The sequence below is a fragment of the Ornithorhynchus anatinus genome, chromosome 4 (assembly GCF_004115215.2).
Source record: "Ornithorhynchus anatinus isolate Pmale09 chromosome 4, mOrnAna1.pri.v4, whole genome shotgun sequence".
NCBI classification, from domain to species: Eukaryota; Metazoa; Chordata; class Mammalia; order Monotremata; family Ornithorhynchidae; genus Ornithorhynchus; species Ornithorhynchus anatinus.
Genome location: NC_041731.1, coordinates 128,895,273 through 129,134,638, shown reverse-complemented (window position 1 = coordinate 129,134,638; position 239,366 = coordinate 128,895,273). Strand labels below are relative to the sequence as shown.

General features: G+C 49.0%; 1 protein-coding gene across 3 annotated transcripts; it reads right to left on the bottom strand.

Annotated features, from left to right (window-relative positions):
- Positions 1-23,677: 23,677 nt before the first annotated feature.
- Positions 23,678-144,684, bottom strand: KIAA0232 (KIAA0232 ortholog). Of its 3 annotated transcripts, XM_029062496.1 has the most exons (9): positions 144,635-144,684; positions 90,914-91,360; positions 83,494-83,631; positions 57,993-58,059; positions 50,125-50,206; positions 45,629-48,884; positions 41,417-41,525; positions 26,493-26,590; positions 23,678-24,261 (listed from the first exon to the last, which is right to left on the bottom strand). In XM_029062496.1, the coding sequence occupies exons 2-9, from the start codon at positions 91,142-91,144 to the stop codon at positions 24,082-24,084; spliced, it is 4,161 nt and encodes a 1,386-aa protein (XP_028918329.1). In that variant the 5' UTR covers positions 91,145-91,360; positions 144,635-144,684; the 3' UTR covers positions 23,678-24,081. The 3 variants fall into 3 exon arrangements, with proteins under 3 accessions (XP_028918329.1, XP_028918331.1, XP_028918330.1); XM_029062497.2 differs by lacking the exon at positions 41,417-41,525 and having other exon boundaries at positions 24,174-24,261; XM_029062498.2 differs by lacking the exons at positions 83,494-83,631; positions 90,914-91,360; positions 144,635-144,684 and adding an exon at positions 60,262-60,782.
- Between the last annotated feature and the right edge of the window lie 94,682 nt (positions 144,685-239,366).

Sequence of the window (239,366 nt, the reverse complement as noted above, 5' to 3'; positions counted from 1 at the left end):
TAAGCATATGAGCATAGGCACACTCCATCGATTGATTGGACTGCCAGACCGCTTGTCCCCTTTATTCCCCTTCCCTCGGCTCCACAGCGTTTATGTCCCTATCTCCCATTTATTTCTTTCTATTCATGTCTGACTCCCCCTCTAGACCGTAAACTCTTGGTGGGCAGGGAACGCGTTCACCAGCTCTGTCATTACACTGTACTCTCCTAAGTGCTTCAAAGCCCAACTGAGAGCTCACCTCCTCCAAGAGGCCTTCCCAGACTGGGCCGCCCTTTCCCTCTGCTCCTCCTCCCCTCCCCATCGCCCCGACTCCCTCCCTCTGCTCTACCCCCTTCCCCTCCCTACAGCACTTGAAGCAGCATGGCTTAGAGGAAAGAGCCCGGGCTTGGGAGCCAGAGGTCGTGGGTTCTAATCCCGTTTCTGCCACTTGTCAGTTGTGTGACTTTGGGCAAGTCACTTCACTTCACTGGGCCTCGGTTCCCTCAGCTGTAAACTGGGATGAAGCCTGCGAGCCCTACGTGGGACACGCTGATGACCTTGTACTACCCCAGCGCTTATAACAGTTCTTGGCACATAGTAAAAAACGCCTCGCTCTAGGCTTCAAGGCTCCATCACCTTGCCCTTTCCTACCTCTCCTCCCTTCCCTCTTTCCACCGCCCACCCCGCACGCTCCGCTCCTCCGCCGCCCACCTCCTCACCATCCCTCGGTCTCGCCTATCCCGCCGTCGACCCCCGGGCCACGTCCTCCCGGGGTCCTGGACAGCCCTCCCTCCTCACCTCCGACAATCTAATTCTCTTCCCCTCTTCAAATCCCTACTTAAAGCTCACCTCCTCCAAGAGGCCTTCCCACACTGAGCTCCCCCCTTTTTTCCCTCTGCTCCCTCTACCCCCCCTTCACCTCTCCGCAGCTAAACCCTCTTCTCCCCCCTTTCCCTCTCCTCCTCCCCCTCTCCCGTCCCACCCCCTCAGCACTGTATTCGCTCGCTCGACTGTATATATCTTCGTCACCCGATTTATTTTGTTTAATGAGATGGACATCACCCTGATTCTATCTGCCATTGTTTTCATGAGATGTTCTTCCCCTCGACTCTATTTATTGCCATTGTTCTTGTCCGCCCGTCTCCCCCGATTTGACTGTAAGCCCGTCAAAGGGCAGGGACTGTCTCTATCTACTGCCGATTTGTACATTCCAAGCACTTAGTAAAGTGCTCTGCACATAGTAAGCACTCAATTAATACTATTGAATGAATGAATGAATGAATGAATAGTAAGCACTTAACAAATACCATCATTATATTTGTATATATTTATTGCTCTATTTTATTAATGACGTGCATTTGTCTATGGTGCTATTTATCTATTTTGATGCCGTTGATGCCTGTGTACTTGTTTGCTTTGTTGTCTGTCTCCCCCTTCTAGACTGTGTGCCCCTTGTTGGATAGGGATTGTCTCTATCTGTTGCCGAATTGTACTTTCCAAACGCTTAGTACAGTGCTCTGTGCACAGTAAGCGCTCAATAAATACGATTGAATGAATGAATGCTTAGTACAGTGCTCTGAACACCATACAGTGCTCAATAAATACTATTGTTTGATTGATCGATTTCATAAAAATGAAAATGCGAGAGACACTCAGGGAGAAACCGAGAAGTGGACTTGTTCTTTCCAGTTCTCTGTGCACAGAAAGCGCTCAGTAAATACCACTGATTGATTCCTTCTTTTCAAGACAACACCAGTCAATGGAGACTTAATTACAGTAATAATAATTGTGCTGTTTGTTAAGTGCTCGCTATGTGCCAAGCTCTGTGTAAAGCGCTGGGATAGATACAAGATAACCAGATCAGACACGGTCCCTGTCCTGAATTTAAAAAATAATCTTAATCACTTCCACACTGTACACTCTATCACAGAAGAGAACTGATCATCAGTGGACTACGCTGAGCGTTTCCAGTGTGGAGAGCACTGTAATAAGCACTTTGGAGCATCCAAAAGAAGCTTAAGAAAAGCATTCCCTGCTCTCGAGGAGCTGACCGCTTAAATGGGGGAGACAGGGAGATAAGCAGCATGGCCTAGTGGATCGAGCCCGGGCCTGCAAGTTAGAAGGTCGTGGGTTCTAAACCCGCTTCCGCCACTTGTCTGGTGTGTGACCCGGGGCAAGTCGCTTCACTTCTCCTTGCCTCGGTTATCTCATCTAGAAAATGGGGATTGAGACCGTGAGCCCCACATGGGACAGGAACTGTGTCCAATCCGATTTGTTTGCATCCGCCCCAGCGCTTAGTACAACGCCTGGCACGTAGTAAGCACTTAGCAGATACCATTATATCATGATTATAATCAGTGGGGGGAAAAAGCAGAACCAAGGCTAATTGCCTCAAACTTAAACCCCTCCTTTCTATGGTCAATGAAGAGGTCCGGTTCCATAATTGGGGAATAAAGGAGTCCGTTTCCGCGGAAGTGTTTCGGCTTTCTGTTTTTCTGGTCATGGGTTCTAATCCCGGCTCTGCCATTTTCATTCAATCATATTTATTGAGCGCTTACTGTCTGCAAAGTACTAAGCGACTGGGAGCGTCCAGTAGAACAATAACCAGACACATTCCATGCGCACGGAAAAGTTTTCCCCTCAGGTCTTTTCCGTGGCGTCCGCGACTCCGCTAAAACACAGCTGGATGAGGCATTTCCTGGAGACCGAAAAAGTTACTTATTACAAGTTATTAAGGAAGTGCTTCACCCCTCAGGATTCCCTGGTCTCGGGCCTGTTCGGGGTGAAGGTCACTCCTTAGGGATTGTGGAGGTTGGGCCTATCGTATAATGCATTATACCTTATATGATATAGTATACTATATGATACGTAACGTATTATGTATTAGATTATATCCTGCATACATGTGAATATAGTATAAAATATATAGTGCTTTATATATTAAGTTGAATATATACTATGGTATTTGTTTATTGTAGTGTATATTATGGTATTTCGTATTTGTATACCGATATATATTATGGTATTCGTTAACATGCTACGTGCCAGGCACTGGAATGAGCTCTGGGACAGATGCAAGCCAGTCAGGTTGCACACAGTCCCTGTCCCACACGGGCCTCCCGGTCTTCATCCCCATTTGACAGATGAGGGAACTGAGACTCAGAAAAGGGAATTGATTTGCCCGAGGTCACACAGCAGACGAGTGGGGGAGGCAGGATTTAGAACCCAGGTCCTCCTGACTCCCGGGTCCGGGCTCTATTGGCTGGGCCACGCTGTTTCTCCTAAGACTGCCAAGCTGCGCAACTCCTGGCTAGGGCAGCGATTTTGTTATGTGCTCTGATTTCAGAATAAATGCAGTATTTGCTAAGCGCTTACTATTTGCCAATCACGGTGCCAGACGGAAGATAATGAGAAGCAGCGTGGCTCAGTGGAAAGAGCACGGGCTTGGGAGTCAGAGGTCATGGGTGCTAATCCCGGCTCTGCCACTTTCATCAGTAGTATTTATTGATGGCTTACTATGTGCAGAGCACTGTACTAAGCGCTTGGAATGGACAATTTGGCAACAGATAGAGACAGTCCTTGCCCAATGACGGGCTCCTACTTGTCAGCTGTGTGACTGTGGGCAAGTCACTTCACTTCTCGGTGCCTCAGTTCCCTCATCTGTAAAATGGGGATTAAGACTGTGAGCCTCACGTGGGACAGCCTGATGACCCTGTATCTACCCCAGCGCTTAGAACAGTGCTCTGCACATAGTAAGCGCTTAACAAATACCAACCATATTAACATTATTACTTCTCTGTGCCTCAGTTACCTCATCTGGAAGACTGTGAGCCCCACGTGGGACAACCTGATCACCTTGTATTCCCCTCCACAGCGCTTAGAACAGTGCTTTGCCCATAGTAAGCACTTAACAGATGCCATCAGCATCGTTATTATTATTATAATAGGACCGGCCACGGTCCCTATCCCACGCGGGGCCTGCAGTCTAAGGGAGAAGGAGAATGGGTATCGAATCCCCATTTTGGAGATGAGAAAACTGAGGCCCAGAAAAGTGAAGTGACTTACCCAAGGTCACATAGGCTGCCTCTACACTCTAAGCTCGTTGTGGGCAGAGAAATGTGTGTTTACTGTTCTGCTGTCCTTAGTCCAGTGCTCTGCACACAGTAGGCACTCAATAAATAGGATTGACCGCCCGTCTGACTGATACACAGCAGGCCGGTGGGAGAAGAAGGATAAGAACCCAGGCCCCTTTAGCCCCAGGCCTGAGCTCTTTCCCCTTGGCCACGCTGCTCGAAGGAGGCGCGGACTGTGATTCATTCACTCATTCAGTCGTGTCTATCGAGGGCTTACTGTGGGCAGAGCACTGGACTAAGCACCGGGGAGAGGACAATAGCGCAATAAACAGACACGTCCCCTGCCCACGACAGGCTCACAGTCTGGGTCGGGGGGGAGACGGACATCGTTACAGATGATCGACATCTTTGACTGGATTCGCGTAGGCCATAGCCACGGCGGTTGAGTGCAACGGCTGGATTCGGTCTTTCGAAAAGCTGCACGGGGAAGACCATTACTGGTATCCACAGACTGAGGCTTTCAGCCGTAAAAGGACGACAAAAATAATCATCCATCAATCCTTGGTTCATTGAGTCGTATTTATTGAGTGCTTACCGTGTGCAGAGCACTGGACTAAGCGTTTGGGAGAGTACGGTAGAACAACAGGAGGACACATTCCTGCCCGTGACGAGCTCACAGTCTAGAGAGGGAGACAGACGTTAATATAAATAAACGAATAGACGTATAAATAAATAAATGGCAGATATATCCATATGTGCTGTGGGGCCGGGAGGGAGGAGGAATGAAGGAGCAGTTAAGAGCGGCGCAGAAGGGAGAAGAGGAGAGGAGGGCTCAGTCAGGGAAGGCTTCTTGGAGGAGATGGGCCTTCGATACGGCTTTGAAGTGGGAGAGAGCGATTATCTGCCTGAGAGGAGGAGGGAAGACATTCCAGGCCGGAGGTAGGATGTGGGCGAGAGGTCGGCGGTGAGACAGACGAGATCGAGAAGGTTAGCATAAGAGGAACAAAGTATATTGTGAAGCAGCATGGCTTAGTGGATGGAGTATGGGCTTGGGAGTCAGAAGGTCATGGGTTCTAATCCTGGCTCCTCATCTGTGTGACCTCGGGCAAGTCGCTTCCCCTCATCTGGACCTCCTCTGGAAAATGGGTAGGCGAGACTATGAGCCCCATGTGGGATAGGGACTGTGTCCAGCCTTATTCGCTTATATCCACTCCAGTGCTTAGAGAAGCAGCGTGGGTCAGTGGAAAGAGCCCGGGCTTGGGAGTCAGAGGTCATGGGTTCTAATCCCGACTCCGCCGCTTGTCAGCTGTGTGACTTTGGGCAAGTCACTTCACTTCTCTGGGCCTCAGTTCCCTCATCTGTAAAATGGGGATTAAGACTGGGAGCCTCACGTGGGACAAGCTGATTACCCTGTATCTACCCCAGCACTTAGAACAGTGCTCTGCACATAGTAAGCACTTAATAAATACCAACATTATTATTATTATTATTATTATTGTTAAAGTGCCTGGCACATAGCAAGTGCTTAACAAATACCATAATTATTATTGGCATTGATGGAGAGGTTACTGGATGCAGGGCGCTATACTAATGGCCTGGGAGAGTACCGATCCATCAATCGATGGGGCTTAATGAGCACTCACTATGTGCGGAGATCGAGAAAGTAATAATCACAAAAATAATGGTATTTATTAAGCACTTACTATGTGCTAAACACTGTTCTGAATGCTGGGGTAGATACGAGATCATCCAGTTGTCTCACTTGGGACTCACAGTCTTCATTCCCATTTTACAGATGAGGAAACTAAGGCTCAGAGAAGTGAAGTGACTTGCCTAAAGTCGCACAGCAGTCGAGTGGGGGAGTCGGGATTAGAACCCATGTCCTCTGACTCCCAAGCCCGGGTTCTTGCCACTAAGCTATGCTGCCACGGAGTAGATGGGCGTGATCCCTGCCCTCGAGGAGCTTATGGTCTGGGGGGGGGGGGGCAGACGAGAAAAATTACAGATGGCTCTGGGCCTAAGGGCTGAGGGGCCGGAGGGAAAATCAAAGTGCTATACACAAGTGCGTAATCGGATTCGAAGGAGGCCAAATAGGTCAAGTGAGGAGTGAGTCAGAAAAGGCCTCTTGGAAGAGATATGACCTTATTCATTCATTTATTCATTCATTCAATAGTATTTATTGAGTGCTACTATGTGCAGAGCACTGTACTAAGCTCTTGGAATGTACAATTCGGCAACAGATAAGAGACCATCCCTGCCCAATGATGGGCAGAGACAGAGTCTAGAGGGGGAGACAGGCACTGATATACATAAATTACAGATATAATAAAAAATTATGGTATTTGTTTGGTGCTTACTATGTGTGGAGAAGCAGCACGGCCTAGGGGATAGAGCACGGGCCCGGGAGTCAGAGGTTCTGGGTTCTAACCCCAGCACCACCATTTGTCTGCCATGTGATCTTTGGCAGGTCACTTCACCTCTCTGGGCCTCGGTTTCCTCATCTGTAAATCGGAAATTCAATACCTCTTCTCCCTCCTACTTACACGGTCTCTGACCTAATTTACCCCTTAGGCGGTAAACTCACTGTGGGTAGGGAACGTGTCTGTTAGGTTCTTATACTGTCCTCTCCCAAGCGCTTTCGTACAGGGCTCCGAACACAATAAGTGCTCAATAAATACAAGTGAATGAATGAATGATTGCCCCAGAGCTTAGACCAGTGTTAAATAGTAAGCGCTTAACAAATACCATTAAAAACAAAAGAAAAAAAGTAAGGCTTTGAAAAAGACGTGGCCTGCTGGCTCTGGAAATAGTAAGAGACTTGTCTTATGCTGCCGGGTTGTCTCCGACCCAGAGCGGCACATCTCTCCCAGATCGCCCCACTTCCATCTGTGATCGTTCTGCAGTGTATTCAGAGAGTTTTCCCGGGAAAAATCCGGAAGCGATTGACCATCGCCTCCTTCCACGCAGTCAACTGGAGTCTCCGCCCTCGACTCTCTCCCGTGCTGCTGCTGCCCGGATCGGGGGAGTTTTGCCTCGTAGCCGACGGCCTGCCCCTCGCTAGCCACTGGCCAAGCTGGGCATGGAACGGACAGGCCTCGGCTTCACTCTCCCTCCCGTAGCTCAGACTGGTGGAGGACTGGAAACCCTCCAGGTGCCACCCTGAGAAGGGTTTGGAAGCCGCGCTAAGCACTGTTGTCGAATTGTACATTCCAAGCACTTAGTACAGTGCTCTGCGCACAGTAAGCTCTCAATAAATACTATTGAATTAATGAACTTATTTAGATTTATGTCTGCCTCCCCCTCTAGACTCTAAGCTCGTTGGGGGCGGGGAACGTGTCTACCAACTCCGTTATACTCTACTCTGTCAAGCCCTTAGTACAGCGCTCTGCCCACAGTAAGCGCTCAATAAATACATTTAATGAATGAATGAAATCGATTGATTAATAGGCGTAGTGGCATAACGAATAAGGAGGGAGCTCCAGGCCGAAAGGAGAACGCGGGCAAGGTGTCGGCGGCTAGGAACATGAGGTGGAGGCCCAGTGATGATTACGGTGTTTCGTAAGTACTTTCGACGTGACAAGCACTGTGCTTGTGCTCAACCCTAGATGCGAGATAATCTGGTCGGATTATCAGGGGCTCTCACTCTCTGGAGGAAGGGGCAAGGGGTCGGCGGCGAGACAGACGAGATCGAAGTGCAGTTTCGGAGGAGGGAAGTGGGCAAGCTGGGCTGCGGGAGGAGATGAGAGAGGTAAGATAAGGGAGAGGGTGAGCTGATCGAGGGTTTTAAAACCCAAGGTCAGGAGCTTCTCTTTTCCTGCGGAAGTGGGCGGGCACCCGCTGGAGGATTTTGAGGAGTGGGAAGTAGTAGACATCCTGACCTTGCGTCCCCTTTACCGTGCTCAGCTCTTCGGAGCTCCGGGGGGATCGTTAGGCAAAATCAAGGACAAGGAAAAAAAAAAAATCCCCACTTCTGGGTTGGCCCGGTCTATGTGACCTTAGTGAAATCTCAGTCTCTTACTTCCTCCTCTATAAAACCGAGGCTGAGGCGATGAGTCTTCTTCTAGACTGTGAGCCCGCTGTGGGCAGGGATTGTCTCTGTTGCTGACTTGTACTTCCCAAGCGCTTAGGACAGTGCTCTGCACACGGTAAGCGCTCAATAAAGACCACCGAATGAATGAATGAGTCTTCGATCGCGCTCTAAGCGAGAAAGGACGGAGCTCTCGGAAAACTGCAGTAACCGAGTAAATAAGGGACGGGGAGGTTAATAAGTAATCTCGGCGCTCAACTAGCAGAAATCAGGGTGGCCACATTCCAAACCCAGCTTGCATCACAATCACCTTTCCCCCTCGGTACAAATGGAAACCAACAATACACTAATCCTGCGGGTCTCTTTTACATTTTAGGAAACTACTGCAGGCCTCGGTGGACTCATAAACGTGATTTATTTATTTATATTATTGTCGGTCTCCCCGTTTACCCTGAAAGGTCTCTGTGGGAACGTGTCTACCGACTCTGTTATGCGGTACTTTCCCAAGCCCTCAGTACAGCGCTCTGTAAATACGATGATTGAGTCAATCAGTCAGTCGTATTTACTGAGCGCTTACTGTGAGCAGAGCACTGGACTGACCGCTTGGGAAAGTACAATATAATAATAAACAGACACATTCCCTGCCCACGATAAGCTTACAGTTAGAAGGGGAAACGGACATTAATAGGAAGAAAGAGATGACAGATGTGGACATAAGCGGTGTGGGGGTGGGAGGAAAGATAAATGAAGGGAGCAGGTCAGGGTGACGCAGATGGGAGTGGGGGAAGAGGAAAGGGGGGCTCAGTCAGGGAAGGCCTCTCGGAGGAGACGGGCTTTTGAAGTTGGGGGGAGTAGCTGTCTGTCCGATATGAGGAGGGAGGGCGTTCCAGGCCAGAGGCAGGATGTGGGTGAGCGATTGGCGGCGAGATAGGTGAGATGGAGGCAGGGTGAGAAGGTTAGCATTAGAGGAGCCAAACTCGCTCTCTTCCCCTCTTCAAAACCCTACTGAAAGCTCACCTCCTCCAGGAGGCCTGCCCACACTCAGCCCCCCCTTTCCCTCTGCTCCCCCCTCCATCACTCCGACTCCCTCCCTCTGCTCTACCCCCCTTCCCACCCCTCAGCACTTGTGTATATTTGCACATATTTACTAGTCTATTAATAATGTGTATACAATTCTATTGATCTATTCTGACGGCACTGATGCCTGTCTACTTGTTTTGTCGTCTGTCTCCCCCTTCTAGACCGTGAGCCCGTTGTCGGGTAGGGATTGTCTCTATCTGCTGCCGAATTGTCCATTCCAAGCGCTTAGTCCAGGGCTCTGCACACAGTAAGCGCTCAATAAATACGATTGAATGAATGAAAGGAGCGAAGTGCGCGGGCTGGGTTGGAGTAGCAGTGTGGCGAGTGACTGACTGATTTCGGGAGGATTGAAAAATGGTCTCGTCAAATCACGTGCACTGACGGAGCCTGAAAGGCCAGTGGGAGCTTCCTGGACAAGAGCGATGTGTCCTTTCCTCCAGCCGGAGGCCTTTCCGTTGGCGGAAATTGTGTAAGGCAGCAAGAGAGAGAAGTGGATCGGCAGTCAATCACTGTTCTAAAGTACTTTTCTCCCGGCAATTAAGTTGCCTTCTGAGGAAAAATAGAGGTAAAATCAAATACCCAAATTGCTATCGATCGGTCAAACAAATATTATTTATCGAGCACTTAGTGTTTTCAGAGCACTCCACTGTACTAAGCGCTTGGGAGAGTCCAATAGGGTAGGTAGACATGATCCCTGCCCTCAAGGAACTTACAGTCTGCCCGGTGAGGCAGACGCCAAATCAAATTACAGATAGGGGATGGAGCAGAATACCGGGCCTGGACATATGTGCTGTGGGGCTGGGGTGGGGTATCCAAATGTTTTAGGGGTAGGGAAGGAGGAGCATGGCCTAGTGGATAAAACACTAGCCTGGGAGTCGGAAGGACCTGGGTTCTAATCCTGATTCTGCTACGGCTCTGCTGTGTGACCTTGGGTAAGTCACTTCACTTCTCCTACCCCAGTTACCTCAACTGTAAAATGGGGATTAAGTCTGCGAACCTTATGGGGCACAGGGACTGTGTCCGAACGGATTTGCTTGTATTCACCCCAGCGCCCAGTACAGTGCCTGGCACAGAGTAAGAGCTTATCCTTGGGCAAAATCACTTCGCTTCTCAGTGCCTCCGTTTCCTCATCTACAAAATGGGTTTAAGATATCTGCTCATCCTCTTAGATGAAGCAACACGGCCTGGTGGAAAGAACATAGGCCTGGAAATCAGAGGACCGGAGTTCTAATCCTGGCTCTGCTACTCGCCTGCTGGATGACCTTGGGCAAGTCACTTCATTTCTCTGCCTCCGTTCTCTCCTCTGTAAAATTGCTGACTTCCTACTGCAACCCAGCCCGCACCCTTTGCTCCTCTAACCCCAACCTACCCGCTGTCCCTCCATCTCGTCTCTCTCGCCACTGATCCCTCGCCCACATCCTGCCTCTGGCACAGAATGGCCTCCCCCTTCATGTCTGACAGACAACCACTTTCCCCACCTTCAAAGTACATCTCCTCCAAAAGGCCTTCCCCAACTAAACCCCCGACTCCCCTACTTCTTCTTTCGTCTGCGACACCCTCGCGCTTGGATAGACGGTAAGCTCCCTTGGAGCAGGGACCGTGGCTGCAAATTCTGTTGCATTGGCCTCTCCAAAGCATTTAATACAGTGGTCTGCATATAGTAAGTGCTTAATAAATACCACTGATGGATTCGCACACTTTACTCACCCCATTCTCATCCCCACAGCACTTATGGACGTGCCTCAGTTACCTCATCTGTAAAATGGGGATTAAGACTGTGAGCCCCACGTGGGACAACCTGATCACCTTGGATCTACCCAGGGCTTAGAACAGTGCTTGGCACATAGTAAGCGCTTAACAAATACCAAAATTATTATTATTACTATGGACATACCCCAAATTCATTTTAACGCCAATCTCCCTCTCTAGACTACTTGTGGACAGGGAACGTGTCTTCCAACTCTGTTATATTGTTCTCTCCCAAGCGCTTACTATAGCGCTCTGCACAAAGTAAGTGCTCAATAGATACCCTCGATTGACTGATTCTTCTCCCTCCCCTTCAGATTTCGAGCCCCACGTGGGAAAGGGACGGTGTCTGAGCTACGCTGTATCTACCCCAGCGCTTATCACGATGCTTGACCCATAGTAAGTGCTGAACACAAACTGTTCTTTTTTTTCAGGGTATGTGTTCAGCGCTTACTATGTTCCAGGCACCGTACTAAGCACTGGGGTAGCTACGAGATAATCGGCCTGGACACGGTCCCTGTCCCACAAGGGGCTCACGATCTTAATCCCCATTTTACAGATGAGGGAACTGAGGCACAGAGAACTGAAGTGACTCCCCAAGATCACACAGCAGACGAGTGGAGGAACCGGGATGAGAACCCACGTCCTCTGATTCCCAAGCCTGGGCTCTTCCCACTAGGCCACGCCGCTCCGTCGTTATCCTCGTCATTATTATCGGGAGGGAGCGGAGACAAAGGGGAAGAGAAAACTCAGCATTGTTTCTTCAGAAACAAGAGACGGGCTGGATGAGGGAGGAATGAGCTACGGGGTCAAGAGAAGAAAGTAAAAGGGTTAAGAGAGATCTTTCGAAACGGGTCTTCCTAGGGACATGCCCCGGGGTAGGTTAAGGACTTAAAAGGTGTGGAACCAGCTAGAAGGAACTCGAGATTAGCCGAGGGGTCAGTGGGCTAAGTGCTTGGCACATAGTAAGCGGTTAAGAAATACCATTTTATGTATATATACTCTCCCAAGCGCTTAGCACAGTGCTCTGCACCCAGTAAGTGCTCAATAAATACGATCGACTGATTAGTGGATTGGTTTTTAAGGCTCAGGCTGGGCTCTCCGTCAGCCAGCGGAAAACGACAGCTTGGTCAACTCAGGGCCGCTTCCTGGGACGATGCGGGGGGAAGCCTTCTAGAAGCCCTTCTGTGCCACAGAGGAAATGAAGTTCCCCAGGTACAAGTCCTGGATATGCCTTTTTCTCGCCGAATCAGTCGGTAGTAATGATAATAATAATAAGTATGGCATTTGTTAAGCGCTTACTACGCGCCAGGCACCGTACTAAGCACTGGGGTGGACACAAGCAAATCGGGGTTGGACACAGTCTCTGTCCCTCAGAGGGCTCCCAGTCTTCACCCCCATTTGACAGATGAGGGAAGCGAGGCGCAGGGAAGTGAAGCGACTTGCCCAAGGTTACACAGCAGACAGGTGGCAGAGTCGGCATTAGAACCCATGACCTTCCGGCACCCAGGCCTGCGCTCTAGCCACTACGCCACGCCGCTCCTCCTTTAATGTTAATGGTATTAATAATAGTAGCATTTTCACCCTTCTAGACTGCGAGCCTATTGTGGGCAGGGATTGTCTCTCTCTGTTGCTGAATTATACTCTCCCCAAGTGCTTAGTACAGTGCTCTGTACACAGTAAGCGCTCAGTAAATACGATTGAATGAATGAATCCCCATTTTACAGATGAAGTAACCGAGGCCCAGAGAAGTAAAGTGACTTGCCCAAGGTCACCCAGCAGACAAGCGGTGGAGCCGGAACTAGATCCCAGGCGTGGCTAGTGGCTAGAGTAAGTAATGGGTTCTGCCACTCGTTCTCTGGATGACCTTGGGTTAGTCGCTTCACTTCTCTGTGCCTCGGTTACCTCATCTGTAAAATGGCGGTGAAGACGGTGAGCCCCACGCGGGACAGGGACCGTGTCCAACCCGATTTGCTTGTATCCACCCCAGTGCCTAGTACAGCGTCCGGCACTTAGTAAGCGCTTAACAAATGCCACAGCGATCACCATTCTGCCTCCCAGGCCCGTGCCCTATCCACTAGGCCACGCTGCTTCTCTAGAAGTCGCACGTTGGCCTGACTCCTCCCGGGGGAGGAGGAGGAGGAGGAAGGAAGGATCCGAAGGTGGAGAAGCGTGTTTCCGTTCCGGAGGAAACGGATGGGATTGTTCTGACGGTTACCCGAGTTAGATATCCCAACTTCCCGTTTCCACTTCTCTTTTTTCTGAGTTTCTGTTCTCCTCCGGCCACGGCGACCAGGCTGCTGTCTCTATGCCCGCCGCTCTCGGCGAGGGCTGGCCAGTGCCCTTCCCCCCGCACTGACCGAGGAAGCGGCCCCGAGGTCATTAAGCTGTTGTTTTCCTCTGGCTGACGGAGAGCCCAGCCCGAGCCTTAAAAACCAATCACCTAATCAATCAATCATATTTATCGAGCACTTACTGTGTGCAGAGCACTGTACTAAGCGCTTGGGAGAGTATATATACATAAAATGGTATTTCTTAACCGCCTACTATGGGCCAAGCACTGGGCGCTTGGGTGGATATAAGCAAATCAGGTTGGACATGGTCCCTGCCCGCACAGGCTCACAATTTTCACCCCCATTTTCCAGAGGAGGAAACTGAGGCCCAGAGAACCGAAGTGACTTACCCAAGGCCACAGGGCAGACAAGTGACGGTTCCGGGATTAAAACCCTTGACCTTCTGACTCCCAGGCCGGGGCTCTAGCCACTACACCACACCAAATCTGAATTGGTGGCCACGTTCCGTTCCCGCAAGGAGCTTACAGAGCAGAAGGGGAGATAGACAATAATACAGATAAAGAAATTACCGATATACTCTTAATGGCATTTGTTACGCACTTACTCTGTGACAGGCACTGTTCTAAGCGCTGGGGTAGATATTAGTCGGGTTGGGCATGGTCCCTGTTCCCCATGGGGCTCACAGTCTTCATTCCCATTTTCCAGATGAGGTCACTGAGGCCCAGAGTGAAATGACTTGCCCACAGTCACACAGCAGACGAGGGGCGGAGCCGGGATTAGAACCCAGGTCCTTCCGATTCCCGGGCCCTTCTGACTCCCAGGCTCGGGCTCTATCATTCATTCATTCATTCATTCATTCATTCATTCATTCAATCGTATTTATTGAGCGCTTACTATGTGCAGAGCACTGTAATAAGCGCTATCCATTAGGCCACGCTACCTCTCTGAGGACGTGAGTGCCGTGGGGCTGAGGGAAGGGTGGATTAAGGGGCAAAAATCCAAGTACAAGAGCCCTGCGGAAGGGAGAGGGAGAAGAGGAATCAATTCTCGGAGCTCCTGAAGGCAGTGCGGCCTAGTGGAAAGGCAAGGGGCAAGGCGAGGGCTGCGAGGCCGCGGGAGGAGTTCTCAGCACAGCTCTGTCACTGGCCTGCCGCCTAATAATTACGCTATTTGTTAAGCGCCTGCAAACCGATTACCTCGTATCTACCCCAGCGCTCAGAACGGTGCTCGGCACATAGAAAGCGCTTAACGGATACCGTAGTTCTTATTATCATTACCGTATTCCGGGTACTGATCTAAGCACTGGGGTAGATGCTAGTGGATCGGGTTGGACCACCGTCCCCGTCCCAGGTTGGGCTCACAGTCTCTATCCCCATTTTCCAGATGAGATCGCTGAGGCCCAGAGAAGCGAAGCGACTCGCCCAAGGTCACCCAGCAGACAAGCGGCAGAGCCGGGGCTAGAACCCATGACCTTCTGACTCCCAGGCCCGGGCTCTACCCACTGCACCACGCTGTTATCCGTGTGCGTGACACTAGTAAGCGCTTAACATATACCATCATTATTACTATTTACCGAGCGCTTAATAATAATGATGATGGTATTTGTTAAGCGCTTACTATGTCCCAAGCACCGTTCTAAGCGCTGGGGGGGATACAAGGTGATCAGGTTGTCCCACGGGGGGCTCACAGTTTCAATCCCCATTTTACAGATGAGGGAACTGAGGCACTGAGAAGTTAAGCGACTTGCCCAAAGTCACATAGGTGGCGAGCGGCAGAGCTCGCGGACCTCTGACTCCCAAGCCCGTGTTCTTCTCTCGAGGCAGAGGTCATGGGTTCGAATCCCAGCTCTGCCACCTGTCGGCTGTGTGACCGTCGGCAAGTCACTTAACTTCTCTGTGCCTCAGTGACCGCATCTGTAAAATGGGGATTAACCGTGATCCTCACGTGGGATTAGCCTGTATCTCCCCCCAGCGCTTAGAACAGTGCTCTGCACATAGTAAGCGCTTAACCAACACCAACATTACTATTTCCACTGAGCCACGCTGCTTACCGTGTGCAGAACACTGTACTACGCTCTTGGGAGAGGATAACGTAACAACGGACAGACTTTTTCTTTGACACCTGTGACTGAGAGGCCGGTGGACCAAAGGACATCTTTTCTTTCATGATTTGAGGTCTGAATTGGAGATTTGAGGTCTTATTTTGAGCAATTGAGAGAGTAGCACGAGGGACCGCATACTGCCCGATTCTTATCTCTGGTCTCCACCTAGAGTCTTAAAATATCAACGCGGCCCAATCTGCTCGGGGCCTAGTGGAAAGAGGCCGTGTGACCCCGGGCAAGTCACTTCACTTCTCGGTCCCTCCATTTCCCCATCTGGAAAACGGGGATTCGACAGTCACTCATTCATCCGTTCAATCGTGTTTATGGAGCGCTTGGGATGTGCAAAGCACAATAATAACGTTGGTATTTGTTAAGTGCCGATTAGACCGTAAGCCCGCCAAAGGGCAGGGACCGTCTCTATCTGTCGCCGACTTGTTCATTCCAAGCGTTTGGTACAGTGCTCTGCACATAGTAAGCGCTCAATAAATACTACTGAATGAATGAATGAATGAATACTATGTGCAGAGAACTGTTCTAAGCGCTGGGGGAGATACAGGGGAATCACGTTGTCCCATGTGAGGCTCACGGTTAATCCCCATTTTACTGATGAGCTAACTGAGGCACGGAGAAGTTAAGTGACTCGCCCACAGTCACACAGCTGACAAGTGGCAGAGCCGGGATTCGAACCCATGACCTCTGACTCCTAAGCCCAAGCTCTTTCCACTGAGCCACGCTGCTTCGCACAATACAACAACAAACGGACACTTCCCCTGCCCACGATGAGCTCACAGTCTAGAGGGAGAGACAATTATTAATCTACACAAATAATGACAGATGTAAGAATGTTGGTATTTGTTAAGGGCTTACTATGTCCCAAGCACCGTTCTAAGCGCTGGGGGGGATACAGGGTCATCGGGTTGCCCCACGTGAGGCTCACGGTCTTCATCCCCACTTTCCAGATGAGGTCACTGAGGCCCAGAGAAGTGAAGCGACTTGCCCACAGTCACACAGCTGACAAGCGGCGGAGTCGGGATTCGAACCCCTTACCCTTGACTCCCAAGCCCGGGCTCTTTCCACTGAGCCACGCTGCTTCTAATTAGAGGAGTGAGGTGGGTGGGCTGGGTTGGAGCAGCGGTGTGGTGAGGTGAGGTGAGGTGAGGGAGGAGGGGGCAAGGTGTTGGAGAGCTTTAAAGCCGACGGCGAGGGGTTTTTACTTGACACGGTGGATGGGCAACCGCTGGAGGTTCTCAAAGAGGGTCTGGCATCCCTCCCCGTAGGCTCGAAAGACTCTGCTGTACTGGACTCTCCCAAGCACTTAGCACTGTGTTCTCAATACAGTAAGTGCTCAATAATTAATCATGATAATTATGGTATTTGTTAAACACTTACTAGGTGCCAGGCACTTAACTTAGCGCTGGGATGGATCCAAGCAGGTCGGGTTGGCCACGGTCCCCGTCCCCCGTGGGGCTCACAGTCTCGATCCTCATTTTCCAGATGAGGGAACTGAGGCCCAGAGAAGTACAGCGACTTCCCCAAGCTCACGCAGCACACAAGTGGAAGAGCTGGGATTAGAACCCATGACCTGACTCTCGGGCCCGGGCTCTAGCCACCACACCTCCCTGCCTCTCGAGGCTCAGTGGAAAGAGCCCGGGCTTGGGAGTCAGAGGTCAAGGGTTCAAATCCTGGCTCTGCTACTTGTCAGCTGTGTGACTGTGGGCAAGTCACTTTAACTTCTCTGTGCCTCAGTTACCTCATCTGTAAAATGGGGATGAAGACTGTGCGCCTCACGAGGGACAACCCGGTGACCCCGTATCGACCCCAGCACGGAAAACGGTGCTCTGCACATAGTAAGCGCTTAACAAATACTAACATTATTATTATTATTATAAATATCATCGATACCATTGACTGGACTGAGAGCCCCATGTGGGACAGGAACCAAGCCTGACCTGATTATCTTGTGTCTACTCCAGTGCTTAGTACTGTGCTGAGCACATAGTAAGCACTTGCCAAACATCAGTATTATTATTAGCATAGATGCAGGTGTGTGACATGTTTGTTCTGAATGGTATTTTTTTTTCTAATGGCATCTGTCAAGTGCTTACTACGTACCAGTCCCTGTACTGAGCGCTGGAGTTCATCCCAAGCGCTTAGTACAGTGCTCTGCACATAGTAAGCGCTCAATAAATACTATTGAATGAACATATGATAATCTGATTGGACACCATCCGAGTCCCTCGTGGGGCTCACAGGCTCAATCCCCACTTTACAGATGAGCAAACTGAGGCACAGAGAATTGAAGTGACTTGAGCCCCTTGTTGGGTAGGGAATGTCTCTCTCTGTTGCTGAATCGTGCCTTCCAAGCGCTTAGTACAGTGCTCTGCACACAGTAAGCACTCAATAAATACCACTGAATGAAAGAATGAGCTTGTCCAAAGTCTCCCAGCAGACAAGTGGAGGATCCGGGATTAGAACCCAGGACTTCTGTCTCCCAGGCCTGAGCTCTGCCCACTAGGCCACGCTGCCTCTTCACACATTGTGATGTGTGTGGTATAGGGACCCTGTCAATCCATCACATTTATTGAGTGCTTACTATGTGCAGGGCACTGTACTGAGCATTTAGGAGAGTCCTGATTATCTCTAGCCCAGTGTTTGGTGCAGTGCGCGTCACATAGCGAGTGTTTAATTTGGTCAGTATTATTGAGGTTCTTCCCGTTTAACTGCGTAGTGGCCCAAGAGAAAGAAGGCCCTCGCCTGGATTAATGGAAAGAGCCCGGGCTTGGGAGTCAGAGGACGTGGGTTCTAATCCCGACACTTGTCTGCTGTGTAACCTTGGGCAAGCCACAACTTCTCCGGGCCTAAATTCCCTCATCTGTAAAATGGGGATTAAGACTGCGGGCCCCACGTGGGACAACCTGATCACCTTGTATCCAGCCAGCATTTAGAACAGTGTTTGGCACACAGTAAGCGCTTAACAAATACCTCATCATTATTAGTATTCCCAAAGACTCTTCTTCCGCCCTGGAACCCAGAACCAGGGTAGCAGACTCAGCAGGCTGGAGTTTGAAGTGAGCAGGCTACAGGTTTGGAATACAGCAAAGGGCAATTTTGCCAAGGAGAAAGGGCTGGGGAGTGTGCCATTTTAATGCCCCCGAACCTCACAACTCGCTGTGCACGGGGGAGACGTGAGGGTGTCAGTCAGTCGTGTTTATTGAGCGCTTACTCTGTGCCGAGCGCTGTATTAAGTACTTGGGAGAAAACACTAGCACAACATAAACACATTCCCCGTGCAGAACGAGTTTACGGTCTAGAGGTGGAGGCAGCCATTGATAGAAATAAATAAATGACAGACCTAAGCGGTGTGGGGGTGGGAGGGGGGAACGAATAAAGGGAGCAAGTCGCGGAGACGCAGAAGGGAGCGGGAGAAGAGGAAAGGAGGCCTTCATCAGGGAAGGCCTCTTGGAGGAGACGGGCCTTTAAAGGAGGAAGGGGAAGCAGTGTGGTTCCAATCCTGGCTCTGCCACTGGTGGACGACCGAGATCAAGTCACTTCCCTGGGCCTCAGTTCCTTCACTGATAAAATGGGGATTAAGATTGTGAGCCCCATGGGGGCCATGGCTTGATTACCTCCTATCTACCCCGGGGCTTAGGACGGCGGCGCCTGGCACACAGTAAGCGCTTAACCAATAGCACACGTTACTATTATTACCACTGTCTGAGTCTTTTAACTGCTGTAATTTAATTTCTGGCCGTGAGCCTCGGCTCAAAAGGGCCAGAGAGCGGGTGGAAGTGAGGGGGAAGGCCGGGGGGAAGGGTTGGGCAGGTGGAAACAGGCGCCAGGGTCCAGTCACCCGCCTGCGTTCACGTGGGTCCAGATAATTCTGCGGGCTTCACGGAACACAACCGATCCCAACTCGGGCTAAGTCAGAGGGCACGGGTTCTAATTCTGGCTCCGCCACTTGCCTGTTGGGTGACCTGGGGCAAATCACTTAACTCCTCCGGGCCTCAGTTCCCTCATCTGTAAAATGGTGATCGAGACTGTGAGCCCCACGGGGGACGGGGAACCGCGTCCGACCCCATTTGCTCGTATTCCTCCCCTGCGCCTAGAACAGTGCCTGGCACAAAGTAAGCACTTACCAAATACCGTAATAATTATAATTACTGTTACAGCGCTCTGCATGTAGTAAGTACTCAATAAATACCATTGATGATGACTTCCTGTGAATTTACAAATGGCTGAGGAATTCCCCGAGCCCTCGTTTCCCTCTCTCCCTCTCCCTTCTGCATCGCCCTGATTTGCTCCTTTTATTCCCCGCTGCCTCAGCCCCACGGTAATAATAATATTGGTATTTGTTAAGCACCTACTATGTGCGGAGCACTGTTCTAAGCATTGGGGTAGATACAGGGTCATCAGGTTGTCCCACGTGAGGCTCACGGTCTTAATCCCCATTTTACAGATGAGGGAACTGAGGCACAGAGAAGCGAAGTAACTTGGCCACAGTCACACGGCTGACAAGTGGCAGAGCCGGCATTCGAACCCATGACCTTTGACTCCCAAGCCCGGGCTCTTTCTACTGAGCCACGCTGCCATATCCACAATTTATTTAATGTGTCTCCCCCTCTAGACTGTCAGCTCGTTGTGGGCAGGGATTATGACTGTTCTATGGTTGTGCTGTGCTCTCCCAAGCGCTTAGTACAGTGCTCTGCACATAAGCTTTCAATAAAATACCACTGATGATGACTATTCCCCCTTCCCAGCCCCACACCACATCTAGAGTGTAAACTCGTTATGGTTGGGGAATGTGTCTGTTATGTTGTTCTAGTGTATGCTCCCAAGTGAGCACACTGTAGGCAGGAATGCATCTGTTTGTTGATATATTGTGCTCTCCCAAGCGCTAAGCAGCGTGGCTCAGTGGAAAGAGCCCGGGTTTTGGAGTCAGAGGTCATGAGTTCGAATCCCAACTCTGCCACCTGTCGGCTGTGTGACTGTGGGCGAGTCACTTCATTTCTCTGTGCCTCAGTTACCTCATCTGGAAAAGGGGGATGAAGACTGTGAGCCCCACGTGGGACAACCTGACTCCCCTGTGTCTACCCCAGCGCTTAGAACGGTGCTCGGCACATAGTAAGCGCTTAACAAATACCAACATTATTATTAGTACAGTGCTCTGCACACAATAAGCGCTCAGTAAAATACCATTGATGACTGTGAGCGTGTTGTGGGCAGGAATGTGTCTGTTATTACATTGTATTCTCCCAAGCGCTTAGTACAGTGCATTACAGAGTAAGCGTTCAACCAATACGATTGACTGAATGGCTTGCCTGGGAATTTACAGATGGTTGAGATCTTCCCTGCCTAAACCCTCAGTTCCTTTTCTCCCTCCTTTCCGCGTTGCCCCGATTGTCTCCCCTTATTCACCCCCCCCGAACCCGGCACTTAGGTCCTTCTCCGTAATTTATTTATATTGATGCCCGTCTCCCCCCTCTAGACTGTCAGTTCGTCGTGGCCAGGGAGTGTGTTTTATTATTAATAACAATAATAATGATAATGGTATTTGTTAAGCGCTTATACGCGCCAGGCACTCTACTAAGCGCCGGGGTGGATGCAAGGAAATCGGGTTGGACACAGTCCCTGCCCCCCGTGGGGCTCACAGTCACCATCCCCATTTTACAGATGAGGTAACTGAGACCCAGAGAAGTGACGCGACTCGCCTAAGGTCACGCAGCAGACAAGCCGGGATTAGGACCCGTGACCTTCTGACTCCCAGGCCCGGGCTCTAGCCGCTACGCCACGCTGCTTCTCTTTATCGTTATGCTGTTCTCTCTCAAGCGCTCAGTACAGTGCTCGGCACACACTAAGTGCTCAGTGAATGTGATCGATTGATGGACTGACTGGTGGATAACTCGGACCGAGTGGCTGGGAGGCCTCTGTCCCCGCCCCCCGCCCCTGCTCACCGGTCACCCCCCAAACGCTACCAACGTCCTTAGCGGGCTCTACCCAGTCCATCAACCACGACGGCCAAGCGTCCTTTTAAATTTTTATTTGGTGTTAAGTAACTCCACAAGAAAACAAAATCCGTTACTCTTGGTGTATGTGAAAATCAGAACGATACAACCACTTGAAGCAAAAAAAGGAGAAACAAATCTCAGCCCGGGAATGGGAGAAAAAAAAAAAAAAACAAACAAAAACAAACTGATATTTCAGTGCTCTGGATATGCAACGCGCTTCATACCACAGTGCGTTTCAGCGTTTTGCCGACCTTTAATGCTCGGTTGTGTGTCCACCCATACGGAAAAACTAAAAACCACACTTCAACCCTCTCGCTGAAAGCGTCCCGGCTTTAGCCGCTAACAAGGAAAACGAGTAGAGAGACGTGTCGGTTTGTTATTGCCCGAGCCGGTCCGCCGGTCCGGACCCCCGCCCGCCGGCCCCCCCGGCCCCCCGTCCTGGGACATTTCCTTCATGGGGTACCCCTCTCTCCCTCGAGGGGGGCCGCCGGGAAGCCGGCACCTCTCCTCTCGCCTTTCTCGCTGAAGCTGCAGCTCTCGTCCCCGGTGGGCCGAACTGTGTGTGTGTGTGTGCGTGTGTGTGTGTGAAATGTGTCTATTTGGTCTTTGCGTATGCGATTTCTATCACACTCCTCACTGTAGTGATTCGAGTAATTTACGTGAGTCGATTTTTTTCTTTCTTGCCTTCACGTTAAACAGGTAATTTTTCAGTGCAGTGCTAAAGAACCTTTTTTAGGAAGCTCCAGAACAAAGTAGAACACGTAAAAACCTATCTGAAATCTGTAAATAAATAACGACGACGACGACGACGACAAAAACTTTAAAGTGTCCAAAAGGTTGGCTGTAAAAATTTGAGATTTCCCGATCCAGAGCGGTCCGGGTTCTCAGGTGGGACCGAGGACGTGGAATCGGGGTCTCCGGCCGCTGGGATCCGTACGACCTCGAGCGGCTACAAACCTTAGCTCTTCTTTTCCGTCGGCCTAGCCGGGAAAGGCGACCCAACCCCGCCGCTCCGTCCCGACCCGAGAAAACTCTCTCCGAGTCAGTTCGGCTCTCGTTTCGAACAGCTACGGGCCGCGTGACTCTCTTTTTACCCGACCGGCCGTCCTGCCGAGTGGTGAAGCTTCCCAGTCAACTATCGGCCTTTCCGTACCTCTCGATGTCACGGGCACGCCGCTACGGCAGAGGTTCGTTTTTTAGACTACGAGGTGGTCGAAACAGAGAAAAATAAATAAAAAGCAAAGACTTGGGATGTTTAGTTCTGCAAATATCGCTCCTCCTGGCTTAAACGTTTGCATATCGTGTCAGAAGCACAAGGAGTCGAGAGTCTCGCAGGGCCGTACCCTGACGACGTACTGACTTTCTAGGGTAACGAAAGAAAGTGGAAAGCGAGTTACGTACGGCAACGATCACACGTGTATGTTGGAAATCATCACTTTCCCCACCCCCAAACCCCGCCACGCACAAAACCTGCCCCGCCCCCAACATTCTCTGGGAGACACAGAAATGAGCTTACGAGATCTAAATTACAGCCACGACGGCGGCTAACTGCAGCAGCCAAAGATTTCTTTCAAGTGAAGCCCTGACCCTCTTGCATATAAAACATTTAGACACGCGGAACATCTCGCACAGTTTCAATCAGTTTGGCTCAAATTCGAGATGGCGGGGGGGGGGGGCGTTGCGGGTTACGTCGTGTGTAAGGAGACGCAGGCTCCTTACTTGCCACCGGAGTCACACCTCTAAATAGCCCCTCTGATGACTTTTTTTTTGTTTTTTTGGCGTTCTTTCTTTTTGGCGTTCTTATAATGGCAGGAAAAGGACCGAGAGACGGAGACAGAGACAGAGAGAAGGGGGGGAGACAGAGAGAGAAACAGGGAGAGACAAGGAGACGGGGAGACAGAGGCAGAGAGAGAGACAGAGAAACGCACACAGACCATAGAACCAACCCACCCACGCACACAAAAAAAAATCCTTGGCTTCTCCAGTTAGCGAGAATATTCACAAACCATAGTATCCTCTGTGTTGGGTTTTTTTTTTTCTGTTTTGTTTCTTTTCGCGGGGGCGGGGGGGGGGGGGGGAGAAAACAATATCGTAGGATAGAAAACACAGTATTCTGTAAGTCTCTAAAGCACAACCCTGTTGTTCCCGCTTCAAAGTTGGGTGAGATCTGACTGAACGAAGACCCGAAGGAGTGTCACGGATGCTTTTTCTCCTGTATTCAGAAAGGCACCGATTGATTTCAGCGTGAAGTATTTATCTCCCGGTTCTTAAAGGGAACGGATGCCTAAATGCGCCTTGAGCCTTGTCTCTGAATAGCAGAAGGAGTTGTAGACACTTCGAATGCTGTTAACGTAACGGTGGAGGGGTAAGGGGGGGTGGGGGGCGGGGGGCGGGCACTGTGGTTCAAATGCCAAAAGCAGTGAGACTTCTAAGACGAGCACATGCACACTCATTCCTGATTGGACATCAACCACCTAGTCTAGTTCAAATAGCCAAGGATCGAACATTTTGGGGGGGAGAGAAGGGGAGGGACGGGGATGGGGGTGGAAGGGGAGCGAGCTCCCGACGGGTTAGTTGTCCTCCACTCTAAAATAAGCAAGAAGAGAAAGATAAATACACATCTGAATCAGTTAATTGAAGAGGAAACTCAAGTTGTTGTTTAGAGCCACAGGCCCCCCCCCCCACCCACGAGAAGGATCGTTTTCCGTCGCCTATTATTATTATTATTATTATTCTTTTTTTTTCTTTTTTTAAACCATCTGGGCTACTCTGAGTTTTAGAGGTGAGTTCGAGAAAAGAGCGCCTCTTCGCAAGGATCGACCCAATCGCCGGCCCCTTCCGACGCCGTGTCTTCCGAGTTGGAGCTGTCGCTGGAGTAGATCTTCTTTCGGAAGCCGTTCGATTTCCCGCCGGGGTCTTTTTCTCCGGCGCATCTCGCTTCGTAAACGGAAGAAACCTACGGAGGGGGAAGCAATCGTTTTCATCCTCTGGACCGTCAGCTCGCTGTGGACAGGGAATGCGTCTGACCCTTTACTCTCCTCTCCCAAGCGCTCGCACACAGTAAGCGCTCAATAAAAACGACCGAACGAATCCGGCAACCGCTGGGTCTTTTATTGAGCGCCTCCTCTGTGCAGAGCACTGGGCTAAGCGTTCGGGTAGGGGAGGGAGAGGGAGTAATAATCATAATAATCATGAAGGTACTTGTTAAGCGCTTACTATGTGCCCAGCACTGTTCTAAACGCTGAGGTGGATACAGGCAAATCGGGTTGGACCCAGTCCCTTTCCCACCCGGGGCTCACAGTCTCAATCCCCATTTTACAGACGAGGGAACTGAGACCCAGAGAAGTACAGTGACTTACCCAAAGTCACGTGGTAGACAAAAGGTGGAGCCGGCATTAGAACCCAGGTCCTCCTGACACCCAGGCCTGGGCTCTAGCCACTACGCCATGCTGCTTCTCACGATAAATGTGACTGACTGAAGGAAGCAGGGACCTCCCACTATAAAGGCGGAGGGCTGGGGCCGTTTATCCGTTTTCCACGGCTTGACAGGGTCTGTCCTGGCGGTGGGGTTCGGGCGGGGCGGGGTTGTTGGGGAGACGGGAGCCCATCTATTTTTGAGGGGTCCCGTCTCCCTTTCCCCTTCTTACAGCGTGGCTCAGTGGAAAGAGCACGGGCTTTGGAGTCAGAGCTCGTGAGTTCGAATCCCAGCTCTGCCACATGTCGGCTGTGTGACTGTGGGCAAGTCACTTAACTTCTCTGTGCCTCAGTTCCCTCATCTGTAAAATGGGGATTAAGACTGTGAGCCCCATGTGCGACAACCTGATTCCCCTATGTCTACCCCAGCGCTTAGAACAGTGCTCGGCACATAGTAAGCGCTTAACAAATACCAACATTATTATTATTATTATTATTACTCTTTCATCTCCCCCCTTCCTCCTCCCCAACGAGAGCTGCTTCCCGACTCCTCCTACCTCCAATGGCCAAACATTTTCTCCTCTGACCAAGTGCTTGGTGCGAGAACGGTCCCTACCGTCTTGGTGGCAGAAGGGAGATACTTGGGGAGGGGCACAGATTCCATCTGTCAAGAGCAGTCTTCTTGGTCCACCTGACCTGCTGCGTCATTCGAGTAATCAGTGGCATTTAACAATGTTGGTATTTGTTAAGCGCTTACTATGCGCAGAGCTCTGTTCTAAGCGCTGGGGGAGATACGGGGTCATCAGGTCGTCCCACGTGAGGCTCACAGTTAATCCCCATTTTACAGATGAGGTAACTGAGGCACAGAGAAGCTAAGTGACTTGCCCACAGTCACACAGCTGACGAGTGGCAGAGCCGGCATTCGAACCCATGACCTCGGACTCCGAAGCCCATGCTCTTTCCACTGAGCCACGCTGCTTCTCTGAGCGTTTTACTGAGCGCATTTACTGAGCGCTCGCTGGACTAAGCACACAGGATGAAGAATAAGTGATGTGTGGGTGTCTTTTCTGATCAAAAACTCCCCAAGACTATCATTCCTATAATTATTTTTATTCTTATTGTTACCGCTATCTTTTTTGGATCTGTTAAGTGCTTACCACGTACCCAGCACTGTTTTACACTCTGGGAGAGATATGAGTTAATTAGGTTGGACACGGTCCCTGCCCCACACGGGGCTCACACTCTTAGGAGGGAGGAGAACAGGCTTTGAACACCCATGTTACAGGTGAGGAAACCGAGGCCCAAGAAGTGAAGCAGCATGGCCTCGTGGATAGAACAGAGGCCCGGGAGTCGGAAGAACCTGAGTTCTAATCCCGGCTCGGCCACTCGTCTGTTATGTGACCTGGGGTAAGTCACTTCGCTTCTCCGGGCCTCAGCTCCCTCATCGGTAAAATCGGGATGAAGACGGTGAGCCCCTCGTGGGGCAAAGGCCCGTGTCCAATCCGATTACCTCATTTCTACCCCAGATCCTAGAAGAGCGCCCGGCACATAGTAAGTGCTTAACAGATACCATTAAATAAAAAAAGTGAAGCGACTCGCCCAAGGTCACACAGAAGACAAGTTGCCGAGCCGGGATTAGAACCCATGACCTTCTGACTCCTGCCTCCTCATCTAGATCCTAGATCCTCCTCATCTGGATGAAAGTGTAATTAAGAATGGGAGGGAAAGGTCACCAAAGTCACCATAGGTCACCAAAAGAAACAATCCACTTACCCTATTAAAGTCTACCAGGTGCTCTCCGTGGTCGGCCATTTCTTTCCCATCGGGATACTCTCCCACACCATTCTCCCCCTTGGCATCAGGGTAACATCCTTTAGGGTTTTGAATCAAAAGGGGGAAGGGGGAGGAAAGAAAAAAAAAGGAAAACTCCATTAGGACCCGATATGACGAAACCTCTTCCCACATTCCATTCTCAGCTCTGAACTTTCAGGCGCCTTCTGCCCGGGGACAGAGTGAATTTAGTTTTTTGGAAAGGACTGTACGGTGGAGCATTCCATTTCTGGATCCAAACGGGCAGAGGGCATGACTTGCTTTACGCACGAAGCCCTTCTGAAATCTCCCTGGCCGCGGGGACCTTCTCTGATCAACTCTTCTTCTCTCCTGGTCACAGCCTCCCTTCTTCCCTCCCTCCCTCCTTCCCTCCTAGCGGCTCAACCCCTGCCTGCCCCTCACAGGCTCAGAAGCCCCCAAAACACCAGCACACGCACACACCTCTGTTCTCCGCTCTCCTACCACTCACTCATCCACGCCTCCGCCTCTCGGCTCTTTTCTTCGATCGCCCCGTCACCTTGCTCCCCCCGTCCTTTACCTGGCTGCTTTCCTACTCCAACCCAGCCCGCACACTTCGCCCCTCTAACGCCAACCACCTCGTCTATCTCGCCCACGTCCCGCCTCCGGCCCGGAACGCCCTCCCTCTTCACATCCGACATCGACTCTCCCCACTTGCAAATCCTCATTAAAATGCCATCTCCTCCAAGAGGCCTTCCCCGACTGAGCCCTCATCTCCTCTTCTCCCACTCCCTTGAGTCATCCTTGCTCTTGAATTTGCACTCTTGATTCACTCCCTCTCAGCTCCACAGCACTTCGTCCCTATCCATTATTTACTTATATTCATGTCTGTCTCCCCGTGTCGACCGTCGGCTCCTGGACAGTCTGTTTATTGTTATACGGTCCCCTCCCAAGCGCTTAGCACAGTGCTCCGCACACAGAAAGTGTTCCATAAATCCCACTGACCGATCGATTCTCCCCACTGCCATTCATTCAGTGCCTTCCTCCCACTAATCTGTAAGCTCCCTGAAGTTGGGATCTTTTGAGCGCTTACTGTGTGCTGGGCGCCGTGCCAGGCACTCGGGAGAGTACAGTATGCTAGGCTCGGTAGGTACGATCCCTGTCCGCGAGGAGTTTATGGTCTACAGGGGACTTTCCACGGCGAGATGGCAGTGACGGCAGCCAAGCCGTGAGAGGGCTGTGACAGACAGCGGTGCCAGCGCCGGAGGCCCGAGGCGGGGCAGCCCCTCCGGACCCACACATTAAGGGGAAGGGTCGGAGACCTTCTCCGACCCCCATCTGCGCCCCCCGCTCCTTCCTTAGGGGGTCTGGGACTGCGCCAGAAGGAAGGGACGCTGAGCCCTCGCGCCCCTCTCCCGCCCTCAAACTGGAGGCCGAAGAGGGAGCCCGAGAGAAGGGCCGCGACCACCCGTGGCCCGCTCGGCAAGATTGGGGCCAAAAACCTAAATCAAGGGGAGGGTCTCCACCATCCCCGCCGGTGACCTAGGATCTGTCTGGGGGAAGGGAGGACGCCTTCCCTCGCCTCCTCCTGCCCCACTCCGTCAGACCAGAGGCCTAAGATGGAGCCGGGGAGAAGGGCTGGTGGGACGCCCACCAGCCAGGAACCTCTCGGCAAGGCGTGGGGCCAAAGCTGAGGCAAGGGGAGCGTCTCCGCCACCCCCCGCACCCCTCCCTGCCCACCGTGGGGGGCCTGGGATGACCCGGAGGGAAGACTGTAAGCCCGCCAATGGGCAGGGATTGTCTCTACCTGTTGCTGAACTGTACATTCCAAATGCCTAGTACAGTGCTCTTCACATAGTAAGCGCTCAATAAATACTACTGAAGGGATGCTGAATCCCGCGGGGTCTCCCCCCTCAGCCCAGAGGTCCGGGATCCCGCTCCAGGGGAGGGTCGCCCTCTGCGAGCCAGGGCCTGAGGACTGAGCATCGCCCACCCGAGGCCCGGCACTGCCCAGAGACAAGAGACTCCGGCCCCTCTATCAGCCCCTACGCACCGTGGAAGGGGACCCCGGCCCCTTCATTCTCCCCTTACTGCATCCGTGCCCCGACGACCTGGGCCCGCAAGAGGAAGGAATCGCCAATTCCCCACCCCTCTGCACCCAGCCCCCCACCCCGCAAAGAAGGACAGTGACTCACTAAGGAGTTAACAACGTGGGCAGGAATGTGTCCGTTTGCTGTTCTGTTGTCCTCTCCCAATGGCTTAATACAATGCTTTGCACACAGTAAGCGCTCACTAAATATGACTGAATGAAGGAATGAACGAACCTGCCAACAGTCACCCATCAACGACTAAGGACTTGATAGCTCGACTTGCTAGCGCTCGCCCAATCACTGTGGACAGGCGCTTTAGTAACTCACTCCCGCCAGCTCAGAATTTATGGATTCCCCCGTCCCCCCACCCGCTGGGACCTGCCTAGTCCCGCTGCTTACGAGAAGCAGCGTGGCCTAGTGCAAAGAGCCTGGGCTTGGGAGTCAGAGGACGTGGGTTCTAATCCCACCTCTGCCACTTGTCTGCTGGGTGACCTTGGGCCACTCACTTTGCTTCTCGGGGCCTCAGTTCCCTCACCTGGAAAATGGGGATTAAGACTGTGAACCCCACGTGGGACCCTGTATCTACCCCAGTGCTTAGAACAGTGCTTGGCACATAGTAAGCGCTTAACAAAAACCATCATTATTATTATTAGTCACCCACAGGAATCTGTCCCAGTCCACCGGGTTTACAGATCGGCTGCTGCAGCTCTGGATTTTCTTTCTCTTCCAGACTAGCGCCTGGTGACCTGCCCAAGGTCACCCGGCGGACAAGTGGCAGAGCTGGGATTAGAACCCAGGTCCTTCTGACTCCCAGGCCCAAGCTCTATCCACTAGGCCACGCTGCTTCTCAAACCTCCTGTCCCCACCCCCCCACCATCTCTGTCCCCCGATGCCCTGACTACATACTTCATCAGTAAAATTGAAACCACCCAGTATGATCTCCCAAAAATCTCCCCTGCTCCTCTCCAATCCCCCACCCCTCTTCCACCCTCTTCAACCCTCCCTGTTCCCTGCAGTAACTCAAGATGAAATCTCTTGGCTCGTCTCTAAATCTACCCCCTTCACCTGGGCTTCTGACCCCATTCATTCATTCAATCATGTTTAATTAAGCGCTTACTGCGTGCAGAGCACCGTATTAAGCCCTTCAAACCCTTCAAAAGAACTTGCCCCCTCCCTTCTTCCCTCCTTGACTGTCATCTCCAACTGTTCACTTTCTAACCGCTTCTTCCCCGCTGCTTTCAAACATGCTTACATAACCTCTATCCTAAAAAAAAACCCCAAACCCTCTCTCGACCCCACGGCTCCCTCCTACCGTTTCTCTTCAAATTTCTTGAAAGAGTTGTTTATGTCCGTTGTCTCCACTCCTTATCTTCCAATAATCTCCTACATCCCTGTCAGTCTGGTTTCCGTCCCCTTCGTTCCCCAGAAACAGCCCTCTCTAAGGCAACCAATGACCTTCTCACCAAAACTGATGGTGTCTTCTCCATCCTAATCCTCCTAGATCTCAGCTGCCTCTGACGGGGTAGATTACAGTGCTCTGCACATAATAAGCATTCAATAAATACTACTGAATGAATGAATGAATGAATGAGATCACTCCCTTCTCCTTGAAACTCGGTCCAACCTTGGATTCGCCGACACTGTCCTCTCTCGGTTCTCCTCCTATCTCTCTACCCACCCCTTCTCAGTCTCTTTTGCGGGCTCCTCCTCTGCCTCCCACCCTGGCAGGAAGGGTCGCTTAGGGCTAGATCCCCTTCTACTCTCCCTCTCCCCCCATGTCCTCAGAGAACTCATTCGCTCCCTTGGCTTCAATCGGCAGATGATTCCCAAATCTGCGTCTCCAGCCCGATCTCTCCCCTTCCCTGCAATCTCACATTTTCTCCTGCCTTCAGGACATCTCTGCTTGGATGTCCCGTCGACGCCTCAAATTAAACATTTCCAAAGCTGAACTCCTCATCTTCCCACCCAAAACCTGTCCTCCCCCTGTCTTTCCCATTACTGTAGACAACAACTCTATAATAATAATAATAATGATGATAATGTTGGTATTTGTTAAGCGCTTACTATGTGCCGAGCACTGTTCTAAGCGCTGGGGTAGACACAGGGTAATCAGGTTGTCCCACATGAGGCTCACATTCTTAGTCCCCATTTTACAGATGAGGGAACTGGGGCACACAGAAGTGAAGTGACTTGCCCACAGTCACACAGCTGACAAGCAGTGGAGCCGGCATTCGAACCCATGACCTCTGACTCCCAAGCCCGTGCTCTTTCCACTGAGCCATGCTGCTTCTCTCTACCTCGCAAGCCTGTAACCTTGGCGTTGTCCTCGAATCATTTCTCTCATTCCACCCATATATTTGATCTGTCACCAAATCCTGTCGGTTCTGCTAGGACGATATTGCTAAAATCCACCCCTTCTTCTCCATCTGAGCTGTTATCATGTTGATCCAAGCACTATCCTAACCGGCTCTGACTACTGCATCTGCCTCCTCACTGACCTCCCGGCTTACTGGCTCTCCCCACTCCAATCGAGACGTCACTCTGCTGGACGAATCATTTATCAATAAAAACGATCAGTTCGTGTCTCCCCACTCCTCGAGAACCTCCAATCGCTGCCCATTCACCTCCTCATCAAACAGAAACTCCTCACCGTTGGCTTTAAAGCCGATCGGCTCACCCCCTACCACCTCACCTCCCTAATCTCCTTCATGAGAGAGCGAGTACAAGGGAGACAGAGAGGAGCAGGAAGGAGAGACAGAGAAACGAAGACAAAGAGACATAAAGGGACAGCGAGAGACAGAGAGGGTGCATAAGGGAGAGAACATGAGGGAAACAGAGAGAGAGAGACAAAGAGAGACAGACAGAGAGACACAGAGTTGGTGGGGGGGGTGTAGTCTGATGGAAGGAAAAGCAGCATGGCTTAGTGAACAGAGCAAGGGCCTGGGAGGAGCACCTGGGTTCTAATGCCACCTCTGCCACTTGTCTGCTGTGTGACCTTGGGGAAATCATTTCACTTCTCTGGGCCTCAGTGACCTCATCTGTAAAATGGGGATTGAAACTGTGAGCCCCACAAGGGACAGAGACTGTGTCCAACTCAATTTGCTTGTATCCACCCCAGTGCTTAGTACGGTGCCTGGCACTTAGTAAGACCTTAAATACCACAATTACTCTAGACTGTGAGCTCGTTGTGGGCGGAGAATGTGTCAGTTTGTTGCTGTACTGTTCTCTCTGAAGGGCTCAGTACAGTGCTCTGCACACAGCAAGTGCTCAATAAATATGACTGAATGAGTGAATGAATGATAAGGTCCTCCCCAAGAAGCCAGTGCCGGGTTTTCTCTCAGAGTGGCGATGGCATCTGTGACTTTTTCTGGCCGGACCCCGTCTCCCAAAGGTGTCGCCTCCCCGGGAAGACTCAGGTCTCGCGAATCCGCTCTTTCCTTCTGACCCAAATGCCACCACAATGGCCTAGATGCTTGTCTACACCCTAGGACTCGACCTCTCCATCAGCCTCCTGGCCGACCTCCCCGTCTCCAGCCTCTCCCCTCTCCATCCTTCACTTTGCTGGCTGGGTCATTTCTCTAGAACGCTGTTCTGGGCCAATCTCCTCGCTCTTCAAAAACCTTCATTCATTCAACTGTACTTATTGAGCACTTACTGTATGCAGAGCACTGTACTAAGCATTTGGGAGAATACGCTATAACAATAAACAGTAAGCCTCCAGGGGTTCCCCATCCCTCTCTGCATCGAGCAGAAACTTCTGACACAATCAGATCTCCCGCCGCTCCCCTCTGGCTACCTCCGTCCATTTATTATATCTGCGATTTATAGTCATGTCTGTCTCCCCCTCTAGACCGCAAGCTCGTTGGGGGTGGGGAATGTGTCTGTTATACTGGATTCATCCAGGCGCTTAGTATAACGCCATGCTCATGAAATACGATCAACTGACTGATTCCTCTCAGGAGACCACAACCGCCATCTCTTATTCTCGCCTCTGGCGGGCGACTTCTTACTCGGGGGTCACCCCAGCCCCTTCACATCTGGCAGACCACTGTTCTCCCCATCGACACCTTCCTCAAGGAGGGGTTCCCTGATTAATTGCTCACCTTTCTACCCCTTATCCTCCAACAGCCACTACTTTGTGTCAACTAACTCCCGCCTGCCCCCCCACATTTAGAGCCAAACCTCTTCACCTATTACTTTTTTTATTGTATTTGTTAAGCGCTTTCTATATGCCAGGCACTGTACTAAGCGCTGGGGTGGATACAAGAAAATCAGTTGGACACAGATCATGTCCCACATGGGGCTCACGGTGTTAATCCCCATTTTACTGATGAGGGAACCGAGGCCCAGAAGCAGCATGGCTTAGTGGAAAGAGTCCGGGCTTGGGAGACAGAGGACGTGGGTTCCAATCCCGGCTCTGCCACTTGCCTGCTGTATGACTGTGAGCAAGTCACTTTGCTTCTCTGGGCCTCAGTAACCTCATTTGGAAAATGGAGATTAAGACTGTGAGCTGACGTGGGGCAACCTGAATACCCCAGCACTTAGAACAGTGTGTTAGAACAGTTAGTACATCCTTAACAAGTAACATAATTGTAATTATTAAGTAAAGTGACTTGCCTAGTGTCACTCAGTAGATAAGTGGAGGAGCCGGGATGAGAACCCAGGTCCTCTGACCCGAGGCCCGGGCTCTAACCGCTTGGCCATGCTGCTTTACTTGTTCCGATCTGGGATTTATTTTACTGACTGCCTCCCAGCTGGATTTTTGAGGGCAGGGATCATGCCTACTAATCCTTCTGTTCTCTCCTTCGTTCTAAGCACGGTGCTCGGCACAGGGTAAGTGTTCAATAATGATTACTGACTGAGTTCCAGAACCTTGGTAAGCAGGGACAATGGAGTGCACATCTTTTGCCAACGATGTCACCTGTTGGGAAAAAATTCCCGTTTGCCCGACCTCATCCCAACGCCACTCCCCTGTGCTGAACCGCGATCGAAGATGTTCCTTGCAGAGAGGTGGACTCCGTCGGGGGTTTACTGAAAAGGAGAACTGGGGATGGCAGTGAGCCCAAGAAGCCTGGCCTGACAAGTTGCCCAAAGAATGAATTCAAGGGGAAAATCTGAGAACTGAAGCGAAGATGATTGGTACAGAATTTTTATTTAAAATTTTCAATAAATAGCAATGGACGTCCTGGGCAGGGGGAAGGAGGTATTTCAGAGGGAACCAAAGAAGCTTTAAGTTTAAGTAAATCCATCAGAAAGCCCTCATATGGCTGATGCTTCTGGTAATGAACATGAGAAGCAGCATGGTTCAGTGGAGAGAGCACGGGCCTGGGAATCGGAAGGACGTGGGTGCTAATCCCAGCTCCACCACTTGCTGGCTGCGTGACTTTGAGTAAGTCACTTAACTTTTCTGGGACTCAGTTACCTTATCTGTAAAATGGGGATTGAGACTGTGAGCCCCAAGTGGGACACGGACTGTGTCCAACCTGATTTGTTTGTATCTACCCCAGCGCTTAGAAAAGTGCCTGGAACATTATAAGCAGCACTTAATACCATCATCATCATCATCATCATTGTTATTATTAAGCTAAGAACACTGAAAGGTCTTTCCCAAGAAAATTGGAAGACCTAAACTCAGGATCATCAAATTTCAGACTGCCAAGGAGTTAAAAGTTTTTTGGACGTTATGGACCAAGGAGAATGACCCTAAGTGGGGTTAGGATTCATTCAATCATTCAATTGTATTTATTGCGTGCTTACTGTGTGCAGAGCACCGTACTAAGCACTTGGGAGAGTACAATACAACAATAAACAGACACATTCCCTGCCCACAACAAGCTTAGTCTATAATGCAGTGCTCTGACATTTCCTTCACTCCTGTGCATTAGCTTCAGAGCGCCGTTTGTGAAAATCCAGATATCAGGCTGACCTTGTCCAGCTCAAGTTCATCCTAATCTGCTGTAACTGTGTCCTTTCTTCCATTTGGCAACATTATTTCTCCATCCTTACGGACTCCCATGCTCATCGCCCTGGACAATTGTTTTGGACTTTTAACTCCCTCTTCCCGTCTCCCCCATCCCTTGCCCTTAATGATCGGGACACCTACTTTATTGAGAAAGTTGAAACCATCAGGCACGATCTCCGTAACATCTCTCCGGCTCTTCTCCACCTCTCCCATCTTCCCCAGTGGTATCTCAGGAAGATATCCTCCTCCTCTTCCTCCTCCTCCTCTCCAAATTCATCCCCCTCCACCTGTGCCTCTGACCGAATCTCTTCGCCCCTTTTCAAAACACTTGTCTCCTCCTTTCTCCCCTCCCTGATTACCATCTTCAACTGTTCACTCTTCACTGACTTCTTCCCCACTGCTTTCAAATACCCTCATGTATTCTCTGCCCTAAAAAAACCCATCAAAACTCTCCCTTTACCCCATGAATCCCTCCGCTTATCGTCCCTATCTCCCTCCTACTATTCCTCTTGGAACTCCTCCTTGAACAAGTGTCTACACCTGCTGCTTACACTTCTCCAATTCTGCCCTTGCAATCTGGCTTCTGTCCCCTCCACTCCACAAAAATGGCCCTCTCAAACGTCACCAATGATCTCCTTCTTGCCAAATTCAACAGCCCCTACTTCATCCTGATCCTCTTGACCTCTCAGTTGCCTCTGACACTGCAGACCACTCCCTTCTCCTTGAAACGTCATCGAACCTCGGTTTCACTGACACTGTCCTCTCCTGGTTCTCCTCCCATCTGGCTATTCATTCTCAGTCTCTTTTGCGGGCTCTTCCTCTGCCTTCCACCCCCTAACTGTGTGGGGGGGGGTCCCTCCAGGTTCAGTTCTGGTCCCCTTTAAGTCTCCATCTCCACCCACTCCCTTGGAGAACTCATTCGCTCCCATGGCTTCAACTACCACCTCTATGCAGATGATCTCCAAATCTACATCTCTGACCCTCATCTCTCTCCTTCTCTGTAGACCGATATTTCCTCCGGCCTTCAGGACATCTCTTCTTGGACAACCCACCGACAGCTCAGCCTTAACATGTCCTGCCCTTCCCCTGACTTTCCCATCACTGTAGACAGCACTACCATCCTCTCCGTCTCAAAAGCCTGCAACCTCGGCATTGGCGTTACCCTTGACTCGAAACTGTAAGCTCGCCGTGGTCGGAAATGTGTCTTCCGCCTCTCGCACTGTACTCTCCCGAGTGCTTAGTGCAGTACTTTGCACACGGTAAGAGCTCTATAAATACCCCTGACTCATCTTTCTCACTTAACCCATATATTCCATATTCCTGTCAGTTCAATCGTCACAACTTCACTAAAATTCGTCCTTTCCTCTCTATCCAAACTGCTGTGTCAATCCAAGCACTTATCCTACCTTGCCTTGATTCCCCTATCAGCCTCCTTGCTGACCTTCCAGCCTCCCGTCTCTCCCCACTCCAGTTCATACTTCCCTCCGCTGCCCGGATGACTTTCCTACAAAAATGTTCAATCCACATCCTCTCCTCCTCAAGAACCACCAGTGGTTGCCCATCCACCTCTGCAACCCCCCAAATTCCTTACCATTGGCTTTATAGCATTCAATCCCCTTAAGCCCTTCCACCATTTGTCTGATTTCCTACTACGATCCAGCCCACACACTCTGCTCCTCTAATGCCAACCTACTCACTGTAGCTCAGTCTCATCTTAATCGCCACTGATCCCTCCCTCGCAACCTGCCTCTGGGCCAAAACACCCTCCCCCTTCATATCTGACAGACGGTCGCTCTCCCCACCCTCCAAGCCTTATTAAAAACCCATCTCCTCCAAGAAGCCTTCCTTGACTCAGCCCTCATTTCCTCTTCTTTCTCTCCTTCCTGGGTTGCCCTGATTTGCTCACTTTATTAACCCCTCCTTCGGCCCGACAGCCCTTATGTACATCTCCCTAATGTTTGGCTCCCTTTCTGGACTGTAAGCTCCTTGTGGGGAGGGAATACGTCTACCAACTCGGTTACACTTTACTCTCCCAAGCTCGTACTTGGTACGGCGCTCTGCACATAGTGAGCACTCAATAGATAACGATTCATTTGAAAACCAAGTTATAAACTATCATTAAAACCTTCTCTGCTACTCCTGCTGGATGACCATGACAATCATACATCATAGTGCTATTTTTTTAGGCACTTACTGTGAACTCAGGAACTGAACTAAGCTCCAGAGTGGATACCAGTTAATCAGGTTGGACACAGTTCCTGTCTCATGTGGGTTTCACGGTACAGTCAGTCAGTAAATCATGTTAATTGAGTACTTACTGTCTGCAAAGTACTGTATTAGGTCCTTGAGAGAATACACTCTAACAATATAGCAGACATATTCCCCGCCCACAGCGAGCTTAGTCTAGAGGGGGAGAGACACATTAATATAAATACATTACCGATATGTACATAAGCAGGAGGGAGAACAGGGACCGAGTCCCCTTTTTACAGATGAGGCTCAGAGAAGTTGAGTGACTCGCCTAAGGCCATACAGCAGGGGAGAGACAGAGCTGAGAATGGAACCCAGAGCCTCTGGCTCCCAGGCCTGTGCTCTTCCCTTCTGATGGGAATGTATTATTCTAGGCTGTGAGCTCCTTGTGGGCAGGGAATGTGTTTGATGTTTATAGTACTCTCCCAAGCCCTTAGTATGGTACTTTGCACACAGTAAGCGCTCAACAAATATTATTAATAATAATAATAATTAACACAAACCTGTCTCTATGTCTATGACTGTATTTATGTATTTTGATGGTATTGAAGCATGACTACCTGTTTTGTTTTGCTGTCTTTTTCCCCCCTCCCCCTCTCTAGACTGTGAGCCCATCGTTGGGCAGGGATTGTCTCTATCTGTTGCCCAATTGTACATTCCAAGCTCTTAGTACAGTGCTCTGCACACAGTAAGTGCTCAATAAACACGACTGAAGGAATGAATGAACGAACCTGAAGACGGGTAAGGGGCCACAAAACAGGCAAGCAGAGAACGTCCGAGAAATCCAACAGCCACGAGGCCCTGGCCGAGCCCTTCCGCCTAAACCACGGTTGCCCCTTACAGGCTTTGTCCTCTAAAGTCTGGTCTTTTCAGAGTTCTCCAAAAGAGGCAGAGGGCAAAGTGAGATGAGCCCCTGGGCCTTGGAATCAGTGGACCTGGGTTCTAATCCCGGCACTGTCAATTGCTTGCTGTGTGACCTTGGGCAAGTCACTTGACTTGTCTATACCTTGGTTACCTCACCTGTAAAATGAGGATTATGACCTTGAGCCTTTGTCCAACCTGATTTGCTTTTATCCAATCCAGTGCTTAGTTTATAGTAACGGCTTAGCAAATACGATTGTTATTATTATTACTCGGCTTCTTCAGCTATAAAATGGGGATTCAATACCTGTTCTCCCTCCTACTTAGACTGTAAGTCCCATATGGGACTGATTGATTTGTACCTATTGCAGTTTTTAGAACAGCGTTTGATCATAGTAAGCGCTTAACAAATGCCAGAAAAAATAAGTCTCTCAGCCCCTATGGAGCACGGAACAATTAATCAATCAACGGTATTTATTGAGCACTTAGTGGGTGCAGAGCACTGTAGTAAGCTCTTGGTTGAGCACAAGAGGCAGAAGATGCAATCCCTGCCTTCAAGGAGTTTGAGGCCGAGTCAAGGAAGCAAACACAAAATGCTTTCCAGAGAAGAGATGAGAAAGGAAAAGTGTTTTGGGAAATAAGAAAAGTGCTTAAATAGTAAGGTCAAATTTTAGTCTTCTCCCAAAAAAAGTCTCTAAATTACAAGAAAATACAAATCTTACTGACTTCTTTCTGCAGAGCAGTTTATCTCCACTATTTTCAAAACTTTTGCTTTAGTTTTTCTATCTGGAGCACTGTTCACGTCACAATCAAGCTTCTGGGTAATAATGATACTAATAACAGTAATAATGACTGTGGTATTTGATAAACGCTTATTCTACAAGCACTGGTAGAAACAAGATCATCAGGTCCCACATGGGGCTCACTGAAGATGGCTTAGTGGATAGAGCCCGGGCCTGGGAGTCAGAAGGATCTGGGTTCTAGTCCCGGCTCTGCCACTTGTCGGCTGTGTGACCTTGGGCAAGTCACTTAATTTCTCCGTGCCTCAGTTATCTCATCTGTAAAATGAGGATTAAGACTGAGCCCTACGTGGGACAGGGACTGTGTCCAACCTGAATAGCTTGCACCTATCCCAGCGCTTAAAACAGTGCTTGACACAGAGTAAGCGCTTAAATACCATCATCATTATTATTATTAAGGAGGGAAATAGGCAGTGAATCCACGGAGGTCCAGGCCCCAGGGGAGAGCGAGAGGCAGGAGGAGGAATCAGGAGAGTCGAAGAGGTTATGTGTGGCCTGAGAGTGGTGAAGGAGTAATGTGGCAGGGAAAGCCCCTTTTGGGAACTTGCTGGCCCAGAGGTGGCCACCCCGATAAGTAGAGCAGTGAGCAGGGGACCTCTCCCCGAAAGGCCTAGACCCTCCAGTGTGACCTGGGCTCAGGGAATTCGGTCTGCGGGGTCACCCTTCGGCGCTTCCTATCTAGACCAAGTCCAGTTCTCTCCTTGACCCCTTCCAATCTGACTTCCGACCCCTTCATTCCACAGAAACCTCCCTTTGAAACGTCATCAGTCATCTCCTTCTTGCCAAATCTGACGGCCTCTACTTCATCCTAATCACCCTGGACCTCTCAACTGCCTTCGACGCTGAGGATCACCCGCTTCTCCTGGAAACGTTATCTAGCTTCACTGACTCTGTCCTCTCCCGATTCTCCTCTCATCTCTCTAGCCGATCATTCTCAGTCTCCTTCGCGGGCTTCTCCTCGGACTCCCACTCCGACAGTGGGGGGTCCCTCAAGGCTCGCTTCTGGGTCTCCTTCTATTCTCCACCTACATCCGCTCCCTTGGAGAACTCATTCGCTCCCACTGTTTCAACTATCACTTCTATGTGGATAATCCCCAAATCTCCATCTCCGACACTGATCTCACTCCCTCTCTGCAGTCTCGCATTTCCTCTGGCCTTCAAGACATCTCTCCTTGGATGTCCTCCCGTCACCTCCAGTTTACCGTGCCCAAAACAGAACTCTTTATCTTCCCTCTCAAACCCTTTACTCCCGACTTTCCCATCACTGTAGACAGCACTACCATCCTTTCTGTCTCACAAGCCTGGTATTATCCTTGGCTCCTCTCTCTCATTCAACACACATATCCAATCCATCATTAAATCCTGTCGGTCCCACCTTGGCAACATGGCTACAATCTGCCCTTTCCTCTCCATCCGAACTGCTACTGCGTTAATCCAATCACTCATCCTCTCCCGCCTCGATCACTGCATCAGCCTCCTTGTTGACCACTCGGCCTCCTGTCTCTCTCCACTCCAGCCCATACTTCACTCTGCTGCCTGGATCACTTTTCTACAAAATTGCTCAGGACACGTCACCCCTGCTCCTCAGAAAGCTCCAGAAGTTGCCCAGCCACCTCCACATCGAACAAAAACTCACCACTGGCTTTTATACAGTCCACCAACTTGCCCCCTCCTACTTCACCTCGCTTCTCTCCTTCTACAGTCCAACCCACACACTTCACTCCTTTCTGGAGCTAACCTTCTCTCTATGCTTCGAACTCGCCTCTCTCGCTGCCGACCCCTAGCCCACATCCGGCCTCTAGCCTGGAGCGCCCTCCCTCCTCAAATCCCACAATGACTCTCCCCCTACTTCAAAGCTTATCGAAGGCCCACCTCCTCCAAGAGGCCTTCCCAGACTTACCCCTCTCTTCCTCATCTCCCACTCCCCTCTGCATCACCCTGACTTGTTCCCTTTGCTCTTCCCCCCTCCCTGCCCCACAGCACTTATGCACAACTCTGTAATTTTATTTGTATTGATGTCCGTCTCCCCGCCTTGTAAGCTCACTGTGGGCAGGGAATGTCACTGTTTATTGTTTTATCTTATTTTCGCAAGCACTTAGCACAGAGCTCAGCACACGGTAAGCGCTCAATAAATACGACTGGATGAATGAATGAGGGGGAGATGGACGTGCGTCTCAACAAAGAAATTAGCTTACAGTCTAGTTGGCTAATTGAAAATCTCGATCGGAAAGAATACAAGTGACGGACAGGAAATAGGGCCCAGGGGAAAGAGCCCGGGCCTGGGAGTCAGAGGACCTGGGTTCTCTGGACAAGGGCCACTGCATGGATAATAATAATCATCGTGGTGTCCGTTACGCGCTCACTAGGTTCCGGGCACAGATTCACCACAGAAAAGAGTGTGGCTCAGTGGCAAGAGCCCGGGCTTGGGAGACAGAGGTCATGGGTTCAAATCCCGGCTCTGACATTTGTCAGCTGTGTGACTGTGGGCCAGTCACTTAACTTCTCTGTGCCTCAGTTACCTCATCTGTAAAATGGAGATGAAGACTGTGAGCCTCCCGTGGATCAACCTGATTGCCCTGTGTCTACTCCAGCGCTTAGAACAGTGCTCCGCATATAGTAAGCGCTTAACAAATACCAACATTATTATTATTATTATTATTAAAAGGCAGCGGAGGGGGTGTTCTACAATCGTTTCCATCCCCAGTTTGACGGCGGGAACATTTTCTTTGAAGACCGTAGGAAATATCCACCTGGTGCCTTCCTCTGGTAAACGAGGGGATTCATTCAATCCCATTTACTGAGCGCTGTGTGCAGAGCACTGTACTGAGCGCTTGGGAAGAGTCCGATGGAACATCAACCAGACCCATTCCCAGCCCGCAACGAGCTTCCAGCCTAGAGGTAGGCGGCTCGCAGGAGACTCCGCCGAACTCCCGAGTTCTTTCTTACCTTCACACTGAGTTCCAGGAAAAAGGGGAGAGTAGAGTGCTTTTTCCCACCAGCACTGTTTTTCTTGGCCGCTGCTCCCTCCTTGGAGATCAGTGCTCAACAGAGGAAACTGTTCGGATACAAGCACACGGTGACTCAGCATCCCACGCTCAGAGAGGCCGGCCCGGCGGGTTTACGCTCGCGACAGAACATCGCCTAGCGGGATTCTGCCGGAGACGGTCCACGTTTCACAGAGGCTAAACACCCACGGTGACCGACGAACAAGAAAAAAAAGCATCTTTGGTGGGGGGGACGGGGAGGGGAGGCGGTGGGGAAGGTGGAAGGGCCAAACTGTTTGAGAGATTTCTTTGCTCCGTCCTCTGCGCCGCCGTTGACGAGCTCGGCCTCTTCCGCTCGTGCCGGACACGCGTGGGGGCTTGCGGGGTTAAGCATCGTCGTCGGAGTCACGAGGGCGAGGAGTTCATTCATTCGCTGAGCGCTTACTGTGTGCAGAAAGCTTACTAAGCGCTTGGGAGAGTACTCCGTAACAATAAGCTGCCACAGAACGAGCTTAAGGTCTACAGGGATTTTAAAAGGCAACTCGGGGATGACTGAGGAAGTTTCTGTTGGCGATGGGGAGACCCCCTTCTCCCCCGTCCGGAAACCCCCCGTCCCGTCTGCGCTTCCTGCAGCCTTTGAAAAATCTCCTGTAGAAACCTAATGCTTGTCCAGACTTGCAGGAAGCTGTACTTCGAGGAATGCTGCCAGGCTACACAGGCTACCTGCTTCTTTATAGCTAGGCTGGCCGGCTCCGTCTTCTCTCACCTCTTTTTATTTATTTGTTTTTAAAAAGGGTCAGTCGGCAGGCGTATTTATTGAGGGCTTACGGTGTGCAGGGCACTGTACTAGGCGCTTGGGAGGGTTCACCAATAAATGGACACGTTCCCTTCCCACAACGAGATGACAGTCTAGAGGACTGTATTTGTTCAGGGCTTCCTATGTTGCCAGGCGCTGATTTAAGCGCTGGGGTAGAGACCAGCTAATCAGGTTGGACACAGTCCGTGTCCCACGTGGGGCTCACAGTCTTATTCTCCATTTGGTGGCTGAGGTAACCGAGGCCCAGGCAGGCAAAGTGACTTTCCCAAGGTCACACGGCGGCAAGGGGAGGAGCCGGGATGAGAACCCAGGTCCTCTGACTCCCAGGACCCGGCTCTTCCCCTAGGCCACACTGCCCCTCAGTCGCTAATAATAATGATTATGGTACTTCTTAAGCGCTTACTATGTACGAAGCACTGTTCTAAGTGCTGGGGTAGATACAAGGCAATTGGGTCGGACACAGTTCCTGTCCCACATGGGGCTCACACTCTTAAGCCCCATTTTCCAGATGAAGTAACTGAGGCCCAGAGAAGTGAAGTGACTTGCCCAAGGTCACACAGCAGACAGGTGGTGGAGTCGGGATTAGAACCCAGGTCCACCTGACTCGTTCAATCATTCGTTCAGTCGTATTTATTGAGCACTGGGTGCAGAGCACTGTACTAAGCGCTTGGGAAGGTACAATACAACAATAAACAGTGACATTCCCTGCCCACAAGAAGCTTACAGTCTAGACTCCCAGGCTTGTGCTCTATCCATTGAACCACATATTTATTGAGCGCTTACTGGGTGCACAGCAGTGTACTAAGCGCGTGGGGGGGGGTACACTATAAAAACATAACAGACACAGACCCTGCCCACACGAGCTGACAGTTTCACTGGGCGGCCTCCCCCTGCCGTCTCCCGAGAACCCTCAGGGAGCCAGGAGTCTTATGAGACCGGTGTCCCTAGGAAAGAATAAAAGCAGGCCTCTGCAGAGGAAGAACGAATCGGCGGCAGGCAAGGTCTGCAGCCTGACAACCCTATCTTCACGTCAACGTCCCTGGTTCTGGGTTCCAGAATCAGCAGAGAAGAGTAGCCCGCAGTATGTGCCACGAACGGATTTCAGAGTCGAAAGCTCCCCAGAGACGACGACGACGACGATAATGGTACTTGTTAAGCGCTTACTCGGCGCCGGGGTGGGTGCAAGATAATCCGGTTTCATACAGTCCCTGTCCCACATAGGGCTCACAGTCTTCACCCCCATTTTCCGGATGAGGGAACTGAGGAGTGGAGTGACTTGCCCAAGGTCACACAACGGACAAACGGCAGAGCCGGGATGAGAAGGCGGGTCCTCGGACTCGCGGGCCCGGGCTCTGTCATCATCATCATCATCATGGTGGTATTTGTTAAGCGCTTACTACGTGCCAAGCACTGTTCTAAGCGCTGGGGTCGATACAAGGTCATCACCACAAGGAATACGGTGCTTCCCCCCGGATGAGGGGGGAGGAAGGCCGGTGGGGGGGTCGGGGCAGGTGAGCGGTGTGTGGCGGGTAACTTCCTCGGGCTCCGGACCAGCTGGGCCCGGCCCTGGCGGAGGAGGCCAGGCCTCCCGGATGCGCAGCCGTGACGCCTGCAGGCCCGGAGCGGCTAAGCCACCGGGGCCGCCCCTCCTCTGGCTCAGCCGGTGGGATGTAATAATAATAATGATGATGATGATGGCATTAGTTAAGCGCTTACCTTGAGCCAGTCAATGTACTAAGCGCTGCGGTGGATACAAGCAAATCGAGGTGGACACAGTCCCTGTCCCATGTGGAGCTCACAGTCTGAATCCCCAACTTACAGACGAGGGAACTGAGGCCCAGAGAAGTGAAGGGACCTGCCCACGGTCATGCAGCAGACAGGTGGCGGAGCTGGGATTAGAACCCACCGTGCTGTCCTGCCGAGCGGCAGCGGAAATATCGTAATCATCACAGTAATCACATCAGAGGTACCTGTTTTGCCCTTACCGTGAGCCAGGCACTAAGCGCTGGGGTAGCTTTAAGGTAATTGGGTTGGACAGAGATTCGGTCCAACATGTGGCTCCCGGTCTGAATCCCCACCTTACAGACGAGGGAACTGAGGCCCGGAGAAGTGAAGCGACTTGCCCGAGATCAGGCAGCAGAAACGTGGTGGAGCCGGGAATAGAACCCAGGTCCTTCTGACTCCCGGGCCTGGGCTCTATGCACCGGGCGGGACGCGTCGCTTCGCTGGGGCTGGGGGCAGGCTGACGTCTGAGGTGGACGGTCCAGCGCGGATCTCAGAGCTCTCTGGGGCGGCCCTGATCCCGGGATGGAACCGACTCTCGGCTGGCAGCGGTCCCGGGATCTGTTTGGCCCCGAGGTGACCCGGGCCACCCTTGCGGAAATCCCGGGGGTGTCTCGTCAGCCATCTGGCGGGCATCACGGAGCTTGGGGGAGGCCTCCAGCGCCCACAGCCTGCCCCGCGGTCGGCTCCGGCCCGCCGTTCCGGACGCCCTCTTCCAATCTTTTCTGAAAACTTTACTCTCTTCGGGAGTCTTACATCGAGGGGTGAACAACTTCCGGGAAGGGTCCGTCACCCCAGTTTAGATGTCCACGATCCCGCCGGTGAGGACGATGAGCTGCGTCTTCCCGCTCGGCCGGCTGACGGGACTAGAAGCCCACTGAGTCGTCTTCTGCTGAGACCCCCCAAAGCCAGAGGGGCGCAGAGGTTCCGTCTCCCCGATGTGGGTACGGTCTTTAAAACCAACCACGGGTTTCCCTTTACACCCGAGGAGGGGCCTGGATCGAAACGGGCTGCGTTCGCTTTACCGAGCCAGACTACAGAAGAGACGGAGACTTCAAGAGCCACACCTCTCACTTCCCTCTCCCCTCTCCCTCGCCACCGAGCCATCAATCGGCGGCGCTTACTGGACGCTCGCTGTGCGCAGAGCGTCGTTCTAGGCGCTTGGGAGAGTACGACGCGACGGAGCCGTCGGACGCTACCTCCGCCCACGGGGAATTTACAGTCCGCGGTGAGAGGCGGACCCGGACGGATATTACGGAGAGGGGAGACGGAAGACCGTGAGGACGCCTACTTGGGTACTGGGGGGCCGGAGAGGCCCGCTCCGCGGCTCTCTCGGGTCGGATGCGCGCCCGGCTGTCTCTCAGAATAGCCTCCCCCGACCCCCCCGATGCCGCAAGCCGGGCGGTCCCCCCGCTCGTTTTAGGAGCGGACGAGATAGCGCGTGACCCGCGAGCTTCTAGTCAGGGAGGGCCCCGAGGGAGAGGCCAAGAGGCCGCCGCCCCCCGTCCCGCCCCCGCCCCCCGCCCCCGGCGGCTCCGTCCGCCGCCGGCTCCGAGAGTGGTTCCGGCCACCTACCTCTCCCAGCTCTCCCGAAGACGCCGGGCGGTCTTCCAAGGCGGGGAACTGACAGCCCGCCTTACACCCGCACGGGCCGCCCGGCTCCTCCTCCTGGCAGGGAGCCAGGATCCGGCAGTCGGCCGCGGGGCCGCCCCGGTCCTCCGCCTCCCCGGCCCCTCCCGGGCGGCACTCCGAGCAGCGGTCTCGCCTCCCTGCCGGCAGAGCCCCGGGGGACCCCTCCTGGGAATCGAGGGACGTCTGGGCGCTCTTCTCCATCCCCGCCTTCTTCAACTGGGGGAGAAACCGGCCGGACTCGAGCTCGTTCTTCCCGTAGTAGTGGCCCTCTTTCTCCGCGTCTTCCTCCAGGGGCCGGAGGTCGGCCGGCGGACCCTCGAAGGCGTCGGCGGGCGCGGGGGCGGCGGGGGGGCCGGGGGGCCCGGGGGGCCCGCCGTCGTCCCCGTCGGACTCCGAGCCCGACCCGCTCCCCCCGCCCGGGGACAGCTCCGCCGCGGAGATGGGGCGGAAGTGGGTCCGGGGGGAGATGCGGATGGCCCTGTAGCGCGTCCTGTCCGCCCCGCAGATCCGGGGCCGGAAGACTTGGCCGTCCGGGTCGGCGCCCGGGACCGACTCGGGCTTGAGGCCGGGGGGGCTGAGGGCGGCCGGCCCCTCGGGCTCGAAGGAGCACTCCACGTGCAGGACCTGCGAGAACGGGTGGTTCAGCTCCAAGGAGGAGAAGGCGTACTCCAGGCCGGGCTGGTCGCCCTGAAAGGCCCCGCAGGCGCCCAGGAGGTCTTCGCGGAAGATGAGCGAGAAGCCCTTAGGCGGGCCGCCGTCCCGGCCCCTGGCCGGCCCGCCCTGCTCCAGGGCCGCCAGCGGCCGCCACCGCTGCCGGGACCCCGGCGCCAAGCCGTGGCCCGGGCTGGTGAACACGTCCGTCCCGGCGATGGTGACCACGTCCGAGGCCGCGCACTGCAGCAGGCTGCCCCGGGGCGGGGGCGGGGCCGGGGGGAGCACGGCCCACCCCCCCGGGCCCGCCTTCAGCTCCCCGTACACGCCGCCCAGGATGAAGGCGTGCTCGGGGGCCCGGCGGCCCTCCCAGGGCCGGGCCGGGGTCGTGTAGTCGCCCCCGCCGCCCGCCTCGGCCGGCCCGCCGGGGCCGAAAGGCCTCCGGTCCGGGTCCTCCTTCTGCCCGTCCCAGAGGCGGTACTCGGACCGCCGCACCGCCTTGCCGGGCTCCCGCGGGGCCTCGGCGTAGCCGTCGCCGTCGGGGAAGGGCTCCCCGGCCCGGCCCTCCGCCTCCGCCCCGCCGTCCGGCCCGCCCGGCCAGAGGTCCTTCGCGCCCCCCCGCGGGCCGGCCCCGCCCCCCGCCGGCCCGTAGTCCCCGCCCCCCGCTCGGTGCTCCAGCGGGATCCCGCACACGGACTCGAGTTTCGACCTGGGGAGGTAGCCGGGGGCGGGCCCGTCTCCCGGAGTCCGCCCGGCGGGCCGGCGGGCGTCTTCCCGCAGGAACTCCAGCAGCTCCTCGTCCGCGTAGCCCGCGGGGCCGCCGTAGCCCAGCTCCTCGGCCGTCGGCTGGGGGGCGTCCTCCGGCTGGACGGCCCAGGCCTCGGTGTCCGACCGGGTCTCTTCCGAGTGGGACCAGGGGCTGCAGGTCCGCGTCGAGAGGTTAGAACAGTGTTCGTTTTCGTCAAAGGCACTATTTTTGGTCCATATTAACAATCTCGATTGCGTCTTCCCGAGGGCGCCGCCCCCGCCGGCGTCTGGATCCTCGTCCCCCAAGGTGAGCGTTTCGAACGAGAAGGGTAGAACGGAATTACTGCATTGCACTTCAAACACTGAAAAACAGGAGTCGATCCCGGCCCCTTCTCGGGGATCCGGAAAGAGCTCCGGCCGGCCGGCCGGCCCGGGGGAGCCGAGCGCGGCGCCGTCTAAGCCCGGAGAGAGCCGGAAGGGGGACTCCCCGCCGAAGCTCTCCCCGTCCGCGTCGCCGGAGCTGGGAGACGAACGGCACTCCCAGAACTGAGCCAGACCGCTCAGGTCTTGCAAGAAAAACCCCTCGGCTCCGACGGAGCTGGTCGAATCTGTCCATATTGCACTTTCCCCTTGCAGCTCCAACCCATCTAACACTACGCAACATTCGGCCTCAAAATCGGCATCCTCCTGACTCTTCCGTCGGATCATATTCAGGATCCGACTCTCTCCTCGCGTCGCGTCTGAGGCACCGGGATCCAACATGGATTGATCGATATCCACTTCATAGAAGTGGGTGAGTTCGGAAAGATGAACGTCATCCAAATAGGGGCGGTCCCCCGGCGGAGGGCGCGGCGGGCTCCAGGGGACGCCGCCCGCCTCCTCCGGGACCGCGGGCACCTCGACGAAGTGCCCGTCGATGAAAGTCCCCGCCGCCAGGTACACCGGGGGGACGCCCGGGCCGAGGCCCGCCGCCGGGTCCTCCGCGAAGCCCTCCGCGAAGCCCTCTGCGAAGCCCTCCGGCTCCTCCTCTTGCCGGTTCCGGTAGGACGTCTCCAGTTTGCTCTTCCGGCTGAGGGGGACGAAGTACTCCGCGATGGGCTCCGTGTACCACAGCGGCTCCTCTTTGTATTCCCGGTCGTTGCGGCTCCCGCCCGGCGGCTCCCGGCCCTCCGCGCCGCCGGGATCCTTCCTCCCGGTCTCCTTCGACGGCCTCTTGCCCCTTCTGCCCAGCTGCTGGAGGGATCCTCCCCCTCCTCCCCCGCCCCCGCCGCCGGCCGGGACTCTTCTCTGCCCCCTTTCGCCCGCCTTCACCGAGAGCCGGCCTTGCCCGTTGCGCCCTCTTTTACCCCGGACCTCCCGGGTCTTGTGCCGCGCCCTAACGCCCTTCGCGGGTCCTTTCGGCTCCCCCTGATTGCCGCTCGAACTGGAGCCGCCTTCGCTGGAGCCGGAAGACCAAGAGCGGGGCCGCGCCTTTCCCTCCACCTTGTGTCGCCCCTGCTTTTTGTAGAAAGCGGGTTTCTCCTCCGGAAGGCCGTCGCCAAACTTGTTCTCCTTCTCGCTCTGGCTCTTTTTCGGCTGGATCCTCTCGTGGACGGCGGTGGTGGCTTCGGGGCTTCTCTCTTTAATGACTTCCGTTTCGCTGTTGCAGTCCTTGGGAGAGGATGTGTCGGTGCTGGGCGGGAGGGCGGTGGAGGAAGATGACGAGCTAGAGTAAGAGCAGACTTTGGATTTGTTCCACACCGGCATGATCTCTTGCAGGCAGACCGGTTTCTCGGAAAGCGGAGGAAACGCTTCATAGTACCTAAAAACCAGACAGGAGGCACGGTCAGAACGTGGCGCTTTAAAACCCAAGCCGGGGTGAGATCCCCAAATCCCCGGACCGCGCCTGGACGGATTCGCCGATGCGTCCCCTTCCCTCGACTGTAAAATGTTACAAAGAGAGGCGAGGTCGGGCTCGGGGGGAAAACTCCAAAGCACGACTGCAAGATGGCGCTTTGGGTTACCGAGCCGAAGGGAAGTCCTTCGGCGCTGAGGCACGACGGTGGGTGACGTGGACGTGACCAAACGTGGATTATTCGGGTCGGGGGACTGACGAACGGGGGAACCCATACGGAACTGATCGTTTCTCCAGTGACTCCCGGACCTTGCCGTGCTCACGCTTATTTTAACCGAGAGAGAACCGCGTGGTTGCTAAAATGCTGTGGCATTTCAATATTTAGAATCAAAACCGCAACCAAAATGTTACGGTTGTGGTGCCTGAGAGAGCGAGCGAGAGAAAGAGAGAGAGAAACTTTTCCAAATCGACCCCTTCCTGCAGAGATGAACCGCAGCCACTCGGACACGTTTAATTTATGAAGAAGTTTTTAACTCTAATCCGCAGATGTCATTCGCCCGTGTGAAACCGATTACTCGAGATTTTCCTATGATGGAGTCACAGCCAAAAGCCAAGTGCTTCTCCGATGATGGAACTGGAAGCGAGCACAAATGTGCCCTGCCCGCCCGCCTGACGAGTTCTAAGATGGAACGGATGAGAGAGAGATCTGAGGAAGCGGGGGCGGAAGGATGGCACCGGCCGGGGAATCACGTGACCCGCTTCTATTCCGAGTCCCGTTAATGACAGGCCGGGTGACCTTGGAGGCTCGTTCCGGCCCTCGGACCCGGAGTGATATCGGCCGAGGGAAAGGCTTTGCAACGTGCTTCCAGGTCCGCATCTGAGGGGACTCAATGCTTCGATGAACTCATCCCATGGTGTTTCCTCTCTTAAAAGAGGAGGAGAAACACGAGGAGTGGCTTGCACGCTACTAAACTCCCTCTAAATCTCCAATCCTCAGTTATTGCTCTCGGCATCACGTGAATTGCCGACTGAAAATAGACAACCACGTTTGCAAAGAAAACGCGAGTAATTGCACGCACACTCACACAGACAGACACATGTATCCTCTCTCGCTCTCTCTTCCTCCAGAGCCGGAAACGGCTGGAGAGGTTCGTGCTGTTTGTAGCACGAGCGGTGTGAAAAAAATGATAAAATCTGACCCACGTACATTTCCACTTGATCCTTTGCCGTGGGAGATAATTCTGCTTCCGGAGAGGGTGATCCCTCCAACTTTTTGTGAATCTTCTCTTCTGTTAAGAGACACAAAGCAATATCTTTAAAGCGCTCGAGAAATTGAGGCATTTGAGTTGAGGAGTGATCGGAAGAGGGCGGCGCTTCAACTCCACTGACCTCCATCTCACCGCGTCTCTGTCTTCCCTCCATCTCACCCGCTCATCGACTTGGACACACATGCGACCTCATCGTCTCCAGTCACTGGATATCTCTACCCTCACCGACTCCGAAATCCCTCTATCCGATAGCAACCTTATCTCCCCCACAACTCGTCCCCCGCAAATCTGTCCTGTTCCCCCACAGAGACCTCCAGTCTTTCTGACCCGCACCAATTTTCCTCAGTGCCCCATTTAGGCTCCGGGCCCAAACTACCTTCCCTGGATGACCAAATTAACACCTTCAGCTCCTCCCCCTCCCTAATGAACGCCACTCGCTCGCTCCCCTATCCTCTCGTCCATCTCGAAACACTAACCCAGAGCCCCGGCTCACCGCCACAGTCCGCCTCCTTCGCTCCCGTGCACGAGCCGTGGGGCACTGCTGGTGGAAAGCCGGAGATCAGGCCGACCTCATCCACCTCAAGTTTACCCTTTGCTGCTTTAACTCTGCCCTCTCCTTCGACTGACATTACTTCTCCATCCTCAAGGACCCTAGTGCCCACTTCCCTTGTCGGTTGTTTTGGACTATTACCTCCGTCTTCAAACCCCTTGTCCCTCTGCTTCCCCGACCTCTTGCCAGCAACAATAATAATAATTATTGTGGTATTTGTACGGCTTACTATGTGCTGGGGTAGATACAAGGTGATCGGGTAAAACTGTGGTATTTGTTAAGCGCTTACTATGTGCAAAGCACTGTTCTAAGCGCTGGGGGATACAAGGTGATCAGTTTGTCCTGCGTGGGGCAGGACTCCGCTCCTGTCCCACATGGGGCTCCCAGTGTCAATCCCCATTTTACAGATGAGGTGACTGAGGGCACAGAGAAGTTGTTAAGGTCACATAGCAGACAAGTGGTGGAGCTGGGATCAGAACCCAGATCCTTCTGAATCCCAGGCCTGTGCTCCATCCACTAGGCCATGCTAATGACCTGGCCGGGCAGTTTATTGAGAAAATTTAAACTATCGAGCATGATCTCCCTAGAAACAGTATGGCGCAGTGGATAGAGCACGGGCCTGGGAGTCAGAAAGTCTTGGGTTCTAACCCCGGCTCCGTTGCTTGCCTCCTGTGCGACCTTGGACAAGACACTTCACTTCTCTGGGCCTCAGTTACCTCATCTGTAAAATGGAGAATGAGACTGTGGGCGCCACGTGGGACAGGGATTGTATCCAAACCCATTTGCATGTACCCACCTCAGTGCTCAGTACAGTCCTCGGCACATAGTAAGCGCTTAACAGACAAATACCATTACCTGCCTCCTCCTGCCCCTCCCATCTTCCCCACAGGGAATCTCACGCAGAGATCTCCCCATCTCCTCTCAAAATCCTACCCCTTCCACCTGCGCCTCCAACTCCATCCCTTCGTACCTTACTGTAGCGCTTGCCCTGTGCCTTCACTGACTGCCATCTTCAACTGTTTGCTCTCCAATGGCTTCTTCCCCACTGCTTTCAAACCTGTTTTCCCTGTCCTAAAAAAAATCCCCTCCTTTAACTCCGCGATCTCTCCAGCTACCACCCCATCTCTCGCCCATCATTCCTCTCCAAACTCCTTGAGTGAGTTATCTACACCCACTGTCTCAAGTTCCCCTCCTCCAATTCTCTCTTTGACTCCTTCCGATCTGGTTTCTGCCTCCTTCACACTCCTCAAACTGCTCTCTCACCAACGATCTCCTTCCCGTCCAATCCAACGGCCTCTACCGCATCCGTCTCCTCCTCAACCCCTCAGCTGCTTTCAACACCGTCACCCACCCCTTCTCCTGGGAATACCATCGAATCTCGTCTTCACTGACACCGTCCTCTCCTCGTCCTCCTCCTCCCTCTCTGGCCGCCCATTCTCATTCTCTTTTGTGGACTTCTCCTCTCCAATCTCCCTGCCTCCCCTTTCTCCCCACCCCAGTCCATAATTCACTCTGCCGCCTGAGTCGTTTTTCTATAAAACCGTTCCGGCCATGTTTCCCCGCTCATCGCGAACCTCCAGTGGTTGCCCAGCCACCTCTGCAACAAACAGAGACTCCATCACCATGACCCCTCCTATCTCACCTCTCTGACGTCCTCCTACAAGCCAGTCTGCACGCTTTGCTCCTCTAACGTCAACCTTCTCGTCGTAGCTCAATTTCGTCTATCTGGCTGCAACCACACCCTGCCCATGTCCTGCTTCTGGCCTGGAATGCCCTCCCCCTTCATAACTGGCAGATCAATCACCACCACCTGCCCCCGCCACCTTCAAGGCCTTATTAGCAGCACATCTCCTCCGTGCGGCCTTTCCCGACTAAGCCCTCATTTCCTCTTCTCTCACTGCCTTCTGCGTCACCCTTGCACCTAGATTTGCTCCCTTAATTCACTCCACCCTCAGCACTTACGTACACACCCAATATGTCTTCATTTATGTCTGCCTCCCCCACCTAGACCGTGAGCTCGTTGTGGGCAGGGAATGTGTCTGCCAACCCCGTTTTACCGTGCTCTGCACACAGAAAGTGCTCAAAAAACACGATTTATGGATTGATTTGAGTCCGCTAAAAGCTTTTCACAAGCTACTCCAGACGAACGAACTTTCAATGGCTTGATCTTGACAAATAAGAATGAAATGGCTTAAACCTTTTCAGGGGGATGATTCAGCCAGCTGGGGATGATTTGAGCCAGGGTGGCTGTGACAGAGACCTCTGAGGCAGGGACCATTCATTCATTCAACTGTATTTATTGAGCGCTTACTGTGTGCAGAGCACTGTGTTAAACTCTTGGAAAGTATAATGCAGCAATAAACAGAGACAATCCCTCCCCACACTTGAGATGGAGCAGAGACAGAAGCAACATGGCCTAGTGGAAAAAGCACAGGCCTGGCAGAGGACCTGGGTTCTAATTCTGGCTTTGCCGCATGTCTACTGTGTGACTTCAGGCAAATCACTTCACTGGGCCTCAGTTCCCTCATCTGTAAAATGCAGATTAAGACTATGAGCCCTATGCGGGATAGGGACTGGGTCCAACTTCATTCATTCAATAGGATTATTGAGCACTTACTATGTGCAGAGCACTGTACTAAGCGCTTGGAATGTACAAATCGGCTAACTTGATTAGCTTGCTTCTACCCCAGTGCTTGACACATAGTAAATGCTTAACAAATACCACCACCATTATTATTATTACCCCCTAGACTAATTATTACCCCCTAGATTATAAGAACATTGGGGAATGTATCTGGTTATTATATTACTGTACGCTCTCATGCGCTTAGTACAGTGCTCTGCACGCAGGAACCGCTAGATAAAATACCACTGAACGAGTGAATTTAAGCAGTTCCATGGAGATCCTCGGCCTTTGTGGTCGATCGTCAGCAACTCTAGGGAAACGGGAGGTTGAGGTCAGGAGCCTGACCCTCCATGGCATCAGAGTGGCACCTGCTTGACGTAGCGCGGTGCTCCCAGCGGGCACCTGCCCCAGTGCCACTACTTTCTGCTTGTCTCCTGACCCGCTCCTGCCGCAAGAGAAGCGCTTCCAGTTCTCCATGGTGAAATTGAGAAAATTTAAACAATCAAGCATGATCTCCCTAGAAGCAGTATGGTGCGGTGTAAAGAGCACAGGCCTGGGAGCCAGAAGGTCATGGGTTCTAATCCCAGCTCTGCCACTTGTCTGCGGTGAACTTGGGCAAGTCACTTCCCTGGGCCTCAGTGACCTCATCTGTAAAATGGGGAATGAGTCTGTGAGCCCCACATGTGAGTATCCAACGTCATTTGCTTGTATCCACCTCAGTACTTAGTACAGTGCCTGGAACACAGTAAGTGCTTAAATGCCATGCTTTATTTTGGTTTGCTTTTTCCTTTGCTAAGCGTTAACTATGCATCAAACACTGTTCTAAGCACTGGGGGAGATACAAGATAATCAGGCTGGACAAAGTCCCCGTCCCACAGTCCACAGTATGGAGAACGGGTATTCGATCTCCATTTTGCAGGTGAGAAAACTGAGGCACAGAGAATAATAATAATAATGATGTTGGTACTTGTTAAGCGCACACTATGTACCGAACACTGTACTAAGCGCTGTGATAGATATGAATTAATCAGGTTGGACAGAGTCCCTGTCCCACATGGGGCTCACACTCTTATTTACAGATGACGGATAGGAGATCCAGGGAAGTGAAGTGACTTGCCCGAGGTCACACAGCAGACACGTGCGGGACTAGAAGTAAAGGGACTGGCCCGACGTCACGTGGCAGTCAAGAGGCGGAGCTGGGATTAGAACCCAGATCCTCTGTCTCCCAGGCCCGGGCTCTACCCACTAGGGCCAGGCTGCTTTCCAGCTGGAAGAGTCCTTAGGAAGCCAGTGACCAGCCCCCTCCGACCCGAGACCCGACTCAGGCTGGCCCCCAACCGACGCCGAACACTGAGCGTTGGGCGGGCTCCCTCCCGGCTGCCCTCCTTCTGGCCCTGGAACCACGAGAGGGGGTGGCAAGTGCATGACGACTGAAATGTCCGTGGGGGGAGTGGTTGAAAATTGAGAATTTCCCACTACCTTGTGATCCCGCCAACAACAGCAAGGAAGAGCCTGGCGAAGGAGTTGATGGGCTCTACCTGAGGCAGGTGACTGTGGACCTGTGGGGCACGGCATGGAGGGAGGCCTGGCTTTCTCTCCCTATTCTACCCGTTGACGGGCTTGGGCCCATAATAATAATAATAATAATAACAATAATAATAATAAGGAAAGTATTTGTTAAGGGCTTACTATGCTCATTCATTCATTCAATCGTATCTATTGAGCGCTTACCGTGTGCAAAGCACTGTACTAAGCACCTGGAAAGTACAATTTGGCAGACAGAGACGATCCCTACCCAACAACGGACTCCCAGTCTAGAAGGGGGAGACAGACACCACATAGACAGGCATCAATAGCATCAAAATAGATCAATAGAATTATAGATTTTCCACAACATTAATAGAATAATAAATATGTGCAAATATACACAAGTGCTGTGGGGTGGGGAAGGGGGGTAGAGCAGAGAGAGGGAGTAGGGGGAATGGGGAGGGGAGGAGGAGCAGAGGAAAAGGGGGGCTTAGTCAGGGAAGGCCTCTCAGTAGGGCTTTGAAGGGGGGAAGAGAGTTAGTTTGGCGGACGTGAGGAGGGAGGACATTCCAGGACAGAGGTAGGACGTGGGTCAGGGGTCGACGACGGGACAGGCGAGGACGAAGCCCAGTGAGGAGGTGAGCCGCAGAGGAGCGGAGTGTGCGGGCTGGGCTGGAGAAGGAGAGAAAGAAGGTGAGGTAGGAGGGGGCGAGGGGATGGACGGCTTTGAAGCCCATAGTGAGGAGTTTTTGCTTCATGTGCAGGCTGACAGGCAACCACTGGAGATTTTTGAGGAGGGGGATGATATGCTCAGAGTGTGCCAAGTTCTGTTCTAAGTGCTAGGGTAGATACAAGGTACTGAGGTGGTCCCCGTGGGGCTCAGTCTTAATCCCCATTTTCCAAATGAGGTAACTGAGGCACAGAGAAGTTAAGTGACTTGCCCAAAGTCACACCGCTGATAAGTGGCAGAGCCAGGACCCGCCAATGACTGCCACATGGGGCCACAGCTGCGATGCCTAAGGCAGATAAAAGGCGCTCGTTTTGAAAGGCGAAGGGGCTTCTGGAGGCACGCACAGAGGAAGTAGCCCGGGAGCCTGGAGGCGGCACAGAGGCACGCAGAGAAGCCAGAAGAAAGCACGCTGAGAGCAGCACTCGGAAGCAGCAGAAGGCAGTAGCACTTGGAAGCTGAAAGAAGCTGCGTGGGCAGAACGGGCCCCTTTGACCACAGACTCGTATCGGACCCTTGGGTGGTGGAGTGAGTGAGGGTGTGGATGTGGCAGCCCCTTGCACGCTGGTAAAACAAAGTAAAAAACTTTCCACAGTAACCTGGGTGATCAGAGGTGAGGTCTGACTTCTACTCCGTGTCACTGAGGCTCCCCGGGTCCAGGAAGGTCCTGGTTGGTACGAACCGGGGGCACGCGACACCCATCACCCCTCCGTCGTCCCGTCATTTAGACTGTGAGCCCGTAGTTTAGATCGTGAGTCCGTCATTGGGCAGGGATTGTCTCTATCTGTTGCTGAATTATACATTCCAAGCGCTTAGTACCGTGCCCTGCACAGAATAAGCGCTCAATAAATACTATTGAATGAATCACCATTTCCCCGGTTCTTCTGTCTCTGCCCGAGCCGGGGCCCAGCTTCTTGCTTTCTAATCTCCGCTGCTCTAGACCATGAGCTCACTGTGGGCAGGGAATGTTGCCATTTATTATCCTATTGTACTTTCCCAAGTGCTCAGTCCAGTGCTCTGCACACAGTAGGGGCTTAATAAATACGACCGAATGAATGAAATTTCCCAAGCCGCCTTGCCCTCGGAGAGTACCGCTGCTGCCTGCCTTGAGAAAGAGCCACTCCCTCCCGGAAATAGTCATGCCACCTGCGGGCCAGTTTTCAATTCTTCTTCTTCTTATTATTAATAATGATAACTGTGGCCTTTGTTAAACGATTACTACGTGCCGGGCACCGTTCTAAGCGCCGGGGTGGATATAAGCACGCCACGGGGCAGGGTTGGGCTAGGCCAGCCCCCGAATCCTCCTGGGCCTGTCGTTCTTCGCTCGGGTGGGCGTTTGGCCACCTGGTGACAGGCGTCAACCCTCTGGGCCGATCGGCCCTCGGGGCGGGGAGGGGTCTGGTGTGTGTTCTACGAGTCGCGCTGCGAAGTGGCTACGGACCTGGGAGCCGGAAGGACTCCAGTCCTGGATCCTTTATTTATAATAATAATAATAATGTTGGCATTTGTTAAGCGCTTACTATATGCGGAGCACTGTTCTAAGCGCTGGGGTAGATACAGGGTCATCAGGTCGTCCCACGTGAGGCTCACAGTTAATCCCCATTTTACAGATGAGGTAACTGAGGCACAGAGAAGTTAAGTGACTTGCCCACAATCACACAGCTGACAAGTGGCAGAGCCGGGAGTCGAACTCATGACCTCTGACTCCGAAACCCAGGCTCTTTCCACTGAGCCACGCTGCTTCCCAAATTTATCATTGTCATATTATTATCATCATTATACTGTCCCCTCTTCAAAGCCCTACTGAAGGCACACCTCCTCCAAGAGGCCTTCCCGGACTAAGCCCCCTTTTCCTCAGCTCCCCTTCCCTTCCACGTCACCTCGACTCGCTCCCCTTGCTCTTCCCCCCACCTCCCCGTCCACCCCCAGCACTTATGCATATATCTACAATTCTCTTTATTTATATTGATGCCTGTTTACTTGTTTTGATGTCTGTCTCCTTCCCTCTAGACTATAAACTCATTGTAGGCAGGAACTGTCTCTCTTTATTATACTTTCCAAGCGCTTAGTAGAGTGTTCTGCACAAGGTAAGCGCTCGATAAACACGACTGAATGAATGAGTGAATGAAGTTCTCATCCCGGCTCTGCCCCACGTCTGTTGTGTGACCTCGGGCAAGTTACTTCCCTTCTCTGGGCCTCAGTTCCCTCACCTGGAAAATGAGGATTAGGACTGTGAGCCCCATGTGGGACAGGGATTGTGTCCAAATTAATTAACATGTAACTATGCCGGTGCTTAGGTCAGTGCTTGGCACATAGTAGGTGCTTAACAAATACCACCGTGATTATTTCTTAGCCTTCAAAAGGCTTCCAGCCTTACCTTGCTTACTCTGAAGGTCTTTCAATCTGGAGCAGAGCTCCTCCACCAAAGTTTCGATCCCAGAGCTCTGGAGAAGAACAGAGACAAGGAAATTAGTCGAAGAGAACCTCCCGTTTTCATCATCATCCAATCTCGCCCCCGACCTCTTCCTCCCGGCCCTACCTCCTATCTGCAAATTTTTTTTATTTCCCGGCCGGCAGGCCGCCGCTCCTCCTAGCTCCGAAGCCGTTATGAAATCACATCTCCCCCGGGAAGGCTTCCCTGATTCATCTCCAATCTCCCCACCCTCTTTTCCCCTACCTGCAGCTTCGACACTCGGTCCCCAGGTACCGGTTACATTTGTATGCGTGTGTGTAAATATAGAGAAGCAGCGTGGCTCAGTGGAAAGAGCCCGGGCTTGGGAGACAGAGGTCATGGGTTCGAATCTCGGCTCTGCCACCTGTCAACGGTGTGACTGTGGGCAAGTCACTTCACTTCTCGGCGCCTAAGTTAACTCATCTGGAAAATGGGGATGAAGACTGTGAGCCTCATGTGGGACAACCTTATGGCCCTGTATCTATCCCAGCACTTAGAACAGTGCTCTGCACATAGTAAGAACTTTACAAACACCAACATTATTATTAAATATATCTATATATGTATTTACATATACACACACACAACACATCCATAAGTGCTTAGTAGAGTGCTCTGCACACAGTAAGCGCTCAATAAATACGACTGAATGAACACACACACACACACATATATATATATATATATGTTTGTATGTATATAATTAAAACTCTGTTGCATCCCTTACTTGTAATTTATTTCAGTGTCTCTTAATAATGATAATTATGGTATTCGTTCAGCGCTTACTATGTGCCAACCACTGTTCTACACTATAGAGTTGATACAAGTTAATCAGGCTGGGCATAGTCCCTGTCCCACAATGGGCTCACGGTCTTAATCCCCATTCTTTACAGATGAGGTAAGTGAGGCACAGAGAAGTGCAGTGACTTGCTCAAGGTCACACGACCGACAAATGGTGGAGCCGGGATTAGAACCCATGACCTAGTCCCAGCTCCCAACCCCCACGAGGATTGTAAAGTCCTTGAGGGGAGGGTTGATTTCTCCCAGCGCCGCTATACTCTCCCCCAGCCCCATATTCATTCGATTGTATTTACTGAGAGCTTACTATGTGCAGAGTACTGTACTAAGCGCTTAGCACTGTTCTGAGCGCTTACTTCTGCCATATCCTTATACTCTATTACTTTTCCTAGCCGTAATCTGCTTGGAACTCCCTATGGGCAGGGATCGTGTCTACCAAATCCACCGTACTGTACACTCCCAAGCGCTTAGTAGAGTGCCCGGCACGGAGTAGGTGCCCGATAAATACTATCGAGTGACTGATGAACGGAATTGAAAAATATTTCAAACGCGCCTTAACAGCAGCCCCGCCAATGACAGAACTGTGCTCCCAGAGTACATTCTCAAGAACTTTCCAAAATTAATTTATCCAATACCCAAGAGGGTATTTCAGAGGTTCGAAAGAGCTACCGAACCCTCCCAAAGCACACTGGGCCACCCTCTCCCTCCCCATCCTTTTTTCTTTAACTCATTTATGCAATACGTCCTATGATTCGGCAGATTTGGACATTTTTCAAGATGAGAGGCAGAAAAGACCATTTTTATCAGCTAGGCTTTACTGTCTCCAGGTAGCTCTCGCACAACACGGCAAAAATCGCGAGAAATTCTGTCGGCGAGAGAGACGCTATCAGTTTGGCGACCCCACAGCTGGGCCAAAAGTCTTACTTCAGCCTGGAACGGGTCCCCTCGGTTTTAAAGCAAACTAGACCGGCACCCGTGACATAGCACTTTTACACGCTTATCGCTGGAACCCCACGCTGCTAAATATAAAACTTCTGCTGCTTCCCCGGCTAAAAATAAACCACTCATTCTCCGGGTGCAATATTATTCACAGATAAAAAGACTTAAATACTTTAGGAAGCTTAAGCTTTATTTCAGCCCCAGAAGGAAAAAGAGGGGGGGGAAAAAAAAGAACAACAGCACTAACGAGTCCGGTTCTTCGATATCCGTGAAAATAAACACAAGACGGCGCCGGGAAGGAGTGGAAGGTGAACGAACGCAAGAGAACCGGCTTGCTGAGCCGCTGACGCCAAATAGTACGAAAAGAAAATTAAGAGACGAAAACCCCCGTGGCCGCTTTTAGTTTACGTCGCCTCCGTCACCCGCTCGAGAGTTCGCTAAGAAACATCGATCTTACCATTATGTTCGGGGAGTGACGAGTTTGGGAATTAAACACTCCATTTCCTACTGCATCATGAAACTAATACTCGTGTCAGCTGACATGCCGCGTTCTGGTCTGTACGGCAAAATCCCATGTAACTAGCACTCGTATTTAAAAAAACAGTCTACGGTGTCAGCGTGCCAAATCTCCAGAGAGCCCACTTATTCCACTCCTTTCCGCGCTCGGCCGAGCGGCTCGCCGCTGAATGCGGTATCGTCCGAAACGTTCCCTTCCGACGCATTCCGATCCCTTCCTTCCCCTCGCCAAGATAAGCTGTCGTACGGTATCTCCCGTCTAGGATCCGGAAAAGCAAAAGCGCTCGTGCCGGTCGAACTCCGGATATTTATCGTCCGGCCCCGGCTCCGCCAAAAGGCGGAACGGTTTTGTGTCCGTGGCTAACTGGCTCCCATTTGGGCTCCGTCCGTTCGTTCGGGAGCGTGTCTGGCGTCTCCGGCCGCCGACCCCGACGGTGACGACGAGTTCCTAGGCCCCCTGAAAGTACTCGCTCCGGTGCCTTACGCGTTTCCAAGTTTCTCAGGCTTCGCGGAAGTGTTTTTAACATTAAAATGCCACATTATGGGAGCCCGGCCTGTCTGGCTTCCTGGGATTCGGGCAAAGAGCCAGAGTTAATAATAGCCGGGCTTCCAGTTGGATTCGGGCTACTTCGAATGGACGGGGCTGGGAAGGGGCGGAAAACCAGAGCCTTTCCCTCAGCTGCTATCATTTCCCTGCTCCACACTGTTGCTCTAGACCTACGGTTGAGTCCTCTCCTCTCCGGACCTAGAGGGTACTGTAGTAATAATGATAATTATAATAATTACGGGATTTGTTAAGCACTCACTATGTGCCAGGCACTGTTCTAAGCGCTGAGTAGATATAAGAAGCAGCGTGGCTCAGTGGAAAGAGCCTGGGCTTGGGAGTCAGAGGTCACTGGTTCGAATTCCAGCTCTGCCACTTGTCAGCTGTGTGACTGTGGGCAAGTCACTTCACTTCTCTGGGCCTCAGTGACCTCATCTATAAAATGGGGATGAAGACTGTGAGCCTCAGGTGGGACAACCTGATTACCCTGTATCTACCCAGCGCTTAGAACAGTGTTTGGCACATAGTAAGCGCTTATCAAATACCAACATCATTATTATTATTATTACAAGATAATTGGGTTGGACACAGTCCCTGTCCCAGGAGGGGCTCACGGTCAGTCATTTTTTTCATTCAGTCGTATTTATTGAGCTCTTACTGTGGGCAGAGCACTGTGCTAAGCGCTTGGAAAGTACAACTCGGCAACAAATAGAGACAGTCTTAATCCCGGTTTTCCAGATGAGGCAACTGAGGCACAGGGAATAATAATAATTATGATAATGGTACTTGTCCAGTGCTCAGCACTTAGAACAGTACTTGGTACATAGTTAAGAGCTTAACAAATACCATCATTATCATTAAGCGCTTACTATGTTCCAGACACTGTACTAAGCGCTAGGGTGGATACAAGCAAGTCAGGTTGGACACAATCCCTGTGCCACGTGGGGCTGACAGTCTTAATCCCCATTTTAGAGATGAGGGAACTGAGGCCCGGAGAAGTGAAGTGACTTGCACAAGGTCGCACAGCAGACGAGTGGTGGTGCTGGGATTAGAACCCATGACCTCCTGACTCCCAGGCCCGGACGGACCCACCAGGCCATGCTGCTTCCGTAATCGCTCCATCTCCCGGAGCCCCGCATTTCTGCTTACTCTTGTCACGTGGCAGAAACAGAAGATAAAGGGGATTTAACCTGGTCAAAGGCCGCATGAATTCTAGCAGTCTGCTCGGGGGAATCTGTGGGGTGGTGGGGGGTGGGAGATGGGAGTCAGAACGACCTGGGTCCTAATCCCCGGCTCCACCGCTTGTCTGCTGGGTGACCTTGGGCAAGTCACTTCAATTCTCTGGGCCTCAGTTACCTCATCTGTAAAATGGGGATCGAGAGATTGTGTATATATCTAAAATTCTATTTATTTTGATGGTATTGACGCCTGACAACTTGTTTTGTTTTGTTGTGTGTCTCCCCCTTCTAGACCGTGAGCCCGCTGTGGGTAGGAATTGTCTCTATCTGTTGCCGAATTGTACTTTCCAAGTGCTTAGTACAGTAACAGTAAGCGCTCAATAAATACAACTGAATGAATGACTGAATGACTATGAGCCTCACAGGGGACAGGGACTGTGTCCTCCCCCATTTGCTTGTATCCATCCCAGTGCTTAATAATTATAATTTTGGTATTTGTTAAGCGCTTTACTATGTGCCAGGCACTGTGCTAAGCACTGGGGTGGATACAAGCAGATCGGGTTGGACACAGTCCCTGTCCCACGTGGGGCTCACAGTCTCAATCCCCATTTTACAGATGCGGTCACTGAGGCCCAGAGAAGTCAAGTGACTGGCCCAAAGTCACACAGCTGACAAGTGGCGGAGCCGCGATTAGAACCCATGACCTCTGACTTCCAAGCCCGGGCTCTTTCCACTGAGCCACGCTGCTTCAGTGCCCGGCACAAAGTATACACTTAACAAATACCACAATAATTATTATTATTACTATTAGAGGAGGGGGAGAGAGGGGGTCTTCAGGATGCTCCTTGTTAGGCAGGGAACGTGTCGACAAATACTAGACTCTAAGATTGTTGTGGGCAGGGAATATGTTTATTATACTGGATTCTCTGACGCTCTTAGTACTCTGCACACAGTAAGCCCTCAATAAATGCGATTGACTGACTCTGTTCTAGTGGACTCCCCCAATCCCTTAGTACAGTGCTCTGCACAGAGGAAGCGCTCAATAAGTTCTGAGAAGCAGCATGGCCTAGAGGACACAGCCCGGGCCTGGGAGGTAGGAGGACCTGGGTTCTAATTCCCCGGGGAAGCAGCGTGGCTTAGTGGAAAAGAGCCCGGGCTTCGGAGTCAGAGGTCATGAATTCGACTCCCGGCTCTGCCACTTGTCAGCTGTGTGACTGTGGGCGAGTCACTTCACTTCTCTGTGCCTCAGTTCCCTCATCTGTAAAATGGGGATTAACTGTGAGCCTCCCGTGGGACAACCTGATCACCCTGTATCTCCCCCAGCGCTTAGAACAGTGCTCGGCACATAGTAAGCGCTTAACAAACACCAACATTATTATTATTACTAATTCCGACTCTGCCACTTGTGTGCTGGATGACAGTGGTCGAGTCACTTCACTGAGCCTCAGGTATCTCATCTGGAAAATGGGGATTGAGACTGTGAGACCCAAGTGGGACCAGGACTGTGTCCAACCTGATGATCTTGTGTCTATCCCAGCTTTTAGCACAGTGCCTGGCACATTGGAGGAGCTTTTCAGAGAATATAAAAAGAACTAAATAACTCCATGGATTGATCAATGAGAGAGTGGAAGACGGAGAACAGGGAGAGCGAGGAAGAGAGAGCCTAATAAAAACCCAAAGGAAGACACCATTGGCTGGGGTTAAGGTGGAGACTTTAACTGTGAAATGGATCAAATAACCCCCCCCCATTTTTAAAAAAGTAATTTTTTATGACATTTGTTAGGCGTTTACTTTGTGTCGAGCGCTGTTCTAATCACTAGGGGTAGATACAAGTTCATCAGACCGGATTCAGTGCCTGTCCCACAGTCGAAGTAGGAGGGAGAACGGATATTGAATCCCCATTTGCAGTTGGGAAAACTGAGGCGCAGAAGTGACTTTCCCAAGGCCACCCAGCAGGTGAGCGACGGGGCCGGCATTAGAACCCGTCTTGATTCTATTTAGTTGCCATTGTTTTTACGAGATGTTCTTCCCCTCGACTCTATTTATTGCCATTGTTCTCGTCTGTCCGTCTCCCCCGATTAGACCGTAAACCTGTCAAACGGCAGGGACTGTCTCTATCTGTTGCTGACTTGTTCATTCCAAGCGCTTAGTACAGTGCTCTAGTAAGCGCTCAATAAATACTATTGAATGAATTGAATGAACCCGGGTCCTCTGGCTCCCAGACCAAAGGGCAATCCGGAGTTTTTGGAGGGTGCACGAGGCACACTGGGGAAGCAGCCTGGCCTACTGGACAGAGCCAGGCCTAGGAGTCAGAAGGACCTGGGTTCTAGTTCCGGCTCTGCCACTTGTTTGTTGTGTGACCTTGAGCAAGTCACTTCACTTCTCTGGGCCTCAGCTGCCTCATCTGTAAAATGGGGATTAAGACCGTGAACCCTACGTGGGACTGGGACTGATTATCTTGTATCTACCCCAGCACTTGGAACAGGGGTTGACAGAGAGTAAGCGCTTGACAAATACCATCACCCTCACCATCAACCCGGGGAGGGTGGCCCCGTTAAACTGGTCGGGGCACCCCATCCCAACATTGATGCTATTGACACCTGTCTACTTGTTTTGTTTTGTTATCTGTCTCCCCGCTTCTAGACTGTGAGCCCGTTGTTGGGTAGGGATTGTCTCCGTTGCCGAATTGTACTTTCCAAGCGCTTACTACGGTGCTCTGCACACAGTAAGCGCTCAATAAATACAACAATGAATGGATGAATGAACCCTTCCCCGTATTACTCCCCACCCCCCACATTTTTGATCTCTGGATTTTAATTTCCACATCCAGGTTGAGGAATCTCCGCTACTTTCTGGGGAACTTCAGAGCTACACTCTCACATCCGACTTTGTCAAACGTCAAGACAGATGGGAAAGGCGGGCAAATTTGGGGTGGCATCCCATCATTCCCATTTTCAAAGCATAATAACAACTACGGTACTTGCTAAGCGCTTACTATGTGCCGAGCACTATTCTAAGTGCTGAGGTAGATACGAGTTAATCAGGTTGGACCCAGACCCTGTCCAAGATTGGGCTCCCACTCTTGGATGCTCATTTTTTACAGACGAGGTAACTGAGGCCCAGAGAAGTGAAGTGACATGCCCAAGGTCACACAGTACACAAGTGGTGGAGCTCCGATTAGAACCCATGACCTTCAGACTCCTAGGTCTGGGCTCCCTCCACTATAGGTAATAATGTTGGCCAGCTGAGACTGGAAGGGGATGGGGGAAGGAGGGGAGAAAGAGGAAAGAGGAGTAACAAAGTGAAGCAGCGTGGCCTAGTGGAAAGAATCCGGGGCCTGGGAGTCAAAGGACCTGGGTTCTAATCCCAACTCTGTCACCCGACTGCTGTGTGACCTTTGGGTGAGTCACTTCACTTCCCAGTGCATTTACTTCATCTGTAATAATAACGATAATTGCATTTGTTAAGCGCTTACTATATGTCAAGCACTGGGGAAGATCAAGATGACCCACTCAGACACAATCCCTGTCCCACACAGGGTTTACAACCTAAGCAGGACGGAGAACGGGACTTGAATCCTCATTTTACAGATGAGGTAACTGAGGCAGAGAAGTGGAGTGACTTGCCCAGGGTCACCCAGCAGAGAAGTGGCGGAGCCGGGATTAGAACCCAGGTCCTCTGACTCCCAGGCCCGGGCTCTTTCCACTGGGCCACGCGGCTCCTCCTTAAGACTGTGAACTGCATTTTATACCTACCCACCTCTTTGTACGGGGCCAGACACACTGTAAGCACCTAAATACCATTTTTAAAAGCGCTTATTAATCACTCAGATTAATCAATCTGAGTTGGCCAACGGTATTACTTATAGTGGACAGTGCCCGGGCCTGGGAGTCGGAAGGTCATGGGTATTCATCCTGCCTCCGATGCTTGTCTGCTGTGTGACCTTGGACATGTCACTTCATTTAATGTGTGCAGAGCACTGTATTAAGGGCTTGGGAAAGAACTATATTACAGTGTAACAGAGTTGACAGGCACGTTCCCTGCTCACAACACGCTTACAGTCTAGAGGGGGATACAGACATTAATATAAATGAATTTCGGATATGTACATAACAATAATAATTACGGTATTTGTTAAGCACTTACTATGTGCAAAGCACTGTTCTAAGCACTGGGGGGGATACAAAGTAATCAGGTTGTCCCACGTGGGGCTCACAGTCTTAATCCCCATTTTACAGATGAGGTAACTGAGGCACGGAAAAGTGAAGTGGCTGGCCCAAGGTCACACAGCAGACAAGTGGCGGAGCCGGGATTAGAACTCATACCCTTTATATCCCAAGCCTGTGCTCTTTCCACTAAACCACGCTGCTTCTCACAAGTACTGTGGGCTACGGAAGGAATGAAGGAGAGGAGCGAATCCAAGTGCGAGGGTGACCCAAATGGGAGTGGGAGAAGAGGAAATAATAATAATAATAATAATGATTCATTCGTTCAATAGTATTTATTGAGCGCTTACTATGTGCAGAGCACTATACTAAGCGATAATGTTGGCAATTGTTAAGCACTTACTAAGTGCCAGGTACTGGGGCAGATACAAGACAACTGGTTTGGACGTAGTCCCCATTTGACATGGGGCTCACAGTCTTCATCCCTATTTTACAGATGAGGGAACTGAGGCCCAGAGAAGTGATTTGCCCAAGGTCACACACCAGACAAGCGGCAGACCCAGGATTAGAACCCATGACCTTCCGTCTTCTAGCCTGTGCTCTATCCACTGGGCCATGCTGCTTCTCAATGTGAGCTCAGTCAAGGAAGGCCACTTGAAGGAGGTGTGCCTTCAAAACGGCTTTGAAGGCGGAGGCGGGATTAGAACCCATGTCCTTCTGACTCCCAGGCCAATGCTCTTGCCACTAAGCCACTGAAAACCCCTCCAGGACAGGAACCCTCTCTCATTACCCTCGCACGGAGCGTATCGCATACCGGACCACAAGGCAACCTGCTCAGGGAAGCAGTGGGGCGTAGCCGATAGAGCCTGGGCTTGGGAGTCAGAGGTCATGGGTTCTAATCCCGGCTCTGCCACTTGTCTCCTTTGTGACCTTGGGCAAGTCACTTCACTTCTCGGCGCCTCAGTTCCCTCATCTGTCAAATGGGGATTGAAACTGTGAGACCCACATGGGACGGGGACTGTGTTCAACCCTATTTGCTTGTATCCACCCCAGCACTTAGTACGGTGCCTGGCGCTTAACAGATACCATAATTACTATTATTATTATCTGATCCTTCTGCCAATTGACTCTCAGGGAACTCAGGGCAGCCGGGGAGGATGGTGTGGGACAGAGACACGCATGGGTACTAGGAGGAGTAACTGGAAACCTGCCCTCATCCCACCCCTCACCCCAGTTCACACCAGGAGAACTCTGGATGCCGAAAGGTCACCGAGGTGGCTGCTCTGCCCTCCTTCCCGGAGAGCACAGGGTCAGTCAATCGTATTTACTGAGTGCTGTGTGACGAGCACTGTAGGAAGCAGTTGGGAGAGTCCAACAGAAAAATCGAACAGATACATTCCCACAACGAGAGCTTAGCAGTCTAGAGGCGGAGACAGACGTTAACTGAAATAAATAAATGGCAGATGTGGACACGAGTGCTGTGGGGCGGGGAGCGGGTGATGAATGAAGGGAGAGAGTCAGGGCGACGCGGAAGGGAGTGGGAGAAGAGGAGAGGAGGGCTCAGTCAGGGAAGGCTTCTTGGAGGAGATGGGCCTTCAGAAAGGCTTCGAAGGGGGGAAGAGTCATTGTCTGTCGGATATGAGGAGGGAGGGCGTTCCAGGCCAGACGGAGGATGCGGACGAGGGGTCGGCGGTGAGATAGAGGAGATGGAGGTACAGCGAGTAGTCTGGCGTTAAAGGAGTGGAGTGTGCGGGATGGGCTGTATATAGTAGGAGAGTAGCCAGGTGAAATATGACGCTGAGCCAATGCCTGGCGTATAGTGGGCGCTTAAGAAATATCACAAAAACAGTCAAAAGCAAACCAACGCGGTGGTGGCTCATGTTCTCCGGGGGGCTCATTTACTGAGCCAGCCTTGATGCTAAGTGGTTAGCCCTCTTTAGACCGGAAGCTCCTTGCGGAGAGGGAACGTGTCCACCACCTCTCTTATGTTGTACTCTCCCAAGCGCTTAGTTGAGTGCCCTGCGCATAATAAGCGCTCAATAAATCCGATCAGCTCACCGACTGACTCCCAACTGAGGAACTGTTTTATTTATTCATTCAATTGTATTTATTGAGCTCTTACTGTGTGCAAAACATAATAATGCTGGTATTTAAGCGCTTACTATGTGCAGAGCACTGTTCTAAGCACTGAGGTAGATACAGGGTAATCAGGTTGTCCCACATGAGGCTCACAGATCAGGGAACTGAGGCCCAGAGAAGTTAAGTGACTTGCCCACAGTCACACAGCTGACAAGTGGCGGAGCTGGGACAAAGCGCTTGGGAGAGGTCCGGTACAATAGCAAACAGACACACTCCTGCCCACAATGAGCTCACAATCTAGAGGGGGAGAGAGACATTAATATAAACAGATAAATAGATAAAAGAAATTTCAGATATATAACGATATATCCATATGTGCTGTGGGGATGGGAGGGAGGATGAATGAAGGAGCAAGAGCGGCGCAGAAGGGAGTGGGAGAGGAGGGGTAGAGGAGGGCTTAGGGAAGGCTTCTTGGAGGAGGTGGGCCTTCAATAAAGTTTTGGGGAGACCGCTTTTAAACGAAGGATCAAAGGAAGCAGAGACATGTGTACATGAAGCCACCCTGTGCTTTTTCCAACTCAGATCCGCCTACCTCCTCGAGGCAAAGGACCACGCCACCACCCCTAGACACCTAAGTGCTTTCATTCATTTATTCAATTGTATTTATTGAGCGCCTACTGTGTGCAGAACACCGTATTAAGCGCTTGGGGAAGCACAATCCAGCAGTAAATAATAATAATAATAATAATGTTGGTATTTGTTAAGCGCTTACTATGTGCCGAGCACTGTTCTAAGCGCTGGGGTAGACATAGGGGAATCAGGTTGTCCCACGTGGGGCTCACAGTTTTCATCCCCATTTTACAGATGAGGGAACTGAGGCACAGAGAAGTTAAGTGACTTGCCCACAGTCACACAGCCGACAAGTGGCAGAGCTGGGATTCGAACTCATGAGCCCTGACTCCAAAGCCCGTGCTCTTTCCACTGAGCCACGCTGCTTCTCCTAAAGGGAGACGATCCCCGCCCATGACCAACTCACAGTCTGGGGACGGGGGAGACAGACAGCAATAGAAGTCAACAGGCATCGATATAAATAAATAAAATGACAGATATGTACATCAGTGCTGCCGGGAGGAGGGTCGGGAGGAGCAGAGGGAGCGAGTCAGGGTGACGCGGAAGGGAGTGTGACTCATTAGTCAACATTTGGCTGCTCCGGTCTAGATCAGATTTCTGTTCGCAGCCTACACAAGACCTTGGAAGGCCGAACTGAAAGAGGACGACGGTCTCAAGAATCACTCGCTATCTGTCCCGGAAACTGTTATTCTTCCTCTGATGATATTTGTCGGGCGCTTACTGTGGGTCACGGACCGTTCTAAGCAGAAGTGGGCCATATGAGAAGCAGTTTGGCCTGGTGGACACAGCACGCGCCGGGGAGTCAGAAGGTCTGGGTTCTAATCCCGGCGCCACCGGGGCGAATCACTTTGCTTCTCTGTGCTTGGTTACCTCATCTGTAAAATGGGGATTGGGATGGCCAGCTCCCCGTGGGGCAGGGAACGAGTTCAACCCGATTTGCTTGAATCCAGCTCCGTGCACGGAGTAAGCGCTTAACAAATATCTTAATAATGACAATTATTGTTTCACTTCTCTGCACCTCAGTCCACCTCATCTGCAAAATGGGGATTAAGACTGGGAGCCCCATGTGGGACACGGACTGTGCCCAACCACTTTAGCTTGTATCTACTCCAGCTCTTTGGACGGTGCTGGCCACATGGTAAGATTTTAACCAGTACCATAAAAAAATACAATATATAGGCAAAGTGGCACATCTTGGTAGTCTCACGTGCCAATCACAGCACTCTGCCTACATTTGGGTATGAATTTTTATGAGAAAATTGGATAATTCAGAAAATGATGAGGAAAGAGAAAAGATTTGGGGGGTAATAACTGGAAAACAACTTCCTTGCAAAGAGGTTAAAGGAACTGAAATTAACTTGGAGAAGAGATCCTGGGAGGTATTTAGAGGTTTGCAATATAGGGAGCCAACGTACAGAGAGAGCCGCCCGTCTGTTTCATCTCCACCGGGGACGTGATAAGAGAAAATGCATTTTACGTGGTAAAGGGAAGAATGTGGGTCGGACATATGAAAGAGGCTTGTAAGAGGAATTTGAGAGACTCTGAATTTTCCTTCCGGGGGACATCTTTATGGGAACCAGTCAAATTGATATGTCTGACATGACTCGAGTGGAATTGTGCCTAGAAGCGGGGGATAGATAAAATAAGCTTCCCACCAAGGAAATAATGATAGTAATAACAACAATGATAATATTAACAATAATAACAGAAACTGAGGTTGTTTTTCTTCTTGGGGAGCGGAGAAGAGATAGTCAAGCACTGGGACACAGGCTATGTCCCAAATGGGGTTCATGGTCTAAGTAGGAGGGAGCACTGGTATTTACTCCCCATTTTTCAGATGAGGAAACTGAGGTCCAAGGCTCTGCCACTTATCAGCTGTATGACTTTGGGCAAGTCACTTCTCTGTGCCTCAGTGACCTCATCTGTAAAATGGGGATTAAGACTGTGAGCCCCACGTGGGACAACCTGATGACCTTGTATCTACCTCACCGCTTAGAACAGTCCTTGGCACACAGTAAGTGCTTAACAAATACCACTATTATTATTAATGAACAATAATAATTAAAACATTTGTGGTATTTAACAAGCGCTTATGTTCCAGGCACTGTACTAAGTGCTGGAGTAGATACAAGATAATTGGGTTGGACACAGTCCATGTCCTTACATTGGGCTGACAGCCTTAATTCCCATTTTACAGATGAGGTAACTGAGGCTCAGAGAAGTGAAGTGACTTGACCAAGGGCACACAGGAGACACGTGGCGGACCCAGGATTTGAAGCCAGTTCCTTCTAATGCCTAGACCGCACTGGGTCACATGGCAGACCTGTGACAGAAGCTGGAATTAGAACCCGAGCCCTTGGACTCCCGGGCCTGGGGTCTTTCCACTAGGCCACACTGCTCCGAGGTGGTTTTAGAATAACTAGTGTGGTCTAAGATTTTAAGGACCTCCCCCGGCCCGAATTCTCCCCAGACTTAAAGGAAAAATCAGGACACATACGAATAATTTTGGCTCAGTGGTTAGAGAACGAGCCGGGGAGTTAGAAGGACCGTGGAGTCAGAAGGACCTGGGTTCTAATCCCGGCTCCGCCACTCGTACGCTGTGTGACCCTGGGCAAGTCGCTTCACTTCTCTGGGCCACAGTTACCTAGTCTGTAAAATGGGGAGGAAGAGTGTGAGCCCCATGTGGGACAGGGACCGTGTCCAACCTGATTAACTTGTTTCTGACCCAGTGCTTAGAACAGTGCTGGGCACATAGTAGGCGCTTAGTAAGTACCATCATTATTATTTACAGGAGAGAAAAGAAAGGAAAAAGGGTTAGAGAAAAAGCGTTAGAGTGCAAGGCACGGCCGAAGCAGGGTGAGTAGATAGACCCGTTCCCTGTCACAAAGAGCTCAGAGTCTAGAGGGAGAGACAGGCACTAAAATAAATAAGTGCCTTGGGGTTGAGGATGGAGTGAATAAAGGGTACAGATCCAACTGCAAGGGCAATTCAGAAAGGGAGAGGAATGGGAGGAAAATAATCAATAGTATTTATTGAGCTAATGATAATAATAATAATAATAATAATAATAATGATGATGATGGCATTTGTTAAGCCCTTACTATGTACCAGGCGCTATGCTAAGCTCTGGGGTGGAGACAAGCAAATCAAATTGGACACAGTCTCTGTCATTCATTCAATCGTATTTATGGAGCGCTTACTGTGTGCGAAGCACTGTATTAAGCGCTTGGGAGAGTACAATCAACAACAAACAGACACATTCCCTGCCCACAATGAGCTCACAGCAGCGTGGCTCAGTGGAAAGAGCCCGGGCTTGAGAGTCAGAGGTCTTGGGCTCGAATCCCGGCTCTGCCACTTGTCAGCTGTGTGACTGTGGGCAAGTCACTTCATTTCTCTGTGCCTCAGTTACTTCATCTGTAAAAATGGGGATTAAGACTGCGAGCCTCACGTGGGACAACCTGATTACCCTGTATCTACCCCAGCGCTTAGAACAGTGCTCTGCACACAGTAAGCGCTTAACAAATACCAACATTATTAGAGGGGGAGACAAACATTAATAGAAATTAATTAATTAGTGACAGATATATACAGAAAGAACAGATATATATGTCCCACGTGGAGCTCACAACCCCAATCCCCACTTTACAGTTGAGAGAACTGCGGCCCAGGGAAGTGAAGTGACTTGCCCGAGGTCACACAACAGGCAAGTGGTGGAGCCGGGATTAAAACCTATGGCCTTCTGACTCCCAGGCCCGTGCTCTACCCAATAAGCCGTGTGTGCAGAGCACTGTACTAAGCACTTGGGAGAGTAGGCTATAACAGGGTTGGTAGACATATTCCCTGCCACAAAAGCCTTTCACTCTAGAGGTGGAGACAGACATTAATAGAAATAAATTATGGATAAGGACATAAGTGCTGTGGGGCTGAGGGAGTGAATAAAGGGAGCAAACCAGGGGGACCAGAAGGGAGTGGGAGAAAAGGAAATGAGGGCTTAGTCATGAAAGGCCTCTTGGAAGAGGTATGCCTTCAATAAGGCTTTGAAGATGGGGAGAGTCATGTCGGTCAGATTTGAGGAGGGAGGGCGTTCCGGGCCACAGGCAGGACGTGGGCGAGAGGTCAGCGGCGGGACAGGCGAGGAGGAGGCCCGGTGAGGAGGTGAGCGGCAGCAGAGGAGCGGAGTGGGCTGGGATGGGGAAGGAGAGAAGGGAGGTGAGGTAGGAGGGGGCGAGGGGATGGACGGCTTTGAAGGGAAAAGCGGGCCTAGTTGTGGCAGGCTTCTGCTTGGGCTGGGGGATTCCCGTAACTGTGCCAGCAAAGGGAAGCCCCACCCTGGTGGTGGAGGACGGAGGTCTCCAGATGGAAAACTGGGAGAGAAAACTCAGTCTGCAGTTTCCTGCGGGCTGCTCTGCCTTCCTGCCTCCTCCTACACCCGAGGGACCAGGCCAGAAGATGGACCACGTGGGCCAGGCATTTCTCACTGCCTGTAAGGCACCTGAGGTAAAAGCCAAGCTCGGGGGGCAGTTCATAATAATGTTGGTATTTGTTAAGGGCTTACTATGTGCAGAGCACTGTTCTAAGCGCTGGGGGAGATACAGGGTCATCAGGTCGTCCCACGTGAGGCTCACGGTTAATCCCCATTTTACAGATGAGGGAACTGAGGCCCAGAGAAGTTAAGTAACTTGCCCACAGTCACACAGCTGACAAGTGGCAGAGCCGGGAGTCGAACTCATGACCTCTGACTCCGAAGCCCAGGCTCTTGGGGGTGGGTGGTGGGGAAGGGGAGGTTATCCCACTTCCCCAAGGAAAGCCTGCAGGGAGCTTCATGGCTGAAGAGCCCGCTGCCTGATTCCTGTGACTCCTGATTCCTGAGCTCACTCACCTCGATCCTAGCAGTTTGGAACCTCCGTAGCTTTAAATACGACCCCGTAAATCCCGCCGAGGGTCCTTTCGTTTGTAACGTGTGGTGCTGATTCCGTCCCAACTGCGATCACTGCCAAGTTGGGGAATCTGTCCCGACCTCGGTGGCATCCGGGGCCCTCAGAAAAGGTACCCCCGGATTCGGGCTGGAGCTTTTCGAATCCCGGCACGGGTTCGAATCCTAGCTCTACCACTTGTCAGCTGGGTGACTGTGGGCAAGTAACAATTTCTCTGTGCCTCAGTTACCTCATCTGTAAAATGGGGATTAAGACTGTGTCAAGCGCTTAGTACAGTGCTCTGCACATAGTAAGTGCTCAATAAACACTATTGAATGAATATTCCCCGTGACTGGACCCAGCACGGCGTAGTGGATAGAGTACGGGCCTGGGAGTCAGAAGGTCATGAGTTCTAACCCCGGCTCCTCCACTTGTCTGCTGTGCGACCTTGGGTAAGTCACTTTACTTCTCTGGGCCTCAGTTCCCTCACCTGTAAAATGGGGATTGAGAACGTAAACCCCATGTGGGTCAGGGGCCTTGGCCTACCCTATCTGCTTTTATCCATCTCAGTGCTTAGTACAGAGCCTAGCACATAGTTAAGTGCTTAACAAACACCACACTTATTAGTATTATTATAGTGGCTGACTCCCAGGCCTGTGCTCTATCCACTAGTAATAATAATAAGAACATGTCTGTTTATCGTTGTACTCTACTCTCACAAGCACTTAGTATAGTGCTCTGCACACAGTAAGCACTCAATAAATACTACTGAATGAATGAATTAATTTTGGTAGTTGTTAAGTCCTTACTATGTGCCAGGCACTGTATTAAGCACTGGGGAGGAACACAAGCAGTCCCTGTCTCACATGGGGCTCACAGTCTTGATCCCCACTTTGCAGATGAGGTAACTGAAGCCCAGATAATAATAATAATGTTGGTATTTGTTAAGCGCTGACTATGTGCCGAGCACTGTTCTAAGCACTGGGGTAGACACAGGGTAATCAGGTTGTCCCACGTGAGGCTCACAATTAATCCCCATTTTACAGATGAGGTAACTGAGGCACAGAGAAGTTAAGTGACTTGCCCTCAGTCACACAGCTGGCAAGTGGCAGAGCCGGGATTCGAACTCATGACCTCTGACTCCCAAGCCCGTGCTCTTTCCACTGAGCCACGAGATATGTGAAATGACTTGCCCAAGGTCACAGAGGAGACAAGTGGAGAAGCCGGAATTAGAACCCAGGTCCTTCTGATTCTCAGGCCTATGCTCTGTCTACTAGCTCACGCTGCTTCTCTTCTTCAATTTACTGATCGTTTCATTAACGTATTGATATTTTCTCCAGCCAGTGGTGGGGTTAAATTCTGACCTTTCGTGCTGGGTCCAGTCAAGGGAAATTTTCTATGTTCTATTTCTATTCTATTCTATAGTTTATAGAATATTCTATATTCTAATTTCTATAGGAGCATGGCCTAGTGGATAGAGCCCGGGCCTGGGAGTCAGAAAGTCATGGGTTCTAATCCCAGCTCCGCCACTTGTCTGCTGTGTGACCTTGGGCAAGTCACTTCCAGGCCTTAATTAGCTCATCGGTAAAATGGGGATTGAGACTGTGAATCCCACATAGGACCAAGACTATGTCTAACCCAATTTGCTTGTAATAATAATAATGATAATGTTGGTATCTGTTAAGCGCTTACTATGTGCAGAGCACTGTTCTAAGTGCTGAGGTAGATACAGGGTAATCAGGTTGTCCCACGTGAGGCTCACAGTCTTCATCCCCATTTTGCAGATGAGATAACTGAGGCACAGAGAAATTAGGTGACTTGCCCACAGTCACACAGCTGACAAGTGGCAGTATCCACCCCAGTGCTTAGCGAAGTGCCTGGCATATAGTAAGCACTTAACAAATACCGTCATCATCAACATCATTTGTTTTGAACCTTCAACCTTAGATGGGTGATCGTTAAATCTCCAGTGATCTGCTGTGCGAGCTCATTAAGGGCAGGGAATGTGTCTGTTTGTTGTTCTATTGTACTCTCCCAAGCGCTTAGGACACTGCTCTGCACACAATAAACGCTCAATAAATACAACTGACTGAATGAATGAACCGTTCCATGTTGGCTCTGCTAACGCGTCTCAGGATTCTGGAAACTTCAGGCACATCCTCGGTCGGCCTTTATGTTTCCAGACCGAAGAGCCTCAATCCTTTTACGTCCGTCTCCATTTGGAAGCTGCTCCATTCCCCACGTCTGCGAGAACACAGAACACGCGCACACCCACCCAACACCCACCCCCGCTCCCCACACCCAAACTCACGTTCATTCACATGCAATACAGATTACCCTCTTTGCCTTTAAACAGTCCTGCTCTAGATTTTGACTTCTGCTTTTTCTCCGCGTGTCTCTGAGAAATGCCCACGGTCCTCCTGGAATACCCGGGCCAACGATCTTCCCATTTAGGGTCGGGGGGAAAAGAGATTTTCATTTAGCCTCTGTGGAAACGCATTCTGGCCAAAAGGGGTCCTCGAGCTGTCGTGCAGCGGATGGGTTTTCCTGGCGCGGGGCCTGGGAGCGTCTGAAGGCTTCGCCCACAGCTGCTCTGCATCAATCAGTTGCTCGGCCATGTGAACTAATTACGGCACAAAATGCTAGTCACTTGAAGCACACTCGCATTGCTCCATTTAGTGACACTATAAAACACGGGGACTATCAAGTTAACGTGACGGGGAAGGGAAAGATCTTCCGAGGAACTGAAAAACCTTTCTGGGAGGCAGAGCTGATCCTCTCTTTACACTCAATTTACCAGAGAATAAGCAGAAGACGGTTAAAGAAACATCAGTTTCTAATTTTTTTCATTTGGAGACAACTTGACTGAGCCACCACTTGGAAATCTTAACAACAGGGAAAGAGAAGTTAATTTTACGTGGCTACTCTACGATCTGACTTGCCCGCACTTCCATTTTCTTTCTTTTAATGGTAGTTGATAAGCACTTACCATGTGCCAGACACTGCTGTAAGCACTGGGGTAGATACAAAACTAATCAGGTGGGACACAATCGATTGATCATATTTATTGAGCAGAGCACTGTACCATGTTCTTGGAAGAGTACATTATAATATAGCGGGCACATTCCACACCCCCAATTGTCTTACCATCTAAAGGGGGAGACAGACATTAATACAAATAAATAAATTATGGATACGGACATACGTGCTCTGGGGCTGGGAGGAGGGAAGAATCTCCATCTTCAAGCCCCGATCTCTCTCCCCCTTGGCAGTCTCGCATTTCCTCCTGCCTTCAAGACACCTCTACTTGAATGTCCTCCCGTCACCTCAAACTTCATAGGACTAAAACTGAACTTATCTTCCCTCCAAACCCCATCCTCCCCATGACTTTCCCATCACTGCAGACGACGCCACCCTCCTTCCCGTCTCATGAGCCCGTAACCTTGGCGTTAAGGTTCTCTCGATCAAGCCACATATTCAACCCATCACTAAATCCTGTCGATTCCACCTCCACGACGTCGCTAAGATCCGTCCTTTCCTCTCCATCCAAACTGCTACCCCATAAATCCAATCGCTTGTCCTACCCAGCCTTGATTAGTGTATCGGCCTCCTCGCTGACCTCCCTGCCTCCTACCTCTCCCCATTCCAGGCCACACTTCACTCTGCTGCCCGGATCATTTCTCCTACAGAAATGTTCAGGCCATCTTTCCCCCTCCTCAATAAACTCAAGTGGTTGCCTATCCACCTCCACATCAAACAAAAACTCCACATCATTGGCCTTAAAGCAGTCCATCCTCTTGCCCCCTCCGACCTCACCCCGCGACTCTCGTACTACAACCCAACCTGCACACTTGGTTCCTCAGTCAGGGCTCATGAGTTCGAATCCCAGCTCTGCCACTTGTTGACTGTGTGACTGTGGGCAAGTCACTTAACTTCTCTGTGCCTCAGTTCCCTCATCTGTAAAATGGGGATTAAAACTGTGAGCCCCACGTGGGACAACCTGATTCCCCTATGTCTACCCCAGCGTTTAGAACAGTGCTCGGCACATAGTAAGCGCTTAACAAATACCAACATTATTAACCTTCTCGCTGGGCCTCATCTCATCTATTTCACCCGTGACATCTCGCCCATGGGCTATCTCTGGCCCGGAACGCCTTCCCTCCTCAAATCTGTCAGACATTGACTCTCTCCCCATTCAAAGCCTTATTGAAGGCCTATCTCCTCCAAGAAGGCTTCCCTGACTGCACCCTCCTCTCATCTTCTCCCACTCCCTTCTGCATCGCTCTGATTTGATCCCTTTAATCACCACCCGCTCCCAGCCCCACACCACTTATGCACATATCTACTGAGAGCTCACCTCCTCCAAGAGGCCTTCCCAGATTGAGCTTCCCCTTTTCCCTCTGCCCCCCCCGTCACCTCCCCTCAGCTAAGCTCTCTTTTCCCCCTCTCTCCTTCTGCTCCTCCCTCTCTCCCTTCCCCTCAGCACTGTGCTCGTCCACTCCTTTGCATATATTTTTACTACCCTGTTTATTTTGTTAATGAGATGTACATCACCTTGATTCTATTTACTGCTATTGTTTTTGTCTGTCTGTCTCCCCCAATTAGACTGTAAACCCCTCAATGGGCAGGGATTGTCTCTATCTGTTGCCGAACTGTTCATTCCAAGCGCTTAGTACAGTGCTCTGCACATAGTAAGCGCTCAATAAATACTATGGAATGAATGAATGAATATCTCTCAATTATTTCTATTAATGTCTGCCCCTCTACACTGTATACTCACGGTGGGCAGGGAATGTGTCCATTTATTATTGTATTGTAATAATAATAATAATAATAATAATGATATTTGTTAAGCGCTTACTATGTGCCAAGCACTGTTCTAAACACTGGGGTAGGTAAAGGGTAATGAGGTTGTCCCACACGGGGCTCACACTTTTAATCCTCATTTTACAGATGAGGTAACTGAGGCCCAGAGAAGTTAAAGGATTTGCCCAAGGTCACACAGCAGACAGGTGGCAGAGCCGGGATTAGAACCCATGTCCTCTGACTCCAAGCCTATGCTCTTTCCACTAAGCCACGCTGCTTCTCTACTCTCCCAAGTGCTTTGTACAGTGTCCTGCACACATTAAGTGCTCAATAAAGACAACTGAATGAATGAAAATGTCATTAAAAAAAGGATGAGTTGAGGACAGGGCCAAGATTACGGGCTTCTGAGACAGGGAGAGGCAGCCTAGTCTAATGGATAGGGTCTAGACCTGGGGGTCAGAAGGACCTGGGTTCTAATTCCGCCTCCATCACTTGTCTGCAGTGTGACCTTGGGCAAGGTCACTTCACTTCTCATCAGTAAAATGGGGATTAAGAGTGTGAAGCCCTTGTGGCTCAGGGACTGTGTCCACCCTAATTAGTTTGTATCTACCTTTACTGGCGCCTAGTATAGTGCCTGGAACGTAAGTGCTTAACGCGTGGCTCAGTGGAAAGAGCCCGGGCTTGGGAGTCAGAGGTCATGGGTCCAAATCCCAGCTCTTACATTTGTCTGCTGTGTGACTTTGGGCAAGTCACGTCAACTTCTCTGGGCCTCAGTTACCCCATCTGTAAAATGGGGATTAAGACTGTGAGCCCCATGTGGGACAACCTGATGACCCTGTATCCTCCCCAGTGCTCAGAACAGTGCTTTGCACATAGTAAGCGCTTAACAAATGCCATCAGCATTACTATTAAATACCATAAAATAAAATAAATGAATAAATAAGGGAGGATGGTGGTGGTGCTGTCTACAGTTGGGCGACAAGGATTAGGTTGGCAGATGGGAAGATGATGAATTCTGCTTTGGACATCTTAGGTTTGAGGTGTCAGTAGGACAGCTAGGAAGGGATGTCCTGAAGGCAGGAGGAAACGTGAGCCTGGAGGGAAAGAGAGAGGTTGGGGCTGGAGATTCGGAAATAACCCGCATAGGTGTGACGGCTGAAGCCGTCGGGGAGAATGAGTTCTCCGAGGGAGCGGGTTTAGATGGAGAAGAGAAAGGGACCCAGAATTAGCCTTTTTCTTTTTGAACAGTAGTTCATTCATTCATTTAGTCTTATTTATTGAGCACTTACTGTCTACAAAGCACTGTACTAAGCACTTGGGAGAGTACATTATTACAATAAACAAACACATTCCCTGCCCATAATGAGCTTACAGTCTAGAGGGGGAGACAGACATTAATAGAAATAAACAAATAGGTAAATAAGTAGAGCAGCGTGGCTCAGTGGAAAAAGCCCGGAGTTGGGAGTCAGAGGTCATGGGTTCGAATTCCGGCTCTGCCACTTGTCAGCTGTGTGACTGTGGGCAAGTCACTTCACTTCTCTGGGCCTTAGTTACCTCATCTGGAAAATGGGGATGAAGACCGTGAGCCTCACGTGGGACAACCTGATTACCTTGTATCTACCCCAAGTGCTTAGGACAGTGCTTGGCACGTAGTAAGTGCTTAACAAATACTGTAATTATTATTATTATCATTATTATTACAGGTTCATCAGGTTGGACCCGGTCCCCAACCCACAGTCTAAACTGGAGGGAGGAGGATTTTCATCCCCATTTCCCAGGTGAAGTAACCGGGGCACAAAGGACTCACCGTCTTCATCTCCATTTTACAGATGAGTTAACAATGACTGGTCCAAGGTCACACGGACAGCAGCCAGCAGAGCCAGGAGGAGAGCCCGGGTCCCCTGACTCTTTCAACTAGATCACACTGCCTTGAGGGACTCCCACAGAGGGCGGGCGGGAGGCAGGGGAAGAGCCCGGGAAAGAGAGCGATGATGAGCATCCAGAGCGTCTCGCTAGCAGGCGAAGCAGGCGAGGACAGTGTCCTGGAAGCCAAGATTAGATAACGTTTCCAGGAGAAAGGGGCCGGTCGACAGCGTCCAAGGCAGCCGAGGGGTCGAAGGGGATTAGGGTGGAGTAGAGGCCGTTGGGTTTGGCGAGAAGGAGGTCACTGGTGACCTTAGAGAGGGCGGTTTCCGTGAAGGGGGCAGAATCCGGATGGGAGGGAGCAAAGGAGAGAATTGGAAGAGTGGAAATGGAGACGGTGGGTGTGGACAGGAATTCCTATGAGGAATCAGACAGTTGGCAGTCTGCTGAGGAGCTTTTCTAGGGAGCCAAAGATGTTGTCATGCTAGTAATTACGATATTTATTAATTGATTTCTCTGGGCTGAATGCAGGAGGGGAAACGGGATAATCTGTTTAGTCTCCGTCCCCACTTACGACTGAGTCATCGGGGTATTTGAACGCTTACTGTGCACACAGTGCGGAGGAAGCAGTGCTTCGAACACACAGTACAGTGCTCTGCACACGGTCAGCGGTCAGATGCCATTGATTGATTCTAAGCAGCGTGGCTCAGTGGAAAGAGCCCGGGCTTGGGAGTCAGAGGACGTGGGTTCTAATCCCGGATCTGCCACTTGTCAGCTGTGTGACTCTGGGCAAGTCACTTCACTGGGCCTCAGTCCCCTCATCTGGAAAATGGGGATTAAGACCGTGAGTCCTACGTGGGACAACCTGATAACCTTGTGTTCTAACCCCAGTGCTTAGAACAGTGATTGGCACATAATAAGCACTTAAGAAATACCATCATCATCATCCTCATTCTAACAACTCGGTATAATACAGTCGAGTTAGACACGATCCCTTTTTTTAAAAATCTCATTTGTTACGCACTTACTATGTGCCAGGCACCATACTAAGCACTGGGATACATCCAAGACAGTTAAGTTGGCTACAATCCTTGCCTCACGTGGGGCTCACGGTCTCAACTACCATTTTAGAGAGGAGGTATCTGAGGCACACAGAAGTGAACTGACTTGCCCCAGGTCACCCAGCAGACAAATTGGCAGTGGTGGGATTAGAACCCGGATCTTCTGACTCTCACCCCGGGGCTCTTTCCACTAAGCCACGCTGCTTCTCTTCCCTACCCTCAAGGAAAACCTAGCAATGTAATGGGAGGGATAGATACTGTGTTAAGTTACAGGATGGGGACCCAACCAAATAAAAATGATGAAGATCATCATTGTGGTATTTGTTAAGCATGTAATATTCATTCATTCATTCAATAGTATTTATTGAGAGCTTACTATGTGCAGAGCACTGTACGAAGCACTTGGAATGTACAATTCGGCAACAGAGACAATCCCTGCCCATTGACGGGCTTACAGTCTAATCGGGGGAGAAAGACAGATAAAAACATGACCACTTAGCTAGTAGCCAATATAAATAAAAATTAACTATTTTAATAGGGAGGTAAGTGGTAACTACGATTCTTAATTATACAAAAACTAAAGACTAGGGTTTTTGTCTCAAGAATTCATCATCATCACTGGAAGTGGGGCGTACAGTTCTGACGCCTCAAAAATGGTCATTTCCTCAGGTATTGGCCCCAGGGGTACAGTGAATTTCTTTTCATTATCAAAAAGCATTTGTTTAAATAATACATTTAAGTGCGAAGTTCTGTGTTCAGAAATAGAAGGCACATAACTTTCACTTGCTTCCTCCAAACATCCTGTGGCCTCTGCTGAAGACAGAATCCTGTTCCATCTGGACAGACTGTGGTTCTGACCCAACATGTGTGCCAGGCTCCATATTAAAAACTCAAGGAGCTACAAGGTGATAGGGCTGAACACAGTCCCTGGCCCACATGGGGGCTCACCGTCTCAATCCCCATTTGACCCATGAAGTGACTGAGGCCCAGAGAAGTGAAGTGACTTGCCCACGGTCACACGGCAGACAAACAATGGAGCCGGGATAAGAACCCGGGTCCTTCTGACTCCCACCGGGCCCAGAAGGTGTCTTATCCTCATTTTACCGATAAAGGAATTGAGGCACCGAGAAATCCCAGTTCCACCACTTGTCTGCTGGGTGATCTGGGGCAAGTCACTTCACTTCTTTGGACCTTAGTTTCCTCATCTGCCCAATGGAGATTCAGACTGTGAGCCCCACTTGGGACAGGGACATGTTCTGTGTTGCTGTCTGTCTCCCCGGTTTAGATTGTGAGCCTGTCATTGGGCAGGGACTGTCTCTATCTGTTGCCGAATTGTACATTCCAAGTGGTTCGTACAGTGCTCTGCACATAGTAAGCGCTCAATAAATACTACTGAATGAATTGAATGAACCCGATTTGCTTGTATCCACTCAGATGATTAGTACAGTGCCTAGCAAACAGTAAGCACTTAACCCCTCCCCACAGCACTTGATATATTTGTACATATTTATTGCTCTATTTATTTTATTAATGATGTGCGTTTATCTATGGTTCTATTTATCTATTTTGATGGCAGTGGTGCCTGTCTACTTGTTTTGTTTTGTTGTCTGTCTCCCCTTTCTAGACTGTGAGCCCGTTGTTGGGTAGGGATTGTCTCTATCTGTTGCCGAACTGTACTTCCCAACTGCTTAGTTCAGTGCTCTGCACACAGTAAGTGCTCAATAAATATGATTGAATGAATGAAATACCAGAATTACTATTATTATTACTAAGATCAAAGAGCGAGTCCGCCTTCTACATGAATATGTAGACAGGGCCTGAAAATTTATCACTCTGAAATACCTTTTGATATTTTCTTCGAAGTCTGTTGAAAAGAATAGCCACAAGAAAAAAACACCCGACAAACAAGGTCATTTTTAAATGTGCAACTCACTTCGTCGGAAGCAGAGCGGAGACACTGGACCGCAGCCTGCTTTTTCATTTCTTCTAATGTTAGATCGGAACATTTTTTCTTACTCTTTCCCCATTTCTTGTAAGCTCCTTTTTCCCATCCCAGGAAGATGTCATTCTCCTAAAATAAGATGAAATACAGGTGAGGGGCAGAGATTCCATCTCAGCATTTCAAAAGCTATGCTTCGCTCATATTTGCGCGCATCCTCGCCTAGAACGTCCCAGCAAAACCAACGTGATGCTCCCGAACACATTAAACAACTCCCAAAATGGTTAATACAGCACTTCAAAGGAGTTTTTTTCCACCAAATTTTGCATCGTTAATACTTTACCTTCATAGAAGTCATGAAAGTACACTTGAAAAATTCCATTTACACTCCGGACTGGATCTCTACATTCCTCTCTGCCAAAGTTTTCCCCAACCCAAATCTGTCCTGGCTTCCATTATTTGTGATCAGTTCCACTTGGACGTCTACATAACCCCTGACAGCCACAAAAATATTGCTGATTTGGGTAAAAACCATATTTTGGTTCGGAAAGAAGTCCATGGGAAGACACGCATCTTGAATAAAAATGATCGTTATTACGGCATTTATTACTACTTACTATCTGTTGCTGAATTGTACATTCCAAGCACTTAGTACAGTGCTCTGCACATAGTAAGCGCTCAATAAATACCATTGAATGAATGAATGAATGTGATTGTAGGGTAGAGATAAGGTTATGAGATCAGATCTAGTCCCTGTCTGCAGGGGCTCAAAATCCATTTTTGCCCCATTTTTTAATAGTATGTTAAGCGCTGACTTTGTGCCAGGCACTGTTCTAAGCATTACGTACACACAAGACAATCAGGTAGGACACAGTGCCTGGCCCGCATGGGGCTCACAGTCTCAAGCCCCATATTCCACATGAGGTAACTGAGGCACAGAGAAGGGAAGTGACTCGACCAAGATCACACAGCAGACAAGTGGCGGAGAAGGGATTAGAACCCAGGTCCTTCTGACTCCCAGGACCGTGCTCTAACCACTAGGCCACGTTGCTTCTCCACTCATCAGCTGAGTCTGTCTTGAGACCAGACTCTGTTCTCGTCTGTCCGTCTCCCCCGATTAGACCGTAAGCCCGTCAAAGGGCAGGGACTGTCTCTATCTGTTACCGATTTGTCCATTCCAAGCGCTTAGTACAGTGCTCTGCACATAGTCAGCGCTCCATAAATACTATTGAATGAATGAATGACCATGAATTCCCGAATTAGATTTTGCTGGAGGAAACCTTCCTTGTAAATTTCAGAAGGAAATGAAATTTGAGGCCTTGCAGAGATGAGCGAGACCGCTGTTTACGGGAGCAGCATTTACTGAGCGACCTCGTGATGCGATACTCTCTACTACGTGCTCCAACATAGCATATTCAATTCAATCGTATTTATTGAGCGCTTACCTTGTGCAAAGCATTGTACTAAGCGCTGGGGTGGATATAAGCAAATTGGATTGGACAAAAAACCCTGTCCCGCATGGCGCTCACAGTCTTCATCCCCATTTACAGATGAAGTAACTGAGGCACAGAGAAGTTAAGTGACTTGCCCAAGGCCACACGGCAGACAAATGGCAGAACTGGGATTAGAACCCATGACCTTTTGAGTCCCAGGCCCGGGCTTTATCCACTACACCATGCCGCTTCAGCCCTTAGAGCCCAGGAATATAGCTGAAGCCGGATTTAAAATCCCATCCTACGTTCTGTTTCCCAATTAAAAGAATCATTTTATTCAACAAAGCATACTAAAAATGCTTCAATTTAGTGGCCAATTTGGGTTTTTTGGTACAAACGTTTATAAATGAAAATGGGACAATTTCCCATTTTATCCATTTGGTCGCATCCAGACATCATCCTTTCCAAGTAACAGTTCTCTGCTAGGCTACAACTTCTGACTGTACCTAAGACGATGAATTTTTCAGTTTACCACTGAAACGACGCTGCGAGCAACAGAAAGTCTTCAAAGCTTTTACTCCCAGTGGCAACCAACGTTTAGATGGAGGTCAGTCGGTCGATCGGTCAATCAATAGTATCTGAGTGCTTATTATCTGCAGAACACTGCTCTAAGCGCTTGGGAGAGTCCCATACAAAGGATTAGCAGACACGTTTCCTCCCCACTCAATGGTATTTATTGAGTGCCTTGTGCAGACCACTGTACTCAGCGATGAGGAGAGTACAACAGAAGCACCAGAGAAGCAGTGTGGCTCAGTGGAAAGAGCACGGGCTCGGGAGTCGGAGGTCATGAGTTCCAATTCCGGCTCTGCCACTTGTCAGCTGTGTGACTGTGGGCGAGTCACTTCACTTCTCTGTGCCTCAGTTCCCTCATCTGTAAAATGGGGATTAACTGTGAGCCTCACGTGGGACAACCTGATTACCCTGTATCTACCCCAGCGCTGAGAACAGTGCTCTGCACATAGTAAGCGCTTAACAAATACCAACATTATCATTACTATTATTATGATAAAACAGTGGTTTCTTCTTTTATGGTATTTATTAAGTGCTTACTATGTGTCAACGACAGTTCTAAGAACTAGGGTCCATACGATTAAATCAGGTTGGACACAGTCCCTGTCCCACACGGAACCTAGGGTTTAGTAGATGACGGTGGTATTGATAAGCGCTTCCTATGTACCAGGCACTGTACTAAGCGCTGGGCGGGGGGTGAATACAAGCCAATCGGGTTGGACACGGTCCCTGTCCCACATGGGGCTCACGGCCTTAATCCCCATTTTACAAAAGAGGTAACTGAGGCCCAGAGAAGTGATGTGACTTGGACAAGGTCACAGAGCGGCCAAGCGGTGGAGACTGGGATTAGAACCCATGACTGCCAGGCTCGGGCTTTCCCCACTAAGCCATGCTGCTTCTCATGTTTTACCTCTGCTCCTTAATGAGTTTTGGAAGCCTAAACATACCGTGCAAAAATTAGCTCCAGCGGCATTAAGCTTGTTTTGGGCAACGATTGCTCTACTGTAGAGAAGCAGCGTGGCTCAGTGGAAAGAGCCCAGGCTTTGGAGTCAGAGGTCATGGGTTCGAATCCCAGCTCTGCCACTTGTCAGCTGCGTGACCTTGGGCAAGTCACTTCACTTCTCTGTGCCTCAGTTACCTCATCTGTAAAATGGGGATTAAGACTGTGAGCCCCATGTGGGACCACCTGATTCCCTTGTGTCTACCCCAGCGCTTAGAACAGTGCTCTGCACATAGTAAACGCTTAACAGATACCAACATTATTATTATTACTTTCTAAGTGCTTAGTGGAGGGTTCTGCACACAGTAAGTGCTCAATAAATACCAGTGAATGAATTTTCTTTGACTTTACGAGTTACTGTGAGGAGGTTCTTTGGCCATGCCATGACAGTGGTCCCCTAAGGCTAATTAAAGACCAGTCATTGGAAAAAACAACCTGTCCTAGGTGCTATCAGCGAAGCAATGGGAACGAGATCCACGGAGTTGGCCATGTTCCCAACCCGTCATAATAATCACCGTGGTATTTGTTAGAGAAGCAGCAGGGCTCAGTGGAAAGAGGCCGGGTTTGGGAATCAGAGATAATAATAATAATAATGTTGGTCTTTGTTAAGCGCTTACTATGTGCAGAACACTGTTCTAAGCGCTGGGGTAGACACAGGGGAATCAGGCTGTCCCATGTAGGGCTCACAGTCTTAATCCCCATTTTACAGATGAGGAAACCGAGGCACAGAGAAGTGAAGTGACTTGCCCACAGTCACCACAGCTGACAAGTGGCAGAGCTGGGATTCGAACCCATGACCTCTGACTCCAAAGCCCGGGCTCTTTCCAGTGAGCCACGCTGCTTCTCTGAGGTCATGGGTTCTAATCCCAGCTCCAACACTTGTCAGCTGTGTGACTTTGGGCAAGTCACTTCACTTCTCTGGGCCTCAGTTCCCTCATCTGTAAAATGGGAAATGAGACTGTGAGCCCTACGTGGGACAACCTGCTTATCCTGTACCTCCCCCAGTGCTTAGAACAGTGCTCTGCACATAGTAAGTGCTCAACAAAGACCAACATTATTATTACTATCATTATGAAGGGCTTACTATGTGCCAGGGACTGCACCATTCATTCATTCATTCATTCAATAGTATTTATTGAGCGCTTACTATGTGCAGAGCACTGGACTAAGGGCTTGGAATGGACAAGTCGGCAACAGATAGAGACGGTCCCTGCCCAATGACGGGCTTACGGTCTAATCGGGGGAGACGGGCAGACGAGAACAATGGCAATAAATAGAGCCAAGGGGAAGAACATCTCATAAGAACAATGGCAACTAAATAGAATCAGGGTGATGTATATCTCATTAAACAGAATAAACAAAATAAAATAGGGTGATAAAGATATATACACCAAGTGCTGGGGTGAATCCAAGGTAATCGGGTTGGACACAGTCCCCGTTCCGCGGGGGGCTCGGGATTTGAGTGCGGGGAGGGAGGGAGGAAGGGACGTTCCAAACCGGGGTGGGGGGAAGGAAGAACGGCCTAATTACCACTGAAGGTTCACCTCCTCCGAGAGGCCTTCCCGGACTAAGCCCCCCTTTTCCTCAGCTCCTCCTCCCTCCCTGCCGTCCCAACTCGCTCTCTTTGCTCTACCCCACCCCCCGGCACTTGCATATATATTTACATATCTATATCGAACTGAGGCACAAAGAAGTAAAGTGACTTGCCCACAGTCACACAGCTGACAAGTGGCAGAGCCGGATTGGAACCCGAGACCAATCCCTTGTCCCACTTGGGGCTCATATTCTTAATCCCCATTTTACAGCCGAGGCCCAGAGAAGTGAAGTGGTGGTGATCGGCCAGGTGGATTTCAACTAGCTGAAGCTTTTTTTGTTTTTAGTGGTATTTAAGTGCTTACTCTGTGCTAAACCCTGGGGTATTATTCGTTGTGGTATTTGTTTGGCGCTTACTGGGTGCCAGGCACTGTACTAAGTGCTGGAGTAGATACAAGCTAATGGGGTTGGACACAGTCCCCGTCCCACACGGGGTTCACGGTCTTAAAGCCCCAATTTATACGAGGAAACTCAGTGAAGTGACCTGTCCAAGGTCACCCAGCAAAGAGGCGGAAGGGCTGGGCTTAGGACCCAGGTCGTCTGACACCCAGGCCCGTGTTCTATCCTGGGAAGCAGCGTGGCTCAGTGGAAAGGGCCTGGGCTTCGGAGTCAGAGGTCATGGGTTCGACTCACGGCTCTGCCACTTGTCAGCTGTGTGATTGTGGGCCAGGCACTTCGCTTCTCTGTGCCTCAGTTACCTCCTCCGTAAAATGGGGATTGTGAGCCTCACGTGGGACGACCTGATGACCCTGTATCTCCCCCAGCGCTTAGAACAGTGCTCTGCACATAGTAAGCGCTTAACAAGTACCAATATTATTATTATTATTCTATCCACTGCTCCGAGACGCCTGAATCAGAGAAACGAAACTAGGATGTAGGAATCTCTCTCTGGGGCCAGCCTACGGCTTCTCCAGAAATGAGGAAAAGAAACTGTGGCCTAGCAGAAACAGCCTGGGACCGGGAATCACAAGATAGTAATAATAGTAATAATGATGATTCTTGTTAGTTAAGCCCTTACTATGTGCCAAGCACTGTTCTCAGCGCTGGGGTAGATACAAGGTAATCAGGTTGTCCCACGTGGGACTCACAGTCTTCATCCCCATTTTACAGATGAGGGAACTGAGGCACAGAGAAGTCAAGTGATTTGCCCAAAGTCACACATCTGACAAGAGGCGGAGCTGACTCCCGAGTCGGGGCTCTTTCCGCTAAGCCACGCTGCTTCTCGAGATCTGGGTTCTAATCCCGGCTCTGCCATTCGCCTGCTGCGTGTGTGTCCTTTGGTGGGTCACTTCACTTCTCTGGGCCTCAGTTCCCGCCTCTGTAAAATGGGGATGGAGCCTGCTAGCCCTGTAAGCTCACTGTGGGCAGGGAATACGTCTGTTACAGTGTCCTCTTCCAAGTGCTTAGCACAGCGCTCTGCACACACTTAGTGCTCAGTAAATAAGACTGACCGACTGGCACAGGACAAGGACTGAATCCAACCCGACTAAGAGTGTTGTGGGCAGGGAATATGTGTAAGCGCTTAGTACGATGCTCTGCACACAGCGAGCGCTCAGTAAATACGACTGAATGAACGGAATGTTTAGGGTTGTATTGCACTCTCCCAAGCGCTTAGTACAGTGCTCTGCACACTGTAAGCGCTCAATGTGACTGAATGAATGAACTGTACTTACCCCAGCACTTAGAGCGGTGCCCAACACGTACTATGAGCTTAACAAATACCATTAAAAAACAAAAAAGATTAAAAAATCTAGGACTCCACAGTTTACCTATGTGAAGCAGCAAGGCTTAGAGTACAGGCCTGGGAGTCAGAGGACGTGGGTTCCAATCCCGACTCCGCCACTTGTCATTCATTCATTCATTCCTTCATTCTATCGAATTTATTGAGCGCTTACTATGTGCAGAGCACTGTACTCAGCGCTTGGAAAGTACAATGCGGCAACAGATAGACAGAGTCCCTCCCCAGCAACGGGCTCGCAGTCTAGAAGCGGGAGACAGACAACAGGACGAAACAGTAGACAGGCATCGATAGCACGCTCAATCGTCTGCTGTGTGACCTTGGGCAAATCACTTCACTTCTCTGGGCCTCAGTGTCCTCAAGTGCAAAGTGGGGATTAACTTCAATCGGATTTATCGAGCGCTTACTGTGTGCTGTACTAAGCACTTACACTGTGAGCCCTACGTGGGCCGGGCCTGGGTCCAACCTGATTACCTTGCATCTACCCCAGCGCTTGAAACAGTGCTTGGCACATAGTAAGCACTTAGTGAATAGCACAATCATTATTACACACATTATAATTCCCCCGATTAGACCGTAAGCCCGTCAATGGGCAGGGACCGTCTCTATCTGTTGCCGAATTGCACTATCCAAGCGCTTAGTCCAGTGCTCTGCACATAGTAAGCGCTCAATAAATATTATGGAATGAATGAATGAATATTACTCTTACTCCATTCATTCATTCATTCAATCGTATTTAATAACAATAATAATGATGGTATTTGTTAAGCGCTTACTATGTGCCAAGCACTGTTCTAAGCACTGGGGGAGATACAAGGTAATCGGGATGTCCCACGTGGGGCTCACAGTCTTAATCCCCATTTGACAGATGAGGTAACTGAGGCACAGTGAAGTGACTTGCCCAAAGTCACACGGCTGACAAGCGGCAGAGCCGGGATTAGAACCCACGACCTCCGTCTCCCAAGCCCGTGCTCTTTCCACTGAGCCACGCCGCCGAGCGCTTACTGTGTGCCGAGCACCGTCCCAAGCGTTTCACGCCCCGCCCCGTTCACGGGGCAACCCCCCGAGGGCGGCCGATACCTGTTCCTGCAGGTCGTAGTCGTAGCTGTCGTGCAGCAGGAGACTGAGGACGTAGCGGGTGTAAATCATGGCATCGATGCCACACTTCTCGAGCTCCTGCCCCAGCCAGGTCTGCACCGGGCCCAGAGCGTGAAGCAGAGACATGGCGGAGAGCGAGGCGGGGCCGGGCGGGGAGCCCAAGGCGCTGGCGGAGGGCAGACCGTCCCCCGCCGCGGGGCCCCGGGGGCGCATGGATCTACGTGGCGGGCACCCTGAGCGCGCGAACCATCTTCGGGGGCGGGAGGTCGTCACTCCGGGGAACGGGAGGCGGGCGGCCGGGCGGCCGGGCCCATGGCGCGGCCGTCAGCCCTCCAGACGGCGGCGCCCCTCGCCCGCCGTGACCGGGCGATCCATCTCCGGCTGGGCCCTTCACATCGAGGCCCGGGGCCAGTCTCCGTCCGGCACGACCTGGGGAGGGCGAAACGAGACAGAACCCGGAAGGGAAAAGCGAAAGGGTCAGTCGATCGATAACAGTCACCTCATCAATAAACGCCCAACGCGGGATGACGCGACGGCGAGGGGCCGGGAGGCAGGAGGACCCGGGTTCTAATCCCGGCTCTGCCATCCTGCCGCTTTTCTTCCCGAAGGGCAGGTCACTTCCCTTCTCTGGGCCTCAGTTACCTCACCTGGAAGATGGGGAGTAAGCCCGGGAGCCCCGTGCGGGACAGGGACCGTGTCCAACTCGAATTGCCTGTAACCACCTCAGCGCTCGGTACAGTGCCTGGCACAAAATCAGCGCTTAATAAATACCACAATGATTACCGCGATCTGACAGCAGGGCGCCCCAGCGGATAGAGCACAGGGAGGCAGAAGGACCTGGGTTCTAATCCCGGCTCCGCCACTTGTCTGCTGGGGGACCTTGGGCGGGTCGCTTCCCTTCTCTGGGCCTCGGTTGCCTCACCTGTAAAATGGGGATTAAGACGGTGAACCCCACGTGGGACAGGGACTGCATCCAACCCGATTAGCCTGTATCTTCCCCGGCCCTTAGAACGGAACCTGGCACATAGTAAGCGCTTAACGAACACCATCATTATTATTATTACCATCATTCATTCAGTTGTATTTATTGAGTGCTTACTGTGTGCAGGGCACTGTACTAAGCGCTTGAAAAGTACAATTCAGCAGTAAAGAGAGACAATCCCTGCCCATAACGGGCTCACAGTCTGGAAGGGAGAAAGACTTCAAAACAACTAAACAGGCATCAATAGCATCGATATAAATAAATAGAATTATAGATATAGACCCATTAAAACAAGTAAACAGGTATTAATGTAAATAAATAGAATTATAGATATGTAAATATATATGCAAGTGCTGTGTAGGGGGTAGAGCAAAGGGAGTGAGTCGGGGACGACAGGGAGGGGAGGAGGAGCTGATCAGGGCAATTTGGAAAGCAGCATGACCTAATGGAAAAAGCCCAGGCTTGGGAGTCAGAAGGTCATGGGTTCTCATCCTGGCTCTGCCACTTGTCTGCTGTGTGGCCTTGGGCGAGCCACGTCGCTTCTCTGGGCCTCAGTTACCCCATCTGTAAAATGAGGACGAAGACTGTGAGCCCTGTGCGGGACAGGGACTGTGTCCAACCTGATTTGCTTGTAACCACCCCAGCGCTTAGTACCTTGTCTGGCATATAGTAAGTGCTTAAAAAATACCATCCTTACATTACACTGTACTCTCCCAAGATCTGAGCACAGTGTTTTGCAACAGTAGGCGCTCAATAAATACGAATGCACGCACGACTGAATGAATTAATGGGGCAGAATGACTCGGAACGACTATTTCGACTTTCTCTTGGGTCTGACTGGCTGAGCTGAATAATAATAATTATGGTATTTGTTAAGTGCTTACTATGTGGCAGGCACTGTACTAAGCACTGGGGTAGATACAAGCCAATCAGCTGAATCATCTATGGAGCCGCCAGATGGAGATCATTTCAAAACTCGGGTGTCAAGAAACTTAACGCTGGCTGAGTCACTTCATTTCTCTGTGCCTCAGTTACCTCATCTGTCAAATGGGGATTGAAACTGTGAGCCCCACGTGGGACAGGGACCGTGTCCGATTCGATTTGCCTAAATCCACCCCAGCGCTTAACACAGTGCCTGTCACAAACGCTTAGTACAGTGCTCTGCACATAGTAAGCGCTCAATAAATACTATTGAATGAAAGTGCTTAACAAATACCATCATTATCATTCCAAATGACTTCCATCCCAGTCAGCCTGCCCTGGAATTTTCTGGGGGGCGGCGATTTCTCCTTCTGGGACGAAAAGAACTCAAATGCACGTGGAAGGAACATTCTCCATCCGGGTCCCTAGGAGGCTTCTGGGAGTTTTCTCTCCGATACCTGACAGAAACGTTCAAACACTACCAAAATCTCAAACTAATAATTGTGGTAGTTAAGCGCTTACTATGTGCCAGCCACTGAACTAAGCACGGGGGTGGATCCGCGCAAACCGGACTGGACACGGTCCCTGTCCCACGTGGGGCTCGAAGTTTCAAGCCCCATTTCACAGATGAGATCACTGAGGCCCAGAGAATTGAAGTGACTTCTCCAAGGTCACACATCGCATCAGATGATGATGATAGTGGCATTCTCTGTGCCTCGGTTGCCTCATCTGCAAAATGGGGACTGTGAGCCTCATGTTGGACAGCCTATTGACATTGTTCTTGTCTGTCCGTCTCCCCCGATTAGACCGTAAGCCCGTCAAAGGGCAGGGACTGTCTCTATCTGTTACTGATTTGTACATTTCAAGCGCTTAGTACAGTGCTCTGCACATAGTAAGCGCTCAATAAATACTATTGAATGATGAATGAATGAATTTGTTAAGCGCTTACTATATGCCAAGCACTGTTATAAGCGCTGGGGAGGGGGATCCAAGGTGATCAGGTTGTCCCACTTGGGGCTCTCAGTCTTAATCCCCATTTTACAGATGAGGGAACTGAGGCCCAGAGAAGTGAAGTGAATTGCCCAAAGTCACCCAGCTGACAAGGGGCAGAGCCGGGATTAGAACCCATGACCTCTGACTCCCAAGCCCGGGCTCTTTCCACTGAGCCACGCTGCTTCTCTCAAGCAGCCAGAGTGGGATTGACCTACGGCAGAGCCTCTGCGCATAGCGAGCGCTCAATAAATACTACTGAATGATCGGACCCATGACGTTCTGATTCCCGGGCCCGTGCTCTATCCGCTATGCCATGGGATCCGTCACCTGTGGGCATTTGATGTTCACCCCACCCTCAGCCACACGCACTTATCCCGGCTCTGCCGCGCGTCTGCTGTGTGACCTTGGGCAAGTCCCTTCACTTCTCTGGGCCTCATTTACCTCACCTATAAAATGAGGATTGCGACTGTGAGTCCCAAGTGGGACAGGACCTGATTCGCTTGTATCCACCCACAGTAAGTGCTTAACAAATACCACAATTTATTATCATCCCATATGTACAAATTTTATAATTATATAGCTTGAGTTATTAATGTCCGTCTTCCCCTCTAGACCATAAGCTCGTTACAGCCAGGGAACATGTCTGCTAATTCGGTTGTACTGTACTCTCCCAAGCGCTCAGTCCAGTGCTCCGCACATAGTAAGCGCCCAACAAATACCACTGATTGACTCACACCAAAAGACTTCTCGGAAACACCAAGCACTGCCTAAAAAGTCACAGCACCCTGAAAAATCCTCAACTTGCCACACCGAAAAAACCAACGTGGATTTTCGACGTTTTCTCCCCCATCAGTTCTCCAAGGTTCATTTCGCCCTGCGCAGACTTGGTGTCATTAAACCCTACGGCATAACCCCAAATGCTGAGCTTCGGATTCTTAAAAAGGGGCCTCGAATTTTAAGCTGGAAAACTACCGTGGCCATAAGACGTTACGCTGAAGCATTTCTGCAGGTTTAAACCCGCTCGCTTTAAAAAAATATTCCTCAAAGGCACTGCCCGACCAAAACCGCTGGCTCCGGGCCAGAGTGGGATTGACCTTCCTACTCAGCCCGGTGAAATGATCAGATAAATGAACAAATAAAGCCAGCAGGCACACGCCACAAAACTACTGAGAGCTCTGGTCCCGCCAGCTTTCAGTCTCCGAGTTGGTTAGTCGCTCCATCGTATTTATTGAGCGCTTACCGTGTGCGGAGCCCTGTACTAAGTGCTTGGGAGAGTACAACAGGACAATAAACAAGACACATTCCCCGCCCTCAAGGAGCTTACGGTTTAGAGGTTAAAAAATCTCTGTCCCTATCTTGCCGCTAGAGAAGAAATTTGAGACTCAGTAGCCTGGGGCTCCAGTAATAATAACAATAATGATAATGATGGTATTTGTTAAGCGCTTACTATGTGCACTACGCTAAGCACTGGGATAGACACAAGGTAATCAGGTGGCCTCACGTGGGGCTCACGGTCTTTATCCCTATTTTCCAGGTGAGGCAACTGAGGCACAGAGAAGTGAATTGACTTGCCCAAGTTCACACAGCAGACAAGTGGCGGAACGGGGATTAGAACCCACGTCCTCTGACTCCCCAGCCCGGGCTCTTTCCACTAAGCCACGCTGCTTCCCATAACACATCACAGTTAACACGTCAGTAACACGTCAGCCCCCCGAGGCCACAAACCCACAGACCAGCACAAGCAGGGCTGAGTCAGTGCTGCATCTCAATCAATCAACCCATCATATTGGCGGAGTCCTTACTGCGCGCAGAGCACTGTCCTATGCTTTTTTTTTTTTTTGGTGGCATTCGTTAAGCGCTTACTATGTACCAGGCACCGTTCTAACCACTGGGGTAGACACAAGCTAATCCAGTTGGACACAGTCCCCGTCTCCCAGAAAAAAATCAGTAAAAAAGGGTTGGCTTTCTCAGATTCAAGGTTTAAGCGCTTCTAAGTCGAGGGCGGAAGGGAGCGTTTTACCCCAGTTCCTCGCCGATTCAGTAAATATTTGGAAGTTCAGTTTCCAATGTGGAAAAAGGCAGAGGACTGTGGCCCAGTCTGTCCCCTCTGTGAGTTACTCTAATAATAATAATAATAATAATGTTGGTATTTGTTAAGCGCTTACTATGTGCCAAGCACTGGTTTAGATACAAGGTAATCAAGTTGTCCCACTTAAGGGCTCACAGTCGTCAGCCCCATTTTACAGATGAGGCAACTGAGGCATAGAGAATGAAGTGACTTGCCCAAGGTCACACAGCTGACAAGCGGCAGAGCTGGGATTAGAACCCACCACCTCTGACTCACAAGCCCGGGCTCTTTCCACTAAGCCAGGCCGCTCAAAGTCACTTGCTACCTGTTGAAAGAAAGAGGTAATAATAATAATGTTGGTATTTGTTAAGCGCTTACTATGTGCAGAGCACTGTTCTAAGCGCTGGGGGAGACACAGGGGAATCAGGTTGTCCCACATGAGGCTCACAGTTAATTCCCATTTTCCAGATGAGGTAACTGAGGCACCGAGAAGTGAAGTGACTTGCCCACAGTCACACAGCTGACAAGTGGCAGAGCCAGGAGTCGAACCCATGACCTCTGACTCCGAAGCCCAGGCTCTTTCCACTGAGCCACGCTGCTTCTCTTATTCCACCAGTCCCCAAATCCTGCCGATTCCACCTTCACGACATCGCTACAACCCGTCCTTTCCTCTCCAGCTGAACAAATGCAACGGAATTTCTTTTACTATGTGCCGAGCACTCTTCCAAGGGCTGGGGTAAAGACATCAAGTTGTCTCCCATGGGGCTCACAGTCTTCATCCCCATTTTCCAGACGAGGTCGCTGAGGCCCAGAGACGGGAAGCGACTTCTCTGTCCATCCAGGCGCTCGTCCTCTCCCACCCGGATGGCTGCATCAGCCTCCTCGCTGACCTCCCCGCCTCCTGTCTCTCCCCACTGCAATCCATACTTCACTCTGCTGCCTGGATGGCTTTTCCCCAAAATAAAACAGAAGTTCAGTCCCCATTTCCCCAGTCCTCAAAGACCCTCCGCTGGTTTCGCATCCACCTCGGCATCAAAGAGAAAGTCCCGTGAAGCCCTCAGCCTCCTCTCCCCCTCCCACCTCACCTCGCCGATCTTCTACTCCAACCCAGCCCGCACCGTTTGCTCCTCTAGCGTCGGCTTGCTCACCGTGTCCCCGTCTCGTCTCTCTCACCGCCGACCCCCTTCCACGAGAAGCAGCCGGGGACGTAGTGGATACGGCCCGGGCCTGGGAGTCAGGAGGTCATGGGTTCTAATCCCGACTCTGCTACCTGGCCGCTGCGTGACCTTGGGCAAGCCGCTTTGCTTCTCTGGGCCTCAGTTCCCTCATCTGTAAAATGGGGATGGAGACCGTGAGCCCTCAGGTGGGACAGGGACTGTGTCCCACTCGGTTTGCTTGCATCCGCCCCGGCGCTTAATACAGTGCCAGGCATAGAGTAAGTCTTTAACGAATACCATCATTATTATTGTTACTTGTCAAGCGCTTCGACCGGTGCTCTGCACAGAGTAAGTGCTCCAGAAATACTATTATTTGATTGAAAAGAGAGGTGTTTTTCTCCTCCTATCCCGGGACCCTCTTCCTTCCTGGGGTCCTTGTCTTATGGCCATCTGGGAAATCTTTCCCAAGGCTCATCTCCCCTCCACACAGATCAGTGCGTGATAAACATTATTTTTCCTGCTACATTTTACCACCCCGAATTCTTCCACAGCAGCCCATCAGTGCTTTCCGCCGGTTTTATGATGGGGCCTAACAGAAGCTTTACTGAAGGCCCATCTCCTCCAAGAGGCCTTCCCAGATTAAGCCCCACTTTTCCACATCTCCCACTCCCTTCTGCGTCCCCCCGACTCGTTTCCTTTGCTCTTCCCCCTCTCTCCGCACCCAGGAAGCGCTTAATAAACACAACTGAATGAAGGAATGTGGCCGAGAATGACCTTGTGCAGGTCGCTTCACTTCCCTGTGCCTGTTACCTAATTTGTAAAATCTGAGCCCCGTGTGGGACAGGGACCGCGTCCAACCCGATTTGCTTGTATCCACCCCGGCGCTCAGTACAGTGCCCGGCACAGAGTCAGCGCTTAACAATTATTATTATTAGGATCGAGAACAAGTATTTCCTGATCACATATCAGCCTGTAAGGCTCCAAAACCAGGAGGTTGTCTGTGGTGTGGGCCAAGACAGGACAACCATAAATGAGGTTGCAAAGCCCCTAAGGGACCCGATCTAAATTCATACCGTTCTCTTGCACGGCTTAGTACAGTGCTCGGCACCCAGTAAGAGTTTAAGAAATGCTACACTAATTGTGGACCACTAATTGTGGTACTTGTTGAGCACTTACTATGTGCCGGGCGCTGTTCTAAGCGTGGGATGGAGACTACTTCCTTGGCCCCCCAAATCGGCAGGTCCTGGGCCGCTGTCAGTGGGTGACGATAATAATGATAATAATGATAATCACGGTATTTGTTAAGCGCTTACTCTGTGCCAGGCTCCGTACTAAGCACTGAGGTAGATCCGAGGTAATCAGGTTGGACCCAGTCCCTGTCCCACATGGGGCTCACAGACTCAACCCCCATTTTCAAAATGATGGTATCTGTTAAGCGCTTACTCTGTGCCAAGAACTGTACTCAGCGCTGTGGTGGATGTGGGCAAATCGAGTTAGACACAGACCCTGTCCCATGTGGGGCTCACTGTCTCAATCCCCATTTGACAGATGAGGTAACTGAGGCCCAGAGAAGTGAAGCGACTTGTCCAAGGTCGCACAGCAGACGAGGAGCGGAGCCGGGATTAGAACCCTTCTGACTCGCAGGCCCGGGCTCTAGCCACTACGCCGTGAAAATAAATGGGGCTTTAGGGTGCCCCATTTCATGTTGTATGTTTCATATCTCCTCGGGTCAAAGAAACAGTGAGCAGCACTGTGGCCCAGTGGAAAGAGCCCGGGCTTGGGAGTCAGAGGTCATGGGTTCTAATCCCGACTCTGCCACTAGTCAGCTGTGTGACTTTGAGCAAGTCACTTCACTTCTCGGGGCCTCAGTTACCTCATCTGTAAAATGGGGATGGAGACTGTGAGCCCCACGTGGGACAGGGACTGTGGCCAACCCGATCTGCTTGTATCCACCCCAGTGCTTAGTACAGTGCCTGGCACATAGTTAAGTGCTTAACAAATGCCATAATTATTATTATTACCCTGAGCCCACCGGTGCCTACCGTGAACAAGCTCACTTCTTCCTCCCTTCTCCAAGAACAGAAGCTGCTTGGGAGGCGAGGGGCACCTACCTAAGCATGGCTTTACTCACGGTCTAGTGGAAAGACCAGCAGCCTGGGGGTCAGAGGATCTGGGTTCTGATTTCCCCTCAGCCACCGGCCTGCGGTGGATCCCTGGGCAAGTCGCGTCACGGCTCTGTGCCTCAGTTTCCATGGGGATTCAATACCTGAGGTTCCTCCCTCTTTAGACTGTGAGCCCCATGTGGGACAGGGACTGTATCTGGCCTGATTTTCTTGTTTCTACCCCAGTGCTTTGTATAGTACTGGATGCAGAATATAATAATAATAATAATAACGGTATATGTTAAGCATTTACTATGTGTCAAGCACTCTTCTAAGCACTGGGGTGGATACAAGCTAATCGGGTTGGACACAGTCCCTGTCCCATATGGGGATCGCAGTCTCAATCCCCACTTTCCAGATGAGGGAACTGAGGCTCTAAGAAGTGACGTGACTTCACAAGGTCACAAAGTAGACAGTGACTGAGGTCAGATTAGAACCCAGGACCTTTTGGCTCCCAGGCACGTGTTCTAACCACTAGTGCATGCTACTTCCCACGGATACTATTACATTATCGTTATTATTATTATTCTCTTTCTCCTTAGTTTGGGTTTTTAATGAGAATTTTTCAAAGAACTGAGAGCATTTGGTACAGACAGCAGCCTCCTCTGACCTATTAATGGGTGGATCAGAAGAAAATGTAAGCCTGGGAGTCGGAAGGACCTGAGTTCTAATCCCGGCTCCACCTGCTGTGGGACCTTGGGCAAGTCACTTCATGGTTTCTCAGTTCCCTCATCTGTAAAATGGGGGTTTTAAACTGTGAGCCCCATGTGTCCAACCTGATTACTTTGTATCTACCTCAGTGCTTAGTACACTTATTATTAAATACCTGGCACTTATTAAATACCATAGAAAAAAAGCATAATAATTAAAAAAAAACAGAAAACGACAAAAATATTGTGTCCAGTACAAAATCTGCAGGTCTAATGACTCTTGGAAGCCACAAAACAGGATTCCTGCTCTTGGCTGGTTGAAGGTACTCGCTCCTTGGATGACCTTCAGAATATCGGGTAGGCTGAACCTAGATTTTTAGTCAAATTGGGTCACCTCAAACATTAGTGTTACAAAAAGACAAACATTTTGGAACACAAAGTGAGAACGTTAAGACAGCGGCTTGCTCGAACGGGCGACTGAATGGCTAGTGGTAATTAAAAACAGTTCTCCTACCATCTCGAAACGCAGATGTTCTCGATGTGCTTTTTCGAAGGCAAAACCTCGGACTGTTGTTTCACACCCTTTCCCTTTCTTCCTCGATTTTCATCTGTTCCCGCTCCAATTACAGACAAGCAAGCTTCCGACAGTGGCTTTGCCGAAGGTAAAACTGATGCGCGCATTTCATAGAGACTTTTCACAACTACTAAACTTCAGTTGCCTACTTAAAACTCACCTCCCCCTACTTAAAACTCACCTCCTCCAAGAGGCCTTCCCAGACTGAGCTCCTCTTCTCCCTCGACGACCCCCCTTTACCTCTCCGCAGCTAAACCCTCTTTTCCCTCTTTCCCTCTGTTCCTCCACCTCTCCCTTCCCATCCCCACAGCACTGTACTCGTCCGTTCAACTGTATATATTTCCATTACCCTATTTATTTTGTTAATGAATTGTACATCGCCTCGATTCTATTTAGTTGCCATTGTTTTTACGAGATGTTCTTCCCCTTGACTCTATCTATTGCCATCGTTCTCGTCCGTCCGTCTCCCCCGATTAGACCGTGAGCCCGTCAAACGGCAGGGACCGTCTCTATCTGTTGCCGACTTGTTCATTCCAAGCGCTTAGTACAGTGCTCTGCACATAGTAAGCGCTCAATAAATACTATTGAATGAATGAAAGTTGCCTGGATAAATTCGGTCTGAACGGACGGCCTATCAAGTGAGAAAAGGGAAGAGACCCGGGACCTACGAGGAAAAGCGTGGCACAGTGGAAAGACTGTGTCCTACCTGATTTGCTTGGATCTACCCCAGGGTTCAAAACAGTGCTTGGAACACAGTAAGCACTTAAAAACTATCATTATTCATTATTATTAAACAGGTGCCGCTTGACCTTGTTAGGAAAAGGAGCAGCACTGAAACCAGCACTGCCAGAAGATCGGATCCGATAACTTCATTCAATCGCATTTATTGAGCTCTTACTGTGTGCAGAGCACTGTACTAAGCCCTTGGAAAGTCCAATTCAGCAACAAAGAAAGACAATCCCTGCCCACAACAGGCTCACAGTCCAGAACTGGGGAGACAGATATCAAGACAAGTAAACAGGCATCAATAGCATCAATATAAATGAATAGAATTAGATATATATATACACACACATCAGAACAAGTAAAACTGGAATATACATAGAATTATGGATATGTACATATATACACAAGTGTTGTAGGGCGGGGAGGGGGGTAGAGGAAAGGGAGCGAGTCGGGGCGAGGTGGGGGAGAGGCTTCAGAGTCTCCATTAATGATTGTGGCATTTCCTCAGCGTCTGCTCTATGTCAAGCACTGGACTAAGCGCTGGGGTAGAGACTGGGGCTCCCAGTCCAAGTAGGAGGAAGAAAGGGTAGTGAATCCCCATTTTGTAGATGAGGGAACTGAGGCCCAGAGAAGTGAAGCGACTGGCCCAAAGTAACACAGCAGGAAATGGCGGATACAAAATTATTCAATCATTCAATAGTATTTATTGAGCGCTTACTATGTGCAGAGCACTATACTAAGCACTTGAAATGTACAATTTGGCAACAGATACAGACAATCCCCGTCCAATGATGGGCTCACAGTCTAAACGGGGGACAGAGAGCAAAGTAAAACAGAACAAAACAAAAACAAGACAACATGATCATGGTAAATAGAATCAAGGGGATGTACACCTCATTAAGAAAATAAATAGGGTAATAAATAATATATACAAGTGAGCACAGTGCTGAGGGGAGGGGAGGGAGAGCAGAGGGAAAGGGGGAAACTAAAATCCGGATCCTCTGACTCCCAGGCCCGGGCTCTTTCCACTAGGCCACGCTGCTTCCTTTCCACTGGAATAGAACCACTAAAAACCGGCTCCAGATGCCAAGCCTGACAACTCTATAGTGCTGAGCCAATGTGCACAATTCACTCAGCCCATTCAAAAAAACTTGAGCCAGTTCCTGACTTGCCTATTTGTTACAAATCCTCCTTGAGGAAGAATTTTTTTCCCAGCCGGTCTTCAAAGCCTACTATGCCAAGGAGGACTTATAAAACTGCTCTCCAACCCCGCGACTTTCTGCCCCTTGAGCAAAGTACAGGCCTACCCGTGCAGGAAACTTTGGCCAAAGCTTCAGGACAAATGATTTCATTTAGAAGTACATTTACGGAGCAGGGATGTCTACCAAACAATCACCGCTCTGCCAAGAATCTGTCTTCACCATCTCTGAGGGCACGGAACCGACTCTAAAAAGTATGTGATCACCTTGGATCTCCTACAGTCACCCGGCCCGCACGCTTGGTTCCTCTAGTGCTCACCTTCTCGCTGGACCTCGTCCATCACGCTACCGACCCCTCGCCCCACCTCTGGCCCAGAACCCCCTCCCTCCTCATATCCGACAGACATATCGGACTCTCCCCCCGTTCAAAGCCTTATTGAAGGCCCACCTCCTCCAAGAAGCCTTCCCAGACTAAACCCTCCTTTCCTCCTCTCCCACTCCCTTCTGCTCCGCCCTGACTTGCTCCCTTCATTCATCCCCCCTCCCAGGCCCAGACCACTTCTGTCCAGAGCTATCATTTCTTTATTTCTATTAATGTCTGTCTCCCTCCACTCTAGACTGTACACAGTCTAGACCCAGTCTTATCAATACAGTTTTTATCAGTGGACTATATTGGCACTGCACAGAGTAAGTGCTCAATAAATACAATTGAGTGACTGAAAGAGCTCCAGTTACTTAGCTCAGTCTTCATATCTTGGGTTGTCACTGAAATTCCTAAGAGCTCAATGTGGGCAGCGACTGCATCCACCACCTCTGATAGAGCGTACTCTCCCAAGTTCTTACTACAGTGCTCTGTCCAGTGTACGCGCTCAATAAATACCACTATTAGCCCAAAAGGGTGAAAAGCATCTCGCTAGTAACCTCCCAGGGATCGTGTCTTCCAATGATACAGTACTCCCAAATGCTTAGTGCAGTGCTCTACACACAGGAAGGACTAAAAAAACACCCGTTTGAATGAACCTTAAATATTATGCCTCTGTTGAACTGAAACAATTCCTATTTTCAGGATTATTCCACAGAAGAGCGGATTTATTTACAAGAGCAGCGTGGCTTAGTGGAAACAGCACAGGCCTGGGAGTCAGAGGACGTGGGTTCTCATCCCGACTCAGCCACTTGTCTGCTGTGTGACCTTGGGCAAGCCACTTCACTTCTCTGTGCCTCATTTACCTCATCTGTAAAACGGGGATTAAGACTGTGAACCCAACGCGGGACAACCTGAATACCTTGTATCTACCCCAGTGTTTACAACACACATAATCAGTGCTTAACAAATACCATTTTTATTATTATTATAACTGCAGGGACCAGAATCATATTGAAAGCATACGACAGGCTTGGTTTCTCTTTGTATTTGAAAGGTAAGAGGGATAAAGAAATGGAAAGAAAAAGCCCTATGGATCTATCAGTACAGATGTTAGCTTCAGTTCTGGACAGCAATCGGCACCTACAGGGATTTTACTGCTCAAGGAGAAAAACTGGCATTACCCACACAAGCGAGAGCTCGACTGAAAATCTGAGAACTTAATTCCCATCTGGATAAATTCAGTTCCGTGGGCAATACAGAAGAAGGTTAAACTGCTACATCCTAAAAGCTCAAGTGTGCAAAGCCAGTAATAAACTTGTTAAGCACTTACTATGTGCCAAGCACTGTTCTAAGCCCTGGGGTAGATACAAGTGACTCAGGTTGGACCCGATCCCTGTCCCGCCTGGGGCTCGCACTCTTAATCCCCATTTTACAGATGAGGCCACTGAGGCCCCGAGAAGTGAAGTGGCTTGCCCAAAGTCACACAGCAGAGGAGTGGCGGAGCTGGGATTAGAACCCAGGACCTTCGGACTAGTAGTTGAGGGCGGGTTGGGGGAGAGACCCGAAAGGCGCAGTGGGATGATTGGGTGGAGAGCTTTGAGGCAGACTGGGATGGGTTTCAGGTTGATGTGCACGGATGTGAGTAGCCAGTGCTTAGTACAGTGCTCAGTGCACAGAAAGACCTCAAAAAACACCCCTGATTGAGCGTTTACTGTATGCAGAGCATTCATTCATTCATTCATTCAATAGCATTGATTAAGCACTTACTATGTGCAGGGCACTGTATTAAGCGCTTGGGAGTGTACAATACAACAATAAAGAGTGACAATCTCTGCTCCAAAAAGAGGTCACAGTCTGTGGTGGGGAGGAGGTAGACATCAGTACAAATCAGCCATATTTATTGAGCACTTACTGAGTGCAGAACACTGTATTAGGCGTTTGGGAGAGTATGATACAGCAATAAACAGACACATTCCCCACCCACCACAAGCTTATGGCCTGGGGAGGGGAAGACAGACATTAATATACCATATACTAAGCACTTATTATATTGTTTTACTCTCCCAAAGTGCTGCTTAGTACACTGCTTGACACATAATAAGCACTTAAATACCATAATTATTATGATGATGATGATAACTGCAGGGACCAGATTCAGGTTGAAAGCATATGACAGGCTTGGTTTCTCTTTGTATTTGAGACAATAATAATAAGGATGGTATTTGTTAGGTGCTTACTATGTGCCAAGCACAGTTCTAAGCACTGAGGGAGACACAACGTTATGAGGTTGTCCCAGTTGGGACTCACAGTCTTCATGCCCATTTTCCAGATGAGGTAACTGAGTGAAGCGATTTGCCCCAAGTCACACCACTGATAAGTGGCGGAGCCGGAATTAGAACCCACGACCTCTGACTCCCAAGCGTGTGCTCTTGCCACTAAGCCACGCTGTAAGAGGGATAAAGGCGAAGAACGAAGGGCGAAGAACGAACCTGAGGCTCTTCTGTTAATGTCTGTTCACCCCAACCACACTCTAAGCTCGTGGTAGGCAGGGAACGTGTCTAACCAACTCTGTTATACTGGAATCCCCCAGGTGCTTACTACAGTGCTCTACACATGGTAAGGGCTCAATAAATGCCACTGACTGACTGATTCTACTGCTGAGGAGCAATGACGCGGCCTAGCGGAAAGTGCCTGGGCCTGGGAATCAGAGGACCTGGATTCTAATCCTGGCTCCACCAACTGCCTCCTGTGAGGCCTTAGGGCTGGTCATTTCACTTCTCGATGCCTCGAATTCCTCATCTTTAAAATGGGGATTTAATATCCATTCTCCCTCCTACTTAGAAGCAACATGACATAGTGGAAAGATCCCGGGCTTGGGAGTCAGAGGACATGAGTTCTAATCCTGGCTCCGCCACTTGTCAGTTGTGTGACCTTGGGCAAGTCACTTAACTTCTCTGGGCCTCAGTTCCCTCATCTGTAAAATGGGGATTACGACTGTGAGCCCCATGAGGGACAACCTGATTACCCTGTATCTACCCCAGTGCTTAGAACAGCGCTCAGCACATAGTAAGCACTTAACAAATACCGTCATTATTATTATTATTATTAGTTTGTGAGCCCCATGTGGGGCAAGGACCGTGTCCCACCTGGTTGTCTTGTATCCACCTCGGCGCTTAGAACAGTGCCTCGGTCATAGTAAGCGCTTAACAAATACCACAATTACCATTATTATGGCTTCTGAGCTGGATGATTCTCTGGTTCTTGAGCTGATTGATCTTGAGTCCATTATGTGTTTCACCAAAAGAGTTGTCTAATAAGCATGGTCATTCTTTCCTTGTCAGATTTATTGAGCGTTTACCTTGTGCAAAGCACTGTATTAAGCACTTGAGAAAGTACAATAGAACAACAAATAGACACATTCCCTGCCCACAACAAGCTCACAGTCTACAGGGGGAGACAGACATTAATATACATAAATTAATGATAAATAAATTGCAGATATATACATATGAGCTGTGGGGCTGGGAGGGAGGATGAACGAAGGGAGCAAGTCAGGGCGACGCAGACGGGAGTGGGACAAGAGGAGAAGAGGGCTTAGTCAGGGAAGGCTTCTTGGAGGAGATGGGCCTTCAACCTACATAATTCATTCAATAGTATTTATTGAGCGCTATGTGCAGAGCACTGTACCAAGTGCTTGGCATGTACAATGCGGCAACAGATAGAGATAATGGACCTCTTCCTTCATAAACAGAGCAGCAAGTCACACGTACTACGGTCCGTCTTCTCGGGGGGAATGGAAAAGTTTGGACTTCACAACGGGGACTACGGACAAGTCTTTGTCCTTGTGGAGAGGAATGTTGGGGGAGGAGAGAACGGTTGGCTGTGTGACTGTGGGCAAGTCACTTAACTTCTCTGTGCCTCAGTTCCCTCATCTGTAAAATGGGGATTAAGACTGTGAGCCCCACGTGGGACAACCTGATTCCCCTATGTCTACCCCAGAGCTTAGAACAGTGCTCGGCACATAGTAAGCGCTTAACAAATACCAACATTATTATTATTATTATTAGAGAAGAATCTATCGAATAACTTATCCAGGTGAACTATAAGAATTGTTTTTTCTTTAAATGTCAGTCAATCATAGTTGTTGAGCACTTACTGTGCACAGAGCACTCTATGAAGCACTTGGGGAAGTAAAATAGAACAGTAAACTGACACATTCCCTGTCCACATTTGTTAGGTGCTCACTAGGTGCTAAGCACTGTGGTAGATAGTTTGGACACAGTCCATGTCCCACACAAGTCTCACTCTAAATTGGAAGGAGGAGGATTTAATCCCCATTTTACAGGTGAAGGTGCAGAAGTTAAGGGACTTGCCCTAGGTAACAATAATGATAATAATTATGGTATATGTTAAGTACTTACTATGTGCCAAGCGCTGTTCTAAGCCCTGGAGTAGATACAAGGTAATCAGGTCGTCCTACATGGGGCTCACAGTCTCAATCCCCATTTTACAGATGAGGTCACTGAGGCCCAGAGAAGTGAAGTGACTTGCTCAAGGTCATACTGCAGAAAAGCGGTGGGGCTGGGATTAGAACCCATGACCTCTAACTCCCAAGCCCGGGCTCTTTCCATTAAGCCACGCTGCTTCTCCCACAGATCCCACAGCAGACAAGTGGTACAGTAAGGTCACTGTGGGCAGGGAATGTGTCTGCTTATTGTGCTCTCCCAAGCGCTTAGTTCAGTGCTTTGCACACAGTAAGCACTCAATAAATACATGAGAAGCAGCGTGACTCAGTGGAAAGAGCATGGGTTTGGGAATCAGAAGTCGTGGGTTCTAATCTCGGCTCCACCACTTGTCAGCTGTGTGATTTTGGGCAAGTCACTTCACTGTGCCTCTGTTTCCTCATCTGTAAAATGGGGTTTAAGACTGTAAGCCCCACGTGGAACAACCTGATTACCTTGTATCAACCCCGGTGCTTAGAACTGTGCTTCGCACATAGTAAGCGCTTAACAAATACCATTATTATTATTATTATTTTTATTAAATACAACTGAAGGAGAGCGGCAGAGCCGGGATTAGAACTCAAGACCCCTGACTCGCAGGCCCATGCTCTTTCAACTAGCCGCATCGCTTCTCTAGGTGGGCAATGCAGCACGTATAGGGTACTTGAAAAGACAGGCTTACGATTCTGTCAGAAAATGAAACAGAAAAATCTTCCTTGCCAGAGACACTAAGTCCCGACCAAATCGCACTAAAATACTTCGACTGAGGAGTGAAAATCTTTCAAGGGGTACTTGAACCGACGAGCAAGGGAATCCCTTTCAAACCCGTTCATCTCGGCTTTCCCTGAGGTCTCTTTTACACCCCGAAGCCAGAATGCCATCTTTCTACCGTGAGAAATAAAAATTTTACAACTCTACGAGCACTCAGTGTCCTCTTGACAATCGGAAAGGTGGTCAGAAACTTCTCCTCCGGGCTCACATTTCTTTGTCAGAATTGGCGAGAGATTCCGGTTGGTTACACGGGATTGCTGTTTTTACAGAACAGTAAAATTACAGAACCTTTTCTCGTCCATCAATTCCTTTCATTTTGGGGCTCGCCTGTCACAGATACACTACAAGCAGGCATCTCTCCTCCTCCTTAGGGTCATGAGGTGCGAGGGGTAATGAGGTTGGGCGAGAAGCCCCGAGGCCTGATGTGATCTCCACACTCGAAACTACTGTCTGGATGCACAAACCAACACCCTCACCACTGCCCTCTCCACAGGATTCACCAATCCTTTCTTCCCCGTCCCTCCTCCGGTCTCATACCGCCAACCTGCAATCCCAGGCCGCCTCCACAGTCTGCTTCCTCCGCTCCTTTGGCTGGGCCGCGGGGCGCTGCTGGTGGAAATCCAGACACCAGGCCGACCTCGGCCATCGCTACTTCGTAACAATAATAATGATAATAATAATAATAATAATAACGATGGCATTTGTTAAGCGCTTACTATGTCCTCACCTGCTTAAACTCTGTCCTCTCTGCCTGGCGACATTTCGTCACCCTTCTTATCGACTCTACCTTGTACCGTCACAACGTTGGGCCGCGGACCTTGTGATTCCGGGGCCTGTGCTCCATCCACTAAACCACCCTACTTCTCATCTCTCATTTGACTCACCTACTCACCAAATCCCATCAGTTCTACCCTCACACCACTAAAATCTGCCCTCTCCTCTCCATCCAAACTGCTCCTTAACCTATCCTGCCCTGACTACTGCATCGGCCTCCTCCTCACTGATGTCCCTGTCTTCTGTCTCTCCCCACTTCAGTACCTACTTCACTTTGCTGCCTGAATCATTTTCTAAAAAACAGACCAAAAAATCATTTGGTTCACATCTCCCCACTCCTCAAAAACCTCCAATGGTCGTCCAACCACCTGGACATCCAGCAGAAACTCCTGCCCGTCAACTTTAAAATCCTCACTCGGCTCACCCCCTTCAATCTTATCTTGCTGATCTCCTACTGCGACCTTTGCTTTGCTCCTCCAAAACCAACCTGTTTACTGTACGTCGATCGTGTCTATCCCACCTCCAACCCCTGGGCCACATCCTCTCAGTGACTTGGAACTCTCCCCCTTCACATCCAAAAGACCGCCACAAAGTCTTATTAAAAATTACATCACCTCCAAGGTCTTCCCTAAGTCCGTATTTCCCCTCCCTCTCCGCTGCCTAAGCATTTCATTCATTCATTCATTCAATCGTATTTACTGAGCGCTTACTGTGTGAAGAACACTGTACTAAGTGTACAAGTCGGCAACGGATAGACAATCCCTACCGAACAACGGTCTAGAAGGGGGAGAGAGACAACAGAATAAAATTTGGTATTTACCCCACCCACAGCAAGCAGTGTGGACTAGTGGATAGAGCATGGGCCCGAGAGTCAGAAGGACCTGGGTTCTAAGGAATAACTGTCGCGGTATTTAATGACTGCTTACTACGTGCCAGGCACTGTTCTAAGCGCTGGGTGGATTCGAACTAATCGGGTTGGACATAATAATGTTGGTATTTGTTAAGCGCTTACTATGTGCAGAGCACTGTTCTAAACGCTGGGGGAGATACAGGGTAATCAGGTTGTCCCACGTGAGGCTCACAGTTAATCCCCATTTTACAGATGAGGGAACTGAGGCACAGAGAAGTGAAGTGACTTGCCCACAGTCACCCAGCTGACGAGTGTCAGAGCCGAGAGCTGAACTCATGACCTCTGACTCCGAAGCCCAGGCTCTTTTCCACTGAGCCACCCTGCTTCCGGGCTCACGGTGCAGAAACGCTCTGGGTATGTCACTCCCCTTCTTAAAAACCTCCAGTGGTTGCCTATAAATCTCCGCACGAAACAAAACCTTCTCACTCTAGGCTTCAAGGCTGTCCATCCCCTTGCCCCTTCCTACCTCTCCTCCCTTCTCTCTTTCTACCGCCCACCCCGCACGCTCCACTACTCCGCCGCCCACCTCCTCGCCGGCCCCCATCCTCGCCTGTCCCGCCGTCGACCCCCGGGCCACGTCCTCCCGCGGTCCTGGAACGCCCTCCCTCCTCACCTCTGCCAAACTCATTCTCTTCCCCTCTTCAAAACCCTACTTAGAGCTCACCTCCTACGACAGGCCTTCCCAGACTGAGCTTCCCCTTTTCCCTCTGCTCCCTCTGCTCCCCCTCTACCACCCCTTCACTTCCCCTCAGCTAAACCCTCTTTTCCCCCTTTTCCCTCTGCTCCTCCCCCTCTCCCTTCCGCTCCCCTCAGCACTGTACTCGTCCGCTCAACTGTATATACTTTCATCACCCTATTTATTTTGTTAATGAGACGTACATCATCTTGATTCTATTTATTTGCTATTGTTTTAATGAGATGTCCATCGCCTCAATTCTATTTATTGCTATTGTTCTTGTCTGTCCGTCTCCCCCGATTAGACCCAAGCCCGTCAAACGGCAGGGACTGTCTCTATCTGTTGCCAATTTGTACATTCCAAGTGCTTAGTACAGTGCTCTGCACATAGTAAGCCCTCAATAAATACTATTAAATGAATGAATGAATCCCCACTTGCTAGATAAGTTAACTGAGGGCCAGAGAAAGGAAGTGACTTAATAATAATAATAATGTTGGTATTTGTTAAGCGCTTACTATGTGCCGAGCACTGTTCTAAGCGCTGGGGTAGACATAGGGGAATCAGGTTGTCCCACGTGGGGCTCACAGTCTTAATCCCCATTTTACAGATGAGGGAACTGAGGCCCAGAGAGGTTAAGTGACTTGCCCACAGTCACACAGCCAACAAGTGGCAGAGCTGGGATTCGAACTCATGAGCCCTGACTCCAAAGCCCATGCTCTTTCCACTGAGCCACGCTGCTTCTCACTTGCTCGAGGTCACACGGTAGACTCCCAGGCCTGGGCTCTAGCCACTAGGCCACCCTGTTTTGTGACTGTTGGCTCCGGTAGCCAGGTTTGTGCGGGCTGCCGAGCTGACATGTGGGCCACCACCTAGTGCTCACGATTTTCTGTGCACATCTCATCTCCCCCTTTTAGACTGTGAGCTCGTTGCTGGGCAGGGATTGTCTCTATCTATTGCCTAACTGTATATTCCAAGCTCTGAGTACAGTGCTCTGCACATAGTAAGCGCTCAAAAAAGACGACTGACTGAATGAATGAATCTCATCCGTGGCAGAATTACAGCTTCACTCTGGAACCCGTGACCGTTTATTCAGATTAATGTCCGCCTCTTCCTCTAGGTTGGTAGCTCATTTGGGGCCGGGATCGTGTCGGCTAATTCTCTGGTACTGAATACTCCCAAGTGCTTAGAACAGTGCTCCAGCAATGTCTAGTAGATAGAGCACAGGCCTGGGAGTAAGAAAGTCTGGGGTTCTAATCCCGGCTGCGCCACTTGTCAGCTGTGTGACTGTGGGCAAGTCACTTCACTTCTCTGGGCCTGTTACCTCATCTGTAAAATCGGGGTTAAGACTGTGAGCCCCATGCGGGACAGGGACTGATTAGCTTGTATCTAACCCAATACACATAATAAGCACTTAAATACTATCATTATTATTATTATTATGCAATCGATAAACACTACTGATTAATTGACTGATCAAGATGAATAGAGCTGGTACAGCTCCTACTAAGATTCTCCCAAATAAATTTAGCTATCAAGGAACAATCTTTTTTCATATTTGTGTTGTAGCGCAATGCAAGGTGAAAATACTTTTTCACACCCCGGTGGATAACTCGCCATCGATATCTTCCCAAAGATGAAGAATTAGAAATTTGCCATCAATTTTGCAAGGGATTAATTCCATAAAGGCAGTTCACCCCATTATTTACGCTCTCCTACCTCCTTTTCTGCCTTAATTGGCCAGGACGAGCTAATCTGCTTTTATGACGTCAACTAACCATTGACTTCAAATACCAAGCCTCCATCTTTAAAATGCACGTTCCTTATTTTCATTGATAAATTAGACGCTTCGGATGCCCTGTCATTAAAGGCGCATTCTTTCGGTTAATTCTTCGGGGGAGATTTTAAATATGAGTAAGCAACTCCACGGGGAAGAAGGAGGTGTCAACTCGGTAATGGAAGTCAACAGAGTGCCATTTAATCCACTGTGCTATTATTTTCTACAGGATAGCCTACTGATATGAAGGCCTAAATTTTTTTTTAAACATCTATTAAGTGCTTATTATGTGCCAGCCATTATAATAAGTCCTAGGACAGATACAAGCTCATAATAATAATAATGATGGCATTTGTTAAGTGCTTACTATGTGCAAAGCACTGTTCTAAGTGCTGGGGTAATGAGAGGGTCCCAAGTGGGGCTTACAATCTTCATCCCCATTTTACAGATAAGAGAACTGAGGCCCAGAGAAGTGAAGTGACTTGCCCAAAGTCACACAGCTGACAAGTAGGAGTAGCGGGATTAGAACCCACGACCTCTGACTCCCAAGTCCAGGCTCTTTCCCCTAAGCCACGACACTCATCAGATTGGACACAGTCCTGGTCTCACACGGGGCTCACAGTCTTCCTTCCCATTTTCCAGCTGAGGGAACTGAGGCCCAGACAAATGAAGTGACTTGTCCAAGGCCACCCAGCAGACAAGTGGCGGAGCCGGGATTAGAACCAGGTCCTTCTCCCTCCCGGCTCTGAGCTCCAGCCACTAAACCACGCTGCTTCCCTTCATTCGCTCATTCATTCAATCGCATTTATTGAGTGCTTACTATGTGCAGAGCACTGTACTAAGCACTTGGAAAGTCCAATTCAGCCACAGAGAGAGACAATCCCTGCCCACAACGGGCTCACAGTCTTGAAGGGGAAGACAGACAACAGAACAAAACAAGTAGACAGGCATTCGTAGCATCAAAATAGACATATAGAATTATAGATATTTACACATCATTAATGAAATAGAATAACAAATACACATAAATATACACAAGTGCTGTGGAGTAGGGACAGGGGTAGAGCAGAGGGAGGGAGTCGGGGCGATGGAGAGAGGACGATGAGCAGAGGGAAAAGGGGGGCTCAGTCTGGGAAGGCCTCCTGGAGGAGGTGAGCTCTCGGTAGGGCTCGTCCTCCGTGGCTGAACGCCACCAAGGCTGCGGTGGAGAGATCTCTTTAGACTGCCAGCTCGTTGGGAGCACGGAATGTGTCTGCTTATCGCTCTCCCGAGTGCTCAGGCGAGTGTTCTGCGCACAGTAAGCGTTTGATAAATCTGACCAAGTGAATAAATGCCGCTCGGCTGTGCCCACCTTGGGGCAAGGGCTTGGGGCCGCCGTCCGGCCTGGCCCGGCACCGGCTGGCGCACGCTGACGAGAAGCCCAGTGCCCGGGCCGGCTGCGGAGGGGGTCTGATGGCTGGAGCGAGCACCGGCCGGCCGCCCACCCTCCGCCCGTCCTGACAGCGGCCAGCCCTTCTTTCTGAGCCGAGCCGGCCTCAGCGGTGCGGACCCGAGCGGGAGGGACCTTTCTTGTGCCCCGAGAGCGGCAAGGCCTTCTTTCCGAGCCAAGCCGTGTGGAGGAGAATCACAAAACCATCTAGTTGGTCGGATGGGAAGAAGTACTGAAGTTCTCCCTCACCCATAGATACAAAATTCCACTCAAATTCTTGATCAAATCTTTTTAGTTTATGTCTTAAACCTAAGAGAACTGATTTGCTGTCTGTCTCTCCCATTTAGACTGCGAGCCTGTTGATGGGCAGAGATTGTCTGTTGCTGAATTGTACATTAATAATGTTGGTATTTGTTAAGTGCTTACTATGTGCAGAGCACTGTTCTAAGCCCTGGGGTAGATACAGGGCAATCAGGTTGTCCCACGTGAGGCTCAGTTAATCCCCATTTTATAGATGAGGTAACTGTGGCACAGAGAAGTGAAGAGACTTGCCCACAGTCACACAGCTGACGAGTGGCAGAGCCAGGATTCAAACCCATGACCTCTGACTCCCAAGTCCGGGCTCTTTCCACTGAGCCACGCTGCTTCACATTCCAACCTCTTAGTATGGTGCTCTGCACATAGTAAGCGCTCAATAAATACAATTGAATTGAATGAATTATTGATTTTGACTACATTCTCAGAGAACCAAGAACCCAATGTTGAGATTTCCATCTTAATCACCACCTCCTCCTCACCAAAACAGGAAGCAGTGTGGCCTACAGGATTGAGCTCCACCACTTAACAATAATAATAATTATGGTATTTGTTAAGCACTTACTATGTGCAGAGCACTGTCCTAAGCCCTGGGCTAGGCACTAGGTTGGACACGGTCCCTGTCCCACGTGGGGCTCACAGTCTTAATCCCCATTTTACAGGTGAGGAACCTGAGGTGCAGAGAAGTTAAGTGACTGCTCGAGGTCACACGGCAGACGAGTGGAAGAGCCAGGATTAGAACCCACGTCCTCTGACTCTCAAGCCCGGGCTCTTGCCATTCGGCACCGGTCTGCTGTGTTACCTTGGGTAAGTCACTTCACTCCTCTGCGACTCGGAGACCTCATCTGTAAAAAGGGAATTAAGACTGTGAGCCCCACGTGGGACAGGGACTGTGTCCTACCTGATCAGAGAAGCAGCATGCCTTAGGGGATACAGCACAGGCCCGTGCATCAGAAAGTCATGGGAGAAGCAGAGCGGCTCAGTGGAAAGAGCCCGGGCTTGGGAGTCAGAGGTCATGGGTTCGAATCCCGGCTCTGCCACTTGTCAGCTGCGTGACTGTGGGCAAGTCACTTCACTTCTCTGTGCCTCAGTGACCTCATCTGTAAAACGGGGATTAACTGTGAGCCTCACGTGGGACAACCTAATTGCCCTGTATCTACCCCAGGACTTAGAACAGTGCTCTGCACATAGTAAGCACTTAAATGCCAACTTTATTATTATTATAATGGGTTCTAATCCCGGCTCTGCCATGTGTCTGCTGGGTGACCTTGGGCAAGTCACTTTACTTCTCTGTGCCTCCGTTACCTGATCTGTAAAATGGGGACTGAGACTGTGAGCCCGCTGTAAAATGGGGATAGGGATTGTGTCCAACCCGATTTGCTTGTAACCACCTCAGCGCTTAGTACCGTGCCTGGCACACAGCAGGCCCTTAACAAATACAATTATTATTATTCATTCAGTCATATTTATTGAGCATTTACTGTGTGCACAGCACTGTACTGAGCACTTGTGAGAATACAATACAACAATAAACAGACATTCATTGTCCACGATGAGCTTACAGTTCTTGGCATATAGTAAGCACGTTTTCAAAAAACCAAAAAACCCCCAACAACTAAAAAGCCAGGCTAATCGAAATCCACCAAAGAACATTTCTATACATTTTTCAGATGAGTTTTGCACAACTCTGGGAAACTGTAGTTGCATGAGGATTTTTTTTTTTCTTTCCAAATGTTGAGCAATTAGAGTCGATTACGCATTTTCAGACACCGTCAACAAATTCCACCAGGATTGACTTGTGGTCTCCGCGGGAGGAGTTATGGAGTAAGTTTTCCTGGGGAAGCGTGAGAAGGCACAGCTCAGAACTCACACCACCGTGAGGTTTCTTTCTCTCCAGCTTCTTTCTCCCGCCCCCCCCTCAGCTCACTCTGCTTCTACCAGTTTTTAACCCAAGGTCACGAAGGAGAAAACCATCCACAACTTGAAAGCAAACAAGCGGCTAATTCTCACTGCAAGATCAACGGAACTGGGAGACTTGGAAAGTCTCATCCTTTGGACTATTTGGCCAAATCTAGATCAAGGATGGATACTCGAGCTGACTGCGTGGGAAGGAGGCGATGGTCAACCACCTCCAGGTTTTGACCAAGGAAATAATAATAATAATGTTGGTATTTGTTAAACGCTTACTATGTGCAGAGCACTGTTCTAAGCGCTGGGGGAGGTACAGGGTAATCAGGTCGTCCCTCGTGAGGCTCACAGTCTTTATCCCCATTTTACAGATGAGGTCACTGAGGCACAGAGAAGTTAAGTGACTTGCCCAGAGTCACACAACTGACAAGTGGCAGAGTCGGGATTCGAACCCACGACCTCTGACACCCAAGCCCGGGTTCTTTCCACTGAGCCACGCTGCTCCTCTAAAGTCTGTGGATCCACTCTCGGAACAATGGCAGATGGAGGTGGGGTGCTCTGGTAGAGACGTGTCCATGGAGTCTCTACGGGTTGGACACGACGCATGGCTTATTGGAAAGAGCCCGGGCTTGGGAGTCAGAGGTCGTGGGTTCTTATCCCGCTTCTGCCACGTCTGAACTGTGTGACCTTGGGCAAGTCACTTCACTTCTCTGGGCCTCAGTTACCTCATCTGTGAAATGGGGATGAAGACGGTGAGCCGCACGTGGGACAACCTGATTACCTTTCATTTATTCATTCAATCGTATATATTGAGTGCTTACTGTGTGCAGAGCACTGTACTAATCGCTTGGAATGTATAATTCGGCAACAGATAAAGACAATCCCTGCCCCACAATGGGTTCACAGTCTAAAGAGGGGAGAATAATAATTATTATAGTATTCATTACTATGGGCCAAGCACTGTTCTAAGCTCTGGGGTAGATACAAGATAATCGGGTTGGACAAATTCCCTGTCCCACACATGGCTCACAGTCTTAATCCTCATTTTACAGATGAGGGAACTGAGGCACAGAAGTTAAGTGACTTGCTCAAGGTCACACAGCAGACAAGAGGAGGAAACGGGATTAGAACCCGTGACCTTCTGACTCCCAGACCCCTGTTCATTTCCTAGGCCATGCTGCACCTTGCCTCTACGCCAGTGCTTAGAACAGTGCTTGGCACATAGTAAGCGCTTAACAATTACCAAGATTATTATCATTACGAGAGACAAGTCAAGACGTGCCGCCCCACGTGGGGCAGGGACCGCATCCAAGCCGATTTGCTTGTATCCACCCCAGTGCTTAGTACAGTGCCTGGCACTTAGTAAGCACTTAACAAATACCATGATTACTACTATCAGAAATTTATTTTAACCTCTGTTTCCGCTTCCAGACTGTGAACTCCTTGTGAGCGGGGAACACGACAACCAACCTTGTGGCATTAAACTCTCCCAATCGATCGGGGGTGTTTATTGAGCGCTTACTGCGTGCAGAGCATTGAACTAAGGGCTCGGGAGAGTACGACAGAGTTAGCAGATACGTTCCTGGCCCTGGAAATCTCAGTACAGTGCTCTGCATACAGTAAATGCCTAATTCCAGTGACTGAACCAAGGTATCCTAACTATTCCCTCTCTGTCCCCCGCTGGAAGCAAAGCGCAGGGAAATGTCTAAACAGCAGCAAACTATCAATGGCATTTATTGAGCACTTACTGTGCGCGGGGCACTGGATTAAGCGCTTGGGAGAGGACAGCACGATGATATAACAGACACATTCCCTGCCGACAGTGAGTTTGCTAGAGCCACGCTTGCTGGCGGAAATAGAAACACCACCGTGAGCTAATCTGGGAGGAAAATCATGGATAACTTGGGGAAATAAATAACTGAAAATTCAGCCTCCTTGCCCTCCCAACTTCATCTCCTAACCCATCATCTTGCCTGATCTCGGAGGAAGACGCCAGCGGCAGAGATGGCTAAAAATGACACAGCAGGGAGGAAAGCAGTAAGGGATCCTAACCAAAGTCTAACAGCATCTCCTCAAAGAGTGGACGTAAAATCAGTCCACTGTGAGCTTGTGGGCAGGGGATGATAATAATAATAATAATGGTGATGACATTTGTTAAGTGCTTACTATGTGTCAAGCACTGTTTTAAGTGCTGGGGGAGATACAAGGTAGCCAGGTTGTCCCACGTGAGGTACACAGTCTTCATCGCTATTTTCCAGATGAGGGAACTGAGGCCCAGAGAAGTGAAGTGACTTGCCCAAAGTCACACAGCTGACAAGTGACGGGGTTGGGATTTCAACCCACGACCTCTGACTCCCAAGCCCGGGATGTGTCTATTGCTTTATGGCACTCTTCCAAGTGCTCAGTGCAGTGCTCTGCACACGGTAAGCGCTCGATAAATACGACTGACTGAATGGTATTTATGGAGCGCCTCACTGTGTGAAGAGCACTGTACACTTCTGGATTTTTCCCAGAATGCCGCTATCAATGGCCTTCAGAGTCTGTGAGGTTACTCCCTCCAGACCCGAGCCTTAACAATAATAATAATGACAATAATAATAATAATAATAGCATTTAAGCGCTTACTATTCATTCATCATCCATCCAATCATATTTACGGAGTGCTTACTATGTACAGAGCACTGTACTAAGTGCTTGGAAAGTACAATTCGGCTACAAATAGAGACAATCCCTACCCAACAACGGCCTCACAGTCTAGCAGGGGGAGATAGACATCAAAACAAGTAAACAGGCAATATTACTACTAATAATGGTATCTGTTAAGCGCTTACTCAGAGCCAAGCACTGTGCTGAGTGCTAGGGTAGACACAAGTTAATCAGGTTGGATGCAGTCCCTCCCACGTGGGGCTCGCACTCTTAATCTCCATTTTACAGATGAGGTAACTGAGGCCCAGAGAAGCTAAATGACTTGCCCAGAGTCACACGGCAGGCTAGTGGCGGAGCTAGGATTAGAACCCATGACCTTCTGACTCCCAGGTCCATGGTCTATCCACCACACCATACTATGTACCAGGCATTTGTTCAGTCAGTCAATCGTATTTATCAAGCGCTCACTGTGAGAGGAGCACTGTACTAAGCACTCGGGAGAGTAGACTATACAAGAAAGAGACGCAATCCGTGGCCACAGCGAGTCCCGTTCTAAGTTCTGGGCAGGGATTGTCTCTATCTATCTGTTGAACTGTACATTCCAAGCGCTTAATACAGTGCTCTGCACATAGTAAGTGTTCAATAAATACTACTGAATGAATGAAGTTCTGGGGTAGCTACAAGGTTACCCGTCTCACACAGGAAATCCGCTCTAAGTACAATCGAATTGTACTTTCCAAGCGCTTAGTACAGTGCTCTGCACACAGTAAGTCTCAGTAAATGTAACAGAATGAAGTCTGGGACTTCTTACTCAAGTGGCTCTTCACAGCACCTTCCAGAACTACTTTTTTTAATTGCACAGGACGCCGGACAGCTGTCGGCATGACGCTCAACGTGACGTTCAATGTCTCTGTGCTGTTTTTTTAAAATAAAGTCTCCTGTAAGGCCACGGCAGCAAGGAACGGGGCAGAGAGATGATGAGGTTGGGCATAAGAGCCAGGGCTGAGATCCAGAGGTGGCCACCTCGACTTCCTCACCCCGGTCTTTCCTGGAAGTAGCTCCAGCCCTCTACCATTCCCGATAAAACACACATCGCTGGGGAGCGTTGTATCCTACTCTCCCACGCGCTTGGCCCAGTGCTTCCCACCTAGTGAGTGCTCAATCAAAATCACTGGTTTTGATTTTGGAATCAAAATCATTCTTTCAACTGTATTTACTGAGCGCTTACTCGGTGCAAAGCGTTGTACTAAGAGCTTGGGAGAGTACAATAGACGCATCTGCTGCCTGCAATGAGCTTAGAGTCTAGAGGTCGGGGAGAAAGACATTAATAGAAAGAAATAAATGACAGTTATGGACATAAGCGCTGTGGGGTTGGGAGGAAGAATAAAGGGAGCAAGTCAGGGCGACGAGGGAGGGAGTGGGAGAAGAGGAAAGGAGGGAGCAGTCAGGGAAGGCCTCTTGGAGGAGATGGGCCTCCGATAAGACTTTGAAGCGGGGAGAGTCATGGTCTGTTGGATAAGAAGAGGGAGGGCGTTACAGGCCAGAGGCGGGATGCGGGCGAGAGGTCGGTGGTGAGATAGACGAGATGGAGGTACAGTGACAGACAGAGAAAGAGAGAAAAGGGGAGGGAGGAAAATCAAGTTAATCACCTACTAAAAAAGACCCTCTGAAGTTCCTTCATCAATCAGTCGTATTCAGTGAGCTCCTAGTATGTGCTCTGCACTCTGCAGACTTCAGAGAGCTCCCAGTATGTGCAGAGCGCTGCATTAAGCATTTGCAAGAGTCCGATAATTTAGCTTTAGTCCTACATCTTCTATCAGTAGAATGAAAAAAGGAACGGCGCAGTAGCAGAGTGCCTCCCCAGAGGTCAACCGCTAGCCAAGAAGAGGAGCTGGGTGGGGCTGGAGCCGCTCCTGGCCGACTGTCTTCTCCTCACTCCTCCAGTACCGTTCAGAGTCCACAGTCTGGCCCCTAGGAGACAGACAACAGGGTAGCCTCCTAAGTCACTTCCCCTGGGATGAAGCCAAAGCAACGGGGCTGAGCTGAGGCAAAAATAATCTCCATTTACGCGACTGAAGCCCAAAGGGCCCGGGACTCCGGCCGAGCAGTGGCCCCAGAACAAGTCAGAAGCCAACTGTTTATCTTTGACCTGAGCCAACCACTATCAGGACAAACTCTGTCTGGACTGAGACATTCTCTCCTCTGGGAGGGACTGCAGAAGACAAAAAGAGGGAGGGGAAAGAGAGAGGGAATCTTCAAGAGCCTTACTGAAGGCCCATCTCCTCCAAGAGGCATTCCCTGATTGAGCCCTCCTTTCCTCTTCTCTGGCTCCCTTCTGTGTCACCCTTGCACTTGAATTGCTCTCTTTACTCACCCCACGCTCAGCCCCACAGCACTTAAGTCCGTAACCATAATTTACATAAATGTCTGTCTCCCCCTCTGGACTGTAAACTCACTGTGGGCAGGGGATGTGTCCACCAACTCTATTATACACTCCCAAGCGCTTAGTACAGTGTTCTGCACACAGTAAACACACAATAAATACCAATGATTGATTGGTTGGTTGCATGAACCCAGCCCTTTCAGCTGGCTGATTGGAAGGCGGCGCCGAGCAGAGAGCGTGGCACCGGAGCTCTGAGACGTGAGCCGGGTGTGCGGGAGGCTCTTGGCATGGCGGCGACTCGGGCCTGGCCTGTCTCCTGAACTCTGAGTCCTGCCTCAGACTAGGCCTGTGTCCCGAACCCTCCGCCCCGCCTGTAGCTCGGCCTATCCCCCAAACCCTCAATTCCCGCCTCAGGATCACTCTGTCCCTGAACCCTGCATTCCGCCTCAGGCCCGGCCTGTCCCCTAAACCCTCCGTCCCACCTCTGGCTCGGTCTTTCCCTGAACCCTCCTTCCCGCCTCAGGATGGCTCCGTCCTCCGAACGCTCCATCCCACTCAGGATCGCTCTGTTCCCTAAACCTTCCATCCCAAATCAGGCCCGGCCTGTCCCCCGAACCCTCCGTCCCACCTCAGGATCGCTCCGTTCCCCGAACCCTGCGTCCTTCCTCAGGCCTGGCCTGTTCTGCCTCTGGCTGGGCCTGTTTCTCCAAACCCTCCATCCTACCTCAGGATCATTCTGTCCCCTGAACCATGTCCCACCTCAGGTTCGGCCCGTCCCCCGAACCCTGTGCCCCGCCTGAGGCTCGCTCTGTCTCCCGAAAGCTCCGTTCCGCCTCAGGCCCGGCCTGACCCCCGAACCCTCTGACCCCCTTCAGGATCGGCCTGTCCCTCTGAGCCCTCCATCCTGCCTCGGCCTCCTCAGGCTTGGAAGAATTCCCGGGAAAGGGTGGCTCCCAGCCAAGTGAGACAGCTAAGGCGCCAGAAGGTGTGGCTGAAGAAGAGAATCGGCGTGTCCTAGTGGAAAGAGCCCGGGCCTGGACATCAGGGGACCAGGGTTCTAATCCTGCCTCTGCCACTTCTCAGCTGGGTGACCTTCTCTGGGCCTCAGTTTCCTCATCTGCAAAAGGGGGATTCTAACCCTGTTCTCCCTCCTACTTGAAAGTGAGCTCAGCGTAGGACCTGATGAGCCTTTATCTACCCCAGGGCTTAGTACATTACTTGGTACATAGGGTGTAGTGTAGAGCACAGTCCTGGCAGTCAGGTCATGGGTTCTAATTCTGGTTCCTCCATGTGACTGCTGTGTGGCCTTGGGCAAGTCACTTCACTTCTCTGTGCCTCAGTTACCTTGCCTGGAAAATGGGGATGGAGACTGTGAACCCCATGCGGGGCAGGGTCTGTGTGTGCGACCCAATTTGCTTGTATCCACCCCAGATCTTACTACAGTAAGTGGCACATAGTAAGCGCTTAACAAATACCACAATTATTATTATGAAACACCATTGTTGTTATTATTTTTACTAATAATCAGCATGCACACATGAAATCCCTGTGCATGTCAGGACCACAAGATCCAGGAGCTCATTTTTATGTACACGGTCTCTCTTACATAATTTTTTTTAAAAATTTATGGTAGTTGTTAAGCACTCAGTGTGTGCCAGGCACTGTTCACTCATTCATTCATTCGATCGTACTTACTGAGCGCGTACTGTTTGCAGAGCACTATACTAACCACTGGGGCAGATCCAAGCTAATCAGGTCAGACACAGTCTCTGTCCCACATGGGGCTCACAGTCTTACGCCCCATTTTACAGATGAGGGAACTGAGGCCTAGAGAAGTGAAGTGACTTGCCCGAGGTCATCCAGCAGACAAGGGGCAGAGCCGGGATCAGAACCCAGGTCCTCCTGACTACCAGGCCGCTGCTCTGTCCACTAGGCCACGCTCCTTCTCTAAGAGGCAGAGCGCAGCGGCCCGATGCGGGACGGTAAGGAGCGACTCTTTGGGTCTTTTCCAAAGATGGGGCTTGTTTAGCGCTTACTATGTGTCAAGCACTGTTCTGGGGTAGATAGAATAGTATCCCCCTGCGGGTCCTCCCACAGAGGAGCAGTTTTAAAATTGGTGCATTTTGCATTTTCTTAGACCAGAAGAGAAAGTGCATTGGCAAGATTTTCATTTTAACCTCTGGACTGAAAACTGTTTTAATAATAAAACAGCAGCAGCAGCTGAGCTGAGCAGCAGCTGAGAAGCAGCGTGGCTCACTGGAAAGAGCACGGGCTTTGGAGTCAGAGGTCATGGGTTCGAACCCCAGCTCTGCCACTTGCCAGCTGTGTGACTTTGGGCAAGTCACTTAACTTCTCGGTACCTCAGTTCCCTCATCTGTAAAATGGGGATTAAGACTGTGAGCCCCACGTGGGACAACCTGATTCCTCTGTGTCTACCCCAGCGCTTAGAACAGTGCTCGGCACATAGTAAGCGCTTAACAAATACCAACGTTATTATTATTATTAATACCGTCTTCAGGGGCAAACCAAATCTCTCAAAGGTCACGAATCACCTCCCCCTTGCCAAATCCAACAGCCTCTACTCCATCCTAAATCTCCTCGACCGCTCAGCTGCCTTCAACGCTGTCGGCCACCCTCTCACGGAAATATTATCCAACCTCGGCTTCACTAGCACCGTCCTTTCCTGGTTCTCCTCCTACCCTTCTGGCTGCTCAATCTCCTTTGCTGGCTCCTCCTCTGGCTCCCACCCCCTATCTGTGTGTGTGTGGGGGTGCGTCAAGGCTTATACCTGGGTCCCCTTCCACTCTCCATCTACTCCCATGGAGAACTCATTCGCCCCAATCTCTCTCCCTCTCTGAAGTTTTGCATTTTCTCCTGCCTTCAGGACATCTCTACTTGGATGTTCCTCAAACCTAACACGCCCGAAACAGACCTCACCTTCCCACCCCGCCCCATCCTCCCGCCGACTTGGCCGTCACCCGAAGACGGCACCGCCACCCCTTCCTGTCTCACAGGCCCGTAACCTTGGCATTATCCTCGAATCCTCTCCCTCATTCAACCCACACATTCAATCTGTCACTAAATCTTGTCGGTTCAAACCTCCGCAGCATCGCTAAAATCCGCCCATGCCTCTCCATCCAAACTGTTACCACTTACCCGAGCACTTCTGCTCTCCCGTCTTGGTCAATCTATTGGCCTCCTTGCTCACCTCCCCATCCCAGTCTGTACTCTGCTACCTGGATCATTTTGCTACGAACACGGTCAGGTCACGTTTCCCCTCTGCATCCAATGAAAACTCCTCACCACTGGCTTTAAAGCAGTCAGTCACCTCGCCCCCTCCTACCTCACCTCGCTGCTCTCCTACTCCAACCCAGCCCACACGCTTCGCTCCTCTAATGCCATCCTACTCAACGTACCTCGACCTCATCTGTCTCACAGCCGACCTCCCGCCCATATCCTACCTCTGGCCTGGAACGCCCTCCTTCCCCAAATCCACAGACAACGACTCTCCCGCTACTTCAAATCCTTACTGAAGGCCCATCTCCTCCAAGAGGTCTTCCCGAAGCCCTCCTTTCCTCTTCTCTCACTCTCTTGGCTTGGATTTGCTCCCTCTCTCCACTCCTCTCTCAGCACCACGGCAAAGATGTCTGCAACCGGAATATTTTTATTTCGATTGATGTCTGCCTCCCTCGATAGGCTGTAAGCTCTTTGTGGGCAGGGGGCAAGTCTACCGAAGTAGGGCCTTCAGTCCCTGAAAAAGCACTCACTAAATGTCCAAAGAATGGGTCTGGCTCCCGCTCTTTAGCGATTATTACGCACCCGGAATGGTGGTGATGGCAAATTCTCTGAAAGCAACATCCTTCCCACTGAACTAAGAGACTTACATGTCAAGAAACAGAAAGTGGATACAAACATAGAAAGACTTGAATCCCACAGAAGCTATTTCTTCTCTCGCCTCTGGCACACAAACCCTGTTTTCTGGGGCAAAAAGGAATGTAAAGGGAGAAGCAGAGATGGGGGGGGTGTGGTGTTTAAAAATGGTCAGAAGAGCCAAGGGAACAGAGATTTACGGATCGAGCAGAGGGAAGAGAAGAGGCCATAACTAATCTGCGGGAAAAGTGTTCTTTGAAAATAATGAAAGCAACACCCTCCCCCGGCCCGACACCTTGTTAAATACTTTAATATCAGGGGTCAAAAAGTTACTGTGTAAACCATAAACATTTATGGGGCCCCTAAAAAGTATATAAAGCACCATCATTGGCCAGCTCATCAAGACTCCTGCAACTGGCTCCTCGCCGCTGAACTCCCCGCCTCCACAGCCTTGGCGATATCCTTGACTCCTCTCTCTCTCACTCCACCCATGCACTCAATCCATCACTAAATCCTCTCGGTTCGACCTTCACGACACTGTTAAAACCTGCCCTCTCCTCTTCATGCAAATTGTGACCACGTTAATCCAAGCACTTATCCTATCCCTATTAAGAGGAGCAGCACGGCGCAGTGGATACAATCCGGGCCTGAGAGTCAGAAGGTCATGGGATCTAATCCTGGCTCCGCCACATCCCCGCTGTGTGATCTTGGTTGACTCACTTTGCTTCTCTGGGCCTCAGTTACCTCGTGGAAAGAGCCCGGGCTTGGGAGTCAGAGGTCAGGGGTTCGAATCCCAGCTCTACCACTTGTCAGCTGTGTGACTGTGGGCAAGTCACTTCACTTCTCTCATCTGTAAAATGGAGATTAAGACTGTGAGCCTCATGTGGGACAATCTGATTATTCTGTATCTACCCCAGCGTTTAGAACAGAGCTCTGCGCATAGTAAGCGCTTAACAAATACCAACATTATTATTGAAAGGGGGATTGAGAGTGCGAGCCCCACGTGGGACGGGGCTACGTCCGATCCGATTTGCGTGTAAGCACCCCAGCGTGTAACCCCACAGTGAGTGCTGAACAGATGCCACATAATTTATCCCACCAGGATGACTACATCAGCCTCCTGTCTTCCCACTTCAGTCCTCGCTTCATTCTGCTGCCCGGATCATTTTTCTACAAAAATGTTCAGGTCACGTTTCGCCCCTCCTCAAGAGCCTCCAGGGGTTGCCCATTCATTCATTCATTCATTCATTCATTCATTCATTCATTCATTCATTCATTCATTCATTCGTATTTACTATGTGCAGAGCACTGTACTAAGCGCTTGAAATGTACAAATCGATAACAGATAGAGACAGTCCCTGCCCTCTGACGGGCTTACAGTCTAATCGGGGGGGGACGGACAGACAAGAACAATGGCAGTAAATAGAATCATCCACCTCCACATCAAACAGAAACTCCTCACCGTGATTTAAAGCGCTCGATCAACCTTCCCCCTCCTACCTCACCTCACTGCTTCATTTATTTGTATTTATTGAGCCCTTACTGTGCTTGCAACTCCCTCCCTCTTTATATTCCTTCCACAGGCCACCTCTCCCCATCTTCAATGGCCTACTGAAATCATATCCCCTCCAGGAAGCCTTCCCTGACTAACCTCTCTCAACTCCCCCATTTCACCATGACCTTTGTACTTGAGTTCGTATGCCCTAAGCAATTTGATAATAAAAATGATAATGGTATTTCATTCATTCAATCGTATTTATTGAGCGCTTACTGTGTGCAGAGCACTGTACTAGAGAAGCAGCGTGGCTTAGTGGAAAGAGCATGGGCTTGGGAGTTGGAGGTCGTGAGTTCTAATCCCGGCTCCGCCACTTGTCAGTTCTGTGACTTTGGGCAAGTCACCTAACTTCTCTGGGCCTCAGATACCTCATCTTAAAATGGGGATTAAGACTGCGAGCCCTACGTGGGACAAACTGATGACCCTGTATCTCCCCCAGTGCTTAGAACAGTGCTTGGCACATAGTAAGCGCTAAACAAATACTGACATTATTGTTATTATTACTAAGCGCTTGAAAAGTATAATTTGGCAACAGAGAGAGACAATCCCTCCCCAACAACGGACTCACAGTCTAGAAGGGGGAGACAGACAACAAAACAAAGCCAGTAGACAGGCATTTGTTAAGCACTTATTATGTGCTAGGCACTGTACCAAGCGCTGGGGTGGATACAAGCACATCGGGTGGGACGCAGTCCCTGTCTCACATGGGGCTCGCAGTCTCCATCCCTGTTTTACGGATGAGGTCACTGAGGCCCAGAGAAATGAAGTGACTTCCCCAAGGTCACACGGCAGACAAGTGGCAGAGCGGGGATTAGAACCCACGACCTTCTGCCTCCCAGGCCCGGGCTTTAGCCACTACGAGACCATGTTGCTTCTCACCCCACCCCCACGCCACACTCAAGTTCATTTCCTTATTCTCTGTTACTTCCCATTTCTATAATTTATTTTCATGTCCTCCTTCCCCCACTCAACTGTAAATTCTGAGGGCAAGGATCTTGCCTACCGGAGACGGTAGCCACGTTCCCCGCCCACGACGAGATCACAGGTGGAATTTACTGAGCGCTTCAACAGTGGACGAAGCGCTGGGGAAGGTCCAACAGGACAGCGTTGCTGGACACGTGCCCTGCCCACGACGAGTTTAGGGCCTCAAGGGCAGGAAATGGCTTCAGCTCTGACGGTCCGCTTCCCCTACGCTGGCTCCGGCGGTGAAGAGGGGTGACAGCCACAGGTGAAGTTCCCGCCGTGGAAACCAAAAGCTCCCCTGCGCTGGAACTAACGGAAAGGTGGATGGGGGAAGCGGCGTGGCTCAGTGGCAACAGCCCGGTCTCGGGAGTCAGAGGTCATGGGTTCAGATCCCGGCCCTGCCGCTTGTCAGCTGGGTGACTTTGGGCAAGTCACAACTTCTCCGTGCCTCAGTTCCCTCATCTGTAAAATGGGGATTACGAATGTGAGCCCCACGGGGGACAACCTGATCCCCTTGTATCCTCCCCAGCGCTTAGAAGACTGCTTGGCACATAGTAAGCGCTTAACAAATGCCGTCCTCATCCTCATCGGCCCAGCTGTGCCCTTCCAAACTAACACCTCGTGATGATGGTAGTTAAGAGCTTACTATGTGCCAAGCACTCTTCTAAGCGCTGGAATAGATGCAAGGTTATCATAATAACAGTAATAATAATGGTATTGGTTAAGTGCTTAATTATGTGCCAGGTACTGTACTACTAAGGGCTGGGGTTGATACAAGCAAATGGGGCTGGACACAGTCCCTGTCCCATGTTCATTCATTCAATAGCATTTATTGAGCGCTTACTATGTGCAGAGCACTGTACTAAGCGCTTGGAATGAACAAGTCGGCAACAGATAGAGACAGTCCCTGCCGTTTGACGGGCTTACAGTCTAATCGGGGGAGACGGACAGATAAGAACAATGGCAATAAATAGAGTCCAATCCCCATTTTCCAGATGAGGTCACTGAGGTCCAGAGAAGTGAAGTGACTTGCCCGAGGTCACCCAGCAGACAAGTGGCCGAGCCGGGATTAGAACCCAGGTCCTTCTGACTCCCAGGCCCGGGCTCTAGCCACTACACCATGCTCCTTCACGTTATCAGGCTGTCCCACATGGGGCTCGCAGTCTTTAGCCCTATTTTACAGATGAGGTAACTGAGGCCCAGAGAAGTGAAGTGACTTGCCCGAGGTCACACAACAGACAAGTGGCCGAGCCAGGATTAGAACCCATGACCTCTGACTCCCAAGCCCGGGCTCTTGCCACTAAGCCACGCTTAAATAACAGATATATATATACACCTACGTCCATCTCCAAAAGCTATTTTAAGGTCCACCTCCCCCTCTAGACAATGACCTCACTGTAGGCAGGGAACGGGTCTGCTATTTCTATTGCACTGTCATTCATTCAACAGTATTTACTGAGCGCTTACTATGTGCAGAGCACTGTACTAAGTGCTTGGAATGGACAATTCGGCAACAGATAGAGACAATCCCTGCCCACTGACGGGCTTACATTCTAAGCACTATCCTCTCCCAAGCCCTTAGTAGAGTGCTCTGCCCATAGTGGGCGCTCAGTAAACACCACTGACTATCGACTGATCGCCTACCTGTGCTGCTCAAAACACTCTGACACTCTTCACCCATCTGTCTGCTCAAATTTCTCCCTCCCAAAAGGGACAGGTCACCAGTGGAATTCATAAACGATAGTTCCCGAAAACAAGCTGCCCGTTACCGGTTTGCTGAGAAGCAGCGAGGTCCGGTGGAGAGAGGCCGGGCTTGGGAGTTCAGAGGGCCCTGGGTTCTAATCTTGGCCGCTGGGTGACCTTGGGCAAGTCACTTCTCTGGGCCTCGACGCCCTCGTCCGGAAAATGGGAACGAAGACTGTGAGCCCCATGAGGGACGGGGACTATGTCCAACCTCATTAGCATGGACCTACCCCAGAGTTTAGTATTCATTCATTCATTCATTCAATAGTATTTATTGAGTGCTTACTATGTGCAGAGCAATAATAATAATAACGTTGGTATTTGTTAAGCGCTTACTATGTGCCGAGCACTGTACTAAGCGCTTGGAATGAACAAGTCGGCAACAGATAGAGACAGTCACTGCCATTTGACGGGCTTGCAGTCTAAGCGGGGGAAAGATTAGTAGAGTGCCTGACACATAACACATAGTAAGCGCTTAACAAATACCATTTTAAAAATAAAAGACAGCTGTGCCTTCTGGTTTTCAAAGCCTCCCTGAGGGTTCCACCTGATTCGGCTATCCGCCTAAAACCACCTGCTGCTCTTCGGCACTCAAATCATCCCAAAATGCCCACTTTTGCAAGACACAAGTTTGTTGCTGACCTTCAAGTCTTAAAACTCTACAACACTGTAGGAAGTGCCAATAAGACTTTAAGCCCTTGAATATTTATTTATTCAACTGTATTTATTGAATGCTTACTGTGTATGGAGCACTGTATAAAGCGCTTGGGAGAGTACGACACAGTAAACAGATACATTCCCTGCCCACGATGAGCTTTTGTCTATTCACTCATTCATTCAATAGTATTTATTGAGCGTTTACTATGTGCAGAGCACTTTACTAAGCGCTTGGAATACACAATTTGGCAACAGATAGAGACAGAGTCTAGAGGGGGAGACAGGCATTGATAGACATAAATGACAGATATAATAAAAAAATAAGGTATTTGGTGCTTACTATGTGCCGGTCACTGTACTAAATGCTGGCACGGACACAGGCCAGTCGCGTTGGACTTGGTCCCTGTCCCACGTGGGGCTCACAGTCTCGATCCCCATTTTCCGGATGAGGGAACTGAGGCCTGGAGAAGTGAAAGTGACTTGCCCACGGTCACACAGCAGACGAGGGGCAGGGCCGGGATTAGAACCCATGATCTCGTGACTCCCAGGCCCGGGTCTAGCCACTCCCCCATGCTGGACCTAAGTGGTGTGGGGCGGGGAGGGGGGGATGAATAAAGGGAGCAAGAAGTCCCTTGCTGGGGACTGTCCCTGGTGCCATTTCTAGCCCTGGCACCAAGTGAGCGGCGCTTCTTGCCCGCTGTCGAAGGATGTGCCAGAGAAGATCCTGGAGCATTATTCACCTTCTCGCTGCACCTCCATCTCGTCTTTCTCACCACCTACCTCTCCCCCACATCCCTCTCTCCTCGTATCACACAGACAACTCCTCTCCCCGACTTCAAAGCCTTATCGAAGGCCCACCTCCTCCAAGAAGCCTTCCCTGACTGACCCGGCCTCTCTCCTCTTCTCCCCCTCCCTTCTGCGTCACCCCGACTCGCTCCCTTCATTCATCCTCCCTCCCGGGTCCATGGCACATTTGTATATTGCGGTAACATTTATTTCTGTTCATGTCTGTCTCCCCGCTCTCGCTGTAGGCAGGGAATGCGTCTGCCTGTTGTTGTATTCATTCATTCATTCATTCATTCAATAGTATTTATTGAGCGCTTACTATGTGCACAGCACTGTACTAAGCGCTTGGAATGGACAAGTCGCTAACAGATAGAGACGGTCCCTGCCCTTTGATGGGCTTACGGTCTAACTGGGGGAGACGGACAGACAAGAACAACGGCAATAAATAGAATCAAGTGTTGTAGTGGACCCAAGCGCTTAGTACAGTGCTCGGCCCCCAGTAAGAGCTCAATAAATACAACTGAATGAAATGAATGAATGACGGTCAACGTTCCACGGCAGGATAGACTCCCAGAGCCCAACTTTTAAATTTCCCCCTTCTTTCTGGGATGTAAGCTCCCTTCATTCAATCGTATTTATTAAGCGCTTACTGTTTGCAGAGCACTGTACTAAGTGCTTGGGAAAGTACAGTACAACACTAAACAGTGACACTGTGGGCGGGGAAGGTGTCCATTAACTCTGTTCTGTTGTACTCAAGCGCTTAGTACAGTGCTCCGCACACAGTAAGCACTCCATAAATACCACTGAGAGCTGTCAACTGTGGTATCTGTTACGCGCTTCCTACGTGCCAAGCACTGTATTAAGCCCTGGGGCAGACACGAGTTGATCAGGCTGGACACGGTCCCTGCCCCCCATGGGCTCAGAGTCTAAGGTGGAGGGAGGATTTAATGCCCATTTTACAGATGAGGGAACTGAGACACAGACAAGTCACGCGGGTTGCTCAAGGTCACCCAGCAGACAAGCTGGGGGGAGCTGGGATTAGAACCCAGGTCGCTCTGATTCCCAGGCCCGGGCTCTTTCCGCTGAGCCATTATAGTTCCCACGGATTGATTCATTCGATCGTATTTACTGAGCACTTCCTGTGTGGTGAACGGGAAAGTCCAATATAACAATAAATGGAGAAATTCCTGCCTGCTATGAGCTCCCAGTCTGGGATTGATTCTCTCTCTGGCCCCTGAACTTCCAGCCACCAGGTGAAGTTACTTTCTCCAGTTCTTCCACAGCTACTCCTAAGAAGCCCCACCCCACGCGCTCCCCCCCAACCCCAAATATTTACTAATATTTTTGACCATTATTATTAAATAATAATGTCGGTATTTGTTAAGCGCTTACTATTACTGTTCTAAGCGCTGGGGTAGACACTGAGCCACGCTGCTTCTCTTCTTAAAGCGGAGGTGGCCAATCATTCCACCGCATTTATTGAGCACTTACTGCATGCAGAGCACTGTACTAAGCGCTTGGGAGAGTCCAACAGAATAGACCAGACACATTCCCTGCTCACAGCGAGCTGACAGTCTAGCGGGGGAGAGAGACGTGGTCTATCCAGTATGTCAAGTGGCACTTATTAAGGCCCCGTTTTGTGAACAAGCATAAGAGTTCAAACTCAAAGAGTTATTTTGGTTTGGGTGCCGCAGTTGCGTTGGTGACCTTTTTCGGGCACTTCATGCGTCTATATTAAGTTTGCGGTTTATTTTTACTTAAGCTTCGTTAGGCGGGAGCCTAAACACAACCGGTAACCTCAGTATAATAAAATTATGGCTATGTACTAGGTGGCCAGCTGGAAAGTCGACTCGTGCTAAGGAGTCCCTATTCAACGTTTCCAAAAGCCACAAGTGGGGGAGCATTTCAGTTTACCTTTTATGACTGGGAATTTCCTCCCGCAAATTTTGTCCACCCTGGACGAAGCCACGCCATCTGGCTTTGAGTGGAATTTATGCTGTTAACTGGGCCTTAGAGAAAGAAATTCTTGCTTCCCCAAATAATAATAATAATCATGATGGTATTTCTTAAGCGCCTACTATGTGCACTGTTCTAAGCGCTGGGGTAGATGCAGGGTATGGAGGTTGTCCCAGGTGGGGCTCACAGTCTTAATCCCCATTTTACAGATGAGGTCACTGAGGCACAGAGAAGTGAAGGGACTTGCCCAAAGTCACACAGCTAAGTGGCGGAGCCAGGATTAGAACCCACGTCCTTTGAATCCCAAACCCATGCACTTTCCACTAGGCCACTGATATCGGACAGGCCGACTTTAAGCGGAAAGGTTTGAGAAAATTTCAGTTAATTAGTGTTATCGTGGGACTTGTTAAGCGCTTACTCTGTGCCACGCACTGTTCTAAGCGCTAAGGTGGATATGAGTGAATCGGGTTGGATTCGGTCCCTGCCCCACATGGGGCTCACGGTCTCAATCTCCCTTTTCCAGATGAGGTAACTGAGGCCGGACAAGTGAAGTGATTCACCCAAGGTCCCAGAACAGACATGCGGTGGAGCCGGGATTAGAACCCAGGTCCTTCTGACTCCCAGGCCCGGGCTCTACCCACCAGGCCACGCTGCATCTCTGATTAATTGGTTGAAACTACTATTCATGCATATTTAAGCTATCATTTGAAAAAAACCTTTTTCCTCAGGTCAATGCTGGTTCCGACAGGGGAAGAAACTAGCGCAAGCCCCAGAAACAAGAAACTCCTCAAGACGGGGTGAACAGCAGATCGTTCCGGACGTTCGGATCCGCCTCGCAACTAACGATCCAAGGCAGAGGGTGACGGGAATAAAATGCCAGGACTCGACCCCGTCTCCCGTAAACTCCAAACTCTCACGGGGGGATGAGCGAGGCTCAAACGTCATTTTTTTTTCCTTTTTTAAAATGGCATTCAAGCACTGTCCTAAGCGCTGGGGAGGATACAAGGTCATCAGGTTGTCCCCCGTGGGGCTCACAGTCTTCATCCCCATTTTACAGAGGAGGGAACTGAGGCACAGAAAAGTGAAGTGACTCGCCCAAGGTCACACAGCTGACCAGTGGCAGAGCCGGGATTAGAACCCACGACCTCTGACTCCCAAGCCCGGGCTCCTTTCACTGAGCCACGCTGCTTCTCAAGAGCTGGCGAGTCAGGGCGATGCGGAGGGGAGGGCAGAGGAAAAGAGCGGCTTAGTCTGGGAGGTTTAGGATTCACCCCAGTGCTTAGTACAGTGCCTGGCGCATAGAAGTGCTTAACAAATACCATCACTGTTATTATTCTTGTGTATATACGCACATACTTATAAATATAATTCTATTCTATTTGTTTTTATTAATGATGTGTACATATCTATAATTCTATTTACTTATAATGATGCTCCCGAAGCCTGTTGACTTGTTTCGTTGTCTGTCTCCCCCTTCTAGACTGTGAGCCCACTGTGGGTAGGGATTTTCTCTCTCTGCCGCTGAACTGTACTTCCCAAGCGCTCAGTACAGTGCTCTGCACAGAGTAAGCGCTCAATAAATACAACCGAATGAACGAATGAATACAAGCACATCAGGTCGGGCACAGTTGCTGTCCCCCACGGGGCTTCCAGTCTTAATTCTCCATTTTCCAGATGAGGTCACTGAGGTCCAGGGAAGTGAAGTGACTTGTGTGAGGTCACGCAGCAGACAAGCGGCGGAGCCGGGAATCAGCGAGCAGTCGATACTATTTATTGAGCGCTTACTGCGTGCAGAGCACTGTACTAAGCGTTTGGATTGTCCAATTCGGCAACAGAGACAATCCCTGCCCATTGATGGGCTCACGGTCTAAACGGCGGAGACAGACAGCAAAGCAAAACAAGTAAACAGGCATCAATACCATCAAAATAAATAAATAGAATCATAGATATAGACACATATTCACATCCGTCTCCCCCCCCCACAGACTGTCAGTTCCCACAGAGAAGCAGCATGGCTCGGGGAAAGAGCCCGGGCTTGGGAGTCAGAGGTCATGGGTTCGAATCCTGGCTCTGCCACTTGGTAGCTGTGTGACTGTGGGCAAGTCATTTCACTTTCTCTGGGCCTCAGTTACCTCATTTGGAAAATGGGGATTAACTGTGAGCCACACGTGGCACAACCTGATTACCCTGTTTCTCCCCCAGCGCTTAGAACAGTGCTCTGCACATAGTAAGCGCTTAACAAATACCAACATTATTATTATTACTGTGGGCAGGGAACGGGTCTGTTTTATGGTTCTATTGGACTCTCCCAAGCGCTTAGTACAGTAGAGAAGCAGCCTGGCTTAGTCGACAGAGCCCGGGCCTGGGAGTCGGAAGGACACGGGTTCTAATTCCGGCTCTTCCACGTGTCTGCTGTGTGACCTTGGGCAAGTGGCTTAGGGAACGCGTCTGCTAAATCTGCTGCGTTGTGCTCTCCCATGCGCTTCGCACAGTGCTCCGCACATAGTAAGCGCACAATAAATATGACTGATCGATTGATTCTCTGGGCCTCCGTTATCTCATTGATAAGATGGGGATTAAGAACACGGGCCCCACACGGGACAGGAACTGTGTCCAACCTGCTTAACTTATATCTACCCCAGTGCTTAGAATGGTGCTTAGCACCTAGGAAGCGCTTAACGAGTACCATCATTATTATTATTGAGAGGATCCTGGTGGAGAGAGGAGTTTAGGTGGTCGGAAGGCACCGGCGCTTAGAACGGTGCTTTGCACATAGTAAGCGCTTAACAAACGCCGACATTATTAGCCTACGTCAAAATCAATCCATCAACGGCATTTGAACGTTTTTACTGCGTGCAGAACTCTAAGCCCGTGGGAGGGTACACTATGACAGAGCTGCCGGGTCCGTGCCTGGCCCACAACAAGTCTAAGGAAGGAAATGATCGCAAAATCCCCAGTTTAGGAGGCCAGGAATATAATAACGATGATGGCGTTTGCTGAGCGCTTTCTCTGTGCCAGGCACTGTACTAAGCGCTGGGGTGGATACAAATCGAGACGGACACAGTCCCCGTCCCACGTGGGGCTCACGGGCTCAATCCCCATTTTAACACCGTGAGCTCCAGGTGGGACAGGGACTGAGTCCAACCTGATTATCCTATCTCTGCCCCAGCGAGAACAGTGGCTTAGTGGAACGAGCCCAGGCTTGGGAGTCAGAGGTCGTGGGTTCTAATCACGGCTCCACCACTTGTCAGCTGTGTCACTTTGGGCAAGTCACTTCAATAATAATAATAACGTGGGTATTTGTGAAGCGCTTACTACATGCCGAGCACTGTTCTAAGCGCTGGGGTAGACACAGGGGAATCAGATTGTCCCACGTGGGGCTCGCAGTCTTAATCCCCATTTTACAGATGAGGTCACTGAGGCACCGAGAAGTTAAGTGACTTGCCCAAAGTCACACAGCTGACAAGTGGCCGGGCCGGGATTCGAACCCATGACCTCTGACTCCAAAGCCCGTGCTCTTTCCACTGAGCCACGTTACTTCACTTCTCTGGGCTTCAGTTACCTCCTCTGGAAAATGGGGACGGAGACGGTGAGCCCCACGTGGGACAACCTGATTACCTTGTATCTCCATCAGCGCTTAGAACAGTGCTCGGCACATAATAAGCGCTTAACAAATACCATCAGCATTATTACCGTTGTTATTATTATTACGGTTCCCGGCATCTAGTAAGCGCTTAACCGGTACCACCAGAAAAAACGACGAAGCTACGTCGCCTGTACAGAAACGAATCCTATATTCCTGTAACCGAGGCCTAGAGAGGCAAAGTGACTTAATAATAATGTTGGTATTTGTTAAGCGCTTACTATGTGCAGAACACTGTTCTAAGCGCCGGAACTTGGCCAAGGTCACACGGCAGACAAGTGGCGGAGCCGGGATCGGAACCCGTGACCTTCCGACTCTCCTGACGAACATAAGAAGCCTACCGTTCCACCTAAACCGGATCGTTTTTTTCCACCGAACTGAAAAAACACCCCCGGTCGGTAAGACGAGCTCCTACTTCGGCGATCTCCTGAGGAGACGCCATCCATCCCAGCACGACTCCTCGCCGAGGTCACGCTGCGATGTTCGGCTCTGGCGGACCCGGACGGAGATCGGACGGGAGTGTCGTGACGTTGGACGCGATCGCGGCGGACGGCAGGGAAAGGGCTCTCCGATTTCTTCCCGGGGGTTCTGGGACGGATTCTAATTTAGCACAGGCGAGTTTGTGGGAAAACCCACGCCTCACGATAGCAGCGCTCTCCCGGGGTCGGTTCCGGAGAGGGAAGCGCCGGCTCGCGGTGGATCGCCAACGGGGGGGGCCGGGGGCTCGAAGGCGGAAAAGTTTACCGCTTCGCCCACTGAGCCCCAAGGCTCACTTTCAATTCATTCATTCATTCAATCGTATTTATCGAGCGCTTACTACGTGCAGAGCACTGTAGTAAGCGCTTGGAATGGACAATTTGGCAACAGATAGAGACGATCCCTGCCCATTGACGGGCTCACGGTCTATGCAAAGCTCGAGCAGGGGGTGGGGGGAGCTCGGTCATTTTCAAAACGTAGGGACTTTCTACTTGCTATCGAGTTGCATTTCACAGGTATATTAACTTTAGTCTAAGGCCAAGGAGCGATTAAGTGCTCACACATTAATGAATGGAGGGCAGCGGCGTGGCCTAGCGGAAGGAGCCCGGGCCCGACACTCAGAGGACCCGGGTTCCGATTCCGCTCCGCCCCTTCGCTGCATAACCTCAGGCCAGTCGCTTCGCTTCTCTGTACCTGGTACCTCATCTGTGAAATGGGGGTTAAATCCTCCTCCCTCCAACCTTCACCCTGAGCCCCACGTGGGACAGGGACGGTGTCCAACCCGATTATCTTGTCTCTGCCCCAGCGCTTAGCACAGTTCCCGTCACGTAGTGAGCATTTACCCCAAAAAAAGAAAGCGATGAAGCTACGTTGCGTGTACGTAACCAAATCCTAGTGTCAAAGAATGATCTCCAATCTTTCATAAACTGCAAAACAATCTACGTATTCTTTCCTTAGACTAATTTCTAAACCGCTGTTCTATAGTACGACGTTTTTTCAAGTCAAGCCCCCCTGATGCCAGGTGAAAAGCAAAAATGGAGGCTACCTGCTAAGCAACCAACACCTTGCGACCTCAGGAGTGGTGCCTGCCTTGCAGGACTTTTACCGTTTGGGGTGGGCCCAGTCTCTCCTTGGGGGAAACCACGGACACCTTCCCTCCTTCCACTACCACTTCCCTCCCTCCCTCCGAGCCAGCTCGCACCCTTGACTTCTCTTAAACCCATCTAGTCCCTTGCCCGGCCCCCACACGTGCCTTGCCGCCGAGCCCTTGCTCACGCCCTCCGCCCCGCCCGAGACGCCCCCGCCGCCCCCTTCACCGCTCTCCCCACCTTCCACATCCTCCCGAAATCACATCTCCTCCCGGAGGCCCTCCTTTCTTGGGAAGCGGCGTGGCTGAGTAGAAAGAGCAAGGGCCCGTGAGTCCGAAGACCCGGATTCTAATCCTCCCCCCGCCACTCACCTGCTGGGGGTCACCTCGGGCAAGTCACTGCACTTTTCTCCGCCTCCCTTTCCTCATCTTGAAAATGGGGATTTAATACTCGATCTCGGTCCTACTTTGACCGTGAACGGGGCCCTGACCCGACCGGATTAACTCGGAACTATCCCAACCCTCCAAACAGAGTTTGACAGAGACGGGGCTTAAGAAATACCATAGTAATTATTGTTATTGATGAATCACTCGTCTCCTCCCCCCGCCCCACCTCCTTCTGCCCTGCCCTTTCGGCACTTCCAGGTCACACGTCACCCAAGTCCTCACACCCGCCTTGCCGCGCTTGTGCTTATGTTCGTATCTTTCCCAGGCTATCGCTTCCTCCGGCATTCATTTTTCTGTGTGTCCGTCTCCCCCACCACCCTTCTTACAGCAACAAAGTAGATGGACAAATAGAAACTTTTCCCTGGTTGCTCATTCATTCGATCGTATTTATTGAGCGCTTCCTGTGTGCAGAGCGCAGTACTGAGCGCTTGGGAGAGTCCAATGCAACAATAAACAGACACACTTCTTGCCCACCACGAGTTTACAGTCCAGAGGGGGAGATGGACATTAACAGAAATAAATGACAGATAGGTACAGAAGCGCTGAGGGGTTAGAAGGGAGGCGGGAGGAGCAAAGGGAACGGGTCAGGGTGATGCAGAAAGGAGTGGGAGAAGAAGAAAGGGGGGGTGGGGGGCTTAATCTGGGAAGGCCTCTTGGAGGAGACGGGCCTTCAATAAGGCTTTGGGGGGGGGGGGTCGATTAAACGTCTTGAAATTTTCATAGCACAGATAATGTTTACAATACAATCACCACACTGCACGTGACCTCATCCTGCTACACAAACAGGCCAGAGAGGGCCCGTTTTCAGACTGTCCATGTAAACATCCCCCTCATCCACCAAGAGAGCAGCTAGGCGAGCCACCCGGTGACGGGCCTGACCTCGGGTGACCGGACACAATCCCGAAGGCCCCACGGATTCACTCATTCAATCGCATTTACTGAGCGCTTACTGCGTGCAGAGCACTGTACTGAGCGCTTGGAAAGTACAATTCGGCAACAGATAGAGACGATCCCTACCCAACACGGGCTCACAGTCTAGAAGATCCTGACCAGGAGGAAGACCCGGGAATAAGTCAGGTCCTTGTGCGTGGGGAATGGCTCTGATGTTGATGATTATTATCATATTTGTTAAGCGCTGTTTTAAACACTGGGGTAGATGCAGGGTAATCAAGGAGGACACAATCCCTGTCCCATGTGGGGCTCCCAGTTTTAATCTCCATTTTACAGATGAGGGAACTGAGGCTCAGGGAAGTGAAGGGACTTGCCCAAGGTCGCACAGCAGACAAGTGCTGGAGCCGGGATTGGTACCCATGACCTCTGACTCCCAAGCCCGTGCTCCTGCCACTACGCCATGCTGCTTCAATGCCACGCCACGCTCTGATGTTCTAGTATACTCGCCCAAGCGCTCAGTACAGTGCTTTGCACAGAGGAAGCGCCCAACATATACGATCATTAGTACTAACAGGCCGAAACCGGGGCCTCCGTTCGAAGTGACGGACTCCTGGCCAAAGAGCGGGCCTACGTCCCCGGGGAACCCGAGGCCTCCTTCGTGCCGCCCTCCAAATCCTGTGGCTGGGGATTCATTTATTCGTTCACGCACTCAATTCATTCATTCATTCATTCAATAGTATTTACTGAGCACTTACTATGCGCACAGCACCGTGCTAAGTGCTTGGAGTGTACAATTCGGCAACAGATAGAGACAATCCCTGCCCAACAGCGGGTTCACAGTCTAGAAGGTAGGGAGACAGACAACAAAGCAAGTGGTCAGCCGTCAATACCATCGAGATAAATAGAATCATAGATATAGAGATATCATTAATAAAAGAGAGTAATAACTATGTACAAATACACACAAGTGCTGTGGGGAGGGGAAGGGGGTAGAGCAGAGGGAGTAGGGGTGATGGGGAGGGGAGAAGGCGGGACGGCAAGGGAGGGTTCAGTGTGGGAAGGCCTCCTGGAGGAGGTGAGCTCTCAGGAGGGTTTTGAAGAGGGGAAGAGAGTGAGTTTGGCAGAGGTGAGGAGGGAGGGCGTCCCGGGACAGCAGGAGGACGTGGGCCAGGGGTCGACGGTGGGACAGGCGAGAACGGGGGCCGGTGTGGAGACGGGCGGCGGAGGAGCGGAGCGTGCGGGGTGGGCGGTGGAAAGAGAGAAGGGAGGAGAGGTAGGAAGGGGCAAGGGGATGGACAGCCTCGAAGCCTAGAGTGCGAAGTTTTTGTTTCATGTGAAGGTTTTGTGCCATGGGATGGTTCCTCCCGCTCTGAGGGCGGCCTCTTAATGGCTTGTCCTCGGGGCCTGGTTCCAGGCTGGCCCAGTTCATTCCATTCCATCCTATTTATTTTGCGCTTATTATGTGCAGAGCACTGTACTAAGCGCTTGGAATGGACAATTCGGCAACAGAGACAATTCATTCATTCGTATTTATTGAGCGCTTGCTGTGTGCAGAGCACTGTACTAAGCGCTTGGAATGGACAATTTGGCAATAGAGACAATCCATTCATTCATGAGTATTTATTGAGCACTTGCTGGGTGCAGAGCACTGTACTAAGCGCTTGGAATGGACAATTGGGCAACAGATAGAGACCATTCATTCATTAGTATTTACTGAGCACTTACGCTGTGCAGAGCACTGTACTAAGCGCTTGGAATGGACAATTGGACAACAGAGACAGTTCATTCACTCAATCGCATTTATTGAGCGCTTACTATGTGCAGAGCACTGTATTAAGCGCTTGGCATGGACAATTGGGCAACAGATAGAGACCATCCCTGCCCAATGCCGGGCTCACGGTCTCAACGGGGGAGGCGGACGGCAAAGCAGGACAGAACAAAAACAAGACCACATCATCAAGAGACACAGAATCAGGGAGTTCATTCAGTGGTATTTATTGAGCGATGACTGTGTGCAGAGCACTGTCCTAAGCGCTTGGAATGGACAATTGGGCCACAGATGGCGACCGTCCCTGCCCAACGCCCAGTCTGGAAGGGGGGTGACGGACGGACACCACCGCCAGTGGACGGGCATCGATGGCGTCGACACAGAGTTCATTTATTTCCATCCCCTACTACTAGGCGGTCCTTGGGGCTTGGCCCCGAGGAGGGCCAGGAGAGTCAAGGGGGAAAGGAGGCCCTGACTGGAAAGGGCAAGGCTCCTGTCAGGCCTACCGGAAGTGGGGCCATGTTTGGGGCTCCCCACTTCCGGTTCACCTCACCCGCCCTCCCCCTCTCCCGCCCTCGCCCCGCAGGGCTTTTTCTGGCGCGGAGGGAGGTGTGGGGGCGAAAGAGGGGACGAGGGGAAGAGGCGGGCCGGGGCTACGGGGCGCGCTAACCCCCCGCCGGCTCCGCCATGTCTGGGCCTCAGTCGCTCCCCTCCCCCCTCAGGCGCGCTGGAAGCCATTGCTTTTGGACACTTGCCGGGGGGGGGGGGGGGGGCCCCGCCCGCTCAGCCAGGCCCCGCCCCGATTGGCCGGCGCGGGTGTCAGTCAGGGCCCGGTCCCGCCCCCCTCCATCCGGCGGGCTGCCGGCCGTTTCCCTCGCCCCGCCCACGCAGGCCCCCATTGGCCGGCGCCGGCGTCAATCAAGCCCCGATTCGCCCCCGCCATCCGGCGGGCCGCCGGCCGTTTTCTTCGCCCCGCCCACTCGGAGCCAGCCGGCGCCACGCCCGGCCCCCATTGGCCGGCGCGGGTGTCAATCACGGCCCCCCCCCCCCGCCCCGCTAAAGTCACCTTCGCCAGGCCCCCCCCCCCTTTCCCGGCCTTGGGCGCTCACTACAGTGCCCCAAAGACGGGGAGCGCTCAGTACATAACCACTCATTGACCACAAATTCTCCGTGTCTTTTATAATGATAATTGTGGTAGTTGTTAAGCGCTCACTAGGGGCCTGGCCCTGGACTAAGCGCCCAAGCGGGGGATGCCAGCAAATTGGGCTGGGCACGATCCCCGTTTGACAGATGAGAAAACTGAGGCCCAGAGAAGTGACTTGCCCAAGGTCACACAGCAGACAAGTGGCCGCCCTGGGGCCTCCCCGTGCTGTAAAGTCGTCGTGGGCCGGGAAACGTGTCTACCAACGCTTAGTTATAATAATAATAATGATAATAATAAAAAATGGTATTGTTAAACGCTTACTATGTGCCAGGCACTGTACTGAACACTGGGGTGGATACAAGCAAATCGGGTTGGACACAGCCCGTCCCACGTGGGGCTCACAGTCTCAACCCCCTTCTGACAGATAAATCTGTTGCCGAATTGTCCCTTCCAAGCGCTTAGTCCAGTGCTCTGCACATAGTAAGCGCTCAATAAATACTATTGAATGAATGAGGGAACTGAGGCCCAGGGAAGTAAGTGAAAGGACTTGCCCCAGGTCACACGACCGATGAGGGGATTCAAACCCAGGCCCTTCGGGCTCCATCCCCTAAGCCACGCTGCTTCTCCCGGACTCGCCCAAGTGCTTAGTACAGTGCTGGGCACACAGTCGTTTGGACCGTGAGCCCGTCATTGGGCCGGGACCGTCTCTATCTGTTGCCAAATTGTTCATTCCAAGCGCTCAGTCCAGCGCTCTGCACATAGTAAGCGCTCAATAAATACGACTGAATGGAATGAATGAATAAATGCTCAATCGACACCACCGCTGACGTACAGATCTGTAATACATCTCTTTTAATGTCCGTCTCCCCGCTCCAGACTGGATGCTCGGCGCGGGCAGGGAACGGGGGTCGAATGATACCCGTGGTATTCGTCAAGCGCGGCCCACGGGCCAGGCACCGTACTAAGCGCTGGAATCGATTGCAAGCAAATCAGGTTGGACACGGTCCCTGTCCCACATGGGCCGCCCGGCCTTAATCCCCATTTGACAGGTGAGGTAACCGAGGCAGGGAGCAGGGCAGCGACTGGCCCAAGGTCACCCCGCTGACAGGTGGCGGAGCCGGGGTGAGAACCCAGGTCCTTCCGACCTCCAGGCCCGGGCTCTCGCCACCAGGCCACGCCGCTCCGTTGCGTCGGACGTCCCCAGGCGCTGAGCACAGTAGGCCTTTAATAAATAGCATCCATCGATGAGGAGGCAGGTGGGCCGGGGGAGCTTAGGCTTCTGCCCTGCGATCTTGGGACCAGAGACCCTCACCCGGCTTGGGTGCCAACCCACTCTCCAGCCCCCGTCCACATATTAACCCACCCTGGGGGTGTAAGAGACGCCCCTTTGATTAAGGCCCTTCTCTCCCTCCAGAATGAGGATCAGGGGCCTTAATCCGCAAGATAGATCCCATCCCGGATGAAATCACGGGGCCACCAAGGTATGTCTGTCGTTCCGCTCCGGATCCCATCAGAGGAGGCCCTCCAGACAGAGCGCTCAGCACAGTCCCCGACCTAGAGTCGGCGTGGACGTGACCCTGGGGGAGTCTCTCCCACTGCCAAGTCCCCCAAGCGCCTGGGCCGGGCCCAGCACGGGCTGAGGGGCCGCAGGGCGGGCAGCACCGGGCTGGGCGGTGGGGAGAGCGGGCTGGTGCCAGGCACTGTACTGGGCGGTGGGGACAGCGTGTGGCTTGGGGGTCCCGGCCTCTGTGCACCGGCAGGGAGACGGAGAGGGAAGGGGGCACGGAGGCAGGGAGGGAGAGGAGACACTGGCAGAGGGGCAGGGAAAGAGGCAGAGGGGGGGACGGGGAGGTGGAGACACATGCAGAGAGGCAGAGACACACAGAGACACACAGAGAGACAGGGAGACACAGAGAGACGCAGGGAGACACAGAGAGACAGGGAGACACAGAGAGACAGGGAGACACAGAGACACAGGGAGACACGGAGAGAGAGAGACAGGGAGACCCAGAGAGAGGCAGAGACACGCAGAGACACAGGGAGACACGGAGAGGGAGAGACAGGGAGACCCAGAGAGAGGCAGAGACACGCAGAGACACAGGGAGACACGGAGAGGGAGAGACAGGGAGACCCAGAGAGAGGCAGAGACACGCAGAGACACAGGGAGACACGGAGAGGGAGAGACAGGGAGACACAGAGAGAGGCAGAGACACAGAGAGACACAGGGAGACACGGAGAGGGAGAGACAGGGAGACACAGAGAGAGGCAGGAACACACAGAGATAGACACAGGGACAGGGAGACACAGAGAGAGGCAGAGACACACAGAGACAGAGACAGGGGAGACACAGAGCGAGAGACTGGGAGACACAGAGACAGACACAGAGACAGGGAGACACGGAGAGGGAGAGACAGGGAGACACAGAGAGAGGCAGAGACACACAGAGACAGACAGAGACACCCAGGGAGACACAGAGAGAGGGGCAGGGACACGCCGAGCCAGGCAGAGAGACAGGGAGACGCGGAGAGGGAGAGACACACACAGAGGGGCAGAGACGCAGAGGGGGAGACACACAGAGACAGACACAGAGAGAGAGAGGCCGAGAGAGACACATACGGAGAGGCAGAGACACGGGGAGGGAGAAGGAGATGGGGAGGGAGGGAGGGAGAGGGAGGGAGGGAGGGAAGGAGGGAAGGAGGGCGCACAGACGGACAGGCAGACAGCGCGCTGCGCGCGTGTGTGTGTGTGTGTGTGTGTGTGTGTGTGTGTGTGCGGGCCGGCGCACCCCGCAGCGGCCCCTCCCCCCCCGCCCCCCCCCCCCCCTTGGCTTACCCGGGTGCTGTGCGGGGCGCTGCGGAGCGGAGCGGTGCGGGGCGCGGGCGGTGCGGGGCCCGGGGCTCCGGCCGGAGGGAGGAGGGGGAGGGGAAGGGGGCGGGGGGAGGGGGGAGGGGACGGGGGGGGGGGCGGGGCCCCGGGGCGGCGCCTGACGTCAGGCGGGAGCGGGAGCCGGAGCGGGAGCCGGAGCCGGAGCCGGAGCGGCGGGGGGAGGGGCAGGGGCGGAGCGGGAGCGCGGCCGGCGGAGGGGGCGGGGAAGCCGCGCCGTCACCCGGCAACAGGCCGCCGCGCTCCCCCGCCCGGCCGCCTCCCTCCGCGGATCCCTCCGCCGCCCGCCCGCCCGCGTGACGTCACAGCGCCCGCACCTCCCCCACTCATTCATCCAGCCGGACGGACGGACGGACATTCATTCGTCCAGCCATCCGGACATTCATTCATTCATCCCTCCATTCATTCATCCATTCATTCATCCATCCGGCCGGACATTCATTCATCCATTCATCCCTCCATTCATTCATCAATCCATTCATCCCTCCATTCATTCATCCATCCATTCATCCCTCCATTCATTCATCCGTCCATCCATCCGTCCGTCCATCCATCCATCCATCCATCCATCCATCCATCCATCCATCCATCCATCCATCCATCCATCCACCCATTCATTCATAATAATAATAATAATGTTGGTATTTGTTAAGCGGTTACTATGTGCAGAGCACTGCTCTAAGCACCAGGGGAGATACGGGTCATCGGGTTGTCCCACGTGTGAGGCTCACAATCTTCATCTCATTTTATAGATGAGGCAGCTGAGGCCCAGAGAAGTAAAGCGACTTTCCCAAAGCCATACAGCTGACAAGCGGCAGAGCTGGGATTGAAACCCGTGACCTCTGACTCCCAAGCTTGTGCTCTTTCCACTGAGCCACACTGCTTCTCTAGCCACACTGCTTCTCTCCATCCGTCCATTCATTCGTTCATTCTGCCAGCCAGACAGCCATCCATCAATTCATTCATTTGTCCATCCATTCATTCATTCATCCATTCATTCATCCATCCATTCAGTCACTTGTCCATCCATTCATTCATTCATTCATTCATCCATCCCTTCCTGCCTTCCTTCATCCATCCATTCAGCCAGATGGAGGGAGAGCTAAAGGCCGACGGAAGACGTGACTGAAGCTTACAAAATCCTGAAAGGCGTTAGCAGAGCAAACGGGATAATAATGTTAGTATCTGTTAAGCACTTACTATGCGCCGAGCACTGTCCTAAGCGCTGGTGATGAGTTTTCCCATATGGGCCTCACGGTCTCCATCCCCACCTGACGGATGAGGTCACTGAGGCCCAGAGAAGTGAAGTGACTTGCCCAAAGTCACACAGCTGACAGGTGGCGGAGGGCATAATGCACCAATCAACAAGACAGTTCCCTGCTCGTAAAGGGCTCACAGTCTAGACGTGAAGAGAAATAAAGAAATGACAGCTGTGAACAGATAAGTGCTGTGGGGCTGGGAGGAGGGGATTCATTCATTCATTCATTCATTCATTCATTCATTCATTCGCATTTATTGAGCACTTACTGTGTGCAGAGCACTGGACTAAGCACTTGGAAAGTACAATTCGGCAACGGATAGAGACAATCCCTACCCAACGACGGGCTCATAGTCTAGAAGGGGAGAGACAGACAGCAAAGCAAAACAAGTAGACAGGCGTCGATACCCTCAGAATAGATCGATAGAATGAGAGAGATTTACACACATCGTTAATAAAAGAGAGTAATAAATATGTACAAATATACACAGGTGCTGTGGGGAGGGGAAGGGGCTAGAGCAGAGGGAGGGAGTAGGGGAGTTGGGGAGGGAAGGAGCAGAAGAGGGAAAGGGAGCGCTCAGTCTGGGAAGGCCTCCTGGAGGAGTTGAGCTCTCAGTAGGGGGGAAAGTGAGCTAGTTTGGCGGATGTGAGGAGGGAGGACGTTCCAGTCCAGAGGTAGGACGCGGGCCAGGGGTCAACGTTGGGACAGGTGAGAACGCGGCCCCGCGGGAAGGTTAGCGGCCCCAGAGGGGCGGAGTGTGCGGGCTGGGCTGAAGAAGGAGAGAAAGAAGGTGAGGTAGGAGGGGGCGAGGGGATAGATGGCTTTGAAGCCCATAGTGAGGAGTTTTTGCTTCATGCGAAGGTTGATTCTCCAGATTTTTTGAATCCCGAGATGAAGATTTTTGAGGAGGGGGGTGACATGCCCAGAGCGTTTCTGTGGAGAGATAATCCGGACGGCGAAGTCAAGTATAGACTGAAGCAGGCGATGGCTGAAGGGAGCGAGTCAGGGCGACGCAGAAGGGAGTGGGAGCTGAGCAAAAGCGGGGCTTAGTCGGGGAAGGCCTCTTGGAGGAGATGGACCTTCGATAAGGCTTTGACAGCGGTGGGGAGAGTCGCTGCCTGTTAGAGTACGGCCTAGTGGCTAGAGCCCGGGCCTGGCAGTCAGAGGTCATGGGCTCTGATTTTGACTCCATCACTTGTCTGCCGTGCGACCTCGGTCAAACCACTTCACTTTCTCTGGGCCTCAGTTACCTCGCCTGTCAAATGGGGATTGAAACCGTGAGCCCCATGCGGGACGGGGGACTGTGTCTAACCTGATTCACTTGACCAGTTAACTAAGACCGGTGCTTGGCATAGAGTTAGTGCTTAACAAGTACCACGATCATTACTCTTCTATTATCATTTGAGGAGGGAGGGTGTTTCAGGCCAGAGACAGGGCACGGGCGAGGGGTCAGGGGCCTGGGGGCCTGGTGGCCTGGGGGTCCAGTGGGCGAGGGGTCAGGGGTCTGGTGGCCTGGGGGTCCGGCTGCAGGACAAACAGAGGAGGCAAAATAAAAAGACCTTCCGGACGGTGGGACAGAGGTTGAAAATTGGGGAGGGGTCCGAGGGGACGCAGGAATAAAGCAATTGATCGATCAATCAATCCATGGTACTTACTGAGCGCTATGTGAGAGCACTGTATTCATTCATTCAGTTGTATGTATTAAGCGCTTACTGAGCTTAGAGCACTGTACTAAATGCTTGGGAAAGTACACTGCAACAAAAAACAGACACATTCCCTGCCTACAGTGAGTTTACAATCTAGAGCGGCGAGGATTTCATTCAACCTCCTCCCCTGCCGCAGCGACCCCCTCCCCCTCGGCCCCACCCCCCAGTCTGCACTCCCCCAACCCTTATCCTCCATCCCTCTTTGGCAAAGAGTCGGAGTGAAACTGCAAAGCCGAGGCTGCAGTAATCATTCATTCAATCGTACTTACTGAGCACTTGCTGTGTGCGGAGCACGGTACTGAGCCACTGGGAGAGTACCATACAACATTTGACAGGAACAATCCCTGCCCACAACGAGCAACCAACAGCCCCAACTGGGAAACTCATCCGTCTGCCTGATCCCCCTGCCGACCCCGGACCCAACCCCAGCTTTGATAATAATAATAATGTTGGTATTTGTTAAGCGCTTACTATGTGCAGAGCACTGCTCCAAGTGCTGGGGAGGATACAAGATGATCAGGTCATCCCTCGTGGGGCTTACAGTCTAAATCCCCATTTTACAGATGAGGTCACTGAAGTGAAGTGACTTGCCCAAAGTCACACAGCTGACAAACGGTGGAGGCGGAATTAGAACCCATGACCTCTGACTCCCAAGCCCGGGCTCTTTCCCTTGAGCCACGCTGCTTCTCCAAGGCTCTAGGCCTGCTTAGAACAGTGCTCTGCACATAGTAAGTGTTCAGTAAATAGCATCGATTGATTGACTGATCGACGGATCGCTGAACACAGCGGGAGGGAGACGGACTCCTCTTTTCAAACCCCAGCGGCTTGCAGGGGTAAAGGGAACTGGGCCGGCTATTCAAATTACATGAGGCAAAGGTGAATTACACGACTTACAACGAGGCAAAAGTGAAAGTTAAGACTGGAGGAAACGGAAATCAAAGACGCCTCTGTAAATGTGCATGAACCTTTTGGACACCACTCCCTTCTCCCCCAAATCATGGCCGTTGCCCTAAAGAAAAAATTAGAAGAGGAGAAACTTTAATAATGGTGCTATTGAGTCAACCTTTCCTAGGTGTCAAGCACTGGCGTTGGTATATTGTTATACTGTACTCTCGATCCATCAATCAATTGTATTTATTGAGCGCTTACCGTGTGCAGAGCACTGTACTAAGCAGCTGGGAGCGTGCGAGGCAACATATTTAGCAGATACTTTCCCTGCCCAGAGCGAACTTACATTCATTCGAACGTATTTACTGAGCCCTTTCTGTGTGCAGAGCACTGTACTAAACACTTAGGAGCGTACAATGCATCATGATTAGCAGACACGTTCCTTGCCCATAATTCATTCATTCGATCATATTTATTGAGTGCTTACTGTGTGCAGAGCACTGGACTAAGCCCCTGGGAGAGTACAACACAACAATAAACAGACACTTTCCCTGCCCACAACGAGCTTACAGTCTAGAGGGGAGCTGACTTACGCTTTCCCAACCACTTTGTACCATTTTCTCAGTAAGCGCTCAATAAATACGATTGACTGATTGATCGACCGGAGGCGAGTCTTCAATCGCTCATCCTCCGATGGCTTCTTCCCCATTGCCTTCAAACATGCCCACATCTCCCCCATCCTAAAAAAAAACCTCCCTTGACCCCACTGCCCCCTCCAGTTATCACTCCATCTCCCTCCTACATTTCCTCTCCAAACTCCTGGAGTGAGTCGTCTACACTCGCTGCCTCCGACTCCTCTCCTCCAACTCTCTCCCGGACCCCCTCCAATCTGGCTTCTGTCCCCTCCACTCCACTGAAACCGCCCTCTCAGAGGTCACCCGTGACCTCCTTCTTGCCACATCCAATGGCTCCTACTCCATCCTAATCCTCCTTCACTTCTCAGCTGCCTTTGACATTGCGGATCATCCCCTTCTGGATACGTTATCCAACCTTGGGTTCACTGACTCCGTCCTCTCCTGGTTCTCCTCCTATCTCTCTGGCCGTTCATTCTCAGTCTCCTTCGCGGGCTCCTCCTCCCCCTCCCATCCCCTAACTGTGGGGGTCCCTCCAGGTTCAGTTCTGGGGCCCCTTCTATTCTCCATCTACACTCCTCCCTTGGAGAACTCATTTGCTCCCACCGCTTCAACTATCTCTAAGCGGATGATCCCCAAATCTACATCTCCTCCCCTGATCTCTCTCCCTCCCTCCAGGTTCGCATCTCCCCCTGCCTTCAGGGCATCTCCGCCTGGATGTCCTCCCGCCACCTAAAACTTAACATCTCCAAAACAGAGCTCCTTGTCTTCCCTCCCAAACGCTGTCCTCTCCCAAACTTTCCTGTCATTGTCGACGGCACCACCATCCTTCCCATCTCACAAGCCCACAACCTTGGTGTCCTCCTTGACTCCGCTCTCTCATTCAACCCACATATCCAATCCCTCACCAAATCCTGTCATTCTCACCTTCACAACACCACTAAGATCTGCCCTTTCCTCTCCATCCAAACCGCTACCACGTTAATGCAGTCAGTCATCATATCCCGACTGGATTACTGCCTGAGCCTCCTTTCTGACCTCCCAACATCCTGTCTCTCCCTCCTTCAATCTACATTTCACTCTGTGGTCTGGATTATTTTTCTACAAAAATATTTTGGGCACATCACGCCCCTCCTCAAAAGTCTCCAGGGGTTGCCTATCAACCTCCTTGTCAAGCAAAAACTCCTCACTCTTGGCTTTAAAGCTGTCCATCCCCTCGCCCCCTCCTACCTCACCTCCCTTCTCTCCTTCTCCAGCCCAGCCCGCACACTCCGCTCCTCTGCCGCCCCTCACCTCCTCACTGGGCCTCCTTCTCGCCTGTCCCGCCACCGACCCCTGGCCCACGTCTGCCTTTGACCTGGAACCCCCTCCCTCCTCAAATCTGCCAATCACTCTTCCCCCCCTCACCCCAAAGTGCACCTCCTCCAAGAGGCCTTCCAAACTGAGCCCCACTTTTCCTCAATTCCACAACCCTTCGCGTCACCCTGACTCGTTCTCTTTGCTCTTCCCTCCTCCCCGCCCCACAGCACTTATGTATAGTTCTGTCATTTTATTTATTTATATTGATGCCTGTTTACTGGTTTTGATGTCTCTATGCCTGTTTACTTGTACTGATGTCTGTTTCCCCAACCTCTAGACTGTGAGCTCGTGTGGGCAGGGATTCTGACTCTATTGCTAAATTGTACTTTCCCAAACGCTTAGTACAATATTGTGCACATAGTAAGTGTTCAATAAATACGATTTCATGAATGAATACAATATCTGACGCAGATCCTACCCCACACAGGGTCCAAGAGGGAGGGGAAGCAGGTACTTTAGCCCGTAAGCCCGTAATTGGGCAGGGATTGTCTCTATCTGTTGCCGAATTGTACATTCCAAGCGCTTTAGTACAGTGCTCTGCACAGAGTAAGCGCTCAATAAATACTACTGAATGAATCCCCATTTTACATGTGAGGAAAATAAGGCACAGAGAATTCAAGTGATTTGCCCAAGGTCACACAGCAAACAAGTGGTGACGGATGGAATGAGAGCCCAGGTCTTCCGACTTGCAGTCCTGGTTCTTTGCACTGGACCACATTTTTGTGGCATTATCGTAAAGATATTTCCTCTTCGATTAATATATAACCCAGAAGTCGGCACTGCGCTAAGTGTTCGGGAGAATACGATACCACAGAGTTGGTAGACAGAGTTGGTAGACACATTCCTTATCCATTTATCTTCTCTGTGCCTCAGTTACCTCACTAGTCAAATGGGGATTAAGACTGAACTTAATCTTGCTCTGCACATAGTAAGCGCTCAATAAATACAATTGAAGGAACTGCAAGCCCCACGGGGGACAGGGACTGTGTCCAACCTGATAACTTTGTATCTAGAACAGTGCCGGGCACATAGTAAGCGCTTCACAAATACCATTAAAAAAAAAAAAGGAAAAATGGACAGTCTACAGTTACAAGACTTCCCATTCCTGATGGTAAGAGTTTTGGTGATGGGTGGGTTTAAGGTCTTGAGGAAGTTGATTTTTCCCAATAAGATTGTGCTCTCCTTCCCCCTCCCTAACCTGTTTGGGGGAACCTGTGATAGACACCAGAGATGCTTCCCTTTTGGCCTAGTTTCTGCCCCTCAGACTCATTCACCTAAAAGATGTGGAACTACTTTGGTTGTAGATCCTGCATTCAAGACCCCGAGCTCCTTGTGGGCAGGGATTGTGTCTATTGTTGAAGCAGCGTGGCTCAGTGGAAAGAGCCCAGACTTGGGAATCAGAGGTCATGGGTTCGAGTCCAGGCTCTGCCACTTGTCAGCTGTGTGACTGTAGGCAAGTCACTTAACTTCTCTGTGCCTCAGTTACCTCATCTGTAAAATGGGGATTAACTGTGAGCCTCATGTGGGACAACCTGATTACCCTGTGTCTACCCCAGTGCTTAGAACAGTGCTCGGCACATCGTAAGCGCTTAACAAATACCAACATTATTATTATTAGAGTACTCTCCCAAGTGCTTAGTACAGTGCTCTGCAAGCAGGAAGCACTCAAATACGAGTGAACGAATGAATGAAAAGATCATATTCACAGTTTCTTGGAGTAGCTAGATTTCCGGGGACTCCTCCTTTAGAGCAGAGAGAGAAACATTCTGCCAGATTCTGAAAAGCAGTGTGGCCTAGTGGCTAGAGGCCAGGCCTCAGAGTCACAAGGCCCTGGGTTCTAATCCCGACTCTGCCATTTGTCGGCTGGGTGACTCTGGGGAAGTCACTTCACTTCTCTGGGCCTCAGTTACCTCATCTGGAAAATGGGGATGAAGACTGTGAGCTCCCTGCGGGACATGGACTGTGTCTCACCTGATTATTTTGGATCTACCCCAGTGCTTAGTACAGTGCATCATAAGCTTGTCAGCTGTGTGACCCTGTTCCAGTCACTTCACTTCTCTGAGACTCGGTTACCTCATCTGTAAAATGGAGATTGAGATTGGGAGCCCCATGGGGGACAGGAACCGTGTTCAACCCGATTTGCTTGCTTTCATCCCAGTGGTTAGTACAGTGCCTGGCCCATAGTAAGTGCTTAACAAATACCATAATGATGATTGTAAGTCATTAACAAAAGCCATAATCCCCTTGAAAAAACCCTGCTGTATCGTACTCTTCCAAGCTCTTACTTCAGGGCTCTACGCACAGTAAGCACTCAATAAATACCACTGCTAGATTGATTGATTGATTGACTTCTCTTCTTTGTAACTGTTTCTTCATCTGTAAAATGGGAAAGGGCCTAACAAATACCATTAAAAAAAAAAAGAGCACAGACCCGGGAGTCAGGAGTAAACTTGGGTTCCAATCCTCACTCTGCTACTTCTCTGCTGTGTGACCTGAGGAAAGGCCCTTCATTTCTCAGTGCTTCAACTTCCCCATCTGTAAAATGGGGTTTCCATAACTGTTCTCCATCCTTCTTAGACTGAGAGCTCCAGCTGGGACAGGGTCCTTTTCTATCCCAGTGATTAAAGGCACTGAACAAATATTACTATTATTATTACAGTGATTGAGTGCTTAGTACGATGCTCAAGCACTTAGTACAGTGCTTGGCACAGAGTAAGCACTCAATAAACACCATTGATTGATTATCATTATTATTACTTCTAATTATTATTATAATTCTGGAAATGCCTGGAACTGCTCTTCCAGTGTGCATATAAAAACGATTTAGACCTCTAAACACGCTCTCTTTACTAACCCTAGAGGTGACATTGGCTAAGAAAACAAGGTTGCATCTTGGGTATTTCTGCCTGGAGTTTTATATGCTACTTTATGTCCTATTATCAACCCCCGCTTTGAATAGAAACACCGTATATGAACCCTCCTTTAAAATCTAATGCCTGCTCTATAAATCTTTCGGCTCTGATCAACTCTTCCCTTCCTTAAAACCCTATGCCACAAAGAGCCAATGTAACTCAAACACGTATCCTGCTGGCAATAGGATAGATCTTTAGTAATCATCAGTTACTCTTGGTAACTCAACCAATAGTAAGAAATCAGTTGTGTTTCTGGAGTGCTTACTGTGTGCACAGCAATGGGAGACTACAATCATAATCAGTGAGTCATCATCATCAGTGGTATTCCCTGAGTGCTTACTATAATAATAATGTTGGTATTTGTTAAGCGCTTACTATGTGCAGAGCACTGTTCTAAGCGCTGGGGTAGACACAGGGGAATCAGGTTGTCCCACGTGGGGCTCACAGTCATAATCCCCATTTTACAGATGAGGTCACTGAGGCACAGAGAAATTAAGTGACTTGCCCACAGTCACACAGCCGACAAGTGGCAGAGCTGGGATTCAAACCCATGACCTCTGACTCCAAAGCCCGTGCTCTTTCCACTGAGCCACGCTGCTTCTGAGCATTATACTAATCAAATACTAAGCCCGTCAAAGGGCAGGGACTGTCTCTATCCGTTACCGATTTGTACATTCCAAGCGCTTAGTACAGTGCTCTGCACAAAGTAAGCGCTCAATAAATACTATCGAGTGAAAATAATCCAATCAGAAGTATTTTTTGAGCACTCGCTATGCACAGAGTACCGTACTAAATGCTTGGGAGAGTATGATGCAACTGAGTAGGCAGACTCGTTCCCTGCCCACAGTGAGGTTGCAGTCTAGAGCGGGAGACGGAGGTTCTAGACTGTGAGCCCGTCGTTGGGCAGGGATTGTCTCTGTCTGTTGCCGAATTGTACATTCCAAGCGCTTAGTCCAGTGCTCTGCACATTGTAAGCGCTCAATAAATACTATCGAACATGAATATAAATAAATAAAAATAAATAAAGTCACTTCACTTCTCTGGACCTCAGTTCCCTCACCTGTAAAATTGGGATTAAGATGGTGAGCCCTCGTGGGACAGGGACTGTGTCCATTTTGATTTGCTTGTGTTCACCCCAGTGCTCAGTACAGTGCCTGGCACGGGGTAAAGGCTTAACAAATACCACAGTGATCACCATTACCAAATCCACATATGATAAATTAATAATTAATGAATACACAGTTTATAATAATAACAATAACGCTGGTATTGGTTAAGTGCTTACTACATGGCAGGCACATTCTAAGCGGCTGTGGTGGATATAAGCAAATTCATTCATTCATTCAATGGTAATTATTATTAATAATAGTAATAATAATGTTGGTATTTGTTAAGCGCTTACTATGTGCAGAGCACTGTTTTAAGCCCCGGGATAGACACAGGGGAATCAGGTTGTCTCACGTGGGGCTCACAGTTAATCCCCATTTTACATATGAGGTCACTGAGGCACAGAGAAGCTAAGTGACTTGCCCACAGTCACCCAGCTGACAAGTGGCAGATCCGGGATTCGAACTCATGACCTCTGACTCCAAAGCCCGTGCTCTTTCCACTGAGCCACGCTGCTTCTCTATGGAGCGCTTACTGTGTGGAGAGCACTGTACTAAGTGCTTGGAAAGTACAATTCAGCAACAAAGAGAGACTGATTCCTGCTCACAACGGGCTCACAGTCTAGAAGGGGGGGTGACAGGGATTGGAACAAGTAAACAGGCATCAATAGCATTAATTTATAGAATTGAGTTGGACAAAGTCCCTGTCCCATGTGGGACTCACAGTCTTCATCCCCATTTTACAGATGAGGTAACTAAGGCAGAGAGAAGTGAAGTGACTTGCCCTCGGTCACACAGCAGACAAGTGGCGGAGCCAGGATTAGAACTAATGACTTTCTGACTCCCAGGCCCAGGCTCTAGCCATTAGGCCACACCTGGCAGTCCTTCAGTTGAGAGGCAGCATGTCTTGGTGGACAGAGCCTGGGCCTGGGAGTCAGAAGGTCATGGGTTCTAATCCCACTCCACTTGTCTGCTATGTGACCTTGGGCAAGTCACTTCACTTCTCCAAGGCTCAGTTCCCTCATCTGTATAATGGGGATTAAGACTGTGAGCCCCACGTGGGACAGGACTGTGTCCAACCTGATTAGATTGTAGCTATGTCAATGCTTAGAACAGTGCTTGACACAGAGTAAACGTTTAACAAATACCAACATTATTATTAAGCTCCCTGTGGGCAGGGATTGTCTCTCTTTATTGCTGAATTGTACTTTCCAAGTGCTTAGTACAGTGCTCTGCACAGAGTAAGCGCTCAATAAATATGATTGAATGAATAAATGAATTCCTGCCCTGAGAGTTTATAATCTAGGGACAGGCAATAGAATTAAAAGGCACGGATTCTGCCCTTCCGGGGTTTACAACCCAATGAGGAGTGGACGGGGGTGGGGGGGATGTGATAAACAGAGACAAATTGACAAACATTCCTAAGGAAAAAGAATAAGAGCTTAGATACAATGATAGTAAAGATAATGGTATTTGTTGTGCGCTTATTATGTGCCCAGTACTGAGGTAGAAACAGTATATGCAGATTGGACATAGTCTCTGTCCCACATGAAGCTCAGATTCTAAGGGGGAGGGAGAACAGGAATAATAATGAATAATGATAATTGTAGTATTTGTAAGGCACCTAGTATGTGCCAGGCACCGTACTAGGGACTGGGTTGGATACAAGCAAATTGGATTGATCACGGGCCCTGTCCTACATGGGGTTCACAGTCTCAATCCCCATTTTCCAGATGAGGGAACTGAGGCCCAGAGGAGTGAATCGACTTGCCCAAGGCCACATAGCAGACACGTGGCCGAGGTGGGATTAGGATCCACCACCTCCCGACTCCCAGGCCTTTGCTCTAACCAATAGGCTGCTGGAACACCTGCCCTCGTCAAATCCGACGGACAGTGACGCTTCCCGCCTTCAAAACCTTAGTGAAGGCCCATCTCCTCCAGGAGGCCTTCCCTGACACCGCCCCACTTTTCCTCATCTCCCACTCCCTTCTGTGTCACCCTGATTTGCTCCCTTTGCTCTTCCCCACTCCCAGCCCCACGCCATTTAAATATATATCTATCACTTTATTTATTTCTTTGATGTCTGTCTCATCCCCTCCCCTAGACTGTGAGCTCACTGTGGGCAGGGAATGTCACTGTTTATTGTTGAATTGTACTTTTCCAAGTGCTTAGTACAGTGCTCTGCACACAGAAAGCGCTCAATAAATACGATTGTGTGAATGAATGAATCTTATCCCTTCTTTACAGATAATAATTATAATAATAATTAAGGTATTTGTTAAGTGCTTATTATGTGCTAAGCACTGTTCTAAGCGCTGGAGTAGATACAGGGTAATCAGGTTGTCCCATATAGGGCTCACACTTTCAATCCCCATTTTACAGATGAGGTAACTGAGGCACAGAGAAGTTAAGTGACCTGCCCAAGGTCACTCAGCAGGTAAGTGGCGGAGACAGGATTAGAACCCGTGCTCTTTCCATTAAGCCACGGCTGCTTCTCTTAAAGAAACTGAGAAGCAGAGAAGTGAAGTGACTTGCCCAAGGTCAGTCAGTTGGTCAATCATGTTTATGAAGACTGTGAGCCCCACGAGGGCCAACCTAATGCCCTTGTATCTACCCAGCGCTTAGAACGGTGCTTGGCACATAGTAAGCGCTTAACAATTACCAACATTATTATTATTACTACTGTGTGCAGATCATGGTATGAGGCTCTTGGGAGAGTACAATAGAACAGTATAACAGAAACATTCCCTGCCCACAATGAAATTACAGTCTAGAGGGGGAGACAGACATTATTAGAAATAAATAAATCTCAGATATGGACATAAATGGTGTGGGGCTGGGGGAGAGGGATGAATAAAGGGAGCAAGTCAGGGCGATGCAGAAGGGAGAGGGAGGAGAGGAAAGGAGGGCTTAGTCAGGGAAGGCCTCTTGGAGGAGATGGGCCTTCAATAAAGTTTTGAAGGGGAGGAGAGAAGGGGAGGAGAGTCATCGTCTGTCAGATATGAGGAGGGAGGGCGCTCCAGTCCAGACAGAGGACGTGGGTGATAGATGGGTGGATGAGACAGAGGAGATCGAGGAACGCTGAAGAGGTTGGCATTAGAGGAGCAAATTGTGCGAGCTGGGTCGTGGTAGGGGAGTAACGAGGTGAGGAAAGAGGGGGCAAGGTGATTAAGTGCTTTGAAGTTTGGTATTTGTTAAGCACTTACAATGTGCAGAGCACTGTTCTAAGCGCTGGGGTGGATTTACAGGGTCATCAGGTTGTCCCACGTGAGACTCATAGTCTTCATCCCTATTTTACAGATGAGGTCACTGAGGCACAGAGAAGCGAAGTGACTTGCCCACAGTCACACAGCTGACAAGTGGCAGAGCCGGGATTCGTAACCATGTCCTCTGACTCCCAAGTCCGGGCTCTTTCCGCTGAGCCACGCTGCTTGGTGAGGTGTTTCTGTTTGACGCGGAGAGGGAGGGGCAACCACTGGAGTTTTTTGAGGAGTGGGGAAACATCGATTAAACAGTTTTGCAGAAAAATGATTCGGGCAGCAGAGAGAAGTATGGACTGGATTGGGGAGAGACGGAAGGCAGGGAGGTCAGCAAGGAGGCCGATTCAGTAGTCAATGAGGGATAGGATAAGTGCTTGGATAAGTGCAGCAGCAGTTTGGATGGAGAGGAAAGGGTGGATTTTAGCCACGACGCAAAGGCGGAACTGACAGGATTTGGCGAATAAGAGAGACGAGTCAGGGATAACGCCACGGCCAAGGTCTCGCCAGACAGGGAGGATGGTAGTGCTGTTTACAGTGATGGGAATGTTGGGGAGGGGACAGGATTTTAGTGGGAATATGAGCAGTTCTGAGTCAGAAACGTTAAATCTGAGGTGTCGGTGGGACGGCCAAGTGGCGATGACCAGGAAGAAAGTCAGAAGAGGTGATCCCTACCCATGAGGAGCTTACAGTCTAGATGGGGAGACAGCCATTCAAAGAGATTAGGGATAGGAGAATTAGTAGGATATGTACATAAGCACTGTGGGACTGGGGTGAGTATCAAAATGCTCAAGGGGCCTTCAGCCAAGTGCTTAGTTATGCAAAGGGTAGGTCAGTCCGTCAATCATAATTATTGAGTGCTTACTGTGTGCAGAACACTGTATTAAGTGCTTGGGAGAGTGCAATGTGATAATATAACAGGCACATTCCCCGCCCACAGGGAGTTTACTTAGTGGAAAGAGAAGTGAGCTTGGGAGTCAGAGGACATGGGTCCTAATCCCGGCTCTGCCACTCGACTGGTGTGTGACCTTGGGCAAGCCACTTAACTTCTCTGTGCCTCAGTGACCTCATCTGTAAAATGAGGATTAGGACTGTGAGCCCCTTGTGGGGTAGCCTGATTACCTTGTATCTACTCCAGCACTTAAAATGGTGCTTGGCACATAGTAAGCGCTTAACAAATACTACTATGGAGAAGCAGCGTGGCTTAGTGGAAAGAACACAGGCTTAGGAGTCAGAGGTTGTGGGTTCTAATCCCTCCTCCTCCACTTGTTAGCTTGTGACTTTGGGCAACTTTGTGCCTCAGTTTCCTCATCTGTAAAAGGGGGATGAAGACTGTGAGCCCACATGGGACAACCCGATAACCTTGTATCTATCCCAGCATTTAGAACGCTGCTCGGCACATAGTAAGCTCTAAACAAATACCATCATTATCCTGATTATTATTATTATTTACAGTCCAGAGGGCGAGACTGACTTTGATATAAATAAATAAAATTAGAGATATGGACAAAAGTGCTGTGGGGTTGGGAGGGAGGATGAAGAAAGCTCACCTCCTCCAAGAGGCCTTCCCAGACTGAGCTTCCCCTTTTCCCTCTGCTCCCTCTGCTCCCTCTCTGCTGCCCCTCCACCTCCCCTCAACTAAGCCCCCTTTCCCCCCTTTCCCTCTATTCCTCCCCCTCTCCCTTCCTCTCTCCTCAGCACTGTCCTCATCTCTCTCTATATTTTTATTACCCTATTTATTTTGTTAATGAGGTGTCCATCTCCTTCATTCTATTTATTGTGATTAAGTTGTCTTGTTTTTGTCCATCTGTCTCCCCCGATTAGATTGTAAGCCCGTCCATGGGCAGGGATGGTCTCTATCTGTTGCCAAATTGTCCATTCCAAGCGGTTAGTCCAGTGCTCTGTACATAGTAAGCGCTCAATAAATACTACTGAATGAATGATTGAAAGGGAGCAAGTCAGGTTGACTCAGAAGAGAGTGGGAGAAGAGGAAAGGAGGGCTTAGTCAGGGAAGGCCTCATGGAGGAGATACGTCTCCATTAAGACTTTGAAGGAAGGGAGAGTCATTGCCTTAGGGATTTGAGGAGAGAGGGTGTTCCAGGCCAGAGGTAGGATGCGGGGGAGAGGTCGGTGGTGAGATAGACGAGATGGAGGCACAGTGAGAAGGTTAGCACTAGAGGAGTGAAAGGTGCAGCTGGGTTGTAGTAGGAGAGCAGCAAGGTGAGGTAGGAGCCAGGTTAGGGCAAAGGATGGATAGGACAAATGAAAGGGCTTATTCTGGAAGACCTTAAATACATGCAGTCCTTATACTGTTTGCAATCCTAATACGAGGCATCAAAATCAAAGACATTAAGATGTACAGAAGCAAAATAACACCTAGATTAGTTCTCTCTCAACAGTGACAAGATACTGGATATAAAAGTAAAGAGATATTTCAGGGAATGATTTCACAAAGAATTGATACGGCCTGCTTTCTGAATCTGTTCAGGAAAATGTCTGGGGAGAAAGGGAGGCAGGTGTTGAAGAATGAAGTACCACTTGTTCGGATTATTATTGCCTGACCTCTGCTGTTGAAAACAATGTTATCTCTGGGAGATATTTAAAGACAATGAGTGGGAGAATTAGAGACCAGTCAACCTTTCCTCTGCCTCAAAGGACTGCCTTAGATGTAAATAGCATTATTAGAAAAATAACAACAAAATCTGCAGCTTGGAGGATACCGTAAAGCAATTTAGTGGATAGAGCTCGGGCCTGGGAGTCATTTTAAATGCCCAAGCTTCATGCTAAGCGCTGGGGTAGATATAGTTAATAAAATCAGCATGGAAGAGAACAGAAGTAGTGAGGCTTAGTGGCTAGAGCCCGGGCCTGAGAGTCGGAAGGACTTGGGGTCTCATTCCCGCTCTGCCACCTGTCTGCTGTGTGACCTTGGGTAAGTCACTTCACTTCCTCTGTGCCTCAGTTACCTCATTGGGAAAATGGGGATTAAGAGTGTATGTCCCACATGGGATGGGGACTGTGTCCAATCTGATCAATTTGTATCTACCCCAGTGCTTAGAACAGTGCTTGGCACATAGTAAACACTTAACAAGTACCATAATTATCTTTACGGTTATTATTACATCAGGCACCATCCTTGTCTACCGTGGCCCACTGTCTAAGAGGGAGGGGGAGCAGGTGTTTCAATCAGTCGATCAATGAATCACATTTATTGAGTGCTTACTAAACGCTGGGGAGAGAACATTATACATTGCATCCCCATTTTACAAATGAGGAAACTGAGGCTCAGAGAGGTTAAGTGACCTGCCCAAAGTCACACGACGGAAAGAGTGGGGTTAGAACCTGGGACTCCTGACTCTTCCCTCTCAGTTCTAGGCTCTTTCCACTAGGCCAGGGGACACCAAACATTCATTCATTTCTTCATTCAATCCTATTTATTGAGCATGCACTGTGCTCAGAACACTATACTAAGCGCTTGAGAAGTACAATACAGCAATAAAGAGTGACCACAACGAGCTCGTAGCCTGAGGTCGGGGGGCGAGACAGACATCAGTAAGAATAAACTGACATCGATATAAATAAATAAAATGACAGATATATACACCAGTGCTGAGGGGCGGGGAGAGGGGGGAAGAGCAAAGGGAGCCAGTCAGGATGATGAGGAAGGGAGTGGGAGATGAGGAAAAATGGGGTTTAGTCTGGGAAGGCCTGTTGGAGGAGATGGGCCTTCAGTATTCATTCATTCATTCATTCATTCAGTAGTATTTATTGAGCGCTTACTGTGTGCAGAACACTGTACTAAGCATTTGGAATGTACAATTTGGCAACAGATAGAGACAATTCCTGCCCAACAACGGGCTCACAGTCTAAAAGAGGGAATAAGCCAAAGGATAGACCAGAGAGAGAGAGAGAGACTGTGAGCCCATCATTGGGCAGAGATTGTTTCTATCTGTTACTGATTTGTCCATTCCAAGCGCTTAGTACAGTGCTCTGCACATAGTAAGCCCTCAATAAATATGATTGAATGAATGAATGAATGAATGAAAGGGCAGGGATGGATGTAATCCTACCAGTAATGGAATTTACTGAATATGCCCAGGACTAATTGCTGAGGAAATTACACCTGAAGCCCCACTTACGGTCCCTTCCTGTAAGGAAATGGCGTGGTCTAGTGGAAAGAGCCTGGTTCTGGGATTCAGAGGACCTGGGTTGTAATCCCGACTCTGCCACTTGCCTGCTGTATAACCTTGGATAAGTCACTTCTCTTGTGTGGGCCTCATTTTCCTAAGTGCTAAGCTCTGGGGTAGGACCAGGTCATTAGGTGGGACACAGTCCCTGCCCCGCGTGAGGCTCACAGTTGAAGTAGAAGGGAAAACAGTTTTTTCAGTTGAGGAAATTGAGGCACAGAGGAAGTGAAATGACTTGCCCAAGGTCACATGGCAAGTAATGGCCAGAGCCAGGATTAGAACTCTGGTCCTCTGACTCCCTGGCCTGTGCTCTTTCCACTAGGCCCCGCTGCTTCTCATAATACCTTCTCGATTACCTTCCCAGACCCAAGCCATATCAACCCATCAGCCCCCACTAGATTTTCCCCTATTTACTTACTGCTCTACCGTCCTGCCCCCCACCCCGGCATTTATGTTCAGAGATATAATGGATTGTATGCTCGATTTCTTCTGATTATTCCATTTGTAAATATTTTTATTTTTCTCCTCCATTTAGAGTGCAAGCTCCGATTGGGCAGGGAGTGTGATTTATACTACTATTGTTCCTTCCCACCTGCTTTGTATTGTACATGCCACTTTGGGTATGCTCAGTAAATACTATTACTCCTCCTTCTCCTCCTCCTCCTCCTCCTCCTTCTCTTCCTCCTTTTCTTCCTCCTGTTCATCCTCCTACTCGTCCTCCTCCTTCTTGTCCTCCTCTTCCTCCTCCTCTTCCTCTTCTCCTCCTCTTCCTTCTCCTCCTCCTCCTTTTCTTCCACCTTCTTCTCTTTCTCCTCTTCCTCCTCCTCTTTCTCCTCCTCTTCTTCCTTCTCCTCCTCTTCCTCTTCCTTCTCCTCCTCCTCTTCTTCCACCTTCTTCTCTTTCTCCTCTTCCTCCTCTTCTTCCTCCTTCTCCTCTTCCTCCACCTCCTCCTCTTCCTCCTCTTCTTCCTCCTTCTCCTCTTCCTCCACCTCCTCCTCTTCCTCCTCCTTCTCCTCCTCTTCCTTCTCCTTCTCCTCCTCTTCATCCTCCTTCTCCTCATCTTCCTCCTCCTCCTTTTCTTCTACCTTCTTTTCCTCCTCTTCCTAGTCCTTCTCCTCCTCTTCCTCGTCCTTCTCCTCCTCTTCCTCCTCCTTCTCCTCCTCCTCCTTTTCCTCCAGCTTCTCCTCCTCTTCCTCCTCCTTCTCCTTCTCCTCCTCTTCCTCCTCCTCCTTTTCTTCCACCTCCTTCTCCTCTTCGTCCTCCTTCTCCTCCTCATCCTCCTTCTCCTCCTCTTCCTCCTCCTCCTTTTCCTCCACCTCCTCTCTTCCTCCTCTTCCTCCTCCTTCTCCTCTTCCTCCTCCTCCTCCTCTTTCTTCTCCCCCTCCTCTTCCTCCTCCACAACACGCAGGTGACTTTATGATCACATTTGTCCCAGTTCTTCCTATTAACATGTAGGCTGGGAGCTGGCCTTTTAACAGAAATTATGGAGTGATTCATATTTAGGTACCCTAAATGGTATATTCTATAACATTAATATTCATGTAGTCTTAATAATGATTCTTTCAAAGTATTTAAGCAATTGTAAATGTTATTAACAAACTCACACAATTAACTTGGAGGGGCAAAGCAGCATGGCCTTGTGGATATAGAGTACAGGCCTGGGAGTCAGAAAGACCTGGGTTCTAATCCTGACTCTGTCAGTTGTCTGCTGTGTGACCTTGGGCAAGTCACTCACTGCACTTCTCGGCCTCATTTAAATAATTTGCAAAATGGGGATTAAGACTGTGAGCCCTATGTGGGGCAGGGACTGGGTCCAATCTGTTGATTTTGAAACTACCCCAGCATTTAGTGAAGTATTATTATTATTACTATTATTATGGTTCTTGTGAAGTGCTTACTAAGTGCCAAGTACGTTCTAAGCACTGGGGTAGACACAAGTTAATCATCTTGGAACCAGTCCCTATCCCATATGGGGCTCACACTCATTTCCATTTTACAGATGAGATAACTGAGGCCCAGAAAAGTGAAGTGATTTGCCCAAGGTCACCCAGCAGACGCGTGGCAGAGCTGGGATTAGAACCCAGGTTCTTTTGACTCCCAGGCCTGTGCTCTATCCACTAAGCCACCCTGCTTCTCAGCAGTACCTGGCACATAGTAAGCACTCATAAAGAGCCATAAAAAAAAGAGATGGATTGCTAAAATCTAGCATCTCAGACTCTGATTGCTGCTTTAAAACTTCATAGTTCTCATTGACAAAAAGATTATACCTTCCAGGATATCCTTTGAAAAGCATAACAAACACTAGACATTATGCTAATATTCACATTTCATAAATCATTCAGGAAAAATTCTAGAAAAACACATTCTGTCTGCCCACTGTGATCAAAAGAGAGATTAAACAGTGTTTGCTGGCATTAAAGGGTAATTTTCCCACTTGTACCAAGTCAGTTAAGAACCTAAATCAAAATCTATAATCTAATTGATGTTTGAAAAATAGAGAAAAGAGATCGAGTGACGTTTCCTTATGACAACTAAGTGATGCCGGGAGGGAACGAGCTCCCTGTGGGCAAGGAATTTGTCTGTTATATCACTGTGGGCAAGTCACTTAACTTCTCTGTACCTCAGTTACCTCATCCGTAAAATGGGGATTAACTGTGAGCCTCACGTGGGACAACCTGATTACCCTGTATCTCCCCCAGCGTTTAGAACAGCGCTTTGCACATAGTAAGCGCTTAACAAATACCAACATCATTATTGTACCGTACTATCCCGAGCTCCTTTTACAGTGGCCTGCGCATAGTAAGTGCTTAATAAATACGATTGATTGATTAACTGCCACAAAATAATCACAGCCCTTATTGATTAGACATCCTCTTTTATTTCATGATTTATCCCATCACTGGGTGACAATCATTTCCCATCTCAAAATCATTTTGCTGAATTCTTACTATGGAACCAATCAATCCATCAGTCAGTGGTATCTGTTGAGCCCTTACCCTGTGCAGAGCACTGTACTAAGCACTTGGGCAAGTGTAATACCATGGAATTAGCAGACACGTTCCCCGTCCAGAATGAATGGGAAACTCATACTGAACTCTCCCAAGCGCTTAGTACAGTGCTTTCCACACAGTAAGCGCTCGATAAATACGTTTGAATGAATGAATGAACGGGTTTACCATCTAGAGGAGTGCCCAAGCATTCAGATTAGTGGGGGTTTGGTGGCGGAGGGCTGTCAGAAGTAGCTTTCTTTAGTATCATCACATCCTCATGAGCATCAGCGGTAATGGTGGAGCCAAGATGAGAAGCCAGGTCCTCTGTCTCCTAGGCCTGCACTCTAACTACTAGACAACACTGCTCCTGCCTGTTTGTGCAAAACACAGTGCCTGGAAGATGTAGCAGACAGTTTATAATAATAATAACAACGTTGACATTTGTTAAGCACTTACTACATCCCAGGCATTGTATTCATTCAGCGTGGCTCAGTGGAAAGAGCCCGGGCTTGGGAGTCAGAGGTCATGGGTTCTAATCCCAGCTTCTCCACTTGTCTGCTGTGTGACCTTGGGCAAGTCACTTCACTTCTCTGGGCCTCAGTGACCTCATCTGTAAAATGGGGATTAAGACTGTGAGTCCCATGTGGGATAACCTGATCACCTTGTATTCCCCCCAGCATTTAGAACAGTGCTTTGCACATAGTAAACGTTTAAGAAATACCACCATCATTATTATTATTATTCATTCATTCATTCAATTGTATTTACTGAGTGCTTACTATGTGCAGAACACTGTAATAAGCGCTTGGAATGTACAATTCAGGAACAGATAGAGACGATCCCTGCTCAACAACAGGCTCACAGTCTAAAAGGGGACTGTACTGAACGCTGGAGTGGATACAAGCAAATGGAGTTGGACACAGTCCCTGTCCTAGGTGGGGCTCACAGTCTTCATCCCCATTTTACAGATAAGGTCATTGAGGCCCAGAGAAGTTAAGTGACTTGCCCAAGATCCAACAGCAGACAAGTGGCAGGGCCAGTATTAGAACCCATTACCTTCTGACTCCCAGTCTTAGGCTCTATCCACCAGGCCAGGTTTGCCAGGTTCCTTCCAATTCTCCGGGAAGTCCAAAAAAGGACAACGAAGGGAAACACTGAACATTTCTCTTGTGTGGTTGGAGGCTGTGATCATAATCCATCAATCATTCATTATTATTGAGCACTTACCGTGTATGGAACACTGTACTGAGCGCTTGGGAGAGCACAATACAATGGGGTTGGTAGACACATTCCCTGTCCACAATGTGCTTACGGTTTTGAGGGGGGAGACAGACTTTACTAGGAATAAATCATTTAAATAAATCATTTTTAATATAGAATCTATAATTCATTTATTCAGTTGTAGTTGTTGACCACTCATTGTGTCCAGATCACTGTACTAAGCACTCGGGAAAGTACAATTCAGCAATAAAGAGAGACAATCCCTGCCCACAACGAGCTCACAGTCTAGAGTGGGGGAGACAGATATCAATATACAAAAACAGGCATCCAGACATTTAAACTGATAAATAGGCATCAATATAAATAAATAAAATGACAGATATATACAAAAGTGCTGGGGCGGGGCGAGAAGAGCAAAAGGAGCCGGTCAGGTTGATGTGGAAGGGAGTGGGAGCTGGGGAAAAGTGGGGCTTAGTCAGGGAAGGCCTCTTGGAAGAAGTGTGCCTACAGCAGGGCTTTGAAGAGGGGAGAGTCATTGTTTGGCGGATTAGAGGAGGAAGGGTGTTCCAGGCCAGAGGTAGGACGTGGGCCAGGGGTCGGCGGTAAGACAGGCAAGATGGAGGCCCAGTAAGAAGGTGAGAGGCAGCAGAGGAGCGGATTGTGTGGGCTGGGTTGGAGAAGGAGAGAAGGGAGGTGAGGTAAGAGGGGGCAAGGTAATGGACGACTTTGAAGCCAAGAGTGAGGTGTTTTTGTTTGATACGGAGCTGCATGGGCAACCGCCGGAGATTTTTGAGGAAGGGGGTGACATGCCCTGAAAGTTTCTGTAGGAAGATAATCTGGGCAACAGAGTGAAGCATGGACTGGAATGGGGAGAGGCAGGAGGTCGGGAGGTCAGAAAGGAGGTTGATGCAATGATCTAGACGGGAAAGGAGGAGTGATTGTACTCTTCTGTGCTCTGGTATTTAAAAGGGTGGAAGAGCCCCTCTCTTCCTTCCTAACTGAAGGTGTGGAAACCAATCCTTCTTCTACCCCAGAACCCCCTTCCCCATCCCTCCCTTCAAGCCAAAGGGTTTCTTCTTCAGAAGCGGTGCGGCCTAGTGGATAGAACCTGGACTAGGAGTCAGAAGGACCAGAGTTGAAGTTTTGGCTTCGTCACCTGTCTGTTGCATGATCCTGGGCAAGTCACTTCACTTCTCTGTGCCTCAGTGACCTCATCTATAAAATAGGGATAAAAACTGTGAATCCCATGTGGGAAAGGGTCTGTGTCCAACTCGATTATAGTAATGATGGCATTCATTAAGCGCTTACCATGCGCTAGGCATTGTACTAAGCCCTGGGGTGGATACAAGCAAATCGGCAGTCCCTGTCCCATATGAGACTCACAGTCTCGGTGATTATCAAGCACTTAGAACATGTCTGACACATAGTAAATACTCAACAAATACAACAATTATTATTATTATTATCATCATTAGTGTCTCCGACCTTTAAAGTTACAAGAAGTGAAGGTCCTGGGAGATTTTGCGCATTTTAAGTAGACTCAAGGGCCGCGTAGCCCCTGATTTGTCTCTTTCCATCTACTCCTTATTTTGGATGAATTTTTTTTCTTTTTTAATGCATTCCTCACCTGACCTCATTCAATCTTACTGAGCGCTTACTGTGTGCAGAGCACTGTACTAAGCGCTTGGGAGAGTACTATACAACAATAAAGAGACACATTCCCTGCCCACAACGAGCCTACAGTCTAAAGGAGGGGGGAAACAGACATTATTACCGATAAATAAATTACAGTTACATTCATAAGTGCTTTGGGCTTTGAGCAGCCGGTCCCTAGTTACCTGAAAAGCAGTCGGGGCCACCTACAGCAGGCGGCAATCAACTTTCATCTCATCACCTTTTTTTTTGTTTTTGATTGACAGAGCTGAGGCTTGCTGAGCAAGTTTCTATCCCACACTGAAAATGATGAAGCAGACCGAAACCATTTGCTCAGTGTGGCTGCAGCATGCTGCTTCGGTATTCATTGTTGGACGGAGGTTTATTCTGTAGCTCCATGAGAGAGCCGTGGTGATAATGGATTCTGGCTCCATTGTCTCCAGGGTGTTGGTAACTTCTTCCTGTGAATGGAATGTTTCCTAAAATCATCTTTTCCAAGTAGCAGCTATAGCCCTGCTCCAGGAAGTGTAATAGCAACTTGCTCGAAGTCTGTGGTTTACGTCCCATTTGCCTTTAGGTGTCTAAATTTCTGTCAGTTGTGTTTATTGGATTTTGTATGGCTCTTTAGTTTGGCCTACTTCAGTCAGAAGATCCTGTTTTCTATCCCACTGAGTTCTAAACTGCTTGAGGGCAAGGATTGTGTCGCCTTCTTTACCTTCCTAACAAGCCCATGGAAGCTTGTGACGCTCAACCGTCTCCCTCGATTAGACCGTAAGCCCGTCAAGCGGCAGGGACTGTCTCTATCTGTTGCTGACTTGTTCATTCCAAGCGCATAGTACAGTGCTCTGCACATAGTAAGCGCTCAATAAATACTACTGAATGAATGAATGAATGAATCAATCAGTGGTATCTGTTGTCTTACGCTGTCGAGTTGTGTCCGGCCTGTAGCCCCACCTCCATCTGCAGTCGTTCCGGTAGTGGATCCACAGAGTTTCCTTGGGAAAAATCCAGAAGTGGTTGACCACTGCCGCCTTCCGCACAGTAAACCTGAGTTTCTGACTCTCTCCCGTGCCCCCGGTGACCAGCACAGGGGAGTTTTGACTTGTAGCCGATGGCCTGCCACTCGCTAGCCACTGGCCAAGCTAGGAATGGACAGGCCTCTGCTTCACTCTCCCTCCTGAAGTCAAGACTGGTAGAGGACTGGGAACTTTCCAGGTGCCAATCTGAGGGGCAGTTATATTTAATCATTGGTATTTTTGAGCGCTTACTGTGTGCAGACCACTGCACTAAGCGATATATTCAGTGGCCCAATGCCTCACTGCCTGACTTTCAATCAAACAGTGGTAATTATTGAGCACTTACTATGTGCAGAGCACTGTGCTATGTGCTTGGGAGGGTACAATGCAGCAGAATTAGCAGACATGTTCCCTGGGGGAAGCACCATGGTGTAGGGGATAGAGCATGGGTCTGGGAATCAGAAGGTCATGGGTTCTAATTTTGGCTCCACCATGTGTCTGCTGTATGACTGCGAGCAAGTCACCTCACTTCTCTGGGCCTCAGTTACCTCATCTGTAAAATGGGGATGGGGACCATGAGCCCCTTGTGGGACAGGGCCTGCGTCCAACCCGATGTGCTTGTATCCACCCCAGTACTTAGTATAGTGCCTGGCTCATAGTAAGTGCTTAACAAATACCACAATTATTATGATAATATCCCATAATATCCCAACTGGATTATTGTGTCAGCCTCCTCTCTGATCTCCCTTCCTCCTGTCTCTCTCCGCTCCAGTCTATTCTTCATTCAACTGCCCGGACCATCTTCCTGCAGAAACGCTCTGGGCATGTCACTCCCCTCCTTAAAATCCTCCAGCGGTTGCCTATCAACTTCTGCACAAAACAAAAACTTCTCCCTCTGGGCTTCAAGGCTGTCCATCCCCTTGACTCCTCCTACCTCTCCTCCCTTCTCTCTTTCTTCTGCCCACCCCGCACGCTCCGCTCCTTTGCTGCCACTCACCTCCTCACCTTCCCCCGTTCTCTCCTATCCCACCGTCGACCCCTGGCCCATGTCCTCCCGCTGTCCCGGAACGCCCTCCCTCCTCACCTCTGCCAAACTAACTCTCTTCCCCTCTTCAAAGCCCTACTGAGAGCTCACCTCCTCCAGGAGGCCTTCCCAGACTGAGCTCTCCCCTTTCCCTCTGCTTCCCCCTCCACCCTCTGCTCCTCCCCCTCCTCCCTCCCCCACCCCTCAGCACTGTGCTCATTTGTATTTATTACCCTATTTATTTTGTTAATGAGGTATACATCCCCTTCATTCTATTTATTGTGATAACGTGGTCTTGTTTTTCTTTCGTACCGTTTTGCTCTGCCGTCTGTCTCCCCCGATTACACTGTGAGCCCTTCATTGGGCAGGGATTGTCTCTATCTGTTGCCGAATTGTACATTCCAAGCGCTTAGTACAGTGCTCTGCACATAGTAAGTGCTCAGTAAATACTATTGAATGAATGAATACGATTATTATAATTATTATTAACAAGCTTACAGTGTAAAGGGGGAGACAGGTGTTAATATGAATCAATAATTTGTAATGCATGATTTAAAGATATGTGCATTAGCAGTGTGGAGTTGGGGGTGGGGTGAATTTCAAGTGTCCAAAGGTCACAGACTGAAGTGCACAGGGGAAACAGAAGGGAGAGCCAGTCAGGGAAAAGATGGTTGAATTGGGGAAGGCCTCTTGGAAGAGAAAGGAGCTTAATAATGGTTTGGGGAGGATTTTTTTAAAAGTAGAAATATAGTCAGTCCTGCTATAATATTGATAACTGTGGTATTTGTTAAGCTCTTACTACGTGTGGCTTAGTGGATAGGGCGCAGGCTTGGGAATCAGAGGACGTGGGTTCTAATCCCGGCTCCTCCACTTATCTGCTGTGTGACCTTGAGCAACTTCTCTGTGCCTCATTTCCCTCATCTGTAAAATGGGGATTAAGACTGTGAGCCCCAAGTGGGACAACCTGATTACCTTGAATCTACCCCAGTGCTTTGAACAGTGTTTGACACATGGTAAGCACTTAACAAATTCCATTATTTTTATTATTATCATTATGTGTCAAGCACTGAACTAAGTGATGAAGTAGGTGCAAGATTAGCCAGTCCTACGTGGGGCTCATACTCTAAGTAGGAGGGGGAACGGGGAGTGGATCCCTACTTTGCTAATGAGGAAACTGAGACACAGAGGGTGAAGTGACTTGCTCAAGATCACACGGGAAACAAGTGGCAGAGCTGGGATTGGAATCGAGATCTCCTGACTTCCAGGCCAGGGATCTTTCCACTAGGCCATGCTGCTTCTCCACACCAACATGATTTCATGTTCTGATTAGGATAAAACACTCTGGAAGAATTAGGGAACATTCTTTCCATAACTCCTAGTCTGTTTGTGTAGAACATGATCCATACGTCCACTCTGGGGTATTCGGTGGAGGACGAAATGGTCTGCTTCTCCACCCCTGCTTCAGTTGAAAAATCAATCAGTGGTATTTATGGAGCACTTACTGGATTCAGAGCACTGTACTAATCTCTTGGGAGAGTACAGTATAACAGAGATGGTAGACACGTTCCCTGACCATGACAAGCTTACAGTGCATCACTCTTCTGAACTGTGGGGTGTTTGGTGTTTTTAGCAGGACCAAAAATAATAAAAAATAAATGATAGAGGAAGAAATGGTCTGTTTCTCCACCCCAGCTTCAGTCTCACAGTTCTGAACTGTGTGGTGCTTGTTGTTTCTACCAAAACCATAAATAAAAAATAAATGATAAAGGAAGAATTGGTCTGCTTCCCCACCCCTTCAATCAAAAAATCAATCTGAGGTATTTAGGAGCGCTTACTGGATACAGAGCACTGTACTAAGCGCTTGGGAGAGACACTTTCCCTTCCCATGATGAACCTACAGTGCCTCACTGTTCTGAATTGTATCACGTTTGGTGTTTCTACCAAGACCCTAAATAATAAAAAATGACAGAGGATGAAATGGCCTGCTTCTTCACCCCTGCTTCCGCCTCACTGTTCTGAATTGTGTGAAGTTTGGTGTTTCTTTGGGTTTAGTCACTTCACCTCATGTGCGGGTGTGTCTGAAAAGACCAGTGAGGGAATTCACGTTTTTGCAGCGTCTCATTGCTGTTTCGCTTTTGCTTCCTTGTCTCTATTTCCTTATGAAGCTTTTGCTCAAAGAGAACCTCTCCCTTCTTGCTGGCAGGGAGCCATGCTGGTCTGTCCTCTGCAACCCGGCTCCCAGGTTTCAGCTTTTGTTTCACTGTGTCCTTAAAGCACTTCTCTACCCTCTCTGCTTTCACTTTCCCAGTTTCAGCTCTCCAAACAACAGCTGTTTGGGTTTGCTGCTGTCACTCATTCTCATAGAAGCGGCGTGGTCTAAGGGATGGAGCCGGGCCTGGGAGTCAGGAGGATCTGGCTTCGAATGCCTGGTTTCTAATGTCTGCTGTGTGACCTCGGGGAAGTCACTTCCCTTCCCTGGGCCTCGGTTACCTCATCTGCAAATTGGAGATCGAGGACATGAGCCCCATGAGGGACATGGACTGTGTCCAACCCGATTAGCTTATATCTACCCCAGCGCTTCATATGGTGCCTGGCACACAGAAAGCACCTAACAAATACCATAAAAAAAGTCCCACCCATCATAATTGTTTTAAGGTGAGCATAACTTCTATGCTAGAAGACTGACTATGTTTGAGAATTTCTTGTGTGACAGAAGCCCTGGGTAGGTTTTCAATTGTTGTGAGCCCCACGTGCGACAGGACTGTGTCCAGCCTGATGATCTTGCATCTACCCCAGTGCTTAGAACATAGTAAGCACTTAACAAATACCATAATTACTATAATTGATCCTAGACTGTAAGCCCGTTGTGGGCAGGGAATGTGACTGTTTATTGCCGTGCTGTACTCTCCCAAGTGCTTAGTACAGTGCTCTTCACACAGTAAGCACTCAATAAATCGGATCGAATGAATGAGTGAACGAATGAATCCTGATTTATTCTGAAATTTCATTCTGGTATATTCATTCTGCTTCCTCGTTTATCCTTGATCTTCCTCCGGCTCTTACTATTTGCAAATAATTTCGTCTGCCAGCCTCCTACTACACTGTTGTGTAGACTCTGCTACCTCTTTTAATCTTTGATCTCCCTCCTGCTCTCACTACGTGCAAATAACTTTGTCTGTCAGCCTCCTACATTATAGTGTAATCGTCTTGTGGGCAGAAAACACGAGTGCTCCTTCCTGTCATTCATTCATTCATTCAATCCTATATACTGAGCACTTTCTGTGTGCAGAGGACTGTACTAAGTGCTTGGAGAGTACAATAGAATAATAAACAGACACATTCCCTGCCCACAACGAGCTTACAGTCTAGAGGAAGAGACAGACATTAATATAACCTTCACAACATCTGTAGAATTCACTCCTTCTCGCCAACCAAACAGGTACCATGCTGATCCAAACACTTATTCATTCACTCAGCTGTATTTATTGAGTGCTTACCGTGTGAAGAGCACTGGGAGAGTACAATATAACAATAAACTGACACATTCCCTGCCCACCTTCTGGATCCCACCTCGATTACTGTATCAACCTCCTTGCTGACCTCCCTGCCCTCTGTCTCTCCCCCATTCCAGCCCATACTTCACTCTGCTGCCCGGATCATTTTCCTACAAAGAAAATTTAGGACATGTTTCCCCATTCCCCAAGGACCTCCAGTGATTGCCCATCCATTTCTGCATTACACAGACGTGTAATGGAACTCCTTTCCTTCAACTTTAAGGCAACCAGTCAGATAGCCACCCGGGAGTCAGAAAGACCTAGGTTCTAATCCCAGTTCTGCCACTTGTCTGCTGCGGGCAAGTCACTTCACTTCTCCGGACCTCAATTCCCTCATCTGTAAAATGGGGGTTGGGACTATGAGCCCCCACTTGGGACAGGGACTGTGTTCAACCCGATTAGCTTGTGTCTACCCCAGTGCTTAGTACAGTGCCTGGCACATAGTAAGCGCTGGACAAATGCCATCATTATAACCATTATTATTAACAATGCAGTAGGGTTAATAGGCTTGCTCCATGCCCATAAGGAATTTACGATTGATGGATTGATTATTGTAATGATAATAATGATAATGTTGGTATTTGTTAAGCGTTTACTATGTGCAGAGCACTGTTCTAAGTGCTGGGGTAGATACAGGATAATCAGGTTGTCCCACGTGAGACTTACAGTCTTAATCCCCATTTTACAGATGAGGTCACTGAGGCACAGAGAAGTTAAGTGACTTGCCCACAGTCACACAGCTGACATGTGGCAGACCGGGATTTGAACCCCTGACCTCTGACTCCCAAGCCCGGGCTCTTTCCACTGAGCCACGACTGCTTTTTTCCAAACACTGTGTACTGAACTATGCTTCCAGCAGGAGTTCAGCAAATCCCGTCAATTGACTGATGACCACATTGAGCAAAGCAATAGAATGACTGAGTTGCGATTCCAAAATGTCTGCCATTTCTGCAAGGCAAAACTCGTATTTATTTGATGATGAGGGCTGGACAGAAAAGAAAAAATTCCATGTCTACCTGTGCACGATGACCTGATGAGTTTATGGAGCAGAGGATGTATCTGATTTGAATGAATCATTCATTCATTCAAATTCATTATTCATTATTTAGATTATTCAGAGTATAATAATTATTCATTATTATCAGATTCATTATTGAATGAATCTGATTTGATGATCCGATGTAGCGCCGTGCCCTTGCTCAGTCCCTCCCTCTTCCAGCCCCCTCTTCAACTCTCCCTTCCTTCCCAGCAGTGTCTCTAGAGGAGATCTCCTGCTTCCTCTCAAAAACCACTCCCTCCACATGTGCATCGAATCCCATAACTTGACATTTTATCAAAACTCTTGCCTCTCCCTTCTTCCCTTCCCAACTGCCATCTTCAACCTTTTTCTCTCCAGTGGCTTCTTCCCCACTGCTTTCAAACATGCCTACGTCTCCCTTATCTTAAAAGAGATACACTTAAAAGAGATACGCTACTTATCTTAGAGAAGTAGTGTAGCTCAGTGGAAAGAGCAAGGGCTTGGGAGTCAGAGGTCGTGGGTTCGAATCCCCGCTCTGCCACTTGGCAGCTCTGTGACTGTGGGCAAGTCACTTAACTTCTCTGTGCCTCAGTTACCTCATCTGTAAAATGGGGATTAAGACTGTGAGCCTCACGTGAGACAACCTGATGACCCCGTATCTACTCCGGGGCTTAGAACAGTGCTCTGCACATAGTAGGCACTTAACAAATACCAACATTAATATTATTATTTAAAAAACCCCCCTCCCTTGACCCCACAGTTCCCTCCAGTTGTGGCCCCATCTCCCTCCTACTATTCCTCTTCAAACTCCTTGAGCGAGTCGTCTACTCCCGCTGTCTCAAATTCCTCTCCTCCAGTTCTCTCCTGGAACCCCTCCAATCTGGCTTCCATCTCCTTCGTTCCACTGAAACCGCACTCTCAGAGGTCAGCGACGATCTCCTTCTTGACAAATCCAACGGCCTCTACTCCATCCTAATCCTCCTCGACCTCTCGGCTCCCTTCGACACTGTGGACCACCCCCTTCTCCTGGAAATGTTCTCCAACCTTGGTTTCACTCACACTGTCCTCTCCTACTTCTCCTCTTACCTCTCTGGCCGTTCATTCTCAATCTCCTTTGTGGGCTCCTCCTCTGTCTCCCACCCCGTAACTGTGGGTGTCTCTCGAGGTTCAGTTCTGGGTCTCCATCTATTCCCCGTCTACACCCACTACCTTCAGAATTCATTCCCTTCCATGGCTTCAACTACAACTCTACCACCTCCTCACCATTGGCTTTAAAGCACTTAACCACCTTTCGCCCTCCTCTCTCACCACACTGCTCTCCTGCTTCAACCCAGCCCACACCCTTTGCTCCTCTGGTGCACTGTACCTCCATCTTGTCTATCTCGATGCTCACCGCTTGCTCACCTCCAACCTCTGGCCTGGAACACCCTCCCTCCTCATATAATAATAATAATAATGTTAGCATTTGTTAAACGCTTACTATGTCCAGAGCACTGTTCTAAACGCTGGGGTAGATGCAGGGTAATCAGGTGGTCCCACGTGAGGCTCACAGTTAATCCCCATTTTACAGATGAGGGAACTGAGGCACAGAGAAGTTAAGTGACTTGCCTACAGTCACACAGCTGACAAGAGGCAGAGCCGGGAGTCGAACCCATGACCTCTGACTCCGAAGCCCAGGCTCTTTCCACTGACCCAAGCTGCTTCCCGCTTCCCGCTGCTCATATCAGACAGATAATTGCTCTCCCCCACTTCAAAGCCTCACTGAAGGCCCATCTCCTCCAAGAAGCCTTCCCTGATGAAGCCCTCCTCTCCTCTTCTCCCACTCGCTTCTGTGCCACTTATCCTTGCTGCTTCATTCATCCTCTCTCCCTCTGCTACAGCACATATGTATTTATCGGTAATTTATTTATTTATTTATCTATTTATTCATTTATATTAATGTCTCTCTCCCCTTCTAGACTCTATTTATTGCCATTGTTCTTGTCTGTCCGTCTCCCCCGATTAGACTGTAAGCCCGTCAAACGGCAGGGACTGTCTCTATCTGTTGCTGACTTGTTCATCCCAAGCGCTTAGTACAGTGCTCTGCACATAGTAAGTGCTCAATAAATACTATTGAATGAATGAATGAATGAACTATGAACTCGCTGTGGGCAGGGAATGTGTTTGATGTTGTACTGTACTCTACCAAGCGCTTAGTACAGTGCGTCACACACAGTAAGTTCTCAATAAATCTGGTTAATAATTAATAATAATACTATGTGTGTGATACCCAAATCTACATCTCCGGGCCTGATCTCTCTCCCGCTCTGCTTTTTCTCATTTCCTCTCACCTTCAAGACATCCGTACTTGGATGTCCTCCCGTCACCTCAAACCCAAGATGTCCAAAACAGAACTCATCTTCCCACCCAAACTCTGTCCTCCCCCTGACTTTCCCATCACTGTAGACAGTACCACCATCCTTTCCCGTCTCACAAGTCCGAAACCTTGGGGTTATCCTTGACTCCTCTCTCTCATTCAACCCACGTATTCAATCCATCACTAAATCCTGTCGGTCCCACCTTCAGATTGCTAAACTCTGCCCTTTCGTCTCCATCCAAACCGCTACCATGTTAATTCAATCACTCACCCTTTCCTGCCCGGATGACTGCATCAGCCTCCTTGCTGACCTCCCAGCCCCCTGCCTCTCCTCACTCCAGTCCATACTTCACTCTCCTGTCCGGGTCAATTTTCTACAAAAACATTGAGGACATGTCACCCCAATACTCAAAAAGTTCCAGTGGTTGCCCATCCGCCTCCACATCAAACAAAACTCCTCACCGTTGACTTTAAAGCAGTCCGTCACCTTGACCCCTCCTACCTCACCTCACTTCTCTCTTTCTACAGCCCAGCCTGCACATTCCACTCCTCTAACGCTAACTTTCTCACCGGGTCTCCATCTTATCTATCTTGCTGCTGACCTCTCTCACACATCCTGCCTCTGGCCTGGAACCCCGCCCCCCCCATTTCCATAGCTGTCTATGTTTCCCCCCAGGTCAAGAACCTCCAGTGGTTGCCCATCCATCCACCTCCACATCAAACAGAAACACCTCACCATCAACTTCAAAGCACCTAGTCACCTTACCCCCTCTTTCCTCACCTCGCTACTCCGCTATTGTGACCCAGCTCACACACTTCACTCCTCTAATGCCAACCTGTTCACGGTCCCTTGATCTCCTCTCTCTCGCTGCCCACCTCTGGCCCACATCCTGCCTCTGGTCTGGAACACCCTCCCTCCTCATATCTGACAGACTATGACTCTCCCTCCCTTCAGAGCCTTATTGAAGGCCCATCTCCTCCAAGAGGCCTGCCCTGACTAAGCCCTCCTTTCCTCTTCTCTCACTCCCTTCTACATCTCCCTGACTTGCTCTTTTTGTTCTTCCCCTTTCCCGCAGGCCCACAGCGCTTATGTACCTATCTGTCATTTATTTATTTATATTGATATCTGTCTCCCCCCACACCTGCAGACTCTAAGCTTGTTGTGGGCAGGGAATGTGACTCAGTGATATAATGTATCACTATAAGGTACTTTCCCAAGTGCCTTAGTACAGTGCTCTGCACACAGTAGGTGGTCAATAAATATGGTTGAAAGAATATGGTTATGATTGAGACTGTAAGCCCGTCAATGGGCAGGGACTGTTTCTATCTGTTGTCGATTTGTACATTCCAAGCGCTCAGTACAGTGCTCTGCACACAGTAAGCACTCAATAAATACTATTGAATGAATTATTCAAACATAGTATGACTGAATACAAATAAGATTGATTCAATATGATCTATTGAATGATTCTATATGAATGAATGAATGAATGAACAATAAATAGACACATTCCCTGCCCACAATGAGTTTCCAATCTAGAGAGGCAGGCAGACACTAATAGAAATAAATAAATTACAGATAAGGATATAAGTCCTCTGGGGCTGGGCGGGGGAATAAATAAAGAAAGCAAGTCATGGTGACACAGAAGGGGATGGGATAAGAGGAAAGGAGGCCTTAGTCAGGGAAGGCCTCTTGGAGGAGATGGGCCTTCAATAAAAGGGGGGAAAGTCATTGTCTGTCAGATGTGGGGAAGGAGGCTGTTCCAGGCCAGAGGCAGGAAGTGGGCAAGACGTTGGCAACACGATAGATGAGATCCAGGTACAGGGAGAAGGTTAGCAGAAGAGAAGAGTGTGAGGGCTGGGTTGCAGTAGGAAAGCAGCGAGGCAGACAGGAGGGGGCAAGATGATTCTACCAACTCTATTATATTATGCTCTCCCAAGCATTTAGTACAGTGTCCTGCACACAGAAAGCACTCAATAAATACCACTGATTGATTGATTGATGGATCGTATTTACCCCAGTACTTAATACAGCACTTGGCTCAGAGTAAGTATTTAACCCAAAAGCACTCAAAAAATGTGATTGAATGAATATTATCATCCTTCAGTATTTGTTAAAAGCTTACTGTACGTCAAGCACTGTTCTAAAAGCTAGGGTAGGTAGATACAAATTAATCAGAAACAAAATCTCTACCCCACAAGGGGATTTGGAGTCATTATATTATGAAAAGGGAATTATGAGTCCAATCAGAACATTTCCAAATGATAATGCTCTCAAGGTGAACAATCAGCTTCATTGTCTTCCCAGTGAAAGATTGAGAATGTCTGACTGCTTTGGTTTACCATTCACTATACAATTTCGACTACGTTGTAAAACCCTGATGAAGGGTTTTACGTTGGAAAAATGAATAGTCCACAGCATGCTAATTTGAGACAAATCTTTCCTATTATTCAATGTTCTACATATTGTAAAAAATGCAGATTCACATCTCTTGCCCGCGGGCTTTTCAATTAACTGTCCTTGACTGTATTAGCAAATCCTAAGTAGCGTTTTCCATTTGACGATCTTCCAGGCAAACGTTGTCGCCTGTCTAATGAGAAAGCTGTTGACATGTCTAACGTACCCAAAGAAAAGAATTGAATGCAGCACATTTGGGAATACTGCCCTAAAATGTTCATTTACATTGCCAACGAATCATGTTTATAGCAGCGGAGTTTACGGTTTTAAACAATTAGAAGTTTGATAATGCCATTTAAAATGCTATTCTTTTCATTTTGATGTATTTGCCACTAGAGTGTTCTTGGCTAGGAATCTCTTCTCTTGCAGATGGCAACCTTTAGAAGAGATCTTCTATACATTAATGATTAATGGCACGTTGTCATTATTACTTGCTAATCACAAAGGCTGCGTGTGTGTCCATAGGGTGAGAGACTGTAGCGAGAGAGAAATGCCTATAGATTTGTAAAAAAACAAACCATGGAACATTTCTGAAAGCAAACAAAAAGGGATGAATGTCTGGGTTCACGTATCCTTGAACTTGTGTCTGTGTGTGTCCATGTTTCCGTGTGTGTGACTGTGTATGTATCTGTGTGTGTGTGTGTGTACATAATAATAATAATGATGGTATTTGTTAAGTGCTTACTATGTGCAAAGCACTGTTCTAAGTGCTGGGGGGAATGCAAGGTGATCAGGTTGTCCCACGTGGGGCTCACAGTCTCAATCCCCATTTTACAGATGAGGTAACGGAGGCACAGAGAAGTTAAGTGACTTGCTCAAAGTCACACAGCTGATAAGTAGCAGAGGCAGGATTAGAACCCATGATCTCTGTCTCTCAAGCCCGTGTTCTTTCCACTGAACCACGCTGCTTATCTGAGAAGCAGTGTGGCTTAGTGGGTAGAGTACTGGCCTGAGAGTCAGAAGGACCTGGGATCTAATCCTTACTACGTGACTTGTCTGCTGTGTGACCTTGGGCAAGCTCACTTCCCTTCTCTGGGCCTCAGTTACCTCATCTGGAAAATGGGGATAAGACTGTGAGCCCCATGCGGGACAGGGACTGTGTCCAACCTGATTAACTTGTTACTACCCCAGTGTTTAGAAGAGTGCTTGGCACACAGTAAGCACTTAACAAACATTACAATTATTATACAGATGAAACAGCATGGCGTAGTGGACAGAGCCTGGGCCTGGGAGTCTAGAAGATCATGGGTTCTAATTCCGGCACTGCCACTTATCTGCTGTGTGGCCTTGGGCAAATCACTTTACTTCTCTAGGCCTCACTTACCTCACTGTAAAATGGGGATTAAGACTGTGAGTCCCATATGGGATAGGGACTGCGACCAACCTGATTAACTTGTATCGACCCCAGAGCTTAGAACAGTGCTTGGCACATAGTAAACACTTAACAAGCACCATAATTATTATAATTATTATTATCTCTGTTTTACTATAGTCAGTGATATTTATTGAATACATACTGTGTGCAGAGTGCTTAATTATACTTTCCCAAGTGCTTAGTACAGTGCTCTGCACACAGTAAGTGCTCAATAAATACGATTGAATGAATGAATGAATGAATGTCTGGCAGAGGAGCCCCACCCACTGACTTTTCTTTATTTTTCTTTTCTTGTATTCTCCCAAGTGCTTAGAACATGGCTTTGCGCATAGTAAGTGCTCAATAAATACTACTGATTGCTAATACAATAGTGAGGCAGGGACTGTGTCCAACCGGATTTGCTCGTATCCACCCCAACGTATAGTACAGTGCCTGGCACATAGCAAGCGCTTAACAAATACCACAATTATTATTATTATCTGTGGGTGTGTGTGGAACAAGGTGCAGTTGCAAGTGTAACAATGAGTCTTCATGTTTTAAAAAATGAAGAGTTCACCAAATTCACAGCCTAAGGGAGAAGGAGATCAAGTCCTTAATCCCCACTTTACAGATGAGGAACTGAAGGCCGGAGAAGTGCTCAAGGTCACACAGGAGGCTAGTGGTGGAGGTAGGATCGGAACCCATGCCCCCTGACGTCCAGGCCCGTGATCTTTCCACTAGGCCGTGCTGCTTCTGTCCCAAGTGCATAGTAGAGTGTCCTGCCTGTGGAAGGCATTCAATAAGAAGAAGATAAAAGGGAAGGATGGATGTGGAGAAAGGCAGGCCCTCAATTTAACCACATGGAAAAGGACCCCACCCAGTTGAAATGGCAGGTTGAATATATAGCACTTACCACATTAATCTATCAACCAGTAGTATTTACTGAGCGCTTACAGTGTGCAGAGCACTGTAGTTAGCACTTGGGAGAGTACAATAGAACAGAGTCGGTAGACACCTTCCCTGCCCACAGTCTACCCCAGCACTTAGAACAGTGCTCTGCACATAGTAAGCATTTAGCAAATACCAACATTATTATTATTATTATTATTATTGTGAGCTTACACCCTAGAGGAAGCAGCATGTTCTAGTAGCTAGAGCTGGGCCTGGGAGTCACAAGGTCACGGGCCCAATCCCAGCTCCGACATTTGCCTGCTGGGTGACCTTGGGCATGTCACTTTACTTCTCTGTGCCTCGATTACCTCCTCTGTCAAATGGGGAGTAAGACTGTGAGTCCCATGAGGGACAGGGACGATGTCCAACCTGATTAGTTTGTATCTTTCCCAGTGCTTATTTTAATGCCTGGCAGATAGCAAGCGCTTAACAAATATCGTTAAAAAAATTGCCTGTGTTCTTGTGGCAGAGATTTGGAGAACCATTGGGGCATAAGTAGGCTAACCCGCATTAGGTGAGACCCTGGGGTAATAATAATAATGTTGGTATTTGTTAAGCGCTTACCCTGTGCAGAGCACTGTTCTAAGCGCTGGGGGAGATACAGGAGAATCAGGTTGTCCCACGTGGGGCTCACAGTCTTCATCCCCATTTTCCAGATGAGGTCACTGAGGCACAGAAAAGTTAAGCGACTTGCCCACAGTCACACAGCTGCCAAGTAGCAGAGCCTGGATTCAAACCCACGACCTCTGACTCCCAAGCCCAGGCTCTTTCCACTGAACCACGCTGCTTCTCTAGGGTACACTAATCGCTGTAGAATTTAAGCGCTTACTTGTATTGTACTTCCCCAAGTGCTTAATACAGTGCTCTGCACACAGTAGGCGGTCAATAAATACGATTGAATGAATGAATGAATGAATGAACAATCAACAGACACATTCCCTGCCTCTAGTGAGTTTACAGTCTAGAGGGGGAGACAGGCATTTATATAAATAAATAAATAAATTACAGATATGCCCAGAAGCATTTCTTAAGGGGCTCCAGGAAGGGTCGTATAAGAGGGAGGTGACGGCAAGGCTGCTGAGCGAGGGGTGGGAGCTGGGCTCGCTCAAATGATTCACCTCCCTCTTCCCCAGCTCTGCCCCCTTGTCGCTTGGCCAGCGACTAGTTTAACCACTTAGACAGCAGATGAGGTTATCCTCTCATCTTGGTGGACTTCACCAGATTAACGCGTCAGAGTTCAAAATACTGCTAATCCTTTGTGTGGAAGAGCCCCACACACTTCTCACCCAACCAGCGCGTTACAGAACCCTTTAGAATAGTAATAATAATTTCGGTATCTGGCAAGTGCTTGCTATGAGCCAGACACTACTGAGAGCTGGGGTGGATTTAAGCCAATTGTGTTGGACGCAGTCCCTGCCCCACACGCGGCTCACGGTCTTAATCCCCATTTTACAGATGAGGTAACCGAGGCCCAGAGAAGTGAAGTGACCTGCCTAAGGTCGCAAGACTGACAGCAGTTAGAGAGGGAATGGCACCATCACAGAAAGGAACAGCAGTGGCAATAGAAAGTAAGAGAAATTACAGCCAAATGCACGATAATAACAATGAGGATGGTGTTTGTTAAGTGCTTACTATGTGCTGAGCACTGTTCTAAGCGCTGAGGTAGACACAGGGTAATCAGATTGTCCCACGTGGGGCTCACATTTTTTAATCCCCCTTTTTACTGATGAGGGAACTGAGGCACAGAGAAGTTAAGTGACTTGCCCCAGATCACACAGCAGGCAAGTGGCGGAGCCGGGATTAGAATAATAATAATGATAATGATAATGTTGGCATTTGTTATGCACTTACTGTGTGCATAGCACTGTTTTAAGCACTGGGGTAGATACAGGGTCATCAGGTTGACCCATGTGAGGCTCACAGTTAATCCCCATTTTACAGATGAGGTAACTGAGGCACAGAGAAGTTAAGTGACTTGCCAGCAGTCACACAGCTAACAAGTGGCAGAGCCCCAATTTGAACCCATGACCTCTGACTCCCAAGCCCGGGCTCTTTCCACTAAGCCGCTCTGCTTCTTCTCTACTTCTCTTCTGCTTCTCTACAGTATGTCCTTCACCACTGTTGGTTGAAACCATTTGCTCGTTAGAGTGAAAGTTCCCTGTGGGGCGGGAATGTGCCATTTCTCTCTTTTGTACTTCCCAAGAAGAACACAGTCCTAAGAATCAGGGGACCCAGGATCTCATCCCAGCTCCACCACTTGCCTGATGTGGGACCCTGGGCAAGTCACCTACTTCTCAATCCCTCAGCTTTCCCATCGTAAAATGGGGATTAAATTATGATTATTGTTAATAATAATAATGTTGGTATTTGTTAAGCGCTTACTATGTGCCGAGCACTGTTCTAAGCGCTGGGGTAGACACAGGGGAATCAGGTTGTCCCACGTGGGGCTCACAGTCTTAATCCCCATTTTACAGATGAGGTAACTGAGGCACAGAGAAGTTAAGTGACTTGCCCACAGTCACACAGTTGACAAGTGGCGGAGCAGGGATTCGAACTCATGACCTCTGACTCCAAAGCCCCGGCTCTTTCCACTGAGCCACGCCGCTGCTTCTCTATTGTTGCTAAGGGGCCCTCAATAAATACAAACTAATAATAATAATGATTAGTACTACTACTAATAATAATGACATTTTTGAAGTGCTTTACAATGTGCCAGGCACTGTACTGAGCGCTGGGGTGGATACAAGCAAATCGGGTTGGACACAGTCTCCGTCCCACATGGGACTCACAGTCTCAATCCCCATTTTATAGATGAAGTAACTAAGGTACAGAGAAGTGAAGTGACTTGCCCAGGGTCATACAGCGGACAGGGGGTGGAGCCAGAATTAGAACCCATGACCTTCTGACTCCCAGGCTCATGCCGTTTCTTTTAGTGCACACAGAAAGCTCTTAATAATCAGCCAATCAATCAATACATAGACGGTAAGCTCGTTATGGCAGGAATGTGTCTGTTGTTATATATGATGCTCTCCCAAGTGTTTAGTACAGTGCTCTGCACAGTAAGCACTCAATAAAGATGATTGAATGAATGGATAAATGAATGAATGAATATATACGTACTATTACTACTGATGGGTAGCCTGCTCGTTTTCCTCACTGCTACTTCTGGTATGTTTTGGTTTTTTTTTCTGGCTTGGTGCTCTCTCTTCCCCAGTTCCAGCTATTAGTGCTAGATTCACTATTGAAATGAGTATATGCACATATCCATAATTTATCAATTTGCATCAATGTCTATCTCCCACTTTAGTCTGTAAACCGTTTGTGGGCGGGGAACTTGTCCACCAACTCTCTTGTATTGCACTTTCTCAAGTGTTTAGTGCTTTGCATCCAGTAAGCGCTCAATAAAAATTATTAATCGATTAGATAAGTGACTCTTCTGTGGTGAACAAGATCAGAGCTTTCTGCAGCCGATTCTAGTAAACCACAACCCTCTGACTTTTCAAGAAAAAACAAACCCACTAGAACGCTCCCTAGCCTCTTCTTTCAATACTGCCTCTGATGTGGTTTAACCCAACTGCTCGCAAACCACAGTGAAGAATTCATCCTGCATTTGGATCATTTTTCATCGTTCCATGAACTGTATTATACTGGTTTAAGGTAAAATTCTGGACTGTGATATTCAAATCCTCCCTGTCAGTACTAGACAATTTGCAGTAGATTTGTAAGTCATTAGTATCAGTTGACATTCCTTGGCACTGGAGTTTTGAAAGAACTTTAGTGTCTATTCAGAATGAAAATGAAAGAGCTTGTCTAAGTGTGAACCTTTATCTTGGCCTTTATTACTCTATTCTGGTTTGGGTTGTTTTTTTTTAAAGGGTATTTGTTCAGCACTGACTATACGTCAAACACTGATCTCAGTGCTGGGGTAATGATAATAATGATGATGGTATTTGTTAAGCGCTTACTTTGTGCCAAGCACCCTTCTAAGCGCTGGGGTAGAAACAAGGTTATGAGGTTGTTCCATGTGGGGCTCACAGTCTTCATTCCCATTTTACAGATGAGGGAACTGAGACACAGAGAGGTTAAGTGACTTGCCCAAAATCACACAGCTGACAAGTGGCAGAGCCAGGATTAGAACCCATGACTTCTGACTCCCAAGCCCGGGCTCTTTCCACTAAGCCATGTTGCTTCTGTTAGGTAAAAAGCCAACTAGATTGGGCACTGTCCCTGTCCCACTTGAGGGACGCAGTCTAAGTAGGAGAATAGGTATTTCATCTCCAATTTAGAGCCGAGGGAACTGAGTCATAGAGAAGGTAAGTGACTGGCCCAAAGTTACACAGAAAGCAAAAGTAATTGGCAGAAATGGGATTTAGAACCCAGGTCCTCTGACTCCCAGGCCCACGCTCTTTTCATGCTGCTTCTCTTCCATTCTCGATCACATCTACAAAGGCAATTGTTTGAAATGAATTCAAGTGACCAAAAGTGACCTCTGATTTTTTTTTTCCAGCTAGAAATAACAGTTTTATCTTGGTCAGCAATACTTCTCTAACTTGCAACTTTTGTGTGAAGTCTTTATTATGACAGTAGTCTACAAAGTTCAATAAGTCAATGTCAGAATCTCCAAAGTAGGAGAAATATTGCATTTGTCTTCTTGGGTCTCATGGGGCAAGCAGCCTATGTCATAGAGTGGAGTCCAGCTCATTATATACTGCTGTGGTGCATGGGGATGGGTGAAGTAGAAGATTTAGAAGCCTGGATGCTATGGGGATTTTAAAAAGCATTTGGACTTTTGTCTCCAACAGTATTGTTAGTGCTTGAATCAGCACGGTAACAATTGGGATGGAGAGGAAAGTGTATCGACGTCTTGAAGGTAGACCCAAAAGGATTTGGTGACAGATTGAATAGGAGAGTTGAATGTGAAAGATGAATCAAGGGTAGTGCTAAAGCTGGGCCCTCACAAGATAGGAAGGATAGTGGTGTTGTTCACAGGAATGAGAAAGCCAGGGGACGACACGGTACATTTGTTGTGTTCTTGAAGAATCTCATTTTCAGGAAAATCCCATTCCATTAACCATTCATTTAAATGGGAATTAACCGACTATGAAGATGGTTTGAAATTAACAGATGGTTTGAAACGCTCACCCCGACTGACAATTTTGACACTAATTACTCTATTATCATGAGGACATGGAACACGTAGAGCATCTCTGTTGAACCGTCTTCTCCCAAGTGCTTGGTACAGTGCTCTGCACCCAGGAAGTGCCCAGTAAATACCAATGATTGATTGGTTAGGCCCATCACTTGAATATTTATTTGCCCTTTGACCATATGAAACAGCATGGAGTGGTGTAAACACGAAGAAACTCAGAATCCTTTGCGGTGCAGTGTGGAGAGGCTGAGGTGGGGGTGGGAAAGTAGCCCCATTCCCCGACGTCGACGTACGGATCGTCTTCTACGGGACCAGACCCGGGCTGGGGGAAGACCAACCCCTCATCTTCCTCTCACAACATTTATCCAGTCGGTGCATCCAAAGCACTTGCTCATAGCTCAGGTGACTGGCCTCTATTTTGTAAAGTTGAACAGAATGAAATCTAAACTCAATCGTATGAAGGCGTTAGCGTTTAATGCGTTCATACGAATTCGTTAATTCATTCATTCAATGGTATTTACTGAGCACTTCATTCAATTGTATTTATTGAGTGCTTTCTGTGTGCAGAGCACTGTACTAAGCACTTGGGAGAGTACGATAGAGCAATAAACAGATACATTCCCTGACACATTCCCTGCCCACCACAAGCTCATAGTCTAGAGAGAAGACAGACCTTAATAGAAAGGAAGGAAGGGAGGAAGGAAGGGAGGGAGGAAGGAAGGGAGGAAGGAGGGGGAGAGAGGGGGGAGGGAGGGAGGGAGGGAGAAAGAAAAAAAAAGAAAGGAAGGAAGGAAGGAAGGAAGGAAGGAAGGAAGGAAGGAAGGAAGGAAGGAAGGAAGGAAGGAAGGAAGGAAGGAAGGAAGGAAAGAGAGAAAGAGAGAGAGAAAGAGAGAGAGAGAGAAAGAGAGAGAGAAAGAAAGAAGGAAAGAAGGAAAGAAAGAAGGAAAGAAAGAAGGAAAGAAAGAAGGAAAGAAAGAAGGAAAGAAAGAAAGAAAGAAAGAAAGAAAGAAAGAAAGAAAGAAAGAAAGAAAGAAAGAAAGAAAGAAAGAAAGAAAGAAAGAAAGAAAGAAAGAAAGAAAGAAAGAAAGAAAAAAGAAAGAAAAGAAAGAAAGAGAGAGAGAGAAATCACACCCCATCACTAGTTTTTCTGTTCCTCAAGTTTCCATTCTGGTTCTTCTAAATTGATCAGGACCAATTCTCTGAGTCCTCCTCCTTTTCAATCATATTTATGGAGCGCTTACTGTGTGCAGAGCACTGTACTAAGCTCTTAGGAGAGTTCAATTCAGTAATATAACACGGTTGTCGGATATGGAAGAATATAGAGAATAAAGGATATAGAAAATTAGTGCGGCTTAGTGGAAAGAGCATGGGCTTGGGAGTCAGAGGTCGTGGGTTCTAATTCCGGCTCCGCCACTTGTCAAGTGTGTGATCTCGGGCAAGTCACTTCACTTCTCTGTACCTCAGTTCCCTCATCTGTAAAATGCGGATGAAGACTGTGAGTCCCACATGGGACAACTTGATTACCTTGTATCTCTCCCAGCACTTAGAAAGGTGCTTGGCACATAGTAAGCACTTAACAAATACCAACGTTATTATTATTATTATACATTTGCTGCCCATGACAAGCTTATAGTTTAGAGGGGGATACAGACTTGAATATAAATAACTCATTAACGGAGATGTAAATAAGAGCTGTGGGGCTGAGGGAGGGATGAATAAAGGGAGCGAATCATGGTGACACAGAAGGGAGTGGGAGAAGTGCTTTTAGCAAATCTCTCCCTCTAGACTCTAAGCTCATTTTGGGCAGGTAATGGGTCTGTTATATTGTTATATTGGACTCTCCCAATCGTGTAATACAGTACTCTATACCCAGTAAGCATTCAGTAAATACGACTGATTGACTGACTGCTTCAGGAGTAGCCTTACTGAGAGCTCACCTCCTCCAGGAGGCCTTCCCAGACTGAGCCCCCCTTTTACTCTGCTCCTCCTCCCCTCCCCATCGCCCCGACTCCCACTCTCTGCTCTACCCCCTCCCTGCCCCTCAGCACTTGTGTATATATGTACATATTTATTATTCTATTTATTTTATTAATGGTGTGTTTATATAATTCTATTTGTTTATATTGATGTTATTGATGCCTGTTTATTTGTTTTGATGTCTGTCTCCCCTCTCTAGACTGTGAGCCCGTTGTTGGGCAGGGATCGTCTCTATTTGTTGCCGAATTGTATTTTCCAAGCGCTTAGTAGAGTGGTCTGCACACAGGAAGTGCTCAGTAACTGCGATTGAATGAATTGAATGAATGAATGAATGGCCCCCTGGAGGCCTAGTGGGCAAGGATCGTGTCTATTTATTGTTAAATTGGACTCTCATTCATTCATTTGTATTTATTAATCACTTACTCTCTCCCAAGCACTGTACTAAGTGCTTGGGAAAGGACAATACAACAATAAACAGTGACAATCCCTTCCCACAAGTGCTTAGTTCCGTGCTCTGCCCATGGTAAGTGCTCAGTAAAGATGACTGCCTGCCTGACTGACTGACTAGATCCCTGGGTAACCCCTGATCCCTCACGGAGCCAAAGGGTCATCTCCAGAATTCCCTCGGGTGGGAAACGGGGGCTGCGGAGCGACTCGGCAGAGTGGGATTCCAACTCCCAGGAGAGGATGGGGCCTAGCTTTCAGAGCGCCACAGATGTTACACACACTCACACACAGGCTGCGACAGAGTCGTTGGAACTCAGAAACGTTCACACATGCTCTCTATTCCGGGGAATCCTGCCAAGCCACATTTGGGCTCCTGAAAAACAAGGATGAAAATCACGCGGTCTCAAGGATTAAGGCTAAGGAATCCTGGCCAGGTTTTTTTGCGGGGCACATGGCACTGTTAAATATTCATTCAACTGTATTTACTGAGTGCTTAAAGGGGGCAGAGCACTGTACTGAGCACTTGGGAGAGAACGATATCATGATAGTCACACCTCCTGACCACGAACCCTGAGGGATCAGCAGGGAAAGTGAAGGTTAAAGTTCAACTCTAACAGCAGGGAGGGTGTGAAAGCGGCTACTGATGAGAAACTTCACTGACCCATTTGATGGCTCAAACCATCATATTGATTGCTCTTCTGTGTGCAGAGCACTGTACTAAGCACTAGCTTGGTGTGGGCAGGAATATGTCTGTTTTTATGTTGTACTCTCCCAAGTGCTTAATACAGTGCTTTGCCCACAGTAAGTGCTCACTAAATACGATTGAACGAATGGGAGTGTGACACTACAGAGTTGATAGACACAATCCAATCAGTCAATCAGTCGTTGTCATTGAGCACATAATAATAATAATAATGATATTGGTATTTTTTAAACTCTTACTATGTGTCAGGCATGGTACTAAGCGCTGGGATGGTTACAAGCAAATTGGGATGGAGACAGTCCCTGTCCCACTTGGGGCTCACAGACTCAAACCCCATTTTAGAGATGAAGGAACTGAGGTACAGCAAAGTGAAATGATTTGCCCAAGGTCACACAGCAGACAAGTGGCAGAGCTGGATTAAAACCCACACCTTTGACACCCAGCCCTTCCTCCACTCACTACACCATGCTGCTTCTCACACTTACCATGTGCAGAGCACTATACTAGAAGCGGCTTGGTTCAGGGGAAAAGCAGCGTGGCTCAGGGGAAAGAGCATGGGTTTGGGAGTCAGAGGTCATGGGTTCTAATCCCCACTCTGCCACTTGTCAGCTATGTGACTTTGGGCAAATCACTTCACTTCTCTGGGCCTCAGTTACCTCATCTGTAAAATGGGGACTAAGATTGTGAACCCCACCTGGAACAACCTGATCACCTTGTATCCCCCCAGCGCTTAGAACAGTGCTTTGCATACAGTAAGCACTTAACAAATACCATCATTATAATTATGATTATTATTTTTACTAAGTGCTTGGGAGAGTACAACACTATAGAGTTGATAGATACCTTCCATTCAATTAATCAATGATGGTATTTGTTAAGTGCTTACTATGTTCCAAGCACTGTTCTAAGCACTGGGGTAGAAACAAGGTAATCTGGTTGTCCCACATGGGGTTCACAGTCTAAATCCCTATTTTACAGATGAGGTAATCATTGAGCACTTACTGTGTGTAGAGCACTGTATTAAGTGCTTAGGAGAGTAATAATAATAATAATGTTGGTATTTGTTAAGCGCTTACTATGTGCCAAGCACTGTTCTAAGCGCTGGGGTAGACACAGGGGAATCAGGTCGTCCCACGTGGGGCTCACAGTCTTAATCCCCATTTTACAGATGAGGTAACTGAGGCACAGAGAAGTTAAGTGACTTGCCCAAAGTCACACAGCTGACAAGTGGCCAAGTCGGGATTCGAACCCATGAACTCTGACTCCAAAGCCCGTGCTCTTTCCACTGAGCCACGAGAGTACAGTACCATTGAGTTGATAGACCTGTTCCCATCCATCAATCAATTACATTTATTGAGAGCTTACTCTGTGCAGAGCACTGTACTAAGTGCTTCGGAGGGTACGATACAACAGAATTGGTAGACATGTTCCCTGCCCACAAGGAGTTTACAGTCTAAAGGGAGAGGCATATAATAATAGAAATAAATAAATTATGGATACAGACGTAAGTACTGATGGGGCTGAGGGAAGGGTTGAGATAGTACTGGAGAAGAAGCATGGTATAATGGAGAGACCACTGGCCTAGGAGTCAGAAGGATCTGAGTTCTAATCCTGGCTCTGCCACTTTTCTGCAGTGTGACCTTGGACAGTAACTTCTCTTCTCTGTGCCTCAGTTTCTCATGTGTAAAATGGGGATCGAGACTGTGAACTCCATGTGAGGGAGTGTGGGGACTCCTTTGGACAAATGTAATTTATTTATTTCTATTAATTTCTGTCACCCCCTTTAGAGTGTGAGCTCGCTGTGGGCTGGGAATGTATCTGTTATATTGTTAATTCATTTATTCAATCATATTTATCTAGCGCTTACTGTGTGCAGAGCACTGTACTATTGGAAGAAGCAGAGTGGCTTAGTGGAAAGAGCACTGGCTTGGGAGTCAGAGGTCATGGGCTCTAATCTCGGCACTGCCGTTTGTCTGCTGTGTGACCTTGGGCAAGTCACTTAACTTCTCTGTGCCTCAGTTCCCTCATCTGTAAAATGGGGATCAAGACTGTGAGCCCTACGTGGGACAATCTGATTACCTTGTATCTCCCCCAGTGCTTAGAACAGTGCTTTGCACATAGTAAGCACTTAACAAATGCCATAATTATTTTGGGAAGGAGCGTGGCTCAGTGGAAAGAGCCTGGGCTTCGGAGTCAGAGGTCATGGGTTCGACTCCCGGCTCTGCCACTTGTCAGCTGTGTGACTGTGGGCAAGTCACTTCACTTCTCTGTGCCTCAGTTACCTCATCTGTAAAATTGGGATTAACTGTGAGCCTCACATGGGACAGCCTGATTACCCTGTATCTACCCCAGCGCTTAGAACAGTGCTCTGCACATAGTAAGCGCTTAACAAATACCAACATTGTTGTTATTGTTACTAAACTCTACAAAATAAAATTCAGAAACAAAGGGGAAAATCCCTGCCCACAACAGGCTACTGTTCTCTTGTTCTCTCCCAAGTATTTAGTAGAGAAGCAGCGTGGCTCAGTGGGAAGAGCCCGGGCTAGGGAGTCAGAGGTCATGGGTTCTGGTTCCGGCTCCACCACCTGTCAGCTGTGTGACTTTGGGCAGATCATTTCTCTGTGCCTCAGTTACCTCATCTGTAAAATGGGGATTAAGACTATGAGCCCCACATGGGACAACCTGATCACCTTGTATCCCCCCCAGTGCTTAGAAGAGTGCTTTGCACATAGTAAGTGCTTAACAGATACCATCATTGTTATTATTATTATTACAGTGCTTTGCACTCAGTGAGCGCTCAATAAGTATGATTGAATGAATGAATGAATGAATGAAAGAATGCCAGGGATCGTGTCCAACCCAATTAGCTTATATCCACTCCAGTGCCTAGTACACTCCCTGGCACCTAGTAAGCACTTACCAAATACCATAATAATTATTATTACTACTACTTATTCCGAGGATTTTTCCCTGCAGTGCTCCCAGAACGTGGAATGGATCGCCCGGCATCCTGCCTGCCTCTCGGCCTCTGCCTAATGCAGCATCGAGGGCTCCGTCTCCCAGCAGGAAAAATCCAGAGCGAGACCTTTTGGGGGTGTTCCGAATATCTGCGCTGGATTGGTGAGAGCTGTTTCCAAAAGGCTAACGTCACGGAGTGATAACGGGAGATGGTTATCGGCTCAGCCAATCTGTACAAACAGCTGCAGGGACAGTGGGAAGCTTCCTCTGAGCTCAGGATTCTGTCAGCACTGACCAGCCAAATTTTTGGGGGGCTGGTTTTAGGCTCGCAAAGTGAAGGAGATTTCCAGGAGCTCAATACAGTCCACTGGGTAAGCGTAATGGCCCGGTGGATAGGGCGCGGGCCTGTTGTAATCCTGGTACCTCCACTTGTCTGCCGGACAAGTCACTTCACTTCGCTGGGCCTCAGTTCCCTCAGCTGTAAAATGGGTATTTGAGGCTGCGAGCCAGCCCCATGTGGGACAGGGACTGTATCCAGCCTGTATCTCCCCCGGTGCTTAGAACCGTGCTTGGTACATAGTAAGTGCTTCACAGATATCATGATTGTTATTAGCAGCTTTAGTAGTAGCATTAATAACACGACGGACAGGGAGGGAGTGTGAGTGGTGCAGAGCAAATCGCCACCCCTATGATTTGATTCAATTCAATCATATTTATTGAGCACTTACTGGGGGCAAAACACTGTACTAAGTGCTTGGGAGAGTACAATATAACAACAAACAGACATATTCCTTCCCTGCAATGAGCTCACAGTCTACAAGGGGAAAGAGACATTGATATAAATGAATAGATAAATAAATAGGTACATACAGATATATACATATGTGCTGCGAGGATGCTTCTCAGGCTGAAATATCTCCATGATTGGACTGAGGCTCACTCAATACTTACAGCAGGAGATTAAGTTAGGGCACTCCATTATATAGCTTTAAGTCCATTTATTATTATTATTATTAATATTTTCAAAGGACTTTGTACAGTCCAGGTGCTGTATTAAACTCTGAGATAGAATAAAACTAACCAAGCCAGGTACAATCTCTGTCCCACATCAGGCTCACAGTCCAAGGGGGAAGGAGAACAGGAATCCATTGTCCATTTTACAGTTGAGGAAACTGAAACACACAGAACCTAAATGACTTGCCCAATGTCACGCAGAGGGTGAACGGTGGAGCCGGGATTAGAACCCAGGTCGCCTGACTCCCAGGCTCAGGCTGGCTAAGCCACGCTGCTTCTCATTTAATTTACCTTCCCCTTTGAACTGAAAGCAGTTCGCGTGAGAACTCTGTTTTGCAAATTCCCTCTTAACCTCACCCATACCGTTCAGGTCTCTGCAACCAGGAAGTCTTTAACAAATGCTGGCCACTCCTTTCTGAAGTCAACCAGTTGTGATGAAGGATATCTGACTACCAGATTGTTGACTATTTTTACAGTGCTGAGTAGAAGTTTGAAGATTTCCAAATTGCTGGAAATCTGGAATTATGTTCCATCTCAGTTTCTGCCTCAATCTCGAATTCCTTTCCTGTGGGTCCCATATGAATTGGCTCAAACTGAAAAACCAGGCTCTCGGGGCTTGGAAGAAATTGAAACAGACATTTTCTACTAAACCCAACTAAGCCCTCATTTCCTTATCATTCAATCGTATTTACTGAGCACTTACTGTGTGCAGAGCTCTGTACTAAGCGTTTATTTCCTTTTCTCTCTCTGCATCACCTTCGAACTTGGATTTGCACTCTTGACTCACCCCACCCTTAGCTCCAGAGCACTTATGTCCTTGTCCCTAATTTACTTATTCATATTAATATCTGTTCCCCCCCTGCCGGTCCCCAGACTGTAAGCTCCCTGTGGTCAGGGAATTTGCCTACTAACTTTGTTATAATACACTCTCCCAAGCGCTTAGTACGCAGTAAATGCTGAGTAGATGTGACTGACTGGAGGCGACCTTGATTGAGCAGTCTCTTAACATTGACCTCTTTTCACCTCATCCACCATTAAATCATTCTTAAATGATTAGTGGCGATCAAAAGTCATCATCAGCTGATGGTCTAAATTCCAAACTTAATCCCATCCGCCGGGAACAGTACCTTCACTCAATAAACCTCGGTTCCAGTAGGAAATTTAGCCGTAATCCCAGGTGAACTTTAGAACTCACAAGAAGACAATTTTGTGGTAGTATGCTATGTTGATGCTTAATAGGTAATTACGCACTTGACTGTGTTCCAAAGCCAAGTGGTAAGTGCTGAGGTAGATACATACTAATCAGATCGGAGGATGCAGGCCACAGGAAGCAGAGTGACCTAGAAGAGAGAGCACAGGCCTGGGAATCAGTAGGATCTGGGTTCTAATCCCCACTCTGCCTCTTGTCTGCTGTGGGACCTTGGACGAGTCACCTGTGCCACAGGTAACTGAGGCACAGAGAAGATAAGTGACTTGCCCAAAGTCACACAGCTGACAAGTGTCGGAGCCGGGATTAGTACCCCCGACCTCTGAGGCCCAAGGCCGGGTTTTTGCCACTAAGCCACGCTGCTTCTCTAAAAATATAATGATATAATACTATAATTGTATAATATAAAAAGTGTATAATTATAAATTTAATAATTATTAAATAAAAGAATAAAATATTATATATAATATAATAAAATATAACAAATGGTATTTGTTAAGCGCTTACTATGTGCCAAGCACTGTTCTAAGCACTGGGGTAGATACAAGTTTATCAGGTTGCCCCAAGTGGGGCTCACAGTCTTCATCCCCCTTTTCCAGATGAGGTAACTGAGACACAGAGAAGTGAAGTGACTTACCCAAAGTTACACAGCTGACAAGTGGCAGAGCGGGGATTAGAACCCACAACCTCTAACTCCCAAGTCTGGGTTCTTGTCACTAAGCCACGCTGGCATTAGAGGAGCGAAATGAGTGGGCTGGGTTGTAGGAGGAGAACAGCGAGGTGAGGTAGGAGAGGGCAAGGGGATCGACGGTTTTAAAGCTGATGGTGAAGAGTTGCCATTTGATGCCGCGGGAGGTGGGCAACCACTGGAGTGATGGAGTTTCCTCAAACTGATGGTAAGGAGTCTCTGACGAGGAGGTGGATGGGCGGCCATTGGAGGAGTGGCCAGTGATCCGGGCAGCGGAGTGAAGTCTGGACTGGAGAGGGGAGAGGCAGGAGGCTGGGAGGCCAGCGAGGAGGCTGGTGCAGTCATCCCGGCTGTGCTTGGACCTGCCTTCCCCCGCCGCACCTCTGACTGGGAGCCCCAAGCGGGATCGGGACTGCGTCGGATTGGATTGGATCTACCCCGGAGCTCGGCACGTAGGAAGCGCTCAACAAACAGCGCAATTATTATCATTTTCTGCCCCTCGCCTGGCCGAAACCACTTTGTAGGTGGAGGATTCGGCTTCGAGTTTGGGAAATCGAGCAAGAAATCCACTTGAAAACAACAAGGCCACAGATTTTGGATGACTAATAATCCATTCCATAGTGATCCAGTGGTTAGAGCTGCAATGGGCTAGCTGATTATTGATTCTATAATCTGGTAGGCCAGGCTAGTCCAAATCATTGGATTCATCTCTCATCTCCCCATCCTCTATCTCTACAGATGTCACCACAGAGCACTTTGGAGTAGCATGGTCTAGTGGAAAGATCCCGGGCCTGGGAGTCAGAGGACCTGGGTTCTAATTCCAGATCTATCAGTTGTCTGCTGTGTGACTTTAGGCAAGTAGCTTCACTTCTCTGGGCCTCACTTACCTCATCTGTAAAATGAGGATTCAATTCCTGTTCTTCCTCCTCCTTAGAATGTGAACTCTATATGGGATAGAGACTGTGTCTGATCTGATCTTCCTCCCCGGCTCTTTGGACAGTGCTTGACACGTAGTAAGCACTTAAAAATTACTACAATTATTGTTATTATTATTAACATTTTTCCACACGCATTTACAATCTACTGCTATCTCTGATCTATAATTTATCTTAGTGTCTGTCTCCCCGTTAGATTGTAAACATCTTGAGGTCAGGGATCATGTCTACTAGCTTTTCATACTCTCCAATGTGCTTAGTACAGTGCTCTGAACATAGTAAGTGCTCAATCAGAGTAACTGATTTTCCGATCACATTTTCTCTTATTTTTTAAGGAAAAAATTACTCTGGTACTAAATGGATGCATCTCTTCTCAACTTGGAAGCAAACTCTGAACAATGATGAAGCAGTATGGAGTAGTGGGTGGAGCCTGGGAGTCAGAAGGCCATGGGTTCTAATCCTAACTCTGCCACTTGCCTGCTGGATGACTTTGGGAAAATCCCTTCACTTCTCGGGGCCTCAGTTACCTCATCCTTAAAATAGGAATTGAGACTGTGAGCCCGACATGGGACAGGGCTCGATTTGCAGGTATTCATCCCACCACTAAGTACAGAGCTCTGCACACAGTAAGCGTTCAATAAAGATGATTGAATGAATGAAAAGAGTACCTGTCACACAGTGAGTGCTTAACAAATACCATCATCATTATTTTTATGATGCTGATGATTATTATTAGTATTAATAATAATCATTCGGTCTCTCAGGGTGGCCCCGGAGAGTTTCCAGTCTTCTACCAGTCTCGACTACGGGAGGGAGAGTGAAGCAGAGGCCTGTTCATTCCACTCCTAGCTTGGGCAGTGACTAGCGAGCAACAGGCCATTGGTTACAAGTCAAAACTCACCCTTGCTGGGCAGCGGCGGCTCAGGAGAGAGTCGAGGGCGGAGATGGTCCATCGCTTCCAGAATTTTCCCAAGAAAACTCTTTGGATCCACTACAGAACGATGGCAGATGGAGGTGGGGCCTCTGGGAGAGACGAGTCCATGAAGCCGCTACAGGTCGGACACGACTCGACAGCATGAGACACCAACAAAGAATCATTCAGTTAACAAATACGTTATTAGGATATAAATTAATTATTACATTATAATAATGGTATTTGGGAAGCACTTCCTGTATGTGCCAAGCACTGAACTAAGCGCTGGGGTAGATACAAGATCATCAGCTCCCATGTGGGACTCTCAGCCTAAGTAGGAGGGAGAATAGGCATCGAATCCTCAGTTTGCCGATGAAGGAATTGAGACCGAGAGAAGTTAAATGATTTATCCAAGGTCTCCCAGCAGGTGTGGGGAAGAGCTGGGATTAGAACCCAAGTCCTCTGACTTGCCGAATCGTGCTCTTTCTGCTGGGTCATGCTGCTTCTCAGGTCTTCAGAGGAATCCAAATGTGGAATCCAAAAGAAATTAGGATAAATAGAGCAATAGCAACATTATACTATGTTGCTATTGCTCATGGCTACCAATCTGGAAGGTGGCAGGTCCCATTTTGGGGGAAATATGAGCAAAATGACATGTTTTGCCTATTATGAATAAATGGGGAATCTTTAAAGAGATAGATCACGGACCTGGGAGTCAGAAAAACCTGGGTTCTATTCCTGGCTCCGTGACTTTGCTGTGTGACATTGGGCAAATCATTTCACTTCTCTGTGCCTCGGTGACCGCATCTGTAAAAGGGCCCTATGTCCGATCTCATTGACTTGTAACTACCTCAGCGCTTAGAACAGCGCTTGACACATAGTAAAGCCCTTCACAAATGCCATTTTTATTCATTATTATTTGTTGAGCACTTGCTGTGTGCAGAACACGGTACTGGGCTCTTGGGAGAGTTCAGTACAATGACTAGCTTCAAGGTGGATTTTTTTTTTGGTGATCTTATTCATTCATTCATTCATTCATTCAATAGTATTTATTGAGCGCTTACTATGTACAGAGCACTGTACTAAGTACTTGTAATGTACAAATCGGCAACAGATAGAGACAGTCCCCTCCCATTGACGGGCTTACAGTCTAATCGGGGGAGACAGACAGAGGCTTTAGGAACTTAGCACCACCATTATGGTCATCATCATCACCATGACCATCCCCTTTGTTGGTGCAGCCCTGAAACATTTACTGAGTGCTTACAGTGTACTAGACACCATTCTGATTAAATAAAGGCCACTGCTGACATGAAACCTGGCCTTCCTTCCAAACCTCTGAGGGTCTTTACGGGCTTCCCGGGTGTAGAGGACTGTATTAAACACTTCCATTTATTGAGTCGTGTTTAATGAGCACTTATCACATGCAGAGCACTGTACTAAGCGCTTGGGAGAGGAAATAAAATACAACAATAAACAGACACAACTCCCTGCCCACAACGAGCTCACAGTCTAGAGGGGAGGCTTGAGAGAGCTCCTTATGGGCAGGGAATGTGTCTACCGATGCTGGTATATTATACTCTCCCAAGCGCTTACTACAGTGCTCTGCACCCTGAAAGCGTTCAGTAAAGACCACTAGATGGTTGATTGAGATCTGGTAGACACGTTCCCTACCCATAAGGCGCTTTCAGGTTAGAGAAGCAGCGTGGCTCAGTGGAAAGAACCCGGGCTTGGGAGTCAGAGGTCATGGGTTCGAATCCCAGCTCTGCCACTTGTCAGCTGTGTGACTGTGGGCAAGTCACTTCACTTCTCTGTGCCTCAGTTACCTCATCTGTAAAATGGGGTGAAGACTGTGAGCCCCCTGATTACCCTGCATCTACTTAAATAAAGAGCTTAGAACAGTGCTCTTCATATAGTAAGCACTTAACAAATACCAACATTATTATTATAATTAAGTGGGTGCTTCCCAGCACGTAGGATCACCGCCTGTCCTAGTTTCACCAAGACCATCCTACCTGGGAACAGGAAGTCCTGGTTTCCTGGAGTCCTCACCAGAGACGTCACACGTCTTCTTAGCGGGATGAGTTTCCCGGCTCCATCTCCCCCCCTCATAGGCTTCTCACTCATGGCCTTATTTCTTCGTATCTGTTAAGCACTTGCCAGACACTGTTCTAAGCACTGGGGTGGATGCAAGCAAATCAGATTGGACACAGTCCCTGTCCCACATGGGGCTCACAGTCTCAATCCCCATACCGACTCTGCCACGTGACTGCTTTGTGACCTTGGGCAAGTCACTTCACTTCTCCGTGCCTCAGTTCCCTCATCTGTAAAGTGGGGATTGAGGCTGGGAGCCCCACATGGGACAGGGACTGTGTCCAACCGGATTTGCTTCTAGCTACCCCAGTACTTAGTACCGTATGTGGCCCAAAGTAAGCCCTTAACAAATACCATCATCATCATCATTATTATTATTATTTTACAGATGAGGGAGCTGAGGTCCAGAGAAGTAAAGTGACTTGCCCAAGTTCACCCAGCAGACAAGTGGCGGAGCCAAGATTAGAACCCATGACCTTCTGACTCCCAGGCTCTTGCCCTATCCACTAGGCCCTGCTGTTTCTCATCTGGAATGGTGCCAAACTCTCTCCCAGAGAAGATCGGAGGAGAGAGTTTGAGGAGGAGGCAGCAAGGTCTAGTATTCATTCAGTGGTATTTATTGAGCACTTACTGTATGCAGAACACTGTACTAAGGGCTTGGGAGAGAACAATAGAACAACAAGGTCTAGGAGGGTGGATGGAGACCTGGTTCGAGTCCCACTTCCTTCACTGCCCTGCTGGGAAATCCTAGATAATAGATCAATCAATCAATCAATCAGTGGTACTTATTGAGTGCTTACTATTGCAGAGCACTGTACTAAGTGGCTGGGAGAGTCCAATCCAACAGAAGTAGCAGACGTGTTCTTTCCCGATAACGAGCTTGGAGTCAGTTACGAATCCCAGCTCTGCCACTTGTCAGCTGTGTGACTGTGGGCAAGTCGCTTAACTTCTCTGTGCCTCAGTTCCCTCATCTGTAAAATGGGGATGAAGACTGTGAGCCCCACGTGGGACAACCTGATTCCCCTGTGTTTACCCCAGCGCTTAGAACAGTGCTCTGCACATAGTAAGCGCTTAACAAATACCAACATTATTATTATTAAGGTCTTTGGGCCTCAATTTTCTCATTTGTAAAGTTAGCCAGATGGTCAATCGTATTTATTGAGTGCTTATTAATAATAATAATAAGCCCCAATTTGTAGATGAGGTAACTGAGGCATAGAGAAGTTAAGTGACCTACTCAAGGTCACATAACAGACAAGTGGTAGAGCCGGGATTACAACCCGCATCCTCTGAATCCCAAGCCCGGGTTCTTTCCCCTAAGTCATGCGAGCACTGTACTAAGTCCTTGGGAGAGCACATAGTAAGTGCTTTGAAAATACCATTATTAATGAATTAACAATAAACAGACACATTCCCTACCCACAGTGAGCTCATAATCTAGAAGGGCAGAAATCAATGAGCCCCATGTAGGACAGGGACTGTGTCCAATCCGATTTGCTTTTATTCACTCCAACGTTTAGTACAGTGCCTGGCACGTAGTGAATGCTTAACAAACACAATTATTATTATTGATAAAGTAGGGATGACACTAACTCTCTTCTCTCTTAGACGCTTAGTCTCAGGAGGGGCAAAGACTGTGTCCAATCGGATTATCTTGAATCTACCCCAGGGTTTAGCAGGGTGTGTGGCTCACAGTGACAAGCAGTGTGGCTCAGTGGAGAAAGACCCTGGGCTTAGGAGTCAGAGGTCATGGGTTCTAATCCCTGCTCCACCGCTTGTCAGCTGTTTGACTTTGGGCAAGTCACTTCACTTCTCTGTGCCTCAGTTACCTCATCTGGAAAATGGGGATTAAGACCGTGAGCCCCACTTGGGACAACCTGATTACCTTGTATCCCCCCCAGCGCTTACAACAGTGCTTTGCACATAATAAGTGCTTAACAAATACCATCATTATTATTAGAGTGACCACTAAGACATACAGGAAAAGTGGTATGATGCAGTGGCTAGAGCCCAGACCTGGGAGTCAGAAGGTCATAGGTTCTAATCCCGGTTCCACCACTCGTTGTCTGGGTGACCTTGGGCGAGTCACTTAACTCTCTGTGCCTCATTTACCTCATCTGTAAAATGGGGATTGAGACTGTGAGCATCACGTGGGGCAGGGACTGTGTCCAACTGATTTGTTTGTAACCACTCCACCGCTTATAAGCACTTAACAGATACCATAGTCATCATTATAGCACGGCTGTTGTAGGCAGGGAATGTGTCGGTTTATTGTTATATCGTACTCTCCCAAGCACTTAGTACACTGTTCTGCCCACGGTAAGTGCTCAATAAATACAACTGAATGAATACCTTTTTTCCCCCACAAAAAAGCTCTGCCTATGGGTTGTTTCTAATATTTTTAGCCAGCCTGGTTTGGTTGCTGTATCCTTAGATGAACTCTTCTTACTATTTGCAGAAGCCAACCCTTCCCCTCCCTTCCCCTCCCCAGAAGCAGGAAGTCACTATCATCCTCCTAAAGCCACTGAGCGAGAAAATAGATCATTCACTCTACCTGAAATCCTTCACTCTCCTCCTCATGCACCTGTTGAACATAAAACTGCTCCAAAAGGATCTAAGGAAAAAAAAAAGGTAGCAATCCACATTGAAGTCCTAAAAAATGTTTTAGGAATGTGGTTTTTTTTATGGTATTTGTTAAGCACTTATTATGCGCCAGGCATCGTTCTAAAAGCTGGGGTAGATAGAAGATCTTCAGGTTGGACACGGACCATGTCCCGTATGGGGCTCACAGTCTCAAACCCCATTTTACAGATGAGGGAACTGAGGCCCAGAGAAGTGAAGCGTCTTGCCCAAGGTCACACAGGAGACAGGTGGCAGAGCCAGGATTAGAATGCAGGTTCTACTGACTCCCGGGCCTGTGCTCTTTCCTTTAGCCTACACTGCTTCCCTGATTCTATAGATATATTTATATTTAAATATATTAATATATGTATTTGATATATATATCAAATGCCATTGACACGTTCATTCGATTGTATTTATTGAGTGCTTGCTGTGTGCAGAGCACTGTACTAAGCACCTGGAAAGTGCAATTTGGCAACAGATAGAGGCAATTCCTACCCAACAATGAACTCACAGTCTAGAAAGGGGGAGACAGACCACAAAACAAAACAAGTAGATAGGCATCAATAGCATCAATATAAAGAAATAGAATTATAGATATATAATAATGTTGCTATTTGTTAAGCGCTTACTATGTGCAGAGCACTGTTCTAAGCGCTGGGGGAGATACAGGGTTATCAGGTGGTCCCACGTGAGGCTCACAGTCTTCATCCCCATCTGGCAGATGAGGTAAATGGGGCACCGAGGAGTGAAGTGACTTGCCCACAGTCACACAGACGAGTGGCAGAGCCAGGATTCGAACCCATGACCTCTGATGCCCAAGCCCGGGCTCTTTCCACTGAGCCACGCTGCTTCTCTCTATGTACATATATACACAAGTGCTGTGGGGAGGGGAAGGGGGTAGAGCGGAGGGAGGGAGTAGGGGAAATGGGGAGGGGAGGAGGGGCAGAGGGAAAGGGAGGGCTCGGTGTGGGAAGGCCTCCTGGAGGAGGTGAGTTCTCAGTAGGGCTTTGAAGAAGGGAAGAGAGTTAGTTTGGCGGAGGTGAGGAGGGAGGGCGTTCCGGGATAGTGGGAGGACGTGGGGCAGGGGACGGCGGCGGGACAGGTGTGAACGGGGGACAGTGAGGAGGTGAGTGGCAGAGGAGTGGAATGTGTGGGCTGGGATGGAGAAGGAGAGAAGGGAGGTGAGGTAGGAGGGGGCAAAGGGATGGACAGCTTTGAAGCCAGTAGTGAGGAGTCATTTCCGATTCATAGCGACTTTATGGACAGCTATATCCATAGAGTTTTCTTGGTAAAAATACAAAAGTGGTTTACCTTTCCCTTTTTCTGTGCACTAAAAACTTGTTTGCCGTTGTCTTTGATCGACATTTTGATCACTTGATCATCCTCCTTTGACTCTTTCCCATACCTCTGCTGCCCAGCACAGCTGAACCCACTTTGTCCGATCCTTTGGCTTAGACCTTTCCATTCTGGGTAACTCTGACAAGAGAATATCTCTCAATGGCAGAGCTCTAAGCTTCATCGGCGTAAGCAGACACTCCTGCCATGATAAGGCGTCCCTGATTCTATTGCTTGTGAATATTTCTAGGTCTATGACCTTGCCCCCTCTTACCTTACCTCATTGACCTACTACAGCTTACAGGGGGTAGGGGATGTCCCAAGCTGTCAGCACAGGGCTTTGCACTCAGTGAGTGCTCTCTAAATTCCACCACCAGTAGGATTACTACTCATTTCAGGATATGGCAGGAAGCTCTCTCTAACTTCCATCTGGCCTGCTTCGATTGAGTCTCCTTTTCCAGTGTATGTGTTACTGGTTACACTTGGCTTCTAACAAAACAAGAATGACCACTTTCTGCATTTTTATTTTCCTGAAATGCTCACTATTTCTTACAAGAGAAGGGAGTCTTTTTTTTTTTCTTCCTTTTTTAGAATCTGGAGATGCAGCCAGACCAGTGTATGTTGTCAACTCAGTCAGTAGAATACACTGAGTAATAATAACTGTGGCATTTTGTTTAGACCTTACTATGGGCCAGGCACTGTACTAAACACTGAGGTAGATACAAATAACCTGGTTGGATTACAGTCACTGTCCTACATGGGGCTCATTTTACACATGAGGTTACTGAGGTTCAGAAACATGAAGTGACTTGTCCAAGGTCACACAGCAGACTAGTGGCAGAGCCAGGATTAGGCCTCAGGTCCTTCTGACTCCAGATTGGTACTCTATCCACTAGACCACACTGCTTTTAGCACCTACTATGTTTGGAAACTGTATTAATAAGCACTTAACAAATACCATTTAAAACAAACAAACAAACAAATCACCTCCTGCTTAGGAGTGATTCTTGTTGATTCACCATTTAAAAATCAGGATTACTCGGAAATCAGGTTTTCAAGTGGAAGGGCGAGGTTTCTGTCATTCCTGTTGCTTTCTTTCACCCGGCAAACTGTCCCTGTTTTTCACTAAGAACATCCTGCTGAGCTCAGAGATGAAATAAACTGGAAGGAGTGAAATCACTTTTCCTCTCTCCAGGAATGTATCTGTACCCTGTGGAGGCTGAAACATCCGCTGTACATTTATTTCTACATCTATAAAATGGGTATATGATCTCCCTATTTTATTCTCCCAAGTGCTCTGCAGACAGCAGGCTTTTTTTTTTAATGGCATTTGTTAAGCACTTACGATGTTCCAGGCACTGTACTAAACAATGGGGTGGATCCAAGGTAATCAGGTTGGTCACAGTCCCCATCCCATGTGGCGCTCCAGTCTCAATCCCCATTTACAGATGAGGTAACTAGGGCACAGAGAAGTTAAGTGACTGGCCCAAGGTCCCACAACAGGCAAGTGGCAGAGCCGGGACTAGAACCTGAAACACCCTCTCTCCTCAAATCCAGCAGACAATGACTCTCCCCACCACTGTCAAAGCCTTATTGGTATTTGTTTGTATTTGTTAGGCGCTTACTATGTGCAGAGCACTGTTCTAAGTGCTGGGGGTGATACAGGGTAATCAGGTCGTCCAATGTGAGGCTCACAGTCTTCATCCCCATTTTACAGATGAGGGAACTGAGACCGAGCGAAGTGAAGTGATTTGCCCACAGTCACACAGCTGACAAGTGGCAGAGTTGGGATTTGAACCCATGACCTCTGACTCCCAAGGCCGGGCCCATCTCCTCCATGAGGCCTTCCCGGACTAAGCCCCACCTTTCGTCATCTCCCACTCCCTTTTGCATCGCCCTGACTTGCTCCCTTTGGCTTTTCCCCCTCTCCTAGCTCCACACCACTTATTTCTATATGTCTAATTTTATTTATTTATATTGATGATGATGATGATGATGTTGGTATTTGTTAAGCGCTTACTATGTGCCGAGCACTGTTCTAAGCGCTGGGGCAGACACACGGGAATCAGGTTGTCCCACGTGGGGCTCACAGTCTTAATCCCCATTTTACAGATGAGGTCACCGAGGCACCGAGAAGTGAAGTGACTTGCCCAAAGTCACACAGCTGACAAGTGGCCGAGCCAGGATTCGAACCCATGACCTCTGACTCCAAAGCCCGAGCTCTTTCCACTGAGCCATTGATGCCTGTCTCCCCCCTTCTAGACTATAACCTCGTTGTGGGCAGGGAATGTATCTGTTTACTGTTGTATTGTACTCTCCCAAGTGCTTAGTATAGTGTTCTGCACACAGTAAACGCTCAATAAATACGACTGAATGAATAAAACACGATTGATTGAATGAATGAATGAATGAATGAATGAGTGAACCCTGAACCTTCGGACCCCCAGGCCCATGCTCTATCTACTAGGCTACGCTGCTGCCTTCTCCTCCACCAGACTGTAATCTCCTTCACTTGTTCATTCAATCATACTTAGTGAGTGCTTACTGTGTGCAGAGCACTGTACTGAGCGCTTGGAAAGTACAATTCGGCAACAAATAGAGACAATTCCCCCCTCTCTCACCCTCTGCTCTTCCCCCTTCCCCTCCCCTCAGCACTGTGCTTATTTGTACATATTATTTATTACCCTATTTATTTTGTTAATGAGGCGTATATCTCCATGATTCTATTTATCTTGATGATGTCTGGTTTTGTTTTGTTCTCTTTTGCTTTGTTGTCTGTCACCCCCGTTTAGACTGTGAGCCCATCATTGGGCAGGGATGGTCTCTATCTGTTGCCGAATTGTACATTCCAAGCACTTAGTCCAGTGCTCTGCACATAGTAAGCGCTCAACCAATACTACTGAATGAATGAATCCCTACCCAACAATGGGCTCCTTAAAAGCAGGGATCTTGACTACAAACTATATTACTTTCTCAAGCACTAAGTTCAGTGTTCTGCCCCCAGCAGGTGCCCAATAAATATCAGCCCTTAGAACAGTGTTTGGCACATAGTAAACGCTCAACAAATGCCATTATTATTATTGTTGTTACTGTTGGGCTGATTGATCGGGTCGGAGCATCTGCCTAGAAATCCTTCGGCGTAAGATGAAACAGAAGCAGAGAGGATTAGTAGAAAGAACACAGGACTGAGATTCAGAGGGTCTGGGTTCTGTCATTTGTCTGCTGTAGGATCTTGGGCAAGTCACTTCACTTCTCCGTGCCTCAGTTACCTCATCTGTAGAATGGGGATTAAATCCAACTCACTCCTCGACTCTGAGCCCTATCGGGGCGCGAGACTGTGTTCAACTAGATTATCTTGTACCTACCCCAGTAATAATAATAATGTTGGCATTTGTTAAGCGTTTACTATGTGCAAAGCACTGTTCTAAACGCTGGGGGGATACAAGATGATCAGGTTGTCCCATATGGGGCTCAGAGTCTTGATCCCCATTTTACAGACAAGGTAACTGAGGCTCAGAGAAGTGAAGTGTCTTGCCTAAAGTCACACAGCTGACAAGTGGTGGAGCATGTATTAGAACCCATGACCTCTGACTCCCGAGCCTTTGCTCTTTCCACTGAGCCACACTGCTTCCCAGTGCTTAGTACATGCTTGGTATCTAGTCAATTCTTAATGGGTACCGCAAAAAAGCACAAAAACACAAAAAGCAGAGTCAGTCAATCATTTACTAAGCACTTACTATGTGCAGAGCACTGTACTAAGTTCATTCATTCATTCAATAGTATTTATTGAGTGCTTACTACGTGCAGAGCACTGTACTAAGCGCTTGGAATGTGCAATTCGGCAACAGATAGAGACAATCCCTACCCATTGACGGGCATACAGTCTGATCGCTTGAGAGAGTACGATATAATGATATACCAGACACAACCCCTGCCCACAACGAGCTTACAGTCTAGAGCCGAACCCAAACTCTGGATATCACTCCACGGCACAGCAGATTCACCGGTTACACCCCAAGACAGGAAGCAGCGTGGCTCAGTGGAAAGAACACGGGCTTTGGAGTTAGGGGTCATGAGTTCGAAACCCAGCTCTGCCACTTGTCAGCTGTGTGACTGTGGGCAAGTCACTTCACTTCTCTGTGCCTCAGTTCCCTCATCTGTAAAATGGGGATTAAGACTGTGAGCCCCTCGTGGGACGACCTGATTCCCCTGTGTCTACCCCAGCGCTTAGAACAGTGCTCTGCATGTAGTAAGTGCTTAACAAATACCAACATTATTATTATTATTATTATTATTATTAATAACTGGAAGCAGGCTGGGAATCAGATTGTCTCTGGTGGAGTGGGTCCGGGGAAGAGGAGACGGTGAGCTGGCTCTCTGAGGGTGGGCTTCTAGCCCCTGGATTCAGCTGACTTTGGATACCCCAAGAGGGCTACTGCTCAACGTGCTTGCTAAATGTCAGTGGTGGGCAGGGCCGCTAAGGTTAATTACAGCAATTAGAGTATTTATTCAGCACCAACTGTGAGCTGGCAACTGGGCTAAGTGCAGGGGGATTTACAAGATAAACAGGTCAGACTCGGTCCTTGCCCCACATGCTTCTCATACTCTAAGGGGGAGGGAGAATGGGTATTTTATCCCTGATTTAGAGATGAGAAAACCGAGGCTCAGAGAGGTTGAGTGACTGCTCCAATGTCACAGAGCAAACCAATGGTAGAGCTGGGACTAGAATCCAGGGCTCCTGTCTTCCAGCCCTAAGGACTTTCCATTTGGCCACACTGTCCCTCCGCATTGGTTTTTTTTTTTGTTTTCATTCATTCATTCATTGAATCATATTTAATAATAATGTTGGCATTTGTTAAGCGCTTACTATGTGCCAAGCATTGTTCTAAGCGCTGGGGGAGCTACAAGGTCATCAGTTTGTCCCAAGTGGGGCTCACAATCTCTATTCCCATTTTACAGGTGGAGGAACTGAGGCACAGAGAAGTGAAGTGACTTGCCCAAGGTCACACAGCTGACAAGTGGCAGAGCCAGGATTAGAACCAGTGACCTCTGACTCCCAAGCCTGGGCTCTTTCCACTGAGCCATGCGAGCGCTTAATATGTTACTTTGAGAAGCATAAAGTAAACGTAAAGTTATGTTTACTTTGAGAAGCAGCGTGGCTCAGTGGAAAGAGCCCGGGCTTGGGAGTCAGAGGTCATGGGTTCGAATTCCGCCTCTGCCACTCGTCAGCTGTGTAACTGTGGGCGAGTCACTTAACTTCTCTGGGTCTCAGTTCCCTCATCTGTAAAATGGGGATGAAGACTGTGAGCCTCAGGTGGGACAACCCGATGACCCTGTATCTCCCCCAGCGCTTAGAACTGTGCTCTGCACATAGTAAGCTCTTAACAAATACCAACATTTTTTCTCTGGGCCTCGGGGACCTCATCTGGAAAATGGGGATTAAGACTGTGAGCCCCACGTGGGACAACCTGATTGCCTTTTATCTACCCCAGTGCTTAGAAGAGTGCTTGGTTCGTAGTAAGTGATTCAAAAATACCATTATTATTATACATATACAATATATTACAATAAACAGACACATTCCCCACCCACGACGAGCTTTCAGGCTAGAGGGGTGACGGACATTCAGCGTGGCTCGATGGAAAGAACACAGACTTGGGAGTCAGAGGTCATGGGTTCTAACCATGGCTCTGCCACTTGTCAGCTGTGTGACTTTGGGCAAGTCACTTCACTGCTCTGGGCCTCAGTTCCCTCATCTGTAAAATGAGGATTAAGACTGTGAGCCCCAAGTGGGACAATGTGATTACCTTGTATCCCCCCCAAGTACTTAGAACTGTACTTGTCACATAGTAAGCACTTGACAAATGCCGTCATTATTCCAGCAGTGCTCAGCACATAGTAAGCGCTGAACAAATACCATCATTTATTTGCTATTGTTTTAATGAGATGTTCTTCCCCTTGACTCTATTTATTGCCATTTTTCTTGTCTGTCCCTCTCCCCCGATTAGACTGTAAGCCTGTTAAAAGGGCAGGGACCGTCTCTATCTGTTGCCGATTTGTACATTCCAAGTGCTTAGTACAGTGCTCTGCACATAGTAAACGCTCAATAAATACTATTGAATGAATGAATGAAATTATTATATGAATAATACGAATAAATGAATAAATTACAAATATGTATACAAGTGCTGTCCTACTTCACCTCGCTGCCCTCCTACTCCAACCCAGCCCACATACTTCGCTCCTCTAATGCCGACCTACTCACTGCACCTCAATCTCGTCCATCCGGTCACCGACCTGTCGCCCACATCCTGCCTCGGGCCTGGAATGCCCTCCCCCTTCATATCCGACGGGCGATCACTCTCCCCACCTTTAAAGCCTTATTAAAAGCCCATCTCCTCCATGAGGCCTCCCCTGACCAAGCCCTCATTTCCTCTTCTCCCACTCCCTTCTGCGTCACCCTGCATTTGGATTTGCTCCTATTATTCACCCCACCCTCCGCCCCGCGGCACTTATGTCGGTATCCATAATTTATTTGTTTCTATTACTCTGTCTCCCCCATCTAGATCCTAAGCTCGATGTGGGCAGGGAAGTTTACCACCTCTGTTAAGATGTACTTTTCCAAGGGCTCAGTTCAATGCTCTGCACGCAATAAGTGCCCAATCAATACGATCGATCCGTCGATTGATCGATAGCTATATAGAGTTTTTTTCCCCTGAGGGCATTTAAAAATCTCACCTTTTCTGTCCCATTGCTTCCTCTTGCATTAAATGGGAGAGTGGTAACAGGAAAGAAGCTGGAAGAACTACCCAATAGGAAGGCAGCTTGACCTGGTGGAAGATCACATGGCTTGGAGTCAGAAGACCTGAGTTCAAGTGCTGGCTCTGTCAATGACCTATTGAGGGATCTTATTCATTCATTCATTCATTCATTCATTCATTCATTCATTCGTATTTATTGAGCACTCACTATAATATTGGTATTTGTTAAGTGCTTACTATGTGCAGAGCACTGTTCTAAGCACTGGGGGAGATACAGGGTAATCAGGTTGTCCCACGTGAGGCTCACAGTTAATCCTCATTTTACAGATGAGGCAACTGAGGCACAGAGAAGTGAAGTGACTTGCCCACAGTCACACAGCTGACAAGTGGCAGAGTTGGGATTTGAACCCATGACCTCTGACTCCCAAGCCTAGGCTCTTTCCACTGAGCCAGGCTGCTTCAGTGTGCAAGTCACTGCACTAAGCACTTGGGAGAGTACAATATAACAACAAACAGACCCATTCCCCACCCACAGAGAGCTCACAGTCTAGAGGACGACTTAGATGTGCCTTTTGACAGCAGCAGCGTGGCTTAGTGGCTAGGGCCAAGGCCTGGGAGTCAGAAGGTCATGGGTTCTAATCCTGCCTCTGCCACTTGTCTGTTGGGTGACCTCGGTCATGTCACTTCACTTCTCTAGTCCTCAGTTCCCTCATCTGTAAAATGGAGTATAAACCTGTGAGCTCAAGTGAGACAGGAACTGTATCCAACCTGATTATCTTGTATCTACCCCAGTGTTTAGAACAGTGCCTGACACATAGTAAGCACTTAATAAATGACACCACAGTGATTATTTGACCTCTCTGGGCCTCTGTTTCCTCATCTTTAAATGGGTGATAAGATAGGTGATGTACTTCAGGTGGAAGAGGGACTGTGTCTAACTTACAGCCCTTATAGCCCTGAGAAGCAGCGTGGAAAAAGCACGGGCTTGGGAGTCAGAGGTCGTGGGTTTGAATCTCTGCGCCTCAGTTACCTCATCGGTAAAAATGGGGATTAAGACTGAGAGCCCCACGTGGGACAATCTGATTACCCTGTATCTGCCCCAGTGCTTAGAACAGTGCTCAGCAGTTAACAAATGCCATAATTTGGGAAGCAGCTTGGCTTGGTGGAAAGAACATGGGCTTGGGAGTCAGAGGTCATGGGTTCTAATTCCTACTCTGCCGCTTGTCAGCAGTGTGACTTTTGGCAAGTCACTTTACTTCTCTGTGCCTCAGTTACCTCATCTGTAAAACGGGGACTAAGATTGGGAGCCCCACGTGGGACAACTTGATTACCTTGTATCCTCCCAGCGCTTAAAACAGTGCTTTGCACACAGTAAGCGCTTAACAAATGCCATCAATATTATTATTACTTATCTACCCTTGGGCCTAGCACGTAGTAAGTGCTTAATAAATGCCACAATTATCATTACAAATCATAACAAATAATGATTTTAGTACAGTGCCCAGAACTGTATTAAATCCTGGGATAGATGCAAAATAATCAGGTTGGAATAAGTCTCTGTCCCACATAAGCCTTACAGTCTAAGTAGGAGGGAGGAAACTGAGGAACAGAGAAGTTAAGCAACTTGCCCAAGGTCACAAAGCAGACAAGTGAAAAGCAGCGTGGCCTTGTGGAAAGAACACAGATCTGGGAGTCAGAGGTCATGGGTTCTAATCCCAGCGCCGCCACTTGGCTGCTGTGAGACCTTGGGCAAGTTGCTTCACTTCTCTGGGCCTCAACTTCCTCATCTGTAAAATGGGGACTAAAATTGTGAGCCCCATTTGGGACATGAACTGTTCATTCATTCACTCGTATTTATTGAGCGCTTACAACACGCAAAGCACTGTACTAAGTGCTTGGAAAGTAATTTGGCAACTGATAGAGGCGATCTCTACCCAACAGTGGGCTCACAGTCTAGAAGGGGGAGACAGACAACAAAACAAAACAGGTAGACAGGCATCAATAGCATCAAAATAGATAGAGTTATAGATATATACAGAGCATTAATAAAATGAATAGAATAATAAATATGTTCAAATATATACAAGTGGTATGGGGAGGGGAAGGGAGTAGAGCAGAGGGAGGGAGTCAGGGATATGAGGAGGGGAGGAGGAGCAGAGGAAAAGGGAGAGGTCAGTCTGGGAAGGCCTCCTGGAGGAGGTGAGCTCTCAGGAGGGCTTTGGGTGGGGGAAGAGAGCTAGTTCCAACTGTTCCAACTTGATTATCTCGGATCTACCCAGCACTTAATACAGTACCTGGAACATAGTGAGTGCTTAATAGTTACTATTAAAAGCAAAACGGTGGTGGAGCCAGAATTAGAACCCAGGTCCTCTGATTCCCGAGCCTGGATGAGTTCCACTAGGCCATGCTGCTTCCTCTGTAAGCATGGTGCTATAAAGCCTTGTACTGTGATGGATGCCTCATATGATTACACTCAATTCTATAATGTGTTCTGGCAAAATCCTGTATTAAGGAAAATCAGCACGTGGGACTCCCTCTACCAGACACACACTCCAACTTGTTTTCCAACTCTTGGCATCCCAAGTGGAAGGTGTAATAATAACAGTGGTATTTGTTAAGCCCTTACTATGTGCCAGGCACTGTACTAAGCCCGGGGGTGGATACAAGGAAATTGGGTTGGATACAATCTCTGTCCCACTTGGGGCTCACAGTCTTTACCTCCATTTTACAGATGAGGTAACTGAGGTCCAGAGAAGTGAAGTGGAGCTGGGATTAGAACCCATGACCTTCCGACTCCCAGGCCTGTGCTCTTTCCTCTAGGCCACACTGCTTCATGGCTCAGTGGAAAGAGCCCGGGCTTGGGAGTCAGAGGTCATGGGTTCGACTCCCGGCTCTGCCACTTGTCAGCTGTGTGACTGTGGGCAAGTCGCTTCACTTCTCTGTGCCTCAGTTACCTCATCTGTAAAATGGGAATTAAGACTGTGAGTCTCATGTGGGACAAACTGATTACCCTGTATCTACCCCAGCGATTAGAATAGTGCTCTGCACATAGTAAGCGCTTAACAAATACCAACATTGTTATTATTATTATTGTTCCCTGATACTACCCCTAGTAGTATTACTATTATTATTACTCCTGCTATTACTACTATCAATCAGTCAATCATATTTAAGGAGTGCTTACCCTCTGCAGAGCACTGTACTAATTACTTATAAAGTAATTTATAAGATATCATTTGAAGATACGTACGTAAGCGCTGTGGGGCCGGGGAGGGGAGGCGGGGGGAGAATGTTAAGTGTCCAGAGGTCACACAGACTGAGGGGCCTAGAAGACCCAGAAGGGAGAGGGAGCCGGGGAAAAGAGATCTTAATCGGGGAAGGCCTCTTGGAGGAGGTGGGACCTTAAGCATGGTTTGAAGGTGGAGAGAGCGATGGTCTGGCGGATATGGAGGGAGAGGGAGTTCCAGGAAAAGGGGAAGGCTTGGGAAAGGGGTCAGCGGGGACATCGAGGCACGGTGAGGAAGCAGGCGCTGGAGGAGCGGAGCGTGCAGCCTGGGCTGGGGGAGGAGATCAGCGAGGTGAGGTAAGGTGAAGTGAGCCGAATGCGGGCTTTAAAGCCAAGGGTGAGGAGTTCCTATTCGACGCGGAGGTGGCTGGACAGCCATCGGAGATTGTTGAGGCGTGGGGAGACGTGAACCGAACGTTTTTGTTGAGAAACGATTTGTGCAGCAGAGTGGAGGGTGGACTTGAAGAGGAGACAGATAGGAAGCCGGGAGGTCAGCGAGGAGGCTGATAGAGTAATCGAAGCGGGAGAGGATAAGGGCTTGGATCAACATGGTAGTTGTTTGGAGGGAGAGGAAAGGGCAGCAATGTTGTGAAGGTAGAACCGACGGGATTTGCTGACATTGAATATGTGGGTGGAATAGTAATAATAATAATGGTGTTTGTTAAGCGCTTACTTTGTGCAAAGCACTGTTCTAAGCACTGGAATGAGAGAGTTGAGTCGAGGATAACCCCAAAGGTTACTATTATCAATCAGTAGGATTTATTGAGCACTTACTATGAACAGAGCCATGTTCTAAGCACTTGGGAGACTACAAGAAAAGAAAAATAAAGAAAAGTCAGGAGGCGGGGTTCCCTCTGCCAGACATTCATTCAATCATACTTACTGGGCGCTTACTGTGTGCAGAGCACTGTACTAAGCGTTTGGAAAGTGCAATTCGGCAACAGTTAGAGACGATCCCTACCCAACAACAGGCTCACAGTCTAGAGGGGGGAGACAGACAACAAAGCAAAACAAGTAGACAGGCGTCGCTACCGTCAGACACACACTCCAACTTTCCTAACCCTTGGCATCCCAAGAGGAAGGTGTAATAATAATAATAATAATGATTGTGGTATTTGCTAAGTGCTTACTATGAGCCAGGCACTGTACTAAGCGCTGGGGTGGATAAAAGGAAATCGGGTTGGACACAGTCCCTGTCCCATATGAGGCTCACAGTTTCAATCCCTCTTTTACAGATGGGCAGTGAAACGACTTGCCCAAGGTCACACAGCAGAGAAGTGGCAGAGCCGGGATTAGAACCCATGACCCATAACCCGTGACCTTCTTACTTCCAGGCCCGTGCTCTCTTCACGCACGGTGGATAGATGAGAGAGCGATGAGTACCACGATGAGGTAAGTGAAGCCCAGAGAAGTGAAGTGACTTGCCCAAGGTCAACCAGCAGATGACCGATGGAGCCAGGATTAGGAAACAGGTCCTTCTGACCCCCGGGCCTGGGCTCTGGCCATTAGGGCCCAGCTGCTCCTCTCGACTGGACCCAGACTCTTCAACTTGCTCATTTCACGTCTCTCTGCCGAGTCCCAAGAGTTTCCAAACAGGACGGAAAAGACCCGAAATGGAAATCTTTCTGGCCTTTTAATACTTGGAAGTCTTTCCCCTCTCACTCCTCCCCTGCCCCACTAAAGTCACCATTGCCTTTCTGTCCCTCCAGGCTCAAACAGAAAAGTTGGCATCCGTCATCTGAATAAACACCTCGGAACATTCAATTGAACGTGCTTCCTACCCAAGCGCAGAGGATGGACATGAATAAATAAATGTCAAAGTCCAAAAGACAGCTGAAAGAACAAATCGATCAATCCATCATATTTATCAAGCTCTTACTGTGCGCAGAGCACTGTACTAAGCGCTTGGGAGCAGCGTGGCTTGTAGAGAAGCAGCATGGCTTAGTGGCAAGAGCACTGGCTTGGGAATCAGAGGTCATGGGTTCTAATCCTGCTTCCGCTAATTGTCTGCTGTTTGATGTTGGGCAAGCCACTTAATTTCTCCTTGCCTCGGGTCCCCCATCTGTAAAATGGGGATTAAGATTGTGAGCCCTAAGTGGGACAACCTTATTACCTTGTATCTACACCAGTGTTTAGAACAGTGCTTGGCACATAGTAAGTGTTTAACAAGTACCATAATTATTATTATTATTATTACAATATAACAGATGCAATTCCTGCCCATAACGACCTCACAGTCTAGTGAGGGATATACACATGGTGGATAGGACATTGATTCAATCGTATTTGTTGAGCTCTTACTCTGTGCAGAGCACCGTACTGAGCGCTTACTAAGAGCACAGGCTTGGGAGTCAGAAGATCACAGGTTCTAATCTCTGCTCCGCCACTTGTCTGCTGTGTGACCTTAGGTGGGTCACTTTGCTTCTCTGTGCCTCAGTTCCCTCATCTGTAAGTCTGTGAGTTCTATGCGGAACAGGGACCGTGTCCAACCCAATTTGCTTGCATCCAGCCCAGCGCTTAGTACAGTGCCTGGCACATAGTAAAGTGCTTAACAAACACCATAATTATTATTATTATTAATATAAATACATAAATTACGGATACGAACGTAAGTGCTGTGGGACTGAGAGGAGGATGAATAGAGAAGATCAGGATGACGCAGAAGGGAGTGGGAGAAGCGGAAAGCAGGGTTTAGGTAGGGAAGGCTTCTTGGAGGAGACGGGCCTTCAACAAGGCTTTGAATTGGGGGGAGAGTCATTGTCTGTTGTATTTGAGGAGGGATGGTGTTCCAGAGGTAGGATGTGGGCGAGAGGTCTGCGGCAAGATAGTTGAGCCAGATGGGTAGAAGATGTCCCAAAATCATAATAATAATATTGATGGTATTTATTAAGCACTTACTACGTGCCAAGAACAGTTCTAGTGTTGGGGTAGCTACAAGGTAATCAGGTTGTCCCACATGGGGCTCACAGTCTTCATCCCTATTTTACAGATGCTGTAACTGAGGCACAGAGAGGTGAAGTGACTTGCCCAAAAGCCATTGCCCAAGGAGATCCCAGAGGAGTGTGTAGGGAGGGTGAGGTCTACAGGGCTTTTTCTTTCCTCTGAGTCACTGTGTCATCAGAAGACTCAAGGCTTCCAAACTCCGTATAGATTTACCTGCTATAATTCTGAAGGTATTTCTGCTCGGCTGATGAACGATGAAAAAAGACTGCTTCCTTTTCTGATTCTTCCTTGCAGATTCTCTCCCAGAATAATAATAATGAATAATCAGGGTATTGATTAAGCACTTACTACGTGTCAAGCTCTGTTCTGAGCGCCGCGATAGATACAAGTTCAAGTCGGAGGGAGTCTCTGCCCCACATGGGTTGACAGTCCAAGTAGGAGGGAGAACAGGTATTGAATCCTCAGTTTACAGATGAGGAAACTAATGCCCAGAGAAGCTAAGTGATGGCCCAAGGTCACCCAGTAGGTAAGTGGGACATCTGGGATTAGAAGCCAGGTGCTCTGACTCCGAGGCCCAGGCCCCTTTCACTAGGCTAAGCCGCTTCCCTGCTATGCTGCTACTGAAGTCGGACAAGCCTCTCGAGTTTTTATCGCTGGCGGCTTTCTAGAAATCAGAAGGGTTTTGGAAAAAGGGTCTTGCAAAAAGAAGTGAGTCCATTGTGAGGGTGGCAGCCGGTTAAATTTAGAAGCAGTTCACGGAGGCTCTAAAAATATATTCCACCAAACCCGGCACCCCGTATAATAATTTGTTAAGTGTTTACTATGTGCCAGGCACCATATTAAGCGCTGGGGTGGATACCGGCACATCAGGTTGGACACAGTCCCTGTCCAGTCTCAATCCCCAGTTTACAGATGAGGAAACCGAGGCCCAGAGTAGGAAGTGACTTGCTCAAGGTCACAAGGCAGACAAGTGGCGGAACGGGAATTAGAACGCACGACCTTCTGAGTCCCAGGCCTGTGTTCTATCCACTATGCCCCACATGTAGTCTGCCAGGCCTGTGCTCTATCCACTTTGTCATGCTGCTTAGTAGAAGGGAGAACAGATACTGAATCCCCATGATGACTTAGGAAGGTACTGAGGCCCAGAGAGGTTAAGCGACTGGCTCAAGATTACACAGTGGGCAAACCAGGATTAGAAACCAGGCCCTCTGGCTCCCAGGCCCATGTTTTTCCACTAGGCCACACTGCTTCCCAATTCCCTGCCTTCAAGGAGCTTACATTCTAGTGGAGAAGAGAGGCAGATGTGACTAGACAAGACTACAGGTAAAGGACTATGCACAAACACAAATGTATAAATCAACAGCGGTAAGAAAGGGGCTGTTGATATATGCCAATCACTGTGCTACCCCTCTCAGAGTGGCACCTGGAGAGTTTCTAGTTCTCTACCGGTCTCAGCTACGGGAGGGAGAGTGAAGCAGAGGCCTGTCTATTCGAGTCCTAGCTTGGGCAGTGGCTAGCGAGCGGCAGGCCATCGGCTACAAGTCAAAACTCCCCCGTGCTGGGCAGCGGCGGCCCAGGAGAGAGTCGAGGGTGGAGACTCGGGTTTCCTGTGCAGAAGGAATCAGTGGTCAACCACTTGCGGATTTTTCCCAAGAAAACTCTGTGGATCCACTACCAGAACGATGGCAGATGGAGGTGGGGCCTTCTGGGAGAGATGCGTCCGTAGCGTCGCTGTGGGTCGGACATGACTCGACAGCAGAAGAGAAGACAATCACTGCTCTAAGCATTGGAGAAGATATAGTAAAGCCTGATCACAAATGATTTCTGTCCCACCTGGAGCTCACAGTCTGTGGAGACAGGAAAACACATATTATTATTTGTAAAATATATGGATTAAGTGCTTGGGAGAGTACAATACAACAATAAACAGACACATTCCCTGTCCACAATGAGTTTACAGTCTAGAAGAATGTATCTCGAGAAGCAGCATGGCTCAGTGGAAAGAGCACGGGCTTTGGAGTCAGAGTTCATGGGTTCGAATCCTGGCTCGGCCACTTGTCAGCTGTGTGACTTTGGGCAAGTTACTTAACTTCTCTGTGCCTCAGTTACCTCATCTGTAAAATGGGGATTAAGACTGTGAGCCCCACGTGGGACAACCTGATTCCCCTGTGTCTACCCTAGGACTTAGAACAGTGCTCGGCACATAGGAAGCACTTAACAAATACCAACATTATTATAAAAACATAAAGTTTCCCTTTAAATTGTCAGCTGCTTATTTTTGTTTGATTGAGCTGTTCCACCCAGCATGTTTTAGGTCCCTTAGCTATTTTGATTAGTTGCAATGGGAAGGAAGGTTTCAAACACATATAATAATTTTGTATATGTAATACAAAATACATATATTTTAGAAATAATAACAATAATTATGGTATTTGTTAAATGCTTACTATGTGCCAAGCACTGTTCTAAGCACTGGGGGAGATACAAGGTAAACAGGTTGTCCCACGGGGGGGTTGTCACAGTTTTAATCCCCATTTTACAAATAAGGAAACTGAGGCACAGAGAAGTTAAGTGATTTGCCCAAAGTCTCACAGCTGACAAGTGGGGGAGCTGGGATTAGAAACCATGACCTCTCACTCCCAAGCCCGGGCTCTTTCCACTAAGCCACACTGCTTCTCCATACATCGTAATCAGGTTGAACCCAGTCCCCATCCCACACGAGACTCACATTCTTATTCCCCATTTTACAGATGAGGTAACTGAGGCACAGAGAATAATAATGATGATGATGGTATTTGTTAAGAGCTTACTATGTGCCAAGCACCATTCTAAGCAATGGGGGAGATACAAAGTAAACAGGTTATCCCACATGGGGCTCACAGTCTTCATCCCCATTTTACAGATGAGGAAACTGAGTCATAGAGAAGTTAAGTGACCTGCCCACGGTGACACACCAGACAAGTGGCAGAGCCAGGATTATGCCTGTTTACTTGTTTTGGTGTCTGTCTTCCCCCTTCTAGACTGTAAACCTGGTCTGGGCAGGGATTGTCCCTCTTTATTGCTGAATTGTACTTTCCAAGGGCGTAGTACAGTGCTCTGCACATAGTAAGCGTTCAATAAATGCTATTGAATGAATGAATGATTAGAACTCATGACCTCTGACTCCCAAGCCCATGCTCTTACCACTAGGCCCTGCTGCGTCTCTGCCTCTCTGTTGCTTCTCTTACTCAGGGCTTACAATATGCTAAACACCAGAGTAGAGACAAGACTATGAGATGTACTTTCTCTGAATATCTCCAGATATTTCCTTCCAGGTCTTTCATTCAATCGTATTTATTGAGCACTTACTATGTGCAGAGCATGTACTGAACGCTTGGAAAGTACAATTCAGCAATAAAGAGAGACAATCCCTACCCATCAGCGGGCTTACAGTCTAGAAGGGGGGAGACAGACATCAAAACAAGTAAACAGGCAACAACAGCATCAATATAAATAAATAGAATTATAGATATATATACATCTAAACAAGTAAACAGGCATTAATATAAATTGAATGATAGATATGTACATATATATACATAGGGTGGAGGGCAACCCAGGCCAGAGGTAGGATGTGGGCCAATATCTTCTGTAAAAAAACTAGCTCAGTGTGGCTACTTAGTAAGTTCCCATCTAGACTATGAGCTCATTATGGACAGGGAATGTGTCTGTTTATTGTTGCATTGTATTCTCCCAAATGTTTATTACAGTGCTCTGCACTCAGTCAACATTCAATAAATACCACTGACTGACTGACCGACTTTGCCCACCAACCATTTTGAATGGCAACTGTGACATACCTGTCAGCATTTTCATAGTTTTAGTCATTTTCAGCAGTTTGACAGATTTTTTTTTTCCAAAAGCTATTTTCTCAGAAAGCTGTTTCCAGGTAAGTTCAGTGTGAGAGCGCTATCTTCGTATGGGTTATCTCACAAAGACAGGAGTGGCAAAAATACGTTCTGAACATCAAAACAGCTTCATAACCATTTGGCCCGAGATAAACGCCAGGCTAGGAATGAGACTGAGACTCCATTTAAAAGTGAGATTTTTTTGCAGGCGTTAAGGATGGGGGAATGGAGAAAAGCAGGAGTACTGAAAAATCCTCAAAGTTGTTTAAGTAGCCGAATCGTACTAAAGTTACAATTTTACTCAAAGTGGCCCAGGGGTTTTCTTATTGAAGAAGTCGGAAAGCAGCATGGACTAGTGGATAGAACACGGGCCTGGAAGTCGGAAGGACCTAGATGCCGCCACTTGTCTGCTTTGTGACCTTGGACAAGTCACTTCACTTCTCTGCACCTCAGTTACTTCAGCTGTAAAGTGGGAATTAAGATTATGAACCCCATGCGGAACAGGGACTGTGTCCAACCAGATAACTTCCATCTACTCCAGCATTTAGAACAGCGCTTGGCACATAGTAAGAGTTTAAAAATATAACATTAAAAATTGAGGATGGAAAAGAATGTCTAAAAAGGGTATTGCACTAGGGGTATTCAGAATAAATTAGCTAAATAATTAACTTCCTAATTAAATAGGAGAAGCAGCGTGGTCTAGTGGTTGGAACAAGGACCTAGAAGTCAGAGGATATGGGTTCTAATTCCGTTTCCACCACTTGTCTGTTGTATGACTTTGGGAAAGTCACATAACTTCTCTGTGCCTCGTTTACCTCATCTGTAAAATGGAGATTAAGACTGAGAGTCCCACGTGGGACAGGGACTGTGACCAGACTGATTACCTTGTATCCACCCCACTGCTTAGCGTTATCCCCGCCGTACAGTAAAGGAATAACAAGTACCATTAAAAAACAGGTTCTTTCAGTTGATTAAAATCCCCAATCCAACTCTAGTCCCCAATCCAACTCTTAGAAATAAGATTTCTATTCACACAACACATATTCTGAGTGCTAGGGTAAATTTAGTGTTTTCTTAAAAAAAATGCTAATGCGGAGTTCAAATCGAGCTATATTTAACAGGGGCCTGAGAAGAGCTTTAAAAATTACAGATTAAACATTATGCAAACAAATGGACGATCCAAAATGTATTTCTGTAGTGGACAGACTTAACACTTGCTCTCGAAATAAACTGAGAACACATATTCCTTGGATTACATGCCGGTCAGTCGTCTGATCGCCCCACCAAATTTGAAACTTTCTTTCCCATTGCAACTAATCAAAATAGCTAAGGGACCCAAAACATGCTCGGTGGAACAGCTCATTCAAACAAAAATAAGCAGCTGTCAATTTATGTTGGTATACGTAGAGATTCAGTCCTCTAGACTGTAAACTCATTGTGGGCAGGGAATGTGTCTGTTTATTGGTGTACTGTACTCTCCCAAGTGCTTTATACAGTGCTCTGCACACAGTAAATGCTCAATAAATACGATGGAATGTTTTAAGATGTGTGGCCTATCAATAATCATTGAAATTTATTGAGTGCTTAGTGTGTGCAGAACACCGTTATTAAGCGCTGAGGAGAGTACCATGCAGTGGAGGTTTCTTAAGGTTTTATTATGGTATTTGTTAAGTGCTTACTATGTGTCAGGCACTGTACTAAGTGCTAGGATAGACACAAACTAATCAGGTTGCACACAGTCCCTGTCCCACATAGGGCCCACAGTCTTAATCCCCATTTTACAGATGAGATAACTGAGTTAGTAGATATGTTCCCTGCTGACGGTGAGCTTGCGATCCAGATGGGGAGGCAGACATTAATATGAAGAAATATGTTATAGAAATGTACTTAAGTGCTGTGGGACTGAGGATGGGGTGAATATCAAGTGTCCAAAGGGTTCAAATCCCAGTGCATAGGTGATTCAGAAGGGAGAGGGAGTCGGGGAAAAGAAGGCTTAATTTGGGCAGGCCTTGTGGAAAAAGCACAGGTTTTGGAGTCAGAGAACCTGGGTTCTAATCTCGGCTCTGCCCATTGCTTGCTGTGAGACCTCGGGCAAGTCACTGAACTTGTCTGGGCCACAGTTTTCTCATCTGTAAAATGGGGATTCAATACCTGTTCTCCCTCCTACTTAGACCGTGAGGCCCATGAGGGGTTCTTGTTTTTCCCCACTCAGATCATTCATTCAGTAATATTTATTAAGCGCTTTTTGTGTGCAGAACACTGTATTGAGCTCTTGAGAGGGTAACGATATAACAATAAGCAGGTACATTCCCTGCCCACAATAAGCTTACAGTCTAGAGGGGAAGACGGACATTAAAAGAAATAAATAAATGACAGATATGGACATAAGTGCTGTGGGGCTGGGAGGGGGGATGAATAAAGAGAGAAAGTCCACACTCCATTCTGCCGCCCGGATCAGTTTTAGAAAAAACGTTCAGTCCATGTTTCCTCACTCCTCAAGATCCTCCAGTGTTTGCCCGTCCACCTCCGTGTCAAATAGAAACGCCTTGCCATCAGCCTTAAAGCACTCCAACACCTTCGCTCCTCAATCAACCAATTAATCAGTCACTCAATCATATTTATGGAGTGCTTAATGCATGCAGAACACTGTACTAAGCACTTGTGAGAGTACAACAGAATAGAGTAGGTAGACATGTTCCCTGCCCATGAAGAGCTTACAGTTTAGAGGGGCAGACATTAGGATAAATGAATAAATTATGGCGATGTATTTAAGGGCTGTGGGGCTGTAGGGAGGGGTGAATAAAGAGCGAGAATCCAAGTACAGAGGTGACGGGGAAGGGAGTGGGAGAAGAGGAAAAGAGGGATTAGTCAGAGAAGGCCTCTTGGAGGAGAGGGGATTTATAATAAGCTTTTAAAGGTAGGGAGAGTAGTTGTCTGTCAGATTTGGAGAGGGAAGGCACTCCAGGCTAGAGGCAGGAAGCGGGTGAGAGTTTGGCGGCATGATATGTGAGATGGAGGTACAGTGAGAAAGTTGACATTAGGGAGTAAAGTGTGTGGGCTGGGTTGTAATAGAAAATCAGGGAGGTAAAGTAGGAGAAGGTAAGTTGATAGAGTACCGTAAGGCCGATAGTAAGGAGTCTCTGTTGCGGAGGTGGATGGGCAACCCCGGAGGTTCTTGAGGAGGGGAGAAATGTGGGCTGAATAGTTTTGCGGAAAAATGATCCAGGCAACGAAGGGCAGTAAGGACTGGATTGGGGGGAGACAGAAGGCAGGGAGGTCAGGGAGGAGGCTAGACTACTCTGTCAGCCTTCTCTCTGACCTCCCTTCCTCCTCTCTCGCCCCGCTCCAGTCTATTCTTCACTCCGCTGCCCGGCTCATCTTCCTGCAGAAACGATCTGGGCATGTCACTCCCCTTCTTAAAAAACTCCAGTGGTTGCCTATCAACCTCCGCTCCAAACAAAAACTCCTCACTCTAGGCTTCGAGGCTCTCCATCACCTTGCCCCTTCCTACCTCTCCTCCCTTCTCTCTTTCTACCGCCCACCCCGCACGCTCCGCTCCTCCGCCGCCCATCCTGCCGTCGACCCCCGGGCCACGTCCTTCCGCGGTCCCGGAACGTCCTCCCTCCTCACCTCCGCCAAACTGATTCTCTTCCCCTCTTCAAAACCCTACTTAAAACTCACCTCCTCCAAGAGGCCTTCCCAGACTGAGCTCCTCTTCTCCCTCTACTCCCTCTGCCACCCCCCCTTTACCTCTCCGCAGCTAAACCCCCTTTTTCCCCTTTTCCCTCTGCTCCTCCACCTCTCCCTTCCCATCCCCACAGCACTGTACTCGTCCGCTCAACTGTATATATTTTCATCACCCTATTTATTTTGTTAATGAATTGTACATCGCCTCGATTCTATTTAGTTGCCATCGGTTTTTACGAGATGTCCTTCCCCTCGACTCTATCTATCGCCATCGTTCTCGTCCGTCCGCCTCCCCCGATTAGACCGTAAGCCCGTCAAACGGCAGGGACCGTCTCTATCTGTTGCCGACTTGTTCATCCCAAGCGCTCAGTACAGTGCTCTGCACATAGTAAGCGCTCAATAAATACTATTGAATGAATGAATGAATGAGGCTGATGCAGTCATCAGAGGGAGAAAGGACAAGTGCTCGGATTAATGTAGTAGTATTATGGAGTCGCTGATTTCGTGTATCCCAGCCTACAAGCTTCGCTCCTCTCATGCCAAACTACTCACTGTACCTCCATCGTGCCTATTTCAATTCCAACCCTGGCCCCCGTCCTGCCTCTGGCCTGGAATGCCCTCCTCCTTTATATTCGACAGACAATCACTCTACCCACCTTCAGGCATAGCTCCTCCAAGGGGCCTTCCCTGACAAAACCTTCATTTCCCCTAAGAATTGTCCTGGATGCACTTTAAGCTCTTAAAATATCCTTTAATTTTGATTGTACTTATTGAGCGCTCACTCTGTGCACAACACTGTAATAAGCTCCCGGGAGAGCACAGTATAGCAACAAACAGACACATTCCTGCCCATGATGAGCTCACAGTCTAGAGGGGGAGACAGACATTAATATAGCTAAATACATAGATAGTCTAATCCCAGCTCTGCCACTTGTCTGCTGTGTGACCTTAGGCAAGTCACTTCACTTCTCTGTGTCTCAGTTACCTCATCTGTAAAATGGGGATTGAGACTGTGAGCCCCACGTGGGACAGAGACTATGCCCTACCCGATCTGCTTGTATCCACCCCAGCGCTTAGTACAGTGGCTGGCACATAATAAACGCTTAACAAATACCATAATTATTAAATAATAATATAAGCTGTTGATAGTCACCCACCCTCAGCCCCACAGCACTTATAGGAAAATCTACAATTTATTTAAATGTCTGTCTCCCCCTCTGGACTCTAAGCTCTCCGTGGGCAGGCAACTGTTGTACTGGACTCTTCCATCTCACTGCTGATCCCTTTCCCATGAGCTTCCTCCAGCCTGGAACTCCCTCCCCCTCTGAATTTAACAGACCACTACTCTCCCCACCTTCAAAGACTTATTAAAATCACATTTCCTCCAAGGGGCCTTCCATGATTAAACTCTCATTTCCCAGATTCCCTCCCCTTTATGCATCATCGATGTACTTGGATCTGCACCCTTTGGGCATTTGATATTCACCCCATCCTCAACTCCAAAACATGTATATATCCGTTTTTCATTCATGTTAATGTCCGTCTCCCCATCTAGATTGTAGACTCCTTGCAGGCGGGAACGATTCTACCAACTCTGTTGACTCTTCTGTCCTAAGATCTTAACACAGTAATAATAATAATAATAATGTTGGTATTTGTTAAGCACTTACTATGTGCAGAGCACTGCTCTTAGTGCTGGGGTAGATACAGGGTGATCAGGTTGTCCCACATGAGGCTCACAGTTAATCCCCATTTTACAGATGAGGTAACTGAGGCCCAGAGAAGTTAAGTGATTTGCCCACAGTCACACAGCTGACATGTGGCAGATGCGGAATTCGAACCCATGACCTCTGACTCCCAAGCCTGGGCTCTTTCCACTGATCCACACTGCTTCTCACAGTGTTCTGCACACAGTAAATTCATTCATATTTACTGAATGCTTACTGTGTGCAGAGCAGTGTACTAATCATTTGGGAGAGTACAAAATAACAATAAACAGACACATTCCCTTCCCACAAGTAAATGCTCAAGAAATATCAAGAGTAGCTAGACTGAAAATATGAATTTTTAATTTGAGTCCCAAATTTGCTGTGCTAATAGTAATAATGATAATTATAATAATGATGGTATTTGTTAAGCTCTTACTCAGTGCCAATCACTGTTCTAAGTGCTGGGGTAGAAACAAGGTCATCAGGTTGTCCCACGTGGGGCTCACAGTCTTAATCCCCATTTTCCAGATGAGGTAATTGAGGCCCAGAGAAGTGAAGTGACTTGCCCAAGGTCACACAGCTGACAAGTGGCGGAGCTAGGATTAGAACCCATGACCTCTGATGCCCAAACCTGGGCTCTCGCCACTAAACCACGCTGCTTCTCATGCTGCCATGGTGACCGGTGCTACCTTTCTGGGCTTCTATCTTCATGGGTCCCTCTAGATTGCAAACTCATTTATTCATTCAATTGTATTTATTGAGCACTTACTATGTGCAGAGCACTGTACTAAGCGCTTGAAATGTACAATTCGGCAACAACCCTTCCCCGTTAGATTGTAAATTCTTTGCATTCGATTGTAAACTCCTCCCACTAGATGGTAAATTCCTCCTAATAGTTTGTAACCTCCTCCCACTAACGATGATGATCGTGGTGATGATGATGATAGTATTGGTTAAGCACCTACTCTGTGTCAAGCACTGTTCTAAGCGCTGGGGGAGATACAAGGTAATTAGGTTGAACACAGTCCCTGTCCCACGTGTTAATCCCCATTTTACAGATGAGGGAACTGAGGCCCAGAGAAGTGAAGTACACACATGAGGAGGAGCCGGGATGAGAACCCAGGCTCTTTTTGCTCCCTGCCCCGTGTTCTATTCAAAAGGCCAACTACACTGTAAACGCCTCCCATTCGATTATAAACTCCTCCCACTAGAATTTAAGCCTCTCCCATTAGATTATAAATTCCTCCCACTAGACTGTAAACTCCTTAAGGGCAGACACCACATCTACCAAGCTTATTGTACTGTCCTCTCCCAAGTGCCTACTACAGCGCTCTGCAAGAGAAAGTGCTTAGAAAATACCATTAATTGACTGGTCCATAAAATGAGGATACTCAACTGCCAAAATTGACCAAAGGCTTGTGTCCTGGAAGGATGGATTCATTGTAAGGGCTTTTATTTATCCATTCATTCAGTCATTTTTATTGAGAATTTAGAGAGTGCAAAGCACTGTACTAAGCGCTTGGGAGAGTACAGTATAACAATAAATGATACCTTCCCTGCACAGACCAAGCCTACAGACAGTGCAATTATCATTATTATAGAGGGATCGTACATTTTACTTTCAATTCATTCAGTGGTATTTATTGAGTGCTTACTGTGTGCAGAACACTGTACTGAGCGCTTGGGAGAGGACAGTAGAACGATAAACGGACACATTCCCTACCCACAAAGAGCTGTTTCTCCTCGCCCTCCCTCCTCAGCTCCAGCAGCCGAGGTCCGCATTTCAGAGAAGGAGCTGGTGTTCCCAGCGACCTTCCAGGGAAGGAGCACGGCATAGTGGAAAGAGCTCAGACCCAGCAGTCAGAAGGACGTGGGTTCTAATTCTGCTCCACCACTCGTCTGCTGGGTGATCTCGAGCAAGTCACTTTAATGTTGGTATTTGTTAAGTGCTTACTATGTGCAAAGCACTGTTCTAAGCGCTGGAGGATACAAGGTGATCAGGTTCTCCCACGTGGGGCTCACAGTTTCAATCCCCATTTTACAGATGAAGTAAGTGGGGCACAGAGAAGTGAAGTGACATGCCCAAAGTCACACAGCTGGCAAGCGGCGGAGCCGGGATTAGAACCCACGACCTCTGACTCCCAAGCCCGGGTTCTTTCCACTGAGCCACGCTGCTTCTCTAACTTTACTTCTCAGTGCCACAGTTTCCTCTTTGGTATAATGTGGATTGAGACTGTGAGCCCCCCATGTGACAGGGACTATGTTCAACTCAATTTGCTTGTAATAATAATAATAATAATAATGATGGTATTTGTTAAGCACTTACTATGTGCCAGGCATTGTACTAAGCACTGGGGAGGATACAAGCAGATCGAGTTGGACACTGTCCATGTCCCCAGTGGGGCTCACAGGGTCAATCCCCATTTTACAGATGAGGGAACTGAGGCCCAGAGAAGTGAAGTGATTTACCTAAGGTCACACAGCAGATGAGTGGCAGAGCCGGGATTAGAAACCATGACCTTCTGACTCCCAGGCCCGGTCTCTATCCACTATTCCATGCTGCCAGCACTGAGTTCAGTGCCTGGCACATATTAAGTGCTTAACAAATACCATAATTATTCATTATTATTATTATTTATTATTACTAAAAACAGACGGCCTGGAGCAGAAGAGGGAAAGAGGCCAGGGGTCTCCCTGAAGACACCGCTCTGGGTTCAAGAGGATTCGGATGAAGTTCGGCGAAACGTTCCGTGGGGCATCCATTGTCTTGTTAGGCTGCGTGCTCAACGTAACGTCGCGTGCACATGGTGTTCCACGAGCCACTGGTCCCGGTACCACTTCCTCCTCTTCTTCGGTCCACAGACCAGTCTTCTTGTCGCACTGCATTCCCAACCCAGCTCCACCAGTCCAGCTTCCAGTCCTTCCCCCTGGCTAATCCATCGATCCATCAATCCCAAGGAGCGGCTTGACATACTGGAAAGAGCCCGGGCCTAGGAATCAGAAGGTCACAGGTTCTAATCCTGACTCCACCCTTGTCTGCTGAGTGACCTGGGGCAAGTCACTTCACTTCTCTAGGCCTCATCTGTAAAACACTGTAAGACAGTGAGCTCCATGTGGGATAGGGACTGTGTCCAACCCGATCACCTTGTATCAACCCCAGTGCTTAGAACAGTGCTTGGCACATCGTAAGTGCATAACAAATACTGTAATTGTTATTAATTATTAGCACAGGCCTGGGAGTCAGAAGGACATAGGTTCTAATCCTGACTCCACCGCTTGTCTGCTAAGTGACCTGGAGAAAGTCACTTCACTTCCCTGGGCCTCAGTTATCTCGTCTGTAAAATGAAGATTAAGACCGTGAGCCCCACGTGGGAGAGGGACCGTGTCAAACTTGATTACCTCATATCAACTCCAGTGCTCAGAACAATGGATGGCCCAGAGTAACAAATATCATCATAATAATTATTATTATTATTATCAATCAGTGGTATTTACTGAGCACGTACTGTGTGCAGGGCACTGTACTAAGCATTTGGTAGGGTACAAGAGGGTAGACACGATCTGGTCCTTGAGGAGCTGACGGTCTTCGCTGGGAGGTGTATGTTGGAAGGTGTGGAGCCACCAGGACTGAGCCCAGGCCCACCTTTCCACAGGACTGAGACTCCCCCATCCCCACCTAGGCCTAAAGCTTCTGGTACCAGAGACAAATGGTACCACAAATCAATAATTGATAATGGCATTTCCCAGCCTGTCTCAGTGTTGCTAGAAGGAGAAACCACTTCCTCCTCTTCAGGGGAAAACTTTATTATATTAGTCTCAAACTCTGGGTTAAAATGCTAATCGGGACAGTAAGGGGGGTTTTCACTGAGCATTTGGATTAGAACAAATTGGGAGAGACAGAGAAAGAGAGAGCGAGCACACGGGCGAGAGGAGGGTGAGAGAGTGGTAGAGATTGAGAGAGAGATTGAGAGAGCTATGAAGAGTGAGACAGAGGGAGAGATAGAAAGGGAAGGGGAGAGAGAGAGGGAGAGAAATTGAAAGATTGAGAGAGAGAGGTATGATGAGGGAGAGGGGGAGTGATTGAGAGAGAGAGATGAAGAGTGAGAGGGGGAAGAGATGGGAGGGTGAGAGAGAGATTCAGAGAGATGAAGAGTGAGAGAGAGGGAAAGATAGAGAGGGAGGGAGAGATAGAGATAGAAAGAGACAAATAGTGAGAGGGAGAGAGAAAGATTGAGAGAGAGATGAAGAGAGAGAGGAAGAGATAGAGAGGAAGGATGAGAGAGAGATTGAGAGAGATGAAGAGTGAGAAAGAGAGAGGGAGAGAGAGGGAGGGAGAGATTGAGAGAGAAAGAGATGAAGAGTGAAAGAGAAAGATTGAGAGAGAGATGAAGGGTGAGAAAGATAGAGGGAGAGATAGAGAGGGTAAGGGAGAGGGGGAGAGGGAGAGAGATGGAGAGAGGGAGATTGAGATTGAGAAAGAAAGAGAGGTATATGTGCTCCTTCCTCTCCTCCTATTAGACTGTCAGCTCCTCAAGGGCAAGGATTTATGTCTCTACTGTGCTCTCCCAAGGCCTTAGTACACTGTTCTGCCCAAGTAGGTGCTCGATAAAGACTCCGGATTGATTTGCATTTTTCAGGAGGGAGCAGGGATTGTGGGGTGACTCCCCACAACCAGAGAAGGTGGGGAAGGAAGTGTTACCTTTGACCTCTTTTTCTGCTGTCATTCCGTGCCCTGCCCCTCTCACCCCCTGACATTTTATCATTTTTTTTCTTTAATGGCATTTGTTAAGCGCTTACTATGTGCCAGGCACTGTACTAAGCACTGGGGTAGGTACAACGTTGGACACAGTCCATGTCCCACGTGGAGGTCACAGTCTTAATCCCCATTCATTCATTCATTCATTCATTCATTCATTCATTCGCATTTTTTGAGCTCTTACTGTTGCAGAGCACTTTACTAAGTGATTGGGAGAGGACGGTGTGACAATAAACAGATATTTTCCCTGCCCACAATGAGCTAGATGAGTGGAGACAGACATCAATATAAATAAATAAAATTAGAGATATAGACATAAGTGGTGTGAGGCTGGGAGGGGAGATGAATAAAGGGAGCAAGTCAAGTTGACGCAGAAGGGAGTGGGAGAAGAGAGAAGGAGGGCTTGGTCAAGGAAGGTCTACTGGAGGCGATGGGCCTTCAATAAAGCTCTGAAGGGGGGAAGAGTCATTGTCTATCAGATATGAGGAGGGAGGGCGTTCTAGGCCAGAGGGAGGACATGGGCGAGAGGTCACTTTGTACAGATGAGGCACCTGAAGCTCAGAGAAGTGAAGTGACGTGCCCATATTAGATAGAGAAATTGGATGTTTATTTAGAAAATTTGGCCCATGAAATGAAACAATTTTGGATGGGATTTGTATTAATCTGGGTGTAATTCTTACACATACGTATTCACATAGAGAAGCAGTATGACCTGAAGGAGAAAACACGGGCTTGAGGGTCAGAGGACCTGTGTTCTAATCCCAGTTTTGTCACTTATCTGCCATGTGACTTTGGGCAAGTCATTTCACTTCTCTGTGCCTCAGTTGCGTCATCCATAAAACGGGGATTAAATCCTATTCCCTCCTACCTAGACTGTGAGTCCCATGTGACACACGGACTGCCTCCAACCTGATTAACTTGTATTTACTCCAGCGCTTAGAAGAGTGCGTGACACATAGTAAGTACTTAAAAAATACCAAAATTATTACTATAATTGTTGTATACACACCCATAATCTCTTCCTCTTTCTCTCTTTTTCTCTTTCTCTTTCTCTCAGGATAAACCAAAGAGAGTGTCTAGCATGATAGCCTTACCAACGGAGAGATTTCATAAAGAAGCTGCAGGCTACGTGTCAGTAAAAATAAGAACATGTTCCTAAACTTTCAGAGGCCGGTCATTTGCAAATAAAATCAGAATGTGTTCCAAGCAGAGGCAGCTCTGAGTCTAATAATAGCTCTCTGAGCTGGTGGGTTTGCAGTCCAGGGTTTGATAGCAAAGAAACAGATCTTTCTTTAAGTGAAGGAATGGTTCTCTTTGGTATTTACATTACCAGGCCTTTCATTTGGAAAATAAACTATATTAGGGTTTGAACTTGCAGGAAAGTCAATATTGAGTGCTGTATTTTCAAAAGCCACTGCTTTCTATATAAAAAGCAATCCTCCAATTTTTAGTACGTAAGGGAGGCCTGTCTCTCATTTCAAAATGATTTCTTTTCCCCATTCGAGGGATACATAACCCCTTCTCTGTGTAGAATGGAAACGAACTCCCAGTTAGGGACACACCTTGGTAGGGGGGAGCGTTTGGAAAAACAGCGAGAAGTCCCTGAGAAGCAGCGTAGACTAGTGGAAAGAGTCTGGGCCTGAGAGTAAGGTGGGCTGGGGTCTAATTCCAGCTCTACTACTTGACTGCTATGTGATTTTGGGCAAGTCATTTCACTTCTCTAAGCCTCAGTTCCTCAACTGCAATAGGGAATTAGCCTGACCTAGTGGATAAACCACGGGACTGGGAGTCAGAAGGACCTATGTTTAATGGCAGCTCCGCTACTTGTCTGCTGTGTGATCTTGGGCAAGTCACTTAACTTCTCTGTGCCTCAGTTACTCAAGTGTAAAATGGAGATCGAGCCTGGAGACCCCGTATGGGACAGGGACTGGGTCTAATCCGATTATTTAGTATCTACCCCAGTGCTTAGTACAGTGCCTGGCACACAGTAAATGCTTAAAAAATAGCATTTAAAAAAAGAAAAAATAGCAAAAAATACCATTCATGTCCATCCTAGGAGAAGAAAAAGATGACAGCATTAAAACAGTGCCCGCTTGCTCCAGACATACGACCAATGCTTACCATTTCTGGAAAAGCCCTGACTCGTAGAAAAGCTGTTCAGAAATCTGAGTCAAGTTCATTCACTTCCTCTGTGTGAGAGAAAGTGGGCTGGATGGGTTACCTCAGTTAAATAGGGTGAGCGAGAGTCATCCAAACCTCCAAAACACAAACGAGCTAAAAAGTCTGAAAAGTCTAAATTCATTTCTTTGAGCTTGGGAATCAGGATTTCTATTGTAAACTGAAAATATGGTGATCCAGTTGGAGCAGTGTGGCCTACTGGAAAGGGAACGGGCCTTGGGAGTCAGAAGGATCTGGGTTCTAATCCCAGCTCTACCGTGTGTTTGCTATGTGACCCTGGGCAAGTCACAACTTCTCTGTGACACAGTTACCTCATCTGTTAAATAGGCATAAAGATTGTAAGCTCCATGTGGGGCAGGGACTTCTTCCAACCCGATTTGCTTGTATCCGCCCCAGCACTTAGAACAGTGCCTGGAACATAGTAAGCACTTAACAAATACCACAATTACTATTATTATTATTATTCTTAAGGAAATGTCTCAGTGATTTCAACCCATGCCAGCAGTGAGGAAAAACTGAATTTGGGTTCCAAGTCAAGTCACTTTAAATGTTGTTACCCATTTTCCATATGTAAAATGGAAATCAATCACTCATCAATCAGTGGTATTTATTAAGTTCTTACTGGACACAGCACTGTACTAAGCGCTTGAGAGAGCACCATAGAGTAAATAGACACTATCCTACCCTCAACAAGCTGAGAGTCGAGCAGGGGAGACCGGCATTAAAATAAATTACAAATAAGGGAAGCAACCCCATCTCAGGATGGCAGCTGGAGAGTTTCCAGTCCTCTACCGGTCGGGGCTACGGGAGGGAGAGTGAAGCAGAGGCCTGTCCATGCCACTGCTAGCTTGGGCAGCGGCTAGCGAGGGGCAGGCCATCGGCTACAAGTCAAAACTCCCCCGTGCTGGGCAGAGGAGGTACAGGAGAGAGTCGAGGGCAGAGACTCGAGTTGACTGCACGGAAGGAGCCCGATGGTCAACCACTGCCAGATTTTTTCCCAAGAAAACTCTGTGGATCCGCTACCAGAACGATGGCAGATGGAGGCGGGGCCTTCTGGGAGAGATGTGTCCGTGGCGTCGCTCTAGGTCCAAGACGACTCGACGGGATAAGACAAGAGGGGAAACAACCAAGTATCAAGATGTGTAGGAAAGTCATGCGGAGGTGGGAAGTGTGGTGTCTAAATGTTGTATGGGAATGGGCTTAAGTGGTGTAATGTCTTGAGCCCGGGCCTGGGAGTCAGAAGGTTATGGATTCTAATCCCTGGTCTTCCACTCATCTGCTGTGTAGCCTTCACTTCTCTGTGCCTCAGTTACCTCATCTGTCACATGGGGATTATGACTGCGAGCCCCATGCGGGACAGGAAGTGTGTCCAACCCTATTTGCTTGTACCTACTCCAGCACTTAGTGCAGTGCCTGGCACATAGTAAGAACTTAAGAAACACCACAATTATTATTATTATTATTAAGTGCAGGGGTGGCACAGTAAGGAGGGAAAATAAAGTGGGGAGATGAGAGATTAGTCCGGGAAGACTTCCTGGAGGACATGTGATTTTAGCAGGGCTGTGAAGGTAGGAAGAGTAGTGAGGTAGGCTGTAAGTTTTTGTGGGCAGGGAATGTGTCTGATATATTGTTATACTGTGCTCTCCCAAGTGCTTAATACAATGCACACAGAGGTCGCTCGGGAGATATGACTGGGAGTGAATGAATAAACTGAGCTTTCTTTGAAATATTGTCCTGTGCTCCTGTCGGCTTCCTCGTTGTGCTCCAGGCCCCAGTAGCAACATGACTGGTAGAGATGAGAGAAATCGAGTGGTACTGTGCAAACCACCAGCACTGCGATCAACTCCTCCACGCACGCAGAGAGACGTCTTTGCTCGTTTACTACTCTCGCCCGTGTCCAGCCTCTCTCCTGGAACGCCTTCCCTCTTCATAGCCAACAGAGGTTCACTCTCCCCAACTGCAAAGTCTCATTAAAATCCCACTTTCTCCAAGAGGCCTTCCCCGATTAAGCCCTCATTTCCTCTTCTCTCACTCCCTTCTGTATCGCTTAGTTTTACACCCTTTATTTACCCCTCCCTCAGCCCCACAGTACTTATGGACATATATTGAAAGCTCACCTCCTCCAGGAGGCCTTCCCAGACTAAGCCCCTCTTTTCCTCTGCTCCTCCTCCCCTCCCCATCGCCTTCGACTCCTTCCCTCTGCTCTACACTCCCCACCGCACAAAACTTGTGCATATATATATACAGAGAAGAAGCATGGCTCAGTGGAAAGAGCCTGGACTTGGGAGTCAGAATAATAATAATGTTAATAGTGTTGGTATTTGTTAAGCGCTTACTATGTGCCGAGCACTGTTCTAAGTGCTGGGGTAGACACAGGGGAATCAGGTTGTCCCACGTGGGGCTCACAGTCTTCATCCCCATTTTACAGATGAGGTAACTGAGGCACCGAGCAGTGAAGTGACTTGCCCAAAGTCACACAGCTGACAAGTGGCTGAGCCGGGAATCGAACCCACGACCTCTGACTCCAAAGCCCGTGCTCTTTCCACTGAGCCACGCTGCTTCAGAAGGCATGGGTTCGACTCCCGGCTCTGCCACTTGTCAGCTGTGTGACTGTGGGCAAGTCACTTCACTTCTCTGTGCCTCAGTTACCTCATCTGTAAAATGGGGATTAACTGTGAGTCTCACGTGGGACGACCTGATTACCCTGTATCTACCCCAGAGTTTTGAACAGTGCTCTGCACATAGTAAACGTTTAACAAATACCAACATTATTATTATTATATTTATTATTTTATTTATTTTATGAATGATGTGTATATATCTATAATTCTATTTATATTGATGCTATTGATGCCTTTTTACTTGTTTTGTTTTATTGTCTGTCTCCCCCTTTCTAGACTGTGAGCCCGTTGTTGGGTAGGATTTGACTCTATCTGTTGCTGAATTATACTTTTCAAGCGCTTAGTACAGTGCTCTGCACTCAGTAAGTGCTCAATAAATCCAACTGAAGGAATGAATGAACGGATATCTGTAATTTAATTAGATTAATATAAATTAATTTATATTCTCTGTCTCCCCATCTAGACTGTAGACTGGTAGACACATTTCCAACTCAGTTGTACTCTCCCAAGTGCTCAGGACAATGCTCTGCATAGAGTAAGCGCTCAATAAATACCATCGATTGATTGATTACGACTGTAGACTCCAATCACACATGTGAGACGATGTTTCCCTTGGTCTCCCTTTTTCAGACTGGCTTTGGGGTTGGAATCGATAAGCTGTCTATAACATCTTCTGGGTACTGCATTCTACGGCAACACGCAGAGTCAGAGGACCTGGGTTCAAATCCCAGCTCTGCCACTTGTCTGCTGTGTGACCTTGGGTAGGTCATTTCCCCTCCTCTGGGCCTCATTTCCCTCAACTGAAAAATGGGGACTAGGACTGTGAGCCCCATGTAGACTTTGTCCAACCTGATTAGATTGTATCTACTCCACTGCTTACTACGGAGCCTGGGACATAGTAAGCACTTAACAAATACCATAAAAAAGATTCAATACAAGCACAGTCAGCAAGCACTGTCCAGTCTGCGACCTGATGAAATCCACATCTCCCAAGGGCCGCCTCGAATGAGCTAGGAGAGAGTCAATGTTTTCTTTCTCATCATCAAAGTATCCTCGGCGTTCTCTCCTCCTCCAGGCGAAGGTAATATAACTCATTCCTCTCAACCCACTGAAAACTGCCCAAGTCAGGCTCTCTGCATCCTGCATTTTTCTAACCTCAAGAAGAGCACGTTGATCAATGCCTGAAACACAGTAGTGGGATTTCTGGAATAGTTGTTCTCGGCATTCCATTTAAAATCTCTGGCTCGGGGCAAAGTGCATATTCATCGGGCGGGGGGAGTCTTCCGAAGGTGGTATGGGTGTATTCCTGCTCAGGATTTTCACGAGGCGGATAGAGCACGGGCCTAGGAGTCTGAGGACCTGGGTTCTAATTCCATGATTTTTTTCTAACGGTATTTGTTAAGCACTTGCTTTATGTCAGGTAAAGTACTAAGCACTGGGGTAGAGGCAAGCTAATCAGGTTGGACACAGTCTGTATTAATAATAATAATAATTATGGTATTTGTTAAGTGCTTACTGTGTGCTGACCACTTTCTAAGCACTGGCATAAATGCAAGGTAATCTGGTTGTCCCACTGGGATTTCTCGGTTTTAATCCCCATTTTCCAGTTGAGGTAACTGAATCACAGAGAAGTGAAGTGACTTCCCCAAGCGCACACAGCTGATCAGTGGTGGAGCCGGGATTAGAACTCAGGACCTCTGACTCCTAGGCCTGTGCACTATCCATTAGACTCCACTACTTCTCAGTGAATCAATGTCTCAGTCAATCATTTAATGGTAGTTCCCGAGCACCTACTCGGTGCTAAACACTGTACTAACACTGTAGTAGGCATTTGTGGGAGTACAAAAGCAGTAAATAATGTCAACTAATAACCATAAGAATAATGATAATGATCAGTGGAAATAATAGCAGTCCTATTTATTCACTGCCTACTGAGTACCATATACTATACTAAGCACTTATTATTGTTGTTGTTCTACTTCTTAAATACTTACTACGAGCCAAGCACTGAGCAATGCACGAGTACACCATAAAATAATCCGATCAGACTCATTCCTTGTCCCACACTGGATTCACAGCCTAAACAGTATTTTTAAAACCATATCTATTTATTAAGCAAGCACTGGGCATGGAGCATGTGGCCAGGGACTGGTGTAAATAGAAGCAGCGTGGCTTAGTGGCAAGAGCATGGACTTGGGAGCCCGAGGGCACGGGTTCTAATCTCGCTCCACCATTTGTCTATGTGACCTTGGGCAAATCACTTCACTTCTCTAGGCCTCAGTTCCCTCATCTGTAAAATGGGGATTAAGGCTGTGAACCTCCTGTGGGACAGGGACCGTGTCCAGTACCATTATCGTGTATCTACCCTAGTGTTTAATACAGTGTCGGCACATAACAAGTGATTAACAAATACCACCTAGGGACAGCCTGATTACCTTGTACCTACCCCAGGGCTCAGAACAGTGCCTGGCACATAGTAAGCGGTGAACAAATACTATTATTATTATTATTAATAATAAACAGAGGGTAGATTGATGGAAACAGTTCCCAGTCTACTGGGTAGTAGCTCCTTCAGACCTTAGTGGAATCTGCTGATGTTGGCTGATGGTGAAAAGCAGGGTGGCTCAGTGTAACGAGCCAGGGCTTGGGAGTCAGAGGTCATGGGTTCGAATCCCAGATCTGTCACTTGTCAGCTGTGTTAAGTGCTTACTGTGTGCAGAGCACTGTACTAAATGCTTGGGAAAGTGCAGTATGACAATAAACAGTGACATTCCCTGCCCACAACAAAGTCATATAGCCAAGCGCTATTCTAAGCATTTATTCAATCATATTTATTGAGTGCTTACTGTGTGCAGAGCACTGTACTAAACGCTTGGGAAAGTACAATTCAGCAACAAATAACACCTGGGTGAGTACAGTGCAACAGAATTAGCAACACATTCCTTGCCCATAATGAGCTTACAGTCTAGAAGGGGAGACAGAGAGTAGAGAAACACAAAACTGGGACAAAGTTAGTAGCCAAGCAAGAGATTGTACTTTCCAAGTGCTTAGTACAGTGCCCTGAACAGAGTAAGAACTCAATAAATAGGATTGATGATTGAATAGATGGAATGGAGGGACAATGAGGAGGTTGGCATTAGAGGAAGGAAGTGTGCGCCCTGGGTTGGAGTGTGGTGAAGTGAGAGGGGACAAGGTGATTGAGAGTTTTCAAGCTGAAGCTGAGGAGTTTCTGCTTGGTGTGGAGGTGGATTGGCAAGCCCTGGAGGTTCTTGAGGGGTGGGAAACATACACTGAACGTTTTTGGAGAAAAATGATCCAGGCAACAGAGTGAAGTATGGACTGGAGTGGGGAGAGGCAGAAGGCTGGGTGTCAGCAAGGAGGCTGATGCAGTAATCAAGGCAGGATAGGATAAGTGCTTGGATTAACACTGTAGCAGTTCGGATGGAGAGAAAAGGGCAGATTTTTGCACTGTTGTGAAGGTTGAACTGACAGGATTTAGTGATAGATTGAATATGTGGGTTGAACGAGAGAGGTGATTCAAGGATAACTCCCAGATTGTGAGACAGGAAGGGTGTTAATGCTGTCTAGAGTGACGGGAAAATCAGGAGGAGGACAGGGTTTGCGTGGGAAGATAAGGAGCTCTGTTTTGGACATCTTAAGTTTGAGGCGTCAGGGACACATCCAAGTAGAGATGTCTTGAAGGCAGGAGGAAATGCGAGACTGCAGAGAGGGAGAGAGATCAAGGCTGAAGATGTAGATTTGGGGATCATCCGTGTGGAGGTGGTAGTCGAAGCCGTGGGAGCGAATGAGTTCTCCAGTGGAGTGGGTGGAGGTGGAGAATAGACCTAGAACTGAGCCTTGAGTGATGTTAGAGGATGGGGGGCAGAGGAGGAGCCCCCGAAGGAGGCTG

Coding starts and splice junctions, on each gene's coding strand:
- KIAA0232 (XM_029062496.1), bottom strand. CDS start 91,144: ATGCGCCCCCGGGGCCCCGCGGCGGGGGACGGTCTGCCCTCCGCCAGC. Junction 58,060..83,493: donor TCCGCTCTGCTTCCGACGAA/GTGAGTTGCACA, acceptor GTTCTTCTCCAG/AGCTCTGGGATCGAAACTTT. Junction 24,262..26,492: donor ACCTGGTAGACTTTAATAGG/GTAAGTGGATTG, acceptor CCCCCTCCGTAG/GTTTCTTCCGTTTACGAAGC.